The sequence below is a fragment of the Cebidichthys violaceus genome, unplaced genomic scaffold (assembly GCF_023349555.1).
Source record: "Cebidichthys violaceus isolate CVI_PGR_0920_01 unplaced genomic scaffold, fCebVio1.0.p SCAF_12, whole genome shotgun sequence".
Taxonomy (NCBI): domain Eukaryota; kingdom Metazoa; phylum Chordata; class Actinopteri; order Perciformes; family Stichaeidae; genus Cebidichthys; species Cebidichthys violaceus.
In genome coordinates, this window is record NW_027176285.1 from 982626 (window position 1) to 1198397 (window position 215772).

Consider the following 215772-nt stretch of genomic DNA (forward strand, 5'->3'; position numbering starts at 1 on the left):
GGTCAGAGGAGGGTCTGTCAGGGGTTTCCTGTGCGAGTTGCAGGTCCAGACCACACCTTGTGAGGGGGTTTCTGCGACTGTCAGTGCCGCCCTGTAGAAACAAGAAGACGTGCACACGCACGTCTGCATACATACACAAAGCTATACTGTACACACTGAAATACACATGGTTGTTTTTGGCAATACGCTGGTGACTGTGTTGAAAGGTTGTCTGTAGGATGAAAAGAAACTTGTGGGAAAAATGTTGCAGACATGCAGTTGAGAAGATACATTCGACAGAAATGATATCAACGTTCCATCTGGAAAAAGCAAAACAAGAAAAGCTCAAAGTGTCTTTGCACATATTCTGAATAAAATCACAGCGACCGACAGAAGATAGCCGTCGACCTCTCCGAGCGATAAGTGAAGTCTGTCTTTCTGCGCACTGAAACAAGTTGTTTTTACAACATAAGCAAACACCCGACGGCCACATCTCTGCTTTTGAGTATGAGAAAGCTGTCAAATCAGGCAATATTACTGGTCCCACAGGAACTCAACCACACGACACGTGGGTTAAAGACTCAACCTGCCCGACGTCTGTAGTGGAGCAAGTCAAATCACGCCTACTACTACTACTACTACTACCAGTGTACTTCTGAGCATTTATGGTACCTTACACTTAAACATCTCAGTGCTACGTGAGTGGATGTGTGTGTGTGTGAGAGAGAGAGAGAGAGAGAGAGAGAGAGAGAGAGAGAGAGAGAGAGAGAGAGAGAGAGAGAGAGAGAGAGAGAGAGAGAGAGAGAGAGAGAGAGAGAGAGAGAGAGAGAGTGTGTGTGTGTGTGTGTGTGTGTGTGTGTATTGGCACGGTCCGCTATGTTCCACAGGCCGTCTTGTCTCTGACTGTAGGTCACGGGTGCACACGCGTGCCGGCAGCAGGAACACGCTTCACTGTGGATCTCTGAAATGACTCCCGTAGTCTTCCTCCAGTCCAGGAAGTGAGCTGGGAGGAAAAATAGGAAGCTGAAGCTGCTCTCTCTCTGGCTGCAGGTAGTGACCCTGAACCCTGACCTCCAACCTCACCCGTCATAAGTCTGACAATACACACTCTGACAAAACACAGATGTGCGAACACGACGGCGTTGCCTACAATTTGCAGATATTGAAGGAACTGTGTCGGGCAACACAAGACCTCTACACAGCTTTCTGACATACATATACATTTGATTCTGTTTTACTAGATCAATAAAGACAGTAAAATCCAGACTTATAATTTATCTTTTTATTATTTGACAACAATAACAGCATGTTGCATTGGTTCACTCATTACATTTACAGTGTGGTCAAGAAAGCTGTATTTATGGACTTTGTTACCACAATCATCCATCTTTCCTTCCTTTATCAAACTGTTTGACGATGCTGGAGGTGCAGCTGATGAAGAGACTGTTAGGACATAAGCTCTGTCCAAAACCAACCCAGATCCCAGAACCAGCATCCTCATTCCTGGCGTCAGAGAGATCTAAACATTTTGAAGGAATGCTGACGTATCATTGATCACACGTGGTCGAGATGTTTTTGGACAGAGCCCATGGCTTGGGAAGGTGACTGTGTTTCTGGCGCTGCCTCACCAGCTCCAGAAGAATAACCTACTGCCATGTTTGGAAGGCTCCAGTTTCCCCTCAATGGCTGGGTTGGCTTCAGGACGTGGTCTAGACTGGTAGGGGTTCTCGGGGAGGGCCCGCTGGGTCTCCACTTTGGTCACCTACGAAAGAAAAGACGCATGTGTCATGCATGGGCTTCATTGAAGTCGGTGCAAACGGTGCAAAATTCTTCTGCTTTTTTTATAGTCATGATCAACTCAATAAAAGAAACCTCGTCCACATCCTCCATCCTCCATTCTCCTCCAGCTCTTCCCTTAGATCATGATTTACAGCCTCTCTCATCCTCTCGCCTGTGTTTTTCCCTACTTTGCACTTTGTGTGCGACGTCTGTGTCAGGTCTGTCCTTCCTTTACTCTTTTCCTCTGTTCCTGACATGCTCTTGTCTCCACCATCTCAAACACAAGTCTTTGAATTTGCTGTATAGCTGAGCAACCATTGAAACTTGGTGGACAGTCAACCTGGACATGAACAACAGTTCTGTCTGTGTAAAATTGCCAGAAAGTTGATTGCAGCCATTCACAGCCTCCCAGGTTTGTCCACTTTGTTTGTCTTTTCAAAGACTACAGAAATAAATGTCACAAAAAGCTTTTGTCAAGCTCTGTTTTTGGTCTTGTTCTGACTGCTGCTACATAATTAGCTGCTGCCACCATGTTATACAAGCCCCTTAAAAAAAACAAAGCAACACAGAATGTGTGATTTGTCTGCTCAGGACAACAGCTGAATGAGACCACGACACAGACGCAATCAGAGACCCTCACACAGCCCATAATCAGCCAGAACAGAGCCCATCAAGCAAGCTGCTCACACTGTGAATGCAGTCAATCCCTCGTTTGTCTCACCTTGGACAGGTCGCCCAGCTCGGGTCTCTGCCACCCCAGCTTATCGAGGACGCAGCTGTCGAAGGCCTGCTGCTGCTTACGGCAGTGCCGCAGTTCCGCCAGGTTTGAGTAATCCAGACAGGTCCAGTACTCCGTGAAGGACTCGGCACAGCTTCCCTTGATTTGCCTACAAGGAAGAGTGCAAACACAATCAGAATGAAGTATGTATAAATACATTGTTTTTTGGATAATAGTCCAACAAACCCGAAAGTCCCACGTCACTCATGTCAAAGACTTTCAATAAATTGAGGTTTATGACAAAAACATTTTTCGGTCTCCATAACAACAACTTTCTTAACTGATCGTGTGAATTAAAGTTCTTCTAAAGTTTGCTGGCAGTTGCCAGAAGCAGCTAAGAATCAAACCAGGTCCTGGGCGCAATTACAGCTTTTTTTCAAATCTTTCCTCATTATAATAATTATAGGTATTGCTCTTTCACAGTAACTCTCAGTTTATCTTTGGGGTCAAGAGTGTCGGTTGTTTGTTTCGGCTTTAAAATTAGAGGTCATGTGTTTTTGAGAACCAGAAACACAATCTGTTTCTCTCTCTCTCTCACACACACACTCACACACACACACACACACACACACACACACACACACACACACACACACACACACACACACACACACACACACACACACACACACACACACACACACACACACACAAGCATCTTAGTTGCTGCATGGGCATCAGATCAGGATTTAACTGAAGTCCAAAACTTTCAGTAAACACAGACGCAGCAGTTAAGAGTGAGGAACCCCAGACCACTTCCCCTAATAGCCCCCAAGGCGGTTCTATAGACACAAGAAACTCAGTGCTGAACGGGTTCATGTCTGAAAATGAACCCTTTTCTTCTTCAGATCATCGTTTAAAAAAAAGAAGATATATATCACAGAGAAATGACATAAAGGTGTTGTCGCTACTTGATTTTTTTTTTATTTTCATTTCAATATTAAAAGCATTTATTTAGAGACTTACTCTCAGGATACAATAATATAAAAACTTTAAGATAAGTACTGCAACACAGTAACTTACTCAATGGAAAATAACTTCTGAAACACTGGAAACATCCCAGACAAGTTATTTATTAAAGTTTGACCAGAAATGTGGGTATTTTCTCTTTCTTCAAAATTCAGTTTTGTCACGGCATGAGGCATAAACTCACCATAACAAGAGCATCGAGACTTCCTTTACCATCATATCCTCATGCAACAAGTTTGGTCCTAATTATAATATATATTGTAGAGCATTCTTCTTGTACTCACAAGCTGTCTGTTAATGAATCACTCATCTTTCCTTCCACTAAGATACACATCAGAATATTAATGACACCATTTCAACCGGAATTTCTTGAAAACAAGAAAATCAGAAGACTTTACATTCAGCTACAAATACTCACCACTTAAAGTTCAGTGCATAGAGAACAAACACTGAACTAGCTACAGACAGATGTGTTTTAAACATCTGTCCTTAGCAGAATTAACAAGGTCTTTCTTTCCTTCCCTTAAATAACGCAATTGCAAACTAGACTATTATACTGGCATCTGCATCTACATCCTACTTTTGACAACAGCTGATGGAATGAAAAGCTTATCAGCAGGACAGGAAACTGTGTAAACGTAATACCTGTGAGCCCCAGAAGAACAGCTGTGCAGCAGCAGTGTTTGCAACCTCAGGGCTCATTTTCTACCCACATGCCAATCACAGAGGACAGCATGCAAAAACTCAAATGGACTCTCACACTCTGCAGACTCTAGCTGGCTCCAAAGTTCAGCCACATCTTCAACCACTCGCTGAGCGTAACTTTTGCAGATGACACCGCTGTGGCAGCCTTCATCTCTAAAAATGTGTATTTTCGGCCTAATCACTAGGTTTCTAGTACATTTACTGTTTCCTATATTTCTTAATAATTAACTCTTTTATACTGAATCTCTAGAAAACACACACGCACACACCATGTGTAAACCTTCTTGAAAGACCATTTCAGACATTGTGTCTCTATAAAGCCTGGGTGAGAGTTACCTGAAGAAGTTGAGTGCACACTCGTTGACTTTCCTCCCTTCTTCTAGACACTTTCTGGGGTCCTTCTCCTCCCAGCGGCAGAGCATGAACTCCTTGTTGGCTTTGTCACACTGGGAGCCATAATGGTGGGCAGCAGCCTTAAGCACCGCAGAGGAGACATTAATCTGGATGGAGACAGATAATAGTTACTGAATGGTAGACACACCAAGACATTAAAAGAGCTGAAAAAACGCGTTTGATTTGAATATTGGGATCAATGTAATGTTCACCCAGTTCAGAGACACAATCAGTACTAACTGGGAGCAGCTAAACTGCTAGGCTAGCTAAAATAGTGAAAAGCGCACCTTCAAAAAACTTGCATGGAGCCTGCTTTGTTGTATTTATTGTTTAACTTGTCTATTTACAAAACAACAACAATGAAAAATAGACTTAAGAAAAAGGCAGCTATGAGGTCTGAGCTATTTCCTGGAGGACAACCACTTATGATTCTGTCCAGCATCTCTTTAAATGGTTTAATAACTACAGGATTGTGTTGACCTCTGATGGTAAATTCAGGACAGATATGATAGAAATGTTTTACAATATTCATACTGCGCTTTAAGCAAAGTCTAGTCTCACACACGATACTCAATATTGAGAATGTGTGAATACAATTAAGTACATTTCATTAAAGCTAACTTACTATTTTCAAAAGCAAAAAGTAAAACAAGTCATTATGTCCTTGGCAATACAACACCACTTCAAATATACACAATAGCATAAGGTTGCGAGTGGGGAGGTATTAGCATCGAATAATACAATTCTAAATATATAGAATCTAAAATAAACGTGTAGCATACATGCACGAATTGTGTTTATCAGATCTGTGATGTTGCCATATTAGTGTTGGAAAGACACAACAAGGTGCTGCCAGCTAACACCTGACTTCCAAGGACAAGATCAATGTGTCAGATATCACTGCTGCTGACACAAACCGGGCAGCTTTGTTTAGAGGCACACGTTGTAAAGTTACTGTCACCAGAAGGAATTAAAGACGTAAAGCGGGCTTTAAAGAGTGCGACAAAAAGACGACTCTAGCATTGCTAATGTTGTCACGGTAGATATCGGAACATTCACTGACTTAAGTTGCATTCAGATATAAATGCAGGTAATCGGGAGTAGCTTCCAGCATTGCAAAGGCAGGTAACACCGGCGGCAAAAGTTCTGAACTACTGAGCCTGTTTTGAACCAGACAGCAGGTACCGTTAGCAAGCGGCTAGTTAGCTAGCATGTTCTGCCTTTGCTATGATTTCCAGTCAAGCTTAAAGAAAATAACCGCCGCTCACCTCGTCCACCTTCAGCTCCTGCTGTGACGGGACGTCCAGCGTCGTGGACATGGCTGCGTGTGAGTGTACAATAAAACAAAACACCGAAGTTTAAACGCAAAACATTCAAGGTCCTCGTCTGACTCCAGGACGGGCGACGAGGCCGCGAGAAGGAAGGTCAGTTTGGTTTGGTGCCGCTGTCAGCTCGGAGGCGCGTTCTGATGACGCAAACGAGAGCGAGGACAAAGCCGGAGCCGCTTGCGCATGCGCAACTTGAATTTCATGAATAAAGGAGCTGTGAAAGTTTGATCAATTTGTTAGTTGTGTTGTCTCTCTTGTGTTATAAATGCAACAGGTTAAAATGATAAACTGTGACAAACGATGAATTGCTCTTCACGCTGACCAGTTTATGACGTAGCCTTGCTTTGGTGCTCTGTTGCCATGGTGACATGACACTCAACCATTGTATGGTATCGCCCAGTTGATAAAACAATCTTTTTTGTGCTTGTTTGTTTATTTTGAGAAGAAGCCTGCAAGTAAATATAGTAATGGAGCTCACCGGAAGCAGTTATAAAGGAGATATAAAAAATGGCAGGTAAGTGTATTTTGTCATGACCCTAAAGACAGCAGGATAATACCTTTGCCATTAAGATCAAAAGTACGATGTGAGACCACCTCTTCTCTGCCTCAGGATGGATGGAAAAGGAGAGTACACGTTTGCCACAGGGAACAAGTATGAGGGAGAGATGAAAGATGGGCTGTTTCATGGCAAAGGAGTGCTACACTTTCCAAATGGAAGTAAATATGAGGCCACCTGGGAAAGCGGCAAAGCTAAACAGGTGAGGAGTAGTGTGTCTGTGTGTGTGTGTGTGTGTGTGTGTGTGTGTGTGTGCGTGCATGTCAGAATATATGCATCCACATGCATGACTGTGTGTTTCACATTGGTTATAGTTGATATTACATCTGGTCCCTTTTAGCAATCACTCACCGTTATCGTCGTAGTTATTAGGTTTCTCTCTTTTTTTTCACTTCTCCTCTGATGCAGTCTTTCATGGGCCTTTGCCACAACAGCGATCACTCCAATTATTATCATCATTTCAGTTGCGGCTCACTTGAAATTATAGCAGTTCTGAACCATGACTAGCCGTGACCCAGACTACCCTGCACTTGCATCCATGTCAGTTCAATAAAACCTACTTCCAATCAAAACAGACCTAAACAGACTGGAAACTATATCTGGTAGCTTATAGGAAACTTGCACCTCTCCTTTCCAGACGCCAACCTCTGGTTCTGCCAAGTGAAGTCGATGCGGAAGTGTCTTGAAACTTGCATTCTCTCTACTGACCAGCAGGGGGCGACTCAAATGTCACCGCAACTGTTATATCTAATCTTTAGCAAATAGTGCTCTAAAATAAAAGGGACAATGACTAAAATAAGATTAACAGTAACATTCAATGACGTCTCTTGACTGCAGACATATTGACCCGTACTGCATAAATACACACACACACACACACACACACACACACACACACACACACACACACACACACACACGTCACACATACACAAAGTGTTTGCCCAAAGGACGTATTTTTCCACTTTCCCATAGTGGTTTATATCTATGCAGACAGTTTGGGCTTTATCTGCTGAGGTTTTGAGATATCCATCTCTAAGATTTCCGCCTTAACCCAAAGACAATGGAAGAACATTTAAATTATGTTGTGGTGCTTACAGCCCTGAGAAGAAACATTTGAAAACATCAACAGCAGCTTATTTCTCCAGAAACCATGTCTGGGGTACGTGGGACAGGATAACCCCCAATCCTCTCTTGTAACAGTTTTCACAGGAGCTACTTTTTGCTCCAAAGAAACTGCCAACAGTGAGGACTGTGGACGGTCTTGAGTAACATTGTTTCTCCTGTTGAGTGTGTATTTTTCTTTGAGGAGCACAAATGAAACTCCATTAAGTGACATTTTCATTCATTTATTTTGTGCTTTCTTTTGTAATTTGGGTGATCTGACCCATCGACGTTTATGACTGAAGAATGAGGATGATTTCACCACTGTGCTTCCTCACAAGGGCTCCTTTACCTTTGCTGATGGTCTGCAGTACCAGGAGAAGGACTGGGACTACTGTGATGGATACGACAGGCGCTTCTACAGTGAGAGGTGCAACGGACTCAGACCTGCAGGTTGCAAATTCATTTAGTTGCTTGTGTATTCGCTCATTCGGTCGGATGACGGTGGTTTCTTCACTGTCCCACTCTCAGACATCTCACATAAATGAGCTTGAAATATAATAACAGTAACACATATCCAAAGCCGTTAAAATGACGAGCATATGTTCAACAGTACAGACCAAAAAATAAATAAAAAATGAGCAGATTCTATGATCTGTGTACATCACTAGCCTGACAAATAGATTAGCTTCCCATCACTTTAAATGTAGGAGCATTTCACATGACACTTTAACTCGGAGGAAACATCATAAAGCAACATCATAATAATAACAATGACTTTTGTTAGTAGTTGTAAACCAGCGTAAGATCGCCGTTTAATACAAAACAACTGATTTGTTCATACAGGAGAATCTCAGCTAACTGATCTGCATCCGCCACGCGTCGTTCCCGATGGATGCTACGACTGTGGGGACGGTTTCTATGACCCCAATACCAGAGTCGTCACTTCCCAAACCGGCAGATTCCTCAGGAATGCAGGTAAGACAGTAAATATCCTGTTATTTTCACCTGTGACACCAAAGATGACTGGCTTACACGGGATGTAACCCCTACCTTTGATTCATAATAACAATCCTTCACCACAGGATAATGGATACCTTCCAACTCGGACATTATTGAACTATGGGCTTACTGTGAGGTAAACAAAAGCACCACAAACCAGATATGAAACGCAAATAATTCAAATTGTACCTCCAGTTCTCACGGCTTACTTCGTTGTAGTCTGCGTACATTTTTATCCCCACTAATTTGGGGCCAAATTGGCTCCATCTGAGTGTTGAGTAATATCCAGGCATCTCAGCCTTTTGTGCCAAAGAAAATGAGAAAGATGAAAGTCAAGAGCAAACAGAAATTTCCAATTTAAATTAAGTATGCACAGTTTTATGTCCCAAAAAAGCCCCTTATCAGTGATAGATTGCTTTATATTAAATATATATTTATATAGCAACTTAACAGAGCCACTGATCAACAGTCCAGTTTATTTCCAGAGCTTGCTTTAGTGTGTGCTGTAGTTTGCACCTATGGTCAAGCTGATGGTTTGTTTGAGGGCTTTACCGGAGATGATCTCTTAAAGTGACAAACATATAGAAATGAACAGGCTCTTGGATAGAGTGGACAGTGTCGTGTATTGGAGTTGTTTGTTTGTTTGCACGTCCGTTATCATCCCATACCTGGACAATGTCTGCTCAGTGTAGACTCCTTGTTTAAATGCCAAACTCATTGTTTGATATAGTTGAATTACTCAAAGGAGGTAATGCCCACTCAGGCCTAAAGCTCAATGAGATTTAGAGTTAAGAAGCCATATTGCTGCTGCCTTGTCAAACAAGATGGTAGCTCTGTGTAAAACGATGTCTACGTTTCAACAACTCTACTTTCTAAGAACAGGCCACAGAAAAAGTATTACTGAAAATACTTTGAAACATGCAACCGCTCTAGTGTTGGATTTGTCTCAGGCAGGACCCGTTGTCTTTGCCCATTTCTTCTCTTTTTTTAAATAACTGCATCTCTGAAAGCATTTGGCCATATGGGAAAGGTTTGATAGCAATGAACCTATGGAGTGATGCTAAATGGATTATCCCTGGATTCACTGATGGAAGATTATTGCTACAAGTCATCTGATAAGCATGTTTCCTTAGGCTATTGCAACTTTTTTTTTCTCCCTTTTGTTATTTGTCAAAAGTGGAAAATTCAAGACACATTTTTCCACTGAACGGGTGCCCAGATTTGGAGCTCCTGATTTGAAGTGAATGTGATCTGTCAGGTGTCCAGATAGGAATTCCCAAATTCTGACATCCTCTGCTCGTCATGTCTCCTATGATTCTACATCACCGGACAATGTTGTGAATTAGGCAGCAGGTAATGAATGACATTCTGAATACATATCGTTTGGCTCACTACGGTTTGGTCCAGTTGTATTGCTGTGTTTGACGTTACTGTTTTTATCTGACGCGTGCTGCAGTGCCCAATCTGTTGATCACAGATACATGCATGGGTGTGTTGTACAAATGTGCATGACCCATGCAGGAAGCATTCAAATCAGGCAGTATGTTGGTGTCCTGTCATCTCTAAAGGATTCAGACACAGTGTGGCAGCGATGATTCTTGCTGTTTTTAACCTAGCAAATCTGAAAATGTGTCAAGATATGATTTCTGGCAGAAGTTTAAGGAATGACTTACAAGCTCCCAAAGGTAAAAGTGTATTTTTTGGGGCAGACCTTTTGCATTCAGATGAGCTCCTTGCAACACTGGTTAGTTTTAAAAGCACACGTCTCATCTCATCAACATATGTGGAGAGAGAGAGAAGGAAACAGAGGAGAAGATCCACATCCTCGCCAGATGTGCATGTGCAAGAAGACAAAAATATGTTTTGGGATTTTTCCATGATGCGGGTTGTTCATCATAATTACAGCTCTGGTACTGATCAGCGGAGTGATGGAGAGAAAGAGAGAACAAGAGGAAAGTTGGGATGAAAATGAATCGGAACTGAACACTCTCCAATAATACTCTGACTCTGTTTTTAAATATGGAGTCCAACAGGAACTATTTCATTGGTGCATGCCTGTTTATGTGTAAGTGTGTGTGGGCATGTGTAGATGTGGCTTATGCTCGATATCACAGACAGACACAACGCTCTCCCTGCCGTCTTGAGAAGAATGCTCCTGTATCCTGTATGGATTTATTGTTCAACCCTGAGATGTTGAAGGCACATTTGTCAGAGTGGGCGTGAAGACAGAATCCATTGCCTCATGCCTTCCGCCCAGGATGAGGACTGCGGGGATGATGGGACACAGGGAAGACTCACCCTCCCAGAAGGGGACGTTTGCTGCAGCAAGGAAAGAGGAAGGAGCTCCCCATGTAGCCGTGACAACCCGGTGGATGTAGGACAAGGAGGCCTCATATCTCGTTTAGACTGCAGAGGATTCAAGTCCGTTGCTGTGATATATCAGGCTGAACTTTACTCACTGGCCAAAACTGACCTATTGCAAAGTCCTGACCTCCTCAGTTACTGTTGCTAACTTGGACAAACAGCCTTCCTTGGCATAGAGCCAGGTAGCAAAACAATAGGATCTGTTGCTGACATTCCCCCAGAGGTTATTGATTATATTTGGAGTTGAACCGATTCCTTGTCATCGAGGAGCTTCTTTGGAGCGATGTGCCGAGAATACCGGAGACCTGTGTAGATGTGGCACGATGGAGGAAATGGAAGGTGGTGAGAGTAAGTGTGTCAGCTGGGAGTATTAGGTAGGAACCTCCCATCACAGGTGATGTCCACAGGGTTCCAATGTTCCATCACTGAAACACATCCATGCTGTACTGATCCTGTCTTTACATTACCATGTACAATTACTTCAAAAGGCCCAATAATTGTAGAGATGGTGGTTTCTTCCACATGTCAAAGTATTGTCAAGCAAGACATGAATGAATGTAACGCAAACAATACTAACAAAGATGGGATGTTTGACCCTCTTTAAAAACTATGTATGTATTTCACTTTACTCATTAGTTTTGGGCACGGACCAGGAAGCATTCACACGGGTTAGAGTCGTCACTGGGTGTCGACCAAAGTTACTCTACCAGAACATGCTGCAGTCTTTTTAACCAATAGCTGATGACACGTTCCCACCGGGCTGACACTGGACATCGCTTCCTATATTTTTGTTAAATTTGTTTTCTGATTAAATGTAAGGAAGGATGTGCCATTCACTCGCAGCACCATGCTTTAGTTCATGTCTTTAATTCCAAGTTGAATCTGGGTTTACAGTGTTTGCCTCAGTGCTTCTAAGCAGATTTTAGAACGTCTATAAGAGAGTTGTCAGACGAGGAGTCAGACAGGTCATTTGGATACAAAGACACCTTCTGCAATACACAAAAAGAAAGGAATGTCTGAGTGTGTGACATTGCAGTGTGTGTGTGTGTGTGTGTGTGTGTGTGTGTGTGTGTGTGTGTGTGTGTGTGTGTGTGTGTGTCAGTGATGAGTGAATGCAGGTGGTGAAAGATGAACACTCAGGGATCACAGACTTTGTTTCTGGCTGACGTTCTTCCTAACCTTGTTCCTGAGGGTCCGACCTCCCCTGTACTACCACAGCGATTAGTCGTTCTGTATCACACTGCACTTTTTTAAAGCAGGGAATCTGAAAGGAGGCAACATTTCAGTGCACTGCACACTATTAGTTGGCATAGAGGATGAACTGGCAGGCAAATCAATACTTCGGTACATTTCAAAACATAAAACGCTGCTCGTTAGACAACAAGTTCAATGATTGAGATTTGAATTATGATCTGACATTTTTGTTTTTTTAATTTTAATGTTCATTGTGACATGAGATCATTACAACAAACATGTGCTTCCACTTACAACCACCTCAACGTGTCATAGTTAACCAGCCCAGCTTAAACCCACCCAACAGATTTCAACACAATGAAACGATTACTGTTAAACCTGAATCACAAATCACATCATCAACAAACAAACTCTTAAAGGCTATTTGTTATCCAAAACTTCCTGACACATAATTGTACTTAATTTGTCATTGCTGATGAAGATTGTTGCTCAAGTTTGAAGGTAGAATATAAAACATAGATGCATAAAACTGCAATTAAAAAAAGAATGAGAGGAAAGATGCATAGGCCACATCTGCACAATCAAATCTCCACCACATACTGATTTGTTCTGTTATTACAAACACACACACACACACACACACACACACACACACACACACACACACACAGTCAGTCGTGTGTGTTCTCTCTTGGCAACGGTCTGCGGTTGCAGAGGCGCAGGAGGCGGCAGCAGCTCCAGCAGGGGCCATGTGTTGCCATGTTGTTTGTAGCACTTTCCTGTTTCTGGAATAACCGCTTCCCTTTGAAACCCCGCACAGAAAGAGTTCCACTCAGAAAACATTCCACTGCCAAGGAAAACACCTCTGGTGACCAAACCACGGCCCCTCCCTTTGTCCCCGTCCATCGGAGGTGTTTCACAGAAGATACAATCAGCCGAGGCCCTGCAGGGAATGGAACATATCCTCACGCTGCCTTTCCTCAAACTCTCATTTTTCATCTTAGAAACAAAAAAAAAACAAGAAAAATCCCCATGAAACAGGATTCACATGTTAATCCTGTGAGCTGTGACAGATGGATTAATATTCTTGAAGATCAGTATCTCTCTTTCAAAGCTAAAGAAACTGGACGACCGCCGCTGTTTTCTGTGATGTCATCGAGACATTAAATTGGAGACAGACACATTTGAATGTTTATTTGAGCTTTCACGTTCAGATACGTTTGATTTCACTGTGGTGCCTGAACCTGGAAACCACAGATGCTTACATATAGCACTTATAAGTCCATGTCGGTGAACCAGGTTCAGAGTGTGACAGCATCATAGCTCTCCTTTTTTATGTGGATACGAATACCATATCCAGCAGAATGCAATCGTGTCTTATGCAAATCACTAAGGTACAAGAAAGCAGATTTTTCTTCTTAAGTGTGTCTGTGTGTGTCCGTGTGTGTCCGTGTGTGTGTGTGTGTGTGTGTGTGTGTGTGTGTGTGTGTGTGTGTTAATTCGCAGCCATTAGGCTGGAAGGAAACACTTTTCCCTCTGAGTGTATTTTAAGGATTAAGATAAACAGACGTTAACAAGGTGCCATTATCGCTTCCACACTCTCTCTCTCTCTCCTACATTGCATAAAGGTCGTCCATGCAGGTTTGTTACAGTCAAGATGGAGATCAACCTGAGAACGGTGTGTGCAATGTGCTGCACTCCATTGACGATTAACGTTAATAATTTCTCAGAAGTTTGCCCTACAAATGTGACAGTATCATTACTTGAGAGAACCATAGTATGACTAACTAATATCAGTCTAACTGCAATATCCCTATCCCAGAACAGATGAAGAGAGTCATGAGATCGGTCTATGAATTAAATTGATTGACTTGCAAAAACTGGTAAATCACAAAAATGTCCTGCTGTCTCCGGATTGCAGGGAATTACCTACAAATACCAGCCACCTGTGCCCTCAAATAACCCAAGGTACCAATTACACATGACATAAATCATGAGGTAAACGCTGCTATATACTCAAGAGGGCAGAATTAACAGCAAATATGAAAATGCCCCCAATCTAATTATCATTAGGGGAGGTTGTGGTTTGTGGCTAATTGAGGTCAGTCGAAACGTAACGACGTATAAGCTTCAATAATTACCTTCTCAAATGCGTTACAAAGACTGTTTGCGTGGCAGCTGTCCGCGTGTCCGGTATACGTTCAATTGACCTCGCGATCAGAACAGGTAGTGAGGAGAGACAGACGCACGGAAAGAGAGGAGCTGGTGTTTTATACTTGAAGTGGCTGTTGGTGTTGACGCCTGGCAATTACACACAATCAGTCCGAGAGCCGCAGACCTGCTCCCCCCCGTACAATGGAGCCCCGCGCGCATAGTGGAACCTGGGGGGTGAGGCCCGCGCGCCGCTCAAGTGCGTGCAGCTGCGTGCGCTCCAGAGAAAGCTCACTTCCCCCGCAATTAGCTCCTCATTTCAGTTTTAACAATGAAAAACTGGTTTATTATCAGCTCCTCTGGCAGTCGGTTCGGTTTAAAAAAAATTGGCGTCCACTTTTTGGGGGTTATTATTTATTGGTGTCTGAAGTGGCTCTGAGAAGTTATTTTCTCGTAATTGTCAGGCGTATCTTGATTTGACAAATTTACCCGAGACTTGAATGGCACTTCACTGTTGCAGCCTCGCGCACAGAATGACCTGTGGTTTAATTACGCAGGCTCCTGGTTATTGGAGCTTTTCAATTAAACGCTTTACCTTCACACCTCAATCTGTGGTTTGTATTGTTATTCTCATCTAATCGTGGGTATTAAACACTGTTAACTGTGCTGTTAAAAAATGTATATAATAATATATATATATATATATATATATATATATATATATATATATATATATATATATATATATACATATACATACTGTATATACACTCCATACTTTGTTTCCATTACTATTAACACACATCAAAGCAATTGAAACTTAAATCTTTCCACCAGATGACTCCGAACATGAGTGGATTGTGCGGACCTGTCGGAGAGCTGATGAGGTTGTTGACGTTGATTGTGAAAAGTCTGTTGCAACTGGACCGGAAGAGACCAGCGATATCAACTGAGGCGTTTATGAAAACTACTTTTGTTTTTTACATGTATTTGTTTAAGATATATAATTAATAAAAAAAACTATAGGTTAGGTTTATACTGTGTTTTTATGTTGTGATTAATTTACCTTTTTCTCCAAAAATACTCCTTATATATATATATATATATATATATATATATATATATATATATATATATATATATATATATATATATATATTGTAGGAGTTGTGCCTTCATCTTTATTTTAGACTGATTTCAAAAGGAATATGCACAAGCAACATATTAAATGTACTACATGTTGTTTTGAGTTAAGTTGTTGGTTGTGCAAACATACTATATTCATTTCATCTGATGTCATATTTTGATACTAAATGTAATGTTTGAGATTATCATATGACCATTGTCTCCAAAACAACATATTCTAAAATACAGTAGGTATTGGCAATGATCAGTTAATGTCAACAGGCCACCGTTCTGCTGTGTGATGGTCTGTAACATCGAATCACCATGAAGCAGAGGATGTAAACAAAATGACTCAAGTATCTTAAAAGCAGCAGTTATTTTTAAAAGAATGGAATCTTTCCCATGATGCACCATTTCTGCTTCATGGCAAATACACAATCACAAAAAAATGCAACTCACAATTTTTCTCTCACACACACACACACACACACACACACACACACACACACACACACTAGGAGGAAACTCACTCAACACAACCAAATAACTAAACATCATTCATAAATACAGAACACATGGAAAATACAATAACTTAATATTTATTTATTTAATTTGTATGTTTGTCATTTAAAAAGTCCAATCCATTTGAGCCTAATTTAATCTTAAAAGTGAATAATTGTTGAAAATGATTCAAAACCACAAAAATATCACATTCTATTTTATTGCATTTTAGTACACAAAACATTTATGATGCACAGTCTATCAAATAAACTTTTTTGTTGAATTTCATTTCATGTTTTTTAACAAAACAAAACAATTTCAGAGGAAAAAAAGTGCTTTACAGGGATTTACCATCTCAATAAATACAAGGACACTGAGGTCTTGTTGGATCCTGTTCTTCACACAATGGCCATGGCACTAAAATACAGATGCACACTCTCTACCCCTGCCAATACACACACGTGCGCGCGCACACACACACACACACACACACACACACACACACACACACGCACGCACACCCGTCTTACTATGTACAACCCCAGTCTGTTTCATATTGTCCATATTGTACCAAGACACCAACACTCCATTTCCCTCTTTGTGCGAGAGACACACACACACACACACACACACACACACACACACACACACACACACACACACACACACAGGGTGAACAAACAACATTAGAAATGATAAATTAGTGACAATACAATTGTTTGGAAATTTGAAAATATGTAACTAGTAACAGATTTTGTAGTATGACTAGTATGCTCATCTCAGACTTCCCTTTGTTTCTCCGTCATGTAACATGATCGCCTAAAATCTGTTTGCTTCTAATGTTACAGCCATAATTTAATAACACACAATTCCAGACTTTGTGCAATGTGGTTTTCCTTCTTGATTAACAGTCAAGATGCTGAGGTTTAAAATCCTCGTAATTTGTTCCAAACTGTAAAATTAAAAAACACTCAAATCTTTCTTTAGAGACAAATTACACACTGAAATTTGAATAAGCCGATTCAGTGATGTAAGGTAGTAATAATTGAAACGATAAGGCACACAATGTTTCATTCCTTAACAAAAATCTAGTTCTACACCGCAGTGCAGTGGAAATTGACCAAAAATGTAAAGAGGAAGTTTTAGTTTTTTGAGATGTCATACAGTCGCTTTGTCAATCCGAAAGAAAATATTTCAACAGTCAACTTATTTCATTTACATAGGTGTTTCCTTCATGGTGGCTTAGAGAGAAGAGTGAGGAGTCTTACCTCTAATGTGGTCTACTGCGTGTGACGGCCAGTATGACCCCCTCTCTGTTTATCTTCAGTATTCTGACATCACTCAAGAGGCTTCCCTCATGCGTCCTCGGTCAGTTTCATCCCTTTGAAACTTCCTCCATCAAGTTGAGGATGTATTGGAGGAGTGGAGGATGCTGTACATATGAAGCAAAATGGGTCCTTTACGTGGCGTAAAATACAGTCAGGGGTATTCCTGTCCTCAGGAAGAAAAGTAACATAATGACGGATGCGTCTTAGTTTTTCCTCGTTGTTCCGTTCCTCTTTCCTGGGCAGGGCTCCTGTAAGATGTGTCTTTTCTCCAATCTGACTCCCGCATGACCTCCGGGTCAGCTTCGCAGACTTCAGTGATGGAGATCAAGGGTGAGGATCCAGAGGTTTCGGGGTCATAAGGGTCGTAGTGGTGGAGCGCTAGCGGCTGAGGGGGAGCTGGGGCAGCGACATGGCCTGGTGAGGGAGACTCTGAGAGGTCAGCATGGAGAAGGGATGACCTGGAGAGCACACACAAAAAAATAGTGAAATAAAGAATATATTGTTTTAAACGTACCTACAAGGACGAACAAAAGCTAGACGGTTTATTTGACTACAAACTGCACAAACTGCAACTCACTGTCGATATACCCGTGAAGGGCCACCATGCGCGCCCGCTCAGGACTTCCAAAGGGGGAGTAATGCAGCTCATCGGGCAGGGACGAGGGTATCCTGGACTGGGGGTGACCTGGGGGAGCCCCACTGTGCTGGGGCGTGTGCTTTTTGTGTCTTGCTCTGCAGTTTTGAAACCACACCTATGAAGACGCAATGTAACCAGACATCATGTAGCTATATTCTTAAAAAACAAATATGTTGATTTATTTCAAAAGTACAATTTTAAGAGTCGTGAATGACAAAACATGTAGAATATATTATTTATTATGAATGTGCACACATGAACATTTTAAGATAATCTATTAGCAGTAAACTACATTTGATCTCATTTTAGTCATTGTATGGCTGGATCAAGTCCGAGGTTTGTATGTTGCTGAATTATTTCAATACACACAGCAACAACCGCGCCATAACATAATTAACAAATGAGTAACAGAAGAAAGTGGACGTCTCTGCACTGACCTGTATAACTCTCCTGCTGAGGCCTGTCATGTCGGCTAGTTTCTGTAGCGTCTGGGCATCTGGATTGTTGTCTTGGGCAAACTGAGCTTGCATGATCTGCATATTGAGGCGAAACATTAGCGTGAAATCAAACGCTACTGAAATTCAACGATTGCAGAGATCATTACATATTGGATTTAGGGTTAATGTGTAGGTGAGAGTGCTGCACATGTACAAAATAAGCTCCAAACTGTACTGAAAGCACAGATTTTAAGCTGAGATCGGTGCGATGTGTGTGTCTGACCTGTAGCTGTTCTGCGGTGAAGGATGTCCGCGCCCTTTTGGACGGTTTGGGCTGACTGTCTTGTTCTGTTGGAACTGCTCCCTCTAATGTGATACCATTACCTGAAAAAAACCCACAACAGCAGACATGTGAGACGACAGACAAATAATAAGAACTTGAAAAGACCGAGATAGTCCCAGGAGAGGTATTTGAACCACAGGTGTTGGACACCATATCACAAAGGGAGCTCTTGAGCTCTTGCAACATGACCATTGAGAAATCACGGAGAAGCAGGCCAGACATATTAAACGATGATATAACAAATAAGAAATTGTACAAAGCTGATTATGCAGTCTTCATTTTGCTTGCAAATTCAGATAACCTCAGTTTGGGAGGACTCTTGAGCAAACATCTGGACAGCCACAGGGAAACCAATTGCCAGAGCCGCTACTCACCGCTCTCAGCCGCTCGTTTGAGGTTCTCCACCATGGTGTCGTAGTGGATCCTGCACAGGACCTTCTCCTCCACCAAGCCAAACTCCTCTCCCGTGGACAACTGCCTCTTACACGAGTAGCACGCAAAACATGCCAAGTGGTATGCGTTTCCCCTCGCACGGCGCACCCAGTCGCTGGCGTATATCTGCCGCCCACAGCGGGCACACTTAGTACCAAACCTACTGTGAGGGAGAGAAAAGGAGAACAGAGGCAGAGGAGGAGAAACGGGATGAGGAATTAGTGGGTCATTGATTGAGCAAAAGCAACATTTCGGTAGAGAAAATTGCTGAGGTAGATCATCTTTTGAATCTAATCTTGAAGCCATTCCGAGATCGTACACACATTATTAAACATAATGAAATAAACATGCAAAGACGTCCTTTTCTTTGCGATTATTTTTGAGAGAGTTGAAGTTGAAAATGTGTGTTTTTATTCTTGAAGTTTTGGCAGAGCTCAAAGGGTTTAGAAGGAAGAAACCTTGGAGGAGGATGTGGCCTTCAGAAAAGACTCCTGACTGCGGCTGCAAGCTGAGCCTTGAATGCAAACAAACCAACACCTGCAATTTCCTGTATGATGCATGAAGGCCCTGACATGTACACATGCGCACACACACACACACACACACACACACACACACACACACACACACACACCGGGGAACAAAGCAACACACATGTAAACCAGGGTGGTTTTACACACAGTGGAGGATGAAGAGAGACTTGGATGACATCACTCTAGATCGCCCCGCTGTAACTGATAGCAACAGTGAGGTCAGGCGGCATACAAACCTAAACCACCTGACGTACTGTTCTCAAAGGGTGGGTGGGTGAAAGATAAATGGACAGAAAGTTATGGAAAGAGAGAGGCTATATGCAGGGAACGGGTGAGTCAGCAAATGCTTTAAGACAATTCCTAAATTAGCTCAAAACAAGATATGAATGTGGAAAACAAACATGCTCTTTTCAAGTATTTGAATATGTATAAATGTGGACAGAATGACACTAATACAAGGGAGGATAAGGACAAAGCCAACATAAACACTGCCATCGATTTAAATACCCCAACATTCATAATCCTTCAGAGATAAGTGTGCATTAGTCCCAAACACAATTTGTTTTGACTTCGCTACCCTGTCTGTGGCCCTCGGCCTCATTCCCATTTAATCCCACTGGAGATATACATCTTTTTAAATAGTTCCCTAAAACAGCCGGGTTTTTAGAAAACATTGCCCAAACAATAGTGAACAATGCATTTGATGGGAACTATTTTCATCTGTGGATCAATAGTCAGCATTCACAGCAGCAGCACTGTGTAGAAGTGACTCTGTATAAACTGCAGTGGCCATGTTCATCGTGACATGTGACCCATCATTGTGTTCATAATAGTTTTAGTACAACAATGTAGGTCTGTGGCAGAGAGGAGTAAGATACAGCAGACGTTTGGCTACACGGTTAGTTTGGGTCTTTTAATGGGATTTGTTGAAAATACCCCAAAATTATGGAATATCACTACATCCTCCTTTAACTGAGGTTGGGTTCACTGAGCAGCTGGCTATGAGGAGCATCCAAAAAACTCCACTTTAATGCAACTGAAATATTACATACATTTCCTGTTTTACACCACAATCAAAAGACATTAAGCCCCTAATTTAAGAAGGCATTGTGGGTTTAATGGGTATGAAACGCCTTACATCTGAGATGTCACGGTTAGGTTAAGAGCCATTGTTAGGGTCAGCAGCTGCCAATTCTGGTGAAGGAGGCAGGATTTGTAAGCAGCCTGCGAGAAAGCGCCGCCGCAGGGGTAAAACCGGGGGCAAGAAGCAGAACGGCGGACTGGTTTCAGCTCAAATTAGAAACATTTCCATATTGATGGGATTGTTTTGTAAAAAAAAAAGGCACTGACACGAGTATTAAGAGCTGACGTCTGACTCAACATTTTCCCGTTCCTGCCGCGTGTTTCTTCTTTCTACGCTGTGCCTAATTTCAGCAGAGCAGAACGGTAAAGAGCACAGCATCACCAACGTGAGCCAAATTCAAAGAGCTGTCAATAGTTGAAAGGTATGGCGGAGGCAAGAACTGGAGAGGGCATGATGAAAAGAAAAGACATGGAGGGAGGAAGTAAGTGGCTGAGGGAAACAGCAAAGTAGACGGCGTCGATGGCAGAGAGAGGGAGAGAGAGCAGGGGGACGGAGAGCACCAGGGTTGCCAAGTGAGTGGGTTTGGCAGTGTATCAGTGCACTCAAGTCCACTCTATCTGGGATGAAAGCATACTATAGCCCTGACATCCCACAAACTCCTACCCCTCCCCATGTATATGAGCTTGTTGGAGAGAAGTTCAATTTTTTCTGCTTGTATTTTGGCCGAGAATATGTAATCATTAAATGCCTACTGTTTGAGGATCCACCTCTTATCTGTTTGCCTTAGTTTTTATTATCACTGTCAAGGTAACGACAACAATGTCCAAATACAAAGAACAGCATCTACAGCAGCAGCAGGCCTGATGTTCCTTATTACAAAAAACAAATTCAAATCAGCATCAGAGCCATGAGACCACGAGTCTTTGAGGTGAGCTTGAAGTAAAATTAGCTGGCGCAGCACTCACAGAGCGCTTAAGTTGTCACAGATAATGTGCAACTTAACCAACAAACCTCTTACAACCCAATAAAGCCACTCCGGAGACAAATCGAATCCATGGCTTACTGTACTGTGTGTGTGTGTGTGTGTGTGTGTGTGTGTGTGTGTGTGTGTGTGTGTGTGTGTGTGTGTGTGTGTGTGTATCACTTCAGATTGTTATGGAGAATTCCAGGCTGTTTCTACAGTAAAAGAGGAAAACATTGTGGAACATTGTGGCTAATGTGGCATGACAGCTTGTCAGTTTCATGCTCCGAGACAGAACCCAGAAAAGCTGCAAATCATCCCGTGTTTTAACCTCCTCCTCCTCCTCCTCCTCCTCCATCTTCATCTCCTCGGACCCTTCCCTCCCTCTACCCTGTCTTTTTTTTTTGTTGTCTTTGTACCAAAAACCTGGTGTTTATTTTGGAGCCATGTCAATCCTCATGGACCCCCTGCATCACTCACAAAGGGGTAAATGTTACTCCGCATAGCTCCCGTTACCCCCAGACCTCTCCTATTTGCTCCCCTTCTTACGTCTAATCTTCACTTTTTTTTTCAGTAATTCACCTGCTGCTGAAAGAGAGGCTTGAGGAGGTACACGTTTTTTGAATTATTTCTCATGTGCTATGAGAATACTATAATCTCTATTAGATTTGTCCTGAGAGAGTTATTGCGGTTTTAGGACGTGAGGTTCCTGTTAGGCCTTTCGTACGAGAATCAAAGACGGGGAAGTGATCTAAATACTTTCCAGAAAACATCTTTTAACAGATTTTAAATTTTACCAAGCTTTTACCATATTAACCCTGCAAGAGGAACCTTGATATTTTCATTCTCTGTTCTTTGAGGCTGCAGTGACTGTGAACACGGGCAGTTTTCTTTGTAATCTCCTTTACAAAATAAATAATACATTTCATTGCTTCGACTGTCTTTATGTAAATGTGAAGCATTGCGTGACAGATGTCTTATTATAATTTCAATTAATTCAGTTTTCAATAAAACTCAAATCACCCGCTCTGTATCGGTTACTCGTCTTTGTTGCTATGGAGACCTAATCAGCTAACCAGAGGTGGGTTGATGAATAATTATTATTACAACATGCACACACACGCACACGCACACACACACACACACACACACACACACACACACACACACACACACACACATCTCACCCACAAAGTTCCCTACATACATGGACTCTGGTTACACTGTCAGTATCCCAGGGTGCCCCTGATTAGTGCAGCAATGCAACTTCCTGTGTGGCCTGCAGCTCACGGACGAGGATGATGTTTCTACAGAGTGAGGCGATGGGGGGTGCAGGGCGGCGAGGGGGGGGGGGGGTCAGGGGAGGAGGCTGATAAAGAAATGGTTTGCGTGTGTGTGTGTGTGTGTGTGTGTGTGTGTGTGTGTGTGTGTGTGTGTGTGAGCAAGCCCCTGAGGCCTGACATGGGTTTGAGAGGCACAGCATGGGCTCTGTCCTGCGCCCCCTATCCCGACATACACACACCACCTTCTTCCCCCCTCCCCATACACACACACACACACACACACACACACACACACACACACACACACACACATATATGGAGGGAAACCCACTCTGATTTCCTGCTATTACGCCCCATTAAAGCAGCTGTCAGTCCAAAGCCAGATGAGAGGCTGACACAGATGAGGAAATATCTCCAGAGGTTTGAACTCAGCCCAGAGGATCTGGACTGGCTGTGGTGTTTAGCCTTGTATAAATCTGGCCTAAACCCAGATTACAGTTTATATTTACAGAGGTAACCATTGTAGGGCCAGCCCTGCAGCACAGCTTCACTGTTGCTGCAAGATTTTCTAAATCATTTCTTGTTTTCCAGTGTGACCAAGGAAATCTAATCCAAACCTACAAATAGTATTATGCAAATGAGGATTGTTCTCCAGAGAACGTTACCATATTGAGGAGAAGATTTGCAAAATAGTTAGACCTTTGGTATATCTAGACCATTAAATCAAATGTATTTTGACTTTGCTGGACATTCTTATCTTTGCAGTCACTCATCACATAGATATAAATAATACATTTTGATGTATGAAACGTCTACAATAGTTTGTACCATTTATCAAAATAAACAAATACATGGTTAAAGTGCCTTTCAAATGCAGAGAGCAGTAATACACAACCTCAGAGGTTAGAATCCAAAAAGGATTTGAAGTTCCAAGGCAACTGTGTCAAGCTAACAACCTTAATTTACACCCATTGTCCACAAACGAATGATGTCCTTAGTGTTCTTGTCTATTTCAACAAATGAATCTTAACTATGTGTGATTTAAATGTAGCTCAACTGCACCAAAAGACCTTCACCTCCAGCCTCAGAAACAGCTTCTACCTCAGAGCCATCTTTGAATTGAACTCCACAAAAGACCCTCCACCAACATCATCACACCCCCCCCACCACAGGACTAAGGCTGGGATAGTTATAAACAAGAACATGTATTAATAGGTCACTTATCAAAATCTATCTTTGTAACACTATGTCAGGGGCACATGTGATTGTGTCTAAGAGCTACACAGCAAATGTTGTTGTGCAGTGTGTGCAATGACAATAAAGACTTAGTGTTTGCTTCTATTTGAATTATTATCAAGATGCTAAACGGACCCATGATTTGAGCCACAGAGTGGACAGCTTTGCCGTTCATGTAGGCTACTGTTGCACACTGGTCGACAGAAAACTGCTGCATGAATGTGTGCAATCTATAGTGTGTCTTTACATGAAATACACAGTAATGTAGTCGGCCAAACTTCTAATCCTCATCCCGTTGGGTCGACAATGTGGACACATGTATCGCTTCTATATTAAGCCATGCTTTTTACTCACAATAACTGTGTTTCATATGATTACAGAGTAGGATTTCTCTACACCTGCACCACTAATTACTATTTTCTAATGCTCTGACAGATTTCAAAGCCTCTCTGCGAGTTAAACGTTGGCTCAGAGTCCAGTGAGCGGTGTCGAGGGTGAGAGGGCTGGATGGTGAAGGAGCATTTAAATGGGAACGGGTGAGGTAAAATATTATTAGGATGTGGCAGAGCAAACACGCAAATCTCCATTTTGTGAAAAAGATTTGCAAAATGATTGGCAGCTGCTGGACATGTATAAATAAACAGAGATCTCGGTGTGTATTTGCGTGTGTGTGTGTGTGTGTGTGTGTGTGTGTCAGTGTGTGCACGTTCTTCAGAGTTGTAAATGGAGGCAATGTGTACAGCGCATTCTTGCTAATATGTAAATGTTTCATATTCATGTTTTCATATTTAGGCGGATGCACATATCTGTGTTATCTGTGTGTGTGTGTGTGTGTGTGTGTGTGTGTGTGTGTGTGTGTGTGTGTGTGTGTGTGTGTGTGTGTTTTTTTAGTTTAGATAGAAGTTACATTCAGGACAGAAACATGCTGACCAGGCACTCGGGGCAGTCTAATTGCTGGTCTGGAGGCCTGAGGGTCTGGGCTGGAGGACGACTAATTGCTGGTGATTATAAACCTCAGAGCGGTGGCTTGGTGTCAGGTTTCGATCAGACAAACACCAAAGCTCACACACAGCTCCAAGCAGTCACACATGTGCACACACAAGCTGATGTGCACAGTGCACGTGTGTCCATACTATATGTCCACCAGCTTCAGGCTATACAGCGCAGAATTGTCCTATATGCTGTTGCTAGTGTGAACCCCATTTCACCTCAGATACCACACACTAAGATTCACACGCACACATATAGAATCCCCACACACACACACACACACACACACACACACACACACAAACACAAACACACATGTATGTATTGAATCAATGCAACTGATGGTAAATGCATCCTTGAATTACAACAAATCAACATAGTTTCTATATTTCTCTCTCACTCCCTCTCTCTCAGCACACTGACTTTTACCCCAAGTGTGTGTGTGTGTGTGTGTGTGTGTGTGTGTGTGTGCGTGTGTGTGTGTGTGTGTGTGTGTGTGTGTGTGTGTGTGTGTGTGTGTGTGTGTGTCTATTTGTTTATTTACTGTACCGCCCTTCCATCTTGCACAATAAAAAGAAATGTTGAGCAAAATCTACACAACAGAGAATGATATGAGTATGACACAGATCTGTGAAATAGTATTATCTGAAGACAGAAATTATAATTATTATGATTGTTGTTTTGTTTAAATGTTGCTTTGTTTGGTTCTCTGGTAATTAATGACACGGATGTGACATGTTTTATTATAAGAACAAATTGTTTCTATTTTTCACAATTTACAAGAATTCTACTCTTACAATAGAATTGAGTTGTTTTCCTCTCTGTTTTATGAGTCTTCGTTGCACTAAACGTTTTGTCTGCCTATAGGGGCCGACTAAACCCTGATAGCTGCGCGTTCAAACGGGCATTTCCGGTGATTTCCGTTTGTTTTACATGTCCCCTCTCGAAGTGATAAAACACCGCGCGCTTCGTGGCACGTGGTACATTAACGGATGTGTCAGCTATCGCTGCTGTGGCCAAAAAAAAAAATCCTCCCCCAAAAACACAGCCTACAAACTACAAACACGTCCATAGATGGGCCGGATCCTGCGAGGCTACGTGTTTAAGATTAAACACACGCTTCTGCAAACGTCTATTCTGCGAGGCTAGCTGCTCATTTTTCTTTTTAAAGCTACCGGACATGTTATGTTGGAGATAGCCATAATACAATTGCGGATCGTTCAACTAGACTATTATTTTGCTACACACTGAGACGTTTTTGAAAAGGTCTTTCAAGAGCACATAAGGCAACCCGCATCTATCTCAAAGAAAGAGAGAGGGTGTGTGTGTGTGTGTGTGTGTGTGTGTGTGTGTGTGTGTGTGTGTGTGTGTGTGTGTGTGTGTGCGTGAGAGACGGGGGGGGGGGGGGGGGGGGAGAGAGAGACCTGTGTGTCGGCAGAGGAGACGTGGTATTTTGAAAACACGGTCATAAACTTACCCTACCTGAAATAATCCATTTTACAGAAGATCTCTTTGTTTTTGATGTAGCAGCTGCTGTGCTGACGTAGCGACGTCCTGCAGACAGAACACTCCAGACAGCGCACGTGCCAGATCAGGTTGTTCACCTGTAAAGGAGACAGCATCCATGTCAAACCGATGAGGGATCACTGCGTTAATGCCTTCCGTCGCGTCTGTGGCGCTGAGTATCCTACGTGACAACATTGACTTCCTTCAACATGAATTCATTTGGCCGATGCCAGCCGTAATACGTCAAGATATTATTACATTGAAAATATCACCTAATTATGTATATAACACGTGCATATCTTACAGTGAGGTTCAATCATGAATTCATATAGTTATTGGCATATTATCATTTATCATTTTAATACTCAATTTTAGTGAGTCTGTGGTGCCGCTGTGGTCACTTTATGGAGACCTGATTGTGCTTTATCGTATCCTATGTTTCCTGATAACAACACTGTATTTTTGTAATATTTAAGGGTATTGGGGTTTTGCTTAGAAATTAAATAACTAGCCTGTAGCCGAAGTAATATTTGCTGCTGAAATGCATGCGTTCTTAATAATAATAAATATCAAACCCAAAGCCTCCTGATTAGGCCTTAGATAACATTTTCTGGCACTGAGTGGAATATTTTCGATCAACAGCAATTATGATATAATTTTATAAAAATGGAAAAAGTAAATGAATATTAATTGTCAGACTAATTTGTAATGACGACTGAAAATGTATTGGACTAATTTTGAAGACTTACAGATAGCAAAGCCATTTCTCTGCCTAAACAAAAATAAAAATATTCAAAATGTTATTATCCAAAATCAGCCCAATTATTGTGTCGAGAGAGGCCCTGTAGCCTCCACAAAGCTGCCAGAGAAGTTCTAATCTAAAAGCAATCATGTTCATTTTACAATATTTTTTTTATTAAGGTGATTTTATCTAACAAGGCATAATTTATCATAACCATTTTAGGACTTTTTAAATCAATAACAAACGACGTATTTAACCTTCAAACATATATTAACAGCATCGGCATCAGTGGGAAACATTCAACTGTCATAAATAAATATAAGCACGAGATTTTACACAAGAAAAAGAGGGCAAAATAAAAAACAAAAAACATAACAGTACCACCAATAACGTAGACCAAATAAAATGCATTTTTAATGTTTCATATGAGTTCATACGTGATCAATTATAGGCTATATGTAGTTATTTACAGTTAAATTAGTTTTCTTCAGAAAAAAACCGTGTCTTTTTGTATAACGTTTGAAACCAGTATTAGAGATGATATCATAACAGAACGGGACTTCGACACAACAATAATCAATTCGCACTTCCTGAGAAACACACCCATTTGCGCGCGAGGGAGGTCTGTTTTGGTTACAAGCAAGCGGGCGCACGCGACAAGTCAGGGCGTATTGACAGTGAAGCTGAAAAAGAGAAAAAAAAAATCAAAACATCCCTGTTGTATCTGCGCGTTATCTTGATGCCTACCGTATTACGGTACGGTGCAGATAACAGGGCATTCATTGGAGACAGCTTTTGTATCAAGACAAAGGGTTTATGTTTTATTTTACAACTGAAAAACTATTATAAAATAATTTATAACAAGGTATTTCCGTGTGTCATTTACACGTTTGGTCGATATAGTTATGGGTGATTTTTCTGTCTAATTATTATTATTATTATTATTATTATTATTATTATTATTATTATTTAATTGTGCCTGTTTTTTATTCAGTGCACATTCTAAAATAAGGACCCCTAAAGTTGTCCAGGCCTTCTGTTCATTCCGGTGCATCAGCGTAACACAGCAGGCCTGTCCAAAACCCAAAACAGGACCCGAGTCAACATGGCACCCTCCTTCTCTCGCTCCTGTGCGTCTTGTATAGACAAGCCATTTGCTGTTAATGTGAATGCCAGCGTAAAAAAAAAAAAGCTAAACAAATAAACAAGACACTCCAGAAGAAAATAGTCCCTGCTCTGACCAGACGGGCAGTTCCAGCCTGTTTTACGGTTTATAATCGGCTTCTCACCTTCAGCAAGTATCTGTCCACGATATCCTGACCGCAGCTGGCGCACACGTTCTTCCCGGTGGACGGAACCGAGCTGGTGGTGGAGGTCGGCGAGCACACGGAGGGGGTGGACGGGGTGCTGGGGGACGATTGAGTGTCCTCCCGCTCCATGTTGGACCGCTGGGATTCTCCGTCCGAGTGAGACTGCAAGAGGGCATCAGCACAGCTCAGTGACACACACACACACACACACACACACACACACACACACACACACACACACACACACACACAGAATAATCCCCACAGTGCCAGTTCCACGATGTGGTCTACATCAATGCGCGCAAAATGCACACGTGTTAAACAGCCCACACAGATGCAACAGACGCACTAAATGATTCAGACATTAAAAGCAGTAGACTTTGGCAATAAAGCTCTCACCATTGGCGCGTGTTTAGAGTCCACACTGCAGCGCGAGGCTCCCGGTGTACTCTGAGGCTCGGTGGAGATCACCTATAAGACAACGCTCAGTAAACGGCAAGTCTTCATCACTTTCCCCGTCTCATCCTCAGCTGAGAAATCCCCCGGGAGACATTTGCAGGCAGCTCTTCAAGGCTACTCCTATATAAAGTGGTTAAAACCGCTAAAAGGGCCCCCGCAACAAAAGGCACATTTTAATGAAGCTATTTCAATTTGGATTGATTTTTCCCTGCCCTTAACCCGCGCCTCTCGGAATAATAGTATTTTCTTCGCAATCCAGGACACGAGAGTGGAGGGGGGGAAAAACTACCTGTAATTACAAATAGCTTGAACCGCTATACGGATAAGAGGGACCCGGAGTGTCAATTTCAACTGTCAATCAGAGAAAGGCAACGGGTCACCCAAAGAATTGCAAATTTGATTTTTAATGGCTGTAATTAAAATCTAATTCTTCTCGGGCGAACTGGCAGCGCTCGAGAGGCTCGCGGACCGCAAATCACGCTATTCATAACAGAGAGGCGCGTGCCTCTTCACAGCGGCTGGCGCGTGCAGCTGATCTCAGTACACAAGCAGTGATTCTTGTGACATCACAGAGAGACAAAACAAAACGCACACAGGATGCAAATAAACGGCAAGGTTTTCTCTCTCTCTTTGCAGCAGCAGATAGATCCTCCGAGCGCTCGAGAGAGAAGACAAACACTTTGGTAAATCAAAACGATTTCAGATTGAGGCTGTGTATTGCATCGTTATACCATAAATCGCTTGCTGTACGTCATCACAAATTAAATTAATTCCGTCTAAACCAAATAGTGAAGGCCCACGCGGTGCATAAGTGGGGTACGTCTCCAATTTGAACCTTTTACGCACAAAGTTGAAGCTCAGCCGTTTCCAAAGTGTTAGTACCTTCTTCGTGGGAATTCCTTCGGACAGAATATTATTTCCCTCTGAAAGAGGGGACAAAACTTCATTTTTCCAGTACATGAACCCCTGGAGTCTCACAGCGATCAGTGTCTCCAAAATCGGTGCGTGGAATCAGAAGACTCGGCGATGGGCGTCAAAACTTGTACCATCCGTACCATGCATGGATTCAGGGTGTATCTGGCGCACAGCTTTGTTTTTAACGCAAAATGTTTTCTTTCTCTCTTTTAAAAACGCTGCTGTGCGCGACGACCTGACTGCTACTGACACAAACTACAGACGTTATGAAGCCGAGCAGAGGCGAGGAGTTGCTTGCTGCTCCGCCGAGAGCCTTATTTAGAACAGAACGAGTTCTTCCTTTCCACCCCGTTTCCCCCTCTCTCCACTTTTGGGAAGGAGTCTGACTACAGGAAGTGAATCAAATTGAGGGGCTGGCAGCTTTTACTCCGAGGCTTCATAGGTGTAGGGGAGACTGCGAGGCTGCAAAAGTCGACGGGTGCGCAGAGAACCAGAGTGTCTGTGCAGAGGGGCAGTGAAAGTGTGTGCGGCTCACTGGCCTGCCTTATAGTTAAAGAAGGGGGAGGGTGAAGAGAGAGTTTCATGTGCGTGAGAAGGGTGGACACACGCTGGAAGAAGTTATGACCGAAACTTACTCAAACTGCTGCTGTTTGATATCAGCTGCTGCCAGACACACAAACAAATCCCAATGTAAATTATAGCTATTTATGTCATTGCCATTTATTTGCTATTAGAAATATACAACTAAAACTAATTAACGTCTATACTCGGGTTCATAAATCGACCGTTTTATACACAGTGTTTCCACACATGTTGGGTTGTATCCTACATCCAAGCTCAGTCTAACCCAGAGCAGAATAAACAGTGACGCCAAAATACACCAGGAAATAAGCAAAGTGAAATTAATGAAATTCAATCGTGTAAAATATAATTTAATCCATTCAAATGGTGTAATCATAGTTATCTACTCAAACACGCGTAATGCCTAATGTGCTGATTTAAAGCTTCGCTTTTTACAGGCAGTTAAAATCTGTTTTCGTTATATTAATTCCAAATATTTAAATTCCGTATGTCGTGTAAATGTAAATGTATGGTTAACAATAATTTGTAGAGCAGAGAAACTAAAGAGGAACCACATATTTACAATTCGTATAGAATTTACGCATTTAAAAAAAAAAAAAAAAGAGGAATTTAGGGTTGTATTTTAATCCAGATTTGACACAATTGTTTTAGGCTAAATACCCCAAAACAAACAGAACAATAGTGCATTTTATATATATGTTTTAATCATGTAAAGAGTAGAGGATCTGATGCAGATGAAATAATTCAACGAGTCCTTTAACGAAAGGAAGCCTGGAGAGCAGGATGTGTTTGAGCTCAGGCTGTCCCGGAGATCCAGCAGTTATCTGAACATCTATAGAGCACAAATGATCCCAGCTTAATAAACCAGACCCAACAAAAATTAAGAAACTTGAAATCAATTTCAAATGTTTAACCAACTGAAAATATATATTTTTAACGAAGAGGCATTTTATTTAAAACGGATAAACACACATTTAAAAGAACACATGAATCTGATGTGACGGCCTTGAGAAATAGTCTTCAGTCGGATGATTTAACAATAACAAAGACATTTAAACAAAATGCTGACTGATGTCAAGAGGTAGGACTTGATTGGTTCGGTGCGCACAGACATGGTGCTCCTTCATCTCATCATACAGTTAGGTCTGCCGATCTCCATCCATGCTGCAGTGATATGAAGCCTAATCCGGGATTTATATACTCTGGTAAACTCTTAAAACATTAGTTCTCTAAACAAAAACTTGGTAAATTCATTCTCCACGCCAAGAAATCCGGAGTAAAATGTACCAACATATTTTGTCTTTTTTTTTTTGTGCCTTAAACAGGACTTTATAGTCTCAAACTGCAGGAAAAACAAAACTCAGATCACATCAGAAGTATAGCGCTCCACAAATATTACATTTTGAAATAGAACGTTTCCACATTAAACCCATAGAGGCAAAATGCCTAAAATATGAAAATGATTTACAGCAACTTTTGGTAGACTGCACAAAAAACCCATAACGGATGCTATAATAAACATCAGCTGTTACAGAAAACATTGGGACTTTTGTCTGTATGACAATTGTTAGTCTGCATGTTTCCGAATAATTCAGGACTGCTTTTTTTAACTGATGGTGGATTAATGGGTTTAATTTATTGTCCTCTTAAGTCTCCCATTAAAGACAAGCAGACGGTTTACCACGTCTTATAAAACAATATATCAGCATAAAAGCGTGGACTGAGATTATCCTTACGTTAAATAATAACAATAACACTGAGTCCTGTATTTTATGAGCAATGTAGAAAACCTAAAAAATTGCATAAAACACACTGCGGATGTGATATTTAATAGTCTTTTAATTGGTAAATTAAAATAAAGAGATTGTGGCAGGGGAAATACCAAAACTCTACACAACACAAACAAAGCCAGTAACTGCAGACATATCAAAACTGGATCCAAGAAAAAAGAAAGTAAACTATCAGGTAAAGAGCCACACACACACACACACACACACACACACACACACACACACACACACACACACACACACACACACACACACAGCAACATACAGTGTCGCAGAGTGGCTTGTTATCATGTCAACTCCATTAATACAAACCTGTTACAAATCTGTGTATCTCATCCTCTTCAGTGAAGTCTTGAATAAAGAATTGTATTTCACCTTTGAATAATATGATCTGAAACTAGAATCAACAGGAGGATGGACATCTAGACTCTGTAATAATAACGCTTCTCTTTCCTGGCAGCTGTGCATCATGTAAATCACAGCTGTGTGACTCAGCTGCATTAAATCTCAGCAAAAGTGAGAAAGCAGACTGATAAGGGATCCAACCTGCACAGCGGTCAGGTATGGGGCATATGTTAAGACTGAATAATAACCGATAACTATAAACCAAAATAACTAATAACCACTTCAGGTACTCGTCCGTGATTGCTGCGATTACTCCCAAAGAGTCTGGGTTCTCAAAGTGTTGTCAAAACCTTTTATTCCCAGATGTGAGTAGTCTCTATAGCATCTTGTGTAGCGTCTGTTTGTTGTGTGGGTGGGGGCTGAGGTGTGTAGGGGGGGTGTCTTCAGAATGAGTCGGATGATGGGTCATCTCCTAAACTTGCGGAAGGGCCTGCTCTGGTTGTTGTGGTGTGATTTAGAGTAAGGCTCCCAGCGTTTCCTCTCTGGCGGTTTGTTGTAAACGTAGGCCGACGGACCCGAGTAGTCATCATCTGGATTCTCCTCCATCATCTGGAGCTTGGCCTCGATGGCGCGGATTTTAGCACTCGTACTAGGAGGTAGAGAGAGAGAGAGAGAGAGAGAGAGAGAGAGAGAGAGAGAGAGAGAGAGAGAGAGAGAGAGAGAGAGAGAGAGAGGAGATGTAAGCAGCGAGGCTGAAGGGGAAATACCAGTGGTGGTGCTGAGTGGAGAACTGAGTGATGGGACAGATCGTGGCTGAGGGGGAAAGAGGAGATATTAGCACTCTTAGTAATGGCAGGGACAGATGCAGCAGAGGGGGAGAAACAAAAAGGAGCACCAGCAAGAGATTACCAGTTGTGCTGCATGAAAAGCAGATGAAAACTTGCATTTAAATGGTGAAACGGGATTTTGGAGGAGCAAGTGAGAAATATTACAGTGCAGGTGAGACGGAGAGTGACCGAGTGAATGAGCTCAACAGGTCTAGAAGGGGTGAGGAGTGTTTACGTCTCCTCTGCTCCCGCTGTGTGCAGAGATTATTTTTGAAGTTTACACTAGAACTGAAGTGTGGAGACTTTCCTGAGTCCTGATGGCTGAAAACATGCGACACACACTGGACTGAGTCGGTAACAGTTGATACCGGGAGACCAAGAGGCCTTTGACCGACTGAAGGGCTCCATTTGACCGACGTACTCCACGTGTATTTGTGTATGTGAGGCTGCAAGCGGAGCCACAATAATGGAACATGTTAGAAGTTGCTTGAACGGGACTTTGACGTTTTTCTGAACCAAAGCCTAAGTCCACTAGTATGAATTTAACTTGAGCTGTGGATGAAGGAACAAGCTTGAGTGAAATGATTTGTTAGGGTATGGCCCCTAAAGTGACCAGACTCTACCGCCACACTATGTCATGTTTTGTGACGACCTGCATCCACACTAATATTTTCCGCTGACTCCCCCCCCCCCCCAAGACTTTCATCCACTCTGAAACACCAAAACATAAGGAAACTGTTTCTAGCTTAGTTTTTGGCGTGCAGAAGGACAAGACAGTGGGACAGAATGTTTTTTGGATTTAGCTGGCTTAGTGCAGACACTAAGAAGGCCAGAAGAACAACCGACGGTGCTGCTGTGTGGGTCTGCTACCAACCTGAGGTGGTTGGATGTGACGGTTCCATCCTCTGCCGCTCCGCTGCTCGACGGCTCCAGACTCGGAGGCATCGTTTTGTCGTTACGGAAACCTTCAAACCTCTGCAGGTGAGACACGTGGCCCAAAACAAAAAAAATGACCCACATACACAGTGATGGAGACACGGATGGACAGACAGATGGAGAGAGACAAAGGGGTAAAAAGACAAATAAAGACCCCTGTGCAAAGAGACAGAGAAACCTGGATAGTCTCACCTTAACCCCCCCAAAACAATGTGCTTAGTGCATCATGTGTTCTTCAAAGTCAAGACAATACTGTCAAAGTAACGTGTTCTTAGCACATTTTTGGTACAATCATATTTAGAAACATTTTGAAACAGAAACAGAGAAGAAGAAGAACATCCTGTGTGAACCAGGCATTCACAAACCATCGGAGCAAACAAACACTGACAGCAGTTTGTCTGGAGAGCCAACTTCAGCTTCCTCCCACAAAGACCAACATTATTAAACTGAAGTATTGATTTTGTTTGGGTCGGCTTAAACAGACAGTAACTAAGCAGGACTGTGGGTCCAGCTCATAATCACACCCTAAGGCATGAGGAGAGAAAAGAGGGAGCAGCTGAAGAGAGCACAAAACCAACGTCTGCACTCATTCCTTTCAAAAAAACCACCTTCCAAACATCTCCACCAGCCAACACTGAACTCTTGAAACCTGCGAAGAAGAAGAGACAAAAAAAGAAGAACAAAAAAAGAAACAGGTCACATGATGGGCGTGAGAAAAACCCCGGCGCTTGGTGCAGCAGCAGCCATTCGCGGGAATATGATGCTTAGACATGAGTTGGGACTGAATAAAGCTACATCAATGCACAAACATGGTCTTACATACTGTCCCATGAAGTAAATAACATGTATAGCCAAGAATAGGTCTAACACAATGACCGTTCCAGCAGCCAGGACCCTTCCCTTCCACCTATTCCTTCAGGCGTGTAGCTGGAATGCATATAGATCTACAGCACATATCCAGTCACGTCACGCTGACTCTGTACACAAGACAAAGCCTAAGCTGCAGGAATGCGTAGAGCAAATGTTTCTAGTTGCACTTCTGACTTTAGATGATAAGCACACACTTGCTTCATTAAGGATGCGGTCACAGGGACCTCAGTGATGATGCATAAACACACACACACACACACACACACACACACACACACACACACACACACACACACACACACACACACACACACACACACACACACACAGGCTAAAGTGTGGATTAATAAATACAGAATAATACAGGACTGGATTCAGACACAAATGTTTAACTGTTGAAAAAAACAAAAACAGATTTGGGAAGCCATGAATGTTTATGAAGAGTTTGGAGCAACACTTTCATAAACGTTCATCAACGTGTATTTCCTCTCCTTTCAAAACTATGTAATAGAGTCAAGATGTAAGCCTGGGAATGAGACAACAACTGTCTCTGACTCATTTGTCCCAGCGCGTCAACTCTGTGCTGGAAATCACATTTGACTGGACCTGAGAACGGGCACCTTTGGTGGAAAGATGCTCAAATCGTACTCGTTTAATAAAGATTACGCTGTGAAATTCTGTTGTTGTATCCTGAAGAACAGGACAAATGCAGCGTGCCAGACGATGAGAGGGTCACTTTGATTGACATGTTTGTCTCTAGTCTGTTAAAGCACGTCATGGGATGGAAACAATAATCTTACAATTCACACTTTGTCAGCTGATCAGAAAGCTTGAAACAAACTCCCGCAGTGCAGCTTTGCTCATACTTGGCTAATGTGTCTGCAGCGTCACAGACATGTGTTGAATCTGAGCATAATCTAAATTAAAGCTGAACCCAAAACCCACTTTCACACCCAAACCCACTGACCTAGTTGAGTATCCCAAATCTAAGACATCGACGGCATTCCTGTGCTTAAAAACACTCCTTCCAGTGTCACAAACTTGCAGAGACAGAAACACAAACGTTCTTTATTCAAATAAAAATACGTTTTAATATTAACACATTTGAACCTGTGCATAAAAGTGCATCAAATCCAGATGATGGTGGACACCAGACCCTCACTATGTTAGTATTCAAGTATTGAATTTGAGAAAACATTCACAGTAGAAATGAACTGAGGCCACTGAGAGTAAAGCAGTAAACACGGATTTGCTTTGAGTCACCTGATAAAACAACAACACTGGTATTAATTTAGGGATATAAAGATATATAGAGCTTACATGTATTTGAGGTTTATAATGGTATAAATAACCAAAGCTATATTTGGTTGGAGTAGTGGATTTATCCTATGCGTGTTGTCTTAGAGGCGGCAAGCATTGACCTTGACCTCCCTCTACTGTGTGTGTGTGTGTGTGTGTGTGTGTGTGTGTGTGTGTGTGTGTGTGTGTGTGTGTGTGTGTGTGTGTGTGTGTGTGTGTGTGTAGGGCGTGATTCGTCTCTATGCAGGATATCCCTTCACCCATTGCCAGTAGGCGGTCTATTGTTAGGAGACAGGCATGGGTTGTGCTGGGATCTGCTCTCCATAATCTGCTGCAGTAGTAATAATGTGAAGCTGTAAACTAACAGACGCTTATTATGTTTTACAACAACTCAGACGGACACTCAGAATTTAAGTTCATAATTATTGGTTGAATCTCAATTATTTGCAGCCATGTTTCCGTCTATGTCGACAGGGACGCGGGGTTCCTCGACTGCTTTTAAATCTGTGAGAGTCGATGATGAGCTTCTACTGATGCACAGACGTACATCCAGTCTGTCAAACGGCGGCCTGCACCGCGGCGTCAAACGTAAACGGGATGTGCTTTAATCCACTAAGCTATCGGCGTGTAAAAGATCTTCCTTTTTATAAAACAGGAACCGAGTTTGACACTTACCCTCACCTGTGCGTGTGCCCAGCGCACGACCAGCTTCTTGGACAAAGCTAGCTTCCCATTTAAACACTGGATCGCCCTCTCTGCCTCCTGCAGACAGTCACACATCATCCACAGAGAGAAGAGGAAGTATCGTTAGAAACTGTCCTTAGAGAATTAATTAGTCTTGACAATGGCGAGATGATAGTATACCTCTCTGCCTGCAGACAGACCATAACTGACATGTGTGTGTGTGTGTGTGTGTGTGTGTGTGTGTGTGTGTGCGTGTGCGTGTGCGTGTGCGTGTGTGTGTGTGTGTGTGTGTGTTTGAGAGGCAGTGTGACGAAATGTAGTTTTGTCTAATCAAATGAGTGAGTGGCTTTGATGCTAAATTATATTAATGAAGTAGTGTGCACTAATGTGTGTGTGTGTGAGAGTGTAAAGGTAAACACACACACTTCCTCTTATTAACCCTTTAGGGGGGGCTTCACATCCCACTGATGGACACTAGCTGTGACACGAGATGCTCATCACGATCCTCAGGCCCGCTCCAAAACAAATACTCCCCGCTGAGCCTGTGCAAATATTCTTTAAAAATGCAATATCTGCATCGATGCAATATCAATTTAACTGCCAATCATTGACAGATTGTATCAATGAAAATTAGATTCAGTTTCACTTCAAATAACACATTTGTTGACATATGCACCATGTTGGTTTTGTAACAACTCGGTGTTTGACACGTCTAGGTTTGTACTATCACTTTATATCCTGTATACTATTCATACTGTAGCAAAATGAAAATAACACAGTACAACACATATGAATATAAATCATCTAAAAACCCAACGTGCCCGTACCTCTCTGGTGTTGAAGTTGACAAAGCAGTAGCCCCGTGGCTGCCCCTCCAAAGGCCCTGACTTATGAAACAGGAAGTCAAACTGCTTCACGTTGCCAAACTTCTCCAACAACTTGACCAGGTGATACCTAAAGGAGTCATGAGAACACACAGGAGGAAATGAAATCATGATTATTCTCACTATCTATTCTGTAAAGAATCCTTTCAAAAGAACAACGCTTTTATTTAGTAAGATATTGAACTTGAAAACGACTCTAATCTAATGTATACTGTAGTTCATCCGTATGAACTAGTCACATTCGCCACCCTGCGGTCTGCGAATCTGTCAAGTGGGGCTAATGAGAAGGACAGCTTTCTCTCCCTGACACCTTTTTAGCAGCAGGCCAGCTGGTGTGGCAGCCCAGTGACAGTAAATCTCTCACTGAGACAATGCTGAGGATACAGTAGCAGGACAATGAGGGAATAAAGAAGAGGAAGCCTCAAATCTCCCCTGAGCACCGAGCTCCGCACGAAACAACATCCACCCGCTGCGTGGAGCTGCCTGGGACCGCCGGACCAGGAACCAACGCGGAGATGTTGTCACCGTAGAGCTATGCGGAGGGTGAGCAGTTGTAGGTTTGCGTGTTACCGACCTCTGGCAGCCATGGGAAAAAAAATGAATTCTTCCGACAGTGTGAGTTCAGGGCCTCCTGTGGACGATATTCACCGCTATATTACTGTAAATACACAGGTGCTGAGTGAATGTTTCCAATGCACGCTGAGCAGCAGGTGCTTTTCCATTTCATGACTTGTCACAGCTCTGGTGTATGATGGGATTTATGTGAGTAATATGCAGAATAAAGGATCGTATGAGGCATCTGACAGCAGTACACAGCATCCTGCTGACTGATCAGTTACTGAAAACAGCTGTGAAGTTCTTCATGCTCTTGAGGTACTGAGACTTCAAAACAATAAGTTACTTCAGAAAGAACATTTAATTTCCTGGTTGTTCTTTGGCCGAATTTGCTAAACAATTTGCTCATGTATCACTTTACTCAAATACTGCACTTAAGTACATTCTCAAGTACATAGAAAATTCTCCTTCTTGAGTTAAACAAATGAGCACAAAATGCAACATTTCCATTAATGCAACAGTAATATTAATCCAAAAGAATCATATGTAATAGTAAAACACTGACTGCTACTACTACTACTGTACTTTTACGTTTGATACTTTACGTTTTTTTGCTGATAATACTTGCATACTTTTACTTAAGGTTTTGAATGAAGGACCGTAACTTGTAGTCGAGTGTTTTCACAGTGTGGTATCAGTACTTTTACTCAAAGTAAAGGATCTGAACACATCGTTGACGCTGGTTCTGTTCCATCGAGTGACAGTGAGTCACGACACAGTGACAGTGAGTCACGACACTGTGACAGTGAGTCACGACACTGTGACAGTGAGTCACGACACTGTGACAGTGAGTCACGACACAGTGACAGTGAGTCACGACACTGTGACAGTGAGTCACGACACAGTGAGAGTGAGTCACGACACTGTGACAGTGAGTCACGACACAGTGACAGTGAGTCACGACACTGTGACAGTGAGTCACGACACAGTGACAGTGAGTCACGACACAGTGACAGTGAGTCACGACACTGTGACAGTGAGTCACGACACAGTGACAGTGAGTCACGACACAGTGACAGTGAGTCACGACACAGTGACAGTGAGTCACGACACAGTGACAGTGAGTCACGACACTGTGACAGTGAGTCACGACACAGTGACAGTGAGCCACGACACAGTGACAGTGAGTCACGACACTGTGACAGTGAGTCACGACACAGTGACAGTGAGTCACGACACAGTGACAGTGAGCCGGCGTGCAAAACACTGGAACTGAAGCCGCTAAAGAGAAAGTCAGTCATCGTCAATTTCATCGTTTAACATCGTGATTTTTCCTGCTGTGACACGTAAACGTTTGTTCTATGAAACCATAAGTACCGAGAACAAAACCAAAACCGAAAATGAACAAACAAAAGAAATCAACAAACACTTCCCTGTGTTATTGTTTCGGAGCCTTTACCTTGTGTGACTTTCCAATCCTCACAGTGACCCCAGGTGTTTTGTATAACTGCCTTTTATTGTTCGGTTGATTGTTATTTGTAATTCTGAATTGGTTTGTTTGTTTGTGTTTGTGTGTGTGTGTGTGTGTGTGTGTGTGTGTGTGTGTGTGTGTGTGTGTCACCACACAGAGGACTGTACACGTTTATGTGCATGGATGGAACTCGATGTGGGACACGCAGGGTGAGTTGTGCGTCTCAGCTACAGGGTGTTGTAATGTCTTCCACCCTCTATGGCTCCCTGGGGGGCTTTAGGCCAAAGAGAAGTTCTGCTTTTCCCAGACAACACCCTGCACGGCTCCCATGTGACGGTGACTCCTCCAGCAGTACAAGTCTCATTTACAAAGAAAAGATGATATCAAATTAAAGTTCATCATATTACTTATGACATTAATCTGGACTCTCATACTCAAATAGTTTGCATTTGCACCTCTGAACCTCTGATCAGGAGGTCATTTAAGTCACATTTTATAAAGCCATGATTTTAGTATTGCTGTATATATATGAAGATAAATGTATACTGGATGTTTGTGCATACGTGTCAATGTGAGCGAGATTAGATGGCTGACACTCTAAGAACATTTTTTTTGGATGCTCGTGAGCTGAACCACAATGGACCGCTCCTCCTGGGGGCTGTAAAAACCACCGGAGGAAGAGGAGGAGAGGGGGGGGAGGAAAGGGAGGGAAAGGTGGGGAGACTGGGGGGAGTAAAGTTCATAGAGGGGATGTTGACGGCAAGGTGAAAGGTGGAGGAACAGGAGGAGAAGCCAGAAGAAGAGAGGAGGTGAGGAGCCCAGGTAGGGAGAGACACGAGAGCATGGGAGGCGAAGATGAGGAAGGAAGCGAAACGAGGGGGGGGGGGGGGGTCCAGTCCAGAAAAAGATAAGACAAAAGGGTGGATGCAGAGTGGGTCAGAACGGGGGAAAGGTAGAAGGAGTAAGTTTAGACTTTCTGGCAAGGCAACTATCTGCAGTTTCTGCATACTTTCATGAAAAAAATCTAGGCCTGCAGTAACACTGAGGTCACAGTTACAAGTTCTTTAATAAAACCTCATGACAACTTCCAGGTACGCAACTTAAAATGTAACAGCAGGACCAGAGAGAGGACAACAAGGGAGACGCTGATGGATTACCACTAATGAGAAAGTCCCTCTCTGAGCCACCAAAAGCACAAAACATGAATATGTGCTGAAAGCTGCAGTTACACCTGCTGTGTTTGTGGAAGGAAATGGGACTCAGGCGGGACGCTCATCTAACCTCCGAGAAGAGTTAACAGTGTGTTTCTGTTTTTACTGAGCATTTACAGGGACAGTAGAAAACAGCGTTAGAGTTTGTCTCTGAACACAGTTGCTGTTGACACAGGGGGACAAAGAGAGAGTCTGAGATGGAAGAAGAAGAAAATCCACTTCAGTTTTTTAAACCACAAGCTTGGAATAGTTTTTTCCACAGGTGTGTAAGCTATGAGCCCTACATGAATATAATATCCTCAACCACAACTACACACACACACTCCAGAATCTGTCTTTCTGACGGAGGACACAGTGGTCTACACAAGATTTAAGCGCCGCCTTCTTACCTCATCACATCCTTATCCATCGAATATTTCACTGACCAACCGCAGCACGACCTCTGATCAGCAAACGAGGCCAAGTACAATAATACAATCCTAAAATGCTGCTATTATATAAAAAAAAAGGCATTTAAAGTTGGGGTAGCCTTTTTATTCCTGCCGCTATTAAGGAAAAATGCCATTATAAGCTTTCAGCAAATTGTTATTTAAGTGGTACCCGAGGAAAAGGAAAAATAAATAGATTAAATGAACGAAACGTTTATACTGCTGTATGTTCAAATTAACCATTTATGCCTCAAAATAGAAAAATAAAGCAACCAACTTGTAGTATGCAATATGCTGTTTTTAATTACCAAAAAAAATCTCTTCCAGAATAAACAAAGTCGTATTAATATTCATGGCGTCATGTACTCCTAATCAGCACCTTGCATTTCAGCTCAGCGTTCCACTTCTGCCCTGACTTTTGGTTTGGTTCACCGGGACAAAGAGTGAGTGCTACCTACGCTACCCAGGAGCTAATTAATCTTCCCAATCAGCAGCAGGGGCCACGGGCATTTCTCTTGTTTTCCCTCCATGCTGTGGGGTAGTGAGCTATTTAAGGAGAGGTAGAGCAGAGCAGGGAAAGGGGAAGGAAACGCCTGTCTAGACGCCCACCAGAGCTGCAGCCCATACATTCTCCAGCATCCCCCACAGGCACACAGGCACAGCAACACTCCCCCTCACCCCGAAACACCACCTTCTCTCTCTCCATCACAACTGCATCACTATTACACTAAATGTAAGGGTGTAAGCTCCACACTCACATCAGGAGTTTTGCACATTTAGACACTCAACTGCACACATGCACACATGTACACATGTACACATGCACACATGCACACATGTACACACGTTGTTGTGGAAATGAGACACGCTAATAATGTACAAACAGACACCTCAGTGTTGAAGCCTGCACCACCACCAGCTGCCACCCAAACATCAACTGTGTATTTAAACATGCACACACACACGCACGCACACACGCACACACACACACACACACACACACACACACACACACACACACACACACACACACACAGTCAGCTCCAGGTTGACACAGAGAGAGTAAACAGGGCAGGTGAGTGAGGAATGATGGCTGCTCCTTAGCAGAGCAGGTCTCCACGCCTCGCTGCCTCTCTTTCACACACCCAGCCCTGTCTGCTCAGTCTCAGCCTGCGACACACACACACACACACACACACACACACACACACACAGTTAATCAATCATATATGCACACACAATGCATTGCCTCTCCATGAGGTAGAGCCTGGCAAGTTAAAAAGCAATACCTCAGGTTCAGAACTTACAAGAACCTCAAATCCAACACTTGTTGCTGCTAAAATCCAAAACCAACCTTGTGTTTCATTTAGCTGGCTGTGTCATACCTTTGAATCTGGCAATGTGTACCTCTGTAGTGAAATACAGATCTGCTTTTCCCAGTTCAAATAACTTTTAATCTCTTAAAATGTGAGACCTAGTTTGTTTGTATTTCTCTGTGGTAGTTTCAGCTCTAATCTAATCTGTTGCAGAGAGTGTGAGTCTGTCTGGAACCAGTAGTGGATTTACTCACTCTGTAATTTTGGGATCAATGTTGCCTATCCACAAGCGGTTTCCGTCATGGGCACTCTCTGACATGATGGAGGCATTTTTCACCGTCTCTGCCGCAGAAGACATGTGTGCTCTGTGGGAGGCAGGAGGAGAAGACGGAGAAGTTAAGCTTACAGAGAAAGGCAGAGATACGTTTGTGATTTGTGTCAGACACCCAGCAGTCATTAAGCAAGGCAGAAAGGTGAGCTGTTAATCGGAGGACTAAAAACATATTAAACTATGCTGTACTAACTCTATCTCTCTGAGCACCGTGGCTTATATGATTGATCAGAAGGCCTCTGGAAAATGAAGAGAAGTTATCAGAAAAGATATGCGATGTATCGGTGCTTTGTAATAAGAAGCCCAAACATGTAAATCTACATACATAGGTAGTGTTAATAACATGAAGACGGTGCTAACATCAACTGTAATTGAGAGCTTATTCACAGGTAATTAGATCTAGTTTATTTCAATTAATTCACAAGCCAATCATTTGTCAGTTCACTTAGATTCATTTCTCGTGTTTTTATATTTAACGGGTATTGTTTGACATTTCACCAGATGTTGTGTCGTAGCATCAACGTCAACCAGTGCGCTGATAGTAAATATGATGTATGTGTAACGCTACGTGTATACAGCTGTGACGAGATAGTGGTCAAACACATTGGAGACCCACTTTAACGTTAAACAATGTCAGCCCACTGTCAACATGCACGTTCTCTAGTGTACATGTTGCTATAGTTTAGATATCTAGATATCTAAACTAAGTAGGTACGTTACGTTTATTCACTGCGTGTCAAACACCTCATTCTTAGAAAATGATAAAGACAGAAGAACTATTATTTTGGGGCTTCTCTTAGGAAACGTTGACTTGCTACGAGCTAACGATAGCTTAGCTAAACGCAGGTGGATCGATCGACTGCTATCCGCGCGTTGCACGCGTTTCCTGGTTAAAACGATCGTGTTGCGTTTAAGTTAAAAGTAATCTCGGACATTCAGATGGCAATATGTTAAAGAAAAGCAACATCTATCCACTAAACGGTTAACAGTCCGTTGTGGAAGAGGAGCAGGCTGCTATCTGTGAGATAGCTTCGATAGTATCACTTTACCTCCTCGATCTGTCAAACTTCCTCTTTGATAGCGACTGGATTATTAAACTTAATTTACTACGGATCCCACTTCGGGATGATTCAGTTACGTCAAAACATAATACTAATCATCTCAGGCGATGTGTATGTTTTCCTGCTATCAAACTGACCAGGTTAGCTAGCTCGAAGGATAAACAGTCGCCTTGCTAACGTCTCACAACAAAGGCGCAGAATGATGTCGTAGATTGTTTAACTATCTGTGGAGTCGAGAGGAGAGACTCGTTTTTATTTGTGGCGTGTCCCGCAACTCTCTCCTCATCCGGGTTTGACGTTTTCAGGCAGTAACCCCGCCTACTCGGGACACCCCGCGCAACGTTTCGCGCACACAACCGGATTTTCCAAAGTGTCGGCGCTTGATGATGACGACACAAATGTCAAATGTGGCTTTCCCCCCCTAGCTAACATGCTGTAAATGCTGTAAAGTAAGTACGTGTGCTGTTTGGGGTCACTTTTTTCAGGTGAAGGTTGGGTATTACCGGGTCGTTGCTGAAATGAACGGCAGTGCTATGTTTAATACTACGTGGTAGCGTTTTATGTTTAGTATTTGCTCGTGGTTTGTGCACGAGAAGGCGACGAAGGGCTGCATGCACGCCCCCATCGCAGCGACCTTCACACTGCTGCTCCTAGGCTACATAGAGTGCAGGGACCAGTCACTTATCTTACTATACACGCATTACGCACGCTACACCTCGTGATTTCTGCTTTACTCGAGTACCAATTACCAAAAAAACAAACATATTTCAGCATTTTCTGACACTTAATTGACTTAACAGTTAATCAATTAACTGGAGAGGTTCAGGAGGCGGAACATCATCCGATACTCTGCTGTATTATGTTCAGCACGAACTGTAACGTGTGCAGAGGAGACATCATGCGGGCCCGCCAGCTGTCCTCTGCCACTGCATGAAGGAGCGGTGTGTCTGCAGCTGCTGCTGTGTGGGGAATCTACAGGATCTGAGGCTACAGTATCCCACCGAACACCTGTGCTTCACTTCTTCTGCTTGACTTCCACTCTAAAGAGATCCGTCACCGTCCCTCATGGGAGCCTATCTGCTCTGCCACTGTGCGCCGTATCATGTCAGCTTTGTCAGGAAACCTGCCGGTTTGTTTGTGTTGTAGGTGGTTTTCCACAATCTAGCCTAAATATTGCCTTTGGAATATGTTTGGATTTTGGTTCATATCTGGAGTCAGTGTTGGATTAACACCAGGGACTTGTGGCATATTGAGGACACTGAGATCAGTATGGTGTCTGGGATTTTTGGTGCTTTAAGTGAATGCAGGAGAAGTTTAAAATCGACAAAAAAAGACACACAATGGGTTATGGCTGATTCTGACATCTTTGTAAACCCATTTCACAATCAATTTAAATTTTGATTTAGTGTTATATTCTTGGCAGTGTGCATACATCTTTGAAACAGCATTTAGAGAACCACAATTATAATCTTAACAGTTAAAAGAATAAGTAAATGTGAAAAATAATCTGACAATTGTACATACTTTGTTGGTTGGTGGGTTTTGTTTGGACATATAACCTGCAGTGAGAGGTCTTTACTTGCTTTTTTATGCAAACAATATTTATGTCCAGTGAAGAACAACATATTTCTCCCAACTGAAAATAGTTATTAATAGTATTTCTGTAACATGATGCATTTGGTAAAGTTCTCCTCACGTAACTGAATTGTCTTTACTGCAGCAGTTTGTTTCTCCTCACAGCTTCCAGCTATAAATGCACACCACACAATCGAGGATGCCAATCCGGCTGCAGAGCTCTTCACAGCCACTGACTGTGAAAGACGGGCTTCAGTGTGTGTTTGTGTCTGTGGGCTCGGATACCTCCAGTGTTTGTCTGCGCTTGTTGTACTCCGGGGTTCAGCGACACGGTTCACAGTCGAGAGCCATGTTTGCGCGGTGGGAGGTGGGAGGTGGTTGTTTTAAATAGAAAAGGAGCGGTCCGTCTCATATTGTGACATTTCTGAATGGGAGGTTTCCCCTCAGGAATGCTCAAAACGACTGTGCGTGGGCCGAGAGGAGACTTTGTGGTTGGCTTTTAGATTTGTTTGTGCTAGACGGAGACGGTGTAATTGCGTGTAATGTAACCCGTACAGCTGAGCGCGGAAGGTTCTTCAACTGCAGTGATTTGGACTTGTAGCAGGAAAAGCACAGGTGAAACAAATGACCCTAACGATGGCTCAGGTCCATCAAGCCTTCGAGTGGGACCAGTGGACCAGGGAGCACGATCGGCCCTCTAACCTCCAGCCGTGTTCACGTGTGATTGCAGGGTTTAATTAATAACACTAATTATTGCCTTGTTCCATTTATGTGGTCAGGGAACTACTTATACTGTACTTAGCAAAGATATATGGCTGACATTGCAAAAAAAAACAACATACAGCATTCACAGGTTTAACTCTATTGTTTGCTCTTTTTATTCTCATATAGTTGTCAAGAGAAAAGTAGAGCTGGAGCTTTAATGTCAGTACTAGAGGTAGGCCTACCTCCTACTGGCTGAGATGAGCTATTACTGCATTATGATCAACTGATCTGTGTACAATTTGTTATTCACATTTGTTCAAATGATGTTATTTCAAACTCAGTGGCATTGTGTTCATACTTCCTCTTACATCATTTTTTAGTTATTTAGTCCTTTTTTCCCCTTCTTTCTCCTTCAGTTATGGCTTTGAATCAGCTGAGTCGGCTGCGGCCTCTGCTGTGTCAGTCCCTGTTGCGACAGGTCAGGTCTCCCCTCGTGGTCACCTCCAGGGTCAGTGACCCACTGCTGCACCCCAACCCCACCGTCCACCCCGCTGCATGCAGGAGGCTCTACGCCACGAAGAAAGCAAAAGGTCAGTGAGGAGACTGCGCGGCCTGGAGTTTGCGTGTGTACAGCCTCCGTTGGCACGGATGCGGGTTACGTGATTCGATGTGATCTATCTTAGATACGAGTCGTCCCTCTTCCCTCGGTGATCTGCCTCTTTCCCTCTCTTCATCTTCCAAGCCAAGGCAAAGGGCCAGTCAGCGAAGGTGAATATTAATGCGGCTCTGGTGGAAGACATCATCAGTCTAGATGAAGTGAAGGGGGACATGACAGCTGTTCTCAATGCGCTCAAAGAGGACTTCACACGCAACCTCAGCATCCGAACCTCGCCAGGTATTCAGCTCGTCTCTGACTCTTTCTCTCCCTCTCGTTTTATCCGCCTGCGTCTGATTACATTACTTTCTTTCCTAGTCTTTGCAGAAGAAAAACAAACAAACAATAAAAGCAGCTGTCTAATAGTGCCAGGTATTCATCGGATGCAACGCTGAGGGGTGGATATAAATGGCAGGATAATAAGAGCAACGGCAGTGTTGTGAAACACATACGTGTTTCATTTAGTTGCTAAGCTTTCTATTTCCTTCTTTATTGTTAACAGGGTTAAAGAAGACAACATGCTAGAACAATAGAACAAATGCAGTGAGTTGAGTACCATACGGCTAGGATGAACTAGTATTTGTATAAATTGTCCAACAGCAGATTTAATCTGCAAAGGTATGTCTGTGATCTAATGGATGTCTGCAGTCCAACCAGAATGATACAATGTTTACCCAGAGCCAAACCAATGTTTGAATCCAGTTTTTCCAAAGAATGCTTTTCAGGAGCATCTACAAACGTGGCTCCTCTTCTTCTGAGTCCTGACTTAACCGTATGTGATTCTGTCTCTGGATGGACGGCCGTGACGTGACGGACATCCACGAGATGAGATGTCACCTATGCTGGCTATGCGTATTTTTTGGGATTCCTACTTTGAATTTCATACACACACACATGTGCATTGTTTTTCATCTACCTGACACAGCGCCTGAGGCCAGAGAGCGAGCCCCGGTGTGACTTTTACCTTGACTCCACTGTGACCTCGGTTTCCCCAACTACATCCAGGTCACGACCCTTCCTGCCTCTGGGTTGTAACAAATGGGAGCTGGGCTCGGTGTAGTCGGAGGTGGGGTGTATAATGGAAGCTCCCGAGGGAGGAGGCAGCCTCGAGAATGAGACTTCACATTTAAAGCGTCTGAGCTTTTCCTCCTCAGATGAAAGTGTGCTTTTGATCTGCAGCTTGTGCAGTCTAGTTTAAGTTCACACAAACACGCAGGAGAGTTAAACAGCGGAGGCATGAACACAACCTTGATTGTCATGCATAACATCTCGATGTCTTGTCTTGCAGATACCCTCAACATGTTTCAATGTCCTTCTATTCATGTATCCGTCCGTTCTTTATCGTCCCATCAGCTATGTCTCGGTATGAGGCCCCTCCCTTTATAGCCCTCCATTACTTACTTTTCTATTGAAACAGCTTTATTTTTTGGCTCCCGCTCAAAGGATATTTTCAATCTGTCTCTTATACTTTTGAATGCAAATTAGTTCTTGACCTACAGGGAAACATTTGTTCACAAGAGTTCCCTCCTCCACGCCCTCCATCTTTTCAGTCCTCCTCCTGTTTCTCCTGTCATGTCAGCCTCCATCCCTCCCTCCTGTCATCCGTCTTGCTCCGTCTCTCTCTCTATCCACTCACTGCTGTCCTCCGCTCCATCCGTCCTCCTCTCTTCTGTCCAGCTGCACAGTAATCCAGGGAGGCAGCAGGACTTAAAAGCTGACAGCAGAGATGAGATGGTGGAATGGAATGACGTCAGTTGTCCAAATGTGTGTGTGTGTGTGTGTGTGTGTGTGTGTGTGTGTGTGTGTGTGTGTGTGTGTGTGTGTGTGTGTGTGTGTGTGTGTGTGTGTGTATGTGTGTGTGTGTGTGTGTTCCATGAACCTCTCATCTGGCTCTCATTAAACTTATGACTAAACGTGTGTGTGTGTGTGTGTGTGTGTGTGTGTGTGTGTGTGTGTGTGTGTGTGTGTGTGTGTGTGTGTGTGTGTGTGTGTGTGTGTGTGTGTGTGTGTGTGTGTGTTTTACCGTGAATCCTTACTGTATGTGTGCACGCTTTTTTTTGCGTATGGCAGACGTGCAGCAGAAAGTCGTAGATAGATGCAGAGAGAAGGGATCAATGCTGGGACCGCCGTGTTGTGGTTGGTCACAGATGGGTAAAGACGGCCCAAAAACACGCTCTGTTTCCATGGAGACTTTGTCAACACGGGGTGGACTGAGACATTGAACCACAACACCGGTTACTGTGACAAATCTACCTAGAACTACCTCAATATAGCTTCAGGTACAAAAAACCACCAATTCCAAATGAATGAAGATGTTGCAGACCAAACAACTGCATAGAATACAAGTGATGGTGTTGTGCATTCATCTCAGTCTGAAGAATAATACTGATTTTATCTACATTCCTAGTATATCAGGTTTACACATAATGTGGCATGTTTAAGATGAATGGTAAACAAATGTTTAGTGCACATATAAAAGCATATTTTCCATGTATTTATTTTATATTGTATGTATTATATCTCTGTCTCTCGGCCCCCGTACCCCTCCTCACACTCCACCTTTGTAGTCCAAGAGATGATTGTCTGTCTGCCTGTCTGCCCTCCTGAAGTATTATCAGATGTGGAGGTGCTCATTGTCAAGGCACAGGTAACAAAGACGGACAGGCAGAAGCTCACAGATATGGACATGAGCGGTCCGTGTGTGCAAACAGAGGCGCTGTGTGGAAGTTGAAAAGTCAGAATAATTGTCTGGCAGGTAGACGGCGTGTCAGGGATCCAGTTGGGCTGCGGCCTTTAAACAAAAGGCATCCATTTCATCACAGCATTTTTATTTTTCATTTATTTCTTTGCATCTGATCACTGACTGGTACCTCGATGTCTCTTTGCTCTTGAACTCATATGATTAATTGATTTTTAAACTCTCACCATTGGCTCACCTCCCCTTCAACCCCCGTCCCCCTCTTTTCCACACACTCTACCAGCGCAGCCTGCAGTGGGTAAGCAGGGAGCGAGTGATGTAAGGCAGAGGTGGAGAAGGAGGAAACAACTGCGTCTGAGGTTAGCCAGATGGAGGAGAGGGAGCGGGGCGGATGGATGGAGTGAGGGAGGAAGGGACTGAACAGGAGTCGGCTAATGTTGGCAAACTTATCTTTGTTCCTCAGTGTTGACAGTGAGGACAGACGGTAGATCATGGAAACTCTTAACACTGTTACACTGGTCTCGTTTGTGGTTTCTGCTGCACATCCATCCATCCATCCATCCATCCATCCGTCTGTTTGTAAATCTGTCTGATTAGATAGAAAGAAAACATCCAGTCAGTCGGCATGGAAACTGTCTTCAAACCAGAAAAGCTGTTTTATTCACCACAGCCTCACCGATACAAGTATTGTATTTATGAGAAGAAAACAATTCTGTTAATTTGTTTTACATAAACACATGACATAAACGAGCATTGGGTGAGAAAGACGCGTGGAGACCTGAGATATTTTGCACACAAACAATAAACTTTATCATCAAAAATGAACGTAAAAGTAGATATATGAGATTCTTTATTTTAAATGTCTATAAATAGAACTAAAAAGCAATATTCAACTTAAATTTAGCAAAAGAAAAAGTCAAATATTCATAAAATTCAGCCTTTTAAAATAGCTATTCTTGCAAATGCTGATATTTTAGATATTGGCAGATAAAATTGCCCTGCAGATGTGCTTGAATTACAACGACGCCTCGAATTATTGAAAATACTTCAATGAATTAAGTAAATGGACAATAGCGTGTGTCTGCGTTTGTTTAGGAGCTCTGGATCACATCGTGGTGACGACCCAAGATGGAAAGTTCCCTCTGAACCAGCTGGGACAGGTCTCCATGAAATCCCCTCAGCTCATTATGGTCAACATGAGCAGCTTCCCAGAGGTAAGACGGCCACACCAACAAACAGGAGGACACGCGTGTGCAGAGTCCTCCAACCTCACGCGCACGCGAGCGCACGGTAACTCAAAGCTTTATGAAAATAATCCCAATCGCAGACAGATAGACGGTCCTCGCAGGAGGAAAAGTGAGCCAGACCAGAACTCTTAAGCCCACGTCTCTGTGTAAATGAAACCTGACCTGCCTCTTTCTCTCCGACTGCGTCTCAGATGCTAATTGATTGATCACTCGGGGAGCCCTTTGTTCTGGGGCGAAAGATAGCAACAGGAACCCCAACCCTGTGTGAGCGTGCACTGAGATGTGGTTATGTCGGCGTACGAGTTGTCACAGAGGAGGAAATTACCTCATTTTACCCCCAGGTTAGGAAGGAATGGATTATTTTTCTTCTTTTTTACTCCCTTTTCTTTCCCTCTTTTCCTCCTCAGATGATAGAACTCTGAGCTAATCAGAGCTCCAGAAATAAATATTATCCACAAAGGCAACTCACGTTTTCAATGGTCCGACTTTCTGGTGGTCTTGAAAATCAACATTATGCAATCATATTCATACACAGACAGTCGTCACTGGGGATTTAGTTCTCTTAGGCCTTATTAGCCATCGAGCTGAAGTACAGCTATATGGTGCTTTGTTTAAAAGAAGAAACAAAAATCATATCTGCTCCTCTTCTCCATAGTTCAATAATATTTTTTTACAGGACCAGTTCTACATCGTGTTGTAATACATATGTGAAGATGCTCAGTTAGCTGAACATTCTTGTTTAAGTGAAAATAAAAACAAGACTTGTATGCAAAATGAATGATGTAAAATGCAGAGTTGAAGTGATAAATTGCGCCCAATAAGCCTGCAAGTTCTGATCAATAGGAGTTATGAATGATACCAGCTTACAAGTGAAGCTTCCATGTACAGGAAGGAGTACAGCTGCTCAGAGACCGGCCAATAGTACAGAGTAAAATAAGTGATTACAGTAATACAACCAATGCATACTGTGCACTATGCTAACATGCTGACGCTGAACAGGTATATCGCTTCCACCACAATCTTAGTTTAGCACGCGAGCGTTCTAGCTAGTGTGTGTGTGTGTGTGTGTGTGTGTGTGTGTGTGTGTGTGTGTGTGTGTGTGTGTGTGTGTGTGCGCGCGCGCGTGCGTGCGTGTGTGCGCGCGTGCGTGCGTGCGTGCGCGTGTGCGTGCGTGCGTGCGTGCGTGTGTGTGTGCGCGCACCAGATGTAATGGCAAATCCAATAGTTGTTGAGAGATTTCACTCAAAACCACACATGTCAACCTCATTGTTGAGGAAAAGTCGAGAGTTTTCAGATTCAGTCTGAACCGACCCGCCGCCCGCATGGCCTGTTGTAGCCCGGCAGAAATGACATTCAAAGGCGGTTTGTTCTGTTGGAGAACCACCTGTCTGCTACAACGGACCGGTTTTTCCACCACCTTTTTATTTTCCTACCGGTCACATTGTGAACCGGAAAAGTGTGGCTTCACATCTTTGTCCTCTTTCTTGCTGATATCACAAAACAACATGCAAATCTGAGTATGCATCAGTATCTCAAATCTGTAACTTCAGACTGAATGGTCTTTTCAGTGAGTCTATTTCCAACGACAGACCACACACACACACACACACACACACACACGTAGTCACACACAACCCTGTCGTGCCCAGCGTTACCCGTGTCCCACACAGAGGTGAGTCCTCAGTACCCCGAGCTAATAGGCTTATAATGATGCCTATCCATTACCAGGCACTCCAGAGGCCCGACCATTGTTTTCCAGTCATTCATTAAGAGCAGCCTGGGAAGGCACAGTGGAACTAACAACAACTACCAGCATGCTTAGATCACGGGGCAGCTTGGTGTGTGTTTTAGGATGAGTGTGTGCGTGTGCGTTTTTTAAGCATCCCACCGCTTTGTTCATAAAGTGTTTTCTTCAGGACTCACGATTGAAACACGAGCGCACACACGCCGACTCTCGCACACATTCCTCTTTGCTTTGAACCGCGCCGTCACGCGTTTGATGTTAAACTTCAGTGTAATTTCTCTTCCTCTCCAACATATTAACCAGAACCGGGCCCCGGACTTTTTCAGAGAAATTCCCCTCGGTTTTTCCGTAACCGCCGGAGTGGTCGTCGGGAGAGAGGAAACGGTGATGAATTTGATGCTGAGAACAATCAAACATAGGTATGGGCTGAATCTATCACCCCACACTCAAAGAGAGCAACCAGAGGGCCTGCGCTCCGGATGACTCTGACAAAGGAAACGAACAGAAACCTCATGAATTCATTTAATGCGCGCAAATAAATTCCTTTAATCTCACCGCCGTTTCTGTTTCCCAGCGGATAAGGCCAGAAGGAGCTGTCAGGAAAGGAGAGGAGAGTAGAACAACTATATGTTCTAAATCCTCGCATTACACATTTGCACACTTTGTGAAGCTCAGCTGAGGGAATTGTCATGCGGTTGCAGAGTTAGTTTGAGGAGTCTGACTTTGTTTTAAAGGGTTTAAACCGTTCAACTGTCGCTATCTGGTTCTGAAGGATTGTGTTGTATGGTGGATCAGGTTTTAATGTTTCACACATGTGAATGCTCTTTTAATATTTACCATTGAGTCACAGGCAAGCGTGTTTTTCTGCCTGCTGGCCTGCCAAACAAATATAAATACACTTTAAAATAAAATTCCAAAGAAGCCACTATATTAATGAGCTTGAGTCAAAGTACCGTGTGACTGTAGAGCAACACTTGTCAGACTCTCGTCTTTGTCTGATCCTGTGTTGTGTTGACACTGGATCACTTGTTTCCGTCACAAAACACACAATGCTGCTCTTCTTCTTCTTCTTCTTCTTCTTTCTTCTTCCTCTAAAAAGAAAACAGATTGTGTTTGGGAAATATTAGTTGCAATTCTTTTTTTCTTTTTTTTCATCTTTTTCAATAAACCATTTTGATAAAAGACATATTTTGCAGATGTTTTGTCCCAAATAAACAGCCGTCCTGTTCTGTGATGTAGTTTCCACAGTGCAGATCAGAAACATTCATTTTCACTTTAGCTCTTAATGTGGACAAATATGTCTAATTTATCAAGAAAATGTCTAGTTTGCATTTACACTAAGATTCTTCAGCTACACTACATACAGTGTCATGCATGATAATGACAGATTGTTATGGAATCTAATGTACAAACTGAAGCACCAAGATGGAATTCAGCCGTCTTTAATTGTATCAGTTACACCTGTGCTTTTCCTGCTATGACTTTAAATCTGTCCTCTGTGAAAAAGGCCTGCTGAGGCAGCAGCATAACTCACTCGTGTCGTCGCTCAATGGGTTGTTTATCCAACTGGAGCAATTGGATGCAACATAGTTGCTTCTCAATGGCTGCAAATAAACAAAATGGACAGAAAGTTGTTGTGAAAAATTGCCCCTCAACCATGTTGAAGTGTCACAATCATGGCGGCTGCCTAAACATGCGTAACATGTCATCGTCTTTCAACACGCGTGGCCTGAATGTCTCCAACCACCCAATGTGTTGACTTCTGCCTTCCCACCGAATCGGTTGAACCCAGTAGAGACCTCCTTTTCAAACCCACATAAGGTAATGAGCTGGCCACATGCAAGAGCTGACCACAACACAAGAGAAGTGTTTACATGTTCTCTTTAGTCAAAGTGAAGATACGTCCATGTGCTCACCTCAAGGTAATGACCGTTTCACATCTTCATAAACAAGCAATTAGCTGCTGTGAAATGTGCAAATAGAGGTTTAAAAAGGAACACATATAGTCAGAAGCGTGTGTGTGTGTGTGTGTGTGTGTGTGTGTGTGTGTGTGTGTGTGTGTGTGTGTGTGTGTGTGTGTGTGTGTCGTACACAAGCAGACTCTCCTGTGAGATCACCGTGGGTCAACGCCCTGCCCTGCAACCTCTCAGTCCTGTCCCAGAGGGCCGAGCGCTGACAGTGGCCCAAGGCACTTCCACACTGCAAGGGCTTCCCCAGACACACACACACACACACACACACACACACACACACACACACACACACACACACACACACACACACACACACACACACACTACAAACACAACACAACACCTTAATTACTGCCAGCTGGAGCTGGACCACTACCTGCAGTTGTAGCGCTGCTTTTCGACTCACACCAGTGCTCGCCGCAAGCACACATTCATGTGTGTGTGTGTGTGTGTGTGTGTGTGTGTGTGTGTGTGTGTGTGTGTGTGTGTGTGTGTTTGTTTGTGCCCCAGGCTACAGCGGCTGCCACCCGCGCCCTAAGAGAGAGTAGCATGAACCTTAACCCAGAGGTGGACGGGATGATCATCAAGGTGCCCGTTCCCAAGTGAGTCTCACACACACACACACACACACACACACACACACATACACATATATATATATATATATATATATATATACACACACACACACACACACACATACACATATATATATATATATATATATATATATATATATATATATATATATATATATATATATATATATATATATATATATATATATACACACACACACACACACACACACACACACACACACACACACACACACACACACACACACACACACACACACACACACACACACACACACAGCCCCAAGGGCAGGAACAGGAACACTTTCCTGCTTTTCAATCTTTTCTTTACACCTTTTACTTTTCTTCTGTCGTTCCTCTGTTTTCCCACCATTATTATACAGTGACACGTATCTGAAGTACGAGCCCTGAAACAATGAGGCGATCTGAACAATATGTTACTCAATTAACACAATGTTAATTAATTAAAGTGTTTTTTACTAAATTTATTATAAAGTTATTTGACTAAATAGATCATTTTTAAGACTCAGTTTTTATGCTCTGTTCATCTGTGACAAGACATTTTTGTTTTTATAGATGAAATAAGTAACCAATAAATAGATGAAACAATCAATACATTCTGGAAATGATCATAAACCTGAACCTTGCAGTAAGTCTCATCCATGGATTTGAATGTATCCCCATTAATAAATCTCTTCAAGCGAGAGATTTATGGACTTCTGTTAGCAGATGTATGGAGACCCCCGGTGTGTTGATGTGAGGGTCAGGTCACTCTCTCTCTCTCTGCTCAGACTAGACCTCTCTCACTCACTCTCTCTCTTTTTCTCTCTGCCAAGTCAAACAAGCTCACCAAAAACTATCCATCCCTCACTCACTAAACCACTCTGTGTGTATATACAGTATGCTTTTTACATATACACACATGTGCGTGTAAGTATACATGTATAAATGCCGCCCTGTGTTTATGTGTGTGTGTGTGTGTGTGTGTGTGTGTGTGTGTGTGTGTGTGTGTGTGTGTGTGTGTGTGTGTGTGTGTGTGTGTGTGTGTGTGTGTGTGTTGAGCAGCAGGTGTTAGTCTGGCAGAGGAGGGACACAAGAGTCAGACTGCTTTCCCCCTGCAATCAGTCTCGGCACGCTCCAAGCCTCCATTTGCATTTCCAAAGAGAAGGCGCTCCTTGATTGGCCCTGGAATCAGTAATTAGGCCGTATTGTTTGTGGTAAATAGACGCCGCACTTGGATTGTTTGCAAATAGTCCCAAAGGCAAAAACAACGAAAAAAATAGTCAATTAAGGACAAAGAGAGAGAGCGAAATGGGAAGTAGGATTTTCTGAGTGATTAACAATCGCAAAGTGAATACAAAGTTGTTGGGATGACGGATGTTTCGGCTCGAGTCTGAGACCTCGGCAACTGATTGTTGTTAGTTGGTTGCTTACGAGTCTGAACTAAAATTATTAGACTTCGTGCTTACGAGCACTTAACGTTCTCATTTGCACAAGTGAGGACATTGTTTTGTTCATTGTTCTGTGTGTGCACAGTGTGTCTGACGAACCCTTTCTTTTCGTCTCTGGGTGCAGTTTAAAGTTAGTTTTAATGTTTTGCCTAGTTCATCTCATTTCCTGCAGCGACTCCTCTCTCCAACGACATTTTAATAAACGTTGGCTTTTTGTGCATACAAAACCTCACAACTATTCATGCAATTATCTCAGCGATTACTTCATCTCTCTATTATTACCCTGCTTTTAAGAGGAGCTGACACTTGAACCTATCATCCTTCATCATGTCTTCAAACTGCATGCAGAGACATGAAAAGGGCACTGATGAGTGTGTGTGTGTGTGTGTGTGTGTGTGTGTGTGTGTGAGAGAGACATCTTGCTTGGTATAATCCATTTCCTTGTCTCCCAGGGAATCTCACCTGCTCTGTTATCGTGCGTCTCCTCTCTTTTCCCCCCCGTCTCCTCCCCTCCCTGCAGAGTGACTCGGGAGCACAGAGAGAACCTCGCCAAGCTGGCCAAACAGTTCGGCAACAAGGCGAAGGATTCCCTGAGGAAGGTGCGATCCAACGCTGTGACGCAGGTCAAAAAGACGAAGGAAGGACACTCGGAGGACACCGTACGACTTGTGGAAAAACAGGTGGGAGAGACAGCGGTGCTGCGCGTAAAAGCCTCTCGATTGATAGATCAGACCGACGAAGGGAAGTTTAATGTTGAGATGAGGCACAAAACTGAGTCAAGGAGGTAACTGATGATTTAGTTGTGAATCTATTGTAACCGCAGCCCAAACTGTCCAAGGGTACAGCTCTTCATCAAGCGACATTATAACTAGAGAAATCCATCGTCACATCGCAGCTATAATGGCATCCTTTACCAAACAGACACTAAGGTGAGTCCAAAAGGTGTGTTCAAAATCTTTTTCCTCCTCTTTTCCCTTCTCAGATTCAGCAGATGGCGGACAGCATTGCAGTGGACATTGACAAACAGCTTGCAGCCAAGACCAAGGAGCTGTTAGGCTGATTTTGACGATTAAAAAAAGTCACATTTTTGATATTTTGGTTGTAGCTGAACCAACACCTGGACACACTTAACAGAAGCAACATTTCAACCCTATCGTGTTTACAATAAACAGGGACTCATTCGGTAGTTCTTGCGTCCCGTTTCTCACAGTCCACAAGCTTCACACAGACGAGTGAGTCTCGGTTCTGTTGTACATGTTTTGGCAGAAACTGGGCTTTCGGTTCCGGGCCCACAACTCTGGCAGAGATGTGCTCCTCGCTGCTGGGTGATATCCGTGTTTAACCGTCGGTACATAAACAGAAATTGGCACGGAATCGACATCATCTCCCTCCTCGCTCGGTGCTCTTCCCGTCTTCAAACAAACACCGAGCAAAGGGACGGATGGACTTTTAATAGGATTCGTAGGCCTCCTCCTAATCAAACGCCTTGCCACAAGGGCCGTCTGTTTACGTAAAACAAGCGCACCCGTCTGAGTGTAGACCGGCTGCGGGTTTGTCTTGGTGGCAAGAGCGAGGGAGGAAGGGAGAAAGGGTTTGTTCCAGAGACGGAGGATATGATTAGCGTGTTGCCAAACATTTGTTTCACATTGATTCAGAGTCTGTTAAAGAATGCGCTTGAGTAAAAAAAAGCCTTTAATTTCGGCCCATGTCTAGGATTGATAATACGGCTGCTCTCTCGACAATGAAGTCGGGGAAAGCAACATTATTGATGGACTCCATTAAAGAAACACTGCTTTGTACCGTGTGCGTCATTTTTCTCTCTCTTGTTTTCTTTTCTTTTCCTCCACTTTTTGGTTTGAAGTCGCCCCCCTCCATTAGTCAGAGTGATAATGGACTTTTCCTGTGTACAGACCTCCAGGTCCTGACTGCTGGCACCACAACTGCCCATTAGGGAGAGAGGCTTTTAATGTTGTGCACTTGGCCCTCTTTTGTCTTTCAACAACTGCACTTTTAACGCCACGGTCGAGAATCGGAGTAGTTCGAAGTGGATCAATAACAAGAAATGTATGAATGGGAAACCGTCTCGACACACACACACACACGCACACACGCACACACACTCACTCACACACGGCTGTGCTTTCATCTGTCCGCTGTTTACACCAGCCAGAGGCTTTGCTGTACTCTTCTGTGGTCGGTGTCTTAGTCTTTATCATGGTTTTTGTTATGCTTCCTCTGCTACTGGTCCCAGGCAGCCCACATGGCAGAGCGGTTTAGTTTGCCCACACACTTGCTCTTATAACCACACAGTCATTTGATGATTACAGCGCTGCATCATTGTAAACTACCAATTCAATCTTAGTCAAAATGCAGTCCGACCTCTTTTAAATGGACAAAATGAATTGAGGGATGGTGACGGTGCAGATTCCTTGGTGGGTCTTTTTTTGTCGTCTTTGGTGTTTCGGTGGCAGCAGCGGCGCTCGGCTGCGCGCTACACATCGTGGCTTTATTACATTTGCCTTGGCCCTCTGTCCCCCTGAACAGCTTCGCTTTAATGGCCTAAACAGACCAGAGTCGTTGGATAAACAAGAGTTTAGCGGAGGAGTGGCTGAGTCGGGACAGAGGAGGGGTGGGGTGGAAATGGCAGGTTTTTGTGGTGATTCTGGGTCCATATGTCAGCAATTTGAGGGCATTGTGTACCTTGGCCTAAAACAGAGGCTTCATGATCGATGGAGGGGTGAAAATCTCCCAAGTCCCTGGCGAAGAACACAGGCGAGCACAAGGAAATTGCTTTCAGCTGATAGCTTCATTTTGGTTGACATTTATCAAGTGAATTACCCTGTTCCTTTCAAATGTTTACTACTCCTACAAGCACCGCCTTTTCACTGTGTGTGTGTGTGTGTGTGTGTGTGTGTGTGTGTGTGTGTGTGTGTGTGTGTGTGTGTGTGTGTGTGTGTGTGTGTGTGTGTGTGTGTGCGTGCGCGTGCGTGCGCGCGCGCGCGCGTGCGTGTGTGTGCGTGTGCGTGCGTGTGCGTGCGTGTGCGTGTGCTTTGTGCTATTACGAAAGCAATAGAGGTTTGTCTTTGTGGAAGTTCTGTGGCGATTCCTCACAGAAATATACAAGTCTGAATTAGCTCAGTAAATGTTTGATTGGTTAGTCTTGCCTTCTATATGTCGCTGGTGCATTTATGGAAAGATAACCAGTTACAGCTTTTACTCACAACAAGCTCTTGAAAAACAGAAATGCAAATGTGACGTTCAAATAAATTAAAGCAATACTTTTGCTTATCGGCCACAAAGGTGACTAAAATGTAATATAGCACAAGTAGAGAAGAGTCCATCATCAGTCATGTTAGTTATAAGGCAAAAAGAATTAGTACACCAGACCAAGAGAGGCTGAAGCAGCACAACTCCAGAGTGAACTAAACTGGGCAAGAGTCTGTTTTAGTACTTATGAATTCAGGTTTTCATTTGTGAGAGGAAGAGTTCTTGAATGATTTCTTCTTTCAAAAGTTGCTTAGTCTCACTTTAAATCATCAGATGGGAGTTTTTTGAAAGTATGCGTGTTGCATCGCGCTTAATTAATTCAATTTCATCCCTCTTTCCGGGAAGCACAAATATCACATACAGTCGTGGAATAGTACAATTTCAAGTCGTATTGGAAAAATAATGAAAATCCCTCGAGTGTTGCTCTCTGTCTCAGTCCCTCCATCCTCTCTTACTTCATTCTTCCCCTCTTAGCTTTCTTCTACTTCTCAATTCCTCTACTTTTCATGCAGATTTCTGTGTTGCATTATTCATGTGTTTTGAGAGAAGCTCGATATCATGGTCTAATACTAGTTTCCCAAAAAGACCTACATTATATCGTATAGCCACCACTGTGTATGAAAGAAGAAATAGAATGTATATATTCATATATATATATATTTATATTTTTATATATATGATTCCTCTCTGTGTTCCGTCGTCCCTTTGTGCCGCCTGTGATTACACTCTGAGCGTCGAGCCGCGGTGCTGCTGCAGCAGCTGAACCGCTGAGGAGGCTGTGGAGCCGGGCGGCAACTGAGCCGACCACTTCAGCGTGGACCGAATTGGACAGATCACACACACACACACACACACACACACACACACACACACACACACACACACACACACCTCCCTTTTCTCATCACCTCTGGAGTGTAAGAGTGAGTGAAGCCACCCTGAAGATCTCATCAAGGATCCAATCAGCGCGTGAATACGAAATGCTCTTTCCACTTGCGTGTGATGATGGGGTGGGGGGGGTGGGGGGGGTGGGGGGGGGGGGGGCATCGAGAGAGCCTTGTCTGGAGCGACAATCTCGGCATATGCAAATTGAAGAAACATTTTTAATGGATTTGATGTTCGTAAGAGTATCTCTGACCCTTCCAGGGATGTGGTAACGGGCTCACAGGAAAAGAATATGTGCAGATTAGCTTATTAATATTTATAGATGTAATTGGTTGAGCTGTGTGGCATGAGGCCTTGTTGCGCCTGGTGTAATGCAGACCACGTTCAGGCCTGATCCAGGTGGGTGCTCTTACTGCCTCTAACAGGGAAATGGCCGCCCATTTTAGGAGGAAGCTGGATATCCTAATAATCAGGTGAACTAATACCGGGCACTGAGAGTGTTTCCTTCCGGAGCTCTTGGCACGTCAGTCATTCGCAGAATTGCTCCTGTCTGGTCTGCGAGCCATTTTAACTGGGTGGAACGTGCATTTAGAGAGGACCACACGGGCCCCTTTGGATAGCCTCCACACCCACGAGGAGGCTCCCCAACCATCGCAGGGAGCAACCAGACGCTCCACACACACACCTCCTGCTGCTCACATCTGAACAAAGCGTTCCTCAGTCTAAAGTGGTTAAACTGTCAATTCAAATCGTCTGGACATCGTGATTACCGGCATGGGAGGAATTATATATTTAGCTTTATGTCCGTCGCCATTTCCTCCCCCCGTCCTGATCTGAAGTGACTAGCCAGTAGTGCCCTCGATATTACTATCTCTGAGGAGTTTAAACCTTCCCCCAGGAGACAAGTGTAATCAAGGGCTGCCAGCAGGAGTGAGGGAGGGAGGGAGGGAGGGAGGGAGGGAGGGAGGAGGATGAGAGGTTTGGGGTGGGTGGTGTTGGGATGGTGAAGGGAATGACAATGGACCCAATTTACAAATACATCTCTACGTCTCAGAACTTAAATACTGAAGTTCTCAGCCAAAGTCTTGTTTAGAGAAAAAAAAAAGGCAGATAAGTAAAACCTGGAATAACCTTTTTACATAAATGTTTTTACATAGAATCAGTACATCTGTACAGTATTTTCAGAAAATAATATCCTTACTTTTTGTTGTTAAAAATAAGAATTATTCATAATAGTTTTAGTGAAGTTGTTTCAGAAGCAAGAAATAAAATCACTGTGCAAAGATCTCATCTTTTCTAGAAAGTCATGTTTTCATACAGTGAAAGTATTATTGTTTTTAATCTGCTATTGCAGAGGGATTAGTTTGAATTGTTTCCAATACAAATCCAAGTGAGTTTATTGAAACAAGACAGAATTAGGCAGATGGCTGCACTAGAACCAGGAACAAATATTCTTATTGGTTCATTTGTACTGGGATATCTCCCCACACTGGCAGAATCATTTTACTTGTTTCCAGAAAATAAGATTTTCAGGGCTCAATAATAGAAAAAAAAAAATAACTTGGTCATATAACGATGTTTGCAGTGCAATAACCATCAAGAAAATGCAGCTGCAATGTTAAGAGAAGAATACACGACGAGGGGTGGAGGCTGTTGAGTGTCAGGAAAAGCATGCATGTGCACATAGACATACAGTTCTATTGTTTTTGGTTATTGAGTCATCGTTAATAGCCTTCTTAAATTCTTTCCACAATACCGTTCTAAACAAGAATGTCCCTCTGCAAATCCACAACCCCCTCTAGGATCTCATCCATCCCGAAGAGACTCATTCATCCTCAATAACGTCACCGCTTGCTCATAAATAAAAGTGACCGTTAGGAAAGCAGATGAACGCAGCCAACGGATTGGACAGGAAGCCAGTTAATCTGCAATCCAATCCGGCCCGAGTCTAGTGAAACCCGGCTCAGCTTGGCTGACCGAGGCCTGGGAGGAAGGAAGTGAAGGACTCAGGAAGCAGTGTTCAGAGCTTTCACCAGTCATATCCATCACAGTGCACGGTGATGGAAGCATGTGTGTGTGTGTGTGTGTGTGTGTGTGTGTGTGTGTGTGTGTGTGTGTGTGTGTGTGTGTGTGTGTGTGTGTGTGTGTGTGTGTGTGTGTGTCCCTGTTTCACCAGTCATATCCATCACAGCGCTCTGTCTCCAGGCCCAGGCGAGAGAGCTGGAGAGTCATTAGAGGGGCTGGGCTGCAGGCTGCAGCGCTGCACTTTAACTAAACATCTTTTCCATAAAATAAATGCTTCCAGGTTAGCGAGGGTCCCGGAGAACCCAGGTCGCCTCGCTTTCGCTGCCACTCATCTGATCCCAATTACCAGACAGACTTGTTCAGAGCCGGCGGAGACTATATGGATGCAGACTGGAGTCGTGCGTTAGACTCCAGTGACAACAACAAGTGTGGCATCCTTTTGGTGATCAACACGTCGCCACCCTGCCATGCCCCATCCTCCTCACCTTACTCTGTGGTGAAGACAGAAGTATCTGTAATTAGATTGTACTTACATTTTTGCTTTTTCAGCTCTTTCGTGGCTGTGTGTGTGTGGGTTTAGTGCCGTTTTAAAGCTGTTGTGGGGATCAAACCTGTGACTTATCTGCAATGGGGATCTAACCACAAAGCCACCTTGAAATCTATCTAAGCCACTTCTGAGCATAGAAATAGGAAATTGACCAATTTTTCTGCTTTTGCACTTAAATAATACACGCATATGCACTTACTTTGTACTAGTAGGCCTACAGAGGTACTGTGTAGTACATGCAATCTAGGAAAGGCGAGTTTATACATTTGCATTGCACCTTTCAACAACAAGGCACTTTGAAGTGCTTTACATGTATTTATAGCATGTAAGATTTCACCCTCCATCGAGCACATTCACTACATTCACTGCAGTTGAGTTACATGTATGAGAGTGACCTGTGACCTGGTCTTGGAGGAGAGGAAGAGTCGATCACGGTGCTATAAGTGCACTTGTGCGTGCATGTGTTTTTTTGTGTGGACACAGCGCACATTTACATCCATACATTATTGAATAATTGTTTCCCGATGCTCTCTTCTTCCCGAGAATATTAATTACCAAATGATGAAACCGCCGCTTTGGTCTGGGAGGTTGACATTGAAGGAGGAAATGGGGGCCTTGCATGTCGAAGACCGTCCTTTTTGATGGGGTTAACTCTCATTTTGACTGTGTGTGTGTGTGTGTGCGTGTGTGTGTGTGTGTGTGTGTGTGTGTGCGTGTGTGTGTGTGTGTGTGTGTGTGTGTGTGTTTGTGTGTGTGTGTGTGTGTGTGGTGCTGCTGCGAGGTAGGAGTGGGTGATGGGGTATAGAAATAGCTACGTCGGGGTGTTGAGTTTCAGGGGGAAGCATTTCTCTCAGATTGAATAGATGATGAGAATATCTCGGACAGCTGGACAAAGCAGGTTTTTTTGGGGCACAGAATAGATAATTGATGAATTTTTTTCTCAGCCCGAAAGAGAAGGATCTTTAAGTGGGAGACAAAAGAGTATGAAAAGAAAAGCGCTGAGAGCTTCACTCAAATGTTCATGTGCTGCTGCCACGGTATATGTTGGCCATGCAGGACACTCCCGTATAAGAGACGAGCGCACACAATGCTCACAGTGTTGGATATAGATAGGATAAGAAGGAATGAAATAAACATTAAAAGCTATTATAGTAAGATATTAAATCCTAGACAGTGAAATAGAAGAAAAGAGACCAAAGAGAGACACAGTTGCCTCTAAGCAACCTTCCCTTAAATACTAGCTTTTTGTTTGTTTTGTGTCTCAATCATTTTCCCTGTGAATCATAAATTCAACATAAGAAGACATAATGTTATGGATTCTTGTTCAGCTCTCACTCTGGGGGCTGCATGGAAAGGAGGATGGCGCCATCTAGTGGAGCTATGATGCAGGCAGGGTGGGAAACGGCACCATTCTTTGCTGTTGTAATGGAAGAAATATAGTGCTTAAAGATATTAAGTAGGAATAACAACAAAATATATGCCAACTACTCATTAATGACTAATTCATCACAGGTCATTTAAACCTGTTAAATGCAAAAAATGCTGTTTTATAATTGGAAGTGGAACCTGGACCTGGAAGTGAGACTAATAAAACAAGCTTAAAGCAATACTTCACCCAAAATGAATCTTTTTAATAGCAAACACTCCCCTAATCATGCGTATGATGTGGCTGTGTTCTCATTGACAGAGAACAGCAGCTGTCATTAATTCAGTTTGTCGGTGAAGATAAACTAACTAAAACGTAAAACTTCTGGAGATGCTTGCCAAACCACTGTTGCATCACAAACCACTTCTCCGTCTGTCAGGATATTCCAAACTGTCTTCATTTCCAAAATATCTCAACACATTCGGTATTTCCCATGATTTAGATTTCTTACTGTAATCCTCCAATCTACAGAATGTACAGTACCAAGAGATTGTGCCTGAATCAACTAAGCCCTTAGTTGATGAACTAAGTTGTGATCATGTTAAAATAGCTGTGATTATGGTGCAATATAATGACAAATGTTCTTGTGTTTATGGTTGACGATGTATTGATTTTAAGCCAAGAGAGAACATGTTATGACACATGATAGGGCAGTAATAAGACCAGCAGTGAACTTCCAGTCTAAACAGTACACTGGAATATAAAATAGGCTATTTTAACCGATTACTCTTTTATGAGACAGTTTTTGTTCCTCTTTATGTAAACAAGTGACAAAGTCTTCCCAGAGTGTCTGTCCATCTAATCTCCACCAGGTCACGTGAATAAACACGAAGGTCAGACGATGTGTTCATCACAGCTGTGACTGCAGAATAAAGGATATTCTGGGATGTATGCAGAAAACGTCAGGGTAAACAGAACAATGCAGTTTCTGCAGTGCTCAAGTGTTATTGGGAGGAAGTTGTCCATAAATAACACAAAAGGCAACAGCTGATGGAGGCAAATCATCCACTTTTGAGAGCAAAGCACTAAAACATGATGGTGTGTATATTTGTGGATCGTTTTCTTTTCAGGTGTAATAATTATTGATATAGAATTAGTAATGCATCACAATATCCCTATACATCAATACTTAATATTCATCTCTAATCACGAGTAGGATCAGTTTTATGACCTGAGCCTTCTCTTCCTCTTTGCAGGGGAATTTGACTGTTGTCTTTCAAGTATGAAGGACTTTTTTTTCTACATACGCTAAATAATGCAATTTACATGGGTTCTGTGGCCACACAATGAATGTGAGTCCAACTCTCAATCTCCTTTTAGCTCAGTTTTTGGTCTCCACCAACTCCTGTAGGAATGATGAAACTGAGATGCTCGGTACTGAGCTGAAAGGAACTGCAGAATTGGATTCATCACTGCGAGCAAAACCTTTCATCATTGGACCCAGCGCTGTTCTAGAAATATAGATTAGTGCAGCTTTATGTAACCCGGTTACTGTCGGGTTTTCTTATTTAACCTGATTTCATAACCAAAAACCTCATATTGAGTTACGTTGTTCTCAGTTCTATGTGCTCTTCCTTTTTCAATGACTGCATAACTTTTCTTCTCAATGTCTGCGCCCTCACACCTCTGACCTTCTGACCTGGACATCACATCCCTTATCCTGCAACATGCAGCATGTGGACCACAATACCTGTCCATTCTGCCCTCTTCTGCTCTCTAACCCTCTCAATTTATCGAGCAAATTAAACCTCATACAGACATGTTGTGATGAGTGAGACAATGGAAAGAACAGCATGCTGATCATTGCTGACTGCAGTGGAAAAACACACAGTCAGGTCTTCAGTGAAGGTTCCTCTCTAAACCTAAAGCTGATTCCTGACGTTGCAGTTGTTGGAGATAACCAGCGCAATAGAATAAGCATGGTTGAAAAATACAATACCACACAAAATACGACAGGAAAACCTGTCTGAATTACTCATTACTTCTGTGACATAAGATGCTCCAGTGGAGAATGGACATACAGAAGTGAAAGAAAAAGCTTTTGTAATCGAATGTTACTGGAATCAGCAAGCTGTCTTGCCAGGAATGCTCATAAAGTGTCACTTCCCTTTTTCGCGAGTGGCACATAGAAGAAGTTCCTGCTTTGCTTGCAAGCTAGCATATGACCCTGATAAGGACCTTTCTTTTTCTGGTGGACTCACACATAACAAAACAGAAACAGCTGCAATCATTAGTTGAGTGTTTGGACTATCAGATCGGAAACAGAGAGTGTGATGGTGTAGCTAAAACCACTGTCATGAAAAGCACAAACAAAACTAAGGTGGGTTACCGATTGTACCGCAGAGTTTGTCCATCCTTACTAAAGGGGTAAATGATGTACTCTCTTACAAATAGAAACTTTAAAGGAATTGGTACAGGGAATGTTTTTAATCAAAATGACTGTAAAGAATGTGATATAGTAGTATGTATAGCACACATTGAAGGAGGAATTAATCAACACATTTTGCAGCATATCTGGGTTTATACAAAATCTAACCACATGTTTGTTTAAGGTGTAAAAAGTGCTTAATGTCTTTGTTAGTCATACTGTTTGGAGCTGCAGCACCCTCTCTGTCTCAACTGTGTCCTTGAGTGTGGGACAGTGTCCCGGGCAGGCCGTGACCAACACCCTGCATCCTCCTTTTTCCCTTAGAAACTTCCTCAAGGACTCATCGAAAAATTGGTTCCCTTCTCTGTACCCATCCAACAGCAGCAGAGCCTCGCCGGACCTGGTCAACACCGTCCTCAGCTCATCCTCCGTGGATATCTTTTCCATGAGAGAAAGTTGAATTGTTGTTTCCTGGAACAGGTCACCCTTCACTTTGCCGCCGTCGACGTAGAAGAGAAGTGGAAGGGTGCTGAGATCGAGGAGGTTAGAGAGGACATGTGCGGACCCCTCAGTCCAACAAGAGACCAGGATGTGGGCTACGGTTGTCTTCCCGCTTCCTGGGGGTCCCTCAAGGAAAAGTGTCTCTCCTGCTTCTGGGAGTAAAGCTTGAAGATTCACAGGCTGCCCCTCACTGGAAAAAACAAGCAGAATCGAGATTATAAGCTACACAGACCCAAAAAACAAATATTAAAGCAGCTGAGTTAACTGGATTTCAATAGAATTGCTGCTATCTGTGGATTTGCTCACACTATTGATTTCATTCAAGCCTTCTCTGTTGGAGTTCAAACTGCTCCAGGAAAGAGGAATGGTTTGACTGATACAAGATACGAGATATAATGGCACAGATATGTGTGTACTTATTGATACTGATGCCTCAGTATCACTATCAAGTATTTAAAATCGTTTCTGTTCCTGGAAATGAGATCATAGAAGTCTTGCAACCTTATTTAAGTGGACGTTTGTGTTCATGACTTACTTGTTGCGCAGCCTGTGGGGCAGCTGCTCCACAACAAAAGCATCCCAGTGATGTCTCACCTCTGGGCTGAAGGAGAAGTCACAATACTGGGTTCTCAGAAACACCCCCAGATGTTCCTCCACGGAAACTGCAGACAATAAAAAACACAGAGCTGATCGTGATGACGTCCACATCACTTCATGATGGAAGCAATAGTGTGAAGAAATGCTTTAGATGTTTTTCGTTTTGTACAGTAAATTGTTTTACAGTAAATGTTTACATGAATGTAGTTCAGTAGGATAATCACAGACAACAGGAAGAAGTTGTCTTCTTGACCCTGAACTTTGCTGCTTGTTATGTGGTTATAAACTGAATATTGTGACTGTGAAAAATAATGTTATACATCAACTGAATAAAAGAGAAACATTGTAAACTGCAGTTAGAGTCACTTACCTTCATTAAACACTCTTATCTCTTCCTCGTTGTCTTTATCTGTGTCTAGGCCTGATGGAAAGGAACAACCTTTTGTCAGAACAATAACAGAGGAGAGTGACACTGATAGATAATCAGTCAGTAATTCAACCTGGGCTACGGTCCCTCTACGAGGATACAACCACAGCTGTGGTAGTGTAAATCCTCTCACATACATCCCAACGCAGAACGAAAAGTTTACTTTGTAATGTACAACTTCACAGGAAAGGGAATCTTTGCTCATCTGTATTTAAGAGACGAAGTGTCGAATCCATGTAACAGACACACACTATCAATACTTATGGTAATTTACATGTAGTGTCCCCTCTCATCCACACAAGAAGGCCGAGCTGTATTATTTAAGGTATTAAAATAATAATAATATACTTATTTCCTCTGTGACTGTGACTGTTGCTGTCAACATGGCTGCTACTTTGTTCTGATTACAAAGCCTGTAACACATTCTTTAATGTGTGTTACATGAATTACATGAAGGGTTGTGTGTGTGTGTGTGTGTGTGTGTGTGTGTGTGTGTGTGTGTGTGTGTGTGTGTGTGTGTGTGTGTGTGTGTGTGAAGTGAATTGTTCAGCACTGTTTACACTCACAGACAACAGCAGAAACAGACCTGCCTCGATCGTTGGCAGGAAGCTTCCTGGTGCTGTGAGCCCTGAAGCCTGTGGAGAAAAAGAAAGAAGCAGTCAGTGTGTGTTAGTACTGCATGTGTGTACTGTGTGTATTTAAGTATGAAGAGATGGACGGGTGGACGTTTGTTTGGCACTGTATACAAATAGTTTCATTCATGCAGCTTAGTAAAATTAATTGAACATAAGTCAGGACAGTCTTTGTTTCAAAGGCATCAACTTAGCTTTCTATATGTTTGAGCACTGATACATATCGGTTTGTATGGTATTATAATGTTGGATTTTAATTTGTTTTATGCGTACCTTTATTTCTCATTTCATACAGTATTTTCTCTTGTAAATCTTCACTGTATCATGTTTTTCATAAGCTCTTGTTCGTACAGTATTTGTTCTACCTACACACCTGTAACTAAGACTTAATGGTGTCCATGACCTATTTTGAAATTGTGACCTGATAGCATCTTAAGAACACCATCTGTATGGTTCCGGACCTGTAGCTGAAGTAACACTACTTATCATGTTCACACATTCATATGTGGAGAAATTGTCTAATAAGTTGACTATTGAAATGTTGCAGGTGTTTGTTTTGGGGATTGTAAAATCAACAAATGGGCTGAAACTACCCACGCATTAACAAATAGAATCAAATTCCCCTGCCACACAAACAATCTGGGTGTTTCCAGCTGTGGTTGTGACACGTGGTTCAAAAAGCTTAGTCATGCTTACATGAAAACATGCAATGTGAGTCACATGCTGGTAAAAAAGTCCTCCTAGCCTAATGGCAAACATTAAGGTGACAAATCTAACTTCTAAAACTTACATTCAAACACTTCTCTTTTCTGTGGCAAAAATAATATGAGTCAACATGTGCCAGCATCTGCATGGGAGCCTGCGCTGTCTCTTCAGTTGAAATGAAACAGTTGTTCCTCCGTCCATTTTACAAAAACAAAAAGTGAACACAGCCGGCTGCAAAGGCTTCGACACAGGAAGGACACAGCTTGGACGCTGACTAATGGATTCTTCACTACTGTAAGTCGTTTGAGGTTCAGGTTGGACAATAAAGTTCTGTTAAAAAGTTATTTTTCAAATGGGGTGTAAAGCAAAACACAATCTTGTATTGTTGCCATTTGTCACTTTAACATTTCACCATAGCTGTACGTTGAATTGTGACGCATTGTCATGCCTTGTCAAATTTCCATTTGATGTTTATTGGTCCTCAGAGTATTCTGATTTGGATGTTTTGTCTCCAATCTACACCTGTCTTCTATGTATAGAGTGTGCTGTGGTTGTCGTAAACAACCCGCCCTGCGTCTGCCGGGCAGCTGTGATGTGCTGGACACATAAAGAAGTGACTGGTTACCTTTTTGTCGTCTGTACAGGAGCACTGCAATGATGATGACGACCATAATCACTCCTATGCTCATCACCACGATGAGAGCATCGTTCTGTACTTGAGGAACAGGAATGTCATCTGTTAAAGGAGTGAAGGAGGGTTGGTGTTAAAATGTGCGGCGATGACAGGGCCAGGTCATGTGTTGGCATCCAGTGAGTTATACCCGTGCTTTTAATATGTTTGACCAATATGGAAATAACCAAGTATATCAGATACCAAGCCATTGCAAACTTCCTCTTGCTGGTTAGGGACTAAAATAAATGCAGCACTTGAACTGACTTGTGTACTCGTTTTTTTGATGAGCTCTGCTACTTTTTTCTTTTTGCTGCTTAATTTACAAGCTGTTTTCCTTTATTTAGCATTAAAATAACCTGATACTTTCACATCTTTAGCTTGTCAAGTTAAAAAGTACTTTATCGTTTGCAAGCGTACTGTGTAAGCAGAAACATGAGCAGCCTACACAAACGCACACGGAGAAGCCACACATTTCCACACATGGCAAAATCTCATGTAATAGAACTCCTACACACCGATGGACCAAAGCTCAAACACAAACACCTCCTACAGCTTCACTGAAACCTGTGAGCGGGAGCTCAGAGGCTCACATATCTGCTCTTTGTTATAGCACAGTCACCACATTCGGTGTGAGTTGGCGTCGGATACATTCCAATCAAAAAAAATTAAATGTGAGCATAACAGGAAACAGCAGCAGAATGATAAGTGTGCAAATGATGATATATTTCCTGTTAACGTTAATTTCCTGTCATGAGGGGAAACAAAATAGTGGGAGGAACACAGTCAGTGGTGAAGAGGTACTCAGCTTTAAGTAAAAGTACCACAGTGTAACAATACTGTGTTACAAGTAAAGGTACTGCATTCAAAATGTTACTTAAGTAAAAGTACAAGCAAGTGTGCCAAAAGTAAAAAATACTAGAACAGTTATGCAGAATGTCTCATTTCAGAAGAACGTGTCTGGTGTCATTGGACTATAGATGGTGGAGCATTAACACTTTAAAGGTGGGGCTGATTTCAACTGATTACTGAGCAGTTTCCAGTATATCTATAATAATCTATGATCATTTTTTTGGTTGATTATATTTTGTATTAATTGTCTGAATCTGCAAAGTAACTACAGAAGTTATCAAATAAATGTAGTAGAATAAAAAGTACAATATTTCCCTCTGTCACGTAGTCGTGTAAAAGTGTAAAGTAGTAGCATTAAAACATATTTGAGTAAAGTACATTTGTACTTAAGTACAGTACTTGAGTAAATGTGTTTACATTCCGCCACTGGACACAGTCATACTAGTATCTGTTTGCTTGCGCCTCATTTCATTATTTTGTCTTTTTGTACATTTTTTTGGGCAGCAGACAAGAGCTGAGGAGGGAGAGATGGAATAAAATTCACTGGCCTTGCTTGACCTGGAGATGTTGCAATGAAATGATCAACACATGAAACCCCCTGTGTGCTTGAATATTCTCTCTGGTGAAATATTGAAAGTCCTGTCATGGAACAAAAAAGCCTTAAATGGAATAAAAATGTACCTGGAATGTGAAATGTTGCAGAGTTGCCATCGTGTGTAAAGACACAGGTGTAGTTGTTTTTGTCTGATGATCTGACGCGGATCTGACTGGTGACTGTGAAGAGCTGGTCTGCATTTGACGCAGCAGTGGTATTGGGATCGGGTCTTTGCAGGCGGCCGTCCTGCCACATAACAGACGACTCGGGGTATCCCCGAGACTGGCAGGTTAGCAGCACCTCATCCTCCTCTGCAGTCTTCTGAATGCGTTTAGTCACTTCGATGTAAGGTGCTAGGGGAGAAATATATAATCACTACCAAACAATACTATGAAATAATCTTATGATTATGTTCAAGGGATCTTGCATGATTAGGGAAAGATCAAGTCAGCCAAAAGCATTCTTTACCCAATTGAGTAATAATGCTTTTAGTTTCATTTGTGTTCTGAGGTATGGTGTGACTGCCCAGAAATGACCACATGCTGTGGCCAATGAGTAAGAGCATTACCAGAACAAAGCCTTCGTCTGAAAACCTAAAAAGCTACACTGTTGCGCTTTCACAGACTCGCTACTCACCTACAACGGACAAAGATATTGCTTTATAATCAGCTCCTTCTGCTGTCTGTACCGAACACTGGTAGGTCCCAGAGTCATTGATCCTGAGCCTCGAGATCTGTTGGGTGACAGAAGAAGAACGCAGAGTCCTTAGATGTCCCTGTGGCCATATTACACGCTATGCCCTCATAAACTAGAGGTTTAACGAAACCAAAATCTGTTAAAGTAAGGAGATAGCCCATGTACTGACCTGTAACTTGGCCCAGCCTTCCTGCAGCTCCTCAGTGAGAAGCCTCACTCTACCCTGATAGTCCCGGGACGCCAGGTGCTCCTTCCCGTTATCCATACGGTACACTTCCCGAACCGACTTGGAGCTGGTCCAGTGCCAGGTCACCTTCAGGTCAGCAAGAGCATTTGATAGTTTAGGCTGAAACCTGCAGCCCATCACAACATCTTCTCCAAACTTTGACTCGTACGTGGTTCGCTCTGCCACAACAGTGAACAACACTGCAGGAAGATAAAAACAAATTAATGTCAGGATTAATGCCAATTTGCTAAACTGCCCTGAACCAATAATCAACATTAAATAAAACTCACTAGATGCAATTTGTGTCCTTATTTATTCATTAATGTCTCCACTGCTGGACACTTTATACTACATACCTGAAAGAGATTTGTACTACGCACCTGAGAGAGATGGCTGAAACATGACTTGCAAAACTACAATTAGGGCCCAGTCCATTGAGACCTATGAGGAAGAAACAAAAGTGGAGACGTACAGATGTTAAAATCTTTTGGCCATGTTACTCAGAAACATGAGTCAGAGAAGGCCAGATGTGAATTCCAAAGCCACAACCAGTTTCAACTAGTCTACTTCTTTACTTTAAAGTTTGACAAACAACAAAACAGACACAGCAAAACATATATCACATGTTGGTGATAAATACATGTTAATCCTAAAATCAGCATGACTCAGCTCTGCAGAGCAAATGACTTCCTCACTGGTTAATTCTTGATAAAGATGAGCATCAAGGATGCTGTTGGCTAACTCTGGAGCTGTGTCAGCACTCACTCACACACAGGTTAACAAATCCTGTTTCAGTGGAAAATGTTAAGTCGTCATGTTTTATTCCCAGAGCACCATATCATACAGATTTCAAAGTGCTTAGGCCTGAAGTCATTTATTGAGTGAGCTGTGGAGTGACAAGCACATAAGTATTTTTCTCTGCAGATTTCCTATGAGATGGAAATCACTCCTGTGGTTTGGATGAGCTGTCAATGATGATTCAATTATGCCAGCTGTTTGGTTCACTATGCATACTTTACGTTATTAAGTTATTAGGTTACGCAGTACATTTGTACTTGTTACAAAAAGCCTGTGGTGAACATATTTACTATAATTAATATAACTGTATTGGCCTCCAGGCTAGATTCAAACACAACACAAATGTATATTTATGAAAACAAACAGATAAATGCTAATTATAAAAAAATATTACTAGATAGATAATTATGTCATTATAGCAAATGAAAATAATAGTAATAATGATAATAATGATAATAAAAACAATATCACAATATAACAATAATATTGATCATAATGATAATAACAACAAAAATGAACATAAAAATTATGATTATTATTATTTGTAGTAGTAACATATAGTCTTACCTGCAGCTCTTTTTTCATCCGGGACTTCCTTCTTCCTTCAACTCTGCCTCGTCTGAAGTGAGCCGTCCTCTGTGCTCTGCGTTTTTAAAAGTGAAGAGTTGGGGAAAGCCAAACCAAACGCACGCCCACAAACTGTGAGCGACCCAAATGATGAAATGATCCTGACCTACATAAACATCTGTCAAGCGCGTTTACGTTGTGGGCTCAAGCTTTATGTTAACTATGAGAAGAACATAACAGTTTCTGGTCCCCATGTTGTGAATAACGCGGTAAGAAAACACGCTGTAAACACCACTGCATCTCGCGAAATCACCAACAAAGTAACCTAGTGTAAGAATAACCCATGTTAGAACTAGATCAAGGAAATGTGTTAACATACACGGAAATAGACCACTGCAGTTACTTTAACGAAAGGAGCAGCACATCTTATCTGCTGTAACCTACAAAAAGAGTCATAAAACAACTCTAATGTTTACGGTAAACTCTCAGCCGTTATTGGCAGAGATGTGGGTTTTTGTTGCGCCTCAACGCAATAATACATAATGGTATATACATATATATATATATATATATATATATATATATATATATATATATATATATATATATATATATATATATATATATACATATATATATAAATAGCAACTTCATAGTTTATATATATAGCAACTTCATAGTTTCGACGTTCATAAATGAAATTACGCATAATTCGTCAGCCAGACAGGATGTATCTGGAACCGGTAGCGGTTCTGTGTTTTCCCCTCTCTGTTTCTATCTCCGTGTGATTTTTTAAAATTCGTTTCTGTGTGATCAGTTTCCTCTCATAGGGATGTCATAGGGAACCCTATGGTACTGTACTGTACACGTGACGTCATATGACGCCACGTGTACAGTACACTACCAACCCTATGACGTCACGTGTTAAGTACAGTACCAAAGCAATACTGGATTTAGCAATTTCCACCACCACACCGCTGATTTATTGCCAAACCGCTGATTTATTGCAACTGGATTACCATTGTGTTGTATTTGGTTGAGGTGGCGAAAGTTGCAATTGCTTTACAGACTGGGTTTAGTCAGTTTAATCTGTACAGATGCACCATATTTGATAAACTCACCATATGTTCTGTATAGTACAGAATAAAGTATAAAGTACAAATTTGCCCCTGATATGTAGGGTAGAAGAAGTATAAAGTGGTAGAATATGGAGGTACACAAGTAAAATAGAAGTTTCATAAAACTGGACACAGAAGTTGAGTAGATGTACTTAGTTTCTTTCCACCACTGATGACATCACACTACAGCTACTAACCACTTGGCTACAACAAAGCGATTCATGTTCGCACAAGTCAACATGCGTCATTTGGGAAAGCTGGAAATTTGACAGGACATTTTTTTTTTTGCCTTACATCAGTATGATACCAGCCAGGTGGAGTTCCCATGTGAGGCGGCATGCTTCCAAAACTATGTCTGGCAGAAGGTGCACCGTCCCATCTAGAGTACAATATGACTGTACATTTTGTGGGCTTTCCATCAGTTCACCAACTAGCTCCTACATGTACGCTTTATATTTTGTTGCAAGGAAATACGATAGTTATCTGATCTTATCAATGGTTTTGTCACTAAGTGTTTATTTGTTGCCACCATTTCCTCCATCTTGGAGACCCCTGGGGCTTTACAACCTAGGTAACAAAGTGTTCAAAATGTAAAAAGACACGACTAACAGCGTGACTAATTTACTTTGAGGTTGATTGTGAACCTAAAGAGGTGGAACACCAAGTGTTATTTGTCCAGGAAGATGAAAGTTTGCCAGACAGTTGTCATGCGTTGATGAAAACAGATAGCGTGACTTGACCTGGTTCACTGAGGCATGCAGAACAAAACAAGAAGCATCATGGGATGTTAACTCTCCCACAAAGTTATTGTAGTATCCTCCTTCTGAGGGCCCCTGTTGTTCAAAGTCCATCCTTTTTCATCCATTAACTTATCGTGTGCTAGTTGCTGGCTCCTATTGGTCATTACATTTAAATACAAGTCTTCTTTATCTTAGATAAATAATACACATTGTACACTTTTTCTATCTATCTATCTATCTATCTATCTATCTATCTATCTATCTATCTATCTATTTATCTAAACTATATAGCCTATTATACATATGCACTAAACATTATTCCACTTAGAGTAACATAAGTTACTTTAAAGTAGGGGAGAATGTATCTTTTTAATGATGACCGTGTGGTAAAAATGTGTTTATCATTATTATTATTTACATATTTATTCTAAATGCATTACAAGCCACTGAGTGTAAAATATTATTGACTTTGACCCACAAACACCAGCAGAGGGAGCCCTTTCTCATTTAACTGCAACTACCCTGGGGCCTTGGACTGCAGCCTACAGACAAATACTTGTGTAGACTCGTCTGTATATTTCTCAACCCAAATGTTCCACTCACTCACTTGAGCTGTGCAAAAAGGTACAACGCATATCTAAATCTTTCTTACATTTCTTGAGAACATGCTTTGCAGGGTACAACTTGTGTACAATCATTCTCGTTTAGAATTGGTGGGGATATTGGTGTTTTATTTTGAAAGTTTGACCGGAAGTACAGTATTTATTTATATCGCTGATGACATTTGGCTGACAGGAAGTTCGCCGTGCTGTGTGAAGTGCTCACGTTCTGTTTTCATTGAGGCGTGCCCTTGAAAACCTCGTCAAACCTGCGTTTGTGACGAGTGTCATCACTTCCCTCAGCCTGCCGCTTTCTAAACATACTAGGTATGTAGAGCGTTCACCTCCAGCTAACCGAGCCACCCTTCAAAGTTCAGCCCGAGGGTGAAGCACGGGGCAGCTGCGTTGTGTGTCATGTAGCGCGTATCGTTAGCCAATTTAACTCACAGAAAGTGACGTTGAACGTCATTTGCTAACGTTGCGTATCGCTAGCACCAAATGTTAGCCGGTGTTAGCATGAAGTTTAGTCTCGCGCAGGTTAAGTTCACCGACGGTGCCATTAAAAATTGTGTCGTTTCCCCCGTAGGTTGACAGTAACAGCGCCATGGGGTTCCTGCTGTCTAAGTCCATGGACGCAAACTTTAAAAAGCAGCAAGAATTCATGCTCCACAATTCGCGGCTGCAGGTGAGTGAAGGTGCAACCCGTTCACACGGCGTCAAAAACAACAACAACAACATGGTTAAGAAGATGCAGTTTGTCGTGCACGCGTTGATTTACTTGATGCACCTGCAACCACGTGACAGTAACATGGAGACACGTGTCCTGTTGGGTCTACTGCAGCTTGGATTGTACCTCGTTTTGTATTCCTCCACCAGCTGCAGACCCAAACGCCTCATCATGTTCACTGTGCGGCAAATTGATAAATTATGATTTTTGTTGAGAAGGATGGGAATGTGCAACACACGACTAAAGCATGATATCAACTGACACAATAAGGACCTTTTATATTGGGTCAAAACCTAGCTTTAAGATTACAAGTCCATTGATGCTGCACACATATTGTGCATATTCCAAAAGTTACTAAACAGCAAACATGAAATAAATAATATCTATCTATCTATCTGTCTGTCTGTCTGTCTGTCTGTCTGTCTGTCTACCCTGTCAGCCTGGTCTGTCTTTCTTTCCTTGCATCACACAGATAGAATCTCAGCATTTTCACTTAGAGCTCACATGTTTTATTGCGCTCATTATTTCATCTCAAACAAAGGAGTGTTTATTTTTGTTTTCCTCTTCTTCTTCTTTTTGGGGCCACTCTGTTGTGATTTATTTGCGCCCGTGAGCTGCCGAGCAGCAGGTGGGATGTGTGGCCGTCATAACACCAATGACATTATCCAACTCGCACCCAAAAGGTTTTGTTGCGTCGCAGATGACTGTTATTATTATTATTATTATTATTATTATTATTATTATTATTATTCAGTGATGACAAAGGTTTGCATATTGAGTTTTCAGAGAGCCCTCGTCTGGGTTGTGACGATGACTCGCAGGTCAATATTAAATACGTGAAGCGTTGCGTCATTGACTTAACTTAAGATAGTGTCGTATTTATAATTCACACTCGGCTTTACTTTCGAAAACAAATGAAGAAGACATTTGACATTTTTTCAGTGATTTTTGATTAATTCATAAGCTTTCAGAATTTGGCAGAACAAAAACAGTCGGAACAAAACTCCTCCGGGTCGCTAATGGTCAAATTTGATGTTACTGCCTGTAATAAGGAAATTTCATCTTTCCATCACCCGACTGAATGAATACCATTGACCCTTTCAATTGGAGACTATCTGTGAAGCAAGATGTGCATTAAGATGTCAAAGATGATTGCTTTCCGGTGTTTTCAAGTCTCATCATTCAGAGCTAATTGATCCTTTCTACGAGTCAAAGTCTTTGGGCTTTGTGTTTGAATCACAGTGTCTATCCTGAACCTCACTTGAACATTCTGTGTGTGTGTGTGTGTGTGTGTGTGTGTGTGTGTGTGACGCATATAATGAAGGGTAAATGGCAGCCGTGTGATGACGTCTGTGACGTTTTTCGATGGTTTGGTAGTTAATAGGTGTCTTGGCTGCTAATGATAGGCTGTGCTTTATATTCACATCAGGGATCTTGAGTGGGGTTGAATGTGAATAGGTGGGAGGTATACGGCCTTGTTTCACTGGTGTGTGTGTGTGTGTGTGTGTGTGTGTGTGTGTGTGTGTGTGTGTGTGTGTGTGTGTGTGTGTGTGTGTGTGTGTGTGTGTGTGTGTGTGTGTGAGAGACTCCCGCTATCCTCACTTTATGGATAACACAAACACTAATGAGTAACACAAATGTTGCTTGTTTAGCCCTTTTCAGAAACAAAAATTACACGTCACTAAAAAGTACTTTACAGGGAGTAGATGCGTTAAAAGGAAAATGCTTGTTATGAAGTCGTACAGTAGAACACGAGTTAATTCAAATAAATCAAGGCTAATCGGCTAAAGGTAACTATAAAAACGCAATGGATCAAAAGAAGCGGTGGCCGATTGAATTAGGTTTCACTCTTGTTTACATGTTCACAGATTGGCTTTTTACACTCGCAAATATTTTATTGCACGTACAGTAACGAGCGCAGTTGCCATCAACTTGAGTATCCTTCACTTCCCCTGGTTCACATCACCACAGCGGCCTCTAAAACATAGTTATGAGTGTTGTCTTCCACTACTGTGTGTGTGTGTGTGTGTGTGTGTGTGTGTGTGTGTGTGTGTGTGTGTGTGTGTGTGTGTGTGTTCTCTCTCTCTCTCTCTCTCTCTCTCTCTCTCTCTCTCTCTCTCTCTCTCTCTCTCTCTCTCTCTCTCTCTCTCTCTCTCTCTCTCTCTCTCTCTCTATTCTCCTGTTACATCTACTTCTTCCAGCATGTCACCCTGTGATGATCGCGTGGATCACGTTTCAGGTATTGTCCCGCTCTGTGAATGCTTCTACTGTAACCTTTAGAAAATGTCAGTGAACTTCCCGCTAACGTTCCAGCTCTGCTCTCACCTCGTCACCTTTTCACAGTGAACTCACCGTGACTCATTTCTTTCTTTCACTTTTTCATCAGCGCTCTTTCCGGTCACTGTCTCCTCCACTGCTTTTCCAAGCTTGCCTTCAAATCTACAGTATTGGTCTTCCTATTTTTAAAGCGTAAACATGTATAAAGGTGCAACACTATGTTGCTTCGTCTTTTTGTCTTAGGGTCGTTGTTATGGCCGAGTATAACACTTATTATATATCAACCGAAATGTGTCTCAGCAAGAAACTAAATCTTGAACCGGAGGCTGACGGTCGGATTTGTAATCTTGTTTCTTTTTATTTTCCCTGATAGTTCCCGATTTAATCAAATCAAAATGTTGCCAATTATAGACATTTGAGAAATCTGTCTTCTTATGATAAATGATTGGGTATTTTATAGAGAAACGTGTTTTATATATCATTTTAGAATCGCTACCAAAGCGATGGGAAACTTTCAAATCTTACCCAATTTCCAGTCATGTGGAAAGAAAGCACAAACCTCCAAGATCTGTAATTACTGTCAGACGTTGAGTGATCTGGATGTCACATCTGTGAGGTTGGAAGTGGATTTACTGGCCGTGTGTGTGTGTGTGTGTGTGTGTGTGTGTGTGTGTGTGTGTGTGTGTGTGTGTGTGTGTGTGTGTGTGTGTGTGTGTGTGTGTGTGTGTGTGTGTGTGTGTGTGTGTGTGTGTGTGTGTGTGTGTGTGTGTGTGTGTTTGGTGGTGGTGGTGGTGTGGAGGACTTTGTTCCTGTTGGTGAGTGTGGGAAAGTAGCAGACGCAGCGATGGAGGACGGGCTGCTTGCTGCTAGCTGCTTTGAGACGCTTGGTGGTGTCTCAAAGAGAGAAGGCCCTTGAGAGCTCGTTTACGACTGGAGTGTTCGTCAGAGATGAGTTTGAAATGTGCGGCAGCGTTCCCGCACATTTCAAACTCGGTTTAAATGTCCGCGTCGGTGCTGACGATGCCGAGGTTGACTACCGTAGTCTCGCTTCACATGCATTCGTCTGGGCCGCTTCAGAGAGTCGGCATTGTTTATTATTTATATTTCAGAGACGTATGAATAGGCAGATTAATAGATAATTAAATTGTTAGTTGCAGCCCTAACAACTGCATTGTGTTCACAAGCAGATTGCTGACGAGGGAAGTCATTTTTGCAGTCGTTGCACTTTAATGCATCAAGTACCAAGCTACGAATCATGAGGCCTTTGCTTTAGTTTTCTCTGATTAAACCTCCATCAAGACCATTTCTACTCAACTCCCTCTTCTTAATCTCCATTAGAATATTCTACACCTCTTTAAAATACACTTATAAGCTGGAGACTAAAGCGAGAAACGGGTTTTCAAGAAGTAGGTAGTTTCCAGACAGTTTATTAAATTAATCTGATATCCAGTAGCTCTTGTTTACTTCCTGTTTCATGGCCCAGATGAGAGAAACGATGACTTTACGAGGGGTGAAGTCTTTTCGAGTGTGTCGAGAGGAACCCTTCATTACACATGAGTGTAGTTTCCAGATTACTCCACCCAGAGAGCGTGACACGCTCACCCTCTTTGGAGCCTCCTCCTTCCTGGTGAAGTCGGCTCCGTGACAGTAATCCACTCCAAAGGGTTTTCCAAATTTCATGATGAATTAAAATAATCAAATGTACATCCCAGGTGTTACACAGAAGTTCACACCTCTGTTTTCAGATGATGACGGCTGTTTCACTCTATGACTAATTTATGGATGAAACACATTTTTTTTTTTTTATTAATTGATTAACTGTTTGGTCCAACCGATCCAAAACTGTTGGTTTGTTCAAACCAAAAGTCCAAAATTCAAAGATATTTAAATTGCTCTCATGTCAGTCAAATGCTTGATTGACTTTATCTCTCATCAGCTCTTGATTCATTGTAATTGATTGTAACTATAATGAAATGTTACTTTTTATGAACTTTAGCCACCTTTATGAAAAATAGAATAATTATTCTTATGCGTTAAATGCACTCATGGGCTCAGTAGACATTTAGTGAAACCAAAGTTGTGTCAGTTGTGCTTCATGAAAACACACCATTGTCTTGATATATTGTATGTTTTGAGTGGTGTTTGACTAAAATGCCTTTCTCTGTTCACAAGTGTTGATTAAACTCTCCACAATCAGAGTCACAACACGCTTTAAACACACGTTCAATACGTCTTAACTTTAAGCCTTTCACTTCCCTCTGCTACTGACTAGTATTAGTCAACACACTTCACTCGCTCACAGCAGGAGAAGGAATTCTGTCATCTATTCTCCAACAAAGGTATTTGATTAGTCCTGTTATTAGATTCAGCCGTTGAATTAACACAGCCGGACCACATCCGCACTGGACTTTGGACAAAGCATTGTCATTCCATAGGGCTGATCAGTCTTACCCTCATTTATCACAATACATTTATTTATTTATCCACAACTTAAACGCGTTTACATAAAACATTATGAAAATAGCTCTTGACTCGTTCGTTCGGAGGCTCCTGCACCTTTTTAGCTTGCAAACAGCTCCTCCTCCTCCTCCTCCTCCTCCTCCTCCTCCTCCTCCTCTGTTACCTACATGTAGATGTTTTAGTTTCCTGCAAGGATGCAGACTGGCTCAAACTTTTAACAGCAGCCCAAATCAAACACAATGTCTGGTTCCTGAAGCTGTACAGTAAGTGTAGCTAGTGTGCAGTGTGTTGCTGACCATTGTGTAGCATGCGTCATGTGTGTGTGTGTGTGTGTGTGTTGTGCATGTTTAATAGCAGTTTGTTGTATAACAAGCTAGTTGCTTGAAACTATTGTGCTATGTTAGGAGGTGTTGTATAAATTCATTCAGTTTGAAAAAATGTCTTTCTATGCAGACCTCAAGAATTGATATTCCAGTATCCATGAATCTCTGTTTCGCTGACTCGTGTTCTTGAATTAGATGAATTACATTCAGAGTAAAAGTACTGAGACAACAAAATACAGTTTAACATCCAGCCAGAAGTGCAAACGGCGTTGTGCAGAGTAATGCATATGTCCAGTGGTAATAAACGTAGACAATACGTCATAATCAAAAGACAACATACACAGAATGAACAGCTGGGCTATGATGGGAATATGGTGTTCTAGACAGTGGTACACATATGAATACTTATAGGACAGTATGTACAGTAGTACAACGTGTATGTGGGAGTGTGAATAGTGCAAGTAAGTAAGTTGTACTTGCTGTATAAATAAAATAAAAGCTCACGTCTGAGACTAACTGAAGGGACACAGGCTTTTTGAAATGACGTCATTCATTCAGCGCGACGGTGATTGTGATGCTGTGAGTGAACGTCGAACAGGAAACGACCAGAGGATGAAGTGACTGAGGTTCATCAGCATGAGACCTTTGACTCTGCCTTTGTCCCTCTGACGGCCTGTCCGTCTCGCTGCTTTGATAACCCGGGTTATTCTTTCTCACACACACACACACACACACACACACACACACACACGTTATCTGTTAGACCAGGTAGAGCGTGTGCCATTAACGGAACACTTCATCCTTAAAATTACCATTTGTATCAGTTACTCACTGCCTCGAAATCTTGGAGTAACATGTTTTGTGTCCTTTCTCGTGTGTGTGTGTGTGTGTGTGTGTGTGTGTGTGTGTGTGTGTGTGTGTGTGTGTGTGTGTGTGTGTGTGTGTGTGTGTGTGTGTGTGTGTGTGTAGATGGAGCGTCAGATCCTGATGCAGAACCAGATGAGGGAGAGACAGATGGCCATGCAGGTCGCCTGGTCCAGAGAATTCCTCAATTACTTTGGGACTTTCTATGCAGTGACCACAGTTGGACTCACCTTAGGGTGAGTTTACTACACGACGGCTCATAGAGAGCAGCTCTCAGGTGTTTGGGTTAGACTCAACAATCTCTTGTTTCTAACGCGCACAAACAAAGACCCAGTAATATCAGTGACTCGACCTGAGTGAGACAACGACCTGGGTCGTGTATGACAGCTGTACGTCTTCTCAGTATTAAAGTCACCACAGTCTAGTAGCCTTTACTGGTGCAGCTCCATGTAGGACATTCGTCACATAAAGTTCAGCTGTGCAGCAGTTACAGTCTTGCTAAAAATCACAAGCCACCTATAGGTGGCGCTGCTGCTACATGACAACTTTAAATGGCTCAGTGGTTTTAAGTCTGATTTAAGTGACATTTTCCACAATTTATCCTTCTATATTTCCAGGATTTTGGTATTGCAAACATTTTAAAATGCAAACTTACTGGCCTTCTGTTTTACTGTGTGTGTTGTAATGAAAATCTCAGATTAAATCATTAAATATAATTGTGTTGCAAAATGGAAGTGTGCATTCTCTGAGATCTTTCATCTCTCCTTTTATCACATAACTACAGAGGGAGATACTGACTTGATCTGTTTCTTTTCTCACTTTTCTTCAGTGCCCTTAAAAGAAAGAAACCATTCCTATTGGCTCCCATCGTCCCGCTCGGCTTTATAATGGCCTACCAGATGGACAGCGCCTACGGGACACTTATTCATCGCGTCAGAGGTAGGACTACGTCGTTGTTCTTACCGTCACTAAACCACACGAGCAGAGCTTTATGCTGGACAGAGAAACGGAAGATCTACTCTCCACAATTACCAACGTTTATCAAACAAAAATGCCTTTATTACAAAAGTTATTCTTTTATTGAACCTTATCTCCAATCCTTAAGTCTTCTCTGCCATTAGTGCTCACTAGTGGAGGGTGGAAACCTAATAATTACTGTTAAAGGAGAACCTAACACAGCTACTGCAGCGTGAAGGACAAAAACAGGTGTTTTCACAGACACCCATTTGACACAATATCCCACATTGTGTGTTTTTTTCTTTTCTCCCATTGTGCCTTCAGGGGAGGCTGAGGGTATTATGACGTCTGAACCCGGCCGTCTGGACCTTCCTCATGGGACTCCAACGTTCGATAGCATAGAGAAAGCCCGCCGCGCTCGAAGCAGCCTCGCCTCCTTCTTGGAGAAATGACGCGTTGGTTTATTCGACGCATTCACCCTTTCTGCCAACTGTCCTTTTGACATTATTGAGTCTATGGTTTGCACTAATTCTTTATCATGGACCTTGAGTCAAATACGTCTCAATATTAATGAATATAAACATGATTATTTTGTGGTTGTTTTTTGAGGTGCATAAGTGGCCAAACAAAACACTTAAGTTAAGTAATATACTGTCACCGCTGTAGTATATCATCGAATACATCTGTAACAGGAATATTCACATCAATTACATCGAACCATTTTAACTTTACTGCATAATATCTGCATTCTGTGTGAAAGTACTCATAGTAGAAACAATTGTTCGGGAAAAAAAACAAATAATGTAAATAATTCGGTGGAAAAATACACCCCTGGTGTGTTAAATGCTTTTTAATATTAATGGATTTCCAAGATTTGAGCTGTTCTTTTCGTAACTTTTCCAGTTTGAACACGCCACTAAAAAGCAGCGTAGCCTCAGAGTGTAATATGGAATTGGGACACTGCGTTCATCTCAACAGATCGTGTTTGCTCGTCAGTCATGTTGTTAATTAAAGCTGCATTAAGCCATGTTGGCCACTAGAGGGCAGACAGACTTTAAAACGCTGTCACAGTAACATAAAGTCTGAGGCTATCGAAGCGTCTGATGTTTTATTAAATGAAAACAACTTGACAATCTGACACGAAGGAATGCAATACTCACATGTTCACTTCAGCTCACAGACACAGAGGTACAGAGCGACCAAAACGTTAATATAAAAGATATTCATTTGTCATGACAGCGGAAGATTGTTATTACTCCAAACTGTGTCACTGAAGGTTTTGGTCTTTGTTTCTGAAAGAGTTAAAGGTCCACTATGAGTGCCCAGCAGCTTTAATGCAAAGCGAAGCATTGCTGCACCTTTTTATTATCCCAGTAGTATTCAGCGGATGTAAAATATTACACGGTGCTGATATGTATGCATTGTTTATTTGTCATAATTTTAACTCGTGTTTGACATCATGGGAACTATATTTGGAAATCCAATAAAAATAAATATTGCCAATACTTTCTCTTCTCCAGCCATATTTTGTGACGAGCCACTAACTTGTAGAAAACACCTAACCAACTTTTCTTTTTTAACATGGATATCATATAAAAGTCACTTCCCCAGTGACGTGCACAAGACGTCACACATGCCTTCATATTGTCTCTAAATCATCATTGAGACTAGTGTGAGTAATGTGCACACTTCACAATGAAATATTCCCCTAATATTATTATAATAAAGAAATAACTGCATGTACGTCATTGTCATCCATCTAAATGACGTGTGAGGGAGAGAGGGAGGGGGAGGGGGAGGGAGAGAGGGGTTGGGGTTGGATGCATAGGTTGATGAGTGAACCGGTGACTAGGTTTACAGAGAGAACAAAAAGAGGAAACCAGAGCCTGCTCTGCAACACAACACTGACGAACAGGAGCATCTTCTACAACTTCAGCATTTGGCTGCAACACAACTCTTCTACCAGAAAGAAAACAACAACAACAACAACAACAAGGAAACTAACAGCTTTGGAAACACTGTCCAGATCCGAGGTGGAGCTCAGCTTGACCCTCCAGTGCAGCGCAAACTGGCCGACTCGTTCTGTTAGTTTAAAGTGACGATGCTGTGGAGGTTGACCCTCGCCGTGGCTGTGGTGTGTGTCGGCGGCATCTGCAACTGTGTGAAGGCGGACCTGATGGACAGGCTGATCCTACCGAGGGACTACGGGGTGAAACTGTGCGGCAGAGAGTTCATCCGAGCGGTCATTTTCACCTGCGGCGGCTCCCGGTGGAGACGGTCCACGGTGGGGGACAAAGGTGAGTCAGCATGACTGTCCTTTTTCACTAATTGCTTCATTTGTGCATTTGTGTATTTAAAAATAAATAAATACCAGCACAAAGATTTGCATAGAGTTTTGAAAACATAGACTTATTATAAAATTATCTTCTGACCATATGTTGAAACGTGTCTTTAAACTTGGTGAAATGTATTTCTCATTTGTTTTATTTCTTGCGAGCGCGTTAATGTAGATGGTGAGTTATTACACATCAAAAGGTAATCAGGCAACAGCCCCCCCCCCCCCCCCCTGCATTTCAGTTAGACAGCTGATTGACAGAGCCTCTACTTCAGCACCATGGTCAGCTCATGTTCAGTGGTAATTGCACAAACCCTTTTAGTGAGTAATAACTGTTATTTCCTCTGAAAAGCACCTTTTTATAAACATGCTCTGATCATTGAACATATTTGTACAACGACTAAAGGTGCGTTTGAAGAATGATGTCCTGTAATCTTTATATTGAATTGAATCTATCCGTTTTCTCCAGATGCCTTGAGGTGGAGTTCCCTCAGTGACGTTACAGTGGAGGACGACCGGCACACCTGGCAGTCAGGTCCAGAGGTCACAGCAGACGACCTTTCTCCCCTCGGCCGCGCTCCCTCCCTGGCAGACCTCCTGGTTCTGTACGGGGCCAGAGGGGACCGGCGGCAGCCGTCGCCGAGTGACTCGGCCCTTCGGCCGCCCACGGTTTTAGGCGAGCGAGACGCAGCTGACGGGCCCATGCACCAAAAGATGAAGAGGAACTTTTCTCTGGGTGTGGCGGGAAAGTGCTGTAACCACGGCTGCACCAAGAACGATATCGGACGCTTGTGTTGAGGCAGGGAGGAATGGGGGGGGGAGGAGGAGGAGGAGAAGGAGGAGGAGGGATGGGTGGTGGACGAGACGTAGGAAGAGATCTGCTCTTCAATTTTAAGATTTCAAATTTTCTTTATTCCCTTTACTTGATATTTTGTTTAAAGAAACAACAACCATGTTCTGTATGTACGGTATTATCACTCTTTCAGCACCATTGAAAAATAAATTTGAAATACTGTGTTAATATGAAATGTCGAGCCGCATCATATGTTGTCTCCCACACTTGTTTGTATGCTGGATTTGGAGCACAGAACAGAATCCATATTCCACATTAGATTATTCAACTAAACTACGGTTATACCAGCAAAGGCCAATATCACACATTAATGTCATTTAGGCTGCTGTGAACTTATTGCTGGCCTCCGTTCACAGCATTACGTCTGCCGCATCATTTTCTGTTAACACCCCAAGGACACTGCTGCAAAAGAGCAGTTTGTTTTTTTTAACCCTTAATGATGCAGATAAAACCAATAAATACGTTTAACCCCTTGAACAAAACCCACCTTCATGCACACGACTTTTGAAATGCCTATAAGCTGTTTGACTGAAGGTTCAATAAAATAAATCTCAATGTGAAAAACATTTAGATTTAAAAAGTACAATTTTCATGTCCGTAGTACTACAATGTTTGGTTTAATAAATGTATATTACACACGTGGAATATACTAAATATCCATTTTATTGGTATTAACTTAATATTTACATCTGTCTACACATAAGTGTATTGAAGGTAGCTACAGGTTGCCATCAGATGACAGAACCAGGCTTAATGTCAAACAAACAAATTGAAATAAATATGTTTTTCTGAAAACTTTGGATAAAAAAATTATTCATAGATCACAAAATAATCATATTTGGTTTTACAGCAACATTTCCCATCTTGTCATTATTTAGCAACTCCCAAGAAACTCGATCTCTCTTTCACAGCAGAGTTGTCAGACCGGAGAGATACGGGCCAAAGGTTAACAAGGGTGAGGAGCGGGGGAGCTTACAGACACACTGCATGTTTGTTAGGGAGAAAACTTTGCTCTTTACAGTGACTCACTTTTAGCGATGTGAGAGGGCATCCATGCTTTCACATTGTGTGTATGACATAGCTCTTAATGGCAAAACAAGACAACTTTGGAATGTGGTTGTTTTTAAAGTTTCTAGATTGGAAAGAAAGATGCTGTTCCACAAATAATTCTGCTCGGGGGACTGAGGACATGACCGACGCACCATCTGTTAAGTTAAGAAAAACAAAAACAAACGTATGATACATTTGTGGCTGTAATGCATCATGACACAGACTCGTATTCAACAGCAGCTCTTCAACAACTGTGAAATGGTGTTTTCATAAAACCATCACAACAAGCTCCTGCAGAAAATAAAAGCTTCATTAATATTTAAGATAAACTACAACTTTTTACATTAGGTATCTACAGTACAGGCAGATAGTATCGCCTTATAACACTGAAAACTTCATACTGTATTTATAAAATATATACCCATTACTAATTACAAAGACAACGTCATCACTTCCATTTTTAAAAAACAAGGATTATTCTGCATGAGTCCATGATATGACACTGTTAGATGCACAGTTTTCAGAGAGGTCACTGAGCAGTTATTGCTGTCTCTATAATTGACAAATAACTGCATTTCTTTCAAGTCTGGTCACGGATGTGTCGTCCTAGCAAACCAATATCACTCAAAAAGCACAGCGTGTGCTTCTGCTACTTCATCAGCTCAGAACACAGACTCATCCTCGAGGTGCGATGAATATGTGGAGAACACAAGTCCACTGTAACAGCTGCAACGTACTGGACTCTATCTACTAGGTGTCAGCAGGAGGACCCGGCTCAGCTCAAGTCCCTAAAAGAGCAGTGCAGTGAGGTTCACAACAATACAAGCACAAAATCAAAGCACTGAGCATTAAGTGATGAAATGCCGCTTGTTGGTGATTTATACATGTTTGGTTCCGATACTGAGGCTTAAACATTCAGCACAAGCCAGAGACAATCGTACATCACATTTCTCCGGTCTGTGACTCATCATATTCAATTTGTAAAACAACAAATGTACAAATAACACAAAGAAAAAAAGAATGAAATTTAAATCTCATAATGAAATGTTCTTAAAGGCATCTGAAATCGATTTGCTTTGGTGTCTTGAGTCGGATGTAGTGTACTAATTAATCAAATAATTTAAAATAATTTGTAAGAAAGGGGAAAGTGGATATCACCGTTTATCATCCTTATTTGAATATATATATATATATATATATATATAGTGTGACAGACATGCAGAGCACCAACAGAAAACACGCGTACGTCTGAGTGGTGAGTGCATCGCTGCAGTACACCCAGACATCACGAAGACATTCATTGTTCTGTTTACATCTTTGAGGACTGACCACCAACGCCTAAAGGTCAGAGGTCAAGGGATCAACGCGGCTCATCTCCGAGACGCACAGCCTCCACACTGTGGATTAATTTCTTGAACGTAGGGCGTAGTCTCGGTTCACTGCTCCAGCAGTCCGACATGATCTTGAGAATCTGAAGGAAACATCAGAGCACAAACGATTATTTGATTCTACTTTAATGAGGTTTCACAGCCATGTTTTGATGATTTATTTTTGGGATTAGAGGGTTCATTCATACTGGATACGCTTTATGACATGATGCCCTTTCTGCTTGGAGCTAAGAATCATATTTTCTTTATTCCCAAAGTGTTTACATTGACCTTGAACCAAGACACATTTTTTGTAAAACAAAAGAACTAAAAGATTTGTTTCGCAGTTTAACATTTTTTTGTTTACTGACCTCCTTTGGACAATTGTCAGGATCAGGCAGCCTGTACCCCTGTTTGAGCAGGTCTATCAGATGGTAGACAATCATCTGGCCCTGCTTTTCATGCCCCATCCTGTCCATAAACACCTGGAACAGAAAAACAGTAGTTCTTGTTTGGTAAAACATTAAAACTGTCCCCAAAAACAATTATGAGAAGTGTTTCCTGTTTTTAAGTACTTCGCTCTGCTACACAGCCGAGAGCTCAATCAACTGATTTCTTTAACAACACTACAAACTAATTATACCGGCCCATTTTTGTAGCTTAATTAAGTTGACAAAAGCAATTAAGGATACAATAACAAAAAGGGTTACAAAAGAGAGAAGTGAAATTGTTGAACTAAAAAAGAAAGAAGGTGCAGTACCGCAGGAGGGCTGCAGTTCTTATCGCTGTAAGTGAAGAGTTCGTAGAGGACAACACCGAAACTCCAAACGTCTGATCCCACAGAGAACTTGCTCTCTGTCAGCGACTCCGGAGCATACCTGCAAAATACCACGACACATTGTACATAGAGTACACAACAATCATAACGATGCACACATCTTTAAACGGTCAATACTAATCCTGCAATGCAAGCAGACAGATATGAAGGCATGAACGAAACAGTACAAACATAAATCTAATTCTTCTCCCTGTGTGAATCCCGTGATCTTACTTTTAACTCGTACACAAAGGGTCACAATCACTAACCACAACTGTAGACAAGCTAATGAAAAACATTCTCCAACAGTGAATTCACATGCAGTGTGTCTTCCTCACCAAAAGATGGGGCTTTCCCCCGGCTCTCTGACGGTGTAGTACTCTTTGTCCTGCGGCAGCACCTTGGTCAGGCCAAAGTCACCGATCTTCACCCTCATCTCGCTCTCCACCAGAATGTTCCTCGTGGCCAGGTCTCTGTGGATGTATCGCTTAGTGGCGAGGTAGTCCATGCCCTAAAGAACGACACGATTATTTCATTGATTTTGCCTTCTTAAAGGGTCAAACAATCAAAAGGGGGCAAAAACTGTCCAAGAAACAAAAGAGATAAATAGCTTGCATGTGTCATTTGATATGTATTTCTTGACTTAATTCACTTTTTTGTAGTTTTCCGCATTTATTCTATTTACAAAATGTATGTTGCTGATGTGTAGACGGCCACCTCAGGCCTCCACCCCCCGACTACACCTACACAGTGCTATATGAACCCACGTAAATAATATGTACTAATGAGAGGACATGACCACAATACGTACCCTACCATGATAAATGCTGCTCTTAATCATAACCTCGAGCCACCGTATTCAGCCCGAGTCAACAACCTCCAACTAATTACATCGCTCTGTGTCGTGCATGTATTCATACAATGTCAAACAATTGTTAATGAAGTTCAACAGCAGCTGACAGGACTAGTTACGTAGTGATATGCAGCCACCCTGCCGAGCGCCGAGTCCTGAAATTATGGACTCTCTTGTGATTTCCAACATCTCACAATATCAGTAATCCAATCAGTCCACTTTTTAAAAAAAAAAAAACACATTTTCAATGGTACCAAAGACAGGAAATATGGTGAAGACAAAGTACCCAGGTATGAAGAATTAACAAGCAGATTTAACATGGAAGTAGAACTGGACTGCAGCTCCAAATGTTCACGACACCAATAACTTATCTATGACGAGGTGGGGTTCCACAGAGCACCAGCTGCTGCACTGCATTACCTTGCAAATCTGTAACGCATAGTGCAGCAGTTTGTTGAAGTCAAAGTGCTCCTTGTGTTTGATGAGATAATCTCTCAAGCTGCCGAAGGGGAGGTACTCCATGATCAGCCGCAGGTTCCTCCGACCTGCAGGAACAAAGTTAAGTGTGACGCTTATAAGAGAGAGAATATGACGAATGAGGAGTGAGAGGAAGATCAATATTCATTTGTTTCATGGACACGGTCGCTGGCGCCCGAGGGAGCAAACGTTGGAACCGTAACGACATTATTATGTATCGCAACATATGATAATATCAAAGGTAAATTTGCTCCGTCACTAGAGTGAAAGAAAAACACTGAACCCCTCCTAGATCTAACGTAAGAATCAAGATTAATCAATAGATGCTTTATGCCAATATAGCAAAGCATATCTTCTACTGTAATCTACTGTTGGTTTGGAATCAAATCTCTTTGTTGTTCAAACAGTCTTCTTATTGCTTTCATCATCTTACAACTACTGATGTTGAAACACCAGCTTATATCATATAATGTTTTTTATAAAGAATATGGGACACACAATCTGACATCATTCATCTTGATGACTGCGTCATATATTCATAAAGTTATATAGATTTTAAAAATGAGCAACAGGAGACTTAATCCCATGCTATACTGTGATTTTCCATATATGTTTTTGAAATGTGCTTCTACCTGCACTGTAGCAAACTCCTTTGTATTTGACAATGTTTTCATGCTGGAGGGATTTGAGGATCTCGATTTCCCGCTCAAAGTCCCTGAGGTGCTCGGCGGTGCTGTGCTGTAGTTTCTTCACGGCCACCACCTCCCCCGTGCTGTCCTGCAGGGGGTCGTACCGGCACATCTCCACGCTGCCGAAGTTTCCCTGAGGAGAGCACGTTTAGCAGATGTGGAAGCAGCAGTGATTTCATCTCGGGTCAGAGCCCACACTGAATGAGCTTTTCTAACGATACACATCGGCTTCAGAACTCATATCAAATCGTGCTCAGAGCAACGTCCTGCTTTCTAGAAAGTATTACGAGAATATTTAAGATGCTGGCTGACACTGCTGATTGGTCATGTGGATTTACTGTTTGCTACTGAATATCATAATTGATCTGAAAGATTAATATCCAACAATAAGACACTGACTGAAAGAAAAAACACCTCAAGAGAGCGTGAACGGACGTTTTAACAGATTCTGATCTAGCTCTGAAATTATTTATAATGCTTGAACAAATGTTGGTATTAAAAATGACTTAAGGGAGGCATAATGAAGAAATATCGAGTGAATGAGTTATTAAAAAACATGCACCCTTAAAGACAATATCTGAATACTATGGAGGAGATAAAAGAGAGTGTCTGCAGGTCTCACTTTGCCCAGCTGCTTGAGGAAGATGAGGTGCCTCTCCTCAAACTGGGCGGGCTCCTGGCTCTCGGAGGCCCACGGGAAGCCGAAGCCTCTTGTCCTGTTGGGCACCATGTCGCTCTCCACCAGCAGCTCATAGTCTGCAACACAACAAGTCCTTTTTAGAAGAATGCTCAACGAAGAGTGTGTAGGACAGCGTGTATCCACGTGATCAACAGATCTGTCTGTCGGATGTTATGAGAGCCGGAACATCCATTTTCTCCTCCTACCTGGCGTGAAGAGGCTGTTGAGATCTCTGATGATTGCTCTGAAGGAGGGCCGGTGTGAGGGCTCGTAGTCCATACAGCTGTTAATCAGATTGGCCAGCTCGGTCCATTTGGGAGCCGGCAGCTGGTGCCTGTCCTCATAGAACAGGTTCTTCTGCAGGGCACGAGAGCAAAAGTCAGAACCCGCATGTAGTCAAACCGGGTCAAATACACAACCGTTAAAAAGTTGGCACACGTATAATAATAATCAACGGAATATGTTTCAAATCGCCTCGTGTTCTTCTAACTTTAAAACAAATTGTATGAGTTAAAGGAGTAATTTGACATTTTAGGAAATACGGTTATTAAGTTTCCTTCCAAGAGTTAGATGAGATGAGTGATGCCACTCTCATGCTGGTTAGCTTAGCTTAGCATAATGACTGGAAACAAGTGAAAACAGCTCGCCTGAACACCACAGTGTAAAAATGACACTGGATCTATTTCTTGCTGGGGAGAAGTGACTTCCTGGAGTCAGTGAGGCCAGGCAACCAAATTAAATCAACATTTTATTTACAGATCGCTTTAAATAAGTGAATAATCTGAATGCATCCTCTGTTTTTGTGACCTTTGAGCAGTCCAGGGTGCTGAGCGGTTTGTCTCCCCCGCTGCAGATCTCCCACAGGGTGGTCCCAAAGCCCCACTTGTCTGTGGCTAAACTCAGGTTTTGGGGGTTTTCAATGCACTCGGGGGGAACCCACGGGATACGCTCCACCAGAACTGACGAATGGACATGAGGAGACACAGAAGCACAGAGAGAATGGAATAAGAGGGTGATGTGGACGGCAAAAAAAAAATCACACCAAAGCAAAACTGTGTTCACATGACTTGAGTCTCAACAGAGGCGTTAGGCTGACGTTGTCTCACATCAGGACAGTACACGACTCCCAAGTCTCTCACCTTCTTTGGGCAGCACGGTGATGCTGATACCCGGGTCACTGAGTTTGATGAAGGGCAGGCTGCCCGTCATCCAGTCCTCCTTTCTGATCAAAAGGACGTTCTTGGCACAAACATTTCCATGAACGAGGTTCTTGTCCTCCTGCGAGCAGACGCGACAAATTGAATCACATTTGTAAGGTTTCACCGCTCAACTAGTTTCATTTGCACGAGTTGAAGACATTTCTCTTTTCTCTGAATATCAGAATGTGTAAATGTGCCGCCCTTTAGTTTGACCTGCGTTCTGTTGGGAGTCTTACCAGGTAGTGCATAGCCCAGGAGAGCTGCTTGGCCACTTCTAGCTTCCAGGTGATGTTAACACAGCTTTTATTCTTTTTCAGGTACGTGTCCAGTGAACCAAACTTACCATACTCCTGCACCATCATGTCTGACGGGGAGATGTGAGAGACATCACTTTGTATTAATCACTGCTATCCATATAGAAAATCTTCTTAACAAAACTCCAGTTTGTGGTTTACTGTAGCTGCTTTTCTGAAGACACCTGACTCTAGACAACAGCAGTTACAGACAGAACACCTTCTGCATCCATTGAGGTCTTCATCCACAGTTTGCCATCTGATGCAGTTCAGTTTTCATTGTCCTTCATGAGAAATCTATCTATGGTCATAAAGTCCAGTCCCCCTACAGACACATCATGGTCTGTGAGGGGACCTTAACTGGAGACTCTCCAGTTCCCAAGCCAAGTCCCCACGGACTAAGAAATTTATTTGAACTTCTATTTATTCATTTGTTTATAAGCATATGAGAAAATTAGTTTTTATCGCTGTAATTTATGATGCCTCAATGCCCCAAAAATGGTTTTCAGACACAAAACATATGTGTGTGTGTGTTGCTGTTATCTCTATTTCTAAGTCGTTTATTACAATCTGTACTTGTTTCTTTCCAGCCTGCTCTTTTCCTGCACTCAGAAGTGTGAATGGCAAACGCCTCCAGACAATACCGCTCTGATGTGTGTGGGCAGTTTCAGGTGGAGTAAAGATCAGGACCGCAGTGGCCCATTAGTGACTCCTGGGGGCTTAATGTGGTCACAGTGGAGGGGTCAGGGCGCAGCAGAGAGCAGGTCAGAAACCTTATTCCCTCTCTGTTTGTCTCAGTTGCCTACAGGGACAACCTTAACTGTTGTAAACACAACTGTTGGTAGCGTGAAAACAGGAGAACAGCCTCCTCGTCTTGGTCTCAACATCTCTCTAATATAACATCTTAACGTTTCCTTTTTAAATGCCACAGGTGAGGATAACCACAATGATTGCTTCCTTTTGTGACCATATCTGGTCTAGTAGTGTGTGTGTGTGTGTGTGTGTGTGTGTGTGTGTGTGTGTGTGTGTGTGTGTTGTAGACTTACTCTCATTGCCACAAACGCACACGCCAAAGTTAAGAAGCAAGTGCTTGTGGGAGAGCTGGCTCATCATACTGGCTGCTTCAAAGAAGGACTGTGAGGGGAAAATAAGAGAAGAGATCCAATTAACTTGTGTCCTTTCAACTCATAACCCCTGAGTTTATTTAATCACTCACTCACTCACTCACTCACTCACTCACTCACTCCCTCAACAGGCCAACCTCTGAATAGTTGCGGTGAGCCTTGTCCAGGATCTTGATGACGACGTCTATCTGGTGAATCTCTCCGTAGTCTCCCAGCTCCTTCCTCACGCCGCAGAAGATCTTGGTGAAAGTTCCTTGGCCCAGACTCTCGTTCTAAATCACAAGAGTTTTATTATGTTGAATTTGTCAAAGAGACACTCCTTTGCCCGATATTCTCTCACCGTAAAGTACCGGAACGATCTATGGAGGCACTTTAAAGAGGAATTCACAAGGAGCAAGCTGATCCTTTTAGAGTATTAAAAGTTTTATTTGAAAATGGGGATTTCCCAGCTGGCTGGCCAGAGAGATACTGAATGAAGTTTAGATAAAGACACTCATACATATCTTGAGCCCAGGCAGGTGTCTTAAACACACCGTGTTTTGTCTGTAGATTCATAACCTCACGTCTAGAGTGTCTCTTTCTGCCTCTGTTTGTTGGGAGTTCATAGTTGAATGCTTAACACGACAACATTGGCTGGGAAGCCGAAGGTTAGACGCTACAGCAGGCAGAAATAGACAAGTACTTAGCCAAGAGGCCTAATATACGACAGTGTAACATCATCGTTAGTGAATAAGGTTTTAAACTGCCAATACACTCTCCAAGAAGAATGTCCAAGGAGCATATTCTTTGGAAATAATCATAATAATGGCCCATATGATATACAGTACGATGCTCGAAAATGACATATCAAAGACGTAATGGAACCAAACTGAGTAGAGCCGACCGCTGTCGTCCTTCCACCTGCCAGCTAGACCCTCTCTGGCCTCTTGGACTGCTTAAGATCCAACTGAATATATTTAAGGCCAGGATATTAAAAAGCTCTGAATGCACAACAAAGCTTTATAACCAAACCCATCTTGAATCTGGTAAGGGATGAGTGAGAAGACAATATTGCAGGACAGATATAAAAGATGGTGAGACAGACATGGCTGACAAAGACAATCCTGTACTCACACATGTCCACAGAGACTGCTATCGACGCTGAGTTACAACAGGGGAATCAATTGAGGAAGTGTTTTTGTTCATTGTAGCGACCTCATGGACCCGACAGGAGTCCTTCTCGTCCTCTCTGATCGATACTTGTGGCATGCTCACGCGTATTGACGTGTTTACAGTGTTACCGTGTGTACAAAAGGCCTACAAAGGGCCTTTTGATACAGGGTGATACTAAGCTTCTACAACGCATCTAATCTGATACTAGTGTTTTAGTCAGTATTGGTTTACAACCAAACAAGACGGTAGAAACGGCCTAGTTATGACTGTTTGTATGCTTTTTTTCAGCTAAAGTGAGGAGGGTTCTCTTACGATGACGAGGTCCTCTTTTCGGATCTTGTGGAAGACCATCTGGCTGATGTTGTGTTTGTGGAGCGAGGGAGAGAGTGGGACATCGGCGCCTTGACTATTTCTACACACCACCAGGTTGGATTTATCTGAAGAAAGGTGAGGATGGACAGGGATTAGGAAAACTCACACTTTGACATCTGATTGTCACTGCTGAAAGGTTATAGCTTCCCGATGTGTGATACTATTAAATGATAAACATTAATTAGAAATGCAACAGCTAGCAATTGGGAAATTAGACTGATTAAACAAATATCAAAATGTTAGGTCCATAATAACTCAGTGAAAAGGTCTCAGCTGTGCTGGATAATATTTCTGGTGCATTGGATGTCTGCATTTCACTGTGTATCTGTTCTTTTACCTGTGGTAATATGTGTGCATGTCAACATACAGTATTCTAGTTAGCGTCTGTGTGTGCACGCTTACCTTTGAGGCTGGGTGAGCAGCACCTGGTCAGCTGGAACGTGTATCCATCGGTGCGGAGCGCCTCCTTTTGGTAGCAGTGCAGAAGTTCGCTGAGTGAGCCGAAGGTCCTCTTGGCACCGCTCAGAATGTACTCTCCTGACTCCGTCTTCATGATCTGACAGTGCTTATCCACCATAGTTTCAGACTGGAAACAAACAAATAGCACTCATTACAGCTAAACTGTTCTGAACACGCCACCAGTATCATTAAAATGACAGTCAGCTGCCCGTACAGTACAAACTATCCATTCATTAAGTGATGGGGGACAACACCCACAGTCCTCTTTCAGTGCAAATATACGTCACGACGTTTATCAGAAGTTAATGTGAGGGTTCAGTGGTGTTAATCACTTAAAACAAGAGTAAAGAGTTAGAGTCCCACGTTTCGTTTTTTAGGGAGTTGCTTGCTGGGACAGCAACACAAAGAGGGAATTTAGTCGTAAATAACTGAGCTGAAGCCTCAAATTATCTTCCAGAGAAACCTTGGAATACACAAATCTCCCATCACTTCCAAGCAATTCATTGTATTGATATTACTCTAAAGGCCCTGGTTGTGGTGACGCATTGCCCCGCCCAGTAGAAGCCATATTTTGGCAGTCTGCTGTGACGCATGTGGTCATGGGCTGAAGGTGATGTCTATCAGTTAGCAAAGACTGTGTTGAAGGAGCCTGTTTATTTGAGTCATGTGTAAGAAACTACAGTACTTCACGTTGATTATGACCCAACATTAATAGCTTACCCCCACCACAAATGACATGAAGTATTTGTCGTAGTCCCTCGGGCTGCAGCGAAGGATGTACAGGCCATGGTGGTTTCCAGATCGACGCAGCTTAGCAATCGTGAACTCCATCCTGTGATCAAAGAGACAATGTCTGTGTGAGAATGGTTCTGTGGTTGTGGGTGCACGAGTGACGTGCTATGTCTTTGTGTGTGTGTGTGTGTGTGTGTGTGTGTGATACTCACGACACAGGGCCGTGGCAGTAGCTCTGGATGCACTCCAGAAGTCTTGGGGGAGCCACCTCCTTACACAGATAATGATGGGCGTCTGCAACCAGCCTGTAATACCCATCAACTAATGATACGAAGGAGAGAGCCTCTGGGAGCGAATGGAACTCCAGTTCCTATGCGGTGAGACAGCGGTGCAGAAGAGGACAAATATAAGTCATTCAGAACCTGTTTTTAACTTTAAATCAATGTAAACAGTAAACCTTCAATCCGTGTTTTATGGAAGGATGCAGCGATACGGATATCGGGCTGATACTGACTCAAATAGCTGGATCAGTGACAATGGAGCCAATCTATTTAATTCAATACTTAACAGTCTATTTTTATATATACTATATACATTATTTACTGGAATTTTAGAAGTGAAAATTAGATGAGCTCGGAATGAAGCAAAGGAAACAAATGATCCATTTTAAAGTGAGCATGAAGAGGAGTCAAGTGTGTACCCTACCAGGATCAGGTTGTCCTGTTTGGTGAGGGTAACTACGCGACTCTCCACTGAGCCTTCCTGATTGGCCTGTTTGATGCTGATGTCGATCACCTCTGTGAAGTCGCAGTATGTTTGTAGCTCCTGGAGGAACAAAACAGTGGATTACGTTTGTGTTAGACGGAAAAAGCGTGCACACACGTGCGCTTTTTGGCGTTATTGGCAATTTTAACCAACTCCTAGAGCTCCATCTATTGGTTAAAACACAGCCATGGCAGCTTCACGCTGTGGCAGACTGGTCTACAAATGCATTACCAAGGCAACATCAACCCATCCCTCGGCCCTCACCTCCTCTTCTCCCTCCTCCTCTTTCCCTTTCGACCACTGGATGCCCGTGTCGCCCGTGACAACGATGGTAACCTCGTGCGCGGAGAGGTCGGTGACTTGGAAGCGCTCGGAGTAGAGGGAGGGCAGCAGCATCTCCAGGCTCATCAGGTATTTGAGCTTGAGGTTGCACACCGTGGCCTTGCATTCCCTGAACTGCTGGATGAACTTCTTGAAGCGATAGCGGATCCTCTTCCGAGTCAAGATGTTGTACTCCTGGATGCGGCTTCGAATGCATCTCGGCAGGAAGGATTTGTAGCTGAAAGCGGGGAAGGGGTTGATGTCAAAATGAGGAGGATGTGATGAACAAATGACAGGAAAGGCAGAGGGAGAAGGGAGGGGCAAGTGAAAGAGGAAACCAGGTTAAAAGAGCAAACGCTAAGGCTTTGTGGCAGTTCAGCCAGTGAACATGCTGCGTGCGCCTCGGGAGGATTAGTCAATAATCCTGAAAAGGTCGGCTAAAACAAAATAAATATTGATGTTGAATTATGTATGAAAGGGAAATTTGAGGAGAATTAATATTTCAAGTGCAACACACCTTTTGAACTGAAACATTAGCTCATACAAAGAGATTATTCATTCAGCTGCATGAACACGCATAATAAAACTAGATGCTCACTGTGTTCTGAGGAGAAATCGTTATTCATGAGCTGCACAACATGCACACCAGCATCACAGACAGCCCTTCCCTTTATTTAGGTAAGAGAGTGTGCAGCATGTATGAGGCTCAAACTGTCTGGAATTGTCAGACCATTGTTTTATGAGTTAAATGTTTTATTTTCCTCGTCTTAAAGGCTGCTTTATAATTAAACGTTAGAGGCTTCTAGTAGAGGGATGATTCTACCAGGTTCTACCTTCATATTCACATTTTAAATCATTTAAATAATTGCAATAACGATACTCCGTTTGCCTCTGGAGAGTGAGTGCCTCCTACCTGGTGTAATTGTAAATGTCCACAGGTGACTGATCGCTCTCTTTGGCGAGCCTCATCATGTCCAACACCGCCATGCCCAGACATTCCTCCTGGGCCTCGTGGCTCACTGGAATAGGAATGCAGCCATTCAGAAAGTCACTACGCCTCTGGAGGAGGAAAACAAACCAGATGTTTGATGGACAGAAGTAGAAGAAGAGCGTGAGAGACGGGGGATGAGCAGGCAAACAGATGCCAAATGTCTTACCAAGAGCACAATTATTAACAGGAAATTAACAGGAATCAGACCGATTATGGTCTCTTTATGGCACATGAAAATGTATGCTAGAATTTTAAAAAAGTCTATTTTAAAGGGGAAACTCCTTTTATTCAATATTACATCAACAAACTCAGGACTGGTTAGGTTGTTGGGCCCGCACAGGTCAAGCTCTACAGCAACAGGCGGCTGTGAGAAACATTCTGCAGATCAATGTGTCGACACACACCTCATGTTGTCAGTGTGACAGTGGAGATCAAAACAAAGCTGAACAGAGCTGCTTGTGTCACGTTCATACACATGTGGGAGAGCAAAAAAAAAGCGGAAACTATTCAAAACGCACACGCAAACACAGAGTGAAGAGAACCCTTGTTCCCCATTTGTACTCTTACAACCCCACTTCCTGTTTTCTGAGCTTACACATTGGCTGTAATGACACAGACAGACAGACAGACAGACAGACAGACAGACAGACAGACAGACAGACAGACAGGGAGGGAGGGTAGCAAGCAGATTCTTTATCTCCTCCCACCCAACATTTCTGTTTATTGTTATGTTTTAAAGGAGTGGGCTTGAGCTGAAGGAGAGGGCATCTCAAAGACACTGTTCACTGGTTTGCTTTGAGGGAAATACCTAAAATAGCTGACTTAATTATAAAATGAAGTGGAAGTTGTGAAGACTCGCCTGAAAAAACTGGTACGCCATGACACAGTCATCCATCACAGGGCTCTCCTTCCCCTTGGACACGCCATAGCGATGGGCATTCAGTGTGTTGCCGCTGTTATACCAGCCAGAAAAACAGTATCTGGATAGAAAAAGAGATCAGAGAGGTTCCAGTGAGAAGATGAATCTGAACATAGACGACACATTAAGGGGGGGGGGGGGGGGGGGGATCTACCTGATTCTGAAGTGCAGGCTCTCACTGGCTGGCTGCTGCAGTTTAAAGATGTGATTAGGAGGAAACCATATCCTGTCACTTTCCCTCATGAGGCCAAACAAGCTGCAGTAGAGGGGAGCGATCCCTGGAAAGACAGAGGAAACAGTCACCAGTGTCCTATAATACAGAATGTGTTCTGGAACTGAGGACAGCAGGAAACCTCATACCTGTCATTCAAAAGAAAGAAGCCAGTTGACACATTCGTTATTGATACCTGAGTTTGAAATAAAGAACGAGTTCTTAGAGCTTCTGCATCTACGTTACTAATTAGTTACCACTATAGAACAACAACTGGCCAATATTTAGAAATACAGAAAGTTTAGCTCAGATTTACTGGATGTTAACACACACACACACACACACACACACACACACACACACACACAGCTTGTGTTTTGGTAGCAACGTAGACTGGAAGCATATTTATAGTTCCTTGTCATCGTCCACATTAAAACTTAAGAACTGACTGTTGCCAGGAGTATTGTTTGAAGTGGATGACTTTCACAACTTCTTCTGACGATAAGAGCCTAATTTGGGGAAAATGTATTGATTCTGGATTCCTGGAACGTCAGTCCCACGTGTATGTTTTTGTTCCTACAATTCCTTATTATGTCTTCAAAATATCAGTTTTTAGGAACAATGATCTTGGAAGTTAGGAACAATTGGCCTTTGAGAGATATGCAAATGCCTGAATGCATCGAAGGACAAAGTACTGAAGAGAGACCCAGCGAGACGTGTCCCCTACGGCTCTTCTAACGGTGAGTCCAATGGAGCTCCTGCTACAATTTTATATGCAAATTTCTGCGCTGGCTGTATGAAAGTCTGTCACGTCAAACTACTACAGTTGGCAGAGGTGATGGAACTCAGGCTTGTGAGTTATGTTATGGCTTTTTGTTGGAAGTAATCCGATTTTGCTTCAGCAATATTCTTGCTTTTGTTCATTAAGTTTACATAAACATTTTTTTTGACGCATCAACAGTCTGTGTTTTTTTTTCATGTGGCGGAATCGGCAGTTTGACCACGTTTCCAACCGTATTTAAAGTCCTGTGAACTCATTTGTTCTTACAGTGAGGTGTTTTAGCAGTTGGACAAGTGGGTCAGTGGCAGACAAAACATTTCCTCACACAGCAGGAAGCCCTCTCTCACAGTGAAGCAATCGTATGAGGGTGCGCTAGAGGAAGCAACAGGGGAAGTGGAGTCAAAAAACTGAGAAAGTTGATCTTTAAGAAAGTTCTACCTTGTCTTATTTGTTACATTATCAAATAATAAAGTAAACTTTCTTTCAATTGAAATATATATTACACTCATGAAATTTGACCTCCACATTTAATCCACCCAAGCACATAGGAGCCACTCTGGGACCAACTTAGGGTTCAGCGTCTCCCTCGAAGACACGCAGACCCGGGGATCGAACCGCCGACCTTGTGATTAAAGGATGACCCGCTCCACCTCCAGAGCCACAGCCTACCAAAATAAGAGAGCAATGCACTGCACAGCACAGTAAGTCACTGTAGTGTATTCACACCTCAGTAGCTGAGGATCATTGCGTTACACGGCTTGACAACATACGTCACAGCGTTTTATATAGAGATACAGATAATCAGAGTCTGACTAAATAAATAAAGAGGAGAATTTTGTGTGCCGAAAACTGAATGTGTAAGAAAAAAAACAAACATTGAATATAGATAGAACTTCTCCACCGATTTAAATCATTCCAGGTCTGACTGTTGGGAAGGTGACACTGTTTGACTTCATCTTGCAACGTGACATCCCGACCTATCTCCATAACAAATCTGACTCGTATGATTATTCTACCCTAATACAAAACCACATATAAAAGTAAGTGTAAAGACAAGAGTCCAAACAAGAGGACAACGGAAGTTGAAACAGCAAGAGGATAGAGAAGAATTGGAGAAAGGACGTTTCTTATCAGCTCATGAGGGAATGGAGCGAGAGAGTGTGTCGGAGAGAGATAGAGCCGGGGTGGAGAGGAAAAGAGACGCAACAGTCGACAACTTCCTGATTTGTGTTTGCTAGAGAGACAAAGAGAAGAGCCAGCGGTTCTGTTTCCACAAAACACACACTGTGTCGGCTCTGATAGCAAAAGCCCAAAAGCTCAATCCCTTCACCGGGAAAGTTTTGGTATAAGGAATGAAGTTCTATGCATTTGGAGCCGCTGAAGAAGCCACGGTAATAAACAGCAAATGCTCTTGAACGTTGGCCCAGCTGTCCATCTGACTGTTTACTTTATTATTGCCTGGTGTGAAGCATGAATTGAAACCAAGCAGTTCAATGCCTCAAAGCACTGGATGTTTGGATCAGATGCTTTTCCCACAGTCTTGAAGTGAACAAAAAAAAGCTTTTCTACAGATATGTAAACAAATTAAAGGCAAAAACTTCAGAAAATGTCCTTATAAACTGTGTGGAGAGGGAAGTACATGCATGCTTTTAAAGAATAAACACATCCTCCCATGTGTGTCCTGGCCGTGGGACATGTGCTCTGGAGACGCGTTTGTTTGACTTGACTTTTCTCTTTATAGGCAGTGGACTTAATAACTTACTGTTCTTACTTCTACATGTGTTTCTAATTCCATTTGAGACAAAAGTGTCTGGGAATGTGCCTTAATCACTGTGCATAATGTAAACAATATGTGTATAGAGGTGTTATATTGGAGACTTTCTAAATAAAACAATGTTTATTTAGTCTGACCCACTTCCCCTCAACGAGGTGTACAGAAACACAAACTAAAGCAGAACTTCACAAGGTTGCACAAACAACCAGATATGTGGCAATAAAAACAGGGCTGTCATCTAACCAGTGAACTGGTTAGACTGATGTTAAAAAAGAGCTTAATTCATGTTAAATGAACTAAACTATATTTTGTGTGAGTGGGCAGCCGTCAGAACTGAAATCCTCTTGTGACTCACCGCACGCTTTCGCTGCAATTATGCACAGCTCCTCTGCTACGTAGTCCCCTGGTGGAAACGTGAGCGCGCTTTCTGAATCGTCGCCCTCTCCTCCATCCTTCTCCAGGTAGTAGAGGTGGACGGTGAGGCAGGTGGCGTCCGTGTCCTGCTTGGAGTCGAGTCCGGCGGCCGGGTCGGGGTCAGGTTGGAGGCCATTGAGGTGTGCTGTGGGACCGGAGACGGGTGGCTCCATGTCGGTCAGCAGAATACAGGCCATAAAACAAACATCCACCTGTGATACAAGAAAAACACACAGGTGAGACTGTATATCAGCGGTTTAATACAACTGTTGGCTACTTCAATATATATATGGCACTAAATCATAACGCAAATTAGACATTATTGTGATGTTCCGGACCTTTGCATGAGGAAATTCTCTCTAACTGGACCTCGCTGAATTTGAAATGAATACCCCTGCTTGACATGTCACAATTACTACGTTTACTTTCGGGATCATAGCAAACATACCTGCTTAGCATCAGCATGTTAGCATGCCACTAGCATGCCTGAAGGCTCTATTCTACTGAGCCGCTGAGCTTTGTGGTCCTATTATGCATCACTATAGAATCAATCAGGTTTATCTTGTGCACATTTGCATTTGCAAAGGGATCAAATGTAATGAATTGCCCTCACAGGGTCAAGCTATTGCTGAGTAACATCTTATTTTGCTGTGATGCATTTCACTGTATGAGGGACTAAATACACAGTAAATGAAAACATTTATGTGATAAAGTCGATACTCTCTACTGCAGTGATGACCCACAGTAACGCGCCACAAACAGGGAAGCCAGTAAACGTAAACAACAATATTGTAGACGTAATGCTACGAAGACATGGGTAAGCTTAAAGGAAAACACAGATCACATGACTGCTGACATCATCGCTCCTTAGATCCTTTAGCGTACTATTATTTACTATTTATTACTAACTGCAATTTACATGCAGTAGGATTTGGGCCATTTCTGCAACTACTGAACGTTAACTGTGTTTTTCTGAATTTGTTATTCTTATTTTGTTACTCCAGCACATTCAGTATCCAGAGAATTTGTCAAGAATTTAGCATCACAGTGGCTGTAGTCCAACGTCAGCACCTCCTAACAGCTTCCATTTAAATGACATCATAGAGTGCAATGGTAAAGCATTCATTAGATCCAGTATACAAGAGAGAAAGGACAGCAGCAACACTGCTCTCCAGCTTTCTGTCAGTGTTTACACACTAAACACGCTTATCATGGAGCAGACAGGCAGAGAGTTCCACCGGTTCCTTATCAGGGCCTTGCTGCCGGTTGTGGTCGAGCGCTATCGACTCGGACACATTGTGCCCTTAATGGCCGCTCTGCTGATGATGATGATGATGATGATGATGGCCTCTTCAAGTCGGTATCTGGACATTTTGCACTTACCGACCAACTTTCTGGGCTTCCTTTAAAGTTTGGTTCAAGTTCCAAAGAAAGAAATCAGTGGCTTACTAAATCCGTTTCTCCAGACTGCTGCGGGTTAAGTGTCCCCCAGCTGATGGAAGCCAAGGCTACAACGTCCCCTACTAGAAAACAGAGCTTGTTAAACAGGTACACATGAACAGGTACACATCACCTGTTCATCACTTGGCTTTCTGTCGGAAGCAGGATGACACACAAGGACACAAGGATATCAATATTACAAAAATGAGCGTGCCATCCCGAACCTCAAACAAATGACAGAATCCTTTGACAAAAACAATTTAGAGTTAATATTGAAGTTATTTTAGGTATTCAGTATGAAACACTTCCTGTTTTTTCTTCATCACTCAGTCATCAAACGATGAATCCAGACAATAACATCAGATTGATGTATATAATGAGAGGGTTACTAATAAGGGAGGCTACCATGATAACTCTCATCACTGAGCTCTGTGTTGGCCAGACATTAGCATAAACATCCCAAATGAAGCCTGTGCTGTGGGGGAAATCTTCTCATGGCTTCCAGATGTGCAAAGCTGAGCGAGACAAACACTTTGACACAAAGCTACAACTGCTGCCAAAGGCTGCTCCGCTGACTAGAAGACGTGAAGACGCAGTTTAAAATACTTTGTTTGTTTGTGGCACCTTCAGCCAAACGAGACTTTATAATACACCGACTCATTGATGATGGACTGAATGGGGACTTCTGACAGCAGGTGGTGTTGTTTGCATTGTGTAACACCACCAGTCAGCCCGGAGATCATAGTAAATCTATCTCTAGAAACCTGTAGATTGACTTTAGTCTGTATCATACCTAGACATGTGTTGACAAGTGACCACAAACTCCTATTTCTTTGTGGTCTCGAGATCAGCCTCCCCTTATCATCTTTTGTCAAACGCTAACAAAGACGCTGATCAAAAGAAGACACCGACGGGCAGGACAAGTCTACCACCAGCTTTGACTGTGGGACGTAATCTCCACTGAACTAACAGTACAGTTGTGTCTAAAGTTCAAACTGTCCTTGGCGTTACTGCTCGCCCGCTTCCCATTAACTGAAGCAACAGTGTAGTCGTTTCAGTGGAATCACACTTCCCCAAAAGTGTCTGCAAACAGCGCTGCACTTACTTGCAATGAGGATATGAATCAGCACAACATGGAATAGTAAACTACACATCTTTTGGGCTGCTGCTGCACAGTGTTCCGTCTCTTCTGTGCGTGTGGATGTGGAAACACTTCCCTACGGTTTTCACACACTGCACACTCTCTTTCCCAGACGACACAAACAATGAGCGCTATTGATTCCAGGCAGTTACTAACTGTGAAATGTTTTGGCAAGGATTTTTAGTCATAATGAAGCCAGCTAGGTTTTGCACACAAAAATAACTAAATGAATCAATGCTCCGGGAAACACAAGGCTACTCACATTTCGTGCCAAACCACATCACAGTGTGGGATGTTGTTTTTTTAATTCTTTGGGGTTCAGGTCTAGCTGCAAGTCACTCTGAGATCCGGAACTCCAAAGACCGGCGCTGAACATTATTGAGCCGAAGAATTGTGACGTGGGAAAATGTGCAGCTGTAACTTTTCTGTTCCTGCTACGTGTTCAAGCTTAAATCAGCCAACTGTTGTTCCTCCTCTCCACTGCAGCAGATGACACTGCAGCTCTTTGTAAGTGACCTGAATTATACTTGCAAGAATAATGTACTTTCCCCATTACAGTCATGACAAGTAGCCTAATTAATCAACACTGCCTACTTATACAGCGTCATGTACAAAAAAGAAATAACTCTGGAACAACCGTACTTGCTTCTAGAAATATACAAAAACAGTACACTATGTACAGCACGTCATACCCTGAATAGATTACACAACTAAGGATAGCCTTGTTGTGATATGTGTTGAGTTAACAATGCACTGCTTCCTCGAGCCAGCAGTCCCCTTCACATGTCATACAGTCAATTTAAGAATCCATATTAGTACTGTTGGTTGGGGATGACTCAATCATTTCAAACAACACCGCTTCCCTTCTCTAAACCAGAGAACACAGACGACGTTATGAAGCTTGAACTGGAAAATAAACTTGACTGCTCTGAAGATAATCCACTTGCCTGGCTTGGAAAATGGATTATCTAGAACTATCTATACAAATCATGTGGCAGCATCAACCGACATCCTACTGTAAAGTTACACTCGGTTACCAGTTTATTAGGTGCACTTATTTGGCCAAAGGCGGTTTAATAGAACAGTCTTGCAATGAATAAAAGAGGTGTTGATTTAAGGATGAAGGAGTGTCACCTTTCCTGCACCTTGTTAAACCGAGGCTGAGCCTAATCCCTTCAGGTGTTGGTTCAGCTTAATGGGGTGGATTACACAGACAGATGGAATGCAATACATGTCAACAGCTCCACAAGCTGCAGTGTCCAAAACGAGCTTAAAGTTCACTGAACGACTCTCGAAAATAGTTTGACGAATAAATGAGCCGGGCCGATATGTTGACCAAAAAAATAATACCAATATCAGCATTATGTTAAAGAGACATAGTAATAACAATGTCTCTATCAGAGCAAACTGATTCTTTAATTTCCAAATGTAAGGGATCCTTATCAAAAATGATTGTTGACGTTATGCGTTCGTGTTAAATAAATAAGTATTGGCCAACATACTGTTTTGTCAAACTCTCAAATATCGATTTCAGTATCGGCCTCAGATGTCCAACAACGACGTAGCGCTTTTAAAAAAAAACTCAACAAGAATCTTTTCTTTATTATTACACCTTATAAAGCTACCATACACACCTGCGGTGAACACCACAACTGTCAATGGATCAGTTTGATATCTCAGATCTAATCAGAATTCAAGTTATGAATCTCAGATCTTTAGCTCGACGCTTTCTTATAATAATAATAATAATACATAATAAGTAGGCTACAGTACGTGACGTATGGTAAAGAGTTCACCGTCTGTCTACAGCACAGAGCAGCTGATTCTCTGCGAAGCGTTAACTGGCAACAATTGTTCTGCAGGAACTTCATGACACAACAATGATCGCTTTCAACTTCCACACACACACACACACACGCGCACGCAACTTACTCTGCCTGTGTGTCTTCTGGTGTGCTGTGGCTGCTTGAGTTGTCCAAAAATCAACACAGGTCTGTCTCTGAAGTCCTACGTGTCTTTGACAAAAGCTCCAAAGAAGAAAAAATAAATAAAAATAGCACTAAAAGAGAGAGAGAGAGTCAACCTACGAGCAGGACGTTAATCCACGGACCGTAACCTCCGTTAGCTGGAGACAGAAGGTGTCCCGTTAACGGACCTTCCGACGGTTTCCATATCTGCTGCTCAACTATTTTCGTGTAACGCTTCGCACCGCGCTCACGTGACGCTTGGGTCTTTTTGGGTGGGAAAACGCAACAGTTGAGCCTCCCGGTGGGCTGACTCACCCTCGGCTGTCTCTTCGCGTAGAGTTGATCACGGTAGAAAGATGATGCTGCCGCTGGTGGTGCTGGTGGGCGGAGCAGGACGCCTCCAGACGGGTTAGCCTGCTCCTCTCTGTGACCGACCCACTTGGGTTTTTCCGTGTTCGACACGGAAGCGTTCTTTAACATTAGAATATCCTCTTCAGAGCTGAGGAAGTCGAAAGTCAAAGCCAGCGAGGAGCTTAGAAACTTACTACTTACTACTACACATTGAAGGTACTTTCACTTCACTGAAGTACCTCCCTGCTATGCCTCTTTATAGGTACTTTAGGCTACATTTGTGTAACGTCCTTCACCACTATATATATATATATATATATATATATATATATATATATATATATATATATATATATATATATATATATATATATATATATAATCATAGTCACTTGAAGTCATGACAAATGCAAACAGAGCAGCCATTTTTAAATCTGAAATGTGAACAGGAGATCAAACTTCTCTCTGGATCTTTTCCAGAAAGTAGTTTGAAGTTCTCACTTACTTTGTATTTATTCATGTGTAATGAAGAAGCCACTGCCAAACAAGAACACCTATATGATAGCTGAAATGCCTTTTTTGTTTTGTCAGTAACTCAGCCCCAATTGCAATTCTTTGTTTTCTGTTATTGTGTGCTAATATCAAAACTGAGTGTGGCATATGGAGTATGGCATATTACTTTACATGCAAAGTAAACTGTTATGTTTCTGGGGGTTTCCTTGGGGATGGGAGGAATGAATGAATATCTGCCCTGTCTATTTAAAATGTGCAAAAAGACATAGTTTTGTCTCCATGGTGTTATTGGAATAATGTGTTTGATTTATTGGTTACAGCTCTGCTGCACTAAACAACCCATGAGAACTTGGCAGAGCTTTAGCTGGAGCTCTGGCTCTAAATGGCAAGAAGACAAACCGTGTCTTCTTGCCAAACAAGAGTCATGTTTGTCTGCACAGACTATTTATGGAGACTTCACAGTGTGAAGTTAAACCAGCCTCATACAAACGTTTCATTATAGTATGTAAACTCCCACAGGTCTTTCTGACAGTGCCTGTGGATTGATTGGAAAAGGAGGCCATATTTGCGTTAGATGACAGAGGATTTACTGCAAGGACAGATTTGGCTGATCTATCTATTCATCTAGTTTAGTTTATTAGCTCCTTAGATTGTCCTCCCATCTTTTCTCTTTTGGATTAATTCAATTAATATATACATTTTGTGTGCAGCCTCTAGGAGACGATGGTGTTTTTGTGACAGAGGGCAACATTTAGACTTCAGTCTCAACCTTTGAGAGCAGAGAAGGTGGTCAGACCGTGTTCACTGTGTTATTGTAGGTAAAAGACTGACCGGTTACATCTGTTTATTTTCAGGAGCTTCCTGTGGACCACTTACCTCAGTCTCATCTCCACTGTACCAGCGTTGGAACTACAGTTAATAATGAAGGCAGTGAATTATATTTCACAGTTCACCACAGATATTTCATATTTTAAAAATGTATATATGTAAAGTTCTGACTTTAGTTTTTCACATGGAATACAGTGGGAAAGCAGGTCCACAGAGAAACATATTTAAATATTATAAACTAAATATGTGGAGTATTTTAACTCAAGGCAATTTTTTGTTTGCTTCATCACACTAATTATTCCTGTTAAGATATGTAACAATGTAAAGCTTATCCCAATTTCCAGCAGAGCTGTGTAAATATTTGACTGGCTAGAAAAATATCTCTTCATCAAGTGAAAAACAAAATCCCTCAAGGCCTCATAGAGCTATTATTTTTGCAAGAAAAGTTCTTCAAATTATCTCATTAGCTCAATGGCAGTTTTTTCTATGTACCACATGGACAATCAGTCAATTCACTTAACTCTATCACAGTACAAAAAAAAAACAAGATGCAAGGAGTATTTTGGCCACTAAACTGCATTATTTCAGCGTTTTGCACATTTTCTCTGTTTGGTAATGTTCTCAGTATCCTCTCTGGACCCCTCGGTGCCTTTGTAGGAACCCTGGTGAAATTCAGCCGCTGAAGGGGTTAATTAGTTCACAAGCTCCTGCGCAACACACACACACACACACTGCTGTCTCAGCAGAAAGCCGGAGGAGGACAGGATGCCCGTTGCTTCACCGCTGAACGATACATCTCATCCTCCTGCATGTGTTGCCCATTAACACCTTCGTCAGTGATTGTGACTGTCAGACATCAGGCAAATGGAGTCTCACTGCTCTCTTTAAGTTTATTGTGGTTTTCAATCCACTGGATCCGTCATCACGGGATGCGCCTGCAGTAAAAGGTGGGTCTGTGATCTCTCTGCATTTTCCTGACTGCGGTGCATAGATTTCGCTTAATTGCGGACCATAACCATCCCATGTTAATGATGATAGGATGTGGAAGTTGTGGTTTGGCTGTGAATCAATGGGCCTCATGCATACTTTCACCAGGAGTGACACAACTTTGATCACACTTACATTTCCACAAATGTACTCACACTGTTCAACTAGAAGCAGCAGAAAAAGGCCCACGACGTATTTGAAAAGGCAGTTTAGTGAGAAAGCAATCCATGCAGCTCACACTTTTTCTGTATTCGACCTCTGACAAACTGTGCACCAAATATTCTTTTACATCCACACAGACCATCATGTCGAGCTCCTGTGACACCCTACGGTTTTGTTTCCCCACCCACGGTGACTCCATCCTCAGCAAAATCAACGCTCTAAGGGAGGAGCAGCGCTTCTGTGACATCACACTCCTCCTTGGGGGTCCACAAGGCGCCACTGCTCCGCCTCTCCACTTCCACGGTCACAGAGCGGTGCTCGCGGCGTCCTCAGACTTCCTACGTGACCAATTCCTGCTCCACGAAGGCCGGGCCAAGCTGAGCGTGGGAGTAGTATCCTGTGTGGAGGTTGGCAAGAGCCTTCTCCTGTCATGCTACACCGGGCTCTTAGAGGTGCGATATAGTTAGTGCTTCTCTGAACGCTACCGTAAAGACAGAGCAGAATATGAAATCTTTACCGGTTATAAATCATTTTACAGCAGGTCTTGTATTGTACTTGTAATCGAGATTGCATCACTGCAAACAGAGCGTGAGAATGAATAACATCAAGGGTTACGATACATAAACAGAAAAGGGGAACAAACATGTTGCAACAACTGAAGAGTGTGATATGAAAGTTAGGGATGATTGCTTATTGGTTGTAGTTCTGTTTTTGTGTGTTAAGTGCACAAAGTGGGCGTTTGGTGTGAATCAAACGGCCATCATTCTCTCTGTTATTGTACTGTTCCCCTTGCTTTTCACTAAATATCTTTTATTGTAGGTCCCTCTGAGAGACCTGGTGAGCTACCTGACAGCCGCCAGTGCGCTCCAGATGAGTCAGGTGGTGGAGAGGTGTGCCCAGGCCATCTGGCAGTACCTCGGTCCCACGCTGGCTTTCCTGAAACCAGAGAGACACTCAGAGGAGGAGGACACCCAGCAGCCAGACAGCAAGCAGCCAGGTACCAGCTTCAGAAATCAGGAGGAAAGGGATGCAGCCCAGCCCAGCACCAGCATCCAGGAAGGAAGTACGGAGGGGGAACGGGCGGTTGTGATTCAGTCCAAGTCGAGGTTCAGTCAAGGAGCCAAGATGGATGGTCAAGGACTGAGGGGGGTCAAAGACGATAGAGAGCTGGTTATAGCTAAAATAGAGTTATCTGACGATGCAGCATGCTGCCTAGATACCCTGAAGTCAGAGGAAGATGGAGACATTCAGCCTGTTAACACAAACAAGCCACCCTATCAAGGTCACCACGTTACAGGTGCTCTGAGAAGTAAGCTGCACTCTCCTACAGATCATATATCACCCACAACCAGAGGAAGTTCTGCTCAATGCGAAAAGTTGGTGGACAGTTCCCAGAACCAAGAGGAAGACGCAGAGGTGGAGCAAAGCGAAGAGGAAGAACTGCTCGAAGCTCAACTGCAGGAATGTGGCAAGCAGATGGACTCCCATCTGTTTTGCCTCTCCGGAGCACGTCTGCCAAAGAGTCATAGCTCCGGAGATGAGCTGACAGAGGGCTCAGACAGCATGTTGGTCCAGAGGCCGTACCTGTGCAGGAGGTGTGACAGAGTCTTCCAGCACCTGGAGAGCTACGCGGGCCACCTGAAGCAGCACAGACGGTACTTGTGTTTGGTCTGTGGCAAAGGCTTTTCCCAGCGGATCAACCTGGCCCGCCACATACGCGTCCACACTGGGGTCAAGCCTTTCCGATGCCCGCTGTGCCACAAGACATTTTCCCAAAAGGCCACGCTGCAAGACCACTTCAATCTGCACACAGGGGATAAGCCCCATGAGTGTAAATACTGTGCTGTGCTCTTCCAACACAAGCCAGGCCTCAGGCGCCACCTGAAGGACATTCATGGTAGGAGTAGCCTGCAGAACACGCTTGAGGAGGCTGTGCACTGATGATAGACGAGGAGTTATGGCAGAAATGTCCTTGATGTGGGGTTCTGTTTAGTTGATAGATCCATATAACTTTGGAAACATGTCAAAAAAGGTTCATCAGGAAGCACGTGACGCTAACTTGCAGGGTAATAATTTGGAAAATTATGAAATTACAGGGAATCTCACTTTGTGCTACATCAGTGTCTCCCAATCAACGAGTTAATGCATTTGCCCGCTAACATTTGGCTAATGGAAAGAAGTAAATTTCCTTCTGTGCCTTCTGCAGCTTTCTCCTGGTTTCTGCCAGTAAAATGCATTGAATTGCATGCAATGTACAAATTCCATTACGCTTTATCGTCTGCCATACATAATAGTGAATACAATCTCATAGCGGGTTGAGTTGGGCATCGTTTCAAACGCTCCTGCATTTTATAGGGTGTACAGCCAACTAAATGTGTCTGTGTTCCCTCTGCAAGAATGTTCCGCTTCACCAAGACGATAAGCCAGAATTAATAAGAGAGAGATTTAAGACGGGAAAGTATAGAATGAACAAGTTAACACTGCTTTAATTGTTGCAACAAATTCTAGAGACAATGGTTTTCTTGATAAAATAAGTAAAATGCTTTTGTAGACTATTTCTTTGCTGAATTTTCCGGATAGACTGAATCCTGCATGCTGCCTGCTGGGGTTCACAGACAACCATCGCTTCACGATTTGACCCGACTGAAATTTTGTGCGGCTCGCTGAGCATCACGCTATAAGTGAGTGGGTTCTCCCGCATGGCTGAGAGGGTTTCCAAGCTCTCCTGCTCCATTCTTACCCTTCGCATCTCTCCCTCTCTCCTTTCGGCCCAGAAATGTGATCGTCACTTATCTCAGTGACTGGAACGGTTGTTGTTGTTGTTGTTGTTGTCATCCTCGGGGGCATTCAAGGTGCCACTGGCTCGAAATTGACTTGAAATTTGCAAGTCTGTGGGCAGACAAATGATTAACGCATGGAGAGGTGTGTGTACAGAAATGAATGTGTCTGAGAATCTGTGTTTGTGTGACTAAGGAAGACAGAGAATACACATAAATACAGTCAAAGATATCACAGCATGTATATCCCCTTGCACGGAATAGACCTTCATTAGAATAGTTAGCACATGACCATGCAGTCCATGCCCACACACATTAAGTGTGGCATCCTGGGCACCTCCATTATGAATGAGAGACTGAGAGGTATAACATGTGAGGGGGGTGGAGGCCAAGGGGAAGATGGAGGAGCAGTGGTCGATATAGAGACAGGGATGAAGAGAGTGATGAAAGTAATAGGAATATTGGTTCTTATGATAATTAAAACCATTAAGTACACCGCATAACCATGGCTGCCATCTACTCTGACGTCGGTGGGAAGTATGGAGTTGAAAGAAGCTGTCAAGATGTGCCACAAGGAAGGAGCTTGAAGATAAGGGAGGAGCACCTGCCCCTGCTTCATCACCACTGCTGAGATGCCCTTGAGCAAGGCCCTCAACCCCCCAACTGCTCCAGGAGAGCTGAGTAGAGCTCCTCAGTGGCCAACAGATCAGACTGTGGTAGTGCAGATGTGAATGTGCGTAACTGTGTGAGGTAAAAATATGGCATTGCTCTCAGCAGAACTAATAAAGCTAAAAATATTACAGTGAAATGTGCTTTTGTTTGATATTTCTCTGAAGCTAAAGAGCAACACCAATCAATTGGGACATTCAAAGAACAAGATTCAACCAGAAGCAAACAGGACTAACAGTCAGCTGTGCAGAAACACAGCGGGTCAATGACATGAGAAGGTCTGACTCTAAACACTACTGAGATGCCAGATTAAGTCCTTCATAATGTACGAGGCTGTCCAACGAATAGGATTAACGTCAGCGGGCCATGTTCATGAACATAATCCAGTCGATACAAAATAACTCTATTTTACATAAAAACACTTTTGAATACATTCACAGAAGACTGACTTTAGTTACTATCAAATGTAGTAGCAGCCTAATACTAATAACCATGATTTAAGATAATTTTGTTGGTGTGTTATTTAAGCCTTTGCAAAGTATATGAATATGTTTATAGGTCATCTCAGGGTAAACATTATGAATAATGTGGAAGATGAATTGAGCTCAGGCATGCTTTTCTTCTTCTCTACTCCACTTCTCTAAACGTAGGGCTGCAACAAAACGAGGGGGAACTGCGTGTGTTTGCATGTGTGTGTGTGTGTGTGTGTGTGTGTGTGTGTGTGTGTGTGTGTGTGTGTGTGTGTGTGTGTGTGTGTGAACTTCCTCTCGACAGGCGCACTTGTCGAAGCGCATCCTCTGCCGGTCTGTTCCTTTAAAACCAGGCAGCCCACGCCTCGAAAAGCGGCTTGTTCCGGCTTGCCCCTTTACATCTTTTTATCCTTGCTCACAACATTAAAATAGTGCCCCCACGCCGCCCCTCAGACAATTACGCACAAGCATTTTTGTTGAACCGTCGGAGGGTGAACAGAACCGCGTCTCGGGCAGAGCAAGATGCGTATAGCGGGACAGCGGCTCTCCGCCCGCGCGGCGCCGTCGTGAGTCTGATGAGGCGCAGTTCGGGCACCATCACCGGCGGAGCGATACCACCATCTACTCCCAGCCCCGTTAGTCAAACCGAGAGTGTGCGGCTCACCGTACCTGAGTGAACGTGTCCGTCATGTACTATCGAAAAGGGGGGCAGAGGATCCAAACCGGACCAAGAGACCTGCCTCCAATGCCCTGAAATGCAGAGCCAGCTCACGTCAATCATTATTTCCCTGGGCTTGCTGCTGCGGTTGTTTTGCAACTGATGAAGATTTTTTTATTATTATTATTATTTTGATGCGCTTCTGTGGATGAATATGTTTATTCTGGTGCTCATGGTGTAGTGCGTGAGGTAAGTGACTTATCCAGAGGTGCGCGCTACTTTCTCCTGCTCTTCCAATCGAGGTTTTATTTGTTGTGTGCAAAAGCCTTTGACATTTCAATGTCAGACTAGGACTGCTTTTTTATTTTGTCGTTTTCCTTTCTTGAAAAGGAGATATCATTAGCAGCAGATTTCAGAAATGCTATTATTAGACCTGGAACTATTCGGCCACCAGCTCATCATCAATTCCTGCAACTGGTGCAAATGGAATTTTATAAGAAGCCTGGTTGTATTGAAATGATGGGCCCATAGCTCACAGCCGGATCCCGGTGCAAACCGGGGTGTTCTGGAAAGAGTTGAGGCAGTCATTGCATGTTGTAAAGCAGCATTCAAATTGTAGATAATGCTGCTGCAATGGGGGAGACTAGTTGGTGTTACCCCAAGCGTGATGATAGGCATTTCCACAAATGTGATATGTATCACTTTTGCTCTCAAAGTGACTCCTGAGCTACAGCAGAGCTGTTTCCAAGTTCAGGTTGTTGCATATTATTTACTGCCGCCTTCAGTCGGTGTGCAGCCGCCTGTCACGCTGGAGGTTACTCTATAACCTGCTGATTTGCAACTGGAAGCAACCTGATACTCTGACAATATTATCCACGGCTGCAACAAACTAAGGTTGCTTAACTCTTGGATGCTCCCGTTAGTGCAGCCACATCTCACATGCGTAATAAAGTAGGCCTCTATTTTGTGTGCTGTATAATACAGCAGCTTGTGAGCTGTACGGTTGCCCTGCCTACCATCCACACACTGTGATGACAGGCCTAGTGAATAAATAATCCCACAGACCCACAGACTGTACGCTCACAAACAAGTGAGCAGACAAGAAAACAACTGTAGGAATCCTGTAATGAATAATGGAACAACACATTCCTTTGAAAAGAAACGAGCTGCTCTTGCACCATCATAACCTTGAGCTGCCATACAAAAACACAATTCAAAATGATGATAATGCCAAAATGTGATATGATTTGTCACTGCAGAATGCATGTGCATCAGTGTGTTGTTACTCCCAGTGTCTACTGGAGTGTGTTCCCCAGTCTTTTAAAAGAGTAACAAGCATCATCAGTGCTGAAGCTGAAACTTCATCATTTACCGGCATGCTGCGGTTACAAGTATTGCTTTCACTGTAAAGCCAAGAAGCGCTGCCTCCCACTGACTTTTTCTGCCTGTAAACACAAATCCCATTTCATTTGTTTCACTTTGTTGTCAACATGAATGCGTTGTAGGACTCTTAAAGTCTCCTTATCTTGCTTTAGTTTTTCAGAATACATTTTTTCACAGATGTGGTGGGTTTGAAGCTTTACTAACAAATGTGTTCCCTGAAGGCTCTGCAATGGAGTTTATGTTAAAACTGAGTGCAGCTTATGCTGTGGAGAGGTTTTAAAGGGCCATGAACACGAAACACACAAAAAGTGAATCATGACAAAAATAAAAACATTCTGTAATACCAAAGCAGTCTCATTAAAACACAAGCATTTCTCAAAATGAGTATGTTGGAGTAGTAATTACAGTAGTACTGTCTTTAGTTACTGAATGAGACCTTTCTGTTGTGCTGATGTAGTGATAGTTACTCAGTTTTTGGGAAGTTTTTGTATATTCAGACTGCAGGCAAAAGTGGCCCACTTCAGCTTTTTTTGTGCATATGTGACTCAGATCTGGGGGGTTTTCATAACAGTGTGAACGCCACAAATTACATGGAATCGGATGTTTTTAATTCTGATTGGGGACACTTTCATACGCGGCCCTAAATCAGACACAGGTCTGATTTTTTTTGCAATGCGACCTCAAGTCTGAACAGCAATATTCAGCGGAATTCTAGCGACTTTTACCTCAGTCTATGTCAACATTCGTCACAATCCTGCGCTGGCAGGAGTCCCTCGGTCAATGCAAACATGGAAGACAGCTCTAATGGAGGTATACAGTGGAGGGGCGGTGATCACTATCAGCCGCTCACTAATTAGCTGCATGGTTTCCACACCACGTCAATTTATACATGAAACAGTGAATGATGACTTTAGGGGCCTCCTTGTTTACTTCTTACAACAGTGTTGGACGTCTTTCTTGTTGGTCTTTTGCACATGCGGGTTGGTTCAGGACTGTGACCCGCTCACACTGGGGTCTGATACGGGCCACATACAATGTGAACAGCAGAACCAAAAAAATGGATCTGAGCAGGAAGGCTTGCAGTATGAACGTAGTCTGTATTTTTTAGATCTGTGTCTCTGGTGAAAACGCCACCCTGGGTTTACTGATCCACTGAAACACACACACACACACACACACACACACACACACACACACACACACACACACACACACACACACATAAAATGTTCTAGTTCAGGGCTCACGGCGACAGTGAGAAGGAGTCCTCATATTACTTCAGATTCCTTTCCTTCAGGTCCCACTCATGTTCTGTGGCGATGTGTGTGTGTGTGTCCATGTGTCCATTTATTAGTTCCTATTTGTGTGTGTGTGTGTGTGTGTGTGTGTGTGTGTGTGTGTGTGTGTGTGTGTGCGTGCGTGCGTGCGTGCGTGCGTGCGTGCGTGCGTGCGTGCGTGCGTGCGTGTGCGTGTGTGTGTGTGCGTGTGTGCGTGTGTAGCAGAGCAGTTTTTGGACGCTACGAGCATGACTGCTTGTCCCTCAGATGACAACCCTGAGACAGCTCATCCCTCATTGCTGCTACTGGTTGTTGTGGATCCATAAACTGGTCAAACGTCTTAACTTTCAGATTATTTAGCAGACATCTCCTTGCTTTTATTTGGTAGTTGATAATCGAGATTGGCCGGAGGGAGAAAAGGGGGATGACATGCAACACAGATCCTCATGTCAGAATGTGTCTTAGATCACCAGCGCATGCATGACGAGGCCCCAGACTTGAAGCTGTCAGAGCTAATGTACGATGTCAGTTTGTCAAACACATCATAACGGCTTAATAAGTTACTCCAGCCACGACCTTACCCTGCATGAGGGTGTGCACCACTTGGATGAGCCTCTTATTGGCTGGCTGCTGTATTCGGCTTCCTTCTGCTCTCTCTTTCAGTTGCATTGCTATTTTCAAAGTCCCTGTTTCTATGGGAAACAGCCACGACAAAGACTTAAGCTGACAAGCTGCATGCTAACGACATAATGAAACTGTGCTATCGTCGCACCATAGCCATGTGAAAGACGTTTCCCTCCTGGCAGGACATTTTACAGGCGCTGTAGGGCTCTTAGCCTGTACCAGAGTCCGCCTGATTTATTTCTAGCCAACCTTTCGCTGGCAATGTGAGAATATCGACCTTTACCCTTAAGTTAGCCTGACCTTAACTCAACAGGAAGGCTCATCACGTATCTAAAACAAAGTCCAAATCTAATTAAGACCCTCGAAAACTGAAGGAGGGCCAACCTCAGTGTTCTTAAAAAAAAAACACTCCCTCAAAACAATCTTTCTCTTTCTGTCTCTCCTTCTCTGTGAGAAAGGAAACTCCAGATGCCCTCCCCCACACAGCGGGGGCCAAGCGAGGACTCACTGTCCCAAGATGATAGCTCGCCAACTGTTGGCCGTAAAGACACAATGTACTTCTCATCCTCCGCTCGGTAGAGTGGGGCGCTCAACAGGCCGCTACAAGACATTAGGTTCCACCGAGCCTTCTTTCAACAGTTTTAGGGATACTTTGCTCTTAAAAATGGACGCTGAATGTGCTGCATCTTTGTGTTTTATGCTTCAAGTTTTCCTACATTACAAACCACTGTAGGCGAATTGCAGGCATGAACACGTCTGGAACAATATAAACAGAGCTCACAGGTTGATTTCCTCATTTTTAAATAAGTGAGGGAGGAAAGCCTAATGAGGAAGTTATGGTTTTCTGTGATAACACAACACACCCACTTCTTCCCTCTTGTGTCACAAGACCAAATTTAGTCATGACCATGGGGGCTTTTTGTGTGTGTGTGTGTGTGTGTGTGTGTGTGTGTGTGTGTGTGTGTGTGTGTGTGTGTGTGTGTGTGTGCCATGCTTGCATACATACACACAAGTATTGATCTATTCATGCAAGTAATGGAAGTACATCATAGTATTATGGACTCCCCATGTGCTTTGAGGTACTTGTGCATGTCGTGAATCTTAATTGTGGTGTGACAGTGCGCAGGCTGGTATCCAGCCATGCATGCAGGAATCATTTCTCCACAGAGCAACAGGCCAGACCTGTATTGTGCCAGGGCATGTCTGTAAAAAAATCAAAATAGGATGTAGCAGTTGCTCCGAGCAGGAACAGGTGGCTGTCAACGTGACTGCAGCCAGTGACTCGCGGTGAACAGTTGCCCCCAGAGTTTGCACCACTCCCTAATCCGTTCACACAGAGAAAGGGCGTTTGATCCAGGCTCACGCGCGCCAAGATACAACTCCATTATCCATAGATCGTCTCCAAACGCGCCACCGAGCCCGTTTCATCGCACGAGCGCTACCTCGCTCTTCCTCAGACGGTGCTCACTCCGTAATCGGTCTTTTATTTGGCCTCCTCGCAGAAGAAAATATGATGCGCGAAGATAGAGCGGAGCTGTCCACGCGGCCGTGGGGGTTCCTCGGGGACCGTGCTCTGCGGGCAGTGTGGGAGTGTATGTAAGTGGCAATATAAGTGTCGCATATTATGATTTTAATCACATTCAAATGCATGCTGAGTGTATTTTTATTGTCTAAAATGATGCGTAATGTGCGTAATGTGCACATTTCCACTTTCTTTTTCCATTGGACTGATACATGTTCACACAGGAAAGAGACTTTATTTATTTATTTGGCATAACAGTTGTTTCATAACTTGGTCATAACTTGTACATGTTTTTAGATAGATAGAGAGAGAGAGAGAGAGAGAGAGAGAGAGAGAGAGAGAGAGAGAGCGAGAGAGAGAGAGAGAAATGAACTGAGTTTCTTTGTCCTTTGTACTTACTGTGTGTGTGTGTGGGGGGGGGGGGGGGGGGGGGGGGTTTACTGTATCTCTAAACCCTTATGAATAGATTTCTGTTCAGATTATTGTGGCACCTGTCTCGTGAAGGCACCAGCTGCTATTTTGGTGGGCAGTTTGAACAGATGCAACAGACTCTAACAGCAACAGGTGCTGACTGTCTGCATGCTGTGCCTCAAACACTTTGCAGAACGGAGACAGAAGGATAGCTTTTTTTTATTTGCATGTATTTTATGCAAAGTTTTCCTTTTGGTTAATGGGATGATGCATCAAATAACATACGGAACACAAGAGGTTGTAGAAAATAAGAATGTAAGAAGAGGAAATGTTTTCAAAAGAAATTACAAAGTGACAGAAAGTTCAAAATCAAAGTAAAGCATGAAGTCTAAAATATCTTTTTACTCACATTTTATCATAGGCTGGGTTTTGGGGGAATTTACAAAATTGCTTTCAATAAAGGATTTGAACTAAAATAAAGCCTTATGTCAGAAAATAGAAAGATAAGTTAGAGTGAAACTACTGCCTGCGGAACATAACTGAGATCCTTTACAAGAGTAATTATTTATGGATGTTTACTTTTTGATTCTACTCTAAACAAGCTCTAAATAAGTAGTGTCATATATCCGTATTTTCAGCCTGTTTGGGAACATTTGGCATAAACAAACATTTTGGCCTACAAACGTTCCCTGAAACAGGAAGCTGTTATGATTCAGCTTTATCCCTGTCTGTGTGTATCAGTTGTCCGGGAACTGATACGCTCATTCAGTGTTCTCATGATTCAGCGTGAGCTCAGTCTTCACTAGACAAGAGAGGGTTTGTCTCAAAGAGCAGGAAGTGGAAGCTTAGATGATACCTCAGGACTAGACTCTCCCTCAAATTAATACTCAGCACTTAATGTTGGACCTTTAGTTTTGAGTCAATTGTCTTCACCTGTATTCTTCAATTATGTTTCATCTTTTGCAGTCACTCAAACATGTGGTTTACATGTTGTATTCCTCCATACTTTATTTGTTATTTTGATATTTACGGCTGTTGTTTGAATGATGTACAGTCCGTGTTGGTAGTGAGGTCAGTGACATATAGACCTGGACTTAACACTGTACAAACTGTGTTCACAGCAAGGCCTTTGATCGCAATATGTGTTGAGAATTTGGCAACTCCTTCTTTTAGGTGAGAGTGCTTTTATTGCCCACATTAAATGAATGTCTGACTTTTATGGCGAGAGTGGCTGAAGATTGCCTGTGTACTTAGCTAAATGAGTAGACTCAAACTCATGACATTCATCCTGTTCCTTTTATTTGTTGGACACCATGTCTGTTAGCTCTCACTACTTGTTTTGAAGCTGTTGTGGCAGGTGACAATCTTTTATGGCAAGCAGCTGATTATATATACAAACAGAGTACATATGCACATAATGAGCTCTAATGGGCTCTGGAACAAAACTATCACAACCTTCTCTTTACTTTTATTCCGTCCTGTTGAGTGTAAATCCCAGAGAGTAATACGTTTCTCTTGTGGTGTCGCTATAGTTGAAGTGATGTTATTGTAAGGACATGCACACTGGGATGTGGCGGATTATTTAAAGTACTTTATTTTAACAGTTAGATCTGAAACAAATAATCAATTAAGGAAGTAGTAAACTGTCTGTAGACAAATCAGTAATAAACACCCTTAGTTGCAGCTTTAGCGCTTGTACATTTTTACAGTTTTCTGTCAACATAACTGCTGCATAACTTTATGTCCCGTTCCTCACAGTCATCGTCGGCGCTGGCAAGCAGGAGCTGTTGTCGGGGCTCGTTGGCATGCGTTCCCCCTGAGCTCGGTGACGCTTCCCTCGGTGGTGTGGTGGCAGGATGCCAGTGCAGGCGGCCCAGTGGACCGAGTTTCTGTCCTGTCCCATCTGCTACAATGAGTTTGACAGCAGCGGCCACCAGCCCATCAGCCTGGGCTGCTCCCACACGGTGTGTAAGACCTGCCTGCACAAACTGCACCGCAAGGCCTGCCCCTTCGATCAGACACCCATCAGCACTGATATCGACCTGCTGCCGGTCAACTGTGCCCTGCTGCAGCTGGTCGGAGCTCAGGTGAGTCGGGACGAGAGAAGGCGTGTTTGAGTAAAACAACGTTCCGTGTGTCTGCGTCTCGTGTGATCTCACTGTGTGCGTCTCTTAGATCCCAGATGTGCAACAGGTGAGCCTGAGCAGCGCAGCAGAAGTTGAGAACTACGAGGTGTGCAAGGTGTGCGTGGAAGAGCTGGCTCTCTACCTAAAACCTATCAGCGGAGCGAAAGGTTTGTGCGTGTAGATATAAATGTCTGTTTTTGTGTTTTTTTTGACGGTACATCTTTTGAGTTTTGAATCTCTGGGCATCTGTGAAAGAGAATGAAGATCTTCACACTAAATGTGCGTGGGCTGCAGCTGAACTGCCTGTGCAACTTGGCATTCATGCATCTCACACTTCACATGACGCCTGAAAGCTGTACTTTTATGGTACTGAGGGGAAATGTATCCCTCCGCGTAACCAGACAAGAAAGATTGACCTCCCAGAAATGACCAGCAGTTTCCGCCGGTTTGTTCAGCCAATTCTGGGTGACGGTGCTGTGGCAGCATTCATCATTTTTTGGCAAATTAGATAATTTGTACTATTCACACTTTGTCATGTTCTAGTTCCCTAAGAAGCACAAACCATTGGTTGGTTGGAGATTAGATGCACAGTGAACCTTCAAGGCTCATCTTTCCGTGAAGAGGCTTGTAAATCCACCGACATAGCAGATTCTAACAGACTTTATGAACAGAGTTGAATTAAGACAAAATGCTAACTAAAGTAAATGTTTTAATTCACAGTTTTATTCACAGAACTGTCACCTTTTTTTGCAGGTGTGGCGACTCTGAGTCCAAGCGTGCTCAGTCGGCCAATGCAGAGGAAGCTGGTGACCTTGGTGAACTGCCAGCTGGTGGAGGAGGAGGGCCGTGTGCGGGCGGTGCGGGCAGGACGGTCGCTGGGGGAACGAACCGTAACCGAGCTCATCCTGCAGCACCAGAACCCCCAGCAGCTCTCTGCCAACCTGTGGGCAGCGGTGAGGGCGCGGGGCTGCCAGTTCCTGGGACCTGGTGGGTGTGAATGACATACAGGACACAAACACATAGATGTGTGAGGCAATCAGTACATGCGGTTTGTAACCTGACATTTGAATGTCATTTCAGGCAGATTCCACACATGTCTTTGTTTTGTAGATCTGAGGCAGACTTGCAATAGTAAAGTAAGAGCTGTGTGAAGCGTCATCTTGCTCTTATTGCTGCTGTAAGCCTGTTGGATTTATGAAATGACTTGACTGTTATTTTAGTAGTTTGGTGTTGGAATTCAAAAGAATTAGTTGTCTTTCAGTTGACTGGACAAGGGCCTCATTCAACAATATCTTCCTAAGTTTGTTCTTAAATTTGTTTTCAAGAGAAGTCCTAAGAAAATTCTACGTCTGATTTACAACGTGTTCTTAAACCGCAGAGTTGTTCATACCTGTGTTGTCATGAATCCCATTGTCCTGGTAAATGCCAGTTGATTCTACTGCGCAGGTAAACGCCCTGCTAATGCCCATAAAAGGCGAAGGTGATGTGACTGCAAGGCTGTGTGCACACAGACAATGAAGAGAAACGTTGAGAATACAGTCAAGAATGCCCAAACAATGGCCGAAGTTTATGATATTTGAAAATCAATAATCAATAATCAAGTAAAAACGATGAGAACTGATGTTGAAATAGAAAAAGTGTACGAAAACACATTTATAGGCATAGGTACAAATATGATTGTAAAATGAAATAATATGATACACCTGTAGAATTGAAGAAAATAACGAATAATGCACAAACATGTCAGCACTCAAATGTTTAGTGTTAATGTTATTGTTCTTATCCCACACAGGAAAACATTGGTTCTTAAGAACTTTTGGTGAATGAGGAACAGTGTGTCCAGAAGTTACCTAGTAAATTGCCTGTTTAGATTGCCTCATCAAACTGACTGCTGGTGCTGCTACCCGGTGTCCTGTGATGATTGCTCATAGGGCAGATTCTGACTGGGAAACTGTTTCTCATCATGATAACAGAAGGAGTACATTTGAAAGTCTGAGGACACCTGGCTCCAAGACCCTTTACGTGTTAGAAATAGATCTGTTTGTTTGATTTGTTGATTAAAACATGCCTTGTATTCTTCCAACCTCCCACCGCTCTGCATCCCCCTCTGTCGCTCTCCCTCATCAGCCATGCAGGAAGATGCTCTGAAGCTAGTTTTACTGGCTCTGGAGGACGGCTCAGCTTTGTCCAGGAAGGTGTTGGTTTTGTTTGTGGTCCAAAAGCTCGAGGCTCGGTTCCCCCAGGCCTCCAAAACCAGCATAGGGCACGTGGTGCAGCTTCTCTACAGGGCCTCCTGCTTCAAGGTACGGGCAACATGAATGAGCATAAATACACACCAAACGCATTAATGTGTCCACCAGCAAGGACATGTGAGTGAGCTGCACTATTAAATGCTTTAATAAAAAAAGGCCTTTGACCATAATCTACGTCAACGTGAACAAAAGAACCTCAGTTTGCTGCTGTACCAAGAACCCAAGCCATAATAATTGGCCTGATTAAAAGAAGGGTATTTAAATAGACCACCACATAATCCTCTACCGCAGAGACAGCGCTCCAAATGAATACCTTTCTTTATTCCAGCAGTTACAGATGTTTTCCAAAACCGTTAGTCCTGTCAGTTTAAGTTTAATATGTTCCACTTAATAAACTCTATCAAATGAAGATAAACAGAGACGAGGATAACCTTTTCAACTGTAGATTGAGGTCCAATTTAAGATGACTCTGTCTGACATTAAAGCATTATCACGGCCTAAATGGGTTACCCAATATCTTCTATTGCATCAAAGTCATATCTGTAATGACGATACGACCGTCTGTGGATACACTTTGTGTGCGTGAGTGTATTTCTGTGCCTGTTATCTGATGACAGACATTGCTGGTAGGGCAGAAATGCCAGCTATCTGCTCCTGATGCAACAGCAGCAGTCTATATTTGCCCTTGTTGCCCCGCCTTGCAGGACACAGACAGACAGCTCAGAAATGCAGAGAGAGAGGGGTGAGAGTGCAGGAACAGTAATAAAACAGACAGAGGATGGACAGCAGGAAATCTGATTCTGTCGGTTGTAATTTTGACTGTTGACATTTGTAAGTGATACGTCAGCTGGATGTGTGTGTTGGTGTCTTATGATGATTACTCATAGGGCAGATTCTGAGAAGAGGGGAATCCCTTTGTTTGATCTGAATTTGAGTTCATTAGTCTGAAGACGCCACATCCGGACAAACTCCCAAATCAAAATACAGTTTTATTTTAAAGGTAACCCTAAAATGAATATTTCACTATCCGATTAGCTACTCTAGTTTAATGACAGCTGAGATCCAAAAATATACATTTATCAGTCTTTATTGACAAGTGTCTTGGATAGTATTAACAAGGAGTGAAGTTTCATTTTAGAGTGAAGATGAATTACAGTTCTTTTATTCATTTTGTATCGAGGACAAAAGTCTGAAACAATCTGTCCACTCCCTCTTTGTCTTCCTCATCTTTGTACTCTCTCCTGTCTCTCAACCCCCCCCCCCTTTCTTTCTTATTCTCTTTCCCTTCATCGTCTGTCAGGTCACTAAGCGTGATGAAGACTCCTCGCTGATGCAGCTGAAAGAAGAGTTTCGAACGTATGAGGCTCTCCGGAGAGAACATGACGCTCAGATCGTCCACATCGCCATGGAGGCGGGCCTACGAATTTCACCCGAGCAGTGGTCTTCTCTGCTCTACGGAGACCTGGTCCACAAGTCACATATGCAGTCCATTATCGACAAGGTACCAGTATGATGCATATGCCCGTCATTAGTAACAGGCTGTCATTCCACAAGTTTCAACGATCGTTATTGATGAACTCACTTTTTAGTTTTCACACGGTGGGTAAAACAAGCCTCTGGAGAACAGAAGCACGGGACAAATTCATCTATTCTTTATTTTCTTTTAAAGTCTCAGTCTCCTCTTCTATCTTCTGCTCCAGCTGCAGTCTCCAGAGTCGTTTGCAAAGAGCGTTCAGGAGCTAACGATCGTTCTGCAGAGGACAGGAGACCCCGCCAACCTCACAAGCCTTAGACCACATCTAGAGCTGCTAGCCAACATAGACCACAACCCAGGTGCGTCAGTTTGTTCAACAGTATTCATCTGAATGAATGCTAACGAGTCTGAATGATTCACACTGCTCGGAATGAACGGCTTGTCCTGTTCCACAAAGAGATCAAGATTAATGAGATTGAAAAGTGAAGCAAACAGGCAAGCTGTGGCACTCGCATACCAAAATGCAATTAAATAGCACAAAAGAGAAGATTAAAACTACTGATTGATCTTGTGTGTTGAATATTTATTAATCAAAGCACAACAACGAGGGTTAGAAATATTATGGCTCTCGGAAATGTATTCTGTATTAGGAAGTCTTGGTTTAATTTGGATGGATTGCCATGAAATTGGATCTCTTTGCCTGTGACCCCTCTCTTCAAACGTGTACAGCCCTTTGGTTTATGACCAAATACATGCAAAACTAATGGCATTACCATCTGTCTCAGCTAATGTTAGCATGCTAACATGCTAAACTAGGATTGTGAAGACAGTAAACACGACACCTGCAACATCTATAGTCCCAACTGTGTCGGATACACGCTAAATTCTCTCTGGGTCCGCTGCTACCTGAGCCTTTTAGAGACGTTGTGCAGCGATAAGACTCTCTTCTGACTCTCTTCTGAACAGACGGTGTTGTTGATCTGTTTGCAGATGCCCCGGCACCTTCATGGGAGGAGCTGGAAAGTGTGATGCTGGCTGTGAAGTTGGTGGTTCATGGACTAGTGGAATTCATACAAAACTTCAGCAAGAAGAGCCACGATGCTCCGCAGGTACACTGACGCTAAAGGGAGAGATTGTAACGGTTCGATTAATTAAAATAGACCACAGAACAATGCAAGAAACTAGATGAGCTGAAGGACGTGTGAGAGATCATGAACGTCATATTAGCCCAGTGGAAAAGTGCAGACTAGTGAAGGGGAGAAGTTGTACTGCTGCTCCATCCAGGCACCGTAGAAGGCCGTCGATGTTCAGGGTCGACTAGCGCACTATTTTCCTCCTGGCGGCGGCTTCTAAGACGGGGAAAGGGACATGACGTGGTGTCTCGTCTCTGGACACCAAGACTGAAAACAGCTGACACAGTGTAGTAGAGTGAATAGAGGATGAAGGTCTCCTGTTTGTCAGTAGCATCCCTGGCATGCTATCCTGAAGTTCTGTCCAAGTGAGACATTTTGTGGGTTAAAGGAATCTTTTGAATATTAGAAAATACAGTATAATGTAAAAGATGACTGGTCACACCATGACGCCATGATGTGTTGAGCTCTGTAAACCAGGAAACTATTTTTGATGCTGTTAAGAGTAAACATGAACTAACATCTTGTTTTTATAACTTTCACAACTTCAGACTAAGAGTCATATGTACATGTTAGTCTTTTGTCCAAAACGTGCATGCATTGGTTGAATGTTGCAGTAAATGTGCATCTGTGCATTTTGCAGCCTCAGGCCAACAGCAAGTACAAGACCAGCATGTGTCGAGACCTTCGTCAGCAAGGAGGCTGCCCGAGAGGAACCAACTGTACATTTGCACACACACAGGATGAGCTTGAGAAGTGAGTCCTTTTTCCACACAGCCTTCCCCAAACCCACCTTTTTTAATCAGATTTGTATTTATTTAATCGTGTGTTTATTTACAAGAGGATTTACAAACGGCCGCCAGTGCAAATATCCAATGACGACATGTTTATTTAGATGTTCTCCTCTGAGCAACACATGACCCATAGTACTGAATTTCCCTGTTGTCCCGTCTTCTCTTTCCAGATTCAGACTGAGAAACAAGAAGAGCAGCAGCGTGGGCCGCACTTTCCCGTTATCCCCAGGGGTTATGGGTAAAACTTTCACCATGGAGGGCAGCATCCACTCAGACGTGTCCACAGACATGGGGCAGGGGCTCAAAGGCACAGGGGAGAGCACCGACTCCCTGACGGAGGGAGTTTCCGGCCTGACTCACCCCCAACTGGTCTCCAGAGGGGCTGACATGATGGAGGAAATGAGCAGAGCGGTGCCAAATGTCTCCAATGCGGCTAACGGCTCCAACGGGCTATCTACCCGAAACACATCGGGGTCAAGTGAACAGTAAGATTATTCATCCACTTATTCGCTGATGCTTTTATGACTTCTATTGTTGGCTGTTTACCCTGTGACCAGCGTAATATTACTTCCAGTGGAGCATAACTATTTATGTGGAGTCATATTTGCCAAGATGAATATAGGCAATAAGTAATTTAACAACATAAAAATAAGTAATATATTAATGTTTATTTGCATGCACGATTCCAAACTTCCTCTTGTAACAAAAATTTTATCTCACATGGTTTTCTTTTATTTACATTTGATTGAATCTAATCAAATCCGCATTTATACCTGATATGTGGTTTGGAACACGTTGGATATTTGCACAGGATTTTGGAAGTGTTGTTGGGTAAGTGTGACCTTTGGTACCTCCAACTCCTTCATATGTTCTTTCTTTCTCTTTACGTTGTTATTCTGTCCACCAGGAAGCCCACCTCACCTCCCAGGACTCCAGTCAACCACTCCTCAACGTCATCTCCCTTGACGACAGTCGGGCGGGTCGACGTGGGCGCTCCAATGCCCAAACATGGTCAGTTCATGCTGCGGGCACCGCATCCTTCTCAGGCGTCAGAGCTGTACTATCAGGAGCCCCACTCTGCATATGACACGCCCCACTATCAACCAGCCTGTGAGTCAATTGTTAAATAAAAGTTTCAATTAAAAACATTTTAAAAACGGTATTGTTTTCTTGGGAAAGTGCCAATGAATGTGCTCTTGTCTCCGTCTTCTTTCCTCCTCCTCCTCCTCTCCGGCAGGTTCGTACTACCAATCTACTCTTCATCCTCCTCACAAACCCTGCATGGCTCGCTTCCTGCGGTCCTCCAACGTGCCGGAATCCTCTCTGCCGCCCTCCATTGGCCCTCCGCCGTCTTCCTACCCCGGTGACCCTCAATCGCCGCACCCACCTTCCTCCTCTTCTTCGGGGTACCCGCCGCACCCGCCTAGAGATCGGATGGGACCTCCTGCCTTCCATCACCACCCGGGGCAGCCTCAATATGGGCCTCTGGCGCCTGCTCATGGTGTTTACGCTCCCCTCTATGACAGCAGGAGAGTATGGAGGCCTCAGGTGAGCCGTCTGCTTACAACCATGCTACTGTTAATTTCATTATCCCGTGACTTACTCTGATATTGATGATTGTTATCATGAACAGCTGTACCACAGAGAGGATGCCAGGAGTAACTCACTGCCTCCAGAGGTGCTGCATTCCTCTGTCTACCAGCCTCCACTCAGGGAGAGATTCAACTCTCTAGACAGCAACTACTGCTCTGGAGCTGAACACCGTGCCGGCCTACACAGGGTAGGCGAAACAACATGCATCTTATAGCTGTGGGGAATACTCTCCTCTGATTGGCTGAAGGGATTTATTTTTAGATGACAACACACCTCTGACGTAACTCCTGCGTCACTGTTTTAGTCTAAGACACATATGCTGTTACGTGGCTACAGCTTCTTTTAATTATTGGTGGGCATAGTATAAGAGAGATAATCCACATTGAGCCATGCAATAATTAAAAAAGAATGCCCTCTACTGAGGGTTATATTAAAATGACTTTCTGTCTGTTTGTCTTTTCACAATGTCATGAAGCATCTCTTGTGTAGCTTCCAGTACATCCAGAGCAAAATGAATCTGTGTTAATCAATGTTGTTCAGTCTTACATTGAACAGATTTATCGCTGGGTTCTTTTCAGCAACATTTCCTTTCCTTTGCATCCACCCACATCTCATCTCACCTCTACCTTCCCTGCCAGCCACAGAGCTGCAGTTTGTAGCTTCAACCTCCTCTGTAGTCCTCCCACTTCTCACCCGAATATGTTTCTGCCTCCCCCACTCTCGTCTCTCCTTCTCACATCATCACATAGCATTACCAGCATGACTACTGCAGCTCTGCAGAATATTTTACCAATAATGCTGTCTGGCCACAAAACCAGTGATAGAGATTATTAATACAGAGCACAGTCTCTGAGATATCCTTGTTTTTAGGTAAATTGAGTCCAAACAAAGAATAATTTAGAGAAAGTTGCAGCATAGATTTGAAGATGTTTTCTAAGTTGTGCAGAAAGAAACAAACATTTTGTTATTGCAACACCGATACATTGCAATGCAATGCAGTGCAATAGCCCTGCAATAATAAGATCCAGTATATCTTTTGTGTGCCCCACCTGTATGTACAGAATACTGTCCATACATTTTACTACAAGCTAATACAAAACCACTAATAACTGCAAGAGTGTTGTTTTTAATCTTTGAACAAACAGCTCTATGGGGTCTAAATAAAAATGGCACATTAGAAGCTTGGCTATTTCTATTGCAGAGTTGTTTTATTGCACCTAATGCTGTGTAAAGATTGATTATTAATCTGATTCAACTGAAAACTCAAACTGATGTAATAGTAGGATATTTGGTAGTTATTGGTCAGATGTGTTGTCACTAAACTGAAAACTAGAATGTTTCAAATATTCTAATGTTAATATAAGTATCTGTTCTCTTGTCTCACTCTTCCTGTCTTGTCGAACGCTCCCTTGTCAGGATTACGGCCGTGTTCCTCTCGGCTACGAGGATCTGTTCAGAAGGAAGCAGGAACAGTGGGCTCATCATCATCATCATCACCATCACAACAGCAACAGGCCCTCCCAGTCCTCCCCCATCTTCACCATCGATTTTGCAACCGAGGTAGCGAGCAAATACCGGACACGACATATGTGCACACGCAAACACACTGAGCATGCTTAAGGGCGTTCATAGACAATTACAATTAAAATGCCGCCATGACCGTTAATAGCTTTACTGCAGCCGCCTGCATCTGAGAGTAATAAAGTACTTTACCGTTTCTGAAATATGTAGGATTAAATTCCTTTCCCAAAAGCTTGCGCCTCAGCTGTGCCCAATGCTATTTTAGTGGGGGATAGTTGCTTAGCAACTGTGGAGGGAGATATCATAGCAATGCACAATTGTGGCGTATGTGCGTGTGTGGGTGTGTGTGCGAGAGAAAGGAATGGAGAAAGCGAGAGGAGAGACTGTAACAAGCAGTGACTCAGGCTTTGTTTAACGGCGTGTCAGATATGTTTCTGTGAAGAAATCCACTTCAAATTGAGTGCTGATTAAAAAAAGCCACAAGGACTTTTTAAGTGATTGTGCATTAATCTCAATTCAATTTTGATGCCTTTACATAACAAGCATGAACTAACAAGACCAGCTGAAGGATTGACTGTTTCTATGTCAGGGTATCCAGTGCTTGTCACAGGGATCGCAGCAAAGTGGCACCAGGTCAGCAATGCCAGTGAGAGCATTAATTTAAATTTGTGAGCACCCAGGGCTGGTATGCGGTGTGTAAGCACCTCTTAAAACTTGCACCGTATGCTTAATATTCATTTCACGTCACACCTCTGGGCAATTTAGAGTCTCTATTTCACCTAATCTGCATGTCTTTGGACTGCACCTGGTAGAAACCTGTGGAGAGAGCTGGTGGAAGTGACAGTGTTTACCGCTGAGCCCGTGTGTAATAACTGTCTTTGTGTAATTACATATATTGCATAGCCTTACCTTACCAGCTGCTGTCCCAAAGCACTGCTGCTGGGCGTCTCTCTGCCTGTCTCTTTAAAACAAAAATGCTTGGAGGATGAATTATGTTTAGAGATGCAAACAAGCAAAAGAGCGTTTCTCACCATCTTTTTTTTGAATGTCTCTCTCTTGTCTTTCAGCATGTGGAGAGCAGTGGAGGCCAGTGTGTGGGCTGCAGGTTCAGAGGCGAGGAGAGCTTAGCACACTACTCTCCGTGGTCCTGTGGTACTATCGGACCCTGTCTCAGCCCCTTCGAGCCCGAATCGCTCGCACACACCTCGACTCACTCCTGCTCGGAGCACTCGGTGAGACTCTTCCCACATCCGCAAGTAGGCGCAGACACACATCTGAAGACAATTTATTATTTTTTTAATTTCAATATCTCTGTGGCAGCGTATGGGGTGTGTTCAAACGGCGTCGGTGTTTTTGTCATGCAGGAGTTGGACAGCAACGGAGGCGGAGGAGGCGGCGTCAGTGGCAGCGGTGGTGGTGTCGGGAAGCGATGGCTGCATTCGTTGGATCATTACCGGCGATTGAAAGACGAGGACCCGATCATTCCCTTTAGCGAGGGGCCCATCATCTCCAAGTGGGGTGCCATTTCCAGGGCATCTCGCACGGGCTACCACACCACCGACCCTATCCAAGCCACGGCCTGCCAGGGCAGCGCCAATACCACGCCCATCAACTTTAAAGGTGAGGAGGGATATAAGTCCTTGATTATTCATATTTCATTTATTCATTTTATTGAATCATGTTTTTCTTCTTCTTTATTTTGAAATCTCTAAAATGGTTGGATATCTCCTGTCATTGTAGTGCAGCTGTTTACTGACTTCAAAGCCCTTTGTAAACGGTTTAATTTACAGAATTATGAAACACAACGATATTTAATTACTTTTATCATAAGGTAAACGTTGCATTGATTTCTTTCTTTGTTTTTCTCTCAAAGATTACAACCACCACTTGGATCACAGCGACTACAGGTGGAGCTCCAGAGGATCAGACTCCTCCAGTCACTCCAGCTTCCTAGAGAGGTACTTCACGTTCTCGTGTCTTACATGTTGTTAAACTACGGCGGGGAAACACACAAACTCCCCACGCAAAGAGGGAAGAATTGAACAGGAAACAATTCAAACCTTTAAGGTCATAAACCTGCTTAAAAAAATGTGTTGAACATGATTAAGGAAATTTCACAGTATCGGTTAGATTTATCTCTGCTTAAACCCCACTGGGCACACGAGGGACTTTATTCCTGATTGTTCTGAACACATTTGTTCTCACTTGTCCTCTCTCATCACTCTCTCTTATCTCATTGTGCTGCAGTCATTTCCTCTCTGTGGTCAGAATAAGAAATAGTGCCGCTAGCTGGTTGATAAAAACCCTGTGGCCAGCCAAGAAACGGAGTCAGGAAAGGCCATTAATGCACAATGCAATGTTTTCATTTTATTTTACCATTTCATTATTTTCTACTGATGCCAAGAATGTTCTTAAAAGAAAATGGGAAACAATGGTCTGCATTTGTATGTGTTTCAGTGAGCAGCTTTGTGCGTCAGCGCTTCACTGCCGTCGAACTTCGATAAGCAGTGGAGAGAAAATCGTGTCTGATCTGCAAGCCCTTCAGACCGTCGCCTACAGCCGGGACCGGGACCGGGGCCGGGCCGAAAGCGAACCGGACCCAGAACGAGACATTGAGCTCGAACTGTGTGCTCTTGACCTGGAGGATTCAGACCACCAGGAGCTCAAGTCTCAGGTTGGTGTAAGTAAATCTCACCAGAGTGTTGGATCGTATACAGTAAAAACACCTAGAAACCAAAGTCTGTGACGCTGCTTGAATGTTTCTGAAGGGATGTTTTGAAGCTTGGAGGTGAATTTGTCCAACTACAGTTGGAACGTTTTGATTGAAAGATTTCTCCATTAAAGAAGAAATTACATTCAAGTACAACCATCTTTCTTTTGTATCATCTTTGCCTCTCAGGAGTCTTTAGACCTGGCCACCCCACAGTCTCAGGATGCTTCCCACCTCCTCTCACCACTCTGCTCCTCTCCCCTTCTCTCCTCTCCTGTGGAGGAGCGGCCCCACACAGAGGGTCCTTTGACAGAAAAGGTGGACGCTCACCTGCTGAAAAAGATGGCCTTCAGGTGAATTAACATGTTGACCGGTGTGTCACAGGGGGCGCCCTCAGTCAGAGTCGTCTCGGACTTGGCTTTGATTCCCCTCTTTGATTCCTTTCTTCCTTCCTTCCTCTCTTTCTGTTTTCCAGGAAGTCCCTGTCTCCTGGAGGGTTGGTCTCGGGAGGTCTGGGCGTCAGCAGGCTTGTGCTGCGTACTGGACCTCCTCGACTGGGGGACACTCCGACCCGGGCCTGTCCGGAAACGCCCGGGACAGAGATGCTGCTCAATGGAAGCTAAGGGGACACAAAGTCAGACTCTGACCTGCGCTACGTTAGAGCTGAGCCGCTTGTCCTCAACCACCTCCTGGTTAAAGGGAATACCATTTAATTCCAGCCTTCATATATGTCAATCATATGCCTAAATAAAACTAGACGGATATGGATCAACATTCTGTGCTGCCACACGTCATCATCACGTGAGGGGCAAGAGAAAACACTTTGTCCTGCCTCCTAAGTCTGGATTTTCCCACAGTGTACAGCTGGACACAGAATTTAGTGATTCACTGTTTAGCCCAATCAAACACATGACCAGTTTGCTCTAACAGTAGATGCTGAACTTGGCATGACGTGGTAGTCGTGAGGTTTACACATCATCTGGTTTGTTGTCATTCAACACAGCTGACAGCAGAAGCGTATTCAGTAGGTGCCACTTTTTAATTGACCTTAGAATTGTTTTTGGAGTCTGTGTTAATCTTTTTTTTTCCTTATTCTTTCGTGGATTGACTAAGATCCCAACATACCAAATTCTATACAAGTCTTCAAATCTTTTTTTATAGTGTGATGAATATAATTTCTCTGTAGCTTACACCAAGGCAGGTGATGCTTTAGAGAAACTTAGCTATCCAAAGCTACATCAAACAAAACAGTGATTATTTGTTATTTTTTGCCACCTCTTTGAATATTTTTCACGTCTTGCTATCTCATTACATGTTACATGGTAATGTCCTCACTCAGCTCAATGCTCCCGACTTAGCGTATAGCCTCTGCTGTATAGTTTGGCGTAAATAAGTACTCCTTGTTAAATGAAGAGATAGACGTTATGATACTAAGAGGAAATGGACAGGGCGCCCCAAACATCCTAGAAATATACAAAGTGCAGAAAACAGAGGTCTTCACTATGCTGATACTGTGTTATGAGTCATATGTTGACCTCTGAATTCCTTCGCCTGTCAGGAGATCACAGAACCCAATGGCACAGTCACAATACTGATTTTGGGCACGATAATTCATCACTGGGGGACAAATTATCACTGGAGGTCAGGAGGGATGACAACAAAACTAAGATGTGTGATCCTTTTTTGTCCATACTGACTACCGTTATTGTATTCTTAGGTGTCTAATACTGCATAGCTAAAGAATACGCATTACTAATTTACAACAGAAATTGTATTTTCAGCTGAAGCTAATTTAGTAGATTTCTATACAAGCCACTTGAACTCACAATCAATCTTAAAAAAGACTTCTGTTTCATCTTTGTGTGCCTGTAGTGGTTTAATCCTCCTGACTGTAAGATAGGAACACTCTCACTGGTCTCTCTCTCACACACACACACACACACACACACACACACACACACACACACACACACACACACACAGTACACGTGTGCTGTCATTCACACATAGTAGATACAAACATGCAAGACAGTGGCCTTCCTCTTCTTTGTGTTATACAGGCGTAAACATTGAGCTCTGTAATGACTTCTGTCCGTGTCCACCGACTGACAGACTCCTGTCCTGTTCCAGAGCTGTTGTCTTTCATGTAAACCTCATCTCAGAAACTGGAAATCACATTTTCTTTTGTGAGCTCATGGCGTTTTCTGTGCTTTCCAGTCCGGTCGCCTCTATGTACAACGTAAAACAATATTTAGAGTTCATGCATGATGTTTCGAGTGGACACCACTTGTGTTTTGTCGCGCCGTCTTCGTTTAACTCTTTGAAAATGTTTGGCTTTGTTTTATTTGATGCATTGCTAACTTCTGTGAAGTTGTATGTTGAGGTATTTTGTATCAGGATCTTTGTTACTCTTCCTTTGTTTGCTACATTTTCAGAGACAAAGTTGATTGTCTTGTCTTATGTCACTGTCTAGTTCACTGTCATTTTGTGCAGTATGGGTGATTTCCATACAGCCCAGCTTTGCTTCACTTCCTTTTATAGATATGAGGCATTCTGTCATGTGTGGCTTTGTCTTAATGACTTTAATAAATAACGTGAAAACATGAACTCATTTTGAATACACAGGATTTAAAGTCATGAGTTTGTTTACACCTGATTCTGAATCTTATGAGATTTGTGTAGAATGAGAAGAGGACGGCTGACTAATATTTGAATCTTTACAGCTTCCTCTGTCATTTCCTCTCACCTAAGCAACTGTACCTTTTCCAAAAATGATCCTCTCAGACAGATTATACATTAAATCCTATTTTAGAGGATGGCAAAGCAGCCGTACATGTGAGGATTGCTTATTGAGTTCCAAGTTAAAACTTTATTTAATCTGAACGAGTAATGAAATAGTGGACTGGTAACCTTATTAGGGTTTCTCTCTTCCCCCCCCGGTAGACAAACTGATTGAAAAATTCAATGTAATAATCTTTTTGAAAACTCTCGAAATGTTTTCCAAGATAAAAAAAAAGAAGAGCTGGAACGGGGATTCTGGTGCTCCAAGTCATGAGATTAGTTCAGCTGCCTACTGTCGCTCTGCATCTGTTTACAACTTCAACTCTGAAGTCACGTAACGTCAAGTGCCATGTTGTGTACAGTACAGTGTGATCAATCCCCGCAATCCTACAGCTTTTCATATTCCTCACCTGTAAACTGTGTGAGGAGGGGAAAGGCTCGGCCAAGTGAGACACTTCTTATGCAGTTCTGCTTTGTTCCACTAGAGGAGGCTAGACACGTGTCCGTCTGAATCGCTCAGGGAAGACTTAAGTTGCTCAGCTACTTTTTCTATATTCATCACTTAAATATTCTGTGGAAGTATTTACCTGAATTTCACTTGCTGATAACTGACCCTTTGACCCAAAGCACAAAGGGTTGGAGATTATATTGTTTGCCAATGTTTACTTTGCCAGTGTTTTCTTTTGCCTCTCAGTATCAATATTGGCTTCGCTATTCCTGTTTCTATGGGAAAGGGCTGGGCTCTACTGTGTGTAAAAGCAGTATTGTGAGTATTGAACTAACTTCAAAGTGATACTCCCTGTTTCCTATCAAGTGTCTATAGCACTTCTGTAGTGGCCAATTGCACTGCAATGATTCCTACCCCATCACTGCCAGTGGGTGCACTCCCCCCCCCCCCCCCCACCCCAATTTCCCTTCACCCCATCCTCCCTGCATCCTGCGTCATGCATGCGATATAGTCTCTCTTGTGATGGCGGAGGAGTATTGATGATTCTGTAGTTGTGATACAACACACCCAGCGCTGTAAGAGTTCTGCACATGCCCACTGTGTGGCCACGTCAAGTGCTGAAGTTTGCTTGCAGCATTTTACTCGTTTTGTTCATGAAAAATTAATTCTTGTTTGATAGAGATTATATTATTATTACGACTATTATTGCTATTACCACATTGGGTTGTTGTTGTGGTATTTTTTCCTCTGTATATTCTATGACAGCTTCTTTGTTTTGAATTTGAGATTTTGCTGAAACTGTTTGAATTTTTTATTAGACAAGAAAGTGTCTCATTATTCTATATTATGTGGGGGTAAAAAAAAAACCCTGTTTGTTGATTGTTAAACATATGATAAACTGATGTTTTCTGACTATTCATGTCTGTATTAGACATTTTATTTGCGAATCTATTGTTCGATTGAAATGTAAATGAATTATTAAGAGATGGTACACATCCGTCATTGTATACAGTCTGGCACCATCATTAGATGGACTTGTAGTATAGACGCTCATTTATACAACCTGTGATTACCAGATATATTTAAATGTTTAAGTCAATGGGGGCAGTTTTTTAACATTTCAGAATGAGGAGAATAAATTCCTTAAGAGACAGCATACCTAAAATGTCCCCGTAATGAATAATACTGTTACGTATTCCATTTATTTCCTTGGAAATATCACATCGTGAAAGGTTTCCCTTTTACTGTCTTTACGGTAATGCAGGACTGGAGTGGGTCAAACCTGTGATGATAATGATTTATGTGCTGTTGACGAAACTGTTTGAGGATTGTTTGACTGATTCTTCCTGTGAATTGTCCGGCTCGTTCGTCTGTATCACGCTGACCTAGAGACAGCTCGGCCGAGCAACATCCTGCGTCTGTGTTGCACTGAGAGGTGGAAGTATGAAAAGGCACTTGAAATTGCATGCCACAATAAACCAACAGCAAATTATGTTTCTTTGTGATTCCTGTCATAATTTGTGAGCGTCGTAATATGATAAGAGACGTTAAACAACAGAAGCAATTCATAGGCCTTGAGACAGTTTTGAATGGTTCTCTTAAGAATAATGTTCTCTTCTCAACTTGCTGTTAATGGGGCAGATTTTTTCAATAAACAACCCAGATCCCTATGAAGTAGGAGTACATATTTCTCTCCTATTCCTAGACTGACCTTTCATAATTTATATTCACCAGTGAGTTTCTTCTTGGACTTTTGAAAGACAATTGTGAAGACTTGACTCTCCACACTGGGTTTAACTGCTAAAGACCATGCCATTAGGTCAAACATGTGGCGGCTGCTTCACACACATCTACTTCACTCATGTGTTCTGACTGATGAAACAACAAGCCCCGACAGGCTGGACAGGAAGGGCCAGCAAGACCACAACACAGCGAGGACAGTGGCTGTGTTTTTCACAAACGTAAAGGGTGAGGAGGTCATGTTTTAGGAAAAAGGAAAATTGGAGTTAGTATATGATCTTAGCAATTAAATCCTCATTGAGGTAATCACTGATGGTGCTCGGCCTGAGACGGTTAGCAGGTAGAACCTTTTAAAGATATGTTTTGATCTCATTGAGTCAAAGAATGGATCACAAATGAAAGAGGAAAACTGAAAACAGTCCAATCCCAGTTTACATTTTTGACTTTCTCAGGTCAACTTTTCTTTCTGGAGACAGATTCAACATTTGAGATGCTCTTGTCTTGAGCATCCAGAGATGTAGACTTGAGTGAGACATGTGTCACAGAAATAAGACTTGGACTTTACTGCTGCGATACGTAAGACTTGACTCCCTACAGACACAATCCAACTCGAGACCTCAAAGAGAATACCTATTTATCAGGTCTAATTATTAATATGACTTTAACTCGGGTGTATAGAAAAACAAGACTTGCAACTGACTTTTAATTTACTCCAGAAAAGTGGAGACGTCATTTGAACTTGTCCCCAAGGACATGAGAAGAGTTGAGACTAAGACTTGTCTCATTTGAGTTGAGGCTTGAGTTTGACACTTGACTTTCCCCCAAAAGACCAAGTAAACAGCTGAGCTCTGTGAGCATCATGCTATTAGGTAATGAAAACGCTTCCCCTATACCCTCCCTCCGCACAGGCGAGAGGGGCACCTATTTTACGCATGCGCAGTGTGGGTTGTCAGCGGGTTGGTTGGGCTTGTGTTTACAGCTCGGCTGGATGCTGGCTGCTGATGTTATTGGGAAGTGCAATGTTGTACCCACCGCCATTGGAATAAATACAACCGTGGGAATAAAGGTAAGCTGTCTTTGCGCGTGCACACGCACTTGCACCGTCAACGTAAAATGCAGCTGTCTCTCCGGTTATTAAAAAACAATGTACCTGTTTGTTGGTAGTAAGTGCTAGGGTAGCGTGGCTAGCAGGCGTTAGCTAGCAATGCTAGCGTTGCATACAGCAGTGGCCTGTTTCAAGGCTTCAGCGAGGACCAGTCAGCGCTTTAATTCACCAAAATACTGCGAACACCTTGACGTCGCAGTTTGCTTTGTGTCGACGGAGCAGTTTCGCTCTCCGGTCACTGTGCAGGTGAACATGTTTTGTGTGTGTGGACTTTGAATCGATGACAGCTGAGTAGCACCTCTGTGCTAACGTAAGGCAGGTTCGTGAAGGGCTAACTCAACACTGGAGAGTGAACACTAGGCTCCTCCGACGTTATACATGAAATATCTGATGTTAACCGCTGATTAAACCATCTATTAACTTAAAGAGCTGTGGGGTTTGAAATGCACCGAGGCCGCGCGAGGCTTTGCTGGCTTCATTGACGTGTAGCTTGCGTTCACATTCTCCGTTAATTGGTGTAACGGCGAGACCAGAAAGCCAATTAAACCAGTAACGTTACAGTACAACTGTCTGTCAAGCGGTGGATAACCACGCTGGAGCAGCTGTGATTACTGTACATTGTTCAGGACCCCATCATGTCTCTATGTTGGTATGACTGTGAAGATGGCACAGACCATAATGGCCCAATGTGCTCTGTTCTTGTTGTCACATGTAAATGTGTGTTTAAACACTGTGGCAGGTAATTAATACTATGGGCCCTGCAGAGTCTTACAGGCCTGAATTTAACATTTGACTTAAACAACCTTTATTAAGTGAAGTAGTCCGGCACAATGAGCCTTTAATCCGCTCTGTTGTCTGTTGTTGTCACATGATATGGAAGGGACCAGCAGGGATTGTTTAGAGAAGTCTGCGGTGGAGCGCGAGGGCGTCTGACATGTCTGCTTCTTTTTTGTATGTTGAATTACCCCATCAACGTGTTTTACCAGTTCCCGCTAGTTAGGCACTGAAACACATGTTCCAATACCAAAAATGCAATACATTTACAAACTTAATAAAATTGGTAAATAACATTTAATGTGTTATCATCTTCTCAGGAAAATATTTAAAATATATATGTTTAAATTCACCTTTCTGAGCCTGATTTCAGCATTTTAAAAGTCTGTGACGTACAGCATCTTTCCTAAAAAGCGTACTTAATTCTGTGCTTTAGGGTTAAAGCAGCTCTGTCAGTGAGTCAATGTCTGGCTCTGAGACTATTGTTTGCCAAGAAGTGCTGTTGTTGATTCCAGTAGCTTTTGTCTCTCGTGAATTCAAATGTTTCTCAGCAGTGGACAACGTGCTCGGGTTCAGCGAGCCAAATGTGCCAACCGTCACTTCATTTGACTCAACTCCCTTTTCCTGTTCTGCTTCCTGAAACTCAGGTTTTACAGTATTGCAGGTCATACATGCCCCATAAAAACTCATAACCCAGATTTGTGTGTGTGTGCAAATATTCACAACAATCAATGTGTTTACTAGAGGAAGGGAAAGGGTCAGTGCTTCATCAGCTGTAGTTTACATTAGGTGTTGTAACGTCAATATTAGTACGATAAATGTTCCTACATACTAATGCTAATGACCGCGACACAATAAAGTGATTCTAATGATCCTTTAGAAATGCAGTCTGAGAAGTTATGAGAGCAAGAGCATGAAGTGTTATTTGATTGAACAAAGTCAACACTACTAAAAGATATTAACAAGCAATTATAGCAATGAACAGAAAGGCCTGGAGAATGTAGCTTGTCCTTTTTATTTCATGTCAACTTCTCCTCTAAAGTCAGCCTTAATGGAATGCACAACTTGTGAATGTATTAACCATAATTATATGCGATGAATATAATCCGCCTACTCAGAAGCAAACATGTCAAATCTAGGGCCTGATGCACTTTCTTGAGATCCCACACATCCCTTCTCTCATGTCTAGCTCACGTTACACAAGCGAAGCCATGATTTACCACTCCCAGCTAGTTTTTGGAAATACCAGACAGAAGCTCTACTTCACAGGCAATTAAGCGTCGGCTCGGCCCTCGAGCACTCGGCCTGTGTGTGAGCTATTCAAAGAGCTGAGCTGAGATGCTCGCAGACGCATTCCAGAAGCACGGCTTGCTAAATGTCCGGACCTGTCGGGGAGCTGCAGGCTGTGAAGTTGAGGGGAAAGCGAGGGCGAGGGGTCGCCTGTCGCCCTGCGTGGACCGAAAGATGTTGTTGCTGCATCGAGAGGAAAATAGATAAACAGTAAAGACGCGTGGTGGAAACAGGCTATTTTGTGCACACGTGTGCCAACGACAGCAACAGGCGTGATCACGCTGTGGCATAATGCACCGTGTTACTTCTTGCAGGACAAAAAGTTTGCAGATCAAACATCCTCATCAGGGATTCCTCTTGGTGACAGATCTTGATTTTAAGATTACAAGACGGCAAGTTGTGTCGTGGGAGACATACAGTGGTGGACATAGAGTCACCGAGAGACTAAGTTAGTGTTACTGTGTCCCCTATTATAGCTGTATCTGTAATTGAGTTTGCACTGAGCCCCGAATGCTCCGAGGTCCCGACAACGCCCCTCAGATGCACACCTGTCGTTTGGCTTCGACTGCAGTGGACTCGTGTTTCCTTGCAGTTGCTGTGGACAAGAATGAGAGGGGACCATGTGAGGTTGAACATTATATCTCATAGAGTTTGAAGGTACGGCTGTAGTTCTTCTCTTGGTGTTGCTTACGTTACACCTTTTTAATAATATAGAATGTCAATATTCATATGACTATTGGTCATACCTGGAATTTTGAGAGTGAAACTCTACACAGTAAACCGGCGCTTTCCTTTTAACTGCAGATTTCATTTGTACGATTAATGCCTTGCTCATTCACAGCTTCTTTTTCTTCCTCCTCTCTTTTGTACTCTGCCTTGTTGTCTCTCACCTTGTCTAAGCTCAGCCCTTTTCTGTCATTCTTTTTCTACTTTTCCTCTCTGACTCTACCTTTTCTTCCTGCTATCTCTGCTGTGCTGCGAGTGTAAAGGGACTGCGTAGTAACCCAGAATGCTCTCTGGCTGCGGCGTCCTCTCCCTTGTGAGGCCCAGCTGGCAGCCCAGAACAGCTCGTTCTGCTGGGGAGTTGTAGGAAGGACAAAAAAAAAAAAATGAGAAAGGAAAGGCAAACTCACGGAGCGACGTAACATATGCTTGTTACAGATACAGATACGAGTCACTGTTGTAGGTCATTTGGTCCAGAAATGAAACCGTACAACATCCAGCTAACTGTGGTTGTAGCTCTGTGTGTCGGCTGAGTCCAGATCTACCACACCTGACAACTTAGCTGCAGCATTCATTTTGTACAGTCACAGTGCAATGATTGTCTTCTTACAACTCTAAAGTGTGCACACTTCAACTCTTTGTCGCCTTGTTCATTTCTACAGAATTGTCTCACAACACTGTTACAAAGGGAACCGCTTCCTGCTCTCTCTTCTCGTCCTTTTCCGAAACTCTAACATGGTAAACAAGTCAGAGAGTCGTCAAAGAAAAGGGGAAAGACACAATGTCCAATTAAGATTTAATTATTTCAAACAAAGAATGAAACCGACACAAGGGAAGGGAAAGAGAGGGTGTGGCTGGAGACGGAATAGTGCGAGGGAATAAAGAAACAGTCTGCTGCCCTCGTCTCGCTAATGTTGTAACAATCGGCAGCGTGGTCGGCGACGGATTGTGTGTCTGGCTGGAAATGTACCAAGACGCTGAAAACCTTGATAACGAACAGTGTAGCTTGGCAGGAGCAGGAGCAGGCGGACGGATGTTGCCGAGGCTCGGGAGGGTGACAAGGCGACCATTATGAGCTCGTCACAGACGCAGAGTGTGAAGGTTGTGTGTGTGTGTGTGTGTGTGTGTGTGTGTGTGTGTGTGTGTGTGTGTGTGTGTGTGTGCACATGTGTGTCTGCGGGTCAAGTTGTGTGTAATAATAATACAGCTGCTTGTGTGTGTGTGTGTGTGTGTGTGTGTGTGTGTGTGTGTGTGTGTGTGTGTGTGTGTGTGTGTGTGTGTGTGTGTGTGTGCCAGCATGAAACCAAGGTTTCTTCTCTTCAGTGTTTGCTGCTCAGAACATGAATGAATTAGTGAAGCTCTTTCTCAGAGAACGCCACAAGGTGGGAATGATTGATTGGGTTACAAAGTAGTGATCTAGTCTAAGTGAGACTCATGGTGGCCAAAAAAAGGGATTGGCCATTGTCTCATTTATAGTTTTAACTGTATCTCACTGAGATTTGCATGTTTCTCTCGGCTCATAGGGCGCCGGTGTTATTTATGATGTCATAGTTAAAGTTTGAGGACGATCTAAGTATCTATTAGACTCTATTCAGAGCCTTTGAGGAAGTAAAGGACTAAAGAAAGGCCTGTGTAGTAAATCCAAATTCTAATTGAAAGTAAGACCAATAACCTAAATTGTGTTGCTTACTTAATTTTTTCATTTCGTACATCTATCAGAGAACAAACAGAACTGATAAACAAAAGAACAAAACATGGAGAAACTCAAAGTTCATCAACCGATCCATTTAAGGTGAAACCTTCAACTTACACGACTCATAATTGGTCGGCTAAGCTGCGTAATCTCGATGCTAGTTGTCAAACAGGGGTTCCAGAGGTGACTACGGTGTGTTTCACAGTGAAAGCGAGGAATCGCTGTACGCTGTGACCTCGCCTCTCAAGTTCACTTCTCGCTACACAAGTGAAAAACAACACCCGGGACTTTTGGATGAAACCCAGCGGCTCCTTTTCCCAGTTTTTGCTTTTGAAAAAGGTGAAGAGGGAACGAGCTCTAAGCTGTCCGTTTGTGTTTGGCAGCCCGGTAATAACGTTCATATCAGTACGAGATGTTGTAAAGCCTTCCACACACACACACACACACACACACACACACACACACACACACACACACACACACACACACACACACAGCGCCTCATATTGAGCTTTATTCTGGGTCAGTACAACAGTGTTATCATAAGCACATTATTAACTGCTTTGACCTTTCTGCTGTAGACCTTCTTTCTGTTTTTTTTCTATTACTTTTCCATTGTTGGACCCGCTTTGAATAGGAAGGGCGGGGGCAGGGGGGGGGGGGCGTAGGAGAGCAATGAGGGCTGAGAAAATAGAAGATAGCAGAGAGATGGATGAAGAAGAAAAGAGAGAGAGATGGGAGGGAGGAGTGGAGAGGGGGGGGGACGTCCAGAAATAGCTTGTTATGGTCTCTCGCTGAACCGCTGCCAAAGCCTTGTGTTGCGCCTTTCTTCCTGTGTTACCCACAATTCCTCCTGTCTGTGTTCAGGAGTCACCTCATGCCCCGACTGTACCGATAGAGCGTTACATCTTTTTCACTGTAAAACTAATTCTTCACTTCATTTTGACCTCTGTGCCATACCTTACAAATACAGACTAAAAATGTTTTCTTACTTTGCAGCTTGAGGTAAAAAGTGAAACATACTTTCCTCCTTTTATTTCAATTTCTTGCTTCTTCTTTGCAAGTATTTTCTGCCGTCAGTCCTCACACAAAAACAGGTGCAGAGGTCAGTGTTGCAGCTACAAAATGTCGTATTTGATGGCTCGTTTTTATGCCTAAATTAGAATATGACGTTACATTTTATTTGCTGGATTGACGGAGGGAGCTGGAGTCACACGAGTGAGGGATGAGCTGCTGATGTGCAGCGTTTCCCCCACAGGATCTAGGTCTATTTGTGGTTGTGGGGGCGGGACATCCATGCACTGAGGAGCGCACGCAATGCAATTAGCACATCCAGTGCATCATTTATTTTTGTGTGTTTTTGCTTCTGCTGTACATGTCTAATGTAGTGTGGGGGGGGGGGGGGCAATAGATCTTTATAATACTGACGTGGAATATGTGGATGGTCGTGGCAAGCTGGCTTGTTCCCTAATTCCTCACTTGTCATATGTTTCCTCGATGACACTCGCATCACCATGACTTCACTTTGCATCAAGCTATTTTCCTGCTGAGATGCACAAATTTGCCTCAGATGAGCCACAGATCCTCTTTTCCTCTTCTCTGTCCCGTGTCTTCTTCTTCATGTTCACTATCACTTTGATCTCTGCTTCTTTTTGTTGCTGAACCTTTCTTTTGCACCCTCCTATATCCTCTTTAAGCTCTCTCTCTCTCTCTCTCTCTCTCTCTCTCTCTCTCTCTCTCTCTCTCTCTCTCTCTCTCTCTCTCTCTCTCCGGGGTTCCTAAAGGCTCCTCAAAGTTTTCTAAAGGTGCTTAGAAGCCCTCTGAAAGTGAATCACAAATGGTTTCCCCCACTTCATGAGAGGGTTAGAGTCTTAAGAAGTTTCCAGTTGCCTTTTAAATGATGCCTTTTCATGGATCTCATCACATCATGACTGTTTTCTGCTTCTTTTCTTCATTTCTTTATTTTTGTTGTTCTTTTTCCAGGTGATTTTGCTCATCATCTCCCACCACTTTCTCCTCCCCGTCTTCCATTCATGAGCAGCGTGGCTGAGTTTAACAGCGGAAGCCATGGATGACAAGGGCTCGGTGGGGAAGATTAGCGTGTCTTCGGACTCAGTGTCCACTCTCAACAGTGAGGACTTTGTCCTCGTGTCCCGGCTGGGGGATGAGACACCCTCCTCCACTAATAATGGTAGTGATGACGAAAAGACAGGACTGAAGGTAAGGACGGTTGGGTGTAGGTATGGACGGAAAAGTACTGAGGAGAGAGGGGAGGCGTCAGAGCTCATACTGGGTCAGTGTTAAGATGCTGGGAGTAAAAGTCTGTGATGACAACCCACCCGAAGTTAACATCCAGATGTTTTGGTGAACCATGCTGGATTACCAAAACATCTGGATGTTAACTTCGTCTTTACCTAGTTGTCGTCAGTGTAACGTGTTAACATTGCAGGTCCAGGGGACTCGGTCCACACACATTCCATTGTTTACAAGTCTCGTCCGTCTGTTAAACATGCAGTCTCACACCCTAACCATAAGGCTAACCATTTCTTGTTTTGCTTTTTCCACATTCTCACTCCACCTTCTTCTCATAGTTAGTCTCAGGCGTGTGTGTGTTTGATCTGTGATTGTCCATTTTCATTTGTTTCTTGTAGTAAGGACGTCCTTTTATTCCTTGCACATCACCTGACATTGAGAGCACACTTTCACAAGCTCTTATCTCTTAGACCTGTGAAGATTTACATCCGTTTACTCCGAGTTCTTCCACTGTGTGTCTGCCCGTAATTATCCGTGTTATTGGAATAGTATGAGGGAGAGAAAAAGAAAAGAAAACAGCTGATACTTTACCAGTTCATCATCTAGTGTCAGCAAAGTTAAATACGTTTAGCGAACGTCTCCCTTCTGCAGTCAATCAGCTGCTTCTGTTAGTATGCAGCATGTGTGCTTTCGTGCCACAGGATGTGTCACAATATGTCCTCTGATAGTGTCACTCAGCAGATATTAGTTCACAAAAAAGTTTGGCGATGCAGCTGCAAGTGTTTGAAGTCACGGTCGAGGGAAATAAAGATGTTTTGTGACCAGGGTGTGAGAGGGAAGACTTTCTGAGGAAAGACATGTAGCTACCAGCTAGCATCCTGTGTGTGTCCCTAATGGGTTCAGGTTACTCCTCCTCTCTCCTCTCCTCTCCTCTCCTCTCCTCTCCTCTCCTCTCCTCTCCTCTCCTCTCCTCTTGTACGTCAGTTCACCAGTCATCACACTTCATTTTATTGAATTTCCTGAAGTAGCTGGCTCACATGTCCATACTCTGTCCATTAGTTTATGTCATTACTGTACTCTACTGTACATGTGTTTCTTTGTAAAGGAAGAACTTGTCGACTTTGATGTTGTACCAAAAGGTACCAGAAGATGGCGCCAGCAGAGCGTGGATGTTGCAGTTTTCAGTTGAGAGGAAGAAGTCGACCGTCGTTTGCTGTGCTTGGAAATCAAACTGTGATTTTTCCTGTGACACCTGTACAGAGTCTGTGATCTCAGTTACTTTTAACGGTAACCGCGTTGGATTATCAGGTTTCTTTTGGTAAACTAGTGGCGGCTAAATGGCAGGAACCTACACACACACACACACACACACACACACACACACACACACACACACACACACACACACACACACACACACACACACACACACACACACACGTCCGCTGTTCTCGATGCGTAATGGTGAACTCACTCCATCCACGGACACTCGGTCATCACACTTTGTGTACATTTCCCTCCCAGTCAGCCCAGAGAGGAGTCAGTGTGTCTAAACTTGTTGTTTGTTATGCAGGTGATTTCTGAGGAAGGGGTCAGCTTTAAGGTCAGTCTCTTCTCTCGCTAGCTGTCTCTTCTTTCTCTCTCTTTCTTTCTTGCTTGTGTCTGTTGTTCCTCTCTTTCTGTGATGTGATTCCGTGGTGATTCTGTCTGTGATTATTGGTGCCCTCTGTACGTTTGGACGGCCTTAGCCAGTCTTTTTTTTTTTTTAAGACTTTAGCTTTTGATGATAGTGGTGACAGACACTTTCACACACAGGACTGTAGTCCTATCTGACAGTTGCACATGCTTTTAGCGCTGCCTGTAAATCACCGGGCCCAACGCAGTTACATCGTGACGCAGTTCTGTCAGCCGTGTAAACCGATATTTAGAACTGACGGCTTTATGTCAGCCTTTAAATTATTACCTTTTTTTCCCGTATTTGACGCTGTGGGCTATTACCATAGACACTTTAGCTGTAGAGTCCATCATGCTCCAGATGATCGCTTGAGTCTAACAGCATTGAACACATTACCATCTACCCTGAAGGCAAAGATATCATTCATGGCTGTCTATACGTAGAACAAGTAACCAGAATATTCAACTGTGCAATAACGATATCCCACAAAGTTTGATTATCTTTTTTTGTCCCTTATGGCCCAGTGCAACAGTGCCCTCTGCAGCTTAAGTCTGCTCTCCGTTTCTTACCTTAACATCTGGCTGCAGCCACAGCTGGCAAAGAAAAGGAGGGCGCGCCTCCTTCTGTGGCACCTCCATGGTTTGTCTTAAGCTTGCACTCTGATTGCTGTCCGTTAGCTTTGGAACAAGCTCACACAGTTAGCGTCGGCATGGCCCGTCTGGTGTCTCGATACCGGTATTTCACAACTCAAACTCACATGCCTACTAATCACTAATATTTGAGGAAATGTAATGGAGATATATCTCTGACCGCCAACATGAAGCGAGGCATCTTTCCCCCTTAAACACACTGTTTTCACTTGAGAATACTTTCAAAATCACTGTTTAAAGCACAGCCACTGAGCATCTCTACAAACTGTAAGACAGAATTGTCATGCCGTTGATGTAGGTTGAAAGAATAGCTTAAATTCAATGTGTAATGGTGATTTCTACAATGATTTTGTTATGTTTTTCATATTAAATGCTTTGTTTTCTATGCATCCCTGTGTCCTTGTTCCTTGGTGTGGTTGTATTCATGTCTGTTTCTTTGTGTGTGTGTGTGTGTGTGTGTGTTTATACCCCTCTGTTTGTGTGTGTGTGTTTGTGTGTGTGTGTGTGTGTGTGTGTGTGTGTGTGTGTGTGTGTGTCAGATTGTGGGGAATGGAAGTGAGCAGCAGCTCCAGAGGGAGTTAGAGGATGTCCTCATGGACCCATCGGTAGCCGACACCGGGCTCAGATCAGACGTGGGAATGGACAGCCTTAGTGGGGGCGACTGTGGCCCACTTGCCACCACGGCGTCGCCTGTGCCGCCGGGCTCTGACCCACTGAGCGCACAATCGCCCAAGTTGGAGATGGTGCTTCCTGTTCAGACGGCTCAGGAGAGCGAGCTGAATGAGAGGTCGTACCGAGGTGAGCCACCATTGGACTTTTCTTATCCTCTTTTCTTGTGACTGCCAAAAAAGCTCACACAATGACTCTTATCTTAAGCTTTATAGATGTGTTTCCAAGACATTCAGAGTAATATCTTAGAAGCACCCGGCTCTCTAAATCATAAAGGATACTCAAAAGTCTTTCCACTTCTCTCATTGCCTCTTTTTTTATATTTGAATCAGAGGAATCCTTTGCCTTTCCTGTCGCCTACTCTCTCCATTAACCCCATTGCAGCGGATGAATCCTCGTCAGACGGCAGTCCTGGCAGTCCCATCCCAGATGAGGACAGCGTTGTGTTCAGCCAGCTGACGTACCTCGGGTGTGCCTCAGTCAACGCCCCCCGCAGCGAGGTGGAGGCCCTCCGTATGATGAGTATCCTCAGAGGGCAGTGCCAACTCCCCCTAGACGTCACACTGTCTGTGCCCGGCGTGTCCGAAGGCACCGTCAGGTAGAGGGGAACGTTTTGGATTACTGGATCACACGGAACAAATCTCATCCTGCAGCAGCGACATCACAAGACATCACACGGTTCATTTTTCATTCATGTTCATAACAGGTTGCTGGACCCCAACACCAGTACGGAGATCGCCAACTACCCCATCTACAAGATTCTGTTCTGCGTGCGAGGCCATGACGGCACGCCAGAGAGCGACTGCTTTGCCTTCACTGAGAGCCACTACAATGCAGAGATCTTCAGGATCCACGTGTTCCGCTGCCAAATCCAAGAAGCGGTGAGGATTCAATCACTAATAACTGAAGACACACTTGTGGACTTACACATGTATGGGTTCAAAATAGTTTGAGTCTTAAAACGATAGTTATTGAGAGATCCGCTGTGTTTTTAATGGGAATTTTAGCTTCAGATTAACAGAGTGTATTTTTACACAAAACATGGACTGTGGTTTTCATCCTTTCATTGTAAGGGATCTTTTTAAAGGCCACAATGAACAGGAGGAATGATTACAGCAAGAAAAACCTATATCAGTGTTCATATGGGCAGCTGGCTGTGGTTTGAACCTATCCTTTAGCACAAATTCACACATACCGAAAGAAAAAGAGCAAATTAAAGAGGGAGCAAAAGCCTCTCTTATAAATATTCTGCACTTCACACGACACTCTGTTTTCCTCCGTCTCTTCCACTCACACACCTCCACACGTGTACACACTCATACTGTCAGCAGTATTCCTGTTGACCTCCCTGTAGCCTGCTCTCCAGGGTTCAGCAGCAGTGCGGGAGCTTCGTCAGTGGTCCTCGCGGGATTATGTCATGCACTGCAGGCTGCGCCGCAATGCACATGTACACCATGCACAAAGTGCACACAATCCCCCCAGCTAAGGTATAGGGGAGAGGAAGTGTCATTGCTTATATAGAGTAGGTGCAGCAGGAATATAGTGGAAGAGAGAATAGGGAATGGACTCATGAAACTGGGTTAAAGTACTACTTCAGTGCTCAGTGACCTGATTTGGCCCTCATGGAAGCACTCTCCTTCAATGTCACTAAGAGCCCCCAGACAGATGCTACTTTATCAGTCCCACATCGTCCTACGATCCAGTTTCTCAGACACCCACCCGTAACACACAGGCTCACACTAGAACACTAATGCATACACACTGGACATCTCTGGCTCTGGCTCTCTCTTCCCTCTCTTCCTCCCCACAGCCTTCCTCTTGCAACCGTCCTTCTCTTCATTCCCAACCCCCAGCAGCAGAACCATCTACAATGCCCTCAGCTGTTTGGGAGGGCCTCATAGTTGCACCATTAGACCGGAGTGAGTCAGCCCATCGGTTGCTCTAGTCATAGACCTCACATCAGTTTCAAATCAATTCACACAACTCCTAAGGCTTTTGAAACCTCTGTATTTATTCATTTATTTCACCACCGATCTGTACTGAGGTAACCTTGTGGAAGGCCGTCACAGCTGTCGTCTCATTTTGCTTTCAGCAGTACACTCAATTATCTAATCAAATTGTGAAGAGGATCTACAGCATTCTTCACCCGCAATTTACAAAAAGAGAAATTTAAGGACTTAAGGCAAAGTCATTTCCTCCTTTCACCAAAGTTATCACTGCAAGCACTTTCTTTTTCTTCAGATTTGTGGATTTTGGAGCTTAACTGTTCCTACATAAAGCACACCACCTCCTCAGGCCCACTCCACCTTTTCTGTGTTGATGGTGACGTAGAGCCCTGCTGACTCTCAGACCTAACGCTCCCGTCCAGAGATGTATATCTAGTGTTCAAATCACTACGGTTTCAGTAGGTTTGTTTCACCTGAATGATTTGGGTTCCTAAAACAAATAAAAGCTAATGCTGCCAAGTAGCACTGTCCAGGTCCTAATCCAGCTCCTTCAGACTGCACACAAAGAATAAAAAGCCCATCTGTAGGCAGTTGAAACGGATCAGTTCAGACTCCAGCACTGATTGGAACATTAACCAACAATACTTTTGTGTTATTTGTCATAAATTCATCCATACAGGGGGTAACCCCCAGCCTAACTCCACTTATTCCTCATCTCTTGCGTCCAGCCCCCCGTTGTTTCTAAATAATCACCCCCCCCCCCCCCTGCAATGCCCTCCATCCTTTCACTGTACCAAGAACATAACAAAGGCTTTTTGTAGGACAGATCAGGAGCTGCTTTATACTCTGGCCTTGAAAAAAAAAAAGAAAGAAGCGAAACAGCATGGTTATTTATTGATAACAGCAGTTTCCCCAAACCAGCTCTCAGTCACTAACGCAGAGGATCCAAAACCACGGTGCTGTGGGCCCCTGTTTGGGGGGGCGCTCTGTTTGTCATCACACACACATGTCTGAGCAGTAATGATCCAATGGTAAATAAAATACTTCTTCTCGATGAAATGCAAAGCTCACAAATTTGGGAAAGTACATTTGATAAATGTAAATAAATCATTACCCCCACAGTTTTCCACACTTGGCAGTCTTTAGCTGCCCCCCCCCCCCCCCAACTCTGCTCCTCTTTGGGATCGGAGATTGAGCAGAACCTTGTCGCCTCTGCTTAATGTTAACAGGAACAATAGCTCCACACACTCTACGCTGGCAAACGTGGGTCAGTGTGTTGATTACAGCTCAAGATGGTTAATAGAGTAGTGAGACGTTAGGTAAGCTTTTTAGTGTTGCATATTGCAAAGTGACATAACAGATCTGCTGAGGTTTGGTACTAATTACTATATCATTATTTTGCCTGGTGTGGATTTTTTTTTTGGCTTCAAAACCCCAATTTTATGGTCTGTAAGACATTTCAGCTACAGAAGCTGCTCAACGTTTTGTCAAAGCCGAACTATAATATTTCACCTCGTGATGCTGTTCGTCTCTTCAGTGGATGTTTTCTATTAGATCTCTGCTTTAATTAGATAACTAACTGTGTTTTTAACTTAAGGCAACAGAGAGCAGTGTTAATTTCACCAGTGCTATAATAAAGATCATGAATTCCGATTTAAACACAAATTCTAGAATTGTACATCTGTACTTTCAGGCTTCTCCGATTCTCGCGGCTCCATTTTGTGTTCATTATTTAATGTCTTAATGTTTTAAGTGTCTTTCCGTTCCTCCAGGTGAGTCGGATACTGTACAGCTTTGCCACGGCGTTTCGGCGGTCAGCTAAGAAGGCAGTTCTGTCATCTCAGCAGCCTGCACCGCTGACCCCGGACAGTGACTTGTTTACCTTCACTGTCAGTCTGGAAATCAAGGAGGACGATGGCAAGGGCACCTTCAGGTGAGGCACGGGATCATCATTTATGATGCTTACACAGTAGACCGACATGTTGACCCCTCTTATATAATCAAGATATATAAAGATATATTGTTCACACAGGAGAACAGAAAGTTCCTGTTTGCTGCATTCGAGCAACCTTCCTTGCCCTCTTTTTATTTTGTTTTCCCATACTAGTGAGACACTTCCTCGTGTTCACAAACAGCCGTAGACACTCGGCTTATTTAGAGAATAAACCAAACTAAAGTTATGCCTGTGGTTATTTTTAGCCAGCACATATTTCCTCCTCATTAGCTCTCCGTTGATTATTTTTTTTAGTGCGCTGACTTCTAAGCAAACAGCTCTCACATGCAAGCACATCACACGTTTATGTGACAGCATCATTTCCATAAATGGAATGAATAATCTATAGAAACTGTACATTTATACAGTAGAATATCTGTGAAATAGAATTAAAGTGGAATGTATTTAAATCATTGTTCCTTTAAATAAGCCTGTTTTTCTGCAGTCAGAGGCTCTAGTTACAGTGTAAAAACACGACTGCGATAATATAGTTATATACAGTATATAAAACTATCTGGTACATTAAGTCCCTACTCAAAAGAGACAGGTGTTTGTGATTTGAGCGCTGCCTGAAATCACGGCAGGTTCCAAATGTTTTCAATATATTTCAAATTGATTAATGTTCAGAAACTTTGTACCTAAAGGGTTTCTTCAGTGTTTCCTCAGGAATGTTTTTCTGTGAAGGTTTGGAGAATGTTGATTACTCTTCCTGTCTCAAACCTGGTTCTTTTCCAGCCCTGAAAGCAGAGCAGGAAAAGAACCGGTGCCAAAGCATGTTTGAATATGGCTCTCATGCACACTTTTATTATGAGAAATGGGTCCATTTTGATTATGAGCCATGGTCTTCAATTCTTTTTCTGTCAGACTTGCTGATTGACTGACTAGAAATACATTTCACTGGTCTAGTTGTATGTGCTAGTTTGTATAAAAATTAGAAACTGTCAGATTATTGTTTTCCTTCCCAGTCCAGAACTAAACAACCTGTAAGCTTGTGTTCAAATATGACTGAAAATGTCTTTAATTTCATAGGATTATTTTCTAAAATGAGGTCTGAATGAGCTGTAATCACTGTGTCACTTTCAAACATCTCACCGCATGTTTTTGTCACATTCATCTCTGTTTTTTCTATCGATCATCTGTTAATAATGTGGATATTATTTCTTGTTTTTGCATATTCAGTGCTGTGGCAAAAGACAAGGACAAGCAGAGCTTCAAGCTGCGTGCAGGAATGGACAAGAAAATAGTTATTTATGTCCAGCAGACCTCCAATAAGGAACTGGCTATTGAGAGGTAAAATAACGCAAACACACACACACACACACACACACACACACACACACACACACACACACACACACACACACACACACACACACACACACACACACACACACACAATACATCTAGGTTCAGAGGAGCATCCTCAGAGGCACTGGTTTGCTATACACTGCCACTGAGTGTTCATTTTATTGTTTGTTTCATCTGTTATTCAGATAAGTTACAACATCCAGTGATGAGACTACTTTAAGTTAGATAGGAACCACAGTAAACGGAGTAAAGTGTTAGTAAAAGACACTCGCATCCTTTTGTTCAGTGGATTTATTCTGAAATACAACAACCAAGACAACAGATAGATCCCTAAACATGACAAAAGCATGCAGAAATAGTCTAGATTAATGTAAAGAACCGAGGGAATGGAGGATATAAACGTCTGGAATTGTCCTAAAAGGAAGAAGAGAGTCTGTCACGTATCTGTCAGACCGTCCTCCAGTTCCTCCAGTTGCTTCAGCTGAGATGTGTCTGCCTCCAACACGACCAGACGTTCATGAGAAAGGAATCACTCAAGCTATAATTGATAAACACACTCCGGTGAACATCTTTACATCCGGGTGTCGGCCCGCCTCGAGGTTTAAGTGTTCCGGCACAGTTTTAAGACGGCGATGGATGCGAGTCTGTCTCCGAGCCTCTTCATTTTCCACGGTTTGATAAATCTGTTGAAATGTAAACATTCCATCACCTTTTTTCGCAGGCTTCCATTTTCACGGTGGTTTGTTATTGTTTGATGAACGCTGGGAATATGAGGACTGAAGGGCTGTGTTTAATATTCTCCATGTTCTGGTCTGTGTTAGAGGATCAGTCCAGGAAGCTATTTGCGGTAACGTGTGATGGTGAACAACTGGTTTGACTCTATAGGGAGATTTATAGTTCTACTTCCTGCTCTTGCACTGTTCCTTTTTCTTTTCTCTCCCTTTTTTCTTATGTAATCCTATTCATTTCACTTCTCTCTCTCTTGCATTTGTTTGTGTGTCTGTTTGTGTGTGTTGTGTGTGTTGTGTGCTTCCATGTGTGTCCCCTTTCCCAGGTGTTTCGGTCTCCTGCTCAGCCCAGGGAAAAATGTGAAGAACAGCGACATGCACCTGCTAGATCTGGTGGGTGACTGTTTTCGTGTGTGTGTGTGTGTGTGTGTGTGTGTGTGTGTGTGTGTGTGTGTGTGTGTCTTTTGAGTGTGTTCGCTAACTTCCTCCAACTTGTGCCCCTTCAGGAGTCGATGGGAAAGAGTTCCGACGGGAAGTCTTACATCATCACAGGAAGTTGGAACCCCAACACGCCTCAGTTCCAGCCTGTGAATGAGGAAACGCCCAAAGGTAACGGCCAATAATCTGTCAAAATTCACATAAAACCGAATGATTTTTCAACAGTTATTATTTCATCGGGTCATATTTCATTCGTTAGTTGGTTGTTTATTCACACATGTTTTCACACTAATATACGACACATTTCCAAGTGTGAAATTCACTTCAAGCACAAATCCTCAGATCGAGCTGTGAAGGAGCAATTTAATGTTCAACTATAGCTACATGTATTAGGCATGGAAACTGTGCTTTAATAATTGCCATTCCTGTTAGAACTACTGTTGCATATGAAGCAGCAGAAACTACAATATTTGAACAGATCACTCATAAATAAAGCTGAGAAGTGTTACAGGGTTTGGCTTGAACATGTATTTGTTATAGATGTTGAATGGCAGAGAATTACTCACTGGGGTCAACGTTTTAGCCCTTTTCTTGGTTTCCAGATAAGTTCATGTACATGACGACAGCAGTGGACCTGGTGATCACAGAGGTGGAGGAGCCGGTCCGTTTCCTGCTGGAGACGAGGGTCAGAGTCTGCTCCCCAAATGACAGGCTGTTCTGGCCCTTCAGCAAGCGGAACTACACTGAGACCTTCTACCTTAAACTGCGACAGGTATGTCAAGTCATGACACCGATTTTTCCATGTTCTCTGTGAATTGCACCGTACGTCGGCCGTGGCCTGCGATGATGCAACAGGACCAGTTTGTTAATACACTGTGATTTTGTATTTGTATGTTTGAAAAAAAGAAATGTGACGGATCATTTCTCCTCAGATGGAGCGTAAGGAGCGTAAGAGTCCTGCCTCCGACACTCTTTATGAGGTGGTGAGTTTGGAAAGCGAGACCGAGAGGGAGAAACGGAAGACCACAGCTAGTCCCGGCGTAATGTCCACCGGGACCGGTACCGCGGTCCCTTCACCACCTGAGGATGATGAAGAGGAAGGTGATTGGATTGTTGTCCAGCCCTCCTTTTTACAATGTTCTTATTTTACTAACTGCACATAATACAGAAGAAGAGCAAATATGTTCTTGAACATCAAATTCCTGATATAGCAAATGTCGTAATTTCTGCAAATATGAAAAAGATTCCATTGCAAACCCGTCCGCGTAGAACCACAGAAGAAGACCAGCAGAGTCATATGAAAACGGTTTGAACTTGTACTTGATCACGTCAGACACAAACTGCCTCAAAGCAGACGCTTAGATGGCAAGATAATAGAAATGTTTGACTCTGCAGTGCCGAACCATTGCGGTGTCCTTGGTCAGGACTGACTTCATCAAGAAGCTTGCATTTCAAAAACACAATAAATGTAATAACCCTGTGTGGTGGATAAAAAAAATAGACAATACACTATGTTACAGAACTGTTTGTACTGTATCCACGCAGAACACTTAGCCAGCAGCGGTGTGTGAGTCATTGTGTTTTTGCGTGACTGTTGGAGGTAGCAACGAGAGAGCGTGACTGAGGAACGTCTTGTATCTGTCTGTGCTTCTTAGTCTTCAGCCCTTTGGCACAGTTTGATCTCTTTATTAAGATAGTACCGTTTTTCAGCGGAAATTAAAATGCATTTATTTAGTTTAAGTTCTATATTATCATGTCCAATGGGCACCATCTCGTGACCAACAATAAGCAGACGGTTTACGACTGACCTTTCACCATATAAAACACCAACCTCTTTAGATGAGGAAACGTCTATATCTTAAGTCCTCACATTCATTTAACGATTTTCATTTCACATGCGTGACCTCTGGGGAATTGCATATCATTTGGAGCAGTTAAAGGGCAAATCTAAACGTGTAAGAAGGAGAAGTAAGACAATGGCTCTCATTTTGCGTTTGTACACCTGTGTGTCCAGATAACGACGAGCCGTTACTCAGCGGGTCGGGTGATGTTTCCAAGGAGTGTGCAGAGAAGATCCTGGAGACCTGGGGGGACTTGTTATCCAAGTGGTAAGGCTTTGTTGCCTTGTTAAATGTGTCCTTCCTCTTCTATTGCTGTTGCACACACACACACACACACACACACACAAATAACTAATTTTTGTATGGAGGGGGGGGGTTAGTGGATGTGCTGTATGGGGAAAGAAAGAGCAGCAAGCAGGAGTTCTTGATAAGCAGCTTATTAAGATGGCTTCCCTCTTCCATTACTGCATTTGTTTTTAATCAAAAGCTTGTGATGAACTGAATTGAAACAGCTCGGACTTTAATTGGCTGCAAGTTAAGCTCCACTCTCTCTCTCTCTCACACACACACACACACACACACACACACACACACACACACACACACACACACACACACACACACACACACACACGCACGCCTCTCCTCCCTGTCTGTGCTCATGTATCTTTTTCAAGAGAACAGTATAATTTAGTTGAATTTGTACAATTTTTCTTTACTACCTGCTATATTTGTCTTTACTGTTCTTGGACAAAGCACAATGTCGACATGACTGTTAGAACATTGAATGTGTTGGGGGGGGGGGGGTATTTGTCTCACTTATCTGATAAAGATAAGGAATCATAAGACTAGCCTGTCATAAGACTAGGCTTTGTGCGAGCGATTGGTGATTTTGTGTGTGTGTGACCGAGACAGAGACAGAGTGTGTGTTATTGTGGGAGACGGCGCTCAGGGAGCAAAGACAGTCAAATGACAGGAAGCCCTTTACAATCTTCTACCCCTGAGGACCAGACCTGGCATTACTTACGTCATATTCACACACACACACACACACACACATGCATGCATGCACACGGAAAGGTACACAGCATACTTTTTGTTCCCTTTTAGTCTCAATAGAAAATGCCATGTATTGCGTAACCTGACACTCGGAAACAAACGCACCAAACAAACGGGGAGAAAGTTAGAGAGCCATCGGGGGTTTTCTGTTCGGTAGACACAGCTGTGCCTCCGGGTTCACCTTCTCTTTCTCTCTAATTCTGTCTCTGCCACTCACTAATGGGCTGGAAGATACCCGAGTTCACTTTATAATGCATGCGGTGTGAATCACTCTCTGAGAGGCAGTGTTTTGCCAACAGCTTCGACATGTAAATGTGGAAGATGAGGAAGGAAGGAAAGCATTAAAATGTGCCTCTGTGTATTGTTGCTGTAGTTTTCACTGGCTTATTGTCTTCTATTGTCTATTGTTTTCCCTATCCTGCTAAAAAATATGCATAGAAAAAAAAAATAAAGCAAAACTAATGTACCAATGCCAGAGGGGGAAAAAAGTGGAGCTTTAAAGTTGAGGATTACATGGATACTGTACAAAAATAGCACATATTTTATATTCTGATTAGATGCTAATCCCTGTTCTTGTTCTATTAGATGATGTTACTCACTGTCGTCATCGTCTGTAGAGAGGACGATGGTCCTTTTGAGACACAACGTAGAGCCAATGGACACAATGCTTTCACTAGATATCGCAGACAGGTGTGCCCAGAAAGAGTCTGGTGACATACAATGAGAATGTCTTCCGTTAACCGTCACGCCTCTCTCTTCTCAGGCACATGAACTTATCAGTGCGGCCCAGGCCGCTGCCGGCTCTGGTGCGTAGCGGCATTCCGGAGGCTCTCCGCGGCGAGGTGTGGCAGCTCCTGGCAGGCTGTCACAACAACGACCACCAGGTGGAAGAGTACCGCACTCTTATCACTAAGGTAAGCCCGCACGAAAGTAGTGTCTCTGTTTAGATGGTCAGGGCATAATAACAGCCCCACGATGCCCTGGTGTTGGTGGTGTAAGCAGTCCTTCAACAAGAGGAACTTATCGTCACCTCTCACCTATTTCTAAAGCTCTGTCGAAGCTGAAGCCGTCAAATGAGACTCGTTCTGTTTATGCTGTTTTCACACTTGGTTATAGTTTGATCTCTTTCACTGAAACACATTTAATTCAGCCATGTTTTCATTTCTTGTTTGTTTTCTGTTTTGTGCTGGCCAGACCTACATGTGTTCCTGTTATTGTCCTTGGCAACAGTTGTTTGAAAGCACACTCCAGGGGCCACTGGCGGCCATGTTTCATGACTTTCTCTCTCATGTGCTTCAAAACTTGTGACGCTAACCGCCGCCGCCGCCGCCGCCGCCGCCCCGTAGGTCATGCCAGATGATCACTTTTGGTGTTGTGAAAGGTTTATGCACTTTTTCTTCAAGAAGACATTTGTTCTGTTTTAATGGCTCTGTTCAAACTAATAATCCATAACTTCTTATAACTCAATAATTCCTTAGACAGAGAAACGAAATATATATTTTGTAACTACCTGTTTATGAACTTCTGAAAGTGAGGAGTCATAATTCATGAGGTTGGCTGTGTTGTTTTAGCTGCACCAGTCAAGAAAAAGGTCTCAGGAGTCAGAAAGGTGATTCTGTATTCTATTCAGTGTTTGCCTTATGAAGCTACATACAATAGTTGTTCTGAAATAATACTTTCATTCTGATGATTTAAATGGGGGGGTGGTGGTTAAACAATAGCTCCTCATAGCTGCCTGGGTATGTTCTTGCCTTTACGGGCCTCTCTTCCTGCAGACTGTGTGCATGTTCAGAGCTGACAGCTGGCTTTCTGACTTCGTTGGAGAATGATGGTTCGCATGTGTCGGTCTGTCCTTGTGGCCATGTACCGTATGTTAGAGTGGAAAGAAAGTGACTTTGCGCTGCTGGAGTTGGTTAGCGCTGAGAACAGTGTGCTAGTCTGTGTCCTTATTCCTGGGCTGCAGCTCTGCCCACTGTTCTTATGTAAAGGCAACATCCCCGGGCAACGAACCGGGTCTCAGGTGGTGACAAGATGTCGGTCTTGCCCTTTCTTCCCCTCTGCTCTCCCTCCACCCTCACTTATCTTTGCCTCTCCTTTATTTTTGCGATATTTTGACGATGGAAAAATGTGGATATTAAAAGTTTACGAAAGAGGATAAACCTTAAATAGAGGTTTTACATCAAAATAACCTATGAGCCGTGCTGATTTCTGTCAGCATGAATGGAATCTCAGCATTCACTCAACAATTCATGACGACGATAACATCACAGTGCCACTGTGTTAGTCATCGATAGGCGTCGGACAGAAAGTTGGATAGGAATTCATTCCAGAAGCACTGAAGCGTTCCGGGTTTGTACGTCGGCCAACAAACGCACACACAGAAAAGTGCGGAGAATCTTTATCTGAGTCTGAAAGATGATTTGTGTGTTTTATTTAGTCTCCGTTGAGCACGACTTGGGAAAGGTAGCCAAGAACAGTTAAAGGACAGAACGATGATGCATCTTATTCAACGCTACCAGGAAAGTAACAGAAGTGAAATAAAAAGTCATTGCTCATAGAAGAGTTCTAAAATGTTGAAAAGAGTATTGAAATGTATCGCATAACGGTGCTCTGAATATTATTAGGAAATAACTTAATCCACTTTGATGTTGGTATTGTTACGGTACTGATTCTCTTCTCATGAACCCATTCCTTCCTTCCATTTTCAGCTGCTATTTTAAAATGTGTACATACCATCCTCCATGTGCCAGCTCCTAATTTGTTTTGTGTGCATTTTGCCTGTGTGTGTGTGTGTGTGTGTGTGTGTGTGTCTCTTTGTGCTGCAGTGCACTGTATGCACATCATGTCCTAGCTAGTGTCCTCTTTTGTTCCCTAACCCCCCGTCTGAACTTGGTGTTCGTCCACATATCTGAATACAAAGGCATTGATGGACATTGAACCTATTCTTTTCCTATGGAGTCCTAATGAACTTCCCCACATGAGGGTTCCTGCTGCTAAGTACCGGTCCACATTCTGCAATTTATAGTGAGTGGAAGCGAGTCCCGGACAGCGGTACTAAGTCCGGCAAACAAATCATTTGTCAAGAAAGACAAGTGTGACATAACGACATTTACTTTTACTTTCTATAAGACGGGTAAACTGTTGACAGTATTAACACTAACACACTGAATTTCTTATGTCACGTTCTGTACACTTGTACAGTTGCATGACAGTGTCAGAGAGCTGTTGATTCAACTCTATAGGGATTCTTTTAGCTTGTGTGTGTGTGTGTGTGTGTGTGTGTGTGTGTGTGTGTGTGTGTGTGTGTGTGTGGGGGTGTGGTGTGTCACACTGTTGTCTTACTGCATTATATTCAAAGGTGTTTCAGCCTCCCTTTACCTACAGGAGAGAGGCAGAATGTCCTCTGAGGTGTCTCTCTGAGCGTACACACACACTGGATCTGTGTAGTGTAGACACAATGTGATCACAAAAACACAGACCTGGTCTCCAGACCTGCTGCACCAGCCTACTGTGGAGAGCAAAAACAAGCTCTCGTATATATCTGTCTGTCTGCCTGTCTCTGTCTGACCCACACACTGACCTGTCTGCCTGCCTCTCTGTCTATCTGACTCCCTCTCACTTCTACCTAGACCTGTTTGTGTGCCTGTCGACCTGTGTGTCGACCTGTGTGTCGACCTGTGTGTCTACCTGTGTCGACCTGTGTGTCGACCTGTGTGTCGACCTGTGTGTCTACCTGTGTGTCTACCTGTGTGTCGACCTGTGTGTCGACCTGTGTGTCGACCTGTGTGTCGACCTGTGTGTCGACCTGTGTGTCGACCTGTGTCGACCTGTGTGTCTACCTGTGTCGACCTGTGTGTCGACCTGTGTGTCGACCTGTGTGTCGACCTGTGTGTCGACCTGTGTGTCTACCTGTCTGTCTACCTGTGTGTCGACCTGTGTGTCGACCTGTGTGTCGACCTGTGTGTCTACCTGTGTGTCTACCTGTGTGTCGACCTGTGTCTACCTGTGTGTCTACCTGTGTCGACCTGTGTGTCTACCTGTGTGTCGACCTGTGTGTCTACCTGTGTCGACCTGTGTGTCGACCTGTGTGTCGACCTGTCTGTCTACCTGTGTGTCGACCTGTGTGTCGACCTGTGTGTCTACCTGTCTGTCTACCTGTGTCTACCTGTGTCGACCTGTGTGTCGACCTGTGTGTCGACCTGTGTCTACCTGTGTGTCGACCTGTGTGTCGACCTGTGTGTCGACCTGTGTGTCGACCTGTGTGTCTACCTGTGTCGACCTGTGTGTCGACCTGTGTGTCGACCTGTGTGTCTACCTGTGTCGACCTGTGTGTCTACCTGTGTCGACCTGTGTGTCGACCTGTGTGTCGACCTGTGTGTCTACCTGTGTGTCTACCTGCCTGTCTACCTGTGTCTACCTGTGTGTCTACCTGTGTGTCTACCAGTGTGTTGACCTGTGTGTCGACCTGTGTCGACCTGCGTGTCGACCTGTGTGTCGACCTGTGTGTCGACCTGTGTGTATATTACTGTTCTGACTTTAGCTGAAATGAAAAACCTTTTTTTAGATGTTTTTGTATCCTTTGAAGCCAGTTCCCCACATCAGGAAACACACAGTAGAAGGAATACGTTTTTGGCAACAGGCTGGAATCTTGTGTATCTTATTATATTAATGTTTTGTCTGTTACTGTATAACAACTCTCACCACCCTTGCCTGGTGTTTGTATTTGTGTACTAGCTCTAAGCTCACCATAGCGACTACACAGAGAAACATCATTTAGTCTTAGATATAAACGTCAGTGGATTAATAGTCCAGTTCTTTGGAATTATTTTCATTCTAAGTTGAATGCAAACCCTCAGATAGGACATCAGTTGACCAGTTCTTCTTCTTCTGTGGTTGTTTTACGCTGCTGATACAAAGGTTGGCACAGTGTGACGGATTCTTATTTATATCTAACTAAGCAATGAAACCCGTTAATAAACGCTTGATAAACAAGAGAGCGGCGCTCTGTTCAGCAGAGGGGGCGGGGCTTCAGGTCTCTAGTGTGAGTCCAGTATGTTGAACCAGAGTGTATTTCACCAGTGCAAGCTTTGATACTAACTACAAGTCCAGCATTCAAATATTGACTTCAGGTTGAAAGTGAAAGAAAGGGATTATCAGTGCAATGTACTTAATGTCTGTTAAAGGCGGAGCTTTACATTCTATTGTTATGCTGGATAGTTTAATACTTCAAATCCGGTTCCTCAACATAATCCGTAACATTTCTCTTGTCAGGTAAATGTAGTACTAGAATGTGTTCCTCTGAAGTAGAAGTACACACTAAGTGTTATACCGTTGCATATATTTTGAGGCCTGTAAGTAATCTAAACATTACACAGTTATCAGTTAACCAAAACACAATACCTCCATAGCTGTTCGGGGCCCTTTTACTTGGGGCCCCAGACAGTTGCCCACCTTGCCAAACGGTAAAGTCATGTTTAGAACTGGCCCTCCACTAGATTATGTAAAAACAGAGCAGAATTATCCGGATTATGAGCCACCAGCTGGCTGCTGCTGGATGGATCCCTCTTCCTCTTCCTCATTCTCACAACTCTCCTTTTCTTCTTGCTGATTTTGTTTTTGCGATACTGTTTGTCTTTCTTTCCTCCACCTCTTCCTCCGATCACCTTTTGACGAGCGCGGCTGTTATCTTTGAGTCCCTCCCCTCATCCCTTTCTCCTCTTCCTCTTCCAACCCATTTCAACGCGCTGTCATCTATTTTTAGCTCCTCGTGTGGCGGGCAGAGGAGATGCGTGAAAGCATGGGAGTGTGTCAGGATTGTGGGGGGGGGGAAGGTGCAGGCTTGTGTGTGTGTGTGTGTGTGTGTGTGTGTGTGTGTGTGTCTCCATCACGCTACACTGAATTGCCCTGCACGAGACACACTCCTCTTCAGAAAGCCATTCGGATGAGGATGTAGCGGCACTAAATATGATGGTGATCACTGAAGTCTCCAATTTTAGCACCGGTAATTCTGAGTAATTAAGTGGAATCGGCACATCATATGATCTAAAAATAACTGAGTTGGTTGATTATTCTAGCACAGAGTCAGCTGAGAGAGACCTGCTGGGGATAACCTGGTTAATACAATTGAAGGAACAAGAGTTCAACTGAGTCCTTTCACAGCGCTGCAATAAGACACCTTTCTGTTGATGTCGCCCTGAGGAAGATTAGAAGAGGCCCGGAGAGGTCATGGGTACCTGGGTACAGCTGACTGTGCTAAGTGGAGGCACAGCATCTGCTGATGCATTCACAATCAGGAGCACGTGCATCTCTGCTAAGAGCGCTCAGATCAGATAGAGACACACACACACACACACACACACACACACACACACACACACACACACAACATTGGCAAAGTTACCGTTCAAATGAGAACATTTCATGTGAACTGAAAAGCAGTAATGCAGTCTGACTCTGTTTGGATCTTGCTTGTACTTTGCCTTAGTATACAGAAGTATATTGGCTTTGTTACAACCATTTTGTACTAATGGGGGGGGGGGCTACTAATACTTTTGTGAGAAGTTGTTGCCACTTGGTACTAAATATGTGTTATTCTATAAGTGTTGGACAGTTGTAGCCTCTCTTTCTCTCCCTCTATCTATCTATCTTGCACACATGGAGTTGCAGAAAGCAACTAAAACCCACTTAAATATCTGAAAAGACCCTCGGGGGGGAAAGCAGGCCATTTGTGTAATGATGCATTGCATAAGTACCATTGTTATAGGTTTACATTGTAAAAGGTACGAGTACTGAGTACTGTGTGAGAGCATGTGTGATGTTATTATAACGTATTTAAAGCATGTTGCAGGGAAAGGTTTTTTTCCAGTATTAATAATAAACCCTCTTTGTTCCTGTTGTTGAGGTTGTGAGTTCATTAAACTTTAATTAGACTTATGCACATCGTTTTATTTATTTTTATAGAGGTTCTTCCTGCTGTTTACCCGTTCAAACCATTCTGTAGATATATGTTAAAGCAGTGCATCTCTCAGTTGGACTTAGAAATTAATTATTTTAGCATCTCTACCTTTTTATACTTCATCTCTGAACTTGCTGAACCATTGAATTGCGACTTTCAATGTCTCCTTCACTCGCAGTTTGCACCTAGAAGGCAGACCCGGTTACTAATTGCATAATTACTTGATGCGTTAGTGAATCAGCTGGTAATTACACACAGGCTGGGTGAGCAAATTCAATTACTTGCTCTGTGCTTTCATGTTTTTAAATCCGTCTCTTAAGCTTTTGTGTGGCTGCTGTTTATTATTAATAGTTTACAAATGTAAAAGTTAGTAAAGTAGTTCAAATGTAATTAACACATTAAGTGTGATTCAGTGTACAGTAGAGTAGAATTCATAGAGCCAGGCTTCCTTAATAAACAAGTAGAGAAGATGTAAATAACAATCTGTCTCTGTGCTTTTTATTTACAAAAGCAGAGTTTAAACTGGCACACACGAGAGCTTATATAACCTTAGTGGAGCATTAAGCGGATCCTCTATGTAAAGGAGTCAAAATCACAAGATACACAGCGCCATAGGGGGACCCGCTGCCTTGTACTGTATGTCCTTGGTTTACAATTAGACTAATAATAGAAATGGTTCCTGTAAACTGCACCCAGGCATGCAGGGTTTTTTTGTCTTCCTGCAAGCTAATACAATAACTTTTGTGCACTGTAGAAAGACAATGTCCGTTCTCACAGCTCAAAATGCCCCGTGAGGTGAGAGGCTGCAGAGACGTTGACGGTCAACAGAGCACTGAACACTGAGTGTCACTCATCTTAACAGTGTGAAAGAGTGTTTGAATCTTTGGGTGGTTATGAGAAACACTGCCATTTAAAAAAGAAATAAATAAATAAAAAAATTCACAGGAAGGGGAGAGAGGGTGGGGGAAGGAGGCAAGCCTTGTGCCCTGACAGTTTATCATTGGTTGGAGCCACAGGGAAGGGGAGGGGCCTCAGTGCCACTGTTTCTGTAGAGAGAGAGGCAGAGGGAGTGAGAGAGACAGAGAGACAGAGAGACAGAGAGACAGCGAGGAGGGATAAATGAACACGGGGGGTTCTCCCAGCATCGGTATGCCTGCCTACCTCATTTCCAGTCCAGACATAGTTGCTGCTCCTCTGGATAGAAACAACAGCTGAGGTGTGATTGTATGTGTGTGTGTGTGTGTGTGTGTGTGTGTGTGTGTGTGTGTGTGTGTACGTGTTTTAAATATCAGTCACCCTGCGCAACGCCTTCATCCTCTTGGCTCGCGGCAGTCCGCTGTGATCTTACTGTGAAGGACCAGACGGAGAACTGAGACGAGAGCAAGCGGACATAGAGGAGTGGAAAGAGGCAAGAAACAAGAGAGAAGAAGAAGAAGAAGAAGAAGCAGGACGGACAGCAGCTGCAGCAGATGTTGAAGACATCTTTGACTTTATAGGGAGCGGAGGCATTTCAAGGATAGATTGGACGGGAATTCCTTTAAACAAAGTCACATTTCATTCTTTTTTTCTTCAGCTGGGAAGTTTGCTTAACCGGAGAGACGAGAAGGAATACAAACGTTTCTTTTTGTGTGTTTTCACCCCGCTGGTTTTGTATATTTATTGTATATTCGTAAAACCACAACTGCCTGCACCGACGACAAACCCCAGGGGGCTTCTCACCTTTCTCTGTCCTTTCCATCCCTCCCGCATTTGAAATGGCAGATGGCAGCCGGCTCATCATGGAACCGCAGTATGGAGCTTTTTGTTTGGACTGAAACCACACAGCTCCTTTCAGAACCAGTCAAAATAGTGGGTTCTCTGCATCATCGTACCCTCGAAGGGCCTCCTGAGACACGTATTCCAGCCCAAGACGATGAATTCCTCCCTGGATCCACTGAACCAGAGCTCCGCTGAACCGTCTAACACATCTGCTCCCTTCTGCCTACTTGCGATAGGCTATTCCCAAATTTTCACCACCTGCCTCCTTGAAGTCTCCATCATATGTCTTCTCACTGTTCTCATCATTTCTGGTAACCTGGTGGTGATTTTTGTGTTTCACTGTGCCCCCTTGCTCAGCCAGCACACCACCAGTGCTTTCATCCAGACTATGGCGTACGCTGACCTGCTGGTGGGGGTCAGCTGCCTGTTCCCCTCCCTGTCCCTCCTCCATCACCTCCAGGGTCTCGACCCCAAACTCACCTGCCAGGTGTTCGGGTACATGGTGTCCGTTTTGAAATCGGTCTCGATGGTGTCGTTGGCGTGCGTGAGCGTAGACCGCTACGTCGCCATCACGCGGCCTCTGACCTACGCCTCCCTGGTGACACCCTGTCGAGTGCGATGCTGCATCGTTCTGATATGGCTGTACTCCGCTCTGGTGTTCCTCCCGTCGTTTCTCGGGTGGGGGAAACCCGGCTACCACGGGGATGTGGTGGAGTGGTGCGCGGTCGAGTGGCGGACCAGTCCGGCTTTCACAACCTTCATAGTCGCGCTGCTCTACGCCCCGGCTGCCCTCACCGTTTGCTTTACCTACGGCAACATCTTCAAGATCTGCAGACAGCACACCCGGGAGATCAGCGAGCGCCACGCGCGTTACGGGCCCCAACCGCCGCAGGGCCCGGGACCGACGGTGGGACTGACCGTCAAGGACAGCAGTGCAGTAGAGCAAGGGCAGTTGTCCCACTTGTCCCAACCACAAAAATCCCAAGCCCAGTATCAGCAGCCCACGTCGAGCTACCCAGACAAGCGATACGCTATGGTACTGTTCCGCATCACGAGCGTGTTTTACATCCTCTGGTTGCCCTACATCGTCTACTTTCTGTTGGAGAGCGGTGGGATCTACCACCACCCTGCAGTCTCGTTCCTCACCACATGGCTCGCCATCAGCAACAGCTTCTGTAACTGTCTCATCTACAGCCTCTCCAATGCTGCCTTCAGGAAGGGCCTCAAACGCCTCTGCTCCTTCTGTTTGCAGCGCAGCGGCAGTAGCGCCTTTGGGGTTAGGAGCACCAAGAAGGCGTTCGTTGGTTCCGTCGAAAAAGGATGCGGAGGACCGGGGTATGGATTCAGTCATGGGGAAATAGGAATCGGCACAACATGTCACGTGTAGAGCACACAAAGAGGAAACCCTTGTGCCAAATTAGCATTTGAACTGGTTAAAAGATGCCTGATGCGAGTGCCTCTTTGAAGCTTAAATGTGCTGTGAAGAGGTGGAAGGAGGCGTTGATCTGCCACTGCTGTTTCTGTCGCATTTGGAGGTTACACAGGCGTCCTCTCTGCACACTCCACAGCTGGCAAAGACAGAGGAAAGGAGTCGAGAGCAAAGCACTGAAGGAGAAAAGGCATAAATTGCCCTGCAAGGGGTTCTGAAATGGTCAAGAAAACCCGCCATACTTCCTGGGAAAGGAGCAGAGAAACAGTGTCTGAAAATCTCTGGAGAAATGAACTCTTTTGAGGTGGAACATTTGCGTCCTAAAGTTTTCTTAGACGGGATCTGAATCCTTAACTTATTTTTGCCAAAACAACAAAACGTTGCAAGAAAAGTGTTCTGAAAAGCTGTGAGTTGAACAATGCAACCTTTTGTTGCCAGATAATCAGGACAGTTGACTGCTGTGTTTTAGTGGTGTGATGCTGAGGTGAACTGCCAATAGCGAGTTCTTTAAATATGTTTTTACTTGCTCTTAGTATCTGAAGACTTAGTGATGCAACAGTGTGTTTGTGTATTGTGTCTTGTTGATGCTGCCCATCTTGGTTGTACGTCTGTTAACCGAACAAAAAGCAAAACAGTAGTTTCATCAAATTTATCTTTCCATCAATTTTTCAAATCTTGTCAGTTTCATTGCACTTTTGTTCTTTTGATTATATAAGTAAATGTATTTAATAACTACCCTATGTACCCAAGACCAAGAAAGGATGTATTTTTTCACTTATTTTACACTGATTGTTGGTACATCATTTTTTTTTTTTTTTTTTTTTTAAGGCTTTGATCAAAGAAAAACTAGAATTAAGCTCTTAGAAAGATGACCCTTGAACTGTGATCCTGACCCCTTGTCTTTGTTGATTGGCTGAGAGGAATAGTCTCATGTCTTAAACGAATAGTTACCGTGTTACTAACCTCGGCGTACTTCATGTATTCTTTATTTGGATCCCCAATAGCTTCCACAAAGAGGCCGCTTGTCTTCCTGGGGTCCACAAAAATAATCGATAATAATAAAAACTATTTTAAATCAAACTGTCACTAAAACAAGAAACACTTTATTTTCTTCCAATTCAAATAATATTTTTGCATAAATAACAATGGACTAGATTTGAATTCAGCCTCCACAGTTAGTCACGGTAATCGACTCGCACGTTAAAGAACAATGAAGAACTAATCTGGCTGCTTCTGCTCTGTTCAATTTGAACTTCTTTTTAGAGTCTTCTCAGCTGCACTTATCCACAACGACTGGGCAGAACTCCAGGTGCATTGTGCTGTGACGGCATTATTGTGCCTGCATTAGGGGACTAGTGTATATACACACACACACACACACACACACACACACACACACACACACCAACACAGATGGATCAAATGTAAACAGAGCAGACACATAGCCCATTCCCTCTGCTGCCAGCAGGCTGACCTCTGGTTAAACTCTGACCTCTTTACAGCACCTGGAAGAAGACTGAGCCCCCCCCTCCCCGAGGTGTGTGTGTGTGTGTGTGTGTGTGTGTGTGTGTGTGTGTGTGTGTGTGTGTGTGTGTGTGAGAGCCTTTGTGCACGCTTGTGTTGTAGTCCGTCCTCTTGTCCCCATGAGTAGCTTTGTGGGTTCTTTTCACTCTTAACTTGATATTTAAAACACATTTATCAAGACCAATAATAAGCTGAAATGAATCCATTGTGAACATACTGTGTCACTCAACTCAGACATTGTGAAACATCATCACTATTTTGAACCATGTCACCGTTTATTGAGGTGCAGATAGTCTAACTTTTGTATATTTTATCTAAATCTGCCAAAGAAAGTTAAACAAAAAATATCCAATACAAGATGATTTAGTAAAATGTGTTTTACACACAGTTTGAGCAGGAAACAGTGCATGAATATGACTGTTTCACAGTATATAGTGATACATTGTTGCCTTGATGTACAAATGAACATGGATTGTGGGAGAAAGTGTTTTCCTTTCATTTCTGGAGGGCTTCATTCACAGACATGCGACTGTTTTCAGACTGGATGCGTTCGTTAGCCGGCCTTGATTCCGCACTTAGTACATGATAACCTGAGCCCCACCGTTAATTCAGCCACACTAAACAAAACGAGTTCCTCTCTTCTGTAAAACACACGACTCAAAACTGTTATTTTTTTGCCGTCTAATTTATTTGTTGGTGTGTCAGGATGTTGACTGTTTATGGTGTTCTAGCAAGGGTGCTAATAGATTTCCATTGCTTCGTTAGCTGCACATCATTTCCCTTGAGTAGACTGTATTTTTGTCAGCGTATGTGCGTATGATGTACAACGGTGGTAGATTCACACGTCGTCTTCAGACAGGTTGGCTGTTATCTGTGAAGCATGGCCAAGTATTCTTCCCCTTTGTACCGTCTTTTGTTCAGAAAGGCCGTATTGAATGTCTGCTTGTTGCTACAGAAATTAGTATTTTTGTAAAATGACTTAGTTGTGAACTCTTAAATAGATTTAGTAGCATGGATTCTCTATTGAAAGGATTCTCTATGAAGGATGCGTTTTATTTTACTGCCTCTACTGTCTTTTGCGATTTTGGGAAAAATAGATAACTTTGAATTTGAGGAAAGAGGAAAGGTGTCCTCCAGGGAATACCACTGTGGTGGTGCTCGTGTCGAGGTGCGGTGCCATGCTGGGTTAGAAAGAGCCAGGGAGTGTGGACACAACGGCTGGTTTACAAATCTCTCTGTAGGTTAAATGCAGTCTGCTGCCATGAAAGAGGAAGATGATCGCTGATGGGCAGAACCTTTTGTCTCTGAAGATGAGTTGAAAACTGGAGATATCTGCAGATAGGGTTTTTCAGGTGAAATGTACATACAATGGTTCCTAGCTTCCTTACTGACTTTTTTGTGTGTTTCCAGAGTCCTTATATTATGCGCATGTCATTTAATTCATTTTAAGCCCTTTACGAGTTATCCTGAAACATCAGAAGGTGGCTGCTGCTGCTGCTGCTGCTTCATCTTCCTCTTCGCCCAGATGTGACTCGGTCTCGGGGACAAGCATAGTCCGTATGTATTATACCGTACATGTGGATCAATGTAAATATGAAGTTTGTAGGAACTGTATCTTGATTTTATTCAGATGCAGAACACGTGACGGTGACGGGTGTGATTGGGGCCTTATTTAAAACACACACACACACGTTTTTATCTTGAACATATTGTTCTCTGTTCAGAAAAAAAAAAAAAAATACAAAAGTATTTTACGCCAACTGAATATTGGTTGGCTCTTGTATCTTAGAGTAGACCGTACCCTGAATGGGCTGTACAGCCTCTCTCTTGTAGTGCACTTTAACACACACACACACACACACACACACACACACACACACACACACACACACGCTAGGTTTTTTTCTTCTCCGTCTTGGATTTTCTTCATGTTTTTCGTGAGGCTCTAGATAAACCTCACCAGACCCCCACTAATGGCCCATTTATGACCCAGCTGCTCTGAGGAACAGATCACTGTCGCATTAAAACCAGACTGACCGCTGTTACAAAACCTCGGTGTGGAAACGTCCCAAAAGAGGAAGGAATCTATCTCTGCATGTGATTTTTGTCCTCAGTGAACGCTGGAAATTGCTCACAGTCAACAATGGGGCATCTGTAAAATTCAGTGAAGTGAAAAGTGAAGCCATCACTGTACAGATCAGGACAAACTACGTCACATTTCATACGTCACGGCTGTTGAGTTTGCGATGAGGTTTTTGTAAGACGTTTGCTGTTATAGTCGGAGAATGTTTGGGTAATGCAAAAGGCCAAACGTGTTTGATATCGCTGTCATGAAAGTGAGTCTGTGAATTTCTTTATTTCATCACACAATGCTTTGTAGGTGAAAAGCCTATATGGTATGAAAACATGTACATGTTGTGTATCTGTACTGAGCAAATAAACGTGATGTTGTCTCAATGTATTTAAACTCCCTTGTGCTAATTGCTTCGCTACGAACACAGGCATGGCGGACACTATTTCTTTCATCATCAGTTTCTTTACCCTCCTGCAGGTTTTCACCACCAAAGCGCATTCCTCTCCGTCGTCTCGGTCCTCATCAGATGCACATTGTCCCTGCTCTCCTTGTGCTGAAGCTGCTTACCGGCGCACAAAAAGTAGGGCATGAGACAGACGATTAAGATTTAATGACGGATGACGCTAAGGTGAGGAAACAGCAGTACGGGTAGCTTGAGCACGAACACATTACTGTAAAGAAAAGACTGGAAAGAATCACAGATTTAAACTATTCAATATTTGCTTTGTTAGTAAAGGAAGTCAAAATCACAATTGTTAGTGGTGAAAGCATCCGTCAAGGCTCTACTAGTTACTTAAAGCATTAAAGTTACTGTCACAGGCACTGTTTCCTCTATGAAATACATCAGAATCCAGTAACATATATTCAAAGTACAGCTTTACTCGGGGTAGTTTTGTGTTGGGTAGCGAGGTTTGTATCAGGCTTGATAAGTATCACCCCGTGTTCTCTTGGCATCTCAGCAGAGTCCTTTAGGAGCAGAGAAAGAATAACAGAATGACATGTCAGCTATTGTGTTGAGTCAGAGAAAATCAGGGACATAAACAATAGACGGCTGGCTACTCAGCCTTCCCACGGAAGCCCTACTCCGGTACTTTATTCCTAGCTTTAGACACACACACACACACACACACACACACTGTACCTCTACCCGTGTCCCGGTATAAAACGTCTCCTTTGCAGTAAACATTGAGTCTCGTGGTTTTATCAACATTCTTCTCACAAGTTTCAAATTAACCTTACGCCATGTTCCTTTACAGTGTGCCATTAAATGTGTGTGTGTGTGTGTGTGTGTGTGTGTGTGTGTGTGTGTGTGTGTGTGTGTGTGTGTGTGTGTGTGTGTGTGTGTGTGTGTGTGTGTGTGTGTGTGTGTGTGTGTGTGTGTGTGTGTGTGTGTGTGTGAGAGAGAGAGAGAGAGAGAGAGTGTGTGAGAAGCCTTGCTGAGCGATTAGCATAGCATAAAGGCCCGAGGGAAAGCCAGCCCAGTTATGTTAACTTCAAACGTACGTCTGCCAGCATCTTTTAAAGCTCCCTAACATGCAGATCCCAGTGCCTTCCAGCTGCAGGATTGTCATCACCGTGAGGTTACAAGGCAACCAGTCGAGACTCCTGGAAGTCACTTTATGCTATTTAATCTCTATATACTACCCGAGCTGTTTGTAAAGCAGCCTTATTCCTGTTGCAGATTATGAATATGGATTAAAGTGCTCGAGTATCAATTAAAGCCACAGCACTATGTATGTCATCACCTCTCACTGTCTTCTTTATACATTCCCACAGAGATACAGTATTCTTAGCATGTTCTGTCTCTTCTCTCTCTTTGTCTCTCTCTCTCTCTTAATTGCTTGAACTTGCTCTCACACTTTTGTGCGCGATCACGAGACACTGGATATGTTTTCTGTCCCCTCTCACGCTACCCTCATTCCAATCCTCACTTTAACTGAATAGACAGACGGACAGAGAGGAAGCTAATTGGCCATTATGTCAGAGGTCTTTGTACATGCTCTCAGCACTTCAGATAAGTATGGCTAAGTGGTGCTTGAATAAACATGGATCCTTATCATTCACTGAGAGACTGCAGCCCAGTGTAATGGGCCCGTCACACTGGTAGCAGAAGCTCTGTCTCTGTGCTCAATACCAATTTCGAGATCAAGATTTCTGGGGTGCCTGTGTTTTCAATAATCGATTAATCATTTGGTTTCTGAAATGTCAAAATATAGTACAACAACGGCCTCTCGCTACTTCCCAGAGCCCGAGGTGATGTCTTCAATGTGTTTACAGTAATACAGGACAAAGAGCAGATTGTAAGTTTAGAATTACACAGAGAGCGTGTTGCAGGACTCCCCATAAAAGCACAGGACAGATTTGAGTGTTTTTAAAAGTATATTTAACGTAGATCTCAGGTCATGTGATGGGATGTGTTACATGCTTTATTGAATGGTATAAACACCAACCCATATAACGCAATACTCATTACTCCCTAAGCATCTAGTTAGGCTGGCTGTGCTCTCTCTCACACACACACACACACACACACACACACACACACACACACACACACACACACGCATACAGGGTGTGGTGGAAGTTGTGGAATGGACTTATAAAATAGCCCCCTGTTGTTGGTCTCTGATCTCCATTACCTCACTTTGTTTTAATATTCTTTTCTTCCTGCTTTTCTTCTTCTACTTATACTCTTTTGGTTTGACTTTCCTCCTCTGTGGAAGCTGGAATAGAACCCTTGGAGAAAAAAAAGAGAGAGAGGGAAGGACATGATGTGTGCAGCAACGGAGAGAACAAGAAGGTATAATTAGCTACAAAGAGAACAAGAGAGATTAAAAAAAGCAAACAGAAACTGGTGATTTAAATTCAGGGATTTCTGTTTTAACTTACATCCACTTTGGTGGAGCAGGATGGGTTTCTTAGTTTGGATTTCAAGCCCTTAGAGGAATTGATGGTAATCCTGCAGAAGTGCCATTGAGCAAGGCACTGGATGCTGAAAACCTGAAGGAGTACTTTTTAACATGCCGATGTGTAGCGGAACATTTCCCTACATGGATCAATGGAGTATCACATTAACTTGCTCCTCTCACATGAACTTGGCGAGGCCTTATTGTTGCTCACTGCTGACGAGTGGAAACCTTTCTTTGCTCCTGCTGACTGTCTCATTATTCACTGATGGTATGAGAGCACGGTCACAGCACCAGGCTAAACAAAGAATGAAGTTTAATGAATGCCCCATCTTTGTGTTCGATCACACGTCAACATGCGGTGTCCGCTTCAGAGCCGCTTCAGAGCCGCTTCAGAGCCGCTTCACCGCCAACTACCGTGACGATATCTTAAAGCGTGTCTTTGATTCGCCACGTAATGGCCAGGGTGTCTTGGAGTAACATTACTTATTTAGAGGCTTTTTGTTCCAAATACACTGAGCATCAATAATGAAATGAGGGGTGATTAATCTTTGTTAGTGGAGTAGTTACTGATCTGTGTGTGTGTGTGTTGTGTTTCCACAGTGGAGGGATATCCCAGCACACTGCCCTAGTCTTGTTTTTGTGCTTTTATATCTCAACCTTTACCGGGAGGATTATCACGTACAAAATAATGTTCCTTTCAGGGTGAATTGTACTAATAACTCAGACGTTCTTCTATCACCATTACCGGGTCATCATCCCTATCACACTCATCTGTACTTTATATGCAACAGCCATGACGTCTGTAGTTCTAGTGCTGATGGTCTGGCTGATCCACTTCGTCACATTTGAGTGTGGTGTCGGTAGAAGGTGTGACGATGGAAGCCGACCACCCTCCTATCAGCCTGGTGTTCTACAGAACAGTGTTATTGTTTGTATCGGTCTGAAGTTCTCAGCACTGATTGTCGTGTTGCACGTCGTCTTCGGTCAGATTTCCTTCGCTGTTGTTTTGTTGCAGTTTGTCAGAACCGTGTTGTTTTGTACTGTTAGCGTATGTGAGCTTTTGCAACACGAGAATCACTTATCAAGTTTCAAATTGACTACAAATAGAACTCGCATTGTTCAGAAAAAGACAAAGCTGCAGGGAGAGACGTACGGTTTGTGCCGTAGAAGAGAACACGCTGTGCTGCCAGTAATTCATCTCGACCTATACTGTAAATCTCAGCAGCGTATTGCCACCGCATGACCGCTGCTGGTGGTTGTCTAATAAAGAGGCTCGTGGATTCTCGAGTGACTGAATCTCCCTCTGAGTGACACACCATTTTCACTTCTTTTCATTCACTGTGACCTTTTTGTCCCCGTCCCCGTCCCCTCCTTTGTGTCATTACTAGGAGTCCCCTCAGGACAGTGCCATTACGAGGGACATTAACAGGACATTCCCGGCTCATGACTACTTCAAAGACACCGGAGGAGATGGACAAGACTCCCTCTACAAGATCTGCAAGGTGGGACATACAGCCATGCAAGAGGGTCTTTAGATTACAGTTTTAAAATGGATGATTTTTGAAGTATTTTGAGGAATTTTGCATGAAGTTGAAATCCGCACAATACATAAATGCAGCTCAACACTTGTCCGTAAAATATTGTGTATTTGTGTTATTGTCTATGTAACCATAAAAAACAAATGTGAATTCTTACAAACCCCACTCTTCAAAGTGAAGAACTGATTAATGAATACCTTATAACCTCATGATCACTAACACTTGTTCTTTTTGTTAGCGCTAGCGTTCGTTGCTAGAACCAATTATAGCATTCTGCATGTGAAAGACAATCACATGTTCCCCTGGTGTACAGCATCATGATTGTGTAAAAGACCGGCTGTACAGTTGATCACGTAACAAAGTTCTCAGAGCAGTAGAGAAAGTTGTCAGCGCTAAAGGGAAAACTGCTTATTAATTAACTGAACAGTTTCTCTGTTTCTGGGTGGTTCAGCGAGTTCATAACAGCCACTGCCTGTCGAGAAATACAGCACCAGTTTCTAATCGAACACACACACACACACACACACACACACACACACACACACACACACACACACACACACACACAAGACTCTTAATACATTCACTCCTGCTGCACAGCTGACTCACACGCTCACCGTCGCGATGACACAAACACATCTCATCCTATGGTTCCATAATCCCACATGAGCGGTTTGGCTGTAGCTTGTTCACCGCTTTCATTCATTATGCATCGCTCAGGTGAGGGCATCCATCTCTCTCCCAGACAAGCACCTCCTCAGGTGTGCTTGAATAATTCAGCGGCCCCTCCCTTTCCTCTGTGTGTGTAGATTGATCCACACTTTGTCTGTTTGACTTGTGTTTGTAGCGCAGTAGGCCACTACAGCCTCTTTTCCAAACCGTCCCTTGCTCCCTCCCTTCATACTTCATTTCTTCAACACCAACATCTCTCTCCAAACCCTTCCCTTTCCTCTCCGTCTGTCTCATGGTCATTTTTCCTTTTTTTCCTCTCCGTCCCTCACTCCAGATGCTCCCCTCATGTATGTCTTGTTTTACTGCCATTCATTTGTGAAGTGAGCTTGAAGACATACGGCATACAGTGTAAAAACGTCAATAATAAAAACGACATGGTATCTCAACAGCTTGTGCAATATAATTCAGGCACTGTGAGTTAAAAAAGCGTTATACTTTATATATATATATTTGACTGATATGATGATGGTGGGTGTAGTTTCTCAACTGTTTCATTTGCTTCGGTTTATTTAAAGCTGTGTTAAGCTTCCAGCGTATTTCTCACCTCCTGTCAAGTATAAGTTCCGTATTTAGGGACGCTGATCTTGCTCCGGGCCGGTTTTGCCAACTCCTAAGGAAAAATATTTAGTTTTTTCTACTTTGGCTGCTCTTCTCTCTTTCACAATATATTTCATCATTTGATTCTGTGTTGAAATGATAAATACTGTTTAATGTACCGTAAAAAAAATAAATAAATCTTGGATTGGATCAGCAACAGGCTGCAGTTGCAAAAACAAAATTATTATACAGTTGCTGGACAAGCAGCACCCCATAATAAAAAATAAAAAAAAGATTATCATCATTTAATTACTCGCATCAATTTTTGAATTCACTGTGGAGCTGATTCACTGATTGTGTGTCCGTTTGCCTTTGTCCTCTCCTTCAGGCTTACTCCGTCTACGATGAGGAGATCGGCTACTGCCAGGGACAGTCCTTCTTGGCTGCTGTGCTGCTGCTGCATGTGAGTTCACCCATCAGCAGGGTCCAACCTGTCTCTAAGACGGTGAAGGTCTCAGCGTAGGACATGATATGCGTGATGTACTGTTACTGCACCGAAACAGTTCGAAGACGATTGTATCTGCCGGCCACTGACATTATATATATATGATTTTTAGAAATATCATATAATGTGTTCATGTTCATTTTCCATGCTGGAGTGGCTTCACTTTATGAATTCCTGTAGTTCAGGGACATGCCAACACTGCCACCTAGTGGACAGACAATGTCAGTGTCTTTTATAAGCTGATCATAAGGAGTTATTTAACACGTTCAGGTAGTGTTATATCAGCCTCTCCTGAAACCCATGGAGGCACTGATCACTAAATCTGTGGGTCGTCTTCCTCAGATGCCAGAGGAGCAAGCCTTCAGTGTTCTGGTCAAGATCATGTTTGATTACGGGCTCAGGGACCTTTTCAAGCAGAACTTTGAAGACCTGCATTGCAAGTTCTTCCAACTTGAGAGGCTCATGCAGGTATGTGTGTTTCGTTTGCAGATCTGAAGAGTTTTTGTTCTCTGAATGTACACTGAAGCAGTGGTCGACCTCACTGTGTTCACGCACAAGCAGGCTGAAAAGATGTTGGTTTACAAGTGACACTTTTTGTCTTCGAAACATCTATTAATTTACCTCTCTCCTTGTTCCTTCCCTCCACATCCTTCCTCCTCCCTCTCTGTGCTCTTGTCCCTGTCTTCATTTTCTCTCATTTGCTTCCTCTCTCTTAAACAGGAATATATACCAGACCTGTACAACCATTTCCTGAATGTGGGTCTGGAGGCCCATATGTATGCCTCTCAGTGGTTCCTCACCCTCTTCACAGCCAAGTTCCCTCTTTACATGGTCTTCCATATCATTGACCTGCTACTGTGTGAGGTTAGTAATAACCCACAGCACGACTTCCCCTGCTGCAATTCAGTAATGCAGTAAACACTGACGTGGTGCTTTAATTAACGCACAGCTGTATTCTAAGGAACCCTTTGCTGTGGCACTCTAAGCTGAGCTCACGCACCTCCTGTTTATTTTGAGGTGCTGTCGCTGGAAGTTATTTACAGATTTGTTTAAGCACTGAAAGCCTCCAGGAGTTAAGATAATACTAAAGTTTGAAGTGAAGTTTGAAACAATGAACACTCTTCCAAGAGCCGCCTGTTAGGCCAAAGTCAATAAAATAAATTTATCCACTTGACGGCCTGTGAGAGCATTGGGGAAAATAATCTCTTGTCTGATGAGAAAACTTTTTTTGTCCTGAGTGTTAAGCTCTACATCTAGTGAAAACCAAGCGCCATTAATCAGCTGAATGAAGCAGGGAACCATGATTCTGTGATGATGCATCACAGCAGCAGGAACTGGGAGGCTGTTCAAGATCCAGGAGATGATGGACAGACCCGACGACAGAAAGGGAAAAGCTGCTTCAAATCACACACAGCCTCAGACCAAGGGGAAGATTGACCTTTCAGCATGGTGGTCCACGCCAGGAAAACTGGAGAGTCAGCCAAATCCCGAACCTCTGTGGAGAGATGTTAAGATTGTAGTTTTTCAACTTCTTCTGAAGTCTGACAGCACTGATAAAGAGTAGGAGACACTGCAAATTCAAATATTAGCAGCAACTGCAACACTTAATGTTGTAGCAGTTTAGACGTTTCTCTTAAATTTTAACGAAGCTGGACATGTCCCTTTATCATTGTTGAGTATTATGCGTCCATATGTGCACATACTCCTTTTTCATTGGTTAAACCCACGTTTTATTTTCATGTCTTTGGACCTACAGTTCCTCTAATTGAAAAAAAATGTGTCTTTATTTCCAGGGCATCAGCGTGATCTTCAATGTGGCCTTGGCATTACTAAAGGTAAGGAAGCCCAAACAAATGTGAACGCACACACAAACAACAGCACTTGCAGCCACACCTCTGAGTAGAAACACAAAGGCACAGCAGGTAAAGAAAACTCTAACGCTGGAAAGATGTCTGTTTATCACAAACCTGTTGTTTATCATAAATGCTTCAGAAAATTCATAAATGTGTGTCAATCAGTGAGGATTGTGCCGCTTCACTGTTCCATACGTGTCCACCGTCCTTCTTTTCCTCAGACATCAAAAGACGATCTGATCCAAACGGACTTTGAGGGTGCACTCAAATTCTTCCGTGTGCCGGTTCCCAAGAGGTACCGCTCTGAGGAAAACGCAAAGAAACTGATGGAGCTGGCCTGTAGCATTAAGGTGAGTTCAGAGTAAAAACAAAGAATAGAATACAGTCTCAGTTCACTATTAACAAAGAGGAACTATGTCTGTTCACCTGTACAAACCTGTGAGACTTCAGGTTCAGCTCTTAGTAAACTCATTTTAGTTTTGAGTACAAATAGAAATATATGCAACTCCATTATGTGTAAAGCTCATGGTCTTTAAGATGTTCAGAAACCCTCAAACAGTAATGAAAACAAAAACGTTAGCAGTACTACTTATGTACCAGTAGGGGCCACTTTTGAACTTTACATCAAGTGTAACAGATGCAATGAGCACACACACACACACACACACACACACACACACACACACACACACACCTACACTTCTTTCTTCCTGTCTGTGTCTTAAACACACACACACACACACACACACACCTACACTTCTTTCTTCCTGTCTGTGTCTTAAACACACACACACACACACACACACACACACACACACACACCTGTGTCCTGACCTGTTTTGAACAGACTGGCCTAATTCAGAGGGCCTGACTTTGAAGAAGGTAACTTTGGGCAGAGATATAAATTAGCACACAAGGAGAAAGTTTTTAGCTATTTGGTTCTCAGTTAAGCCGCTGGACAGCAGAGAGACACACACACACACACACACACACACACACACACACACACACACCAGCTAATCCAGCAGAGAACAATCTAGTGGAACAAAATCAGAAGCAAATGGACTTGGTGTGCAGTCTTGAAGATGTTTAAGTGCTCATCTTAGAGGCATCACTTCTGGACATAAATCACGAGTTTGGGCTGATGAGGCTTCTCAGATAGAAGCCTCTATAACATATGTGTTTGTCTAATAGTCGTGCTTAGTTATGCTTCTGTGTTAAGGGATGCATTGTTCCTATTTGAATGAAATACCTGCATGTATACAGGAATGCAAAGTGACCCACAATGTCCTGCTTTAAGAAGTTATTTCCAGCACATTATGTGTGCAAAAGACAACAATTCCAAGAAGTCGTTGGACCTCAGCGAGTACAACAATGGTGGAGCTGGTAATGTTTTAAACAGGATTCAAAGTTTGGATTATTATCTTTGAATGACGCCTTGATGCTAGAAAGCACAAAATGATGGAGAAGTCTATTGGTCAGGTGGAGTTTTTAAGGTTAAGGTCAATCATCCTGGTCCTTCTTCCCCAGCTTCATCGCCCTCATGGTAGAATAAGCACGGAGCTGTAAAAGCAGAATCAAGTTGATGGTGATCTCATCTCCAGAGGAGGAACAAAGAGTGTAACTAATTGTAAAGTTATGGAATCAGTAGTTAGTTGAAATATGGATACACCATCATACAGTAAGAGGAGCGCCTGTGTTAGTTCTAGTAGACGGCATTAAGAGGAAAAAGTCTTTAAAGTACCTTACTGAGTAATTGTAGTCAGAGGTCATCCTTCTTTGAATAATTCTGAAGCGAATATTCAGCAAACACAGTTGGAAACTACAGTGGGGTCAGAAAATGTATTCAGGAGACGCTCTCTGGGTCAAACTAGTGTCACTAACGTCGACTCAGCGTGTCGTCACTACACCTACTTCCTCTTCTTGTCTGCCAACCTTTCGACTCCTAAAGTTAATAAAATGCAAATTGCCCTGGGATTCAAATGAAAGTCGTGAATGTGTGCATTTTCCATTGTGTACTGTGGGTTTCGGTTTCCATCTCAAAGCTCTCTACTTCCTCTCCGGTACATGTGAGCGTGTATGCATCGGTGTGGTGTTCACAGTTACAGCTCTACAGATGAAGTACTTTAAGGAAACAAAGCTGATAGTACTGATAGTTTATTTGATCCAAGACTTGAACGATGAGAATTATTTCATGACTTTTATAAATGATGGCTGTGCTGTTCTTAATTGCTTCTCTAAGTAGTAACGTCTGATGATCCAGCTGTCTGTCAAATATAATGAGAAATGACATGGACGAGGCGGGACAACATGTTCTGTCCCAGTTCTGCCAGCATTGTTAGGTGAAGAGTGCTGACGAGGATTTGGATCCCTTGATATCCTCTTGTATAACACTAGACCTGAGATGCTCAGACCAGCTGATGTTGCAGCTGTAACAGAATGCTTTAAAATCCACAGAATGGACAAGCAAGTCTCTCTGTTATGCTGAGGATCATGCAGTGTATGGTAGCAAACATTGTTGTTTTTTCTGCTCTCGCTGCCCAACAGATCAGCCAGAAAAAGCTGAAGAAATTTGAGAAGGAGTACCACACCTTGAGGGAGCAACAGGAGCAACAGGAGGCCCCCATCGAGAGATATGAGGTAGACGTGAGCACAACATATTCACCTGTGTACATAACAACACGGCAAAAATCTATTCCTCCATGAAATCAACAGAAACCTAAGTTATTAAACTATATCGGCAACTCTGCTATGTTTTAATATTCTTTACATCCCTGTCCTTGTTGCAACAAATGTCTTCATTTATCTTCATGTATCTAATTTCACTCTTTAGTATCCAAAGTATTACATTAGTTTCACATCATGATCTGCTCTTCGGTGTTGATGATGACATTGTGTTAGTACTGCATGTTGTCACTGCACAGTGTTAAAACAACAGCCACATTCTGACTCTTGAGTTTCCACTCAACAGAATAAATCTTTTTATTTTATTTATTTTTATACACTGTAGACCTTGACAGTCCTTGTTTAGGAGAGAAAAAGCACATGGCACCGAAAAAGCCATTAATTGTACACGGCAAAAGTCACCTGAAGGGCGGCGGCTGGGTTCTCTACGGCACCACATCATCAATTACAGAGACTGAACCTCTGCCTTGTTCGCCCTAAAAAAACACACCATATATACCAATATCAATTTATTTTGTGTGTCAAACGAGGTATCTTGAGATGTTTGTACTATTGAGCTTTATATACAACTCGACCACAGCCGCCAGGTTGGATCAGTGAGATTGCAATAGTTGCGACAGTTTAAGGTGCTTTAGCAAATTAAGATTGCAATTCTGTTTTTAAATTCTTTTGAACTGTTTGTTTACATTTTATTCAGGTGCAGATATCCTGCACACCAGAGCGTTAAGAAGGACTTAACTTCACTCTATTATGAAAACACAAGACTTATATTCCCAGAATGAAAGTGATATTTAAATGAAAAAAAAATGTCCTCAGAAATGAGGATGTGTGCACTATTTTCAAAAACAGATTTGCTTGGAAGTCCTCATGCAAGACGCACACACACACACACACACACACACACACACACACACACACACACACACACACACACACACACACGTACGTATAATCCCCAGTCATTTTTTTTAAACATCTGTTCATTTTTTACTGTAACTGTCTGTTGCTGTTAATGATGTACAAACAGGTTATACCCTGTTAAACATCACATACACCTGACTTTATAATTACAGTGTCACCTGATCACGGTTAACTTTTACCGGAACATAATCTTATTCTGTAGAATGAGGCACTGATCCAGGAAGAGATGCTTACACATTCATCTGAAACTCATTTTCCCTGCTCTGTCATCTCCTTCACTTTCACTTTCCTTCCTCTTTCATTGTTCCCTCACTTATTTCCGTTCATATGTTGTTGTTTTTCTGTCCCACTCTTTTTCTTGCTTCATCATCCGTACTCTTGTCTTCCTCTCTTCCTCCTCTACTCCTCTCTCTCTCCCTCGGCTCAGCGGGAGAACCGTCGTTTGCAAGACGCTAACATGCGTCTGGAGCAGGAGAATGACGACCTCGCACACGAACTGGTCAGCAGCAAGATAGCCCTGCGCAAAGACCTCGACAACGTAAGAGAAAGAATGCGTTTGTGTCATTACGTGTGTGTGTGTGTGTGTGTGTGTGTAAGGCATCGTGCAACGTTCGATGACCTCATCCACATCGGGTTATTTTGTCCTGTTTGTGCGTCAGGCTGAGGAGAAGGCAGACGCCCTGAATAAAGAGTTGCTGCTGACCAAACAGAAGCTGGTGGACTCTGAGGACGAGAAGAGGCGACTGGAAGAAGAATCTGCACAGGTTAGAGAGAACGATCAGAACTGTAGTGAAAAAGGCGCCGCTTATATCCGCCTGTCCCTGGGCTCAAGATGGAGACTAGCAGGACGTATGCAATATTAATGCGACAGGCTGTGAATAATCAAGGCTTTCTTAAAGATGGAGCCAATAGTCCGCAGGTTCTTACTCCAACCGAACATCGCGATGGCTGATTTCACTGATAAGGTCTCTACTGTTCTTTGAAAACAATGTTTTTTCCGGAGGTAGCAGTGATGACCATACATACCATCGCTGCACCCAGAGGTAGTGAAGCTGGATTCATACATGTGTTAAGAGGCCTCCACAAAAACATCACTACATGTTAAATGGAGTCTAAACTATGAGCCATTAGATTCTGCCCTCTCTGCATGTCGTTGTATGGCCTCTTGTTTATGTAATACGACTGGAGGAAAACAAAAAAAAGCTACATTTCCTTTATCATCCGGGTCAAACCTCCAATGTCAAAGAATGTCAGTTCATCTTCAGCGTCGATTGTCTTCAGTTCGATGAAGAATCCCTCCGAGGTGAAGGCCGGACCTGCTGCCTTCTGCTCCCGTGCGTGTTCAGTGCTGTCCTCCGAATGTGTAGTTGCAGCTGTGAATGATTTATGTGCTTGAATAGAGGTTGTGTTGAGGGCGTGACTTTGGCCCCTGAGCTTAAAGTCTGCCAATTCCTCCCTCTGTCTTCTTCACTTTGTCTCAGCAGGGACATGGTCTCTGGGGCCTCTGACCCGGCTTCTGTCCTCTGTCTCTCTCTCTCTCTCTCTCTCTCTCTCTGCCCTACAACGACCTCACAGGATGTGTGTGTTTGTTTGTTTCCACAGCTGAAGGAGATGTGCAGACGAGAGCTTGACAAGTCTGAATCTGAGATAAAGAAGAACGGCTCGATCATTGGAGAATATAAGCAGGTGTGTACCGCGTATCTGAGGCATGTGCTGTAGAAATGCCTGAGCTCAGAAATCACTGAGGAATACTTGCATTAAGAAGTGTTGATTCCTTTGAGTTGGCCTGTATACGGTACTGTGAGTCTTGTTTAAATCACTGAAGTGTGTCTTTTCTCACAAGGACATTTTAGAGAAGTGAAACTGTAAGCTGGCGGTCCCTCCCTGGTTTTCTTGTTTTTGAAACACTTTATTTGCGATGTTCTGTTTTCGATCCATCATCACAACCTCTTCTACCTCCCCTCTCCCACCAACAATTATACCAATTTATATAAGTATATCCCAATAAGTAAACATACAGTATGTAAGAAATGTATTCCAAGAAGATGGTGGAAAGTAAATACATTTAAATAAAAGGGAACAACGTATACACAGTCAGAGTATTCAGTATCACACATCGTTGAGTTACTGTTGCATCTTGAAAGGTTTTTGTATTCATTCCTATAAAATACCGTCATTGTTGTAAGATAATCAAAAATATCTTACAGATCTTTTCAGAACTAAGCTCTCATCGAGCCATTACCGTGACAGGACTATCCACAAATATTCAAAAACAATATAAGAGCTGATCTGTTTCCAGTCATTCATCTAGAAACATCTAATTTTACCAAATGGCCTTAAGCTGAACCCAGAGCCTTTGATGAGCCTGTGAGCATATTTTTAGTTCCTGTTTCTCCGAATTCGTCTCACGCTGATTTTCATCCTCTCAGATCTCATCCTGTCACTTAATGCTTAAATATAAACCTAGATCAAGTACTGTTACTATCATTATGCAACAATATCCAGCTCCTATTGCTCCCTGTGGAGGCAGACAGAAATAGCCAGAGGACTAATTTAGAAACTGATCTTAACTTCACCTGAGATTAAAAATAGTGGCAGCAGACTAGAATTGACAGCCGATCTGAACACTGATGGTTGTGTGCGTTTCTGTGGGTGAAAGCAGCCTTCGGATCGCTAGCATGCAGCTGAGCAGAGCGAAAATGTGAAAATGGAGCTTTGTTATTTTTGTGACAGGGAGTAAGGGGTTGATGGATGGCGAGAGGGAGAAAATTAACACAAGTCTGTGGCAGAGAGAGCAGAGGGAGGACAGCAGCATTCAATCCTCTGGGATTGACGTGTTGAGAAATGCGCCCAAAAATAGCCTGCATTGTTCTCCAACCCAGATAACTCAAATTATACTTCAAATCGCATTTTCATATTTCAGTGGCTGTTTCGTTTTTTGTGGGATTAGAGCTTAAAAAAAAAAAAAAAAAAAGGCTTTGTTTGCTAACAGCCCCTCCAGCCCACGAGGACAGAGAAACATCGGTTAATGGTGAAGCTGAAACCAGTCGAGTGGCGTATTGTAATCCCACTCAGGCCTCCTGGGTACAGGCGAGGGACAGTGACATGTTCCGCTGCTCGTGTCTCTGACGCCCTGTTAGCATTATATCTATGTCTTACAGTTTTCAAATATGTTGACCCCGCACACTGAAATATTCAGAACATTTGATAGAGCAATGCATCCCAATTGTTTGATTCTAGTTCAAAGCAGTATATGGTATTAGAATGATGAAGCAATTAAAGTATCATGTGCTTACGATATGCCCATTGTAAGCACATGAAATGCATGCATGCAGAGAAAACAGAGAAAATTGCAAAAAAGGGGAAAAAATTTAATCCTAAATCCTAAATTTGAATAAGCAAAATAATCCGTTACTAGCTTCTAGGATTCCTGACTGTAGACCGACATCGACCCCGTCTCATGCAGCCCTTCTACAAATCATAGAAAACGCATTGAAGGCCGCCAGCGGCTCAAGTTAAAGCTCGACAAAGTGGAAAGATGTACGGCATGCCGTGGAGAACCACTGGTTTACAAGAAGGAAGCAGGCAGAGTAAACGAGCAAAGGGGGCAGCTGCTCGATCAAGAGGGATAAGTGATCGGTAGTGATGAAGGGAAGGGAGAGAGACGGGTTCAGTGACGGCAGCTGAAAGTAAATGAAGGAGAGGATGACAGGAGGGAGCGATAAAAGACGTGTAGGAGGAGAGGGATGGATATCTGCTCGGCTAAAGAGACACGGATAGATGTATAGATTGATCCCTAAAGGAGGAGGATGGAGACGTGCAGCACATGCCACAAGGAGTATGAGAGACCCAGGGAGAGCAGGAGCAGATAGAGACACACAGAGTCTGTCTACAGAGAGGTGGGACGACCCGATGTTCCCGTTAGAATGAGTCATGTCCCATCGATTCCTCCGTTCGTCTGCAAGGCAGAGCACAAGTGTGTGGGCGTGCGTGTGTGTGTGTGTGTGTGTGTGTGTTTGCACGTCTGTCAGAGTGTTTGTAGCTTTAGGTTTTAGGTATAGGAGGAGGAGAAAAAGATGTGTACATCCAGTGAGCCGTGCTGTAGAAGCAGCACCTCATGACATCATCAATAGACTAAAGAGTAAGAGAGGATGAAGTCTCTGCCACAGAGACTGATTTAGCAATTAACACAAACAAGGTTGTGTTCAGTAGAGTCAAAATAAAGTCTTTCTCAGTGGAACAATACTGGTGTTGTCACGCTGAATGGACATCTTAGGTGAATTGTTGATCCTGTCGATGACGGTCTGAAAACACCGTGACTGAACAACCGTCTCTGTCTCTGGTTCCTATAGATCTGCTCCCAGCTGAGCGAACGACTGGAGAAACAACAGACCGCCAACCGAGGAGAGCTGGAGAAAATCCGGGTGAATTTGACACACACACACACACACACACACCTCGAAACACCGCTGTGTGCACCCACACACATGAATCAAAGAGAATCCCTTCAACCATCGTAGTGTCGATGTCCGGACGACTCTCACACCCTCTACAGTAACACTAGATCCAGCTGGTACCTCCGTGTAGAACGTCAGAGCCTGACATGAACAGTTCAGAGCTCTCACTTCCTGAGGTTGCAGGTGTGTCGGGAGCTATCTTGCCACGTCATTGTCTTGCTTGGCAGTGAAATCCAATGAGGTAGGGCCAGGCATCGCGCTTCCAGCACTTGGCTGAGAAGCTGTTTGTTTAGACTGCAGCTGGGCCAACGGCCATCTTGGCAAAGAGCTCTGTCAGGGTCTGCCCAAGGACTCACAAAAGCTTTATTGCACCGAGGGTAAGTTCTGTAAAGGATGGAGCGGGGCTTCTCCTGGTGCACGGTGTCTGCAAGTCCGTCATCTTGTTAGTTCTTGTCCTTTTTATTATTTAATAACTATGGTGCAGCAAATGCAATATAACCGTCAGCAATCGCAATTATAAGTAGGGGAACAGTGAACACTATATCATTGTAACAGTGTTCATTAGAAATGTTTGCATAATGTACTGTCATACTTATTCACTACAACTCTATTTAAAGTGATGACAGAAACACTTTCAGCGTCATTAATGCTCTCATCCACTTCTGCAGTGATGAGCGTAGAAACGTTACTATCATATTCATATTCAGTTGACAGTTTAATCCAAACAAAAGGTGGGAGTGGTATGAAATCACAGCCGTCAACTGTTGTTGCTAAGGAACACAACCTTGAGCTTTCAAAAGACTAAGTCTGCTAAGCGTCTGTACATCATGGGTGCATGTGTATCTGTGTGTCCGCAGCAGTATTCTCTTGAATTCGTCTGAGGCTGACTATTTGTACGCCTCCAGACACCTACAGTCGTAGCTTCAGCGCCCCACTCCCACAGCGACCGGTGCTTAAATGAGCTAACGCTAGAAGATCAGGGAGCAACGGTGAATCTTACGTAAGGCAGCTTGTCTCCGTTCGCAGTGATGTTCTGTAGCTGCTCGCACAAAATGCTCTGTGACAAATAATAGGTCGTTACATAAAAGAGCAACCGAAAAGCAACTCTTTGCCAGAAGGGCAGGGTGGAGCGCAGCCCTGACGGAGGAGGGGACGTGTGGTTGGTGTGTGTGTGTGTGTGTGTGTGTGTGTGTGTGTGTGTGTGTGTGTGTGTGTGTGTGTGTGTGTGTGTGTGTGTGGTCGTCTGCACTAATGAGCTGCCATGCTTCAGTTACTAAGCAGAGCAGAGCTCCAGTTATTCAAATATCTCCCCTGTAGAAAGATGGATGACATGTTGAGATCATGTCACAGAATATGTGCTATAAAAAAACATGGTGAAAAATAGTATCGCATGCCATAAAATATATACTGGCCAATAAATGGCATAAAAAAGGAATAATATACTTTGCCAAAATTCTTTATATAATAGTTTGTTATTCACATTTATAATGTATTATGTAGTGAAAATGTCTTAGTCATCAATGTGAAAAAAATAATCTTGAAAATGTTGTATTATATTATTATATTATGTCGGAAAAAGTGAAAGACGTCACTGTACTAGTGAAAAACAGTAAAGGCAAAAGTCACAGTATAGTACATCTAAAATAGTCATGGTCTAGTATTTTAAAAAGTATGTTGGAAAAAGGAAGTATGTCGTAAGAAGTAATACAATGATAGTATAGTATGTCGAAAAACAATACAAAACTGTTGTAGTCTATGTTGACAAAATGTTAGTGTGTATTTCAAAAAGTCATAGTAAAGTATTTTAAAAAAAGTGGTTTTATAGTCATAGTAATGTATGTTGAAAAGTTTAAAAAAAAATGTCATAGTAGTATTTGTTGCAAAATATCTCAAAAACGTCAAAGTATAGTACGTCGAAAAAAGTCTTGGAATAGTATCTTTTGAAAGTCATAGTGAAGTATATCAAAACAAGATAAAAGTCTAAATATTTAATGTTGAAAAATGTAATTTAAATGTCACAGTGTAGCGTGTCACAAAGAGTCATGACATCATCAGAATCAAACCGTTTATTGCCGATGCATGTTGTTAAAGAGTCATAATGAAGTCACTGTCTTGTTCCACTTTGAAGGCTACAGAGTGGTACATTAGGAGCAGAAGCCTTTGTTACCTCCTTTTCCTCTAACCTTCTCTCTCTCATCCCTTCCTAGTCCAAAGTGGAAGGTTGTGAGAAGTGCAGCAGCCTCTTCAACAAAGAAGGCCGTGTTCGGGCCGCCGTGACCTCGGCAACAGCTGGGGGCGCCGAGGAGACCGACGAGGAGAAGGAGGACTTGAAGAACCAGCTGAGAGAGATGGAGCTGGAACTAGCTCAGACCAAACTGCAGCTTGTGGAGGCTGAGTGCAAAATCCAGGTACGCCGACACAGCGTTGACCCGAATCAAGCTACACAGTGTGAGATTCACATGAATCTGTTCATTTAGCTATTTATTGGCGGACCTGTTTCGACTATCCTGTTCTGTGATAGTCACAGTGATCCTGTCTTTCCTGTTTATCCAGGATCTAGAGCACCACCTGGGTCTGGCCCTCAACGAAGTGCAGGCTGCCAAGAAGACCTGGTTCAACCGAACGCTGAGCTCCATCAAGACCGTCACTGGGACCCAGGGCAAGGAGACCACCTAACCTGATGAGCCCCTCATGCAGTCTCACCGAGACTACGTCCTCTTATCAAGAATGTCCCTCTCCGTCTCCCCGTTCCTACCGCCCCTGATCTAAACACCCCCCCCCCCCTCCATTTATTCTCCTCTCCACCCCGAATGACTACAGCACAAATGTGCTGATGAAGGGGTTAAAAGTCATGAGATGAAGTACAACGCTACCACTTTCCCCAGAGACACACTGTGCTTCCGCCGGTCACAGAAAGAAAAGTGTCAAGAAAAGTCCGTTTATTTCTGTCTTTGAACTACTGATAGCAATGACCCGCAGAAGCAAGGTAGGACACCTGAACTGTTTCTGTCCTGATGGGATAGAGAATTGAACACTCCGTCCTTCCTCACTACTGCTCTGCCTCCCTCTTCTTCTTCACCGCTGGCACAAACCCACCGGTCCCTTGACTTAGGTACGAGAGCTAATAGACACCTTTTCACAAACTGAGCTTTTCTAATTTACGTTGATCAATACCGTTTCTCTTTCTATGTATGTACATGACTGTGCTTATGTAATGAGCATGTGTGTGTGTGTGTGTGTGTGTGTGTGTGTGTGTGTGTGTGTGTGTGTGTATAAGCACGCATGTTTGTTTTTTTCTGATTTGTGTTGACTGTTCATGTGTGCGAGACTGTAAAAAAAATGTGTTTGAATGCATAAATAATTGACTGAAATAATGTTTCAATGTGTGCGACAGAAAGAGCGAGGCAGCGCGTTGAAGTCCAAGGGAAAAGCACTAAGGGTGTGTGTGTGTGTGTGTGTGTGTGTGTGTGTGTGTGTGTGTGTGTGTGTGTGTGTGTACATGCATGTAAGGGGAACACGTTTTCCCTGGCTGTCCGTTAATGTTCAAATGTGTTTATGAATGATGCTACAGAGACGTTTGCTGACAAAGCCTTGATCCGACGGTGGATAGATGATACCAGTGGATATGAATATATATATATAATTTACAGTCAGGACAGAAACATAAAAGCTGTTGAAGCAGCAGCATCTTTCTCACATATGTCAGACATACAACATGGTTGAGGTTTGTTTTGGTTTGGATGTCCCAGCACAAAGAAACTAAAAAAAAAAAGAAGCTCCAAACCACCCAAACCTCTGCATGTGTTCTACATGTAGGATGCATGTGTTCTACATGTAGGATGCATGTGTTCTACATGTAGGATGCATGTGTTCTACATGTAGGATGCATGTGTTCTACATGTATGATGCATGTGTTCTACATGTATGATGCATGTGTTCTACATGTATGATGCATGTGTTCTACATGTATGATGCATGTGTGAAAGATCACTGTTGAACCCCAGAGCGCTGCAACGCTGCTTACAAGCCCCAAACATCACTAAAGTCTAAATGGAAAGGACACACACGCATACACAGAGCGTTTGAATTCCTGCTGCACTTGAACACACCTTTAACCCCCCCCCCCCTACTCTGGCGTCAGCTGATCTGTGACCTTGGATCTTGCCTGGCAGGGTCACGTTTGACACTTTGCTCAGCGGCTGTGGCAGGCTGTGTTGTGTATTTTAATTTTACAAGAAGGCGGGTACAACAAACAGTCGGTCACTTTATGGTAAAAAAATATTAGAAAGGGCGAGATGGTTCTCTTTATACAGAAGGGCGAGGAAACGGAAAACACGCCGAATCCGTGAGAGAGGTTTTTAAACAACTACCAGGAAGGTCACATGGACAGAGAATCAGACTGGCTTGACTTTAGCGTAAGCTGTTGACAGCTAGGAACAAGAAGATGAGGCATGTGATTTTCCAAATCCGTGTAATTGGAATATATGCTACGTGATGCAGCAAATGATGAGAGGGTCAGAATTGGCACTAAAAGCTCGTGTCCGGTGTTGAGTCAAAGGTGGACTCTGGTTTAGCGGTAAGGAGAGAGCTTCTGCTGTGTCCTGGTGCATGTCCTCCTGGCCGCGTGACAAACGGCTCGTCTGCAGACGGCTGCGGCTACGCGACGGGAACCGGTGTTTATTCCGGGTGCCTGCGCTCGTCTCAGCGGCAGCACCGTTTTGGGACGAGGCGGAACACAGGAGAACCGCAGCACAAGCATTTCACTGCTTCCAAAAAAAAAAATCGACAGTAATGGATCGACTTCATCGAACCGGCGTGGAGCAAAAAAAAAAATCCTTGTGAAACATTTCAAAACACCTCGATAAATTCACGTCTCGAATGAATCGATGCGTTCAGGAGAAACAGACGCTGCCCAGTACTGAGAGGGTTGACGTGTTGAACAGATCGGTGTATGCTGTACTGCTGGGACTGTAGAGGCAGATAAGGAACACTTGTCAACTGCCAGTAATGAAGTTCTGCACCTGAAGCGTGGATCAGTCACAGGGGTCAACATGACACTCTAAATCAGTCCAGAGGGATGGAGGGGGTTGAAAGAGTGTGTGTGTGTGTGTGTGTGTGTGTGTGTGTGTGTGTGTGTGTGTGTGTGTGTGTGTGTGTGTGTGTGTGTGTGTGTGTGTGTGTGTGTGTGTGTGTGTGTGTGTGCCTTCACATTTAGCCGACTATAAACGGGGCTCAACAATATTTTGATTTGTATTCATATTTCACGGATGGGATTAGACTTCCTCTTCTTCTTTTGCCAGCCTAAACACGAACAGTTACTGTAAATTGCGTCTGACTTGAAGGAGGAATGGCTGGATTGGCTGAAATCTACTGGTGATGTCAGAGAAACGGTCCGGATGAAGAAATAAAGGGCCGTCCCTCTAAAGGCACTGGGTTGTATATAACAAACATTTAAAAAAAAGAAAAATGAATATTGAGTTTTTGTTTATGATTTTCTACTGCGTAACTATAACTAATGTCGCCTACTTGTTCCTACGAACCTGCTGTCGTGCTATTAATAATCCACAACCATGTTTTACGTTTTTAATGTTTGTATTGCTCAAAGCTTCTCAGTCAGACTGCTGTTTGGTTCATTAAATGCCAAAACGTAGCTTTATCATCCACCAACAAAAAAACATTATCAACGTGTGGAAATTGTTATAGTGTAGGATGCATTGTGTATACTTCATGAATTTCAATATAAAGATATCGACACAAAACGTCTGCCTCTCACTTTGTCTGCATCTGTAATGGAAAATCGAACAGATCAACAAACAGCTGTTAGAGTATATGATTGAACTGGAAGTATCATCGTGTTACAAAGAGCTCAAACCAGCACTGATCAAAGTTAACGGCTTAAAATAAGTCATAGTATATTATGTTGAATGAAGTCATAGTATAGCATATTAAAAACGTCATGAATGAGTCATAGTATAGTAACTCTTAACTTTGATCCATCAGCAGGTTCAGCAGAAACAGGCTACTGAGGTTAAGGGTTGGTCTCTGGGGACACAGAGCGGCAGGATGAGGGGGACGAGAATGGATGTGAGCCGTTGATTCTGAAGGTGCGATCGTGACCCAAACTGAAGAACCCAGCTGCTGCTGTGACATTTAAACTGCGTCAGTCCGTCTGGTTTCTATAGATCTGGTCTCAGCTGAAAGAATCAGCCCGGAGAAATCATTTGAATATTGAGTTTAGCTCAGAGTTATGCGATGTACTGTACAAATTAAAAGCAGGAGCTACAGTAGAGTAGGATTACGTCTCAATATGTCATTTTAGTCTAAGCATTTAAAGCCCTTGAAATATATATAATATGTTAACTTTCTAGGGATGTAATTCTTTCTTTTTTTTAATATTTCATTGCTTCTTATAGCTTATCGCCCTCCAAGGACATATTTATTTTTTTCTAACATTATTCATAACGTATTGCATTAGAAGAAACCCCACAGATCCCACAGGCACAATTAAGAACAAATCAAATGACTTTGAATGCTGTATGTTCAGTAATATGCATGATGATTTTCACTGTGGGTAAAACACTTAACATGTCCTTACTTCCACTCCCTCCCTCTCTTCCTCTCTTCCTCCCTCCCTCTCTCTCTCTCTCTCTCTCTCTCTCTCTCTCTCTCTCTCTCTCTCTCTCTCTCTCTCTCAGTGTCAGCTTTATTCATGATCTCTTCTTCTCTCAGCCGGCACAGACTTTGACCCAACATGTGACTGTCATACTGAACTGTGAAAGAATGAAGGAATAAAAAGAGGTAAGGGTGGACAGAGAGGAAGAATGTGTGTGTGTGTGTGTGTGTGTGTGTGTGTGTGTGTGTGTGTGTGTGTGTGTGTGTGTGTGTGTGTGTGTGAGAGAGAAAGACTGAAAAACACAAAGAGAGAGAGAGAGAGAGAGAGAGAGAGAAAGAGGGAGAGGGAGAGAGACAGACAGAGAGAGAGAGGGAGAGAGAGAGACAGACAGAGAGAGACAGACAGAGAGAGAGAGGGAGAGAGAGAGAGACAGAGAGAGAGAGGGGGAGAGAGGGGGAGAGAGGGGGAGGACTCGAGCTTGGAGTAGAACACAAAGAGAAGAGGACAGCAGATGGTGTCAGGGATCACTGTGAGTGTAATGTCTGCCAAATTAAAACACAGCTTGACAATATTCTTCAGTTTATCTCACTCCGCTGGTCGACTTCACTGTTCAGGGAAAGAGATTTTGTGGCATTGATCTATCTGTCTGTTTCAACGTATAACTGTTCAATTCACTGTTTAATTTCTCTAGCGCTGAAATGTCATTTCTATATGTTTGTAATGAGACGCAGCCCAGATACGCACTGGGAACATGCATGGAGGAACACCATGAGAGAGGGTCAAAAGCTCCAGAACAGCTACTAATGCGCCTTGTGATGGTCAAGAATTAAGTCTCAGCCTCAAATTTAAACTGAGGTTGTTTTGAGCAGCAAGTTTTTCCCTCTTTCTAAAATCACTTTCCTGGTTTACAGTAATCAGCGGCTCTTAATCAGCTCTCAGACGAACAGACTGTCATTCTGTACTTCCTTCCTGGTACTTGGGAACCCGACTGACTGTTGTCCTTTTGTCGCGTACGCTTCATCAGTTCAACCCGTCAGCGGCGTCACTGGGAAGGATAAACGAAGGGTTCTTAAAAACACGTCAGAAGCTCACATTTATATAATTAGTGTTCTCCTATCTGCATATCGGATGACGTGAGCAGACAACCGTCACACAAGTGAAGACTCTCACTGACTATGAAGACATCCTGAAACATCTGCTGACCTGCAACCTGTCACTGTGAATGCAAAACACCAGCAAATGCTTTTGAGCCAATCCTTTTTTAAAAGATCATAAAAACAATTATTTGCGTCTCCAACGTGTTCCTCTTGGGTAATAATGTCTGCCTATCTTGTATCCTGCACTGTGACCCACTTGCTGCAAGCAGCTCATAAATGTTTCATCTACTCTAATCGAATAACTAAACTACATTGAGTTCTTATTGTGCTGATGCACTTCACTTTATTGCGTTTGTTCTGTGGATTTCCCCTCCTCTTTTCTCTTTGTGTTTCCATCACTCTGCCTCCTAGAATCATACCAGGATGCTCCCGGTCCTATGATCTCTGCTCTCTGCTTCATGGTTCACACACACACACACACACACACACACACACACACACACTCACATGCACGCATACAAAATCACATTGTTCAACCTTGAGTGTCCTTCTCCACAGCTGACTGAGAGGTTGAGACAAAAAGAGAGAGATTGAGGGAGATGGGGGAGGTGCAAAGTCATCAATTATTTATGGCTGAAATCTAATAAGAGCAGGAGTTTAGATGGGCAGCGAGAGTATTGACAGACAGACAGACGGGCTCCTATTCACTGCAACGCTACAACATCATTATCCTGTGGAAAGCAAAGCTGATATGTGACTGTAGTTATACTGTAGTTCTCTGTGGTTTTGTGCTGTTTGGTGTTCAAAAACATTTCTTCAGGAACGAGGAACGTCATGATGCATTGCTCTGTTTGTACGTGTGTGTGTGTGTGTGTGTGTGTGTGTGTGTGTGTGTGTGTGTGTGAAATGGTAAATTGACTGTACTTGTCCATCTATCTATCTCCCTATCTATCCATCCATCCATCCATCTATATATCTATCTACCTATCTGTCTACCTGTCTATCTATCTACCTATCTGTCTATCTATCTATCTATCTATCTGTCTATCTATCTATCTATCTGTCTGTCTGTCTGTCTGTCTGTCTGTCTATCTATCTATCTATCTATCTATCTATCTATCTATCTATCTGTCTGTCTGTCTGTCTGTCTGTCTGTCTGTCTGTCTGTCTGTCTGTCTGTCTGTCTGTCTGTCTGTCTGTCTGTCTGTCTGTCTGTCTATCTATCTATCTATCTATCTATCTATCTATCTATCTATCTATCTATCTATCTATCTATCTATCTATCTATCTATCTATCTATCTATCTATCTATCTATCTATCTATCTCTATCTATCTATCTATCTATCTATCTATCTATCTATCTATCTATCTATCTATCTATCTATCTATCTATCTATCTATCTATCTATCTATCTATCTATCTATCTATCTATCTATCTATCTATCTATCTATCTATCTATCTATCTATCTATCTATCTATCCATCCCTCCTGGGATTTACTCCAGCTGAAGCTTGTGTGTATGATGTATATTGTTGCGGTATAGAAGTCCAGCTGGTTGATGTTGTCGTCTGTTATATTTTTTATCATAACTGATTGTCAGATTTTGAAGTTGGACACAGACATGCACAAACACACACCTGTTCACTGGATCCCACAGCACAATGGGGTCTTTGGAGAGTCTCTGAGACCCACAGAGATCCTCTCTGTTTGTGAAGTATTCTACTGTCCATATTTGCATATTTATTTGATTATTGGGGTGAATAGAGCAGCGTTCTAGTTCCTCCCTGAGATTATATCTGAGCATTCTTATGTCTATTCATGTGTGAATGTGGTGGAAGCTCAAATGGTCGAATACAAAGCCAGCTGTGAATCCTCTTCCTTTGAAGCACCAATAAATAGAGATGGAGGTTTTGATCCAAACGATTCATTTGTGAGCAGACAATGAGCTACAGTGAGTGTACGATCATTTCTTGGTTTTGTCCATAAACAAGGTTTTTGATATATCAGAGACAAGAGAGGTGAATGCAATCCTGTGTGTTGTATTTAGGGTGATCCATAGAAATCTCTGTAGTTTTTACATTCGGTATAAAATGGTGACATTGTGTGACAGCAAGATGTGGTTTAGCCTGAGTCCTCTGGGCATTGATCCTGCAAAAAGGTTTTCAAATGTAATCTCTTGATGCTTTGAGCACCCCAAATAAAACCACGTTCACCTCGGCCAGCAGACAGAAGCCTTCTGGGATTGATTTCCCAGATCCTCTTATAAATAAGAGCATAACCCTTCCTCATGCCATGAGTGTAGGTGAGTTGTCGTACTCGTACCGCAAGGTGACTCCCAAGGAAAGTTTGAATCTCATCAGCATCTTCCGCCTCAGTGTCGGAGCGATCCCTGACAAAAAACATCAAAGACACTTGTGGTTCAAGTGCACACAAAACGCACTTCCTTCTCACTTCTTTACAGAGCGGAGGGAAGTGAAAAGGTGCATAGGTGCTGCTTAGAAGAAGACTAATGGTGGTACTAATGATGTTTTTCTCAAAGTGGAAACTTTTCCGCTCGGAGAAAGTTCAAAGAGTTTTTCCAACCAGGATAAGTGACTGTGGTTAACTTCAGTTTATCCAAGTGTGTTGTATCTGTACTCATCTGATCCATTGTTGACATTAAAGACACGCTCTAACTACCACTGGAAAGACGTTTAAACGCTGCGTTCCACAGAGGGGTGGAGGAGTGTTTGTTACACCATCGTGGGCTTTGGTTCCACCGCTCAGATTCTAGCTGCCTCAGTCAGTCTTACGCCACAGCCAGGTGCAGAGGCTCTATGACAATGATTTTTTGGTGGCTTATGAGTTCACTCTAAAAAGAAAAGAAGTATTTGCAGTTGTTCTGAAGTCTTCAGTGACTTTCAGAGTTATGCAGATGCCAGCAGGACATGAGAGAAAGACGCTGACAGGGCTGTTCTGTTCCTCACAGAGGCTCAGAGGCTCAGGACCTGGACAGTGTCTCCGTCAGACAATATCACCTGAGAGGGTTTGGGAATTGCCGTCTCTTTTTGCAGCGTTTTGTGGATGTGCTCACATCACGGTGAAGCAGGGGGTCCTTACAAGAGCCTTAAACTTAAGTGGTTATTTTCTACTAACATACATCATGTAAGGAGCTTTTTTTTCCCCCTCTCATCTGAGTGACATTAAGATCAAGTCCTCCACTCTAAGGCCTTCAGGGACGTGCAATCAAGCTGATGAATCTCTCCACTGAAGCTCGTCCCCGCCATAAAGACACAGCCAACAACAACAGCAGCCTCTCCTCAGTGGCGTGACCTTTCTCTGTATCTCTTCGCAGTGTAATGCTCCAACGAATGTTAAAAAAAGAACTATAGTGTCGGGGGGGGGGTGAGTGCTGAGAATGAAGCTGTCCACGAAGCTGGAGCACATCAGAAGGCTGTGTTATAATAAGACGCATTAAGCACTTAGCAAAGCAGTGTGTCTGTTATTTCATATGGATATCACAAGCTTAGATAGAGAATATGACTTTTCATCTATATATATATATATATATATATATATATTGCTCCATGTCATCCTATAAATTATGAATGGAATATGATTAACGGTGATCATCAGATGTATCAGCCACTAACCAGGCTGTCGCTGCAATAAAAATGTCGCTATTCAACCTGATTTGTGAGTGACAGAAAAAAAAAGATGGGGATTTTTTATCTCCTGAACCGTGTGTGTGTGTGTGTGTGTGTGTGTGTGTGTGTGTGTGTGTGTGTGTGTGTGTGTGTGTGTGTGCGCCAGTGAACAGGATTTGCTGACAGCAGCTATACGTGACAGTGTTTGAGCCCCCTGTAATGTGGGGGATTAGCAAAGCGCATACATGACCTGTTCCATCATGCAAAGTCACATTGTAACACACGTACACCATGCAGGGCAGATGTGTTGCCCTGCCAGCTTACACCTTTACTGGACTACATGTTCAAACACTTACAGTTCCCTTACTTTGATTTGATAGCCATGAACACCATGTCCTGTAATCTGTGTCAGCTTCACGCTGCACAACAGCAGTGTTGTGCAAAGACTACCTCCCGTGACAAAAGAAGAAAGGTTAGCGTTACATTTAGCTTTAGGGTTCATTTTGTCCCAGAGGTCCCAACAGAGCTAACAGGAGGGCACTCTGGCTGACCAAAGGCACATCTGGGCCTCTCAAGTGTCTTCTGGTGTGACTTTGGGGCAACCGTGAAGCGTGGAAATGTCCAATTAGGGCACAGATATATCCTGGAGAAACAAAGGTTTGAAAAAAGGCCCAAAGCGGTGAACAGACACAGAGAAAGAGAGAAAGTGAGATTTAAAAATAGATGACCTCTGTCCCCGGCGCTGCCATTGCCGTAACCTCTCATTCTGATTTGCTTGGAGAAAAGTCTTTTCCCACTTCAGCTCTCATGTCTGATCCGCCCTGACAAGAACAGAGAGCATCTGCAGCATTCGTTGCGTGGCTGCTCGCTCTAATGATGCCCCAGCTGCCTGCCTGCTAGACTGTGTGTGCACTCCTGACAAGTGACTTGATGCATTGCTTGATCTCACTGTTCACACGATATCCGTCTGAAGTGAGCTCGTTGGCGAACTCACTGCAGCATGAATAAATACAACCCTCATTAAGAAGGAAGGTTTGGTGTGCTTCATTTAGGGCACGGCACTCAATGAGTTTGCAGAACTTCAGCCGTTTTGTCGAACGTTTGATCAATCCTATCAATAGTAGTCAGGAGACAGTTCTTCCGTGCGTTAGCAGTATAGCTAGCCAACATCTGGCTAGCTATACTGAATGGAAAGAAACCGAAACTTTAGTAACTTCAATCCAGTTGATACTGATTTATCTAGAATGTGGGACTAGTTCTATTTTTTTTAAATCCACAGACTTTGCAGATTGATATCAGACACATTTCAAATGATTTGTAACATTTTACACTTTAATTCAAATTTTCAACTGTCTATTTGGCAAAATCACATGTTTCATTATCTGACACACACTCACAAACAAACACCTTTATTACTGATACAGCTGGACTCTGATAAGATGAACGCTGCCTTCATCCTCTGCTAGGACTCACAGTGGAGAGGCCGAGGACGCGAGGCCTCAGGTGTTTAGTTTCATTATAGAAGAGCCTGTTGATCCTTCACTTCTCCTCCCCCCCCCCCGATACGTCCCCCTCCCTTCCACACCTCGCTCATTTCTCTCCATCGCTTTCTTTGTTGACCCGAGGCCATGTTGCTCCCCCAACACACAATCTCATTTCCACATGCAGATTCTTTTTTTCTTATATTCCCCTCGCGGTCCTCTTTATTCCCTACACCTGTGTTTTTCTTTCCTAGCCGTCATTTTTCTCCTCAAATTCAGCTACACTGAACACTGCAGCACATGGCTCATGGCATAGAGAAGCAAAATGAAGTGGACGCCCAGTCAGTGCTGATAGTAATGCAGTCGGCTGAGTTCTCCTGCTGCGACATTCGTTTTTACTTCTTGCATCCGGCGCCGTCATTTGCCGTGACATTGATGGAAGGTATTTCCTTGTATCTCAAACTAAAAATGGCTTCCCAAATATGAATGCATGGGATGTTATGGACAGATGTGTTTGACAGTGTTTAGGCTGGCTCGAGTATTCGGCAGTGTTTATTCGAGCCAGAGTCAACGCAGAGAGAGGCCAGAGCTCCGGCTTCATTAGCCATACGAGAGGACGTGGCCGTATATATGGAACCTTGTTGTCTGAATCTTGCATGCAGTGCATCCTGGGATATGTAGGCACTGCCGGCACGGCCCTGTGAGCCGGTGAACTACGGGTCTGATGCATTCAAACATAGCTTGATGTACTGTATGAGTCGTGGGCAGCCATTCAGAGGTCTGGAACCAGACGAGTAAAAACAAAATGTGAAACAAAATGAACTGAATTTGATATAACTGACAAACATATACAATAATTAAAGACAGTTAGAATGGGCTCTATTTTCACAGCCTATTATACTGCAAATAAAAGCCTTGTTGTTCATCATCACGTTGTGGAGAACTTCCCTCAAAACGCTCAAAACATACATCAGACATCTTGCTTTATGTGGTATGTGTCTGATGCATGATTGTATTATTATTATTTCCACACTCTCCAGGAGTATTAGCATGTGTTCTCTCACAAACAAAACGCCCTGCAGTCTCTAACACGGAGTCATTTAGTCTCTCCACTCCTCCAAACCTGCTCCTTTATATCAATTATTGTTTATTGCACTGCGACACAGCAGTCTTACTAGAAAAGCCCCTGCGAGTACTCAGTGATTGATCGGCTGACTTCACACAATACAATAAATGAGAAGAAAAAACGGAGTCATGTTCGCGCCTTCAAAATTCATCTTGAGACACTGGGGTAAATATTGTTGTTGTTCGTGTTTGAGGCTACCGAACAGTTCAGTTTAATAACTCTTGGCTGGAATGTTCCAGGATTCCAGTCATTTTCCGTTCCCTCTCTCCTAAATGATCGTCTTTGCTGTGAGGGATGAGCTCAGATTACAGAAATTGGTTTGCGCAGCTAACTGAAAACGGGTGAAATGATTTGATTTCAAAAGGTGAATGTTGGACATGGACGTATCATCGACCGTCACCGGGGGATAAAGAGCAGGCACAGACCAGTTGCCGGCTGTCTTGTTGGTCTCTTCCTTCACACTCCATCAGTGCTCCACTTCACGATGCCAAAAATAACCAAACATAATCTCACACTACAAATTGAGTGACAAATGATATTCATGTTAGTGCTGACGCCTTTTTTGAATGTCTTGTTTATACGTACTGCCATACTGGGGCGACCAACATCACCAGGGGGGAAGATGTGGACCCAGACATTAGCTTCAACCTGTGCGTTTCCTGCTATGACAGCTTGACAAGAATGAACGATTGTGGTTCATTTCAGAGCGATAAAGGTACAGGAGGGCTCTGATGCTAACGAGGCAAGTTTCATTCAGGAAGCAAGATTAGATGTAAAGTACAAGCTGGACATATTTTTGACAGGGGGGGAAAAAATGATGATGCTTATCAAGCAAAGAGATCAGTCAAACTAAAGCATGAAATGTAAGCATTGGTCATTCAATGAAGCAATCTACAGAGAAAGTAATGAGCGATCCATTAAATGTGAAAGCACGGTTAGAACAAATCCTTACGTCTGCCCTGCTTTGAGGCGATGTTTTGTTTTGTTTGTCTTATTTTGTTAACCAGCTCTGTTCTCGTTTCAGATCTCTTCACTTCCTGCCTTAGTGGGTTTTTCCCGCCAGTTTTGATAGTCTGCCCCGCCCTGATTAGTTTCACCCTGCAGTTAGCAGACCTCCTGCTCACCTGTTCCCTCTCCCCCGTCAGTCGGTCACTCTTCATACCAGCCCAGCTCCTCTGCTCGTCGTCACATTGTCTTCATGTCCGTTTGGAGTCTTGTCTTCTGCTGCCTGCTCTCCAAACTGTGACACAAATGTTGATGTTCCAGTAAGTTCAATGTCACCAATTACACCTGTGCTTTTCTTTCAATGTTCCATATTCATCTATTTTGACATAATTCCGTGAGTGTTGTTGTCAGAGTCTTCTTCTTTCTGCAGCACCGTGAATTGAAATGCCCTGAACCTGCTGCACTGTGCTGATAAGGTGTCGCTGATTGATGGATTGATTGATTGATCTCCACATGTACTAAATAGACAACATTCGGTGCCCCAGGCTTTTTCCCGGCATCCAGTATTGATCGGATAATTTCATATCACCCTGACTTCCTCGGGGGTCTGCAGAAGTTCAGGTGAAGGTTACAGGTAAACGGCGTCTTTGCTCATCTTGGAACACTTTCTCTATTTCTCCACAGATGGCTGACCTCACCTCTGTCCACCCTTTCTGAGGAAATCCAACCCTTCCATTGGCTCTCAATCCAATTAGTGTGAGTGCATTGATTTAAGTCAATTATGTGGGCTGTCCCTCGTGACCAACCTCTCCTTTGGGCCGAAGATCAATAAACACGATCATTGATTACTTACGTATAATGAGTATGGATTCAGCTGCGGGTCTCGGCAGGAGTTATGAAAAACGATTACAGCGCTGTAACATGACCCAACCTATTTCTAACCATATTACCTGTGATGCTTCCATTTGTGCGCCAGCAGTGTTTTATAGTACAGAATAAAATGTATACAATTTAAATGAAATAAGACAACGATGTGCGTTAGTGGTTCATATTTTGCTTTGTTCTATGGATGCTATTTAAACTAATGCTCAAGGTCAGAACGTACTAATCACCACTGTGTTTGATGATACTTTGACTATTATGTTGTTGTGGTCTTCTGTTTTATCCTCTCTCACTCACACTCACACACACACACACACACACACACACACACACACACACACACACACACACACACACACACACTCACTCATGGTGGTCTATCTCACTAAAGAGTTAGAGGAACAGGTGCTGGGGCTGTTATTGCTTTGCTAAAAATTCTAGAAATACTTATTTTAATTATTATCAACATCATTGTATTCTACAAGAGGAGATGACAGCCGACTTTGTGCTGATTTACCAAAAAGTGGAACATCTTAGAATGAGAAAGAACTAAACTGTCTCTTTGCTTGTTCAGTATTATTCGCTTGATGACAAATACATCGGATGAAGTGCAGAATTGATCCCACTTATTGTAATAAACCTCCCACTCCCCTGAGCTATTTCTGTGTTCTTAGTGGGTTTTGTTTCACTTGAGCCCCCCCCCCCCCCCCCCGCAGATATGTGAGCGCAGACATATTCACTCGACAAACAGAAATTCAAAAAACATCTTGACCTCATTGCTCGGATGTTCTTTTCTTCAGCTGAACAACAACTGTCAGTACAAAAGTACCGCAGCCTTGTTGACAAACAACCGCTCAGTGTGTGTGTGTGTGTGTGTGTGTGTGTGTGTGTGTGTGTGTGTGTGTGTGTGTGTGTGTGTGTGTGTGTGTGTGTGTGTGTGTGTGTGTGTGTGTGCGCGCTGCTAATAGACTGCTAGGAAATAAGATCTCATTGTCTAAATGTACAGGGTTGCTGGGTGTTAATGAGGGCGGCGAGATTCTGCTGCACAATCAGATCACACAGGAAGTAGATCACAGCTGTGCACCAGGGGTCTCACTTAGCCGATACTTGGATATAACATCTTTAATAACATGCTTTGTAATATGCTGCTATGCATTCTGCCATCAGTCGTTGTATCGCAGGAATCTCTGGTGGGATTGAGACACCATGCACTGAAGACAACGTGGTCACGCCTGTCAGGGACACTGTACCTTCAAGACGACTGACGAGCCGTCCAGGAAGGTCTACTGTCTCGTCCTCTCGTCTTGTACTGGGGTACTGGTGCTGGTGACTCACTGTCCCCTCTTGAGGTATAAGTGGTATTACAAGACAGGATGGGCCATGACGAACTACCTACTTATTAGCATGCTCATTTCAGTAGATAACTCTGCAACGCAATACACACTCTTTGACTTAACATCAGCAGTGTAACCCCTTCACATTCTGCTGATAACATTGACTATCACTCCGTCTGGGTCTGGGACAGGGTCTGGGACAGGGTCTGGGACAGGGTTCCGTCCTCCTATCAGGGAGAAGACTTTTGCAAATCCATAGCACTGTCTAAAAATGATTATTATCTACTACACAAAAGATGTATTCCCTTTTGAATATTTTAAACAGAAATGCAGGCAGTATCGTACACGTTGCACCTTTTAATGCTGACATTAATAAACTAACTAATTAAATGGCGCTGAGCTTAGATGAAAGGAGGAAGAACAATAAACGTTCATGTCGGCCTTTAGTGTCTTTTTTTCATTTTCTGTTTTTTAAGGTAAATGCACTTCAGTCTGTTTCATGCCGTTGTGTAGGGCTTCATGACCACACAGCTCCCGTTATTTAGAATTCTACTGGGAGGAAGAAAAGGAGAACGAGAGGAGACGGAGTCACGAGAGGGCTGAGTGTGAGACTGAGGAAGGAAGGAGTAATGAGAAGAGTGCTGCGCAGGAAGAGAGAAAAGTTAGCAGGTTGTAAAAAAAGAGGAAAGTGCACATCTCCGCGGGAAAGGAATCTTTGCCCTAAAACCCAATGCAGAAATGAGAAATAAATTAAAGTAAAAGCTGCAGAAAGAAAGCAGAAGAGAGGAAGGGTGGGAAAAGATAATTGAAAGCCTGACAGAGAGACAGAGAGAGACGGATGTGTGGAGGTGAAAAAATCCTCAGCAGGTGTGAATCTAGTCTCAGTCTGTGGATCAGAGGCACACACACACACACACACACACACACACACACACACACACACACACACACACACACACACACACACACACACACACACACAATATTTAAATTGGAGACATTTTTTTTCTTTCAAGCTGTCTTAATTTGTCCTTCCTCTTTCTTCTTTCTTTGTCTCTCAGACTAACAAACACATATATTTTAAATATCTACACACACACTCTGTCAGGTTTCTATTCGTTCCTGTTTTGTTTTTGCCTAATTAGAAACACAGCCTCAAATGATTTGGTAATGTCTCTTTCTTGCAGCACCACACAAATACACACATTGAGATGCTGTTGATCACTGATTGTATCTCAAAGAGGACTAAACCCTTGACACGTTGATTCAGATGTCTTAACGAGGATAGGAAGATGAGTGAAATCCAAATAAAGAAGAACATTTGTCTCATCTTCATTCAAAATAGAAAAACTAGAAAGAAGCCCTACTTCTTTAAATCAAAGGAACTGAGACGAAGACGAAGGCTGAGACGTCTTCACGTTAAAGTAACAGGAACATACTCTTCATGTGGACTTATAGAAGCTGTGCCTTTTGCCTCCAACACATTTGTTTCCTCCTTCTGTTAAATTGAAAGACCAAACTGTCAAAAGCATCTATAGGGAGAGGTATTAACTGTAACAAACGACGTCCGCTGCAGAAATGAGATTCTGTTATCAGTGACAGGATAATAAAAAGCATTAAGGAAATGTCAGTGGTGTGTGTGTGTGTGTGTGTTTGTGCACACACACACACACACACACACACACACACACACACACACACACACACTCCTGTATGAATAAAGTGTATCCAAGAGAAGTCTGTGCAAATGGAAATGGAATATTTTTTGTTCACGATTTCAGTTGAACATTTGCACGCGTGTCCATTTAAAGTCATCAACAGATATGCACACACATGCACTCTCTAAGGAGGGGTAGACAGCTGCCTCTCTAAAACTGAACTGTAATTAACACCTTTCAACCCAACATGCCAGACTCATAAATAAAAGAAGCAGATTAAGGGCCTGGGGCACATTAAAAGTGGATTAGCTCCAAAGATGTAAATATCCTGCGCTCATTTTCATCATAGCACCCCGAATCCAGCGCCTGCACCGTCATTAGTGAACCGGGAGGCCCGACTAGTGTGCAAATGTTGAGCGAGAGGAAGAGAGGGTGTTATAAACAGAGACGCGTCAATCACACTTAACTTCTCTGGATCTAAATCCAGGGGATTTAGGTTGCTCTGTCATACTCTGCTCTGAAACACACACCAGTACCAGTGAGACATCAGTTAGACGTCACAGATGTGCACGCACACAACTAACATAATGCTTGAATCAACAGTAAGACCTCTAGGATCAGGAGTAATAATGACCGTAATTAATTATTGTTGCGCTTACATTTGGTTGCTTTGTAAATGTATTTACTCTGCATATATTGTATGCAGGTAAATGACAGTACCGTGATGGTGGACTACCACATACTGACAAAACACACCATGCCATACCGTTGTAATCGCAACCATATTACTATTGCATTCGTAACATATAGCAGCTACACCCGGTGGCTTCACACTGATATTGAATTGATTTCAAAGTGTTTCAGAGTCTGGATAGATATAAACAATCAGTACATAGCTGCGTTTTAGTCGTTTTGCCCATAAAGTATACGCAGTGTTTCATAGCTCCATGTTCTTCAGATGTGACCCAAGATTTTTCATGAACTGTTTGCATATGAAGACACTCACACACTAGTAATCAGTGGCATGAAAGGAAATCACATTATCTGCCAAAAGCCACTTAGTTAGACTTGATTAGTCACGTCATTACTCGTCACAAATGTTTTTCAGGATGGAATCATTTGTGTTTATCAAAGTAATGAATTGACGACTTTTTTCGCACAGGTTGATCAGCCTAATATGCCCCTTGCTGAAACATATAAACTAATATTGTAAATAGCTTTGCAGACCGGGTCACAGAAACCAAGTTCAGGTTTGTGCTTAGATTCATTGTAGTATTCCTGTTTGGAGTATTGGCAAAAAGTGAGCGAGAGAACCATTAAATACAACAATTGACTGATTTTCTCTACAGTCAGGAAACCTGTGCTCTGGAATCATTGTTCCTTATTTTCTCCACTCAGCCTGATCTAACGTGAGGTCGGTTATTGCTCAGCAGATGGAAGGATTTAGGCAGACGCTCGCTGTATCTCTCAGCGAGAGATTTGTCACGTCTTCTACCGTAACGAACACGAAGTAATGATTATTCTGATCGGGATATCTTGTATCAGGTAATAATCTCTTCCCCAACACCTGCTCCCTGTAAGAATGATTGCAGCCGTACCACGGCGGCTCATTCATTAACAATCACCAGTTTAGACACGGGAGCCCTTCCATATGTCTCTCTTCCCTGGTGGCTCTCCCCTTGTTTCTGATGCTTTTGAAGTGCTCCAGCAGAAACATAGACATGGGGGGGGGGTTTCTCGGAGTGAATCTCAGGAGATGGAGAGGAAAGATTTGATGGGAAAATGTAAAGATGGGGGAAGATGAAAGCACTGACATGTTATGTAGGATGAGGAAGGAGGGAAGAGGCAGGTGGTTGACAAGTAATGATTGAGCATGTGGAGTAGTTGTTGGACAGGCTGGATTGATGTGTCCCCCCTTGATGTAAAATAGCTAGTTGTCAAGGTCGAGATCAATGCTGCAAACAGAGCGACCCTGTATGGGTTTTCTCTCTTCTGCGTCTATCGGCCTTTCTGTCTTTCTCTTTTCTGGTTGTATCTCTCCTTCCTATCAAGGCTGAAGTCACTGTACTGATAATAGGACGCCATATGAACGGCGCTTTCTGCAGCCGAAACCAAGACACCTTCAGGTTAGCTCACGGCAGCCCGACTGATACAACGGGGACTAAAGCATGAGTCGCTGGTTTCAATGCTTTGCATCATCTAGCTAGCGCTCTGTTTCAGTCAACGTCTGTTCACTCAACCTCTGTGTGTTTCCACTTCTAAAGTCTCCCCAGCCTCTGTGTTTGAGCAGGTATGCATGTACAGGTGTATGGACATGTGAGTGTGTCGGAGTATCGCACTGGGCTTTGTGCTACTTTCACTTCCTGAATGGCATTGTCCCAAAAGTCACTTTCTTCACATTTAAAGAAAAGCAAAGATTATGGAGCACCAGATGTGAAATTGTGAAGTTGTGTCACCTCGTTATTGTTGGTTAGGAGATTTTATGTGGATTTTATTCAAAGCAAATACTCAACAGAACATCAGACAAGGAGATATAAAGCAAAATATATAAACAAAATGCAGGTGTAATGAAATCAATAAAAGATGACAGCTTTCAATATAGAGACAAATCAAAATCTGCTTGATTAAGATTTTGGGGATTGATTTAAAAGAAAAGACTGAAGAGACAAACCTGATTTTCTCAAACATCTTTTTCCACAACATCCACAGTCTTACTGAGAAGGTGTGTTCACTATGTCTGAAGTGCTCAGCAACTGAACTCTGAAATTTAATGGCAATTCAGTCTGAATCTCAGACGTCTGCTTTTGCTGGATGCCTGTATGATATATGATATTTCAACGCTTCCCAAAGGATCCATTTGTTTTCCACTTGCCCCCCTCCCTCCACAGGGCGGTCAGGGTCAGCTGTGGTACAACGTTGGAGCCGGAAGGCAGTCGAGATGTTGTTCGACACACTTGCCTTCAAGTATGGGAAAAGTATGGAGAAAAAAGACACTTTGTGGTTGCTGTTTTGAAAAGCTGCTGTTGTGTTTTGCACATTGTGTCGTGTTGGTGAGCTGGTCTGAGAATCCTGGACTATCACGGCCAACAAAAGACAGCGTCAGCTCTTTAATGGCTTTGTATATCATGCTGTCACCACCAGTACAGAGAGACGGAGATATAGACTGACAGCATTACTGTGTGTGTGTGTGTGTGTGTGTGTGTGTGTGTGTGTGTGTGTGTGTGTGTGTGTGTGTGTGTGTATTGGTTATTTGTGTGAGGTTTTGGGTGGGGGCAACAGTGTGGTCTCACCTTACCATCACCTGTTACTGACAACAGATGTTCACGCGGAAGGATTATTTACCCACCAACCACATTGTATGTGTGTGTGTGTGTGTGTGTGTGTGTGTGTGTGTGTGATGGAAGTCACGCGTTATTGATCTAAAGCCCAGATATGAAGCAACTCTTCAAAAACATTTAAGCCCAGGCTCTCAAAGCACGTCCATCTTCTTCGTAGATCCAGCATTGTGGAGACGTCGTGTCATCATCTCCTCATTCTGTGTGATCCTAATTTGACGGCTCATGTCCTCACCTTTCGGAAACGGAAAAGGACATCACGGGAAAAAACATCTTTTTTCCATTAACTGCAGTAATGAAGCTGCACAGTGTTGGTAGAGGACACACCCCCCCCGGTCCATAGTCCACCACAACGCTGCATTTAAAGCTCCCGTCTCATCCATCACACTCCAACAATAGAGATGTCGTCCACTCCCTAGACAGCTGTTCAGCCTCGGCCCCCTGAAAGTGTGTGTGTGTGTGTGTGTGTCTGTGTGCATCTGTATGTTTATGTATGCGTATGTATAAGCAAACATGAGTGAATTTGTTTGTGTGTATAATGAGCCTCTAGCGCTTCAATAAGATCATATTCAAAAAGCAATACTTGCGTCGTGTTTAAACAAAGTCTCCACGTCACGCTTTGGACACCAGCATTGTCCTGTGTTGAATGGCACTCATTCAGAGACACTTAAACTGATTGATTATACCTTTGTTGACAGTGACATCCGTAATATATTGAGGAAACTTTTTTTAATTAGAAAAGAAATTACAAGCGTGGTCTGCATAATCATGAGTGCTAATAAGCAAAGAGGAAAATGAAAGAAACTGAACTAGATAAATCTTTAAGCGGCTGTTAGAAAGTACAACAAGTGAAAAGTGTGAAAGTCAGATTAGTATTTGTTGAACTTCTTCCTGGCAGCCTGTGTGCATCCATGTGTGTGAGTCCACCTTACTCTTATGCCCATACCACGCTGGTACCACCATCTGCTGCCCGTCGAAGTTCTGTCCGGCCCAGCAAGACTCCTCAAACACACACACACACACACACACACACACACACACACTCAACTCCCTCTGTCCTGCTTGTGGTCAGACAGCCAGGTGGCATCACACCAATCGACCAACGGTTGTTTTGCACACGCTGCGACCTACAGTGGTGCCACCAACAGAAAAGTCCCTCTCCATCCTCCTGCTTCCTCCTCTTTCTTAATGTCCACGTAATGGGCCTGAAGTGACTCTGTCTGTCTGTCTGTCTGTCTGTCTGTCTGTCTGTCTGTCTGTCTGTCCTTCCGTCTGCTTCTCTCTATGCCATTTGGCCTGCTTCTCTGCCTTGGATTGAGACCATGGGAGCTCTTCTTCACAACCACCAAACAGTGTTCATGTGTGTGTGTGTGTGTGTGTGTGTGTGTGTGTTTTTTAGAAGACAACTCTGAAAAAGAACCCCTTAGAGGGGTGTCAGATGGCGGGCGTTTGTGTTGGTGTGTGGATGGGGGGGATGGAGAGACGAGACGGGGGCGGATGAAGGAAGGGATAGAAAGAAACAGGAGGAGGGGGAGATGGCTCTGTTCTCCGCTCTTCAGCTTTTGTTCTCCTAGATAATAACTCTCCACCCCCATGACTCTGAAAACCAAGGGAACCCCTCCAGTCTTGAAACAGGAGTTGTATTCAGGCTTATACTGTGGTTATGACAACTGGTTATGCGTACACATATTAGCTGACAACACGATGCGCTGTGTGGGTTTTTTCCTGGCAGTTGGTGCTGCAACTGTGCCAGATTTCTCATAGTCAATTATAAATGCCCTACGTTGCCCTAAAAAAGCCTAACGTGCTTTTAATTTGGGCCAAAAGTGAGTATGAGGGAAACATAGAGCCATATCACTGCCAACAGCCTGGAGGCCAGTTGAGTGTCTAATCTAGCAGGACCAATGCAGAAGCTTACAATCTGAGGAGGAGAGACGATATAGAAGAGACGATATTACAAATTGTAGATATTCTTGGTATCCCCTCGTCAAAACTAAGAGCGCCGCATTCAGATATAGGAGAGCTGCGGTGCAAGTGGTGGCATAACTATCACAATATCTGCTC

At 43.1% G+C, this 215772-nt stretch overlaps 13 protein-coding genes across 24 annotated transcripts; 8 read left to right on the forward strand and 5 right to left on the reverse strand.

Moving 5' to 3' along the window:
- Positions 1 to 1246: 1246 nt before the first annotated feature.
- Positions 1247 to 6056, reverse strand: ndufa8 (NADH:ubiquinone oxidoreductase subunit A8). Its single transcript, XM_068705806.1, has 4 exons — positions 5872 to 6056; positions 4547 to 4710; positions 2480 to 2645; positions 1247 to 1741 (listed from the first exon to the last, which is right to left on the reverse strand). Exons 1-4 carry the CDS (start codon positions 5920 to 5922, stop codon positions 1604 to 1606), a joined length of 519 nt encoding a protein of 172 aa, XP_068561907.1. The 5' UTR covers positions 5923 to 6056; the 3' UTR covers positions 1247 to 1603.
- A 327-nt stretch (positions 6057 to 6383) lies between these two features.
- On the forward strand, positions 6384 to 15338 carry morn5 (MORN repeat containing 5). Its single transcript, XM_068705484.1, has 5 exons — positions 6384 to 6445; positions 6542 to 6689; positions 7933 to 8044; positions 8438 to 8569; positions 15140 to 15338. Exons 1-5 carry the CDS (start codon positions 6399 to 6401, stop codon positions 15253 to 15255), a joined length of 555 nt encoding a protein of 184 aa, XP_068561585.1. The 5' UTR covers positions 6384 to 6398; the 3' UTR covers positions 15256 to 15338.
- An 801-nt stretch (positions 15339 to 16139) lies between these two features.
- On the reverse strand, positions 16140 to 30363 carry lhx6a (LIM homeobox 6a). 2 transcript variants are annotated; one of them, XM_068705485.1, is made up of 9 exons: positions 30092 to 30363; positions 29150 to 29221; positions 28730 to 28912; positions 26675 to 26796; positions 19048 to 19268; positions 18614 to 18714; positions 18331 to 18426; positions 17834 to 18008; positions 16140 to 17714 (listed from the first exon to the last, which is right to left on the reverse strand). In XM_068705485.1, exons 1-9 carry the CDS (start codon positions 30167 to 30169, stop codon positions 17635 to 17637), a joined length of 1128 nt encoding a protein of 375 aa, XP_068561586.1. In that variant the 5' UTR covers positions 30170 to 30363; the 3' UTR covers positions 16140 to 17634. The 2 variants fall into 2 exon arrangements, 1 of the variants encoding a protein (XP_068561586.1); XR_011102230.1 differs by having other exon boundaries at positions 17631 to 17714; positions 17834 to 17988.
- Positions 30364 to 32527: 2164 nt separating this feature from the next.
- Positions 32528 to 44893, reverse strand: rbm18 (RNA binding motif protein 18). 2 transcript variants are annotated; one of them, XM_068705808.1, is made up of 6 exons: positions 44703 to 44893; positions 43577 to 43687; positions 38285 to 38411; positions 37455 to 37535; positions 34543 to 34643; positions 32528 to 33490 (listed from the first exon to the last, which is right to left on the reverse strand). In XM_068705808.1, exons 2-6 carry the CDS (start codon positions 43678 to 43680, stop codon positions 33307 to 33309), a joined length of 597 nt encoding a protein of 198 aa, XP_068561909.1. In that variant the 5' UTR covers positions 43681 to 43687; positions 44703 to 44893; the 3' UTR covers positions 32528 to 33306. The 2 variants fall into 2 exon arrangements, with proteins under 2 accessions (XP_068561909.1, XP_068561908.1); XM_068705807.1 differs by having other exon boundaries at positions 37449 to 37535.
- A 202-nt stretch (positions 44894 to 45095) lies between these two features.
- Positions 45096 to 59160, forward strand: mrrf (mitochondrial ribosome recycling factor). Of its 3 annotated transcripts, none has more exons than XM_068705809.1 (7): positions 45096 to 45163; positions 47411 to 47584; positions 47737 to 47889; positions 51443 to 51561; positions 55822 to 55913; positions 57882 to 58041; positions 58344 to 59160. In XM_068705809.1, exons 2-7 carry the CDS (start codon positions 47413 to 47415, stop codon positions 58419 to 58421), a joined length of 774 nt encoding a protein of 257 aa, XP_068561910.1. In that variant the 5' UTR covers positions 45096 to 45163; positions 47411 to 47412; the 3' UTR covers positions 58422 to 59160. The 3 variants fall into 3 exon arrangements, with proteins under 3 accessions (XP_068561910.1, XP_068561913.1, XP_068561912.1); XM_068705811.1 differs by lacking the exon at positions 45096 to 45163 and adding an exon at positions 47181 to 47226; XM_068705812.1 differs by lacking the exon at positions 47737 to 47889.
- An 8771-nt stretch (positions 59161 to 67931) lies between these two features.
- On the reverse strand, positions 67932 to 75418 carry LOC137868844 (programmed cell death 1 ligand 2-like). Its single transcript, XM_068705813.1, has 10 exons — positions 75146 to 75418; positions 74161 to 74221; positions 73724 to 73980; positions 73495 to 73591; positions 72945 to 73211; positions 71367 to 71477; positions 69971 to 70039; positions 69348 to 69398; positions 68916 to 69042; positions 67932 to 68570 (listed from the first exon to the last, which is right to left on the reverse strand). The coding sequence occupies exons 1-10, from the start codon at positions 75161 to 75163 to the stop codon at positions 68093 to 68095; spliced, it is 1536 nt and encodes a 511-aa protein (XP_068561914.1). The 5' UTR covers positions 75164 to 75418; the 3' UTR covers positions 67932 to 68092.
- Positions 75419 to 77790: 2372 nt separating this feature from the next.
- On the forward strand, positions 77791 to 86715 carry plgrkt (plasminogen receptor, C-terminal lysine transmembrane protein). The gene is made up of 5 exons (XM_068705816.1): positions 77791 to 77929; positions 78189 to 78287; positions 84359 to 84489; positions 85083 to 85192; positions 85535 to 86715. Exons 2-5 carry the CDS (start codon positions 78207 to 78209, stop codon positions 85660 to 85662), a joined length of 450 nt encoding a protein of 149 aa, XP_068561917.1. The 5' UTR covers positions 77791 to 77929; positions 78189 to 78206; the 3' UTR covers positions 85663 to 86715.
- A 367-nt stretch (positions 86716 to 87082) lies between these two features.
- On the forward strand, positions 87083 to 88403 carry rln1 (relaxin 1). Its single transcript, XM_068705815.1, has 2 exons — positions 87083 to 87507; positions 88015 to 88403. Exons 1-2 carry the CDS (start codon positions 87312 to 87314, stop codon positions 88341 to 88343), a joined length of 525 nt encoding a protein of 174 aa, XP_068561916.1. The 5' UTR covers positions 87083 to 87311; the 3' UTR covers positions 88344 to 88403.
- A 591-nt stretch (positions 88404 to 88994) lies between these two features.
- On the reverse strand, positions 88995 to 110727 carry jak2a (Janus kinase 2a). The gene is made up of 24 exons (XM_068705814.1): positions 110351 to 110727; positions 105779 to 106049; positions 102812 to 102935; positions 102598 to 102718; positions 101661 to 101806; positions 100691 to 100985; positions 100367 to 100486; positions 99874 to 100031; positions 99650 to 99761; positions 98873 to 99056; positions 98411 to 98535; positions 97084 to 97218; positions 96869 to 96956; positions 95766 to 95893; positions 95470 to 95608; positions 95138 to 95289; positions 94537 to 94687; positions 94274 to 94407; positions 93595 to 93784; positions 92906 to 93030; positions 91971 to 92143; positions 91576 to 91693; positions 91187 to 91300; positions 88995 to 90919 (listed from the first exon to the last, which is right to left on the reverse strand). The coding sequence occupies exons 2-24, from the start codon at positions 106032 to 106034 to the stop codon at positions 90809 to 90811; spliced, it is 3399 nt and encodes a 1132-aa protein (XP_068561915.1). The 5' UTR covers positions 106035 to 106049; positions 110351 to 110727; the 3' UTR covers positions 88995 to 90808.
- A 1551-nt stretch (positions 110728 to 112278) lies between these two features.
- On the forward strand, positions 112279 to 116811 carry LOC137868850 (zinc finger and BTB domain-containing protein 26-like). The gene is made up of 3 exons (XM_068705824.1): positions 112279 to 113024; positions 113364 to 113678; positions 114046 to 116811. Exons 2-3 carry the CDS (start codon positions 113370 to 113372, stop codon positions 115165 to 115167), a joined length of 1431 nt encoding a protein of 476 aa, XP_068561925.1. The 5' UTR covers positions 112279 to 113024; positions 113364 to 113369; the 3' UTR covers positions 115168 to 116811.
- A 748-nt stretch (positions 116812 to 117559) lies between these two features.
- Positions 117560 to 141338, forward strand: rc3h2 (ring finger and CCCH-type domains 2). Of its 6 annotated transcripts, none has more exons than XM_068705817.1 (20): positions 117560 to 118049; positions 124776 to 125104; positions 125193 to 125310; positions 125897 to 126130; positions 127271 to 127446; positions 128696 to 128896; positions 129096 to 129228; positions 129860 to 129978; positions 130643 to 130755; positions 130964 to 131278; positions 131701 to 131903; positions 132031 to 132341; positions 132427 to 132573; positions 133803 to 133946; positions 134975 to 135163; positions 135272 to 135527; positions 135781 to 135865; positions 136365 to 136587; positions 136807 to 136970; positions 137093 to 141338. In XM_068705817.1, the coding sequence occupies exons 2-20, from the start codon at positions 124874 to 124876 to the stop codon at positions 137238 to 137240; spliced, it is 3510 nt and encodes a 1169-aa protein (XP_068561918.1). In that variant the 5' UTR covers positions 117560 to 118049; positions 124776 to 124873; the 3' UTR covers positions 137241 to 141338. The 6 variants fall into 6 exon arrangements, with proteins under 6 accessions (XP_068561918.1, XP_068561922.1, XP_068561923.1 ...); XM_068705821.1 differs by having other exon boundaries at positions 136365 to 136581; XM_068705822.1 differs by having other exon boundaries at positions 134975 to 135139.
- A 1203-nt stretch (positions 141339 to 142541) lies between these two features.
- LOC137868852 (rab GTPase-activating protein 1) lies at positions 142542 to 196790 on the forward strand. 3 transcript variants are annotated; one of them, XM_068705826.1, is made up of 27 exons: positions 142566 to 142652; positions 149155 to 149391; positions 150998 to 151027; positions 152289 to 152547; positions 152803 to 153016; positions 153125 to 153299; positions 156137 to 156297; positions 157537 to 157647; positions 158720 to 158786; positions 158900 to 159002; positions 159434 to 159603; positions 159764 to 159932; positions 160846 to 160939; positions 162495 to 162645; positions 179769 to 179882; positions 181576 to 181650; positions 182035 to 182160; positions 182413 to 182556; positions 183486 to 183527; positions 183767 to 183895; positions 186093 to 186185; positions 187579 to 187689; positions 187811 to 187915; positions 188754 to 188837; positions 191504 to 191575; positions 193816 to 194016; positions 194162 to 196790. In XM_068705826.1, exons 2-27 carry the CDS (start codon positions 149239 to 149241, stop codon positions 194282 to 194284), a joined length of 3276 nt encoding a protein of 1091 aa, XP_068561927.1. In that variant the 5' UTR covers positions 142566 to 142652; positions 149155 to 149238; the 3' UTR covers positions 194285 to 196790. The 3 variants fall into 3 exon arrangements, with proteins under 3 accessions (XP_068561929.1, XP_068561927.1, XP_068561928.1); XM_068705828.1 differs by lacking the exon at positions 149155 to 149391 and having other exon boundaries at positions 142542 to 142652; XM_068705827.1 differs by lacking the exon at positions 150998 to 151027.
- On the forward strand, positions 169324 to 175858 carry LOC137868851 (probable G-protein coupled receptor 21). The gene has a single exon (XM_068705825.1). The coding sequence runs from the start codon at positions 170599 to 170601 to the stop codon at positions 171829 to 171831; it is 1233 nt and encodes a 410-aa protein (XP_068561926.1). The 5' UTR covers positions 169324 to 170598; the 3' UTR covers positions 171832 to 175858.
- Positions 196791 to 215772: the final 18982 nt, after the last annotated feature.

Excerpts from the sequence above, each read along its gene's own strand:
- jak2a (XM_068705814.1), bottom strand. The coding sequence starts at position 106,034 with ATGGCCTGTATTCTGCTGACCGACATGGAGCCACCCGTCTCCGGTCCC. Across the intron at positions 100,986-101,660 it reads GACATTTACAATTACACCAG|CTACAAATCCTTCCTGCCGA; the intron begins GTAGGAGGCACT and ends CCCCGCTTTCAG. Across the intron at positions 95,290-95,469 it reads CACCGTGCTGCCCAAAGAAG|TTCTGGTGGAGCGTATCCCG; the intron begins GTGAGAGACTTG and ends TCCATTCGTCAG.
- LOC137868852 (XM_068705826.1), top strand. The coding sequence starts at position 149,239 with ATGGATGACAAGGGCTCGGTGGGGAAGATTAGCGTGTCTTCGGACTCA. Across the intron at positions 149,392-150,997 it reads ACGAAAAGACAGGACTGAAG|GTGATTTCTGAGGAAGGGGT; the intron begins GTAAGGACGGTT and ends TTTGTTATGCAG. Across the intron at positions 153,017-153,124 it reads GTGTCCGAAGGCACCGTCAG|GTTGCTGGACCCCAACACCA; the intron begins GTAGAGGGGAAC and ends TGTTCATAACAG.
- morn5 (XM_068705484.1), top strand. The coding sequence starts at position 6,399 with ATGGAGCTCACCGGAAGCAGTTATAAAGGAGATATAAAAAATGGCAG. Across the intron at positions 6,690-7,932 it reads AAAGCGGCAAAGCTAAACAG|GGCTCCTTTACCTTTGCTGA; the intron begins GTGAGGAGTAGT and ends CTTCCTCACAAG. Across the intron at positions 8,045-8,437 it reads CAACGGACTCAGACCTGCAG|GAGAATCTCAGCTAACTGAT; the intron begins GTTGCAAATTCA and ends TTGTTCATACAG.
- ndufa8 (XM_068705806.1), bottom strand. The coding sequence starts at position 5,922 with ATGTCCACGACGCTGGACGTCCCGTCACAGCAGGAGCTGAAGGTGGAC. Across the intron at positions 4,711-5,871 it reads AGGAGCTGAAGGTGGACGAG|ATTAATGTCTCCTCTGCGGT; the intron begins GTGAGCGGCGGT and ends GTCTCCATCCAG. Across the intron at positions 2,646-4,546 it reads TGTGCACTCAACTTCTTCAG|GCAAATCAAGGGAAGCTGTG; the intron begins GTAACTCTCACC and ends TCTTCCTTGTAG.
- rbm18 (XM_068705807.1), bottom strand. The coding sequence starts at position 43,680 with ATGTCTTCTGCGGCAGAGACGGTGAAAAATGCCTCCATCATGTCAGAG. Across the intron at positions 37,536-38,284 it reads TCAACTTCAACACCAGAGAG|GAGGCAGAGAGGGCGATCCA; the intron begins GTACGGGCACGT and ends GACTGTCTGCAG. Across the intron at positions 34,644-37,448 it reads GGGCACACGCACAGGTGAGG|AGGTTTGAAGGTTTCCGTAA; the intron begins GTAAGTGTCAAA and ends TCTCACCTGCAG.
- LOC137868851 (XM_068705825.1), top strand. The coding sequence starts at position 170,599 with ATGAATTCCTCCCTGGATCCACTGAACCAGAGCTCCGCTGAACCGTCT.
- mrrf (XM_068705809.1), top strand. The coding sequence starts at position 47,413 with ATGGCTTTGAATCAGCTGAGTCGGCTGCGGCCTCTGCTGTGTCAGTCC. Across the intron at positions 55,914-57,881 it reads ATCAAGGTGCCCGTTCCCAA|AGTGACTCGGGAGCACAGAG; the intron begins GTGAGTCTCACA and ends CCCTCCCTGCAG. Across the intron at positions 58,042-58,343 it reads TACGACTTGTGGAAAAACAG|ATTCAGCAGATGGCGGACAG; the intron begins GTGGGAGAGACA and ends TTCCCTTCTCAG.
- LOC137868844 (XM_068705813.1), bottom strand. Across the intron at positions 73,981-74,160 it reads GTTTCAGCCATCTCTCTCAG|TGTTGTTCACTGTTGTGGCA; the intron begins GTGCGTAGTACA and ends ATCTTCCTGCAG. Across the intron at positions 69,399-69,970 it reads GTCTGTTTCTGCTGTTGTCT|GCCTAGACACAGATAAAGAC; the intron begins GTGAGTGTAAAC and ends CCTTTCCATCAG.
- LOC137868850 (XM_068705824.1), top strand. The coding sequence starts at position 113,370 with ATGTCGAGCTCCTGTGACACCCTACGGTTTTGTTTCCCCACCCACGGT. Across the intron at positions 113,679-114,045 it reads GCTACACCGGGCTCTTAGAG|GTCCCTCTGAGAGACCTGGT; the intron begins GTGCGATATAGT and ends CTTTTATTGTAG.
- rc3h2 (XM_068705817.1), top strand. The coding sequence starts at position 124,874 with ATGCCAGTGCAGGCGGCCCAGTGGACCGAGTTTCTGTCCTGTCCCATC. Across the intron at positions 130,756-130,963 it reads ACACAGGATGAGCTTGAGAA|ATTCAGACTGAGAAACAAGA; the intron begins GTGAGTCCTTTT and ends TTCTCTTTCCAG. Across the intron at positions 131,279-131,700 it reads ACATCGGGGTCAAGTGAACA|GAAGCCCACCTCACCTCCCA; the intron begins GTAAGATTATTC and ends TCTGTCCACCAG.
- lhx6a (XM_068705485.1), bottom strand. The coding sequence starts at position 30,169 with ATGTACTGGAAAAATGAAGTTTTGTCCCCTCTTTCAGAGGGAAATAAT. Across the intron at positions 28,913-29,149 it reads ACTCTAAACACGCGCCAATG|TCTCACTCGGACGGAGAATC; the intron begins GTGAGAGCTTTA and ends GCCCTCTTGCAG. Across the intron at positions 19,269-26,674 it reads TGTAAAATGGATTATTTCAG|TAGGTTTGGTACTAAGTGTG; the intron begins GTAGGGTAAGTT and ends TCTCCCTCACAG.
- rln1 (XM_068705815.1), top strand. The coding sequence starts at position 87,312 with ATGCTGTGGAGGTTGACCCTCGCCGTGGCTGTGGTGTGTGTCGGCGGC. Across the intron at positions 87,508-88,014 it reads GTCCACGGTGGGGGACAAAG|ATGCCTTGAGGTGGAGTTCC; the intron begins GTGAGTCAGCAT and ends CGTTTTCTCCAG.
- plgrkt (XM_068705816.1), top strand. The coding sequence starts at position 78,207 with ATGGGGTTCCTGCTGTCTAAGTCCATGGACGCAAACTTTAAAAAGCAG. Across the intron at positions 84,490-85,082 it reads ACAGTTGGACTCACCTTAGG|TGCCCTTAAAAGAAAGAAAC; the intron begins GTGAGTTTACTA and ends ACTTTTCTTCAG. Across the intron at positions 85,193-85,534 it reads ACTTATTCATCGCGTCAGAG|GGGAGGCTGAGGGTATTATG; the intron begins GTAGGACTACGT and ends TTGTGCCTTCAG.